The sequence below is a fragment of the Haemorhous mexicanus genome, chromosome 2 (assembly GCF_027477595.1).
Source record: "Haemorhous mexicanus isolate bHaeMex1 chromosome 2, bHaeMex1.pri, whole genome shotgun sequence".
Taxonomy (NCBI): Eukaryota; Metazoa; Chordata; class Aves; order Passeriformes; family Fringillidae; genus Haemorhous; species Haemorhous mexicanus.
The window spans coordinates 34756730-35045087 of NC_082342.1; the positions used below are offsets into that span (position 1 = coordinate 34756730).

At 43.0% G+C, this 288358-nt stretch overlaps 8 protein-coding genes and 1 long non-coding RNA gene across 25 annotated transcripts; 3 read left to right on the forward strand and 6 right to left on the reverse strand.

Annotated features, from left to right (window-relative positions):
- Nucleotides 1-24837: 24837 nt before the first annotated feature.
- On the reverse strand, nt 24838-123150 carry PAK1 (p21 (RAC1) activated kinase 1). Of its 12 annotated transcripts, XM_059838406.1 has the most exons (19): nt 123015-123150; nt 116475-116621; nt 110538-110659; nt 110108-110222; nt 70059-70137; nt 54019-54229; nt 49086-49186; nt 47480-47627; nt 46314-46351; nt 44318-44434; nt 43834-44008; nt 40879-40942; nt 39950-39998; nt 37535-37647; nt 32170-32287; nt 31632-31731; nt 29646-29842; nt 27974-28111; nt 24838-26061 (listed from the first exon to the last, which is right to left on the reverse strand). In XM_059838406.1, exons 6-19 carry the CDS (start codon nt 54206-54208, stop codon nt 25975-25977), a joined length of 1635 nt encoding a protein of 544 aa, XP_059694389.1. In that variant the 5' UTR covers nt 54209-54229; nt 70059-70137; nt 110108-110222; nt 110538-110659; nt 116475-116621; nt 123015-123150; the 3' UTR covers nt 24838-25974. The 12 variants fall into 12 exon arrangements, with proteins under 12 accessions (XP_059694389.1, XP_059694391.1, XP_059694387.1 ...); XM_059838408.1 differs by lacking the exons at nt 110108-110222; nt 110538-110659; nt 116475-116621; nt 123015-123150 and adding an exon at nt 96777-97143; XM_059838404.1 differs by lacking the exons at nt 110108-110222; nt 110538-110659; nt 116475-116621; nt 123015-123150 and adding an exon at nt 96466-96616.
- Nucleotides 95324-97151, forward strand: LOC132323337 (uncharacterized). Its single transcript, XR_009485318.1, has 2 exons — nt 95324-95934; nt 96353-97151. It is a non-coding gene; the product is annotated as an uncharacterized LOC132323337 (long non-coding RNA).
- On the forward strand, nt 123121-136098 carry AQP11 (aquaporin 11). 3 transcript variants are annotated; one of them, XM_059838419.1, is made up of 3 exons: nt 123121-123715; nt 127778-127894; nt 133803-136098. In XM_059838419.1, exons 1-3 carry the CDS (start codon nt 123121-123123, stop codon nt 133853-133855), a joined length of 765 nt encoding a protein of 254 aa, XP_059694402.1. In that variant the 3' UTR covers nt 133856-136098. The 3 variants fall into 3 exon arrangements, with proteins under 3 accessions (XP_059694402.1, XP_059694403.1, XP_059694401.1); XM_059838420.1 differs by lacking the exon at nt 133803-136098 and adding an exon at nt 132883-133786; XM_059838418.1 differs by lacking the exon at nt 133803-136098 and adding an exon at nt 131344-132869.
- A 1296-nt stretch (nt 136099-137394) lies between these two features.
- CLNS1A (chloride nucleotide-sensitive channel 1A) lies at nt 137395-149885 on the reverse strand. Its single transcript, XM_059838421.1, has 7 exons — nt 149712-149885; nt 146955-147091; nt 144587-144691; nt 143733-143843; nt 143121-143294; nt 140712-140796; nt 137395-138193 (listed from the first exon to the last, which is right to left on the reverse strand). Exons 1-6 carry the CDS (start codon nt 149858-149860, stop codon nt 140729-140731), a joined length of 744 nt encoding a protein of 247 aa, XP_059694404.1. The 5' UTR covers nt 149861-149885; the 3' UTR covers nt 137395-138193; nt 140712-140728.
- A 9851-nt stretch (nt 149886-159736) lies between these two features.
- RSF1 (remodeling and spacing factor 1) lies at nt 159737-220352 on the reverse strand. Its single transcript, XM_059838402.1, has 16 exons — nt 220105-220352; nt 195288-195379; nt 190885-190977; nt 190051-190256; nt 187927-188084; nt 182482-184211; nt 179794-179991; nt 178502-178606; nt 177079-177158; nt 172459-172513; nt 171060-171166; nt 167993-168060; nt 166691-166898; nt 164780-165003; nt 162701-162892; nt 159737-161022 (listed from the first exon to the last, which is right to left on the reverse strand). Exons 1-16 carry the CDS (start codon nt 220301-220303, stop codon nt 160448-160450), a joined length of 4290 nt encoding a protein of 1429 aa, XP_059694385.1. The 5' UTR covers nt 220304-220352; the 3' UTR covers nt 159737-160447.
- Nucleotides 220353-220507: 155 nt separating this feature from the next.
- AAMDC (adipogenesis associated Mth938 domain containing) lies at nt 220508-233104 on the forward strand. 2 transcript variants are annotated; one of them, XM_059838423.1, is made up of 4 exons: nt 220508-220663; nt 224162-224312; nt 228522-228617; nt 229379-233104. In XM_059838423.1, the coding sequence occupies exons 2-4, from the start codon at nt 224181-224183 to the stop codon at nt 229397-229399; spliced, it is 249 nt and encodes an 82-aa protein (XP_059694406.1). In that variant the 5' UTR covers nt 220508-220663; nt 224162-224180; the 3' UTR covers nt 229400-233104. The 2 variants fall into 2 exon arrangements, with proteins under 2 accessions (XP_059694406.1, XP_059694405.1); XM_059838422.1 differs by having other exon boundaries at nt 220509-220663; nt 229372-233104.
- Nucleotides 233105-235287: 2183 nt separating this feature from the next.
- INTS4 (integrator complex subunit 4) lies at nt 235288-268082 on the reverse strand. The gene is made up of 23 exons (XM_059838403.1): nt 267975-268082; nt 266975-267169; nt 264932-265049; nt 264138-264244; nt 263747-263932; nt 262476-262526; nt 261750-261838; nt 261373-261493; nt 260788-260859; nt 259601-259775; nt 257309-257514; nt 254879-255021; nt 253815-253930; nt 251837-251970; nt 250893-251050; nt 247479-247572; nt 245119-245199; nt 243259-243389; nt 242294-242353; nt 240477-240636; nt 240012-240155; nt 239158-239278; nt 235288-236857 (listed from the first exon to the last, which is right to left on the reverse strand). Exons 1-23 carry the CDS (start codon nt 268026-268028, stop codon nt 236664-236666), a joined length of 2910 nt encoding a protein of 969 aa, XP_059694386.1. The 5' UTR covers nt 268029-268082; the 3' UTR covers nt 235288-236663.
- Nucleotides 268083-269220: 1138 nt separating this feature from the next.
- Nucleotides 269221-275518, reverse strand: KCTD14 (potassium channel tetramerization domain containing 14). Of its 2 annotated transcripts, none has more exons than XM_059838424.1 (2): nt 275210-275518; nt 269221-272198 (listed from the first exon to the last, which is right to left on the reverse strand). In XM_059838424.1, the coding sequence occupies exons 1-2, from the start codon at nt 275276-275278 to the stop codon at nt 271527-271529; spliced, it is 741 nt and encodes a 246-aa protein (XP_059694407.1). In that variant the 5' UTR covers nt 275279-275518; the 3' UTR covers nt 269221-271526. The 2 variants fall into 2 exon arrangements, with proteins under 2 accessions (XP_059694407.1, XP_059694408.1); XM_059838425.1 differs by having other exon boundaries at nt 275219-275514.
- Nucleotides 275519-286173: 10655 nt separating this feature from the next.
- Nucleotides 286174-287328, reverse strand: LOC132323340 (thyroid hormone-inducible hepatic protein-like). 2 transcript variants are annotated; one of them, XM_059838427.1, is made up of 2 exons: nt 286846-287328; nt 286174-286555 (listed from the first exon to the last, which is right to left on the reverse strand). In XM_059838427.1, the coding sequence occupies exon 1, from the start codon at nt 287263-287265 to the stop codon at nt 286864-286866; it is 402 nt and encodes a 133-aa protein (XP_059694410.1). In that variant the 5' UTR covers nt 287266-287328; the 3' UTR covers nt 286174-286555; nt 286846-286863. The 2 variants fall into 2 exon arrangements, with proteins under 2 accessions (XP_059694410.1, XP_059694409.1); XM_059838426.1 differs by having other exon boundaries at nt 286174-286560.
- Between the last annotated feature and the right edge of the window lie 1030 nt (nt 287329-288358).

The following is a 288358-nucleotide window of genomic DNA, read 5'->3' on the forward strand; positions in this document are numbered from 1 at the left end:
GGCCTCCACTACCCCAGTTTTTCTAGTCTTTCCTTGCAGTTCATGTTTCCTCCTCTTGAGACCATCCTTGTATGAAGTGGACAATCACCTGCTATTTGGGCTTCTGTGGCAACTCCCATGGGTTTTGGCACACAGTAGCCACAGTCTGTCCAGGTTACACCTGCTCACCCATAGCACAGGCTACTTGATACCTGCAGCATCCAGTTTCTCTCATGTATCAAACATCAGCTGGCCTTGAGCTTCTGAATGCTTAAATAATTCACCCTGGACTCACCCCCAGCAGAAAGGGAAAGGTGTTTTCAGCTGCATCACACAATGACAGAATTGTTTGGATTGGAAAGAATCTTAAAGATATCCCACTACACCAGGTTGCTCAGAGTCCCATCCACTCTGGCCTTGAACACTTCCAGGGATGTGGCATCCAAAACTTCTCTGGGCAATATTAGAGCTTCATCTCAGAGTACTTATGACACCAGTATAATTAAGAATTTCATTACCTCCTACCTTAGTCTTTCCAATCAAGTCACCTCTCCAAGCCCATGTGTTATTGGGAAAGGGACACCTCATTGCAGCAGAGCCTGGGGAACGAGGGAGAGACAAACACAACCTGCTGTCCACAACCCCCTCCACCAGCCTCTGGTCCTTCCAAGAACATCAGGCTGGCCAAAGAAGAGCAAAAAAAGATGCCTTTCTCTCTGGCATCCCCTGAATCCCCATTGACCTTGCTGTCCAAGCAGTATCACTATGGCAATAACACCTTTCAGTACCAAGAGACTGAAAAACACAACTTGTCCCCTGCTTTCAGCTCTAGCTTCTGCTGGCATCCATCCATCCCTCTTTGCCTATCCTTTCCCTTTTTTCTTTCCAGAGACCTTTTCCTTCCTTTCCCAGCCCCCAACAGACAGAGTGATCTGACTCAGCTGCTCCTTTGAAGCCTGCAAAGGGCCACAGAATTCTACAAAGGTGATAACCTCAAACTGAAATTTTATCTTGTCAAGCAGAGGATGTTCTCTAGAACATCTCCACTCAAGTAAATGGAGATATAAATGGAGACCCTATAGCACCTTCCAGTACCTAAAGAGGTTACTATTGATCTGGAGAGGGACTTTTGACAAGGGCAGGGAGTAACAGGACAAGAGGGAATGGCTTCAGATCAGAAAGGAGGTAGGTTGAGATTAAATCTTAGGAAGAAATAACAGTGAGCTCTTGTCCAAAGCAGAAACCCTCCTGTCATTTCCCAGACCATGATTTGATCCAAGGCTTCTGCTCCCTCTGGGCATACAGGGCTCACCTAGCAAATGGGAGCCTTTGAGCAGCTCTGCCCCACAGCTTCAGGCACTGCTGGGTCTCTGCTGAGGAGCGAAGCACAAGGCATGCTTGAGGCACTAGACAAAAGGTGATGCTTGCATGGAGATGCAAAGGAAGGAATTGACAGGGAGAGGGAAGACCAAGGACAACTCACCAAATTTGAGGCTGCTTCACTCTTAAGGCAGCAACTCCTAGGAGGAGCCCATCTCCCTCTACAGCTCTGCAAGGTTCATGTATTGCAATGCATTTACACTGTGCTGTTGCTGGTATCAGCAAACAGACCAGTGGCAACTCCTGGGACAAGTCCAGGAGAAATCTCTCTTAGATGTGCCAGGTCTCAGATGAGAATAAGGAAAGCAAAGACAGACACAAGGACAGTCAGAAGGGTGCTTCTCAGTTAAAATGTACTCATATCTCCAGGCACTCCATTGTTCTCTTTATATGTGTCCTTCCAAACAGGCATCACTCCTCCCCTTTTACCTCTGAATATTTCCCTGGTCTCTGCCCTCAGGTTCATCTCCATCTTCTCAAGTAACTGTGTTCCATTTAACACAAGCTCCCTCCCTACCACTCAGCCACCATCCAGTTTCTCCATGACCCTCTGTCCCATGGTTTCATCCTTCATGGTTTCATCATGGTAACCAATTGCCAGTCTGCTGTCACAGTTGGCACAAGGCAATGAGAAGCCATAAAAACATTATAACTCCCAAGGTCTGGCTGAATCTGCAGTGCCTCAGACCACATCAAACACTGATACATTTGAATTCACAAGAACCTGATCCCAAGAAAGATGATATCCCAGTAACTGCGCCCAACAACCACCTAAGGGGCAAACACCACTGAAACAAATGACAGATGCAGAAGCCAAAGAAGCAGTTCAGTCCTTGGCAGGACTTAGCAAGAGGCTTCACAGTCCTTGCATCTAGATTTGAAGCACGGTTCTCTTAAAATTCAGAGATCGTCTGCAACTCTTGCCCATCTTTACCAGGCAAAGTTAAATGGATAGAGAAGGGAAACAGCAAACTTGCATCCGTTCACTAGAAAAGCCATGGGAGCAAAGAGCAAGCAGGTAAACAGGCATCAGTAGGATGGCAAAGTTTAGGACTCCTTAACAAGTGAGGCATGAAAGCAGTAACATATGTTTTTCTGCTCCATAAACCCCAGGGACTCCAGGTTTTTTCATGGCAAACAGAGACTTTGCTCACAGATAAGAGTCCCCATAATCGCAGGCAGTCAGACAGAGCTGCTGCTTTTCCCGCTGCTTGGCAGAGAGTGAGGAAAAGCATGGGAAATAGCCTGGGGGGATGAGAGAGGAAAGAGAAGGAAAGAAAAATCAGGAAACATGTTCAGCCACACAGCCTGAATGCTGAAAGCACTGAAAAGAGGAACCTGCTTGAGAGGCCAGTGCTTAAGCAAGGATTAAAATCCTGCGTCTTTTTGGGTACTGAGTCTGGAGCTTTCATCCTCCAAGGGGCAAAGGTACGGCAGCCAAATCTAGCACTGCCCTGTAGCTTTTTCCCATGGGGCTTCTCGAGCATTTCTTTCCTTTCCCCTCCACCGAGGTGTCCCCCACACCATACCTAACAACGCAGGGGGCTGTAAGGCACTGTCGGCGCGGCGGCAGCAGCGGCGGCCGAGGCGCGGCCAGGGGGAGACGGCCAGCTCAGGCTGTCCAAGGGGGAACAACTTGCTCCAACCCGAGCAACAGCGGCAGGAGCGCAGAGCACCCTCAGCACCGGGAAGCTCACGGCGGCGGAGCTCACGGGCCAGGAGCGGGCGGAGCCGGGAGCACCGCGGCGGTTTCCAACCGGCCCGGGCGGCGCGAGCGGCGGGGCCGGCCCGCGGGGAGCGCCCGGGACTGGCGCGGGGCTGGCCCGGGACTGGCGCGGGACCGGCGCGGGGCTGGCCCGGGACCGGCCCGGGACGTCTCTCGCGGGCAGCGGCCGTCCCAGCGGTTATCCCGCCTGTTCTCTCAGCGGTTGTCCCAGCGGATGGCGCAGGGAGGGCGCTGAGGCGCTCCAGCACCGCTCCAGCGGCGGCAGCAGAGTCCGTTGCCACAGATGCCTCGAGCCGAGACGACCAAGAGGGGACCTCACCCCAAAGTGTCTGCGGGGAGGGTGACAAGAGGATGGAGCCAGGCTCCTCTCGAGAAACTGGTGCACAGGAAGCTCCTGCTGAGCAGGAGGAAAAATTTCTTTACTGTGCAGGATCAGGTTGCCCAGAGAGGTTGTGGAGTCTCCCAGTGGAGATAATCAAGAACCACTGGGTGCAATGTGCTCTAGGGTGACGCTGCTTGAGCCGTAAGGTTGGACCAGATGACCCACTGAGCTCCCTTCCATCCTGACCCGCTTTGATTCCATGATTCTGTGGTTGCAAGCTCTTTCCAGATCTTACAAATACATTTCCCAGTTCACTGCAAGAGACGTGGGCAAAAAAAATTAGGTGGGCAACAGGAGTCGCATGAGGGACATGGAGATGGTCATTTCTCAGCCCCTGAGCATGGCCAGCTTCTCCTAAGAAAGGAGTGATGCCCACTCTGCCCATTCCACTGTTTCCAAGGGGTTTGGAGAGAAAGTGAACTCCATGCCAGGACTAGGAGATTTCTTGAACCTGAGCTGAGACTCTCCAGTACCTGCAGCTCCTTAGCCTGGAGATTCCTGCCACCACTCTTTAGGGCATCACTTCCTGGCCTTTCCTCTGGGATTCTTTCACAGCATCACGCCAATGGAAGCAAAGGAGTAAAACTTCCTGGCAAGCTGCTAGTTGATCACCGTCTCCATGAGCTGCACACAGATCTTGCCACTAGCCAGAAAGGCCAACAAAGAGCATCCCTTAAACCTGCATTTCTACCCTACAGTCTGCCCAAGGCTCTGGATCACAGTCTAGGATCCCTTTTATTTAACTATCTTCTGCCTTTAGTTCTTTTTCAGGAAATTAATTAATTTTCATTTCCTGAAACCCAGGAAATGAAAAAAAGATCAAATAAAATAAAGACAGTTGTAACCTCCCTATAAAAAAAGAATGTGATCTATATCCTCTCCCTTGCAGATGATAATTATAATTTATCAGTACAACCTTCTGCAGTTTCTTGATAAGCCCTGGCCTGGGATCCCAGGGAGTGGTACAGCCTGGGACAAACACGTGCAAGGCATGTCATGTGCACTGCTTATCTCCTAGCTTCTGAGGTAGAAGAACACAGCCATTAGCAGAAAGAAACAACAGGGCTTAACAGGGAAACAACTAACAGATGTGGATGTAGAAGGGGTTAACAAGGAATTACAGCTCCTGTGACTGCAGGGACCACACTTCTCCATTCCCTTCCTTGCAGTACACCTCTAACAGGCTGTGGCTGTGGCTTCCAAAGACATGGAGAGGCTTCCACCAAGGTTCATGCCCTACCTTTTGCAACATCCCACCACATTTTGAACAGACAAAAGTCAACAAGCCCATTTCAAATAAATTCTGCCAAAATCCTGTGTCTATTACACAGGGTCTTACCCCATCTCAGAGGACATCCAGCAGGAGCTGTGGATGGGTGAGATGTGGAATGGGTGGTGTGCCCTGCTTAGCCACAAGTGCCTCAGCTATGGGTACATGCTTTAAGGCAAGATCTTCTCAGGCAACCAGTCAATCTTCTGGGGTCAATTTGAGAAGCCCTTGAGGAGCTCCCACAGCTAAGAATGAGTGATATGGGTTTGGAAACGCTGCTGCAGCCCCAAATTTCTAAACATACTCCTACATGGTGAAGCAAGCCTCACTCCAAGGTGAGATCTATTCACCTTGAAACAAAACCCAACATCAGCCATGAGAATTTAGCATACAAAAGGCATCTTAATCCCTGGTTTTATTCCAGAGTAATCACCATAGAAAATACAGCTGTAAGGTTGAAACACATTTTTACACAAGGCACATTTTTCCTCTCCCAAATCCCTTCCCCAGGACTGTTTAGAGTCTATTTCTTCAAGGTACTTCTCTCAAGAGTCTCACACCATCAGAGCAGCAGCACATCTCCTGTGAAGACAAACTGAGAGATCTGGGGCAGTTATTGAGTTTAAGCTGAAAGAAGGTTGGTTTATATTAGGTATTAGGAAGAAATTCTTCACTGTGAGGGTGGTGAGGCACTGGTACATGTTTCTCAGAGAAGCTGTGGCTGCCCCATCTGTGGAAGTGTCCAAGGCCAGGCTGGATGGGGTCCTGAGCAACCTGGTGTAGAGGAAGGTGGCCCTGCCCATGGCAGAGGGTTTGGAGCGAGATCACCTTAAGTTTCCTTTCAACCCAAACCATTTTATGATTCTATGTTTGAAGCATGTTTGTCCCCAATGTGCAGTCCCCAGAGCTGGCTCATTATTCACAACCACTTGCAGAATCCTTGTTTAATCATACTTATCGTCATTAGAAATCACAGCTGCCTTTCTTCGCTTTCAAAGCACTTTGCAGGCTACATTAACAAATGTGTGCCCAGGAAATTATTGGCCAAGTCTCAGAGCATTTACAATGGGTTTTATACAAATGCTTTCAGCTTCACATGGAAACAGGCAAGGGGAAATCATCATGTTTGTAAAAGGGTCTCCAAGTGCTACAATAGATTTTCTCTCTCGCCTGCTAGGAGCAAAATGAGTGTTTTGAATAAAGCTGAATAGTTGCTTTAAAAAAAAAAAAGAGAAAGGAAGAAAGAAAAAGAAGAGGTGGAGAAAAGTTTTTTACAAATGCCATGTCTTTGGCTGGACTCAGGCATAATCTGATCCAAGTGTTCTTGGGTACATGGGCACTTTTCCAGCATTGCAGAAATGAGCATGACAGACAGGTATCTTTGGCTCTGTTGGTGCCAAACCCCTCAGCAGAGCCTTTCCTCTGTTTTTGACCCTAATCAGCGTTCATATACCTCATATATAACCCATTCTCTTGGGTTATACAGCACTTCTTTCCTCAGTCTTGGGTTCCCACCCCAAAAGGACAGAGCCCTTTTGGGGAAGCCAGCACCCTGCCCCTTGGCAATCCAGGTAAGCAGAGGCAGAAATTGGCCCCAAAAGGGATCAGGAACAGTTACCTTCCATCTGTGATCACTCAGAGAGCTTCCATCCCCCAGCTAGATGCTGGTCCCAGAGGCAGCAGCCAGATGTCCACGTCTGGATGTCACTTTGCTCACCCAAAGAGGGAATCAGGAGCGTCACTAAGGTTATACCTCCCCAGGTCAAGCCTGAAAACAGAGACTCAACACGACTATTTTGGGGTGAGATGCTGCCCCCCACACTTCAGCATGGGCAACAGGAGAAGGGAAGAGTTTTGTTCTCACTGTGCCTGTGGTCAGGCAGTGTCACCAGCAGCAATGTGTGCAGTGATGCTCAGCTAGCCCTGTGCAGCACGTGGGCACAGCCCCTGGGTGGCCCACAGCTTTCTAAGAAGTCTCTCTCCCACCATTGAAAAGCCACTGTGGGGAGGCAAGAAGTGCTTCCACGCCTCAAAGCCTGCCTGGGTGGGAGGAGGAGGAGGAATAAATCCCTTGGAAAAAAAAAATTAAAGGGAGCTCAGAAAGGAGGGAAATATTTCTTTGAAGATATAAATCCTACTTTGTGCATTTCAGCATGCCCTGGCTTGGGTCCCTCCCTGCTCCTGGGAATGCCTAAGTGGATCTTCGTGCCCTGCTGTTAAGGGGAGACAAGGAGCTTGGGACACAGTGTGGGGGACTGTTGCGGTGTGAAGCAATATCCTGTCCCTCAGGTGTGCCAACTTCTTCCCCTCCCCCTGCCCTCTTCCTAAGTGCTGTCTGTCAAGTTCCACATACCAGCAAGGGCATCGTGTGATTGGCAGAAGTTCAAAAGATGCTTCTCAGACCTGGGGCCATTGGCCTGTCCAGGTGTCATTGTCCCCTGAGACCCTTCCCCTCCCACCTGGTTGGTGGCTCACCTATCCTTTCCCTCCCCCTCCCTGTGGGCTTAAAAGACACAGAGACCATGCGGTCAGGATTCTGTTGGAGCTGTTACCGAGACTCAGAACTCTGTGACCCTGGAATAAAACTCTGGATTTAACCCTCCAGCGAATCTGCTCCCTTTCCTCTTCACCGTCACCTGAACTTTTTCCACTAGAGGTAAACTGAGTTTCCACCATGCCTGGACTTGTTCCGAGTGCCTGACTGCAACTTCCAGCCAGCTAAAGGTGTCTGTGAGGTGAAACACCACAGCTGCCGCCTTTGGTCCAGAGCAGGGCCTGACGAGCCCAGGGACGTTCCACCCGGCAATATTGGGATTTTATTCTATTAGGGGACCCTCTCCAGCCCCACAGCCCCATGGAGGGCTGTGCATCACCCCAAGCATCATCTCTAGGGGAAGGGTTCATCCCTGAGCCAAGTGGGGAGAAGGAAAGAGGTTTCCAGATTGCCTACCTCTGCTCAGCAGCTCTGCACAGCGCTATTCAGCCTGGACAAGGGACAGGGGCCCTGGACAGCCACTGTGCTGAAGACCCCAGCACTGGCCCTCCCCCAGAGTGTGGGTGTTGAAGTTCAAGCCTTGGAGCAAAACACCTTGGAAGGAGGGGAGGAAAGGATGCTTTCCATGCCACCAGACAGAAGTTTATCCATTTAGTCATTGACAGTATCCAAATACACGAGGGCTAGCCAGCTTTTGCACCATAAGAATGTGGTGCTGCTGTTCTCAGAGAAAAATCCTTTTCAGCTAATTAAACACTACCACAATTCTGCATAAGCAAACTCAGAAAATTCTGAACTCATTTCAGAGCAACAGGATATCCTGACACACAAATCCCCTGACCTAACCTCTGACCATGGATGCAGCAGAGCCATCACCCAGATCCTCAGTTTCCCCGTTCAGGGTTGTGCCAACAGTGCCACAAGATCAGCACGTGAGGATTGTATGGCTCATGTAATTTTCATCCATCTGCTGGTGTGAGACATGGAGTTTGCTTAGCAAAACAAGAAGACTAGCACAGACAGCCCTTGGGCAGAGCCTTGATGGAACTCCTCGGGGCCAAGGACACACAGAACAGTCAGATCTGCTGGATCAGCACTCAGCAGCACTCACATTCCAGCATCCTGGAGGAAACAAGGCATTTTTTTAGCTGAGAGCTTGGGGCAGGTGTTTTCATTCTTCCCTTGGTTTTCCTAGAGGACTGGTTACAATCATAGAATCATTAGGATTGAAAAGCCCTCTAACATCAAGTCCAACCATTAACCCAACACTGTCAAGTCTATCAACTAAATCATGTCCCCAAATATACACATTTTTTCCAGGTGACTCCACCACTTTCCTGGCCAGTCTGTTCCAATGCTTCAGCACTCTTTTAGTGAAGAAATTTTTCCTTAGATCCAATCTAAACCTCCCATGGTGCAACTTGAGGCCATTTTCTCTCATCTTGTTACCTAGGAGAAGAGACAGACGCCCACCTGGCCACAGCCTCCTTTCAGGTGGTTGTAAAGAGTATAAAGGTGCCCTCTCAGTCTCCTTTTCCTGAGGCTGAACATTCCCAGCTCCCTCAGCTGCTCCTCATCAGACTTGTGCTCCATTTCCTCTGTGTTTGAGTGGTCACCCTGATCACCCAGAACAGCCAGCAAAAAGAAATGGGCACAACTCAGCTCATGCAAGGGCAGATGTCTAAATAGGCCAGATGAATGTCCTCACACACATCCAGAGCGCCAGGGCATGAGCCCAGCCCAAAACGAGAGGGCATTCATCCCCTAAACCCAGCAAGCCCTGCCAGTTCACCTTCAAGGAACTCCTGCATCCTGGCATGGAAAGGACAAGGCCACAATTGCCAGGGTGGTCTCATCCTGTTGCCATACAAAGGGACAGCCACAGAAATTCTGTTTGTGGGGTGACATGAAGCAGTCACAGGGACCACATGTAAGGCACCAACAGGCTGATGGAGGGCAGTAGTACTTAACCCTACAGTGCCTCATTCTCACAGAAGGACCAAAAACTCGCTCCCCCATCCCCCCAGACTGCATTCACCATGAATTGCAAAGGAATATGGAACAGGCCCAGCCTCTTGGTAACAGGTTGCCAACTGACAGCAGGGAGGGAAGGAAGAGGTCACAACAGCAAAGCGCTAAGATGAAGGCTGGAAAATCTGAGGGATGGAGAAGATAAAAGGGTTGGCGTCATTCACCTGCATTTCTTGCAAGGATTGGGTAGTGCTCAACGAAAAACTTCTTAAAAGCTTTGCAGGAAAGAGAGCACTTAGGACAGAGGCACCATGACCCCACAGAACCTTTCTGACGGCTTTGAGGCATGAATCAATTAAAGCAATCACAGAGCAAAGGTTAATCAGTAGCAAGTACATCTTAAGAAGTAAGTAGTCTTTTAAAAAGCAACTGCTTTTGCCAATTCCCCCCTCCCCGTTTTCTAAAGTGTCTTTTATTTCTCCAGGCCTGGAGACCTTCCAAAGTAAGGTCAGTGATGAAGAGCAGCTGCCGAAAGGAGCAGACTGAGTCGGTGGCGGCAGCCAGGACAGAGAGGGCCGGACCTGTAATTGTCACAGAGCTCAGTGCTGCAAAAGTGTCTCGGGGCTGTAAACCTCCCAGGGCCTTCCAGCCTAACTGGAGCAGATGGAAGCTGGAGAAACAAGGAATTGCTCACAGTTGCATTGGAGAACAGAGGAAAAGAATCAGGAGAGTAAGGCAGGGACTGACTCTAAAGCCCTTCTGCACAAGCAGTGAGACTCCAGCAGGCCTACAGCGATGCTTCGAGCTGCTCCCAGCCCCTGCCCTGCTTGCAGAGATGTGCTTCTTCCTTCTTGCACCCAAAACTGGAGCTGACGTCAAAGCAGCCCCCCCAGGCAGCAGCACAGCCTCACTCACACATGTGCTCATTCCCCCAGCCCTGCCCTCTTTCCCTGCCTGCTGCTATTCTCGTGCTCCCTGCTGCTATTATAGCACACCACCACCACAGCTAACCTCTCACCCTGCCACCTTTCCTCGCAAGCGGTGATGAAAGAAAAGAGCTGGCACACTGTGGTGGCCCCAAGAGCTTCCCTTGGCACCAGACCAGCAGAGGATGAGTCCCAGGACAGGTTTATCTCATCTCTCTCTTGCTACAGCATCATGTGCACTCACAAAGGCTACAACTGCTCAGCCACCAGAAAGGACCTGGGCCATGAGCATGGAGAGTCCATCCTGACCCTGACAGCAGGTTTGCATCGTGCTTAGCACAACATCTTCCCTGGAGACACCAGAAGCCTGGCAAGGCAAACAATGACAGGAGAAAAGGATCAATATGAGACCAGGACACAGGCATGTTCATAAAATCAATGTATCACAGAATGGCTTGGGTCGAAAGGGATCTTCAAGACCAGCTGGCTCCAGCCCTCTGCCATGGGCAGGGACATCTTACTGTACAAGCCCCTGAAATGTCACTGTTTCTACTTCCCTCCTCTTTTTCTAGAGAGAGCAAGAAATACAGCAAATGCCAATGTCCTGCTGGTGGGGAGAATAACAGGGAACATGACCAAAGATACCCACTGTTTACTGGGATTTTATAAAAGGCCAGCCAGCAAAAAGCAGCCAGCTGTGAGTCCTGCCTGAATGCTGCTGGGAGAGCAGTGTCCAGCTCATGAAGAACAGGATGAGGACAAGCTGCTGCAGAGAGGAGCACCTGCAGGCTGGCTGCTCAGCTCCCTCACACCACGTGTCAGAGGCTGGAGCAGAGGGTGCAGTGTGGAGCCAAGCCTGTGCACCCTCAGGGCTCATCCTGCCACGAAGGCACAGCCCAGGTGCATCACAGGTCGTGTCTCCAAGCTGCTCCACCCACACCAGCTCTTTCCTTTCAGTAAGGTCTGTAACACAAAGGATCTTCTCCCACCTTCTGTGCTCTCTGCTCACCTAAAACGTAGCCCAAGACCCTTGTTTGCTGCACACCACAGAGGTCTCTGGGGCAGTTCTGCAGGCCAGCACACAGCAGGTCACTCCAGCATGAGGCACAGACCTCTTCCTACAAGATATCCTGAGACATGGAGTCTGGCCTGGACCAAAGCCAGGCTGTTGCTGCACATGTGCATGGTGCTGCAGGGAATGGCCACTGCAGAGCTCCCTGCAGCCTGTCCCCCATGAAAAGCCACCGAGCTGGGGCTTTGCCAATGGGCAGGATCTGCTCCACACTGGAGCACATGGGTCTCAGCTGGTAAGAGTAGCTTCTCAAAGTGACTGCACACAACCAGAAAGGATTGCCTGAAGGAGGACCTCTGGGTTTGCAAAAAAGGTCATACTGGATTTGTGTCAAAGGGCCACAAACTTCTGGGAAAAAAACAAACAAAAAACCCAACTTTCTCTTTTATTTTAGCTGATACTTTATCACACTAAGCAGAACTGTATGGTAACAACTTGCACAGAGGTACATTGTGAGCTGCAGGCATTCTCACAAAAAGCTGACACAACTAAACTTAAAGAACTGTGTTTCCATCACCAGAAATTATACATAAAGACACCATTTGCTCACCTTCTTGGTCCAATGTCATGGTGTAAGGAAGTCCCAGGACTGGTTGTGAGAACAAACTTTGTGTTTGTGTTCTCTGCAAGGATTTCAAATTGCCCTGAAAATCTTGCACAACTTTTAGAAATTTCAATAGTAAAGTTATAAAGGAAGTGACAGCTTTGTCTCCTTTCACATTCAGAACAATTTTTAATTAAAATCCAGGTGGTCTTATGTTATATTACGCCTTTTCCTGTTGTTAAATGCAGCTTAAAATCTTTAAGGAAGAATCTGTAGGAAATTTTTTCTGCTCTCTCTTGTCCTTCCACCTGGTATCATCTCTCAGAACTTATCAGGAGAGATGCTGCATTGTGAGGTCAGGATTCCCAGAGAAGGTGTAGAAGTGAAGAGAAGATGATGTACACCATGGGCTGGACTTCCAGCTAATCAAAGTTTGCACTTTGCTACTCAAAGTTGTCCCAGTGCCAGTCCCCATGTTCACATCTTCTCAGTGCCTGATACTGAATTAAAATTCACTCTTTCTCAGGAGTGAAAATTCCTGTGTTTCATTGCTGATTGTGGTTATGCCTACAAATAACGTGGAGGCATTCGGACAACAACAGCAGCCTACAGCCAGGGTCAAATCCTGGTTCAGCTGCAAACCAAGCTGCTCTCCAAACAGTTGCCCATCAGAGCTCCCGGGGTGACTGCAGCATCAGGGCAGATGGCAGACTGTAGTGTTGCTTCCAGCCTTTCTAACCAAGTTGTGATTATTTACAGCTGTTCCCAGATGTTCCCCTTTCACGGGTTATTTGTTCCTGAGTCAACCTCCCCGTTCACACGCCAGGCAAGCTCAGGAGAAGAAAGAGAGAGGCTCCTTTCTCCCTTTTACTATGGAAACAGCCCTTTATCCCAGGGATTGCAAGTGCTCAGCCGCCTTTTCCCTCCCACCACTGCCCCGGCTACAGCGACCCCAGGAGCCGCCCGCCGCTCGCGCTCATCCCGGCTCCCGTTCATCCGCTCAACAGGTCACAGCAGCTCATCCTGCACGGACCCCGGGTGAAGCAGGGCTGCTGAGCACCTTCTCCTCCCCAGAAGCCCCCCGCTCACAAATCGCCCCCTTGCCTCCCCTTTTGCTGTCGTTCCTCCCTGTCCTCCGGCTCTCCGGGCTTCCTTTCTCCCTCCAGCCCGGGCGGGAGCCGGGTCAATGCCCGCCGTCGCATCCCAACCAACACACTCAAACATCCACAGACAACAAAGGAAAAGTGAAAAAAGCCTCGCCCCCTCGGGGCTAACTTTCAAGGCAAGCAGGGGAGAGGAGGCAGGGGCGAAGTTCGGCAGGCGGGAGCATCTTGGAGAGTTCGGGGGGAGGAGGAGGTAACTCACCGCGCCGTGAGGCACACGGACGGGTTATTTCTGCTCTCCGCTGCTAGGTCCCCTGCCTGTGACACTCCGGGACGCGAATGGTGGCACTGCTGTGTGACACCCGCTATTAGAGAGGCTGCTGGAGCCGTCCCTCCCACGGGAGGAGGGGCCATGAGAGGCTTAATAAATTCAGTCCCCAAGGCTAGAGAAATTAAAATCTCGCCATGGGACGCAGACAGCTGCTCATGCCATGCTCCGGGAGACACCCGGGACTTGGGGACAGACCTGGGATTGATTCATTTATCGCTTGCCCAGCCAGAATAGGAGAGGTTGGTGTTCACATCCCACCTTGGCAGAATTGAGTGTCAAAAGGATGGGGTTTGAGGAAATATGCCAAAGGAGATCTGGGAAAGATGTGTCATCGTTGACCCTCAGAATTAAAACTCCTGAACTTCCTCCATGAAAATATTTTCCATAACTGTAAGCCCCAGGCAGGAATCCACTGCACCAGATTTCTGAGCAACCCTGGATGAAAAACTGCTTATGTTACTTGGGGTTTTGCATGGTTTTGGGCTTTAATATCTAAATCCTATTAGAGTTATAACTTCTTTTGTAGGGGGAGGAGAGGGGACAGGACTGTACAACAAAAGCAGGTTGGATTTTGTAACCTCCAATGCATCCTGGGCTTTCAGAGAGCCAAAATCCCATAATAAAGTTTCTCAGGATAGGAAGCTGCACAACCTCATGCAGCTCCTCCTGCTCCACAAAAGCTCTTCACTGCAGTAGAGGCTAACAAACCTCCCCTCCAGCCCTGGAGGGCTCTCTGAAACACCAATGGTGCAGTTTTGCCATCCCTGTGGTTTCTCTCATTGGGATTTTTCTTGCTAGAGGTAAAGACAGATCAGGGGGTCCCTCAAAAGCAAAATCAGCAAACTTGGAAACAGAGAGGGCAGAAATGGGCTGAAAGGCTGGTCCAGCACTTTTTGTGCTGTGCATTTTACAAAAAGAAACTTTTCAGTAGGAGATGAGCTGTAGGGGTGCCAGCCTGGTTCACTCTGAAACTTAACGATGAGCAGAAGGCATAGAAGAGCTCCACTTTAAAACAGCCTTGCTAATCCTTCCTTAGCACTTGGTCCTAAAATAACATCACTCTTCCTGTGGAATTGGGAGAATTGGAATCAAATAAATGCAGGAGCCACAAGACGTGAAGGTAGAAGCAGCTGGTTCTATTGCTGGTGGTTCTCCAGCTAACACTTGGCTGTCTGGAGCAAAAATGCACGGGGCTGTGCGGGAGCCTCCGGAAAAATTAATTGCTTTATGGTCTAATTCCTGGAAATCTGATAAATAGGGCAGGAAAGGGTGAGATTTAGAAGACTGGTGGCACTAATGAGATTTGGGAAGCAGCAGCTTTTCCAGGTACCCTGCAGTTTTAATCTCCTGAGTTGATCCATTGGATTTTTCTCCTTACGTATTTGGGCCGTGCTGAGACCAGCTTCGTCGTGGGGCCACACTGGAGTCCTGAAGGTCCAAGACAAGGGGAAGCATGGCATGGGGGTGGCCTGGAAGGCTTAAGGAGTAGTAGAAAGCACAGAGAGCAAGAGCATTTTGCTCTGTGTTTGAAGACAGTAGTAGGGTCAGCAACTCCCCAGAATAAATTCTGAAGCGCCTTCACCATCACCCCTATTCAGGCTGCCTCTCTTCCAACTGCTGCATCCTCATGGTGTGGATGAACCCCAAGGGTTACATGAAGATAAAGGGACATGGCTGAGCAACATCAGCCCAAAAAAATCTCCTTCAGTGGAGGTAAGAGCCTGAAAAATGAAAAAGCTTATTAAAAGCACTACCATAGTCTTACCTCCTAACAAGCAAAAAAACCCCAAATATCTCTATTCTCTGCCCTAAAATATTCCTGTGGTTTTGCTTTTTTCTGGGTATTCACGTGCAAAGCACTCAGCATCATTCTGTGCTCTCCAAACACCTGGCAAAGGACTGATCAGCTGGGCAGACTGGATTCAGTATCTTCAGCTCAGAGTTCACCAGCTTATCTCAAGCACAAAATCCTCACCCAGTGTTCCAGTCAATGTCTTAGACCTGCCAGAAACTGGGAATAAAGGATCTGCTGGGGCCCTGCCACCAGCAAGTCCAGCCTTGGAGATTTATGATTCCATAAAGGAAATATCTGCAAAGGACTGGTGCTGTACAAAACCCTCTCCAAGGGGAGACCAGGGCAGGTCAGCCTTTAACCCAGTGAGTTTTTCCTGTTTGTGCCAGGAGAAGATAAACCCAGGGCAGAAATGGCACAAACAGGGAGTGGGGATGGTGTCCTGCCCAGCTGCCAGCCACATCATGGAGGATTTTGCTGGGAAATAAACAAATGTTCACACCCTCCTACCCCAAGTCCTCCCCACCTTAGGACATTTGTCCTCTCACAACACACTGCCTGGGCAGCATGAGGGGCCAGTGTGTGTCCCCATCACGTCCCGCATTCCTGGCAGTTCCAGGAATGATAAAGGAGGTGGTGGGAGAAGGAAATGACCTGAACTCATCCAGGCTTCAGACCCACAGTCAGGGGAGAGCAGCATCTGCTTTTTTCAGCAAGTAGTAAGTATCCCACCAAAAAGCAGAAATGTCAGGCCCTGGAGGCACACAGGATGGGCTGAGAGGGAAGAAAGGGACCTGGCCAGCTCCAAGCACCATCACAAGAGAGCAGAGACTCCTCCAGCCCCTCAATGCACAGCATGTCCAAGAATAAAGATGTTCACAGTCAGCTTCTCATCAAGCCCCAGGGATGAGGCTGCAGGGGAAGGGGCAGGCTGGGAGGTCCTCTTGCCATCTCCCAGCCTGAACCCTTTGACACACAGCTCCAACACAAAAGGAACAAGAGAGCATCAGCTCCCCCAAAGTCTTGGTGTGGGGAGACTCAGGGTAAAGTAGAGGCACAGTGAAAATGGGGAGCAGCAGGTCTTGCAGGATGCTGGCAAGCCTCCATGGAAACCTGGGCCTGGCCCTGCTCCTGCATCCTGGGACATGTCCTTCACTAACACTTCTCAGGCTGCTTGGGTTGATCAGAGTTGTTTCCAAATGCACTTGCTCCAAAGAAATGCTACTGTCCCTTCCCAAGGACGGCAGGGGCTGTGGATAATGGAGCAAACTCCAGCCAGTTGAGCCCAAGATGTGGCAGTTTCTTCTGGAGTGTGCAACCCACCCGATACAAAACATACACCAAGAGCCAAAATGTAAACTCAAAAAATCACCTCATGCATGCCAAAATGCCAGGCAAGTCCTCCCAATCCTGGTGCTCAGCAAGGGGCTCTGAGCACTGTTTCTGGGAAAGCCACATCCCTCAGGTGGGCAGGAAGGGACACCAGGCAGACACACCACAAGCCTGGCTGTGGGGAACCAGCCCTCCAGCAGAAATACAGGCTGTGTTGAGTGGATGGAGGGAGCTTTTACATCGTCCTCAAAGCAGCTGGTGGGGACAAACTCTGCCTCTCACAGCTGTGGCTGCAGCAGCTCTGCTGCCTGCTCTCCCACGGCAGGGCTGGCTGCTGCTGGAGCTGGTGCAGCCTTGTCGAAAGTGAGAAAGGGACAGCCCTCGCTCTTCTTCCATAGTTTGTGGCTGTTCTTTAAGAAACAGCATCATTTTGTCCAGAAATCAGGGGATTGCAGCACACCCGGGAGGATACAGCTTGAGGAGAGGCCAAGGGACTTCCAGAGGGGAAAATCACGCAAGGACCAGTGAGGAAGAGAAGGGTGTGATAAAACATCCCTTGGCCAAATTTTTCTGTGTCCAAGAAATGTAACATGGCAAATGGTGAGGGAGGATCGTGGCAGACCTCAGGAGTGAAGCACTTCAGAGTTTTGTTTCTTGAGCACAGGCAGCACACACAGTTCTGTGCTGCCTCCTCCTCCTTGGCTGGTGAACCTGGAGGTCTGCGTTAGCCCCTGCTGCCCTGATGGTTCCTCCCTCGAGAGGGATGGGGACATCCTGCTGCTCCTCAGTGGGGACCTTGCAGCAAAGTCCCCCAGTATCCCAGGGTAATAAAACACCCTTCAGGGAACTGAGCAGTCAAAGAGTTTTGTGGGCACTCAGAATTGCTGTCCCGTTTTGGTCTAGGCAAAGGTGGTTCCCACCACTCAGGCTCTTTAAACTGTGACACTTGTCACCACCAGGATAAGTCCAGAGAACTCTCTGGGTGCTTCTTACCCTTCACACGGTGGATGGCACGGGCAAGGAGACACAGGCTGGCCAGGGGGACCCACCACCAATGAGACCTCCCTTCCCCAGCACACCAGGGCCAGGGCTGCCTAAAGCTCCTGCAGCCACTGGGGAGCACCCAACCCACTGCCCCTGTGCAAGGGGACACCTGAGCTGGCTGGTGCCTGCCCTGGGGACACTGCCATCTTTCTGTGCCCCAGCACTACCACTGATCTCGTGCTGGTCCTTCCTGAGTTGGGACCTACCTGGTGGATTCTTCATGGTGCAAAAGAGATGGGACAACTTACAGTGTCCCTGGGTTGGGCGGTTCCCAGAGCCTGGGGGGCTTCAGAGTGACTACAAAACACAAAGGCCTTGAGTGAGAAGGGGGGATGGAAGTTGATGTGGTTAAAAATGTGACAAATGGAAAAAAGCTGTGGTTCCTTCTCATCTAAGGACTCACTGTTCATGCAGCCATGGGGCTGGGGAATGAAGAGGAGCAGGACTGAAGGAACAGCTTGCCCCCCAGTTCACTGCCCCCCTGTGCCAGTTGAAACTCACTCCTCTCTCCACCTTTGAGCATTTCAACTCTCCACTGGTGAGAAAGAGAGGACTCTTACCTGCCCACTGCCCTCCAGGGCATGATCCAGGCACACCTGAGCCCTGGACACCATTTCAGCTGCACACATGGACAGCACGACCATGACCTTGACCACCACAAGAGCTGTTAGCCCCAAATTTATGCAGGTTAGTGGTTTTAGGGCACAAGGTGTGGGATGCAGTCGGGGCTCACTTCACCCCGACTGCATCCTCAGGGGAGGAGCCTCTGGCCAGCAGCTGTCTCAACCCTGCCATCCTTTGTGGCATAGTGCCCCTTCTCCTTTACCAGGTTTAACCAGTCTGGCAGGGCAGGACTGGCCCAGCAGAAAGTCCCACCGGCCCTGGGGGAAGCACAAGGGTGTGGTGAGCACCAGGGACCCGTGCTGGGGTGGGAGCAGAGGGCTCACACATAACCCACGGCCTGGGGGAACACATTTGCCTTACAAGGCTGCAGCAACTTGAAAATGTGAGAGAAGCAAAGCTAGAGGTGGGGTGACCACAAGGGAACAGGCATAGCAGACACCAGATTCCACGTCAGGATGATCTCCTTATCCGTGCTTGTGTGCCCCGGCTGCCTTCAGCGTGCATCCTCCAACAAAAACACAAAAAGTTCCTTTCTACGCTGCTCGTTGAAAACGAGCATGAAAGGAAGGGACTCTTCGGTGCAGCTGCCGGGAGAGGGCATCACAGCCCCAGGAATGAGGAAGGATCAGGCAAGCCTAGCCAGCTCCCTGCTTATCGTGTTCAAGTGATAGATCCTCCTCAAAGACGAGCTTGAGAACCAAAAGTTGGAAGTCTTCTGGATGCTGCTAGAAAATAAGGGGACCCAGTCAAAGCACGCTCTGCTCGAGGAGCTGCGGTGTTCCTGTAGCATGTGATAAAGAATTGGACCTGCCAGTGTATTCCTTCTCCTATCACTTATTCCCCCATTTCACTCCTAAGTAAATTAATATCATGCAGTTACACAGAGAATAACTGCTCCCGCTAGGATTTAGCTGCCAGTTTGCTGTGTCTGGCTCAGACCCCTCAGAAGCTGTTTTCCCCAAAGCTTTTTGCTGTCTTTCCTCTCCTGCTCCTCCTCCATAGAGCAGCTGATCTAACACAGGGCACCATCACCTTGTGTCCATCTCCAGAATTATTTATCTGACTCCCCAACTATTAAGCTATTAAATAAGCCTTCAATAATTTTTGCTTTTAAATTTGATTATGAATTTACCTTTAAGAAAAGCTGCCTTGGGCTCTGAAGGGTCTTCAGACAAGTTATACTTCACTGAAATCAACATCAATCATTTCTTAAAGCCTTGCCATCATTCATTGTCCAACACCTCCCATCCCCCTTCCACTGCTGGGCAGCTCAACCAAGTTCATCTCAAGAGAAGAAGCCTCCATGACAGAAAGTTCTTCCCAGAAATCATGGATAATGGTAGCTAGTTAGAATACACTATGCCCCTCCATGGGGTAGGGGGTAGAGCCACCAGTAGTACTTTTTGAACACCGATCCAGTAGCATTTTTAGGGGCACTTTGTGGGGACATACATTACCATGAGCAAAGTTCGCCTGATACCCTGCTTTGTGAAGCATTGGAGGAAGAATGGTTGTTCAGCCTGGAGAAGACTCTGTGGAGACCTTAGAGCACCTTCTGCTACCTAAATGGGCTATAAGAGACCTGGAGAGGGACTTTGGTCAAGGACAAGGCAATGGGAAACGGCTTCAAAATGAAAGAGAGGTCTTAGATTGGACATTAGGAAGAAATTCTTTGCTGTGAGAGTGGCGAGACACTGGCACAGATTGTCCAGTGAAGCTGTGGATGCCTCACTCCTGGAACTGTTCTAGGCCAGGTTGGATGGGGCTTTGAGTAACCTGGGTCTATTGGAAGGTGCCCCTGTCCATGGCAGGGGGATTGGAACTAAAGGATCTTTCAGGTCATTCCAACCCAAGCCATTCTATGGAGGGGAGGTGGGGTTGGCCCAGTCAGATTTCTTTTCTCTAATGGGACAAGGATATCCAGCACGGGATGTCATCATGGCAAAGAGAATCACCCCAAATCCCTGCCAGTAGAGCTGCAGCATTCCTCCTGCTCAAACAATGAGCCCCCCATCTTTGTAAAACACACTTGGATGGGTATCTCCTCTGGCTTTCCTGAAAAAGTCCTGGAAAAGCAATGGATGGAAAGCAGTATTCAGCTCCAGCACCTGTTCTAGGCAGGGGGATCTTATGGAGTCACATTGATTTCCCTGTTCTAGTTGGTCAGGTCCCCCCATTCAAGGTGTTCCCTTGTCTCTCAGTGACTTCTCTAAAACCTTGCTCAGCACCCAGCTGACTCATGGGAGCTTGTCAGAGCTTCTCACTGCTCCTCACCCCACATTCCACAGGTGCTGACCTCAGAAACCTCTCAGCACCAGGCTGGGCTTCTCAGACTTCAGAGTAAAACACCCAGGTCAGATGATACCCAGGCAGTATGACGAGCTCCTGTTCTTCTCATCAGCTTTATCGTACCAACCCTAAAAGAAAAAGTGATGCTGGGAAGGTGGGTGCACTTACCCATCTCAAACCCACCCCTGATGTCCTCCTCCAAACCAGGAGTCTCAGACACCAAACTTCACCTGCAGAGAAAACAAATTTTCTTCTCTTCTTTGAGCTGTGGTCTAGATCCTGCTTCCACTCTGCTTTCCACAATATTAACTGTGTCCAAAGAAGTTAAAATAAGTGGTGAAAGCCACACTTGCTGCAACAGCTTTTGGTGTAGTCACTTTGCTCAATCAAATAAGACCTGATTAATCTAAAATAGGTCAGAGAAACAAAACCCCTCCTTCAAACACCTCCGTTCATTTCTACTATCACTGCAAGGATCATTGAAACAGCAAGTCAAGCAGAACCAAAAAATTAATCAAAGTTTTATATAAGGTTTCAATTTTTATTTTTAAAATGGCTGAGCTGACCTGGCACATTTAACAAACCCAGCAGTACAGTACAGGAGTTATGCCAAGACAGCATGGGGAGAAGTACATTACCCAGCAGATTTTAGAACTGCAACAGCCTCTGTATTTCCAGGTGGGACATGACACAAAGACATCTACCAACAGCGGAGAGCTGCAGTCAGAAATCTGTAGGTGCAGAGCAAAAAGCCTTCTTTACAAACACGAGGCCGAAGTTGGGTGGCTGCTGACATGATCCCAAAGCAGAGCTGATCTCAAAAAGACAAGACACTGACGCTGCAAGGCAGGAGGGAACAAGCTACTTGTCATCCACAGAAGCCGGTGTTAAATTTGTTTCTGCTGTTTCACACATTCAGGAAATCTGGCCTCTCTCTTCAGTTCCCTGGCACATCAAGGCCATCTCCTCCGTTCTAGCTCCACTTTTCCTTTTCAGCTGAATTTTGTCATTTTTTCGTGAACCTCCTGGATTGGCTCCAGCTCTTAAGCACAAGCTGTGACTCAGAGCCATATTGCTGCTCCACTCCCCACTTTCAGCACCTTTTCCCTTCTCAGGCTCCTTTCTGCTCTCCTCCTTCAGAGACACTGCTGCCTTGAGATGCAGCAGGCAGCTGCAGCACTCCCTGAATTTCTTCAGAAACTGTGTAATTGGAGTCCTTCATCCTACCCTTTGGACGAACTCTGTCTCTCTCCCACCACTCACTGTAGTCTCCATTCTGGCAGCAAGTTTCTGTCCAGCTCCCATCTGCATTGCAGTTTTGTTGCCATTGGCCATTCCCTGTCAAAGCTGCTTCTACAAGGTCCCACCTTTGCCACCATGACTTGTCTTTAGCAACAAACTGTGAGATCCTACAGCATTCATTATACATATGCTCCATCCACTTGGGCTTATGACCCCAAAATACATTTACAGCCTCTCTATTACTGCTGAAATAAGAAGCCATTAAAAAGTCTTAGTGTGTTATGGGGGACAGACGAGCAGATAATCAGTTCACCTTTAGCAACTTTAACACTGAAGATGTTGTCATTCACCAGACAAATGGATTATGCTCTTAATTAGGAGTGGGCTTCAAACAAGTATTATTCTTAGAAACTGGTCAGAAGTAATTTTGCTGTTGGCCAAGAAGGGTGGGTTAGTTCTAAGGAAGCAAGCACCGACTACAGCCACTGCAATCCTTTCTTGCACAGTGCTCTGCTGCAAACTTGCCCTACTTACACCGACCTGCAGCGTTTTGAGACGGATGGATCAGGATACTAACAGACATCTCAGCTAAACTAAGCTGAGATAGACTTTTATACAGCTCACAATCCTGACCAGGCAACATTCTCAGCACTATTTCAAAACCTACCCCCTGAAAAGGGGCATCAAGTTGGCAACAAAACACTGCAGCAACTCCAGCTGCTTTGCAAAACAGTGGTGTCGGTGTGGTGTCTACCCACCAAACCTCTTCTCAGGCCTTTGCCAGATTGCTTAAATCAAGTAAGTGTCGCCATGGAAACCTCCTTTCTCAAGGAGCCTCCTTTGCTGGAGAAATCCCTGCACCCCTTTTGTTTAAAAGAGGAAGGCAGTTTGGTAGAAGCATAATGCCTGCCTAGAGAAGTGCCTGTAGCAACAAATCAGTCAGATTTATACTCCTTAAAAACACATCCATTCAATGAGAACATTTCAGGGATGGCTAAAGGTGTGCTACTGCTGCTGCAACCAGCTAGTTCTGCTGTGCCCTCCATCCCTGTCCTGGCTCTTCATTCTCAGCCTCACAGAATATCCTGAGTTAGAAGGGATCCACAAGGACCAGTGAGTCCAACTCCTGGCCCTGAGCAGGACAACTCCAAGAATCACACCACGTGCCTGAGAGTGTTATGCAAATAACCTGCCCTCTTCCCATGTGGTCTCCATACCCCTCTCACACACAAACTCTTGGACACAAGTCAAATTATTTTAAAAAACCTTTAAACCCTAAAAAACCCTAATAGCTAAAGTAATACAAAGAATCAATGCCCATTCTTGAAACACAGGAAAAGTCTTATTAAAGATACCAACTGATACTCAAATAAGACAACTCTCTGTGTTTAAGAAAAGAAGATGAGTTTTATCCTTTCCCTCCACCAAGACTGCAGGATACGAAATTATTTCTGGTATAAGATTGCTTGAGATCACCCAAAAAGGAAATCAGCTTTCTGGAAGAACAGCCAAAACAATTGAATATTTCATATTCTAATATGGAAGAGAGAACTTTAATATTAGCAGACAAATTAATAATTAAGAGCTATGATTAAAAATGGTTTCAACTCTAGAATAAGAGAAAGGTAGGGGGGAAAAAGGCACCAAAGAAGCTGTCAAGCTGTAGTCACCTTCAAGTAACAGCAGGGACAAGATATTCTCAGAAAATAACCCCTGGAGATTAAATTTAAAGTCAGAAAGTCACGATTTAAGAGCCCTCTGTAGACAGGAGGGTGCTGCAGACAGGAAGGGCTCTTCAAAAGCTAGCAGAGGGACTGGGCAACTCCCACGTGAAAGGAGAGGGGAGGAAAGGATGCATTTCAGAACAATTAGAACAAAATAAACCCATTCTCTTAAGATTAGGCTAATTACAATTTGTTAAAAAGATTTTAAAAGATTTTCTGAGAGCATGAAAACATGATGTGTCTGATAACTAGAAACCAGGTCCAGGCACACTGTAGCAATCGCCTCCTTTTCCCAATCACCCATCACAGTGGAGACAAAACAGCCTGGACAAGATGACACACAAGCATGGGCACAGTCTTGCAGCTTTTCCCAGCAGAAAGACAGACCTTTGGCAACACCCCACTCCAGCAGCCAACAGAAAAGAGGCATGACTGAGTCCATGTGGAAGTCAACGAGACAGAAGCACATTGTAAGATGAGGGATAAACAGTCACTGCTGATTCCTTTTCATTATGCAACAGAGGATCCAGAAGAGCAACTTAAAACACATAAAAATAACCCTTTCTATCTTGCTTGGGGAAGTTTAGCAGAACTCTTGCTGCAGGAAATAAACTCCTGTGCATGCTCACAGACAGGGCACATCTGCAGTAAGGTTCTCATCTCAATGAGATGCAAAGAAGGGAGTGAGGAAGGGAATCAAAGTCAGAGACATTAACCACATTGTGGATCAAATTGAACCCTGCGCTGTCTGAAAAACAGTCAATTGTCAAATCTGCCAGTCAAATGAGATTTTAGATCAAGAGAGATCTAGCCACTAATTCTATTCCTCCCACATATGCCATCCTGAGTCTTCCAGAGGGAATACAAAGTCCTTTTCAAAGGGAATTATTCAAGCATAGTGGCCTTCCATTCCACAATCTCCATCTAAGCCCCAAGCAGATCAGCGCATCAATAGATCATATCCCTTTCCAGGCTGGCAGCTCTACTTTTTTGCCAAAGGAATTCATCCTTGGACACAAGCTTTGTGAGAGGAAACCTAACAATACTGGGAGATGAAATATAAAGAGAGGCTGCAAACTGGGGGAATAGACTTCAGCCTGAAGCCTTTTGTCAAATAGTGACTGCCCTGGAGCACAAAGGATAGGAGAAGGCCCCTCAGAAGCAAAAGAACTCACAAAGTACCTACACCCAGTAAAGCCAGTGTAAGAGCTGTCATGGACTGTGGGGCCAAATCAAAAAAATATATTTAATTAAAGCCCAGGTCCAGGGAGGAGAGGGCTGAGCCAGCAGCAGGTCTCAGCACGAAGTAATGAATTTCTGTCCAACAGAACAATGAGAGGTTACTCCAGAATAGGTTTAAACTCACCCCATATGTGACCAAAGCAGTACAGAAAAGCAGCTCCCACAGTCACAATACACATTTTTTGTATCATTTTCACTATGTGTTAAGTGGCCCTTGGGAGTCACTTGCTATCCCAAAGGACTGCAGAAGAAGAGGTAAAAAACAAGGTTAAATTACTTCATCCCACACATCCAAGTACCTGGTGACCATATGAGCAATGACAGGCTTGTCTGGTGACAGTGAATTCTCCAGTTCTCCTCTATGCCCAAGTTAAGAAACACAGCAGTCACTTTATTAAAAAAAATCAGTATACAGTTTAACATCAGCCCAGTGTTTACAATCAGTCCCTCTTCTAGTAGTTCCAGGTTTCCTGTTGTTTGTTACAGACTATTGGCAACCCAAGGAATCAGTAGCACAAAGAAAGCATCATTTCAAAATATTTGTGTCCCCACATCTCCACAGAGAAAGCAGCATCCATTATCAGTTTCTTTTCCATTGGACTTGCTCTAAGAAACAAGAGTTTTCAACGTATTTTGAGGGCAAATCTTGTCTTTACAATGGTAACTGCTCTGTTTGTTAATCACACAGGGCAGCATCTCTAAAAAGCCTCACAGCACTGATATATAAAATAACCCTAAAAGAGCTCTCTGTCATTTTCTTCCTGTGATTTATTTCCTAGAACAACAGAAATTATCTGAGATTTGTTTAACTAGTAGAGTTGCCACTAAAGGGGGAAGGGGGGAGTAGGGGGCAGTTCACACCATTTGGCAAAGAGATCATCCATGAATTGAGTTCTTCAATGGCTGCAGGAAGCACACAGAGGCTTTGTCCACGCTTCCTCGAAGCATCCAGCAGCGCTGCAGGAGGGATGCACCTTCACCCCCTCGTTCCCCTCTCAGCTGACAGCTGTTCACAGTGCTGCTGCCTGCTTCCTTCCCTCCTCAAGTCATCCAAAGCACAGAGCAGCCTCCATGGTGTAAGAGCAGCTTGGCAGAAGCAGGCAAAGTGCAGCCAGCTAAAGATTTAATTTATTAAGATAAACACGGCGTAAGGCTCCACATTATTTTTAAAAATAAACACCGTAAGAAATATGAAAACAAACTGGCTTCACTACGTGTAGGTCAGGTTCAGACGCTCTCAGAAAGATCTTCTCACCCACACCAAATGTTCTTCCCCTCTTGTCCCCATCATGAGGATGGAGGGACACTTCACCATGTAGGATCAGCCATGTCCTGTTGTGTGCCCTTCCACATACCGTGACTGATGCCTCTGCCACCCTCCAGGGCAAGTCAAAGTTTTAACAACACCCCTGTGAAGAAGGAGCAGAAGGGGAGAAGGGCAAGTAATTCAGTCTCTGAAAAGAACATCTGAAAGTCTTGACATGATGACTGTGTTGACTTCACCACTCTAATGGTTGTTCTTGGCTGCCTCTTTAGCTGCAATAATCAGAGGAGTGAGACTGGATAGAGGCTTTGCAATTTTCAAGAACTGGTGCTGGGACAAAACAAAAGAAAAAATGGTTAGATTTTTCAAAACATGCCCCAGAAGTGGCTATTTCTAAGCCACTATTTCTATTTTCACCTAAACCCATATGAAATCTAAGAACCTACTCTTGTTTCTGGATACATGAATCCAGAAGCTCTGGATTCCATGACAAAATTTTGGGGATTGCCTGAAGTGATGAAGAGATTTGCACCCAACACATGCTAAATTATCCAATGTTTGCGTATATTCAAGATCAAGCAAAACTCAGCAAACTCTCCTGGGGAATTATAAAGCTGCAAAATCTATAGTGAAATCCAGTGTGAAAGAAGGTGTACTAAAATCAACCTTTGTGTTTCAGACACAAGGGACAGGGCTCCATGCAGGAATCACCTCTCATTTCCCTGTTCCCCATTGTCACAGGCCTGGAGAAAGCATTGCCTTGGCCTTCTACCAGATATCAGAAATTTGCAAAGCAGCTGAAATTTGGGAGAGCAGCACAGAGCTTGCAACAGGGCACCATTCAGTCTCCTATATAGGTGCTCTTCTTTAAATAAAACAATATTGATTATCAAAACAGCTCTCGGGTGAGAGTGAAGGGCAAGTCCATAAGCTGCTCTGAAAACAAAAAGCAACAATAATCCACAAGACTTCTGAGCATCAGAAGGGATCAATCATCCAAGGCAACAGGCTTCAGAGATGGAAAAACATAAAAAGTAAAAATTCAGAGGCCACAAGGTAGTTAATAACAGGCTGAAGTGTTACAGTCAGAATGTTCTCCTGCCCCAAGGAACAGAACATAACTTCTTTCTGATATTTTAGGACTAAAAAGTCCAGAAGAAAAAAAACGATCTTTCAGCTACTACCATACTGTCAGACATTTCTGCTTCATTATAGTTAGAGAGGGCAGCAACACATCCAAGTCTGAGCCCACTACACAAATTAGTGGAGAGAAAGAAAAACAAAATGGAAACGGTCTGATACTTATGGTCTGAGTGCTCCTGATAACAGATCTATTTTATAAAGACTTACATATTCTACCCTCATGGCAAATTTGACAGAAAGAATGCACAAAACACTCTTCTCATCCATGTTGGTAGAAAATCCCGGCAGCTTGGTTCTCAACTTTGACTGTGAGTTCAGACTGACACCAGTTTTCAGTGAAGTATCTGATTACAGGGTGGTGAGGCGCTGGCACAGGTTGCCCAGAGAAGCTGTGGATACCCCATCCCTGGAACTGTACGAGACCAGGTTGGACGGGGCTTTGAGCAGCCTGGTCTAGTGTAAAGTGCTCCTGCCCATGGCTGGGGAAGTGGAATCTTTAAGAGGAGGATCTTTAAGGTCCCTTCCAATCCAAGCCATTCTATAATTAAGATATCTCACAAGCTTTGTTCCAACATCCCTCTAAGGAGTAGTATCAGGCAAAATGTGGTAGAAGTGAACTGCTCCAGTTAAATGAAGCCATGAATAATACTTCAATGAGCTTAGTGATCCCTCCTCCTCCAAAAGGAGACAGCCAGAACATCTGATAGCTGGAAGCCTTCCTGCTGTCCAAATTGGAACAAGCATGACAAGACAACACACACAGATGTCACGGCCAGCCACATGAAGAAACCACGGGAATCAAGGGGCTCAGCATCTGGCAAGACTGGGACACAGCTATTGTTTGAGTTTGGACACAGAACACACTGCACAGCTGCTGCCAGTAGCCAGTACTGGAAAGGGAGCAGTCTTCTATCACTTTATTATAGATTTTTCTTTGAGGGCTGTGGTTTTCAGTTGTCTTTTTCCCCTGAGAGGCTACCTTACCTTGTGCTTTCAGCTGATGCAGTATTTAAGACCTCAAACAAGATCTCACCCCTAAGCCTGGCCTCACTCAGGATTGTGTGATTATATTGTTTCAGTCTTGTTCCCCATCACCTACCTGTAGCAGCTCTTTTGCAGAACCTCTCTTTTCCACGTCCATTTCAAGACAGCGATTTAAGAAGTCTCGGAATATGGGTGAAAGCTTTTCTGGATTCTGCAGTTCTGGAGTCCCGTTAGTAGCAATGAGATACAGGGCCTGAGACAAAAACAAGCACCCAGGAAACAGGAGGTTATGAAGATTAGATTCCATCTCTGGATTAGAGACACCCATTTCTTCTCTCCCTCCCCACAGTTCAATAGGGAGGAAAAAACCCCACCTTATCAGGGTCACTAATCAATGCCTACATTTCAGCAAACAGAATAGCTGCCAGCCCTGTTTTTTTGTGGATGAGATCCAATCCTTTATTGTTTTACCCTTGTAATCTGGGTTTGGATCCTGCAGCCCTCTCAAAAGATTACAAGGACAAAAACAACATTCCAGACCCTGTTTACATAGGGAAGTTAACTGGCACGACTCTATCACTACTCCTGTAATGACTATATCCTCATGGGAAGGTAACCCTGACTAAATAGATTTTTTTTCTGTTGGTACTCTGCCTCAGTGCACAAGGCCTAAAACATCAACACTATAAAGATGCAGCTGGCTTCTTACAAAGGATGACCAGCAGACCCTTGGGCATCTTTCCTGCAGGAAAAAAGCAGGTTTGCTACTGCCTGGGGATAAATCATTCACATACATCTTCCTCTGAGAATCAAGAGACCCAAAATTCATCCATTTCAGGATTTCATGTGAGAAACCTCCTGGATTAATTTTCAAAAGAAACAGAAATCTGTCAGAGACTTGTTAATATACAGACTTTTTGAGCACATCACTCAACACGTCCCATGGGAGCAGTCTGATAGCCAGGGAATTGGCATCAATTGAGTTAAATGATGCCAAAGTATTGCCACTTTAATGCAGAACTGTTTTATTCCTTATAGTCTTCTTGGCTGCTACACTTCTGTCCCAAAAATCCCCTCCAATGCAAGAGATGGGAAAAACAAGTTAAACAGAATTTTTTCTAGATCCCTCCAACCCGTGTAACCAGGGGAAAAGCCATAAACCTAGCTTATATTAAGAGCAGTGATGTCCCCACATACTGACAGCATATCTCCTTTTGTTAATAATTAAACAAAGGAAAGACATCAGGAGGCTTAAGCCCTGTCTAAAGGCTTATTACACTTTGAATTTTACTTGGAGCATGAAAGAAGGAACAATTTGACTGTAGGAAAAAGCTCCTACTAGAATAGAACTGAATAGAATCACAGAAACATAGAATGCTTTGGGTTGAAAGGGACCTTAGAGATCACCTGGTTCCAATGCCCCCGCCATGGGCAGGGAACCTTCCACTACACCAGGTCGTTCAGAGGAGAATTCTCTCGTTTCCAGGGTAGAAAGTTTCAAGACATGACTGCATTGTTGCCTTAAGGTAGAATTTCACTCATACTTTCTAAGGGAAAGTATGAGTGTGCATGATCTAACTCACAGAAGTACCCACACCTCTGCTACCAGAGCAAACCATGGCTTTTTAGTAAGACTATCTCAGTTTTCTCACTATGACATGTAAGGAGGCCACAGGATCGTTTGAATTAGACAGGGCTGGAGGTGATGAAACCACACCTGAGGATTCACACGAGCTCAGCTCCACCAGCAGCTTAGCAAAGACCTGAGGAGGAAAGCACTCTCTTACTCTCAGAGGGTTCTCATTGAGGTAGGGGGGCTCTCCTTCGATCATCTCGATGGCCATGATCCCCAAAGACCAGATGTCCACTTTGGGCCCGTAAGCTTTCCGCGTCACCACTTCCGGGGCCATCCAGTACGGCGTGCCCACCATGGTGCTGCGCTTGCTCTGCTCGGGAGTGATCTGGGCACAGAAGCCAAAGTCAGCTGCAAAATTAAAATAGGGTGGAGGGAAAAGACATAGGAATCAGCAAGTTTCTCCAAAAACAGCTCTTACTGACACCCGAGCTACAGTACACTTCACCCTGCTGCACTGTCTGGTGTGCTGCTGCTGCAGCTGGGGCAGGAGGAGTGGCTTTGTGGCCAACACAGAGGATGGTGTTTAGAGCTAAGTTTCTAAATCTGGCTCTCTGAGGCCATGAGGATTCTAAGCTGCTGACTTGTCTGTGTGAAAGATGGGAATCAGGAAATAACCACACACAGAAGTTTAGACACTCACCTGTGTTGCAGCATTACACAGATGTTACACACTAGGTAATATATGGCCTAAAGACCCTTCCTGGGTATGTGGATACAGGAATTAATGCAAGACTGATCCAGATACACCCCCCAGACCACAGGCTGCACTGTCTGGTGATATTTTCAGTCCAAGGGTATTACTTCCCCTGTAGACATTTCATCCCTCAAGCAGCATTTATTTTATAGAGCAAAGAGAGTTCAGAATAAATTTAAAGTACCTAAATTTATATTGATTATTTTCTTTGAACAGAGAGAAAGATGGAGGGCCTTCACACAAAGACTGCTGTGCCCTATGTTTTATTTGTATTTGGCTCACCAAAAGAAAGCTAAATCTGTTCTTGTGAGCCCAGCAGAATCAACACAGCAAGATGCACTGCCCATCCTGACCCCCTATGGCATCGCAGGTCTAATTTTAGGAAGAATTATGAAAATTAAACTGATTCCTAGCTGAGTTTTCATCAAGGGTAAATACCAGGAAAGGACATATGGTTCATAAACAGGGCAAATTTCCAGCAGAGCCAACGAGCAGCTCAGATCCAGAAGGTTACTGTATCATATCCACAGGGATTTCTCTAACTTTAAGCTACAGCCTGGCACCAGCACACTGTGCTCAAAGAAGCTATTCCATAAGAATAGAGCACTTTGGCCCCCATCAGTTATTCATAGCTAATGCTCCTGAGACCTGGCTCTATCAAAGTTCAGCTTTAGTTTAAAAAGCAATTATGTGCAAAAAACCCCACCTTACTCAGCATATCTGCACTCTGTGGATTTTGAGTCATATCTGCTGTCGCTGCTGACAAAAATAGATTTATTTATGCCTGTTGGGTGCTAGCCAACAGAACTGAGAGGTATAAAAAGGGAGCACCATTCTGTAAAGTTATAGGTGGAAGATAATAATTCATTGGTTTCCAGGGTTATCTCTGCATGGACAATGACAAGCACAACAGCTTCCTTAGCACCCGACAGGCAGAACAGTCTCAAGATTTTCATTAGTAGCAATACCACAAGGAGGAAACAACATTTAGGCACCAGTCTGGGTTAGCATTGTAAGATTAAATGATTTCTAGTCACACAGATTTCAATTCTCCCTCCACTTCCCCTGCCCCTTGAGTACCTGCAGTATTTTCCAGATTGGAGAGGTTGTTCATAAATAAAGACTTCTAGCCTTACACCTTCCAACCCAGCTTTCTGGACTGGAGTAGCATTAAAACACTGCTATTTTAGTTCACATAAACAGATGGCCCAAAGCTAAGTGAAGCCCAAGCCTCACTTCAAGTCTGGTATCAGTTCACAAGGATTTGTGTTTGCCAATCCCCATTAAAACAAATGCCACAGAAATATCTACAGTAGCATTTCTACAGCCTGTTCATCATGACAGCATCAAGCACCTCAAACACCCATCTCCCTAAAATGCCAGGCCCAGAGCAGATAACTGGCATGGGTTGATAAGTCATCAGCAGTAATGTTCCCTGCATACTTAGTTTGACAGAGCCATCCATTCCCAGCAGGATGTTGTCACTCTTGATGTCCCTGTGAATAACTTGGTTTGAATGGAGGAATTCCAGGGCTTGGAGACACTGAAAAATAATTGAGATATTCTTACTGTGCATGAAATGATTCACCAATCACAATTAGCCAACTAAAGGACTCAAACAGACTGCGCATTTTTGCTTGTAAGCGTTAGGACCTTTCACATATTCAGTATGTGCAGGGCCACAGGGAGATGTCACACTGTGATCAGCAGGCCCTAGGAGGACAAGTTAGTCCCAAAAGACTTGAAGAACAGACAAAACCAAGAGGATTCCACCTCCATTTCCCACTCTAGTTCCTGCCTCTGGGGTGAGACATGAGGCTTGCATTAGCATTGTATGCTGCATCCTCACAGGTGAAATCCATCCTCTAAAAGGATGACTGTCACATTACAGAAGCTGGAAGCATTTCCATGGAGTCAGTGACAGGTTGTGGGAAGTCCACGTCCCATTCCCAAGGAGAGATCCCTTCGAGTGCTGCCTCACCTCCCGGCACACGGCAGCGATTTGTCCCTCGTCCATGCAGGTCTCCGTCACCACGTCGGTTAGGGAGCCTCCGGCCAAGTACTCCATCACCACCCAGAGCTCTTCTCCTACAAGGTAACTGAAGAGCCCAAGCCAGATTTTAAAATCAGATTGCACAGGGTTGTAAAGCTCTCTTACAAGTGCTATAAAAACAAGAGCTGCAATTAACGGTATTGGGGAACCACGTGCTCCTGGTACTTGCTGTGCATGGGAGCACCTGATCACAACCTGAATGACCAAAGAGAAGGGTGAGTGCAGAATGTTGAGGAGGGATGTAGTGGGAGAGCTGGCTACAAGTTTCCTGTCCATAAAAGCAAGGCTGAATTTTTCTGCCATGGAAAGGATTCACACCTGACCTTACAACTGCTCCTGCTGCTGGGAGAGAAGGCAAAGAGCTCCTACTCAAGATGGGGTCCAAGCACACAACCCAGATATCTGGCACACAGCCATGGCTTCTGAGGGCTCTTGCACTGGAAAAAGTGGCTGGGGGCTGTTTCATTACTCCTGGCAACTGACTGCTTTGCCTCAGCCCAGGGACAGTTCAGGGTGACACAAAAGATGGCTACCCACAATCAATCATGAAAGAGCACTTCTTTTTTAAGCATCGTGCATTTGAAAATCACCTCAATCTTTTCCACATTATCAAATTAGTCTGTGATTTGGTCTGAAAATTTCAGAACCATTTATAAAGGCAAAGGAGTACACCTTATTGAATGAAACAGCAATTCTAAAAGACTTTAAATAAAAAATTAAACCTCCAAAAGGCAAGTCTTTTCTAAAAAAGGCTCATAGGATGATGGGGAGGAGACAGTTGAGATGAGAGTGGCTTTTCTCAGTCACTTGGGATATACCTTTCTGCTGAATGTGTGTGTACCCATGTTTAAAAGCGGAAGACAGGAGATGAAGACTTCAGCAATAACTCATTAAAAACAAACAAAGAAGAATAAAACACCCAAAAACAAACAAACAAAAAAGAAACCAAAGGAAAAAAACAAATAAAAAAACCCACCAACTATTTCTGCCCCTTTTTGGACCCATCAACACAAACTTCCATGACCAATAAATACATCAGGATGACACATTCCTGAGGGAAGGAATCATCAGTATGAAAACCCACCTTTTCAGCCTATCCCCTCATTTTTCAAGTGAGTGGACAAATGAGTCAAAAGTGAGAGGACAGAGAATCTAATTAAAAGCTTCATCTCGTATTAGAGTTCATCAAGGACACATTTGCTCTGCTACAAAACACTGATCCTACTGAGGAATGGATTTGGCAGGAGCCAAATGCAAAAGCTGGGATAGGTACTAGGGAACAACTAGATAGAAAGCAACAGTAAAGGAGAAAGAAGCCATTAAGCTTGGCATGGAAAGTAGACAGAGATTAGTGAGACATCACAGGAGTGAGCAAGGTGTGGTATTTACACCCAGAGGACACACTGACAACACTAAGCTGATAAAAAAAATCCCTCTAAATAGTAATAATGGTCTGAGCTACACCGGGATGACAGTAGTGTTACAGTTATGGACAGCTTTCAATTCCAGAGACAAAGTGGGTGTCTTGGCTTGCTGATGCTGAGGACTATGTAGGAAGGTGCCATCTGCAGATTCTTCCAGGATACAAAGCCCAAGGGCACAGGGCTGTGCTCCTGCAGCACAAACTCCACTATGGAAAAGAAGCTGATGCACTGGCATTTTGTCTTCCCAGCATTACAGACCCCAGCAATGGCAGCACCACCTGCAGAGCAGCCCCTCTGAGTGAGAGAGGAGCAGCAAGACTGCTTTCAGAAGCATTCTGCTAACTCTGTGGGTCATTTACTTTCTGTTGGGCTCTGAAAGCCCAACTCCATCCACACTCTTCCTTCCTGCCCCTATGCCATAGCTACTTCTTCACTTCTGCCAAATCTGGCTCTCTGCAGATTTTATCAGCACCCTCTCAACACACCACCCACCATGGACATCACAAGGTTTCCCTTTACTGCCAGTAGCACTCTGCAGCCCAAATCCACTCTCTGCAGCCCAAATGCACTTGACTGCAAGGATGAGGGCAGAAGGGGCTCTTTGCATGACTATCTCAGGTTCCACATGCTGGGAGCAAGCTGGTATCTCTCTGCAGCCAAAACAGACGGAGTGAGCCAAGAACCACACTGTGAAACCAAAGCTGAGCCATGAGCAGCCACAAACATGTGCCAAGATCCCGGCACCTCAATAACTGATAGATCTGACACAACACACAAGGAAGGGAACTTAACAGTGGCTCCCTGACAGCTGCCACCAAAGGAATGTCATTCCAGGGTGGCACTGTCTCGGGGATCTTTCCACTCTCCTGCCAGTCTTAGTCACTGAGCTGCCCACTGCAGGCATGACTCAAACCCACTCTCTCAGCAGTTCTAGAGACACCACCAGGAAGCCCATACACCTACACGCTGCTGTGATGCGACATCAGGCACAGCATGGTGTCACATATTGTCACCCACAGCCACCTTCCAGAACAAGCTGGCAGTAAGAAAAACCTGATGAAATTCTGTGAGGAAGAAGGAGATGGTCTACAGCTTTCTCTTCATCCATCTGCAAGAGCAGGTAATGTCTGATCCCCTAAGGTGTTCCTCAGCCTCCACTTAGGTACCTTAGGAAGCTGTTCACCAAGCCCTCTCCATCACAAATACACATTCTTTATTGGTGAAATTGATGGAATTTGGAGTTGCCCAGAAGTGCAAGTTCATTCATAACAGAATTTTGCACCAGTAACATGCCTCCAACATGCAAACATGAATGTAGCCTGGAAAGAAACCAGTGTGCCCTTGTAGCATGACTGTCTCACATCTTCAGCTTTATTCATTGACCATCCATCCTTACTACAGTTTGGGGTTAGGGTAAACGAGGCTACCACTTATCTGGGGGTTTATTAACTTAAGGAGTTGTTCAGAACAAAACTAAAGGGCAGGAGTTTGCTTTGCCTAGAATTGGGCATCTGATGCCTGTGTTTAGATGGCTGAGTTTAGAAGCAGGGCTCTGAGGGCCTCCTTCATGCAGCAGAAAGGAACTGGCACCTCCAGCAGGTAATTCAGCACAAATGGTTGTTTGTCTGTACAGAAGACTAATGTTAATGTCTTCAGAGCCAGATGCTTCTAAATCCAGCTCCTAAGTACAGCTGAATGTCACTATCCTAAATATCACAGCACACCTTTGTGCAACGCTGGCCACTACAGCTGCAGCAGAAAAGCTGCTTAACCACAAGCAAGAAGGCCAGGCAGTTAAGAGAGGACAAAGCACAGGAAACCCTTGCATAAGGGCAGGAGCTGAGAGAGCTGGTTTATGCCAATAACTACCTTGCAGCTCCCATTAGGGACTCAGAAGGGCAGGCACTGTAAAAAACCACAAAGCAGAAACCAGGCCCCACAGTGACCAGCACAACCTTCCTCCACCTCCTTCAGCAGGAGGCAGAAGCCAGCAAGTGGCAATCAAATATCAGCTCAATTCAGCACTTGGGAAGAACAAGCACATTTAGGCTGGGCAAGAGGGACACAGCTCCTGCAGTTGCAGAGCTGAAGTGGCACAATAGGCACAAGAACCTCCATGTTCATCCCAGTTGCTGTTCTGTCCATGTGCAGCACTCAAACAAAAGCTAATCCCTCTGAAAAAGATTAGTGAAAGTGGAGGGGAAAAGCAGCAGCTTTTGTTGCTGAAAGTTTGAAGCTATCCTGCAGCTGGGATGCACTGGCTAGGCCAGGGAAGTGAACATACACAGCGATGCTCTCTAATGGGAAGAGCCTGTCTCTCACACAGTTTTGTCAAAACAAAGCCTCTAATGAGCCAGAGGAAAACAACAGCTCTAGCCCAGCTGCAATTCTTAACCACTTGTTTCATTTTACACTGGTAACATTTTCCTCCTCTGTCTAGGAAGAGGGTGTGTGCCCAGCATCAGATCTCAGCACACATACCTCTGCCATAAAAATTTCAGGAGCAGACTTTCTGTCTCCTCAACAAAGTAGCTCTTTACAGCTATGTATGGGACACAGCACCACAAAAATTCAGCCAATCAACTGCTGCAGTTTGTAAGTAACTCTTTTGGCTAAGACAATAAAAGCCTCCAAAATAAACCTATTAAAGAAACAGCTGATTAGATTTTGATACACACACAGAGCAAAAAAGTGTGCAAATCCTCTCTCAAATTCCCATATATTCTAGGTCACATCCCTCTGTTGTATCTCCCAAAAAACCCAAGCTGCTGAGATTAAAGTCTGCAGCCCACCTTATCAAGCAGCCTTTACCCTTACAATAAGGCAAACCTGTGGCTCATCAGGACTGCTACATTCACATGCTGAGTGCAGCAGACTGAAAATCTTGCTGCAGCTCAAATGGAGCTAGCTATAGTTTGAACAAATGAGTGACACAGGCTTGACACAATGCAGCACTGTGATGTTGACAGTGAACTCAAGCCACCATGAAATGCTTTTGCCTGCTGGGCTTTCAGCATCATGGAAGGATAGAATGCTTTGGGTTCAAAGGGACCTTAAAGGCCACCTAGTTCCAAACCTGGAAGCATGGGCAGGGACAACTTCCATTACACCAGGCTACTCAGAGGCCCACCCAACCTGGCCTTGAACACTGCCAGGGCAGCTACATCTTCTCTGGGCAGCCTGTGCCAGTGCCTCATCACCCTCACAGTAAATAATTTCTTCATTATATCTAACCTAAATCTACCCTCTTTTGTATGAAAACTGTTCCCTCTTGTTCTATCACTATCTGCCTTAAAAGTCACTCTCCCTCTTCTTAAAAGTCCCCTAAAGTACTGCAAATCTGTGCTGAGGTCTCCCCAGACCTCAATGTTATGTGTCACATGCCATTCACCCTCAGTGCTGTCATACTACTGTGCACAAACCTCAGTGGACAATCACAGGGACAGCATTGCATCTAACCCCGCAGGCAGTCTGCTCCTCTGGCACCAGCATTGCTCAGTGGAGAAGAAAAGAAGAGGAAAGCAAATAGAAATGATACATTTCAAACTGTTTCTACTTCCCCTTTAGTGACAGAAAGGAAATAAACAGGAAGTTTGTTGTGTCAAATTTGGCAAAGGAGAGAGATGAACAATGAAGTCCTGACAGGACCCTAGTTGCCAGCATCTCTGAAGAGACATCCCATTAACACTGGTTCAGATACCTGTTTCTTCTCATTCTGGAGAGACTGCCAGGCCACCCACACTCCCACAATGCTTTAAGCAGTGCAAGGTTGTCCTACACTTGCATTAAGCAGAGCCAGGAACCCTTAAGACACTGACAAGAAAGTGTTTTTCGGTGTCCCTTTGTGAGCCCTGCCAATACTGACATACCTGTCCAAGTAGTTGACAATGTTGGAGTTTTTGTTTTCCCTCATCACAAGGATCTCATTAATAATCAGTTCTTTTTTGGGCTGCTGCTGCAAATTCATCTGTTTAATTGCAACCTGCAGTGAAAAGAGATCAAGTAAAGCATTATTGCAGGAGTCCCCAGAAACCTGCCAGTACCAGTTGATTTAGTCCCACATCCACATGAGGGAGGAAAAACACCTTTGGATCATGAGGTCACTTTTTCATCATCAGCTACTGAATTATCATTCCATAACTCTGCAGGTTCCTTCAACCAGTCCATTTCCACCTATCCTGGATGATACTTAATGAATAAAGGAACAAGTATGGAATTGCCATTTTCATACTGGACCTTAATGTCACAGCTGGATAGCCATCTCCATCTACAGTTTCTTGGTAACAAAGAAGAGATCCTCTTGCTCTGGTATGGACTGGTATGTTAAAAACTTTTTGTTCTGAAAGGATTCTTATTATTTTTAATTGGATGTTTCTGAAAAATTGTTGGTGTTTTTTCCCTGCTCCCATGCAAATTTCAGCTTCTAGAAATCTGAAGTAGGGTGGGTAAATAGCACAACCATGCTTAGTACTTCAAGGTAGTAACTCTATTTCTTTTGTCACAACAAGACCTGGGGGAAAGAGAGGCATCAATGTTTAGATAAAAGGCTGAAAATAACTGAATTGGAGTCAGCTTTATGTCCAGTCATGCCTGAAGGGCAACAGGGATGGATCTGTCAGCTACAACCCTTTGGTTTAGTAGCTTTCTTCCTGTTTTAGGATGCCTGCTCTGCATGTATGTATGCAAAGAGCAGGAAGGAAGAGTTACAACATGTTTGTAACTCTTGTATTCAAGTTTCCACACTACCAGTACTTTGTGAGAGCCCCTGGCCCTCAGAGGCTCTTTCAAATCAGTAAAGCTGCTCAGCACAGCTGGAGGCAGAGATAACTCATAGAGGTTACCACTCAACAGCCTTTGGTACAATATTTAGGCAAAGGGAATGAAGTGAAACTATGCCTTACAAAACTGCTGCATGCAGAGAAAGAAGCCTGGGTGAATGGACTGGAGCCAGCAACTGCAGTAACTCACAAAAAACAAGGATTAAAAAAATAAGTCACAGAGTGCCAATGTAGATGGATTCAATTAGCATTTTGATAGTATAGCAGGGAAGACTATAGAAAAATCCCAACACATGAGGAGGCAAGAGCAGACAGACATGCTGCTTTTCCACAGTACTCTTGAGGGCTGTACTTTAAGAAGACAAAACCAAAAACCCCAGGCCGCTCTTTGTACAAGACCAGAGAGAAGAATGAAAGATGAAGAAGAAAGGGAAGGCATTTTATGCAGATAAAGAAATTCCCAGTGTTTCCCTGCACTGAGCTCCTGAGTTCAGTGCACTTCATAGAAAGGAACAAGCAACAGCATGACAAAGTTACAGTGATCCCAAATGCAGATTTAAAAATTCAGGCCCGATCACACTAGTGTAATGGGAATGATTTAAAAGACTGTTGTAATACAAGAGTTCAAATTTTCACATGGGAGTCACTAAGGGGGTCCAGAAAGAAAGCAGAAAACCATAAAGAACTTCCCCCTCCTATAAAATTTGTCATTGCTTCAAAATGAATTTAAGAACCCTTCCTTAAAGGCTGCCATTAAAGTGTATTTATTCTTGAGGAACTGAAAAAGGAAAGGAAGGAATTTCAGCAAAAAGCACAATTATGAAATTTACTGGTGAATAACTCTTACACTGTACAAATGCAAAGTGGACACACATTGTTACAGACTTCCATACATATATCTGGAATAACACAAACTTTCATCTTTTAAAAAATCCTCCATGTAGAAATAAAGGTTTCCACAGATGCTGCATATCCATCACTACCAGTTTATGATGCAGGCAATAAGTATGACACTTTTTAATATTTGTGAGGGGGGAAAAAAAGAAAAGACAGGCATTCCTTGTCTCACAATTCAAGGACAAGAAAGTAAGTGGGCAAAGGGTTGGACAGGAACTATTTCTATGCAAGTTAAGTCCTATAAGTGTAGGAAGCAAAAGAGCAGAGGGTAAATAAAAGAGCTTGTATGGAGACAGGCAGCAATCTTGGGGAAGAAGAGAGAAACTTTTACTGAGGAACTGCCCAGTCCAAACATTTGCTTCTAGCCTTTGCAATCACAGAAGGAATCTTTACAAATATGAAATGATTCAGTAATCAAAACTTGTGAAGTAATTTTTTCCAGGTCTCTGCTCAGACCACTCAATCATGTCTCATTAGTAAGTAAATAAAGACCTCATTAAAAATAAGATGTCATGAATCCCTGAAAGACAGTCTTTATTTTGTAGCATCAACTTGAACTTTGGGGACACAATCCAAAATCCACTGCTGTGGTACTCTGGCAGCACTTACCTCCTGTCCTGTAGCTACATCTATTGCTGTGTAAACTGTACCTGAAGCTCTAAACAAAACAGAGGAAAGAAAAAGAAATTATTTATTAGTGTCTCAAAGTAAAAGTGAGAGCTTAACACATGCCCCTTCCCACTTGTCTCTCTAAAGTGTTCTCAATCCCATTCCTTTACATGCAATAATCCCAGTGGTAAACATCATCTGAAATATTTCTGAGACAAGCTGTTGTTGAGGCAGAAGCCAGAGGATTTATGGGGAGAATAGTTCCTAATGAGGAACACTATGGTCATCCAAACCCTTGCTGCTAAACCAGCAAACTGTAGGACTGTGAGTTCATTCCATTTCAAGTGGCATGACCACACTACCCTGGCTTGCAGAATGCCCAACATGATAACAGAGCAACAGGATCAGCTGAAGTAAACAAATGGGGCATTGTAGTGAGGAAAACAGGAGTTTGAGCCTCAGCACATGGATCTGACTGCAGATCTGTGTTTTGCCTCAGGACAGTCTCTCCAACAACCTCTACTTTCCCCCTGCCTTGCTTAGAGGGGCACAGCACATGCCTTGAGGAAAGCTGATTCAGAAAAAAATCTGTAAATTGAAGATGGTCTTGCAGTTCTTTCCCTGCTTGTAGCTGTATTTATCAACCTGATCATCTAATGGCATAATTTCTTATATTACAACACAATTCCACAAAAACCCAGTCTCTGTGACTTTGCTGGGAACAGGAGAAGATTTGGGGGGATGTCAAACCCAGCAAAGCAACCAGAAACAAAAACAAAAAGAAAAAAACAAATAAACAACCGAACAAAATAAACTTCCCAAAGTATCCCCAACAGCCTTTCCAGCAAGCTATCTTAGCCTGGTTTCAGTGAATTTTTCTTAGCATAAGGAAGTGAAAGGTTTAGGACAGAGAAGAAGCATATACTAACCCCTGTCCAATCTTCTCAAAATTCGTGTACTTCTTTTTTGGATCGCCCACACTCACAATACTTCCTATAAAAAACAAAAAACAAGAGGATTTTCTACAAGAGCTAGCTGTAATAACAGTAGGCTCTGTCTCACGAACCACTCATCAGAAATCCAGAGGCACATGGACACCAAGGAAGTCCTCAGTTATTTACACACATCCCAGCTGCAGCATTCCCCTGTATCAGGAACTTCCCTCCAGAAATGATGGGACTCACACATTAAGAACATTTAACCTTCACTGGCAGTCATTACTAGGTGCAGGATGGGGATAGACAAGCCTGACACATGGAAAAACAATCATTTGTTGGAAACCTGCTAGTTAAAGTCACTCCCAGCCTCAATACCCTGGATGATCTAAGATGCCCCTGAACTGCAATGTCTCTGAATTTGGAGGCTGGGCTCTCAATCATCTTGAAGGCAACAGTCTGTTAAAAAACTAGTCAAAAATGTCCCTACACCATGACAATTTGTAGCAAAAAAAAGCAATTATTATGTTTTCATACCAGCACAAGCACAACCATTTACTGACCCAGTGACTGGGCTGCAAGACTCAGGAGGGAAGGTAGAGAGACCCTCCAGAGCCAAACTTCCCCTGCCTGTCCTGGGCAATGCTGAGCTGCTCTTCCAGGAGCCTGGCAGTCAGCACAGGTTTTAGCAACAGTTACCAGCATCCCTCTGGTTTTGGAGAGCAATCTCAGCTCATTCTCCCAAAACCAAAAGTCTCTCACTGCCTTCCTCAACGGGAAAAGCACTTTGCCTGGTGTTCACAGCACAGGGCTGCAAGTGGCTGCAAACTTAAACTGATTTTCATAACTCCCCTATGGCAGGCAGGAATTACACCCTTTTTAGGGTGAAGAAACCAGAGCCAGCAATTTCTAGAGCTCATCTGGGAGCCAGTCTCCTCTCTAACAGCACCAGGGTGGCCAAAAGGATCAAGGGATGCAGAGCAGCACCCGGGCTGGTGTTTGCAAGTCCCCGAAGCTGCCGACAAACGGGGGCTGCTCTCACAGGGCCTGGGGCTGAGCCTGAACAGATCTATACTGGCAGAGAAACTGCTCGTGGTCATTGAGCCAAGAAATCCAGTAGCAAGCAGAGCAAGAACAGGTTTTTTTCAGACACCAGTGGAGAGCAGCCAAACCCAGGGGGTTTAGGACAGACAGAGGTAGAAGTAGGGAAAATCACCCATGTTTGGAGAGGAGGGCAGGAAGAGAAATCTGGCTTTACAAAACTCACTCTACACTTACAGAAGCAAGGCTGTCTGCCCTGAGGACTGGCATTTCTGGACAAATATTCAGAAATTTTCCCTCAAAGCCTAACAGAGGCTACAAGCTCAGACTGCAAATGTTTCCCCAAGGCAAGGACTGGACAAAATGCTGTGGTGACAAGTGGAAATTGCCAGTTTTTCCCTGTTGAATGCTGTATTTCCTACCTTCCAAAGAGTCAGGTGAGAATTCACTTATGCTTGCACCAATGCTGTGTTTCTGCTGAGAGGTAGGGATTGAGCAGCTTCCTTTTAACCTCTGCATGCATTTAGCACATCTTTTGTACATGTAAATATATTTTTCCTTTACAATTTTAATAATTTTAGTTAAACGAAAATGTCAAAAGGCTGCTTGTCTGCACAACTACAGCTCCATTGCCCTCAGTGGAAAGACATTTTTACTTAGATTAAGACTAAAGATTAAAACTTCATAACATTTTTCTGACTAGCCCACATATAGAAGCTGACACCTGGAGCAAGCAAGGTGTCAGAAGGTACATCTGTTTCTCCACACTCCCAAAAGTAGCACTTGCACTTCTTGGCATGACTGAAGTGGGTGTATTTTTATTAGAATAGCACTTCTCTTTTTTTTTTTTTTTTTGCACAGTTGCTGCTCGCCCTGCCTGGTCACAAAAATGTCTTGAATCCTTAATGATACAAAAATCCTGCTAATTGAGTGAGTGAAGTTGGTGTTTTGAAACAATGGGTGTGAGTTTTCCAATAGCACGTAGTTCCAATTAATAAACCATCAAGTCAATTTAGGCTTTATTTAGAGAAATGAGTTACTCAGGTACCATTTTAATATTTTAAACTTTTTTCAAGTTGTATCCTCAGATTAAGTCTTCATCTAACTACTAGACTCTTACTCCTAAAATACTGACAAATATACCCTCAAACCAAAGAGGCCAGCCTTATCATAGAGGTGCTAACACAATTTAAGTCAACTGACAAGCAAGGCATGGATGTAATTAATACAGGATTAGTAGTTCAAAGAATTAGAAATGTTCTACTCTAATAAAACCTGGCCCAGGCTGAGGATAGCAATCAATTGCATCAAAGAGCTGGTTCAGCTGTTGGATATGCCACAGCTTAACCCAAAACCACCAGGCAGCAGAGGAGCACTTGCACTGAAGGTAGGAACTGCTAAAGACATGAGGACACATCTGAGAGACTTGATGCATTTTTCTCAGAAAAACCCCACCAATTTGGCTACCCACAAAATGTTAAAGCACTTAAAAATAACCAAGTCACTTTACACTACGATACTGAGGAAGGCAAACTTGGGGATGCATTAATTTTCTCTCCATCTTTTAGACACCTCATATCTAACATTGCAATATAATCATTCATGCTTCAGAGCTGCAGAATAAGATGCGGAACGATCTCAGACTTCACAGTTAAATAGATGTTATTTATTCAAGGCTTGTTTCGCAGAGCTTGAGGATCTGCAGCTCCCTGGGGACTTCAGCCAGTATCACAGGGGCTCAGCCTAAATTCAAGCTCACCCCTTACATCTGCCCCAGTTTTGTGTTGTGACTGCGGGCCCATGTCGCTAAGGGATCGCAAAAGGGGGAAACGTTTCAGCCTGCTGACATTCTGAGAAACCAACACAGCAGGACCTGGAATTTAACTTTTTTAAAGAACAAGGACATACTTAATTTTTCCAGTATCTCTTCATCTGACATTTTTGGCTTTTTCTTCTGCTTCTCCGTGTTCCTGACCAGCATGTCGGCTGCTGTTGTGCTGTTTTCCGAGGGAGAAGAAATAGGAGAGGTGGCCACGTCTCTGGTAGGTGGAGGAAGAGGGTCTATCACAGAGCGGGTGTATATCTAATTTTGTTGGGAAAAACACACATGTCAGGTGAAGCTTTAAACACTTCTATTCATCCTGTTACTGTTGTTGTCAGGGTGCATTTCTATAGCTGCTTTGTTAGCAACTAACATCACTAATCGAGGACTCGTGCCCCACAGCTAGGCAGGTGACAACACTAAGGTACTCTGCCAGAAGGAATGGCTCCCACTGCCTCCCTCCTGCTCCCAAGAAGGGCTCAGCATCAGCCATGCAGAGGGACAAAGAGCCAGAGTCAAGGCCTGACTGCGATTGCAGCAGTGCAGGCTGAACGAAGAATTTCTGCTCACAGATTTGGTGTGTTCAGGTCGTGGAGCTATCACAGGGGGTGGAGCTGCATCATCTTCATCATCCTCATCTTCAGACACTGAGGGCACTGCAGGGGTCTCAGAGACAGCCTTCACATTCTGCATGGAGTTGTACAAATAGCAAAAATCAAAACCCAATCACAGGTTATAAACAAAATCACAAACATTGGATTAAGCTCCTAACAGAGATTGCACTGAAGCAAGTGCAGAAAAACAATAATCAGAACAGGCTGGTGAGTAACAGTGTCTGAAAAATGCAAAACCCAGGGTTCCTGGGTCTTCATGGGAAATGGATGTGCAGTCCAACACCGCCTGACACAACTGCTCAGACAGAGCTCCTCATCTGCCTGAGTGACAGCAAACTTCTTCCCAAGGACCTGAGGGGACCTGGGCTCTCTCACAGCTTTCCCAACACCCACCCAGCTGACCAGCAAGTTTTGGGAAACCCAAGGTGGAAAATATCTGTCCCTATTTATACTGCCTCTTAAGGCTTTTTGCTTGCTTCAAACCCTGACCATTCATATAAAGATTTCAGACTTTAAATGACAGAACTTGCACCAAACTCCTCATGGTTTCTCCAAAGGTTAGCAGGTCAAGTTAACACTGCATCTGGTATGGTGATTGAGACCTAACTAACTATTGTGAGATTTTGGAAGCAGAATCTGGCAAAATACTTTCAAATCTCTTTTTAAATTATTTTCCAGCATAAAAATTTATAGGAAAATAGGAACAATTATTTTGTTTAAAAACAGTTTTATAAGTGATTAAAAAATTATCTGGAATTTTCTGCAATACTGTGATTAGGAATGAAAGTCACTTTTAAATTTATCCATGTGAAACTGGATTTGAAGTTCATTACAACCTTTGCACATATTTCAGAATAAACTTGGTAAGGTCCTCAACCCACTAAACCAGCCCTGTTTGTGCATCACCTCCCTAAGACTGGTGGGGGAAAAAGTATTAAAATCCTCAGAAAGAGAGGGAAAGCAACACAGTATTTCACTGAGCCTGAAATACTTGAAGTCATTACTATCCTGACAAATAATTGTCAAAATGCACTTGACATACCACAAAAAGATAGCTTGTCAGAAACAACCAGGAAAAACTATGTACTGGGAATTTCCTGAATATCCACAAAATTAAAGACTGGCCTGAGGGAGGGCATTGGGTATCTCAGTAGACTGGTAACTATTGCTTTTTCCAGTATTTACTTAAAAATCCAACCTCAGATATTGAAACTTCTGAGGACTGACATACAATGATGTGTAATAATGAACAACGGCAGGAACATTTTCCTTTTCTTTTTCCAGAGTCCTAAATGATCAGATCTGAATAAGCTGCCTTTGGAAGGGAGAAGAACAAGCCAATTCTAGGTAATCACATGGCCATGAATTGTGGGGTTTTATGAACCATCTTAAACTGAAAGTTTTGTTTCTTCCATCTCTCACAGGCACACACAAAAATTTATCATGTCTTCTAACAAAGCAAATAGGAGTGGTACCTGCCCTGGCAAGGACTGAGTAAAGGTCAAGCAGAGAGGAGGAGAACCTTTTATTTCCTGTTCTGCTAGTGATTAGTCTGCTTAATCAACATTAGCTTTAGTAAATCAAACCTCACAGGTTAGCAAATAAACTTTGTTATAAAACAGATGTTTATAGAGAAATAAAACCTGACAGCAGAGTGGTTATCAAATTCTAGGTGTAGAAAAAGACCAACTTCTATGAAAACAGACCTATTTCTACTACTTAATTCACTAATTTCCATTCACTAATTCACTATAAATCCTACTTCCATCTGCCTTATTCCCCACCAGTTGAAAAAAAAAGTGAAAGGAGCACGCCTGTTTTTATAAACATGTACTCACTATACAAATATACATAGTTCAGATTTTAAAACACTAAGCAAACTACAAGTTTACATGTAATTAACTAGTTTTTGCAAGTTTTTTAGTCCCCAAACTTGAGAATGTGAGGCTTACCAATGTATTGGATGAATTGTAATCCTCGGCTGATTTATCTGAAAGACAGATGATAATGCCATGATAAATGAGTTATAAATGCAGCAAAAGTGGGGAGAGGATCAAGGAACAAGCTCTCTTTAGAAAAGGCAGGAAAAAAGGCTGCTCCCAAACTTAGGGAGCTAACTCCAGTTTCCCAGAACCAGCTGAACCCTGGAAGATATAGGAACAGAGGGTAAATAAATGCAGACAAATGCAGGAGTCACAAATCCCTGCAGCAGGAGGGTGGAATTGCCCAGAGCAAAACCCGAATGAATATTGTCCTCCATCCATGTACACAAAATATTATCAATGGACTAAGACCCCAGCAGAAGCACTGCAGCTGACTCCTGACTGCAAAATATTCAGTCTCAGCCACCTAAACTTCCTGGAATAGCAGAGAAGACCCCAGAAGTCAACCGATGGGCTTCTCACTTGACTATCCAGGCACATATGGGGAATATTTGTGCTTTTATCCCTGCTTGGAGCCTTCCTAATTAGTACCAGATCTGGTGACATGGTTCTATCCCCCTAAAAGAACCAAAGTAGGGGTTAATATTTAGAAAGGGAAGGAGTTGCAGTCGAAAGGAAAAGGAGCGGTGGTTGCAGATGTCCTTCAGAGGGCAGATAACGAATAGAAAGAGGCACAAAACCTTGGCAGCTTCGACTTTTAGAGGAACCCAGCCAGTAATTTTCAAGCACTCAGACAGTTCAGGCCCATTCCTCAACCATGGCACGTGGGAGCAGAGACTCTCACCCCAAGTACACAAAAAGCAACATCCACACCCACCCTGCAAACTGAAACTGGTGCAAAATTTAGCTGTCTGTTTTCTCCAGGGACTTTCATCAGGGGGAGCCCAGCCCCAGCAGTCTGGGATCTGCCTTCCAGATGCTGGCTGTGAGCATCAGAAAAAGTATGTGTTTGGGAGGCTCAGCCAGTGGACTGACCTCCTCTTTTGCAGCTATGCTGGGCATCCAGATTAACAGAAGAGCATTTTAAAGGAAGAAGGGTGCTTGAGCAGCCAGAGAATCTCATTCACATTTTCCTTGAAAAGAGAGACCTATTTGTTGATTAAATGTAAGAAGCCCCACATGCCCTGACCACGGAGAGTTTGAAAAAGCAGCCACATGATACCATCCCCATGTACCTGTGAAGCTCATGTACTTCTGGCTGTTGGAGATCTTCTTGGAGTTGTAAAACTCCAACACATCCAGCACTGCCTGGGGGTTCTTCTTCTGCTCTGACTTGGTGATGTTGGAAGTCTGCAGCAGACGTGCCCATTGCTCTGGCATTCCCTGTGGGAAGAGGCACCTTGGTAACACACAGCTGGTCTCATGTGCACAAAACATAAGCCTGCTGTCACTGCTCTGCCCCAGCTTTTGGAGTTACACAGTATTGTGAGGGAAAAAGGGAGAAAAGAAGACAGCAGAAGAGAGGAAAGAAAAAGGTGGTGAACGTGCGCCTCCCTAGCCACTGCCTGTGTTACAGTTCACACTTGGGCACGTAAACGTCACTCTGCTCTTGGGTCTCTGGGTGAATCCCAGGACCTTTGCAGATCAAAATTCAAAAACCAGAAAGGAGAAGAACCACTTGCTGCACTTTGGGAAAAGCCTCAAGAAAAAACTAAAACAAACCACAAAATCCTTTATGCACAGGTATTCACATACTTATATATACACCCAAGAAAGACTACAGAAGAAACATGCACTGCATAGCCTCCAGCACAATGGACATGCAGCACTCATCTGGGTCTTCTGGAAGCACTGGAGTTCTTTGGTAACAGCAGTGTGGTGCCTTCTATAACCAGAGCTGGGAAAGCAGAGGTGTTAACTTCACATCTGAAGTTCAGAATTTTATTATTGGGACATTATTTCAGCCAGAAAATAACCACACCTGAAAAACAGCCAGACTTGTGCCTTTCCTCACCAGCAGGGATAACAGTTTGTATGGACAAAGTGGCAGAGACTGGGATCCATGAGCAATGAAGTTATCCTCTCTGTTCAAAAGGATGGCTGGATACACCCCTCAGGTAATGCCCCACCAGCACTGGGGGCTAAGCTGGGCAAGTCTAGAGACTGCCATGCAAAATACACGTGTGCACATGACTCAGGGCAGGGGAACAAAGTCCCTGAAAAAGCAGCATTTTACAGACAGGTAGAAACACCTTGCTCACAAACAACTTCTGCTGCTAGGAAATACTATCTCATAACCAAAATAAGAGTGAAAATACAATGATGATGATTAAATACAACTCTGTCTTTACAGTATTTTGCATGTCAATTAAAAAAAAAAAAACAACAGCACACATAAAAGCATCTGACATTTAGCCTTAGGGCAGCACATACATGTTCTGTCCTAAGTAGTTGTACACAGCTGTGTGCCTCCCAAAGGAAAACTCTCAGAGTCCCACTTGGGGGACACAGACTATGCTACAGACTTCTTTCATCCCTAGAGGGGGAAGGGAGGGGAAGAGAAGGGAAGGGAAGAGAGATATGCCACGTTTAGCTGACCACAGCAGCCAAAAAAACAGGAAAGGAAAAGTTTGCTGGCAGCCTGAGCTCCTGGGATGTGCCAAGTTTGACAGCCTCTCAGCATGAATTAGCGGGTAACCTCTGTAGATGTGTTTCAAATGAGATCAAACTAGATGATGGTAATAGCCCTTCCAGCATTAATATATAAAAGATTAATGGGCCCTGGCTCCTCCTAGCAATAAGCTAAACCACACAGCTCTCTTTTCCCCCAGCTTCACTTACTGTGAATTCTCCCGTGACTGCATCAAACCCCACATGAATCGTGTGTTCAAAGTCTGAGGGGAGGGAGATCTCCGGCCGCTCTTTCTCTTTCTTCTTATTGGCTGCAAGAGACAAAAACAACCACAATTAAAAAAAAAAAAATCCATACATGCATCAAGAATTAAAATCTCCCCGATAGCTTCTAATTCACCTACACCATCACTCCCCCCCCCCGTTTTTGTTAGTCATAGGATTTTGATCTGAAGCAGACAAACAGCAAGTTTAAAAATTTGCTTTCCACACTTAAGAGTAGCCACAGTGAGTGGACAACAGAAATAAAAGTCCTGTAACACAGGACAAGCACAAAAGAAGGAAACTGATATTTTCAGTATCTGAAGTATCAATTAGTGTATCTAGACTTAACAGCATGAGAGCTATTTACCTAAAATATTCACTCAAACTTACACAGGTCAGAGTCAAAAACTCTACAGTGGCAGTACGTGGAAGCCAGTCAGTTTTAAACACATATTTTTATTTTTTGTATTAAGCAACTTTAAAAAAAAACACAACAAAACAATATTATGTGCTTTTAAATATACACTTGCCTCTCATACAAAACCCAGAGACAAAATTAACTACAAATACTGCTTAGAAATTGCTTCCTTCATCCTATTTCCTCAAAGTTTGTGAAGAAACCTAAATATAATGTGGGATTCTGCTATAAAATCTTATGAGCAAAAGCACTTCTATTTTTTTTTTTCTCACAAAGTGAACTAAAGATAGTTTTAATAACCAGCTTTGAAGACATGAGCAAGATACCAGAATCTGGCAGGTGAGGAGCAGAAGTCACCAAGAAACTGGGAAGGAAAAACATCAAAGCAGATGCACTCTGCAAATTTTAAACTGAGGTCTTCAAACAAGATTATCATTATGCATTGGATTAAGTTCATCCATATTCATTATGTATTAAAGACTCCACCTTCCTTTTAGCATATATTGTATTCAAGAAATTAAGATTAGTTTAAGGAAGAACCACATTCTAGTCAGCTTTGCTGCTGCTTGCAGTTATAAAATTAGCAGAGCCAGGAGAAGGTGAGCAAATCACTCACATTTCCCAGCTGCTCCCCTTTTTAATCCAAAGCCACACAGAATTTGTTTTGTGGCTGCCATTCCCCAGTGCACCTTTGGCAACATGAAGGCCAAACCCCAGGTATTTGAGAAGCCTGCAAGGCTAACACTCAGTGTAGCGATTCTTTAAGACACTGCTGTGGTTGGCCGTGAAGAGAGGCTCAGGGCTGGACCCAAAGGACTGAATCCCATTTCCTTCAGTGCCAGCTCTGGCACTTGTCTCTGTATCATTACAGAGCTACAGTTGTACAGAGTAATTTTGGAGAAAGAAAAGGATCAGATGCTCCATTTGGGACACGAAGATGGAACAGATTGTTTTTGATCCCTCTTTGAAACAAAGGGAATGAGGGAAGCTGAGTCACAGAGGAGTGACAGAGTTGCCAAGGGGAAAAGAGCAATGCTGGAGGAGCCATCCCTGAGAAGGGAGCGAGGAGGAGACAGGAGCAGCTGCTGGTTAGCAGATGGTGAGCATCTGCAGCACAGAGGCTGCCGCACGCACTAGCGCCGGATGGAAAGCGAGAGGCAAAGAGGCGCAGGGAGTGCCATCAGAGCCACCATATTCCATAGGTCTGCCCACAGGATCAGTGCACTCTTCCAAGCCAAAGACTGAGGTGCCATCTCAGCCTAGAAGCCCATTGCTGAGGTGAGGAAGAAGAGGACACCTCTACCATTCCCGCTATGCAAGAGCTCTGCACGGACAATGAACACCCACACGTGGTCCAGGACAGCTGCCGCCACAGAGCTGAACATACTCCTAAACAAAGCTTAAGGCCATTCAGTTGTTATCCAGAAGGCTTAGGTGTTTTTTTTTATTTCTATATTCAGGCAGATCTGACAGATCTAGAAGCCTAAACATTATTAAACCATTAATAAAAAAATTGCCATTGTAAGAAGATATTTATGTCATACCATGTGGTATAAGGGAAAAAGAACTAAAGAGAAAGGCACTCCCAGTCTTGCTAAACACTAAAGACCCTTTAAAGTGATTGCATTATCCTTGCAATGAGCTAAAAAGCCTTGAAGAATCTTAATTTAAAAAAAATACAAAAGAGGAATAAGGTGATGCATTTAAGATGACCTACCTACCACCACCAAAGGCTTTATTCCCACAAACACCTCATCACCTTCTCATTCCATGTTCAATGCTGTCACAAGAGCCTCCCATAAAGTTTTCTTACAATGTTCTGGCAACTTGAGCTGCAACTGTTAAGCATGATGTCTGACCATGCAGTGAGGCCATCCTGAAGCATGCTGAGATAAGAAAGGTCTTCAGCACTCCTAATGTTGAGTAAAGTGCTCCCAGTCACCAAGGAAAGGGCTCCTGTTTGCTGCACACTGTCACCTTGTGGGTAAAACCTTGCCTCTGTTCAAAGCTGCAGCTGAGCTCAGCAAAGCTCAAAGAAGGTAAACGTGCCCCATTCAAGCCAGACTGACACCCACAGTTAGGCACTGACGAGTCCCCTGAGCCCAGGAAAATTCAAAATATTCACAAGTCCTCCTGAGAGCAACAAGTCACACAAGCCCTGCATCCTGGGCAGCACTCACCCACAGGTTTTTTAAGCCCACAGGTTATTAAGCCCACAGGTTTTTTAAATGCCAGATTTGTGGTTTAGGCTTGGACCGAGGAAATGAGGACTAGAAATTACATCCTAAATTTTGCAGGCAGAGCATGACATCTTCAGAGCTGCCTGGCAAGGAGTATTAGTTCAATGCAAGTGTGCAAACATGCATGAAGCCCTGGATTTATGCCCCACATGTCCTTTACACAACACTTCCGCTTATGTACAGGGGTAGCACAGATTTGCTCAAAATTACTTTCCTCTAACAGAATGGAAAACAACTTCCCTTTTAAAACAAATAAAAACTAAAAAATAACACCCAAATTATTTCAGGCACAAGCCAAAGAGAAGTATTGTGAAAACTGAAGAATTTCCCTACATTTAAGCAGCATGACACACTAGGAATTTAGCTGTCATCATGAGACTAGAAGAAGTTTTCATAAGATGGAAATCAAGCAATTTGAAGTGAAGGTGACAGTGTTAAGGAATTTTTTGCTCAACAGGAATTAGAGGACAGAAGCAACCATTCTCATTTGGGCAGGTGTATTGCAACAGAAGGCTCTGCTGGGCTTGGCTAAACAAAAATCTCTCATGTCTTGAAGCATCTGCCATGTTGGCCAATCTTCAGTAAATATGGGCAGCTTTGGATGAGTCGCAGTCTGTCTGCTGATTTTCCCCAAACCTTCATTTTTCTCCTTGTTCATAGTTCTCCTTCATAATCCAACTCAAACTAGCATTTCAGGTTCTACTTCTTTTACTCCTTTACAAGTTTCAGGTGATTTCTTGGATCTCTGGAACAGTTCCTCCTGGAGATTTAAAAACTCCTCTCCCTTAAGTAAGTCAACACAAAAATCCTGCAAATTTTTTAGGATTCATACTCATAATGGCAAGTTCTAACCCAGACCCAGCAGACTTTTACCATTGAGTTCACAGGTTTCTGGATTGCAGGCTCAAAACCCCACATTTGTAAAACAATCCAAAGTCACCAGAAGCATCAGATAAGGATAATAATAATGAATGCCACATTCAATTTGTAGAAAATGATCCACCATCTCGCTTATTTAAATTAATAAAGCTATCATTTCAATTAGTCTTTTCACTAATAAAAATTAGAAGGCAGCCTCCCTCCTGAAGGCCAGGGAGTTGACGGTATTTAGTCTTGACTTCAGTTACTCCATGCTTAGAAACCATTGCAATACAGAAAAAGCTGATGTATTATGAAGAAGAACTCCAAAAAAATAGGTCAGATATAAAAAGAAACCAGTACATATTAGGGGATGAAGGTTTTTGGTTTTTTTTTGCATCACTTCAAAAGATTCATAGGGGAGAGGTTTTTTTAAAATATCCTCATCCTAAAAATTAGAATTTCATGTACAGTTCACAGTTCCTATCTCTTTTTCCATCTGTTACAGTCCCTTGAACATGAAAAACTCCTTCAGTTCACAAGAAATATGCAAGAATTTTCAGTAACAGAATGTTCTTAAAAGCAAGTAGACAATGCCTGACCCAGACATTAGAACAGTGCAAATGGCCATGAGGCAAAATACGACAGGTCTAATAGGAGATTGCATGTTAGTCTTGTATAACTCAAATTATTTGCTGTTTAAAAGAACAAAACAAGCAAAAGACCTCCCTCTGCTCTCCAGCTTGTAATTGGCACAAAACCTTATGATTTGCAAGACCATTATGGACAAGTCAGGCTGGGAAGTAACAGCTAACCTCAGAGCTAGTCCAGGTTTTCAGGGACACTGTTCTCATAGTTTATGGGAAAGGCAAAATAAATTTAAAAAAAAAAAAAAAAAAACAAAAACCCCACACAAAAAGGGGGCCTAAAAGAGACCTGCAAAGGGATTTTGACAAGGGCATGGAGTAATAAGACAAGAGTGAATGAATTAAAAACAAGAGAGGGCAGGTTTAAATAAGATATCAGGAAGAAATTCCTCACTGTGAGAGTGGTGAGGCACAGGTACAGGTTGCTCAGAGAAGCTGTGGCTGCCTTTTGAAGTTTCAAGGCCAGCCTGGATGAGACTCTGAGGAACCTGGTCTGATGGAAGTTATCCCTGCCTATGACAAGTAAGTTGGAACATGATGATCCTTAAGGTCCCTTCCAACCCAGATAATTCTAGTATTCTATGATCCCATGAAAAAATGAGATGGATTAAATGTTACAGGATTAATCATTAGTAACACCATATCTACAGACTGTACTTTATGTACCCTGAACCAACCAAGACAGAAGGTTTATTAGAAGAGATAAAATACTGTACTTTTATCTCCTGGCAAAATAGATCGGTAAAACCGATCCTTCCTCTTCTTTTCTTCTGGATTGGGAGGCAGAGGTTTTGAGCCATGGTTTAAAGTCCCGGGATCTTTGCTTCCCGAACCAATCATAGTGCTGGTATTTCTCATGGGAGGAGCAGGTGGTTTGTCTTCTGTTTCAACTCCATTGTTAGACATCTTCAGGTGGGGAGGCCGTTACTGGGAATTGGAAAAGAAAACAGGTTAGAAGCCATATTTATTTATTTATTTATTTATTTATTCTGGACTAGAGCCACACACTACCAAGTAAATCACAAGCAGGTATCTGCAGATGGACCTGCAAGCTCAGCCCAACCATTAACCCTGCACTGCTGTGCACACCGTTAACCATAAGCCCAAGTGCCACATCCACAGGCTTTTTGAACTCTTCCCAGGAAAGTGATAGCAACAGAAACCCAGCATAAAAATTTATGTCAGCACAACAAATTCTACTCAAGATCCCTTTTCTTTTTCTGTTAATAAGACTATGAGCATTTGCATTATTGATCACTGCGAAAAGCCTGTTTCAGGATACAACAAATTCTCAAGCAAACCATGGGGCAGAAGTCTGAGTGAGAAGGTAAATATGATGTAGTGAAGAGTAAGGATACCTGAGAGGAGCCAACAAGTTGCTGAGTTTGTAATACCTCTCAGATCCATGCTAGCTCTCCTAAAAACTATGTCAAAAGGTTTGCATCAGTCTCTAGCACAGCACAACACAGAGACTGAAGTTTGTACTCAGAGTTTTGACGCAGCTGCTCAGGCTCCTTTGCTAAAAAGCCACTGAGCGGGTTCAGAGGCAGAGGTGGCTGCAAAGCCCTGAGCTGCACCCCCTCAGATGCAGTGCCACAGCCCTCGATTGTGCCAAGCCAGCCCTGGCCTTCCTGCAGTAACTGCACACTCCAAGGGCAACTCCAACTGCCAGGAAGTTGATTGCATTTTGTTATGTTGGGAGGGTCAAACGAAACTAGATCCCCAACACACACTTAAATCCATAAGTAAATAATCCCTGCTGCGCAGATTTAAAGACGGAAGCTTGGGAACGGGGTAATAGATTATTCTGCAACAACTAACTTGTTCCACCCAAATGAGATCAGCGTTACTCCAGGCACAGCCTGGCTGCAGCAAGATCCTTCTGGAAACTAGAATTCATCTGCACTATGTTTTCTTTCAAAAGTAAGCTGGGAGTTAACTGCTGAATAAAGACCAAAGTGGGAACAATTTCTGTTTGGGTGGAAAAAGCAATTCAGCAGCTTTACCACTTTCACAGGCAGTAAGGGAAGTTGTTTCACTCAGGGAGAATTACAGGGTGGCAGAAAGTCAGAAGCTGTTTGCACTCAGCAAGTAAGAAGTTTAGTTACAAAGTTGAGATCACTGCTGACTGTCAGGGAGCCGCTTTCCATAGGCTGGACTCAGTGTGACACTGAGTCACACTGAACAGATCTCACCACCACACCACAGTCCTACGGCCACAAAGCACCCTGCCAGCCTTCAAAGCCTTCTTTAGCCAAGCTACTGATCCTCAGTGTAACTGGCAAGCTTTAGACCCAGAGCACCCTGCTCTCGCTGCTGTGGGGAACTAAGGCGGGCAGGCAAACACTGCCCACAGAAGTCACTCAGCAGCAATGTGCCAGATTTTGCCAAGAGCAGAGTTTCCCTGTCGCCTGCCAAGCCATGGCTGGCCTGCAGCTCCACCTTTGCTTCCACTTGATTGATTCCCAGTTTCTTCACACTTGCTCTTAAATGGGAGGGTTGGCGGTGTAGTATAGGCTGTAAGGCTTTGGGCAAGTCTTCTCACACAGGGAACTTTGTAAAAGGTCTGACCCTAGCCCCATTCTCCTTCCAATACAGCTATGCAAAGGAATATTAAATGACAGACTAGCATTTAGGGATTGATTTTAATGGTGGGACAGCTTTGGCATTTGGGAGGGGTGGGGGGAAATTATCTGTGCACTTGTCTGGGCGTGTCCTCACATGTGCCCTGTGCATGTCCCACCACTCAAGCTTCAGCCTCATGCCATTCTTGAGTATAAAACAGAACAGAACTAAGTGACAGCTGGAGTGCCAGCCATGAAGTGGTTGGTGCAAATGAATACTCTCACTGCCTAAGCAGTGGAAAAAAGTCCAAGCTAAAACCCAACTGATAATTTTGGCAGCCACTGCTGCACATGTATCTTGGGAAACATGAAGACACTGAGGCCTTCCTGATGGGCTTTGCACAACACAGGGTCAGTGCTGGAACTGAACTGGCACAACTAAACCTTTTGAAACAACATAAGCAGCAACGTCCCATAAGAGATGCATTCTCTGCTTTGATCTTATTTAACTACAAAAAAGCAAATTGCCAGGAAGGTGCTAGGAATACACTGCAAACAGGAAAGCAGAAGGAAAAGGAATGTTAGCAGCCCTGTGCCTGCCAAACAGACCTCCCCAGGAGTGGCACCACATTTGCGGGTCTAACACACTGATTTACCCCCCATGGGGGTTTGAATAAAGGTGCATCCAAAGAGTCCCCCATCAGCCAGACTTCCTGGAGCTACAGGCATGACTCACTTCTGGGTCCCTCTCCCACTGAGCAGACAGGTCAGTATACCTGCTGTCAAAGGCACAAAACTAAAGCAGGAGAAAGAGTAAAGTTTACTAAGTTGGGGAATGGATGCAACATCAGATCAAAATAGAGCAGTATGTGGCTCCAGGCTGGAGAACAAGAAGTGAGAAGAAGAATAAAAAAAGCCCCAGATTACAGGCAGAGGCTGGTCTAGTGTTGGGAGAAAGAAAAAGAACATAAGGAAAAACCTCAAAAAAAGAGTATAAGAAAAATCTCCCCCTCAGTTCCACCGGTGCAAAACCCCAGGGACATCTGCTCTCAGTTTCTTCAATATAAGAAAGTTTTTCAAAATCCCTCAGTCAGAAAGGATAGCGCTCAAGTGAATTACTGTTTTACCGCAGGGATAGAAACTGGCAGTACAAGCTCTTGTTTATCTTACATTATTCCCTGAAAGAGCAAGTTAACTGCTGAGAAGTTACATAGTTTTACAAGCAATATTGTTTCACACCAATTTGATAACTGCACCTTTGCTGCAGGCAAAGCCTATAGTGCTACTTCTCATTTTCCCTCCATCACTCAAGTTCACAGACCTTTCTCTTCATCAAAATCTTATGTTTGGAGTTACATGAGCTGTTTGGAGATTGGGGGGGTGGGGGGGGGGGGGGGGTATGAGAAATCCCTTAATCCACAAAACTAAGAGAGTGATTCCACAGAAGTTACCCCCTGTAATAGCTGCACTGGAGGGTTCCCCAAAGCCTTGTGCCACTATGTATTTAAAGGAAAAACCAAAAAACCTGCTTAAATGAATCCTCCCCCTGCAATACAGAGGTCAAATGCAACATCATTATACTTTGAACTTCTATTGGCTTCAAAGTAGGCAGATGAAACCCTCTCCTGACAGAATTATACAGCCAAGGCACAGCTGAGAGCCCAGAGCCAGGCCAAGTGGTTTCAGAGGTAGCCATCTCCCTCACTGCAGCCCAGCTGGCTGTGCAAATGCCCTTCTTCCTAAAATAATCTCCTGCCAATTCACATGTAAGCAGGCTTTAAACAAACCCCCTCATGTAGGCACTGCCCGAATTCAGAGCACCAGGCAATCGCTTCCCCAGCCGGTAGCACTAGGCCACTGAAATGAGTCACTCAGCTCGGCACAATCCATTCCAACAGGAATGCAAAGCATCGCTGCTCTGAGTTATTTCCTTCTTCACACCAGCACGACTCTGCCTTGAGAAATCCATCTTAGGTTTCCACAGTGTGATTAAGGGAACAGTGGAAGCAATGAAACAGCACATGAACTTTTCAACCAGAGTCAGATGAGGGAATACATTTTAGCTGCAGACACAATTATTCTCAACTACTATATATATTAAAATACCAGCACTCAAACCAAACTCCGTCGACACCACTAGGAAGGCATAGTTGTAATGTAGGACTATTGTTTCTGCAGACATTTGAGAGTACTGAAAGTTTTAGTTGTTTCAGCACACAGTGATCATGAAAAGTTTTATTACATACTGCAATCTGTGACTGCTGAAGTCAAGTTATGGTTGCCTTCAATGCACCCCTGTGTCCCTTCCCATCAACTTTTGCAGCCCATTAGCTACGTATCATTGCCCCAGACTCAACAGAGTCCAACAGCAAACCTGTCAAACTCTCCTTTTACACCTACAAAACACTTATGCAGACAGGAAAAAGACAGACAGAAGATAGAACAAGCAGAAGTACTGAACAGAAGACAGCACCCACAGGTGCCAAGAGGGGCATCCAAGAGTTCAGAGTACATTCACAGACTCAAAGATCCATGCTGATCTTGTTAAGAAGATATAACACAAAAGACAATCACGGAATCATTAAGGTTGAAAAAGACCCTAATATCATCAAGCCTGAGCATTAACTCAGCACCATGGTGTTAACCACTAAATGCCACTCTCAAGTGCCACATCTACATGCCTTGGAAATCATGAAGTTTATGTCTAAACCACAGACATAAACTGTAGTATAGGCACAGCGTCCTGAGACATTCACCTCACAGAGGGGGACCCAAAAGTACATTCTGACCCTACTGTAGCACACACACAAGCAGAAAAAAAGAGAGAACAAAGACCCTCTATGTATGTCATTTTTCCTTCCACTTAACTCAAGCACATCATTTCAAACCTGCTGCTCCATGCAGAACTCTAGGTTTCTATCAAGCTGCTTGTGTTCTCTTTGCATTCCTTAGCAAGACAGACACATGACTGATTGCTAAAACAGAAAGCAATTAAAAAGTCAGAAAGGCTGAAACCTACGCTACAGTAGATGCCATACAGATAACTACGTCCAATGCATACTAATTGCAGGAGTCAACATGAAAACTCATAAAAGAGACATCTATAATTCATGCAGTCTGGCAAGAGAGTAGCTTTAAGTTACTCATTACAACGTACAGAAGAATAAACTATATTAAACAAGACGGGGAGGAGGAAGATGCTCAGCAACTGCTCTTTCCTCTCTGCCTACTACCAGAAGGAAATCTCCTATTTTTCCAAGTCACTAGTATTCTGTTGTTGGCAGGGTGAGGAAAGGGTGTCTTGCTCACAAACAAAAAAAAAAAAAAAAAAGGAGAGTCTTAACCTTTAATTGAGTTGATCCTTATCAGAACAAGTGTTTTACCTCTGCACCAGTATCCCTGAGTCCTTCCACCCCATGGCTAGAAATTGCTTGCGAGCACACACAGTTAAAATCCCCTCCTTCCCCCTCAACACTGCCCTGGTGAGAAAGAGCACAGGCTGTGCCCTGCTCTGTTCAAACACATTGCAAGCAGCAGATTCCCTCCCTGTGTGTCACGCTTCCATGCAAATCCCAGCAGAAAAAGTAACATCAGAGTTTACCAGCTGGGTTTCCACACAGGATGAAAAGACAGTCATTCGTTTTTTTATTACTTTACGTGGGACTAAGTCTCAAACACCAGTCTCACGCTGAAGGAAGGGCACCCCACGCCTTCCACCTGAAAAAGAGGCAAGAGGTGTCTTCTTCCTCCACCCAGCAGCAGATGGGACCTGGAACACATGCTGTCACAAAAAAGGCAGCTGCAACACACATACTCTGAGGGAGGAAAGACTGATCACCACATTTAGAGGTGATTAAAAAAACCCTCACAAACCTTAGCATGGAGCTGTCTCCCCAGCCAGTTACTGCACATCTGAGCTCTGTGTAAATGTGCCAATTAAACCAAAAAAGCCAAGGACCAGCAAAGCACCAGCCCAGACCCTGCATTTACATGTAAACTGCAACAAACACAAAACAAAAATAACAACAAACAAACAACACAAAAACTCGAACAGACTAAACAACAGGTTTGCATAAAGTTCAAATAAATAATTACAAAACAGCAGTGTTTGCTGATGTCTTTTTAGAACTTACCTGTTAGACCCTGCGGGTGCTGCCAACACCTGAAGATGCAGATGAAATCACTAAACTAAATGAAAGAATAATCTCTCAACATCAGTATATACGTAGAAGAGAATGCATCCACTGCTACAGCACGGGTGGGTGGGTGGGTGGGTGTGAGGAGCGGGAAGGGAGACACTCTCATGGCAGATGGCCAACTACCAGTTGCAGTCTTGCTCCACTGCCAGCATTATTTCCATAGTGCCAGACATAAAGGAAGACTGACCACTGACAACTCAACAGGAAAAGCTGGACAGTCCCATGGCTTGGAATTTTAAAAGCCAAAAGTCCAGACAGTCCTTTTTAAAAAAGCCTTTCATTCAACCCCAGCAGTCTGGGCTAAATGCAAGGTGGGATTCCCCAGCCCAGATTTTGCAGGAGGACATGGACATCCCTGTAGTAGGCAGGAGAGCTGTAAAATCTCTCCCTGGGCAGATATCCATGCTAGCCCATCCTACTGCACAGATACGCTTCTAAAGAAGAACAGACTAATTATAACCACTCGATTCCTAGCAACAGAGTTCTCCTTTCATTCAAGTTAAGGAAGCTTCTTTCTGTTTTGTTAGAAAGAATCAAGGCCCAATATTCACCAGCTTCCAGAGTGTGGGCCCATGCATGACCACTGTGACAGTAACCCAGGCACACTGAGGGTTTTAGAAGCACTGAGGCAGGTCAAGCCCTTTTCACCACATTGGGCTTGAATCCAAAACCACAGAGAGGCAATGCCAGCTTAAATTGCCGTGTTTAGACTTGGCTTCAGCTGTTGCACAAATAAATGGCTGTGTCAAACAATAACCACTTCACAATCAGTGCCAGCTATGCCCGAGTACCTGGAACATGTGATGAACTCCCCTTAATTGTGCTTCAGTACTCAAACTTGGAGAACTGCAGAGATCAGCTCTGCCTGATCCCATCTCTGGGCAGCAGCATCCTCATTTTGACCAAGCATTTAGCCACTCCTAACAGCACTTTTAAACAGCCCAAGAGAAATAAATTGCATCCTTATTCAAGGAGAAAAAAAAAAATAAAATCCAAGCTGCAACAGAAAGAACCAAGAGTACCGTTTTTGAAAGTTCTCAGCCCACAAATCATCCTCCTTATTTCCTCATCTCCAGAAGTGCTGCCTCCCCTCCCCCTGCATGCCTGAACAAGCAAGTTGGCTGTTGCAGATGTCAGGACAGGCTCCCTTTTCCAGCACAGCACAGAGCAGCCTTGGCTCTGGTTCTGCTTTTGCTCTCAGGAGGGCAGGGCTTCAACCACACAAGTTAAAGTAGTCGCCAGAGTCAGAGTTTGCTAAGCAGGGTGGGAAAAATAAAGGCCTCTTATGTTAAAGCATATCCAAAGCCCATATAAGCAGGTTTCCTGGAGGAAATCTGTGCTCCAGAGGAAGTGACTAGATGCAGCATAAAGAGAATATATTAATGCACAGAGTTAAACCCACCCCCACTACTCCTGCCTAAGTTACTTGGCTCGGAGTCCTAACTACACATTAGCAGCAACAGCAACTGAGAGCAGCCGAATCATTAATCATTATTCCATTCAAAAGTTTCCAATGCAGGAAGATGGACATAGAGCACAGGGCTCAAAATTAAGCCCTGCTATCTCCTAATGTGGAATAATTGCCAGTACAATGTATTCATACTTTAAATACATGTTAGCATTTGCAAAAAAACTGCACCTTTTTAAATCCAGAGATCTGTCATTTACCAGTAGGGGTGGGGGTAAGAAACATATAAGAAAACGAGAACACTGTCAGATCAAGTCAACGACATCCCACAGGCACAGAGGACACCGCAATGCAGTGGTTAGCAAAAAGCCACAGTACATAAATAGATGAAAGTTTACATTAACCTGTAAAAACTGAATTTTTTCTGAGGTGAAGAAACACTGAGACACAGAGACCTGCAAGGAGGAAACCAATGTTCTTAAGAGCAAAACTCATTCAACTCTTTTGCTACTGGGAAAGTAAAGAGCAAGAAGACAACCCAATTATCTTAGTGAATAAAACCACCCAAGACCCTCAATTAGACTGAGGGGAAAATGCCACAACAGTTCAGTGCTAATTGGAAATGCAAACATTTATCATCAGAGTAGTTCTTGCTCCTGTGTATAGCTCCATTGTATTCATTGCAGCTAATGACAGTAGGAAGCCCAGTGCTCCATAGTATTTATGTAATGACTGGCAAAGCTGTCACATTCCCTTAATTGCTAGCCAGGATTTTCATACTGGCAGTAATTTCAATTAAATGAAATCACAAAGATTGGTTCAGTTTCATGTTGCTTGGTTAAAAGTTTTGGTTCTTCAAAGCTGGGAAAAGAGGGGAGAATGAATAGTTCTCCAAAGACAGGATGATAAACTCTGCATCAAATGTGAGGTTTTTGTAGACAAACTGAATTTAGAGACAAGCACCATCAAACACCCAGCGCTGCAAGAGCTAATTTAATATCACTGAAGACAAGCAATTTGAGAACAGCACATAAATCTGCTTCAGGTTTACAATGATTAGTCCTTCAAGTGCAATATGTGAAATGCTCTATGAGCAGTTCACTTACAAGGCAAAATGAAAAAGCCTAAGGTGGCTTGCGGTTTCTCCCCTAATTAAACTGTCACAGTGGTCTTTGCTGCAGGAACACCATCTCTGTGTTTATAATTATATGCTATCTAGCAAAACTCCCTATTCTACCTGCTTTATGATTTTAGAACATACAGGAGGAGTCATAGTGGCAAGGTCTCACACCCCTAGATTTCCTTACTTGTACCAAATGCACTGCAGAGCACTAACTAGTCCATTAAGAATCATCATCGTTTAATTTAATGAGCAGTTTGTTTTTAGGAAGCACCATCAAGCCTTTTATCACATCATTTACTCAGATTCCAATCATACTTACTGTATGTCAGTAGAGAAAAGAAAGCTCTATAGGACTGGCACAAAGGAACTGCTGTTTCTGCAATATATTCCAACCAAATCTGCATTAGCGCTCAGTTAAATAAAGCCCATGAGCCAAGTGAACTATTTTTACTCCACTGAACAAAAGGAAATATAACAACATCATTTATTACAGTGGCAGGCCCACTTTAAGGCACTATGTAATTAGGAGTAGGAGTTAATTGCAAGGCTAGATATGGCAGGCAAGGTTTTCCTCAACATCTTTGAGCAATGCTTTTCTGGGGCACAGAGCTTCTTACCCTCTGTTCTTGCTACAGTGGCCTAAGCAGCTTTCAGCAGGATGCATGGATCTTCACTGCTACCTATTTAAAACTCATTCTTTCTCAAGAAGCAGCAACACTGTAACCATAAAACCCAACCCAGAGGAGACTGACTGAGCTCCCATTCACAGCCCTGTCAGCATCTGAAGCAAGTGACTTGATAATTTCCATCCAATTCCCAGTGGACAAGCATCTACATCATACAATTAGCGACAATATGAACTGCACATTCAGCAGAATTGGGATTTCACTGATGGATGGATTGCCAGTATGCATGTTTTATTCATCTCAAGACTGCTTTGTCAGGTTGTTGTTTGTCCTCTGTGTAGTTAAAATGCTAAAAATCTTTTTATGGCCACTACTGGGCAGACAAGAAATTCTATAGACAATGTTGTACCTTTGCTAAGGGGTAGATAAAACTCAACCGATTTCCAAAATGAAGACAACAACCAAAGACAGATGCTCCAGGAAGTTGTAAGAGTTAAGGCGTTTTGCTCAGTACAGTATTCCCTCCCATTGCTTTAAGTCACCTTGCTCAAGTCCTACAGCTACTTGCTCCTAAGGCTACCAGCATAAGAATTAGGAAAGCACGGCATGCTGCAAGTCCAGGTGCAGTTTCCTGATCATCCTCCCCTAATTCAGCAATTAAGAGTCAAGAATGTTTGCAGCAGGCTGTTATAGAGATATGGTACCTACCCACAACATAAAGCTCTCTGTGTTTTGGCCACACAAACCAGCACACACCTCAGGATATCTGACCACACTCCCTCTCTCCTATCCAAGGCAAGACAGTAAAAAAGGATACTTTAAATTCTGTAACTAGCATACCATAATTTCACCTCTCACCTCTACAGTAACAGCTCTGTTTGCTAAAAAAACTCAAGATATTAACAGGGCAGTTAGTTTTGGAAACAGCTATTGCACAGCTCTCAAGAAATCCCAGGTTTGGTCCTTGAGCACACCCAGGAAAAATGCATGGGGATGCACTTCTCAAACCAATTTTTCCCCCTTCACTTTATGCCATTTACACTTGTCTCAAGGGAAGTGCTGCCTTCCTCTTTACTAACAATTCATACTTATATGAATGTGTGCATAGCCTGCACTAACTCCATCTTTTCTGTTCTTACACTGATTGCAGAGGGACTCAGTGAAGTAAAATACATTTGCTGGAGGAAAGGAGATCCTTCAAATCAATCCACAATACAGCTTAAGTGAACTGTCTCCTTTGCAAGTATGAGGCTGCTTCTTCCCCTCTTTCCAGCTGTTTCTTTCGGCCCAAGTAATCACAGAAAAGGCTTGGGTTCGAAGGGCCCTTAAAAATCAACTAAGTCCAGCCCCTCTGCCATGTGCAGCAATTCCTCCCAGCATATCAAGTTGCTCAGGGCCCCATCCAACTTTTTGTTCCATTCCTGGGTATTCTTGTACTGCTGGTATTTGCAGGTGCTGATTCACAGCCTCCCAACGTAAGTATGTTTGGCTGCTTTCACTTTTAAGAAAAATCTCTTCAGGCTGGAAATAACTCTTGTTTTCCTGTGAACATTCTTCAATGTACATCTAGTTTTATCTGAGGAGCTTAAATATTCTACATTGACAAAAGTTCTGTCAATCTCTGCTACTCTATTAAAATGTTACACAACAGACATCTAAACTTATGGCCTTCTACTTTATAAGGTCCCTTTTAGCTTTGAAACAAGAAGTTAGATTTGAGCCTAATATATATTCTTTAAGCTTCTTATAACTTCTTTAAATTCATGGTTTGAATTTCCATCCCACACAGGTGAAATTTGCCCAAAGGGTTTCAGTTTGTAAAGATAACTAAAAATCTGCAAAAAGATAATGCTTTATTTCTGACAAAATTTAACCAAGATATCTTAAATCGAAGTAGTCAAATCCCAAATCACTTTTTAAAATGGGCTCTCAAAAAGTAGTCCTAAGCAAATAAGCCTGTAATTCTGTCATTTTAGTATCTTGTGTTGTCAGCAGACAGCTTCCATCTTAGATCTGAGATGATGTATTGTCTCTGACCCTGGTCCACAGGCTCCCAACCTTTTCCAGCCTGTGGAGCATCTGGACTCTGCGTATTTCCCTGGAGATTCATTACCTGCTTCTTCCTCAGAGGTTGAGATTATTGGCATTTTTCTCAGACTACATTTCTAACCATTTAAAAGACCTGTCAGGACAGAGAAATAAATACATACCAAAAAATAACAATTCATCAGACTCTCTGTCTAGATATGACACGTAAAGGGAAGACCTAAGTTTTGGCTAATGCCTTTAAAGACCATTTTCTATCTTGCATGCCTGTAAATAATTTACAGAGCATTCCACACCCTCTTTTAATGCCAATATCCCAAGGGAGAAGGTGGATTAGAATAGTGGTATCTTTAATTTAGGAGGCAATTAGACCAACAACAACAAACCAGAGCCATATGTATGCTCAAAACAATCTAGTTAGAACTCTATTTTAATTAAAAATCAGTAAAATAATCCCATTATGCCGAGAATTGCTTTAGGCATGGTTCCAATCCAGCACATCTTTTTCTTTAGTATTTTAGTTCAACACAGAGAAAGTGACTGAAGTAACACTGTAGATTACCAGAATGGTCCTTCCTGTACAGCAAATTCCTCTTCCAGTGAGAGAGCTTGGGAAGATACAGAAATAAATGTTCCAATGTCAGTCAGCCACTTGGTAAGCCACTTAATAAAAGAAACAAAAAGAAACCTGCTAAAATAAAAGCAGCCTACATCTCAGGCCACTGTGACCAGCAGGTAGAAGAAGGCAATTCTCCACTTCTGCTCCACTCTGGTGACACCCCACCTGGAGTGCTGCATCCCGCTCTGGGGACCTCAGTGTTAGAGGGACGTGGACCTGCTGGGGCAAAACTGGAAGAGACCAGAGTGATGCTCAGAGGGCCAGAGCACCTCTGCTATGCAGACAGGCTAAGAGAGCTGGGATTGTTCAGCCTGGCGAAGTGAAGGCTCCACAGAGATTTTAGAGCACCTTCCAGTACCTAAAGGGGCTGCAATAGAGCTGGAGAGGGACTTTGGACCAGGGCATGGAGTTACAGGACAAGGGGGAATGGCCACAAGACAGAGGGCAGGTTTAGATCAGATACTAGGAAGAAATTCTTTCCTGTGAGGGTGGTGAGCCACTGAAACAGGCTGCCCAAGAAGCTGTGGATATCACATCCTTGGAAGTCTTCAAGGCCGGGCTGGATGGGGCTTTGAGCAATCTGACGCAGGGGAGGGCAGTCCCCATGGCAAGGGGCTGAAACTGGATCAGCATTGGGGTTCCTTCCAACACAAACCATTCTAGGAGTCTGTGAAATCCAGTTTCTCCAGTCTTCATCCCACTACTTGCAAACCTCACCTCAAAGGGCACCTGATTCCTCATATTTCCCCCTTTTGCCTCCTTTGTCACAAAGTAACATGCACCTCTGCTACAGCTGCACAATTTACACAGTTTTGTTTTTTTAAAAACAGAGAAAATAAATATTTCCCATAGCATCTTTCATTTCTGGATTTGCTCTTACATGGTCTGTGGGGTCCTGCTGCATAACAAGCATTTGATCCATGGCAAAGATCAGCAGCACAGCTGCCAGAGCCAGTCACCTGCCTGCATCACTGAATTGGGGAAGGGGGCAGAAGGAGCAGGGCAGAGGTCTGTCCTACAGAAGAAAGTGTGGATGTATAAACATGTATATCCACACACATTTATGTGTGCATGTAACTTGCACCACCCAAGTTAACTCACTTTTTTTGTTTACTCCCAGACAGTGAGTATGCATCATGTGATATGACCAGTTATAAAACATTGTTATCCTCAAGTGACAAAGTACTAAAAAGAAAAACAGTTGTGGAAGGTTATAAAGTACCACAGACTGCTGTAAAATAATATAATTTGGTATTGTGCCTTGCCCAGTTATTTCTGTAAGCATTCATACACCGGATCTTGTTTGTATTAACTGGAATCTATCTTAAATTATAAAATAAATGAACTTATTCCCTGGAGGCATGTAAACAAGGCTGTTGCCCAGACCCATGTTGCCCTAATGCACATCAACCACCACTACCCACAGTACTGAAATATACCTGGGAATTAAATGAGGGGAAAAAAAGCCAACAAAAAAACAAAGACACTTCTGAAGGCCATTTTCCCTTCCAAGACACTTGTGGGAGGGAGGGCCCAGCAGTTTAGCCAAGGTTAACCTCACCAATTCCCTCCAGGTTTGTGCTGAATAAAGAAGAGATTCAAGGTCTTGCAATTGCAGAAATAGAAATCCTCTATCCCAGACATTTTATTCTACCAGATCAACACACAGAAGACAGTGATGGGTCCCCAGACCTTCACCACTCCTTATCCTGCAGAGCCTTCAAGTCTGCCAAACAACCTTCCAATGCCTCTGCCTTATTGGGAAGTAGAGAAGATACTGTCAACAGACAACAGTAAAAAAGTTCCTAAACCACCTGGACTATTGTCACATTATTTATTTTTAGAATTTGAGTGTGGAAGTCCAAGGAACTGATGGGTGGAATGAGGTTTCGCTCATCTTGGTGTTTTGTACTAAGACTAAACTTCATTGCAAAGCCCTCTTGCCTCTCCAAATATCACTGGGAAATAAGGTAGGATGGTTTCGGGGTTTGCAGAACCCTACCCCCAGGCAGAGCAGTGGAAGCAGCCTTGGGCTAAGGCTGGCTCAAAGGAGAAAGGTGTGGAGGGAGCCATGTTGTGGCAGTTCTGAGTTCCCCTTGGGATGCCTTTTGCAGCTGCAGCGTGCTTGGAGTCCTGGGCTTTGTGGTTTGCAGAACCCCAACCCTAGGCGGTGAATGTGTCCATGATTATGAAGAACGGGGGAGGTTTTTCTTATTACAGGATTTCCACAGTCTTAAACTTTGAGAAACTCTGCCTGAAGAGACAAAATCTCACTTCTTGCTGCCAGGACAGGACAGGGGGGTAGACACAGAGTAGTCTCTGTGAATGTGTAACAGAGGTGGGCAAATGATCCTTACACTCCAAAACATAATCAGTACAAAGCAGCAAGGTCTTAGACCTGAGAGATTCTTACAGGACACAGTCAGGAAGCCAGAGCAAGTTGGCTTTGCATGCCTGCAGGATTAAGCAGCCATCCAACGCCATGCCACAGTCCTGCAGGACCAGGATCCCCACTGGGCTGCAGCCTGGAGGTGACTAGAGCCAAAGCCCATCCCACCTACACACACAAACCCAGCACAGAAAATTGCATCACGAGTCCACAGGACCATATGGCAAGAGCACATCTGAAGGTGGAAATCAGGCAGCTATGAGTAGCAAGCTGACAGAGGAGGTAATATTTGCCCTGATCCTTTTCTGTATCATTAGTGCTTGTGTTAATTATGCTAACCAACAGCAACAGTCACTCTGATGGGAGGGCTGAACAGAAATGACACAGCTGTCAAATCCATTCAAATAACTAAAGCCTTAAAAGTTCATCCTTTTGGGGGCAGAACAGAATCCATACAGCAAGATGCAGAGGATTGCAGCTTTTTTAGGGCAGAAAGTTTCAGAGAGCAAGTATAGCTGACGCAGATGTTAAAAAACCAAGCGCGCTTGCCTGTTTCTCAGGGGGATTTAAACAGCAGGTGAGTGGGGCTGGTCTGTGGGACATGACCCTTTCTTATTTCAGCTATTTAGATGCAAATTGGTCTCCCTCCCTCCCCCTCTCAACACCATCTGTTAGCCCAGAGGTTTAGATGGTGCCTAGGATGTAGGTTTTGGGGGAGGGGGATATAGATAAAGCATTGAGAGAATTTTGGTTGATGCCCCTATTTCCTCTAGGGCACAGTTTTGGATAGAAAAAGAAAATTTGCTTTGCAATACTATAAAACAACCTTGGGATTCTTCCCTCATTCTACAGCACTTTTTTAACTGACCCCATGGATTTCCTGCCCTAGAAAGCATTCCTTGTCCTGCTTTTGGCCAACAAGCCACATTATATAGTGACATTTATAGCAGGTTGCTATGGTGTTAGCAAAGGGCAAGAGCTGGTATTGCATGAAGTATCAGAGATTCGAGGAATGAAAGTCCTAAATAATAATAATGAAGTCCTTTACTACAAGGCAAAGCATTTAATGTTCTGTTAGTGCTAGTGAAGCTGCCTCACTTCTGTCTGACTTTCCCAAGTGAACAGCAATGTATTTTCTAGAACTGTTGAGAGATTTGATTCATTACATACTTCACCTAGGGCTCTGAATTCTTTATAAAGGAAAGATTATGGTGGCAGCAGAAAGCCAATTTTCAGGAAGTTTGAAGATGATACAGTATTGGAAATGGTGGCTAACAGACCAGGTAGGCCACTCAGAGGGACGTGGACAGGCTGCAGAAATGGGCCAACACCAACCTTTGCCGTTAAACAAAGGAAAATGCAAAGCTCTGCTGCTCAGGAGCACATACTGGGAGCCAAAAGGCAAAAAAAAAGCAGAAAAAGCAGAGAAAGGCCTGAAATTTCTGGTGGACATCAAGTTGACCATGAGCCTCCAAACAACATTTGTAGCAAAGAAGTTCAACAGCATGTGGGCTGCATTAGGAAAAACAACTTCCAGCAGGTCAAGGGAGGGGAACCTTCCCCTCTGCTGAGGGCTGGTGAGACAAATTTGGAGTGCTGGGAGAAGTCCTTCCCTCCCCAGTACAACAGAGACATGGACATACTGCTGAGAGTCCAGCAAAGGTTCACAAAGACAATTAAGGGACTGGAGCACCTGGCATATAAGAAGAGGCTGAAGGAGCTGGGACTCTTCAGCCTGGAGAAGAAAAAGTTCAGAGGGGTCTTATCAATGTGCATAAATACCTGATGGAGATGTAAAGAAGATGAAACCAGGCTCCTCTTGGTGGTATCCAGCAACAGGACAAGAGCCAGTGGGCACAAACTGAAATACAGGAAATTCCATTTAAATGTAAGAACAAACCCCACAACAAAACCGCACTTTTTTTTCAGGGTGGGAGTGAGGGGAGATGGACACAAAACCACAGAACTCAGAAAACCACAGGTTGCTCAGGAAGATAATGGGAATTTCGATCCTTGGGCATGCTCAAAACCCCACTGGATATGCCACTGAGCTGAGTGTTTCAGCTGCCACCACAATAGGTGGGGAATTGGACTAGACTATCCACACAGAGGCTCCTGCCAACCTACAATTCTGCAATTACAAGCCACACAAACTGACAGGGAGGCTTTAAAGGAGAGAGATACACATCATCATTCAAACTACTTGTCTGAAGCATGTCTTTACTCCTTAGTATCCAAGGCCCCAGTTTAGTGATGAAGGCAAATTAAAAGTGGTTGTGACAACCTTGAGCAGAAAACCAGCAGAAGAGCTGGGATCAGTACCATAACACCCTCATTATGAAATTTAGTGTGTGGAGTACAGCTCCAGTACTTGGGAGATGCCAGCTCTTGTCCCAGTTCTCACAGAACTCATTTGTGATCTTGGAGGCACAAGAGGGGGAGAAAGCCAAAGTACTTCTCGTCTGCTTGGCCCTCCTCCTATCAGTCAATCACTTCTATAAAGGAAAGGCAATTCAGATGGTTAGAGAGCACACAACATGAGATGAAGCCCTTCCAGCTGCTTCTGCAATTTCAGTTAGCACAAGAAACATATTCCCAGGAAGAGAAAAAAAGGGAAAAGAGAGCTGTGTACACAATCCAGAGATAAAGGGGGCATGGAAGGATTTGAAAACCCTTCTTCCCCCTTGAAGTCCCAGTGATGGGACAGAAGAGCCCTCCTGAGCTTGAAATATGAATAAGCAGTGACCACCTAAGGGGAAACAGGCAAGAAAAACAATACAGTGTGGGCTTCAGAACCTCAGTCACAAGTGAGCAATTTCTTGAGGTATCCATCCTTACATAACATTTGAGGCTGACATCAAGTTGGGCTCAGTCAGACTTTAATTTTGGTGCTCCACTGAGGTGTGGGAAAGAAGCTCTTCAGCTGGGAAGACCTTCTGCCAGCCAAGGTTTGCACAGCAACATTTTCTGGAGAGATTTGGGCCTTTTTCTTTTCTTGCTGTTGAAATATTATTCGATTTTCTTAAGTGTTGCCAACACAAACAAGATATCTTCCCTCTTTCTTGCATAGAGAGACGAAGCCAGAACAACTTATGATCTCAATCACTTGGTGATAGTCAGAAACTTCAGGTACCTACTTCCAGACTCTTGGCTTCTAAAATACATTTAATTCAATTTTGCTGGAAAGCAATATACTGACAAAAGCTGCAGAGATTTCATAGAAACAGCCTCCTAAAAAAATACAAATCAGTTATCTGAGCAAACAATTTCAATAAATTTATGCTGGTAATTTGAAAGAATTTAAATTTTTCCATTTAAAATACATGGGGTTATATATTCTGCATTTATGAAAAGTAGAGTTTTCAGAACATCAGTGTTTCCTCTACAGAATGAGTGTCTTCTTCGTGCACTGCTCGAAATCACCAGCTAATTTCTGTTTCCAGATCTCTGGCATTTCACCAGTACTACTGAGAATCTAAAGAACAGTTACTGGAAATGTTTTTGGCTAACCAACTTCTTGTTCACAAATCTCAGCACATGTACTAACTCTAAGGGCTGCAATCCTGCAGTTTGATCTCTAGTACAAGACAAAGTCTCAGTCTCCTTGACTTTTACAGGACAGAAAGGTCATCTGTAATAGCTCAGGGGTACTTGGCCTTAATGCCAGCAAGCCACCCACTGGAAACAGTGGGAGTTTAGCCCAAATTAGGATTTCAGGATTTATCCCTGTAACACTTCCCACACAGTACTACCTGACAGCTTCTGAAAACTGGCAAAATGTGAGGGACATGCCAACACCATCCCAGATGAGGTTTCCAAGGGTGTGTTGAATTGAACCAACACCAGTCTGCATATGCACATATTCTCACAACTCCAAGGGGGTTTAGCATGCTGATTTTAAAAGCACAGTGGCTAAAACCACCTCTCTGATAGCTATTCAATGCCAGATAAACTACACTTTAAAACAGCCCCAACCACAAAGCAGTTGCATCCAGGATATCATTTAACTTGTGCAATAATACCCCCACCTTCAGATGCTTTTCTAGAATTTTTTTCCAGCACCCAAATCCCTATCTTTTCCCACCCAATACCTCCAGAACTGCCATCCCCTACACAACTTGGGACAAGGTGGATGGGTTTACAGCAAGGAGGCACTGAGGGCTGAGAGAGGCCAGTTTCTGCCCACACAGTGCCTTTGAACCCAAATCTGATAGTGCTGATGCTCAGGAAACCAGTTTACCACTGGCAGATGAACTTTCCCATCCCTGTCCCACTCTTAACTGTGCAAATATTGACCAGGTAAGGATGTGCCAGAGCTGAGAGCTTCTCCTGAGGGAAACATGTCTATGAGCCCTATTCAACCCCACCTGGCCTTGATCCTGCAGGGAGTTGAGGAACTCGGATATTCCCAGGGCCAAAGGCTTTGTACAGTATCACTGCTCTGAATGGGGGGCCTGGGTCCTGCCCAAACCAAAGCCCCTGGTTTTACAGACAACAGCATAAGGTCTGTAGCATCTAATTCTTAAAAAGATCCTTTATTTGGATGCCTGGAGGCAGCAGGGCTTTGCACAAGACAGGGTCAACACCTATGTTGCAAGTCAGGTCGTATCCTTGTAAATAACCAATGCAGCAACTGGGATACAGCAGGTAAGAGGAACAGCCTCTAGCTACCACAGCATCTCCCTGACAGCAACCAACAGAAAACAACCCAAACAAATGATAAAAAGAAAAAAAAGTTTAAAAGACAGTCAGTCAAGGACAGTGGGGCTTTCAGAGACTGAAACATGACTCATTTTGGAGCAAGAGCACAGCTAAGTAGACACTGATGCTGTTCTTCAACACATTGCTGAAGAAACAAGACAAGTACCACTCTAAAAGTGGTAATTAGTTAGCAAATGACAGAAGACTTCCACAGGTTATTTGTTATGCTTGCATTTTTCCCTGAAACTAGTTATTTTTAAGAGGATCCAAATGCAGGAGAAGGAAAGAAGCCTGACTCAAAGAACAAAAAAACCCAGCAAATCAAATAGCAAAAAAAAAAAAAAAAAAAAAAAAAAAAAAACAAAAAAAACAACACAAAAAAACCCCATAGTTGTCATGCTTATGACTTACATTCTCTAGACAGGAAAACTTCGGAGCAGCAAAAGCCTCTCTGCCCTTTACTTCACAAACCCTTGATATCATAATCACATTTTTAAAATATTGCCTTCTTGAATGATGCAGATTAAAAGGCCTAAGTAATTCTCTGCCATACTATTGAAAACCACACACCAGCACAAACCAGCATTTATCACACGCAAGTCCATTAAACTATTACTTACAGTGCAATAAATTGTATCCACACAGATACCACTGTCACTGCTGAGCACAAAACTGAGGAAATTCCTCGTCCCTGGCCCCTGGGGTTTGAGTGAGAGAAGCTGAAGTGCTCCTGCTTGGAGCAGGGTTTTGTCCTGCAGAAACACTGCAGAATCTCACCTAACACAGCAATTATCCTGCAATTATCATGCACACTTTATAGTCAGTGAAACAAAAGGGAACTTTCATTTCAAAAGTATTTTTTAAAGCAAAAACAGAGGAAAGCTTTTCAAATGATGACTGTGAAAGGGCAAGGAGAAAAGATTGTGCATTTTTACAGGTCAGTAAAGCAGTGCTGAAACAACTGTGGCAGAGGATGGTCATAGGAGACCAGGGTTCATTTGCCACACCAAAAGTGGGTTTATTTTCACAGACTTAATGCACAGACACAGTCCCAAACAAGAAGGCAGCCTGACAAGACAGAACAAGACACCCAGCTGGCTCCACAGTCTAGACAAGAACTTGCTTCTCTGAAGCTTTTCTATTTTCCCTTCCTCTTCCAGAGTTAAAATTGGAATGGTATCAGTTCCTTTCCCAAATGGAAAGCCCTCTGAGAGCAAGGCAGATTTTGAAGCTTTCTAGCAACTACACAGATCAGGCCGCCAGAGCTTGCTGCTTACATGTCTGTGTGCTCAGGGCATCTGCAGGGTAGTCTTGGGATCAGAGCAGAGCTACAGTTGGATGCTCTCCAGAGGTATTTTGGGAGAACAGAATCAAATTGCCACACAAACGTAATTGCCAAGTTTCCGTCTACTGTTTCAGCAATTTGCTTGACACATTAAATTTCAGAGGTGAGAGTGGTAGAGTAATATGTTGTTTTTATTAATATGTCCAAATTCCTTAACACAGCATTCATATCTTTGGTATGGTGCAGGACTCTTTCAAGTTCTGCTTTTGATAACAGAAAGCATTACAAGTTCTTCATGCTGCCTGGAAAAAATATTTGGATAGACTGAGTTTAGGGCAGTCATTGAGAAAGGTGCAAAGCAATATTCTTAAATCACCTATTTAAACTACCTATCAAAAATCTACAAATGTAGAGCAGAGAATTTTGGTCCTCTGCCTTCTTTTCAGCAGTCCATTCAGAAAGTCAACCTTCCAGACACCTGTTGAACATCTGGTCACTTATTTACCTGATGCTTTCAATTCCTGTGGCCCACACAGAGCTAACATATGTGGGAAAAGAAGATTTCCCTGCCTTCTACCCCACTGAACTTAAAAGTTCAAATTCTGACCCCTTTTGAAAAGCCTGTCCAAGATCAGCATGTTTCTATGCTCCCATCACCAACTCATTGTCCATCCAGCTCTTGCCCATTGCACCTTTCCATTTCCAAGCTTACAGACATCTCACAGCATCCCAGAAAATACACTGAGATCATCTGAAAGCATCAATATGCATTTGGATCACCTGTTAAACCCACAAGGCATCCACTGTCAGAAGATCCATAAAGAGAGTCAGTGTGTGTGACTTCCTTTTCACCATTTCTTTTTAAAAATGTTTCAGCCCCAATTCCCCCAGAACCAGAATGTCACTTGAGGAGGACTGTTTGCCTTCAGAGCTACATGAGAATTCAGATTTTCAAGCAAAGCTGAGCTATCAAAAAACCAAGTTGCTTATACATTCAGTTTCCATTATAGAGAAGAAGTACAGTGTTTTCTGTTACACTCTGCACATGTAAACTGTTCCTCTTCTTCAACATTGCAGAGCAAAGAAGTCAGTAAATTTTTAATCTAAAAAGTGAGAAGAGATTACAGACCTCTAAAAAAATTACAAAGGCCATGTCACTCTGTAATGCTGCTCACAGGAAATGAGTTCTACCTTCAGGAGCCTGTCATTTGGATTATTAATTTTTTTTAATGTGAAAGGGCTGTATCCCAACACTGACTTTCAAGCCTAAGAGCATTTTGGTCTGAAGACGACTGACCATAGCAAAAAAAAAAAAATCAAGCTAAAGAGTGCAGGAAGTGGCTTCAGACCTTTTTAGCAGATGTATGATTTCAAGCACCAGTTTGATATTAGGTTGAACATCCAATGGCACAGGAAGCACCAACTTTAAGCCAAAGATAGGGCAAGTCCCAGCTTATAGCTGTATAAAGGCAACAAAAAACCATTCTTCCTCCCCAGCTATCTAAAGTTCTTTCCTCTCTTGAATCCTTATAGAAGGGCATTTTTCCAGCTCTATTCCACTTTACATAGGATTCCATGTAAGTAGAAATTCCACCTTTCACATTACTTTTTGGCACAATCTTCACACAGGAAGATAGACCTAAAGAGATCTTGAGCTTGTAAAAACTGCACCTTCCTACTCCACAAGTTGGACAAAGTGTTCCAAAATCATACTCTGTGTAGTAACAGTAAGATTTTACCAGTTTCCTCAGAGTTTTGCAGAGTGTATGAAAAACCATTTAGGTTTTCAAGTCACCAACACCACTGGCCCCATCAGCCTCACAGACTCAAGAGTGGTTTTACAATGAGTGGGTCACACTTCTGCAGGGAATCTCCAACTCCTGAGCAAGAACAATGCCGGCCAGAGCTGCGACAAAAGTGACAGGCTGCACTTGAGCACAATCTGGTCAACAGTTACTGCGTGCACATACCATGAGAGCTCCACTAGAGATATTGGAGGAAATACTTTTGCAGAAATCCTCTCACAGGCACAAAGGTGGAGAAAGAAACAGCACAAAGCTCTCAAGCACTACTTTGCTTGTTCTTGTACAAATGAAAGAAACCCACAGCAGCACAGACTTCAGCATAAGCCACTCATGAACACTGTGGTCTTTCAGTACCCAAATACTGTCTACAAGAAATGTGGAGGGAAACAGTTTACAAGGGATGTAGTGATAAGACAAGAGGAAAAGTCTTCAAACTGACAGAAGGCAGGTTTAGATTGAATATTAGGAAGAAATTTTCTGCTGTGAGACTGGTGAGGCACTGGCACAGGTTGCCCAGAGAGGCTGTGGATGCTCCATCCCTGGGAGTCTTCAAGGCCAGGTTGGATGAGGCTTTAACAACCTGGTCTAGTGAAAAGTTTCCCTGCCCATGGCAGAGGGTTGGAATGAGATCATCTTTGAGGTCCCTTCCCACTCAAACCATTCTGTGATAGATACCCTGGCTCAAGGCAGCTTGGCTGTTTAAGCCATGACACTGCCATTGCTCCAAATACATCTCCAACAGCAGTGAAGACTGAGCTACAAAGACAAGCACAAAGCCAGGTGCCACAGATTTCAATGTGTAACACAGTTTCAACAGACATTCAAGCACAGCCCCGGTTTCCTCTAAAAATGAAAGGTTTCAGTGAGATAACTCAAGCAATTAAACCTACACAAAGCCTTGAGTCATGTGCTGGGTCAAGATCCAGCTGATTCCAAGAATCTGTATGCAGGCTGCTTACCCAGAAATTAACCTACTGCCTCAGAAAGTGTTGCTTAATTTAGAAGAGTGATTATTTACAGCACCTGCTGCTAGCCTCACAGCCCCATACGCCAGCTTCTCCAAAATTAATGCTAAGTCTTCTAAAATTATTTACATAAGTCATTAAGGAAAGAACTAAAAAAACTGTGCTAAATGTAAAACATAACAATCAGCTGGGTTATCAGCAGCCATTGAAACTGTAATTTCCAAAGTAAATAGTGTGAGTTAAGGCAGTTTGAGCTGAAGTTGCACAGGCAGTCCTTGCTGCAGAGTCCCTTCCTCAGCCAGGAATAAACAGCAAACACTGCACAGGAGACACACACCAAATTGTCTATGTACGTGACACACCCCCTCAGAAGTGGCCCCCACACAGCACAAGAACCTTTGCAAAAGAGGTGTCCTGGCTTTAAAGCCACATTATCTGAAAGCTTTAAATCTAAAGCCAAACCCACAATAGCCTTGTCATGCAAGCAAAGAGCCTCTAGCAGTAGCTGATGACTGAGATCAACAGGCAATGGAGAGAGGGAAAGAAGAGAAGAAAGGAGAACCAAAGAGCAGCTTGATTCCCAAGCCTTAGCCCTTCTCTAGAAGTTTCTGCTCACATCTACAGACAGAAACTCTAAATAAGTACACAGGCCCTAAGAGGATATATCCAGGAATGCCATTGCAAGGCCAGGCCCAGTAATTTTTGATCAATCACGGCAACTGGCAGAAGGGCCCATAGACTGGAGGGAAGCAAATGTCAATCCTGATGTTCCAGAAGACCCAGGGAACCACAGGTGTGCCTACAGGAACCTCACCAAATTCAACAAGGAGAAACATAAAGTTCTGCACTCAGGGAGGAAAAACCACAGGCACCTACAGGTGCTGGGTTCATCCAGATGGAAAACACTCAGGCAGAAAAGGACCTGAGGATCCTGGTGGCCAGCAGGTTGAGTGTGAGCCAGCAGTGAGCACTTGCAGCCAAGAAGGCAAATGGCATCCTGGGCTGTATTAGGCCAGGTATTGACAGCAGGTTCAAGGCAGATGATCCTTCCCTTCTCCTCAGCACTGGTGAAGGCACACCTGGAGTGCTGGGTCCAGTTTTGGGCTTTCCTCTATGAGAGGCACGCAGGCCAGAGAGAGTCCAGCAAAGGGCTGCAAAGATGCTGAGGGGAGCATCTCTTCAATGAGGAAAGGCTGACAGAGCTGGGAGTGCTCAGCCGAGAGAAGTGCAGGCTCAGGGGGATCCTGTCAATGTCTATAAATACCTGCAGGGAGGATGCAAAGCAGATGGAACCAGGCTCTCACCAGGGATGCCCAGTGCCAGGGCCAGAGGTCATGGGCACAAACTGAAACACAGAGGGCCCCTCTGAACATCAGGAAACACTTTTTCACAGTGAAGGTGACCAAGCACTGGCACAGGCTGGCCAGAAAGGTGGTGGAGTCTCCATCCTTGGGTATTCAAATGCTGTCTGGGCACAGTCGTGGGTAACTGGCTGCGGGTAGCCTTGCTCCATTTACAGCAGGTTGGGCCAGATAACCTCTGGAGTCCCCTTCCCTCAGCCAGTCTGTGAAGATTCTGTTAAGACATGTACCTAAAGGTGTACAAGCATCAAGAAGAGCCCTCCCAAGACACAATACAAACTTTTACCTCAGTTTTAACTACTGAATGCACATTTTTATTTTGCTTGAAAAAATTGACTTTTCACTAATGGTAGCTGAGATGTTATGTGCTTCCTTGCAGGAGAAGGGGTTCAGAATTAAAGATGGAACCCTTTACCATACAGGTCTGTCTCAGAGAAGAGTCAGCCCACTCACTTGTGTGCACACAAATTGGAAGCAATTCACATTTGGGGGCTTATTTCTTTTCCTAATCAAGACTGAGGTTATTTGCAAAAATCCGGCTGGAATCTTGAAACCCACTTCATGCACTCAGAAGGATTTTTTTCAGCAACATTAAAAAGCAGTCTATGCCTGCTTCCTCCCCTGACCCATATATATCAAACTCTAAAAGCCACAAGCGGCCTATACAGAAAAGCTTGCCTCTTAGGAGATGGAACAAAGAACATAACATTCCTGTCTGAGTGCAACAAAAACAGTTTGAACAAGATCTCAAAAGGTCGCAGTCATTACAGCCTCCCAGAACTAGAGGCACCCAGTTGCAATTCAAGCTACACAGCTCATCTCTTTCAAGCCCAAAAGCTTGGCTAAGCTTGCAGGTCTTCTGGGGACACTGAGCAAAGCACCAGAGTGCCTCAGCTCCAGACACCGGCTGCCTCAGAAGCCAAAGCAAGCAAAGTAAAACTCAAAGTACTGAGGCTTAGGAGAGCTGTGTGGGCAAAATATGACTTCACCCATTGCTTTGCAGCTGTGTAGCAGACCCAGAAAGCATCTCACTTCATGTGATTCCTTCGGGTGTTCTTATTTCCTTGCTTATGGCTTATGTAGTGAAGCATCTTCTAATCTGTACATCTTTCCAAAAGAGCCCACTATCTGCTGTTTCACAATGTACAATGAATTAATGAAGGTTTGATATAAATAAATAGCCTGAAATTATTTTAGAAGAGAAAATGCACAAGAGTTTCTCCAGAAAAGCATACAACTCCTCCTTCCCCCGCCCCCTTGGCCAGCTACGCCTATACAAGAGACTCATAAAATTTCAGGACCTTTTTCTAAATTTTAAGCACTGCACAGAAAAGCATTCATGCATAAAACACTACTCAGAGATAAAATGTTACTAATGTGGGTGAAAGAACAACTTCTGCCAGGTAACACAGAATATCTGAAGGTGCACAGTAGCTCCACTACCTTTCTATAAACTGAGGACTAGCTGAAGTGAGTTGAGAATGGTCACACAGGTTTACAGCAGAGAAGAAACACATCTTCCAGGTTTCTGTCCCATTCTGGTACTGCACTTACAACCCTCCAACCCTCTGTTAATTTTGCAAGCGACCCCAGAGCAAGGCATGGAGCAGGGATCTGCTGCTGGAAAAGGCTGCCAGGCAGAAGCTTCTGCAGCTGGTACCACTCTCAGAATGGAAACAGCTCAGAGAGCAGGAGGAACTGGCAGTGCTCTGCCATCCTTACCCATCTTCTGTGCAACTTTCCCAATCAGAGATACTGGCACTGCTCACTCTCTTTTGCCTTTCCACCTGAATGAGCCTCACAGATTTGTTCCTGGTTTAAACTACCAAGTGATTACAACACTTTACCCTACTCCCTATAGGGCACAAGTTGCATAAAGCAGAGATTTGCATCACTGCTCCTGGCACAGCTTATAGTGTTCTTGTTCCAACCACCTATGCCAGGAATGAAATTTTCATGTCACAGAATCATAGTCATTAAGATTGGAAAAAAACCTTTAAAATCATAAAGTCCAACTATCAACCCAGCACCACCACCCTCTTCACCATTAAACCATGTCCTCAAGTGCCATATTCACGCATTTTCTGAACACTTCCGGGGATGGTGACTCCACCACTTGCTTAAGCAGTCTGTTCCAATGATTTATAACATTGTTGTGGGAAAAGAAAAATCCTAATATCTAATCTAAACCTCCCCTGGCATATCTTGAGGCCATTTCCTCATGTTCTGTTAAGATGAAGAAAATGGTCAGGCCTCTTTCTCTGGAAAAACATTTCACCATCAGACATTTCTCTACAGCTTCTGCACTCTGAGGTGCTTAAAGCCCTCAGCACATCTCCTCAGACTGCCATGACTGACATGGACCTTGCTCCCCACTCACCTCATAGCAGGCTGAATCTGTTGACCTCCACTCAAGGCACATGCTCCAGTCTATGAACTCGCCCCAGAGCAAAGCACATCCAAGCTGTGACACGACCATCACATTCCTTTCTCTCTAAAGTGCACTCGTTTATGCTGCTCTGCTGAACAGCTGAAGGACATCTATTCCCACAGGCTTATCTTTGCCCCACCTCCTTGCTCATCTGTTTCCTCCTTCCCCAGGAGATGGGTGGCAGATGCCCACCTGGGGCTGCAAAGCCCCAGCATCACCAGTTAATTCCCATCAGTTTTAACTTCCAAACACTTTTCAGATCAATGGCACGAACTGCCACTTCAATGAAACATTAGGAGCTGAGCATCAAAACCCTCCTTTGATTCATATAAAATTCCCCTAAGAGAAGCCAATTTCTAGACACTCTCCAGAGCCAGCTCTTGGGGCAGAAGCAGAAATAGAACAAAACCAACATTGTCCTCATGCAGTGGCATTGTGTCAAATCTCTCCAGGCTTTTGGCATCAGAAAAAATTGCCAGCTACCACCAGATCCAGCAGAAATCAAGGTGAAGGTCTCAGCTGTACAGTCTGTCACCAGTCCAGCTTCTTCAAACACACCAAGGTTCTGATAACAGGAGAGCAAAACCATCTCCAGTATGAGAGACTTTCTGAAAGGGGGGCTTGCTTCAGTCACCACAAACAAACAGCAGGTGCTAACAACATGCCAGGTTTGACCCACAAACTTCATTAGCCTCTTTACAGAGTTCGTGGTTTGTTTTTCAGATTTCTCTTTGTGCACAGTGAAAGAGATCCTCTTTTATTTGTATGCCCCACTTCCAGTACAGTTCCAGCAACAGCTGAGTTTTAACACCTTTATCACATTTTTTTTTTTCTTAGCAGGAAAATAAATAAACAAAAGGCCACATGCTCACCCTGGATTTTCCCTCCTTAATGGTACAGAAACATTTTACTCATCTGCTCCCTGTCCCTTCCAGGTTTTACAATTCAGAACAAATTTTAGCCAACAACATTTGTGTGTGACTTCCAGTGCCATTTGTTTTCTTTCTCAAAGATTCAGAGAACCATCTGATAGAGACCCTATCAAAGACCCAATCCCATTAGTACTGCCAGCAAATTAGCAACTCAGCTGGCTTGTGGGGATCACATTTTGATCATAACAGGCACCCCTGTTCCAAGGAGATGGGTAAACCAAGAGTTGCAATACAATACCCTGGCAACAGGCAACATGGCAGAAGTTGTCTGAGCCAGCAACAGGACATGGCTGAAAGTGCATGGAAGCAGATTCACATCCCATTTGGCCACTCCCCCTACAGGGACAACAACCCCAGGCAGAGCTGCAACAGCCACCCCAGCAGCTGCCCAGAACCACAAATTAGTGGCCCAAAATAAAGCTGTGAGGAGGCAGTGCCTCTGCATTGGTTCAATTCCTCTGGCTGTCAACCAGCTTGGAGCAAGTCCCACAGGTACAGAAAACCTCAGAGACTGGAATCAGGCCTCCCATCGGTGAGGCAACCTGATTACACTGTCCTTTTCATCAACCCCTCAGGGCTGTTTTCACTCTCTCATGAGAATCTGGGATATAGTTATGTAAAACAGATTCCTCACCCTTAATTAAAATAAAGTTCACATGCACACCCTGCTGAAGGCAGCATTAAAAAAAAAAAATTACTTCTATGAGGAATAAGTCACTTATAATTAAAAAAAAAAAATCTCATTGTGCACACAAGGGAGTGTCGAACACTTGCCAGCCACCTGGATAATTGCTTCCTATGAAAAATTGCACAGGAGAGCCCTGGGGAAGGAAGGGTCATGCAGAGATTCTTGCAAAGGCAAGAGTCTTGCCAAGTGCCAATGGGATTTGCCCTGCACAGGTGAGTGCTTGAAATCCTGTCACCAAATTCTACCTATTCTGAGGCTGCAGTCACCAATTCTCCACTGCACTAGTATAGTCTTCCACCTATTTTAAAATCAAAGCCCATCGTGTTTAATCAAAAGTTGCCTGGTTGTAAAAGCACAAGAGCTGATGGCCCATATTAGCTTTATCTGCCGACTTTGTGATTTAAACCTGTGTTCTTTCCTTTCTTCCCATATGGAACAGTCTCAACTATTTCAGCTTCTTCTTGGAAGGCAGCCCATTTCATTGCCCTTCTGCAATGCCACTGTGCTCTGCCAGAGATGTGGAGACCAGAACTGCACATCACCCAGAAGATATGGATGCATTGAGCATTTATATTAAAGCCAAATGGTGTCATTCATCCCTTTCCCAATGAGGATGGTGGCCTTTTTGGTTGCTGCTGCAGTGATATTTCCCTCTCCATCATAAGATGTGAAATTGCCCCAAATGTTTTACTTCCTATTATCCATGTGACTTTCAAACAATAAAAAAGCCTTTCCTCTAAACTTACAGAAGCTTAAGGTGTTGACAGAAGTTTTCTGAAAATCCAGACATCTTATATCCACTTTAACCCTTCCTTATTGACACCCCACAGAACTTCATGACATTGGGAAGCAGAATTTTCATTTTCAGAAGCCACACCGACTTTCCCATTAACAGTTAACATTTCTCTACATATTCAGAGATCCCTTCCATTCCTGGTAGCATGACTCTTTGTTGTGTTGTTCCCAGGATCCCCTCTAGAGCCCTTTTCATAGCTGGGAATCAACACTGGCAGCTCCCCAGTCCTCTGGCACTCTGGCTGTCTGTAGTGATAAATTAAACAGCTTGGCCAGCAGTTCTGCAGTTTCACATTCAAGCTCCTCAGGATTCTTGAATGCCATCCAGCTCTGGTGACTTATTAACATTTCTCTATTTGGTCTAATTTTTCCTTTAGTAATTATCTCAAATTAGTTTATAGATCTATTGGCTACAAAAAGTGCACTTGACACAGGAACATCCCCAGCACCTCCAGCAGTTAAGAGTCGATATTTTCTGCTAATGCTTTATCATTATCAAGTCGCTTTCTTACACCTTTGATATCAAGCACTCCCCAAGATACCCAAATCTTACTGGATTATATCCTCACACATAAATATAATACTTACGTCCTAGTGGATATAATAAGAGATGTCCTAACATCTCAGAAGAACAGTCCCAAGACAGACTGTTTTACCTACCTGGTGTTCCCCTCCTACCAACCTGTGCCCCGGAGCAGCTGTCACCCTGCTTTTCCCTCCTGGTGAAAGTTTCAGATACCACAAGAGATCAGAGAGATTAAACTGTGTCACCATGGCAGCCAGCTGTAAGGCAGGGTGGAGATTCAAGCACTAACAATCCAAGTTTGGGACAGGAGGCTCCTAAAGCTCCTCCTGTCTGGGAAGGCCAGCACAAATGGGAAGCAGCTTTTATGTGATGTGATGACATTTATAGACGCCAACCAATCTGATGTGCAAACAACTGCAGATTTTATTGGTTTACCCTGACTGAAGTACCAAAGCAGGCACCTTCCTTGCTGCCACACAAAGTGTTTCTGTTGCTCAGCAGCACATCCCTGTGACACTCTCTAGGTTCTATGGAAATTCTCCTTTTGAATGAGGCTCTGTGTGAGGCTACCTGCCTGCACAAGCACTTGCAGAGTAGAGACTCAGTTTCTTTCTTCCCTGCCCTCCATTCCTTGGCATTTATACCCTTCAGAAGCCCATAGCAGTCCTGCCCTCCCACTCATTTTATAAAAACTACACAAGTACATAGCTTTTATCTTCCTCTTGCGTCAATCCCTCCAATCCCAAAGTCACTTCTGTTGCTTTCCTTCAACTTCCTTCTGTTTATCTACTAGAAAGTAACAAAGATCAAAGCCACCATTACATCACAATAAAAAAATCCCCCCACCCTTCACAATGATTAGCAACATCAGACCAAATTTTCAGAAAGATATTGAAGAGTTTTTTAAAACACTTTACCAGCTTAGGTGCCAAATCCCAACAGTTTCCGAGGGAATCAAGCGCCCACGCGCTCTCTGGATTCCCACTGGATGCCTACCCACATCTTTTAGTGCGTAACCACATGAAACACTACTTTTGTTCTCAAGGTTAGCCTCTCAAGTGCTGCTAAGACAGTCCCTGAATGTTCCCACTGAAACACACAGGCTACTGAGAGAGTTATGACTCCTGGTTAGGGAGACGAAAAAGAAAAAAAAAAAAAAAAAAAGAAAAGGAAAAGAAGAAAGGGGGTGAGGGGGGGGAAGACAAGAAAAAGGAAAAAAAAAAAAGAAAAAGCCCTCCACAACTTTTGGCTTTTGCTCTTTCATGCCAGGCAGATCTTACCAAATACCTGCTGCACAGTTCCTGCCAGATGAAAGCTTTGTTTTCATCTTGGCTATGAATTCTGAGACACCGATGCTGCTGAAGTCTTTCTGTATATATTGCAGGGTACTCAGAGATAAAATGACACTATGCTATATCAGAAATGTGTTTTCCTACTCCTCCTGTGTCTGCTGCTTCCCCGTTTGCCCTTTACACCTATGTGACAGAACTAAGCATATTATTTCTCCAGCACAGTTGTGTTTTATGCTCACTGTGAGCCTTTACTGGCAGTGTTTAGGTAGAAGGTGACAAAGAATCACAGCACCTCCATGAAAAAGCCATCACAACTCCTACACTATAGCACTTTGGCTATGAAGTGGAGGACTGCAAGGTAGAAGGGGAACAGCAAAACAGCAGTAGGATTATTTAATTTTGTGAGACTGGCTGCAGCATTAGCAACTTAATTCTGTCTCAGAGTAAAAATATAGTTCCAGCTGAACACCAGAAGAAGTTTGGGCCCAGCTTATAATCATTCTCTCAATTCTGAAAAACTTCTCAAGAACATATATAACACTTACATGACACAAGACATTATCCAGATAGGTGATGGGAAAATCCCAGAAGTGCTCTGCTACACTAACAAAGGAACCCACTAGGCAAAGCACAGAAGTCCCTACAGCACAGCAGGGATTACAAGAATTATCTCTCCATATGGAATCAAAGCAGGATTCAGAGCAATAGAACAACGGGATGGGGAGAAATACACGACCCAGTCGTGATTTTTTGTCAGGGTCTTTCTCACAAAGACATTTATTAAAGACAGGGAATCAGCTAGAGAAGAGTCAAAATCAAAAGGCTGAGAGTTTGGGCTGTTCAGCCTGGAGAAGAGTAGGCTCCTAAAGGGAGCTACAAGAAGGTTAGAGAGGGACTTTTTACAAGGGCAAGGAGTGACAGGGCAAGGTTGGGGATGGGCTTAAGCCGAAGGAGGGCAGGTTTAGGTTTGACATTAGGAAGAAATACTTTACTATAAAAGCAGTGAGGCACTGGCACAGGTTGCCCAGAGAAGCTGTGGATGCCCCATCCCTGGAAGTGCTCAAGACCGGGCTGGATGGAATTTCCAGTAACCTGCTCTAGTAGAAAATTCCTTGCCTAGGGCAGGGGATTTGAAACTAGATGATCTTTAAGGTCACTTCAAGCCAAGCAATTCTATGATTCTATAAAGTCCATTCCGCACTAAGGACTTTCAGCTCTGCAGCATAAGCAGGTCCCGCAGGAGCTGACTGGGCAGGTGCTAGAGGTTCAGAGAGCTTGGGGACAGAGGAACAAAATAAGCAAAATGAAAAGCTGTATACAGCAGGTATCACAATGACAGAATTAAAAGGCACTTACTTGAGCGTCAGTTCTGAGGAGCCATTAGGTCTCACTGCATGTCTCACAGACCTTACTCCTAATGCTCAGACCTTCAGGCAGCTCTGTGATCTTTAATACTACACCACAGCTACAGTCACTCATACTGCTTTGCAAAGTTTCCTGCCAGGTCAGCTCACAGCCAAGTGCTGAAAGGGAAAAGCACCCTTGCCTTTGGATGGCTGTGTGCCACGATGAGCTCAGCTGTGTCAAGCTTCATCCTCCGATCTTAGCTCCTAAGAAACTCAAGCAAAGAGCACACTCCCAGCAGGTGGAGAGAGATCCCTCCTGTCCTTTCATCATGCACTCAGTCTCCAAGAAAATACAAGTTCAGAATTATACTTTTCATGTCAATTTTGAGTAGACCACATCAAAAGGAAAACAGCTGCCAATGACCACATCCTTGCTTTATAGTTTGGGGGAGGAGAGGAGTGCGAGCTGGTTTTGAGAAAAAAAGCAAAACACAAGCTTCTCATATGCTAGTTGAGAAGAATCTTAAGTCAACCACACTCTCCTCCAAAATTTGTAGTTAATTCATTAGCAATTTAGAGCCCTCACAGAGGGAGTTTTTATGCTGAAACTAGCACAAGTTATGTTTACAGAGAACCCTTTCCCTGCTCACCCCATTGATACCCCAGTAAAAAGAAAAAATGCTCACAAGAGCCCATCATGGAAGGGAAGCATATGAACTCATGAGAAAGGAGAGCACAAAGATCAGGCATGCTCATCATCTTGGATTTCAGATGATTTACCTACAGCTACAAGAAGTGCAGATGGAACAGGATCTCAAGCCTTCAAAAACAAACACAGCTACACCACACATTGGATGAGATCACCTTGTTGAAGTCACTGCTCCTCAATACTGAGCCAAAATAACAGGGTGGGATTCGAAAAGCAACATCATCAGAAACACAAAGCATCCACTGTAATACTAAATTTAATGCAGGTATGATGTAAAAAGCAGAAAGCCACTTGCTGCTCAAGTGAGATTCTTTTCGTCTTCATGACCATTACATCCTAAACTGCACATTTACACATTTAATGCTGCCATATGTCATCATGTGATGAAATGTTTTTGAAACAAACAAAAAAAAGCCCACACAAACACTGTTGGTGGCATTTGGACTAGGTCCCAGGATGAATAAGTATTGGATCAGAAGGCAGGAAGGGCTCCTGCAGGATGTACCTAGTGTTAGAAAGAACTGGCTCTTAAAAAAACATGAAGGTCACCAAGCAGAAAATTGATTATGTGAATTAAACAAAGAAAAAAAATTATCTATCTTGTTGATCATCTAATGAGCTGCAGGGGATAAAGGAAATCAAGCTGAAAGCATTTCAACATTAGCATTTTTCCAAAGTAGCAAATAACTTTAAAAGAAGCCTTTGCCTGAATGAAAAGACATTGTTGGTTGGACAAAGTAAATGACTAAATTCTTACAATTTTTTACAGCTCATCACTTCTGAATGTTTTTCTTTTGCAACTCAAGGATTTGTTTCAGAGGCACACAGAACAAATGAAAAGCTGGCATTCTGAAGTCTACAAGGTAGTGAGATTTCTGATCTGCCCTTGCAGCCTTCTCCTGCCCTGACACCCCCAAATCCCCTCTTCAGTGTGAGTCAATTGGAAACAAGCTTGGGAGGGGGGACTGTTAATATGAGCTGGCAGGACACTGTTTCAGCAAGTTTAACTTGGATGTGAAAGACAGAAGCCCTACTATGACAGTGCACTGAGTCACTCGATGACAAGTCACTGAGGCATTTAGAGATGGATTCTGAGCTCTAACAAGTGACACTGTTTTGCCTCCTCTAACGGAAGGATGTGCCTTTACTGAACCTGGAATCCAAACACCGCCCGTGACCGTCTGCCTCCATTTAAAGACAGCCGACACAGAGGAACACACTGTTGCATATTTTCTGTCTTGCAGGAGAGTCCTGAAGGAATCTTGAGTTGTTTGCTTTCTCTTCTTGAATCAAGTCCTGCTTTTGTCATTCCCAGCCCTACCCTTACCTCCTCAGCCTTTCTAATGAAATCTACAGATTTAAATATTTAAATATTTCCAGATATTTCATCACCAAAACTACCTGCTTGATAGAGGAAGATAATGGGTTTCTTCCCCTATCCAGTCTTCATCCTCCTCCCAAGCCCCAAAGAAGATGCTTTGTACTGGGGTGGAGGATAAAATATTTCACCTCCCTGCTGCTCATCTGTGTTTGCCCAGTATCTTCAGGATCACAGAAGTATGAGGAATCTGTTTCTCATCAGTCTTAGGAGTGGCTGGGGAAAGTAAAGATAGGCAGGAGATGAACAAGGTTTCTGTAGAAAGGCAAAAGGAAAACCAGCAAACTAACAAACAATGCTTTAAGAGATATGATCAAGGAATGAAAGCAGAGAAAAAAAACCAAACAGGAAGAATACAAAAGTTAGTTCCCCCCCCCACACTGCAAGTTAAGTTCAGTATTGTTGTCAGGGCTCTCAGAAATGGCAAGAGACACAAGTCTGACATTGGAGGTTACAGCTCCAGATAAAATGTCAGTTTAATTTTAATCATACTCTTTAAAATCTGGTTTAGGAATATATGCAAAGGAATTGAAGAAGACCTGGAAAGACTTCCAGTCTCACTTCTTCAGAGTCTTTTGGCTGTGGCATGGTAGTGGATGAGACTCCTGCTGATTGCTGTGAATATGGTACAGCCTTTTTACTCATTCTCTCTGCTACCAAGGGAGTCAAAATTGCACAGAATTTACAGCACACACAAATGTAAGAGACTGCAATTTTTCACAGACACCTGATTACCAAGACATATAGGCTGATGCAACAATAAGAAATTTGATGAGCCAGAAATTAAAATGCAGATTTTTATATTAGATCAAGATAATTGTGAGACAATACTTGTTGCTGGTGCTGCAGTTTCCTCTCCTTCCTTCCCAACTTCTCTGGCTTTCTGTAAGGTTACTCAGTGAAGACTTCAGTGATTTTGGAGAATAAAGTTATGATGCTAGTAACTCATTGCTAAGAGGTAGTGGATACCATCACTTCCTCACCCAAAATTAGGCACTAGAGGCTCAAACCAAAGCTTCTGTGTGCTTAAATCTCTTTAAGTCTTCAAGGCACATTTGGATCAAATTCTGTCACTTTTCTCTACAGATAGGAGTGGGAGAAGTCTTTTTTATATGACACATATTTTTGCATAGCTTTTACATCTCCAGAGTCTTGGAGCTTAACAGAAAGCATCAAACACCTTAACACACACCCACAACTGCATACATTTTACCAAAGAACCTTACCAATGACTTTGATTATCAGAAAGGGGATGGTTTTGATGAAGGACTGTGTGGTGTTATCACCATTTTATTTCTGGGTCTCTCTTTGAGCTCAGCTCCCAAAGCTTCTTCATTAGCACCTGTGATCATGAGACCAGACAAGCAATACTGGAAGTGAGCACACATCTTATTCCAAAGTGGGACTGAAGATGAGCACAACAGCAGGGTAAAACAGGGATGGGAACTATAAGATTGTGGTTAACACTTCGTAGTTAAACAGGAAAATTGGCTCTCCTGAGCAATGTGGCAAAAAAATTCAATCAAACTTTTGTAGAAAAAAGAAGTAGCAATGACCACATCAATGAGAAGTGCCATCCACCGAGCAATCATTCCAGAATCTTAGTTTTATGACTTTATCTATCTCCAGCCTCTCTCTTGCGTGGAAACTGAGTATTCCAGAGCAATTTCTCATTTCAGCAAGATTGGCCCTGTGTCAGGTGGCTCAAACCCTCTCAAGAAAATCCTTTATTAAAGATACCAATAAAAAAAAAAACACAACAAAACAAAAAAAAAAAGAATCCCACACAATACTTAGTAAAGTAGAGAAATTCACATTGGAAATCCAGTTCTAAGTCATTTAAGGTTCCATGAGGCAATTAGATCTGTAGCTTTAAAAATTGCACTTATGTACTATGGAGGCAATATACATTTTTCTGAAGAACTGGGAAAAATTTCACTGTTTTCACTTTTAGGAACAGCATGCCCTTTCTATGCCCTACATATTTGTTCCTTGAGTTCCTGAGCTTGAATCAGAGAGTTTTCCCCTCTGTGTGCTGTATTTTGAGACACATTTGTCTGATTTGCTAAAATTGGCCAGTATGTGGATATCTACCCAATATTAGTTTTTGACCCTACCTAAAACAACATTAGCCCAATTATATGCTAATTTAGATCACTCTCAATAAAAGAAACTTTTTAATACTTTGCCTACATCTTTGAGTCTATTAAAAACATTTCCCTACAAAACCAATGTTTTACTAAATAAAACACTGACGAACTTGGGCTCTATTAAAAGTTAACACATTCTGTGGTTTGCAGAGGAAAATGACATTAAAATTTGTCTTGTGTGAAGTATTCCTGACAGGATAAGGACATATAAATTGTTCTATTTCCAGAAGAACTGCAAAATGTAATAGGACATTGATAATTAAGTGTCTTATTAATTTTAATGAGCCAATCAATACTGCATTTTGAATCCTCACATGTCCATTTGCTGCTAGTCCCTCTTTGTGCTGTGCACTCCCTAGTCTTTGCAGCTGTTACCTGACAAATCCACCTTCTATTGTGAAGGGACACAGGAGTTCAGCCTCAGGTGACCAGTTCAATGAGCGAGAAAAGCAGAGGATACATTATGAGCCTGGCCTCATTTTTTTCCCTCCTTTACCTTGACACAATCTGTCACACAGGTAAGCACAGGGCCTTGAGCTGAATGAATCTAACAGCTCCAGTAATGTGAAGAGAATTGGGAAAGAGGAGTTGGAATATCCCTCCCTTCTGCTACTGAAGGAAATCAGCTTTTGCTTCACCCCAAACAGGTCTGAACTCTGGAAGCACGTGAATTCCACATCCAGCTGTGACTTCTATCCTCTCAAAGCTTGATTGAAATAAGACATTCTTGAAATACTTACTAAAGGCAAATCATAGAATCATCCTGGTACGAAGCCTTCAAGTTGAACTTGTTGGCAAAACTGCATAATGTTTACTTACAGATAGCTGGGGAAATGAAATACAAGTTTTACAAAAGGAATCACTTCTCTACTCTTTCCACAGAAGAGACTGGGTTAAGAGGCCAAGCCACTCTTATTTTAGGATCAGCAGAGAATGTGCTTTTGGGAACATGTAGGTACCAATAATAATCCATCTTGTGATTTCTTTATAAGTGACAAGGTATTTTGCATTACACTACATGCAAAACAGGAAAAAAAAACCACATGATGGAAGCCACTGGTTCAATTAAAAATATTTCTCACTCCAGCTCTTACCTCATGAATAGAGCATCAGCCCTCAGAAATGGGCTTTGCCTTGTAAGGGAAGCATCATCCAAAATACTGGTGTGCCACTACAGTCATTAAGAAAGGTGACAGTTCAAAGCCCTACTGATGCTTAAAGTAACTCAAAGCCATGCTGTGACCTTAGCAAGCCAGGCTGACAAACTGTCTCCTAACCTTTTGTATTTGATTTTCCTCCTCTCTGCTGCCACCTGGAAAGTCATCAAACGCCATCAGCAGTAAACCATGGACAGGCACTGTAACTACAGGCAGCAAGCTCACAAGGGCAGGAAACAAAGCCTTAAGGTAAACTTGGAAGACTTCTCCATTCCTGAAAAACTCACAACCTGAATAGCTTCTATTTTCCTCCCCTGTTTCCCTTTTAGATTTTTTTTAGATTTTTATTCTTTTTAGGTTATGGAAAAAGAAGAAAAAAAAAAGCATGACAAGTCTTTATGCCCCACCTGCCTGCAGCATATATTCCCCACTTGACTTCCTCACAGCCCCACGGAGATCAAGGAACTGTTTGCAGCTAGATGTCATATGCTTCAAGGCAGTCACAATATATTTTGTGCACTGTGTCTCACCCAGTAGTTGGGATCACAAAGGGCTAATTTGGTGGAAGTTATTTCTTTCCTGAAAGCACATTTGGTTATTACTTCTGCAGTCTTATGATTTGGCCCAATTTTCACAAATGAGGCCTTTTTTTTCTACACCAGTCCCCTTTTTCTCTTCCTCTCTTTAAACCTAAGCTGATACAATATTGCCTGATTCAGCACCACTTCTGACTTTTGACAGGAAGTAAGAAATAGAATGGCTTGAAGGCAGTTAGACCAGCTTAAGAGTAAAACAAACTTGCTATATGGCAGGTCCAAAGAGTACAGATTGCAAGAAGGAAAGAAACCATGGAGGGGAAGTTATTGTTTAACCTGCATCTCAGACTACACACAAGAGATTGATAGTGTACAAGTGGAAGCCGGAACACTTGGATTGCCAGTCTGAAAGAGTGTATTAGTACACAGACCAGAACTGACTACTTGGACTTTTTCTTCAAATTCCCCTGGAAATCCACTCCTTAGATGGCTTTTTTTTGTTTGTTTCCTCTTCTCCCATCTCAACAAAAAAATGCTAAAATGAAGAGAAAGGGGGAAAGCCACGCTGCAACAGTGTTTTTACTGATGGATTTGTTAGCAATGCTGCCTGCCTGCATCCCCAAAGTGAGAGGAGCAGGTAAAACTCCTCTCAGCTGCTCCAATATACAACACAATACATGGGAGACAGAGGAGACCAGGGAGACTACAAGAGGAATCAGCATTTTTAGAGCGCAACTCTCTGACCTCTTTTAAAAATACCTACAGGAGGGTGACAGAAGGCACATCCTAAAAGGGCCTTTTTCTCTCTGCAGATCATACTGGGAGCCTGGGGAGACATGTTCAGCTCAGAGCAACCATGTTTTGAAGCATCCATGTTTTCATCTAAGGGATCCCACGAAGGGCCCTGAAATTGAGACGTGCACCCCAGTGTCAAATGCCAAAAAGAACACAGACCATGGAAGGACCCAAAGACATCCACAGCTCTGAGGATGTCCCTGAGGTGAGGTGAGATGAGATAAAAGTCATCTCCCTTTCCTGCACAAAGCCAGGAGCAGTCATCACTACTGGTGCATTGAGCATTACCCCTCACAGCGACAACATCCCATCTGCACATGCTGTGCATAACTGCACCCAAGGGCAGGAATCTCAAACCTGAACTTCAGTTTGCATAAAAACCTGATTAGTACAAGCAGCATCAGGTACTTTTAACCTATTCATTCCCAAAGAGCATCATGTGCCTTAACCTCAGATAGGAAAAACTGATCACTGACTTCTGTGCTACATCAGTGAGAACAGAACTGGGCTGACAGTCCCAGTTCTGCTGCCACCAAGGGGAACAGACCTAGCCATCCCCATCTCTGGGAACAGGGGTGCAAAACTCCATTCAGGTGAGAGCTGTGCAAGTGCATAAGAAGAATCACACACTGGACTATTTTCTCCACAAGAGCAAGCCCTCAACATCAAGCAGAACATGCTCACAATTGTCCTCAATTCCTATACAAGCCAAGACATCAGGCTGAGAGAATTAGTTCGGCTCAAGGCCAAGTATAGAAAAACACTCTTTGACACAGTACAATTCTGGTACACAGTTTTATTTTTCCTTCCCACAGAGGTAAAAAGCCAACACTAGGCATTCTTGTACCTGTCAGAGGGCCAGTGGCTGACTAGGCTTTTAAGAAATATGGCTCATTTTTAGTTGTCTAGTTTCAGTCTGTGTCTTGCACATCCTCACCAAGACTGGTCAGTTCCTTCACAAAGTCTATTGCTTCTCTTATCTGCTGTTGACAGGATGAACTGTAAAACCAGAACACTTTGAGGGTGGAGCTCCAGATCATTTCTGTATTTTTCAACTGAGAAAAGTTTATTTCAGCTCTAGGTTGTTCTGTATACTCTTAGGCATATAAGGAAATTGGACCATAGCAACAAGCTTTTGAAATCACAAACCTTCCCACACCAAGGAAGTGAGACAGGTGCACAAAAGGGAAAAAGAAGAAAAGAAGCCATACTGCAGCTAACAGTTATAAAAAGACAAGACACTAGTCAGCAAACTGGTGAAACTCACGCATTGGAATCAAAGCTGAGAGAAAAGGTCTCCCTTCAGAGACCTGTAAAAGGATAATAAAACAGTTCTTTGACCTCTCAAGCAAAGAGAGCTAGCATCAGTTTTCAATCCAGTCCAAGCAAGGCAGTCAGAAACACAATAAACAAGCAATATATTTCCACTTGTGGCAGTTATATTGGACTTGTCACATATTTCTTCCTATATCCCCATGATATACAGAAAAGCATGAACTTAAAGCCTCACTTTTCCCTATTCTTTTTTTTCTGAGTATTCCTCAGAAACCAGCAAAAGCTGTCATGCTACAAGAGCATTTTCCTCTTCAAGTTTATTTTTGGCTTTCATTTCCAAATCAAAGAATGGCAGTTATATCATCCCATTTAAAGATGCAGGACTCAAAAAAGGCTAAAAAAAAAATCACCTGGTGGTTTATTGTCCAGTCTTAAGACTACAGCTTTGTTATACAGTACAGAATTTGCAAACAAATTCTGTTCTGTATAACAAAGACAGGCAAACAAGACAGGCAATCCAGAGTTAAATAGAATCAGAATTTAGACATATTCAAATTCCCACCATACCTTCTGTTCCCTGTGCAGAGATGAGCTTCATTTCTCTGACTTACCCACAAAAAAATGCACAGGGAAAAGCAGTCTCCAAGCATCCAGTGGACACACGCAAACTGTTCCACAAGGAGGAGTTTTTCCAGCCTTACCCTATAAAGCTGAGAGCAAGACCAGCACACCCACACTAAGAGATATTGGAGCAGCAGACAGGAAGACGCTGCCTGCTTGGCCAGGTAATGTGCGCAGCACCGGGAAACTCCAGGTATGGAGAAGGGGGAGGAGGTTCAGTGAAAGGCATCCCTAAGCCACTGGGCAAAGAGTAATTGTGAGCAAAGAAAACAAACATTCTTCCGTCTGTGCCTGACACAGCCATTTCCCCCAGCTACAATACCTGCTTTCACTTTGAAAATGGAAAGTGTGGCTGACTGAACAGCTTTTATGGTTTTTCTTACACACATACATCTCTCATACATAATTACCACAGAAAGTACACGCCTTACAGCCAGTCCCAAGCAAAAGCCAGGTTTTGACACTTATTTATAAATCTTGCTCCTGAAGAAAAAAACTCCTGGAGGCAATGTTGAAATAAGAATCAAGGAACGCTCAGCAGGAGCAGATGCACCGTGACACACATACGGATGCAGCCAGCTATTCCCAACAATCATGAATTTTAAGCCCTCTGGATAACAAAAGCAGCAAGACCAGGGATGGCAGGCACGGGAGAGCTGTGGATTGGGGCATTTCCATGCACAGCAGAAGACAGGAGCGCTACAGCACCTGAAGTCTTGTCCTGCTGATGCTGCCTCCTCCATCGAGCTCCCAGGTGCATTCAAGAGCACCCAGAGGTGCCACCCATCTCTGATGTCCCTTCACCGCTCCCCACTCCCCAGGCAGAAGCCCCTGCTTTGAAGGAGGCTGGATTAGAGACCACCTGACGCTCCCTCCAATTATGCCACGATCACAAAGTTCAGCTTTGCTTGTAAGTACTTTACTAGCAAAAAAGCCACGGTTTCGTACACACCCGCGGGCGGAGGGGTTAAAAGACAGGCTCCCACCTCTCCATCCCTCCTTCACCAGCCACACAAAGCCCGAGGCTTCATCACCCCATCGCCCAGCATGGGTCCAGCTCCTCAATTCTTTGTGTTTGCCCAAAGCGCCCGCCCCTCCAGCCGAAGCCAGGACGGGGTGCTTGGCAAAAACCGTGGGCTGAGCCCCGATTCCACCCCAACCTCTGCACCGGGACCCCAAACATGCGGCCCCGAAGTGCTCTCCGCTCGCAAAGCCCGGGGGCTGAGAACAACTCCCTTTGTTAAATGAATGAGCCGGGGAGGCAGGAGCGGGGAGACAGGAGGGGGAAGGCAGGGTCAGTACCCTCTTCTAAAAGAAAATTTCAAAAGGAGGGAGGAAGAGAAAGGCTGAAGAAGAACGCACCCGTCCGCTCAACCCCTGCGCAAACTTCCCGGTTACAAAACAAGTAAGGAAATCCCCTTCCCCGGCGCGGCGGACTCACCTTCCGCCCGCCGCAAGGTGCTGCCCGGCTCTCGCCCGGCTCCCCGCCCGGCCCCGCTGCCCACACCGCCCCTATTGTCGGCCCGGCGCCGCCCCCCGCACCCTGCCCGCCTTGCCGCGGCCATTGGCTCCGGGGGGCCCGCCCCGCAGCCCCCCTGCCGCCAAGGTGGGCAGCCGAGCCCGCCGGGGCGGGGAAGGGAGCGGGTAAGGGGTAGGGGGCAGGTCCTTCCCGCTCCGCTCGGCGGCGGCCGGGGCGCGGCATCGCAGCCGAGTGGCCCGCGGTGGAAAGTTTTTTTGGGAGGGGGGTGGTACCTTCGCGGCGCCGCAGACCGGGACCCCGGAGCGTGGTGCGCTGCCTCGGGGAGCCGCGGGCTGTGCTCCGGCCGTGCTGCGGCTGCAGGCGGCTCCCGGAGCCCCGCAGCTCCGCCGGGCGGAGGGCGGGAGCGGCGCTGGCCTGCCTGGGACGCGGGAGTCTCTGGTGATCACGCCATCAGCGGAGCTGCCACGCGGGGAGTGGATCGCCGGCAACTGCACCCTTGGCGAGCGGCGCTGCGATGACTTTATGTGTGCTGCCCGTATCGCGCTGCGCTATCGCGGAGCCGGCTCCATTGTGCTGAGGTCTGTGTGCGTGCAGATCCAAAAAAGGCAAGAATAAAATGGGCTCTGCCCTGCTGCTGTGTTGCACAAGCCGAGGCGTCTATACCTTATATTGCCGGGATCCGGGTGTCCCCTCTCCCCGTGATCCACAGCTTGCTGGAAACTCGTAACCCTAGTTAAGTGGAGTTTTCGGCTCAGCGCTTGTGCTGTGCTTGGAGAGAAAAATAGGAGGGGTTTGAGTGCACGTACAGCGCAGGGCTCTGGAGAAGAGAGCACGGGCATGCTGAGGTGTTCTTGGGACGTGCTCTCTAGAGGTGCGAAGGGGAAATGTTGAAGTGCTGCAGGTAGTTACAGGCAAAAGGGAGAGAAGCTTCATACCGAGACAGCGTGCCCCTACACCCGACAGATTAAAACAGCGCTGCCACAGTCTCGCTCTTCCCCTTTGTACCAACACTTATCAGTTCCCGTTTGATAAGTTTGTTCGGAGCTAAACCAGCAGAAAATTAACATCGCAAAAGTAAACAAATGGAGGAAGCGAGAACTCGAGCCTGGGACTGATAGGGAGAGTGGGAATGCCACAGAGCTGATTTCAGCAGCTGAACCTGCTGTGGAATTGCGCTCTTGGAAGCACTTCCCTCTCTCGGATACATTTAACATTGGATTCAAATCCACGCACACGGGCAGATTGCATTAGCTCCCTCAAGCATCCTCTGCCCATTGTCTTGTTGCAACATTTTTATTTTTATGTAGTTGAGGGTAATATGTATCAGTCCCATCACTTCAAAGACAGGATCAGACTGTGTCAGGAATCCCAGAGATACATGGGAATTTACAGGATTGCTGCTGGAGGGGAGGGAACGAACTGAGGCAAAAGCCATGCAGCTCAGCTTAAATGCTGGATCCATAAAGGGGGCTCCATCAAAGCTGGAGTTAAAAACCAAGAGTTACCCTTTGGCCCTGAACTGAGAGCTGAAAAGTGACTTCCTTTTGTACCATGTTTGAAATCCCGAAACCTTTTCAGAAACATGGATGCACACTAACAATTTAAAAAAATAAATTTTGAAGCCAGACAAGAGGACAGCCCAAAATACTCCATAAACATGCCTGTTTGACAAGATGTTTTACCACATACATTCATTCAACCACACGGAGAATGGATAAGTCAGGAAATTGCAGTGGTTGACCTAAGGCCTGGTCCATATACACCGGGTGTGCTGCACTCTCCTGAGCCCTGGAGAGGTCCATCTGGAGTGCTGTGACTCAGGCTCCTCAGTCTGAGAGAAACATGGAGCTCCTGGAGTGGGTTGTGTAACTGTAGTGTTTGCCCAAAGCACCCGCCCAAAGAGCTACAAATATGATGAGGGGACAGAAGCATCTCTCTTATGAGGAAAGGCTGAGGGAGCTGGGCATGTTCAGCCTTGAGAAGAGACCACTGAGACAATTGAGGGACAATCAATACACAGGTTAACTCAGTTCAGAAATTCTTTTGAATAAACCTTGGTATATTTGCTGCCAAGGAATCTCACCAAAATCTTAAGAATCCTTAAATTTTGCTATTCTCCTGCTCTGTAGCATTGTGGAATCCTAATGGGATATCCAGGAATTACAACACAGATTTCTGAATTTACTCAAAGTTCAAGACTCATTTGTCTGAAACTATTGCTGGATATTTGAGAGGGAGTTCCTAAACAAAAGGAGGAAGACATCCATGAGCAGCATAAGAACAGGATAGAAAGGAACCACTGCAAACCAGAATTTGGTACTTCAGAAAGGAATGAGTGAAATGTAAATCTTTTTATTTGCATTTCTAAGCACTCACAGCTAAGTGTTCAGGGGTTTTCAGGCAAAGGATCCATCTTGCCTTGCACTCAGGTTCAAGTCAGATGGCCCTTTTCCAATATGGAGGAAAAAGGGGATCTCATACACCTCAAAAGGGTCTCCTGTGTTCTGTGGGAAGAAGCCTGGCACCAGACCCCGGCCTCAAAGACCAACTCAGTTAAACAATCGATTTCACAGTGATCACATAAGAGCTGTGTTTTCCTCCCCTTCAGGCACACAGCAGAACAAGCAGTACACTGCTGTGGGGCACAGCCTGATGATTTCTTCTTTGTCAGCAGCACCAGTATCAACAGTTCTTACTCTGCTGTGCATCTCTGTTCCTGAGCTACTCCCTGCACTGTGCCAACACAGCCATTTGTGCAGCTGTGTAATGGAAGGGATCAAAGAACTGGTCCACCTAGGACTTTTCCTAGGTGTTTTTACCCAGATCAAATCCCCAAATACCTTGTCTGACACGATGCAGGAGGAACACAAGAGCATGTGAAATCACAGGAGCTGAAGCTTAACTGAGGGACAGTAACTTGTTAGGATGTGCCCACTTAGTCACCTGCAATAACCTGTCCACTCATTTAATCTGCTCAAGCAAACAGAGACAAATTGAACCCAGCCTACATGGAAGAAAACTGAGTTCATGAAGCACTTGAAAACTAATTACAGGTCTCTAGATTTTCGTAGCAGGGGAAGGAAAAAGACAAAAGGAAAAATGGAGTCCTATAGTTATACAACACAAAATTACAAAGTTCCTCAGCTAAATATCATACTGTGAAGATGAAGAAACAGCAAGCACCAGCAAGCAAAACTGAAGGTGATGGTGGGTCAGCACAGTACTGCCTGGAGGTTTCTCACCCAGTAAATCAGAAGTCAAACCAGAAAAGTAATGTTGTTATGGTGGTGTGAAGTGAAGAAGAAGACAGACTATGATTCATCACTGCCCTACATATCATGTAAGTTTGTACAGCTCTGCAAAATGTATGTAAAACACTTCCAAATCACAACTATTTCCTTTTCATTTTGTCCAGATAATGCAGTACACTAAAGCAGTGAGGAATGTGTTTCTGGACACTATTCTATGATGCACAAATGTTTTTGCTAAACAAACACAGACAAGCACGACAGCAACAATCTTTCATTTCCTCTGTAAATTTTAGGGAGTTTTAGTGCCAGAAAAGCAAAGTAAAAAATAAAAAAGGGCCAGAACACCTGACTAGCACAGAGTAGCATCTGGTTCCTATCTTAAATATCCTGATGTTAGATAGTATGTAATACCCATCACAACAGATGTTAAAATAATTTCCTAAATATGTACAAGTAGCACATTACCTCTGATGCATATTTAAAATGGACATGCACCTCCTACCATCCTGTAGAAAGGTTTGCTATGATTTCTCTGCCCTAGAAAAAATTCAAACACAGGAGTAAGAAGCAGGGTCACCATCTTAGCAAAGCTGGCTCTGGGTTACACTTCTTGATCTTAGCACTGAAGTCGAAAATCCAGCTTATGCAAAAACATTTCTCAGTATTTGACTCTATGCAGTTGTTTCACTCCAGATAAATGGTTAAGGCATCATACTATACACGTTCCCACTTCCCACTTAGTCCTCTGTTTCTGTACTGAGAAGCTCACAGTAAAGGGTCAGGATCTGTCGGGTACAGTTATAATAGTAATTACAACTTGATACTTTTTTTTTTTTTTTTTAATGCTTAAAGCCCAAATAATTCTGCTTCTTCTTATGGGTTACTTACTTGTTGGTTAAGTTACCCTATAGTTGGTTGAAAACTCAGAGGAACCTTCATGCCATTCCAATTTTAAATAATCTCTTACCGCTTCATTGAAGTCCTGGAATCTTGCAAAACCTCTGGTGATGAATACACTTTTACATTCCAGATCTCCTTTAGCCAGGAAATTGCACAGAGACAGCTAAGAGCACTCAGTGCTTTGGTGAGCAGTCAGCAAGTCGGGGAATACTAGGGAAGCCACAAATGACTGTTTGATTCTGGAAGCCTTGTGTATCTCTGGAAGTCATAAAATACAGATGGGCTTAACAGTGAGGTCAGTCTTTGATTCATTAGCTAACAGCTGAATTTAAGCACATATATCTGAGTTTCGAGGCATGCTGCTAATTCAAGCTTAAAAGCAAAGGGGGAGTTTTACCCTGTGCTGTGAGTTTCTTTGGAGCTGTACAGAATCATTACTCTGGCTTAGGTTTTCTATGTTCTCTCAATGATCTTAATAGTTTGGGTTTTGGAAAAATATTACTAAGCACTGGTAATCTTAGGTAAAAAATATATTTAAATGCTGTAAGCTCTTCTTTGTGGGTGAAGGTATAAACTTCAAACACTGGTCAGTCACTGGAGCTATAAGAATTCAGACTACAGGCTGACCATTTGTATTGTAAATCCCATACTGTGCAATAATCTGTGGAGATGAGTGCCATAACAGAAAATCCTGTTTTCAGATATTAAAAACAGTACTGATGTGCTCCAAAACCAGGAATCTCGTTCAGAATTTTGTCTTTCAATCTCCCAACTACAGTCATAGCTATGGTTCCCTACATCAAACTTCCCTCTGCCTGCAGTCTGAAAAACACCTATCCCTGCCTGCCCCTATTCTTCTCCAGCTGTATCAAGAAACATTTGCTCATTCCTACTTCCTCTCCTTTCCCCTTCCTTCCACCTCCCAGCCTTATTTAATCATTCACCTCACTTTGAAAGTCCTTTTCCTCCCTGACCCCACCAGCTAACCTAAGGCAAGGATGTGAATACAGTCTAGACACTCTTTTAGGGATCCACATCCCATCTTGACTGGAAATTATCCTAGAATGGTTAGGGTGGGAAGGGACCTTAAAGACCATTTTCTCCCAACTCCCCTGCCATGGGCAGGGATACCTTCCACTAGACCAGGTTGCTCAGAGCCCCATCCAACCTGGCCTCAAACACTTCCAAGGGATGGGGCATCCACTGCTTCTCTGGGCATCCCATTCCACTGCTTCACCACTTTTGTAGTGAAGAATCATGGCAGCAGCTCTGCTTTACAAAACACAGGCAGCAGCAGACAAAGAACGAGGCATCCAGGGCGAGCAAGAGGGGCACTGCTGAGAGGGAGGGGAGGGAAGGGGGAGGTTGTAAATACTGCTCATTCACTTGGGCCTTTGGAGCATGAAGGAATTGCTGCCAATGAAGGAAGTGTGGAAAGCAGCATAGTATTGGCAGGCAGGCAAACATCTCAAGCACATGAGAGCCTGTCTCCCAAGTGACAAATTACCTGCAGAAGTCACAAAACAATCTATGGTTGCTGGCTGTCGTTCAGCCACCAGTACAAGGACCTGGCCTGTGAAATTGTGTGGCACAGCTCTCTTAGAACTGTTTGGGCAACTGTCCTGGCCTCAGGTGTGAAGTGGTTCTCTGCACTGTCTCAGAACCTTGACTCTAATTTTCTCTCCTTAATATAAAGAAATCAGAAAAAAAAAAAAAAACCTCTATACTGCCCAAAATGTAAATTTGCTACCTAGAACAGCTTTCCCAACAGACAAGTCTGTGACAGGTTTTCCTCCCAGGATTCGGCTTACAGAGTTGCAATGGTTTTATAGCAGAAACTCAGAATCACTTTTCCATTCATTTTATTGTGGTTTATGATGAGAAAAATTCTCCTCTGTGGAAGAGCATGGTAGAAGCAGATTTATGCATTTCTTGCATAAATGTACTTCTACCGTTGACAGCAACTCCTGCTGAACCAGTAAGAAAACAACAATAACACTACTGAAACTTAAATCAATCCAAATTATTCTGACATATGTTATTGTTTTTTTCTTTTACCTGTAAGTGGGGAGGAATGAAAAAAATAGCATAACATCAAGGGGACGCACCTCTGGAAGTCTGGAAAAAGAAGAGTGCACTAAATTTACCTTTCATTAGGGACTCCTCAAGTTTATTGGGCTACCATACAAGGAAAGGAACAATAAAGATAATTTTAAAATCAGTTATCTTTTCCTCTCTTTATTGACTTTTTAAAGAATGCCTCTTAAGAGTTTTCACTTTCAGTGTCAGGGCCTAAAAACACAGTTCGGTAATGCAAAAGACAGTCTGAATGAGACATCAGACAGACTACTAATCCAGGGCCATTTATTACTCAAAACCTAACAAAAGCAGCTCATTTTTCCATGCAGAAAGTCTTAGTTGCATGGGAGGACACTGTAAACAGAGGAGGGTGAGGCTGAGAGAGATTGTAACAGCGTAATGGCACCACAAAAGTAGATTCTTCTGCAGAGCTTATTCAAATTGAATGACTCTGAAGAGCTGATTCTGTTTTAACTGGAGCCAGTGAAAGATTTGACACACATTTCAGAGTACAAAACCAGCCCTTCAGTCATAGCACCTCTGCCAGATTTTATTTCACACCCTGCCAAAATGTCATAGCTTGAATCACTCCAGTAGCTTGAGCCATTTAAAACTGGACTGAATAAAACCCTGGAGAATAAACTGCAGAGAGGAATCTTCCCCTGTTCTTTCCCTTATCTCTGCTCTTCTGCCTCACTGGGTTACATGAATAGCAACCAAAAACTGCAGAGCCCTGACAGACATGGTGTCTCTGGGCATTCTGGATGTTTCACAAGCAAGCTTTGAAAATGTGAAACCTCTGTCCTTCACTTCTACCTATTTGCATCGTGTCCAAGAGGACCTAAGTGGATCATAAGAGAAAGATTATAGAGAAGCTGACTTCAAATATTTTGGAAAAACTGCGTTGAATTTGAGATTTCATAGCAGCTTCAAACATCAGTGCAGTAAAATTTTATTAAGGTGCAAAGGAAGGGTCTTCAGCAACATAATCTGAACTGATCTGGAGCAGACAAAATATCATAGAAACAGCAAGATAACCCAAGTTATTAACTCATGATGGAACACCCATTTTGCAGTGACTTTGATAGTTAAGCCAATAGAGGGAGCTATCCAAGCTCAGGGGCAATATGGCTGAGGACAGTGATACTGATAATTTAATTATACTGGTTGGTCACACTATAACCAGAGTTACACTAGAGATATAGATCACAACAAGCCTGCCAAGAGAGCTGGCCCTGCAGAATTCCTTTGATATGATGTACATCTCAGTGCTGTCCAAATTGCTGATGAGTCATGGATTGTTCTGCAGGACACAGGAAAGCTTAATAAATTATTTTATTGCATAATCCTTTCCTATTGATTCCTTGTATATTCCTGCAGGAACTGCTAAATAACAACATTCAACCCCCTGAGCTTTTTCAGTGGCTGCCTCAGCATACCACATAGGTCTTGCAAAACTGCCAGGATAAAACTGGGGTTTGAGGAACATACCAACCTCAAACTTTATATTCCTGTCAAGTTGTCTCTGCAATCAGAGGGATGTCAGGTTGCACTGGCTATAATTGGCCATAAGATCCTTGATGAGGTTTCTATCCTGAATCTCACCATCTTGTTTCAGTTTGTTAATTAACAGTTTTAGGGATGGCTATTTTGCCTTTCTTTTTGCCACATTTTCCAGGATATGTAGAGATTCTCTTCAAATTATTACATACTTACCAAGTAATTAACTTCATCAGCATAAATTAATCACCAAACCATCCTAGGAGCTGTATTGCAGATGGGGAAAATTAGGTAAGAGCTCAATCTGTAGCCTCAGGCTCTGCAGCAAAACTGCTGCAATAATGCTTTTTGAATTCAGGAGTTCCTACTTCCCATTTCTGCTCTCAGACAAAATCAATCCTTTAAGCTGCCTCTGAAAGCTTCCAATTGCAGCAAATATAAACCTTGTAGAAGGGACCTGGGCTTGCAGTCATACAGAACTAATCTTCAGCAGGCAGGTGAACTATAGGGAAGAAACATTTAGTATTGCCATTTGCAATTGGCAGCCTCTGTCCACAGGCTTTGGGTTGCAGAGAGCAGCCCTGCAGGAAACTGTGATACTGAAACTGATTCTCTGGTGACAGTGGCCTTTATCACACACAGAGATGAAGGTGCAAATGGCTGTCTAGAGAAAAAGGGTCTAGAGGTCCAAGGTAAATGATTTTCAAAAAACAGTGCAGAAAGTGAGTTAACTGCTGGTGTGTGCAGACTGTGTTTGAAACAGAAGGGCAAAGCTACTTGCTGAAGGGAAACCAGGTTTGGGAACATTTAAGCTTCAGGATGGATGATGCTCTGTTGTGAAATCTGTATTGAGGATTTCTTATTTTGCCTGTGTGGCTAGATTTCTGGGAAGAGCACTTTCCATGAAACCATATTCAAGAAGCCGATACTGAAGTAATTATTTTTCCCCTTTAGTTTACAAGTGGTTACAAAACAATGAAACTCCCAGCTCTTTACGCTTCGCAGGGGAGAATGTACAAAGAGCTCATTAATCTCTTTCAGTTCAGCTCGTTAATTCTCATGGGTATCCAGTTGCAAGGTATCTGTATCAGTCTCTGAGTTCTCAGCTGTGCATCAAACTGTTGGCTCTTGCTTGAACACGCTGTTTCAGAGCCGACCAGGTTTCAGCACGGACATGTGAGGGCTGCTGTGCCTAAACCCGTTTGACGTTGGCAGAGGAGCAGCATCACAAATCCAGCAGTGCTCGCTCTGGTGATGAAATGCCAAGTAAGCACTTCCACAGTGCCAGGCTAATCTTAACGCTGACGTTTGCCATCCAGAAGGAAGCAAGCTGTACAACTAAAGGAGGCACATCACCAAGGAAGATTTGAATGCTTCCTGATTGGTTTCCCAAATATTTATGTCATTTGCTTCTAACTGAGGTTAGCTTGCAATTCAAGTATTAGACGGTTTTCTCAAGTGCAAACTGCAATTAAGGAATCAGAAGGCAAGATGCAAACCATACCACAGGATCAGCTAAGAAAAAATGGTGAAACCAGACAAATTAATTTTCAATTTATTTCCTCTCATTATTGCTAGACAGTCTCAAATGCAAAGTGAAAAAAAAGAACAGAAACATATTTATAGCTAATGTAATAAATTAACACCTGTATGCTGTATTAAATGCATGAAATTTGCTAAATTAAAATGCTAAACTAAAATGCTATATTTGGCTCAGTCACTTAGCAACAGCTGCATTCAGTTTAAGACATTTCCATTCTGCAGCTGTGAGCTGGTACCTCAGGCTGGAGCTCCCATAGAATCATAGAATGGTTTAACTTGGAAGTGACCTTAAAGCTCATCTTGTTCCAGCCCCCCTACCATGGGCAGGGACACCTTCTACTAGACCCAGTTGCTCAAAGCCCCATCCCACCTGGTTTTGAACACTTCCAGGGATGGGGCAGCCACAGCTTCCTGGGCAATGTGTGATGGTGCCTCACCACCCTCACAAGGTAGAATTTCCCCCTGGTATCTAATCTAAATGCACCCTCTTTCAGTTTAAGGCCATTTTCTCTTGTCCTCTAACTTCATGCTCTTGTCAAAAGTCCCTCTCCAGCTCTCTTGTAGCCCCTTTAGGCACTGGAAAGGTGCCCCTCCAGGAGACTGGAAGGTCTTCCCGGAGCCTTCTCTCCTCCAGGCTGAACAACCCCAACTCTCTCAGTCTGTCTCCACAGCAAAGGTGCTCCAACCTCCTGATAATTTTTGCAGCACTAGTCAGATCCATGTCCACTCCATGCTGAAGACCCCAGAGCTGGATTCAATATTCCAGGTAGGGTTTCACTAGAGCAGAGGGGCAGAATCCACTACCTTGCTCTGCTGCCTGCACTGCTTTGGATACAGCCCAGGACACAGTTGGGCTGTGAGTATTGTCAGGTCATGTCCAGCCTCTCCTCCACCAGCACTCCCAAGTCTTTTTCTCAGGGCTGCAATCAATCCATTCATTCTCCAGTCTGTATTGATACCAGGAGTTGCCCCAATTCACATGAAGAATCTTGCACTTGGCCTTTTCAACCTCATGAAGCTCCCACAGACCCACTTCTCGAGCTTGTCCAGGTCCCTCTGGATGCCATCCCATCTTCCAGGCATATCAGCTGCACCACACATCTTTGTGTCATCTGCAGACTTGCAGAGGGTGCCCTCATCCCTCCACCAAAGTCAGCAGAAGGAAATGTGTGACTGCATTTTGCCTGCTTCTCTCCAAAACCAAGTGTCTTAATTCAGATGCATCTTTATCAACTACCTACTGGTTTGGTTTTGTTGTCAGGCAGAAGCCTCAGCACCAGCTCATTCTGACAGCTGTGAGGTGAAGCAGTGCCCCAGACCAGAGGGCAGAACAAGCAGACACATCTTAAACTGCCACAGCAATAATCACCAGAGTGCACCCAGCAATGCCTGAAGTGAAGATTAAAGTAGAATTGCGAAAAAGCATGAAAGTGCCCAAGGAAATAATCACAAGAAAAATTGCTACAGGAATTTTGTCACAGTGCAACAAACTATTTAGAAATTACTCTGCCAAAAAGAAGGAGCATAAAGGTTAGAAGACACTCCAGGGAAAAGGGACATCTAGTCTTGGTCCAAGCTATCTTGACTACTTACCTGCAATGCTGTGGTTATTTATTTACTTGTTTCCTGATGTGACTGTGAGTGCTGTGATGTGTGTTCAGGTCAGCGCTGTCCTCTGTGAGGCAGGTGTGCCTGGGGCACAGCTTCCAGATCACAACCCTCAGTGGATGCAGATAAAGGACGCAGATCCTACTCTGAGGATCATGGGTAGAATTAAGAGCAACATGGGAGCTGAACTGCTCGCCAAGAAAAATTCAGAAAGCAAGAAGCTTTGCCAGCCAGAAAGAAATCACTTGGGCTGGTGATTTTGAAGGACAACGTTTTTGAACCTATATACATAAATTCCAATAAAATAATGCTTAAAAATTAATATTTTGATCCTTAGATATTCCTGCCAGAGGATGCCACCAGAATAAACAAATTCAGTAAGTTACATTCGCAGAAAGATCATATCTGTGGCATGGTGCTTATATTTTCTTGTTCAAATGGATCAAAGAAATTTCTCTCTAGGAGCTGCAGTGTCTCCAGCTTCACTGAATGCCCTTGGACAGGGCATAGTAGTATATCTGGAGCAATGGGATACCAGGTATCACAAGATATCATATGCTATTCATCAGGCTGGATCTCCCTCAAGCACAGGGATGCTTTCTCTCATGCTTTCCTTTGGCGAGAAGAACTACACAAAATCCACAAGAATAGCACTGCAGCCTCCACAATAAATTTTAAGGTAAGGACGGTGCCATCATGCTCGGCCACAAAGAAGCAATTGGTATGCTGGAAATGCTGCTTGTTTTATTAATCATCCTAATTTTTCATTGTGTTGTCTTTCTTCATGAATAGAAAAAGACAGGAAACAGCTATCTGCTCTTAGCCTTTGTATAATCTGCACAGTCACCAGGGATGCCACAATCTTTGGCTGATGCATTTCAGTTTTAAAAACTAAGCAGACAAAGCATGCACCCAGCCTAGGCCATAAGTCATTAAAACCCCATTAAATGTCCATATGTGAAAATCATACCTGGATCACGTCTTACACAGACCAAGATCAAGGCCTCCCTCTGATGTTTTTATCAGTACCCACAATGGCAAGGCCATGGCTTGTAGGCAGCACCATAACACTAATTATGAGTAATAATTCCCAACCTAAATGATCCGGTAATAATTTGCCAAGCCTGAACTCACAGTTCCAGCATGACACACACACACACACACACACACACACACACACATCCAAACCACCCACTGGTACTGCAAAAAGCAGGAGTTACTGTGCTTATTTATTTATTTCCACTGGGAGCAGCACATCCTCTTGTAGAAATGGAGGAAAACCATCCAACATTGCAGATACATGACTAATCTCTGTAACAAACAGGCACTGAAAATACACCCAGGAAAACAACCTAATAAGCTGAGTGGGCCAAATCCTCCTCTGCTCAGTATCCTTGATAGTCTTTTATGTTATGCCAGGGAGTAGGATAACAAGAGTTCACCGCCTCTGTTTTGTCCTGCACCATGTACATATACAAATTAGAGCTATTAAAAAATTTATCTTCAGCTTATATGCTACTATATTCAAACCTCTAGTAAGTCCACTTAAGCTTTTGTTAGCCTAGGTAGGAATTGCATGTGGTTCCTTCCTACTAAAGGAGCTAATTTTCCTTCAGCAGATGGTCCTCAGGCTTAATAAGTAAATCTAGAACTGAAGATTTGTGTTGGAACATGAAAAAGAAGTAAGCAGGTTGCTATTATTAAACAAATTCCAATCAGAGATGGCCAGTGCCTGTATCTTTTTCTGATTTTCTTTCCCAAGCACTTTTCTTTCCCATCACAAGGTAATGTGATGACTGAGAAGATCACAAAAACAGCAGGTTACAAGGCTTACTTACTAAAAGAAAATAAACTGAAATGCATTACCTTAAGTGCTTTTAAAAAGTAAATCAGCTCAGCAAGCACCCAAATCCTCAAAACCTATATGGGAAGTTTCTAGTTCCAAACTGTTCCCCTTCTTCAACCTTCTAGGTCTGTTATAGTTTGGTTTTTTTTAACAGCACAATTATTTGAAGGTATTCAGGGTGAGCAGAAACACAGCTGAAATCATTGCTTTACATGGTGTGAGGAACGAGCGATTTCCCTTTCAAGCCCACTCTGCAAACTACTTCGAAAACCAGTTAATTAAATCATGGTTGACTTTATAAAATAGTAGAAAAAAGATGTTTTGTAGGTTTACAGACAGTACACAGAGCAGAATTTGCACTTGCCCAGGACTTACCAGCAGACCATGTCAAGCACACAGTCACAGACAATTTTATATATCCAAATAAGCCAAAAAACTCTGTGCACAGCCTACACACATGCAGTGACAACACCCTGACAGCTGCTAGTTGTCAACCCAGACAGAGCTTGGCAAAACCAGAGTGGGGTTTGCCCCTTTTGCTGTTTACCTGCATATTTTCCATGAATCTTTCCTCCATGACCTGTTAGTTTAACATAGACAATATGGCACAAAACAACCAGTTTAACGGGCTCACAGGATGCAATCATGCAAAATCCTAAAAAAGTAGGAAACTTTGACCTCACCTGTTTATGTCACCCTTCTTGCCCTAATCCTCACTTTCACCTGTTTAGCTCAGTAATCTTTGTGGCAACATACCAACTATTCCACTGAAGTCCCAAGAGATCCCATTTTCCTTGTCAAAAATCAGTTATTTCACAAAATAAGCATACTCTTGTTGTGATACTATCTATTTTTGTTAACTCCTTTTACTTCTTACCTGATCTCCGTTTGTTTCTAAATTCTCCAGATTTGTTGTAAAGCCTCTGCTTCCATGAAGGCAGGATTAGTTCTCCTGAGAGGCTTACGGGCTAAGCTGCAGTTTGCTGGTTGCTCTGCAAGATGGCCAACGAAGAAATAGAACACTTGAGACCTCTTCTCCACAGAGATTTGGGTTTTCTTTAAAGTAATTTGCCTTTTTGATTGCAATGCAATTGCAAAGAAAGCATTATATAGCAATGAAGTCATAATGTCAAAGTGTTATTTACACTTTGATTGCAAGGGAACTGTTTTGTTAGCTATGCCCACTATTTTTGTTTGCTGTGGTGTCACCTTCTGTGGCAGAGAGGGACGTCATTAGGAACATCTACACCAGCACTTCTCCCTTGTCTAACAAAGTAATCATACAAAGTGTGATCCCTGGTACTTACTGCAGATCAAAAGAAGGCAGCCGATGAAACCAAAGTTTGTCTGAGCACATGAGATGACTTTTCTTATTATTCCAGTTGGAATGGAAAGTTTGGATCCTGCAGTTCATCCACATGCCTGCAATCTGAGCCAGATTTTCCTGTCAATCACATGTTTGCCACACACATTAGACCAGAGTCCTTCCAGGTGTAAGTCTACAGACTTCCATGCAATCAAATCACAACATATTCAGCCTACTGTTATCTATTTTTTTCTTTTCACTGAATCTTTTATCTAAGCTTCTAGGGTGCTGCAGAAAGCAAAGAGTATCACAAAACCTCCCTGTATTAAACATACCAAATAAGTTTAAAGAAGAAAGGTGAGACACAGCTGCCAAAGAATGCACTGACCTCCAAGAGAGACTCAAAGAAGGCTGGAGCAGAACGATGGCTGGCATCCACAGGAACTGAACTCCTCAGACAAGCACCCTGACCTGAGAAAGCCTGATTCCCACAGCTCAGCCAGAGGGGACTGCTGGATGAAGAACAAGACAGACAGACTGTCCCTGACAGCCTGCCTGCCTTCCTGAGGCAAGGAGTGACACTCGCTGAAGCATTTTCAGGGAAGACAGTTCTACCTTGCTACAAAACCAAGCAGCTTATCTAATACTGTAAGAAATGCATAGAAGCCAGAATCTTTCACGGTCACTGCTGCATGCCCAAGTCACTTTGAGCTCTGTGGGAAGGAGAAGAAGAATGGATGTCTTCAAAACCACAAGCACTTACAACCAAACAAAATTACAATCTCCATTGTTTCTTAACAGCACTCAGCCTGCAACATCCAGCTGAGGAGCTCTAAGCAGCCAGGCTTAAGGATTTTAAAACATTTTATATTACAAATTATTACTAACCATCTTTATCAGCACAGAATTTAGAGTTCTACTGTGGTAGCAAAGAAGAGATTGTGCAAAGAGAACATGTCTCCAGTTCAAAAAAACCACACAGTCTAAATAGACAAATCAGGGACTACACACTGCTATTTGTGCTCCCAACTCCAAAGCTCATACATCTCAGTTTTTCAAATGTAGTCCAAGACAGTAGTAACTGAAAAATCTGGGCTTCTGACAGCTATTCCGTGTTGTGACTGCAAAGCCTTGGAATCCTTGCCTAGGGCTTCCAGGCTCTACCTCTATACAAACAATACACAATGTTAATTAAACGCACAAAAAGGAGGCTGAAAGAACACTCATGAAATTTGCAAATCTAAGCATTTGAAGGCTGCAAAATGCCTAAGTGAACATCAGCTGCACCACCTTAATTATTGCCCTTTGAGTATATTCCTTTTGGCGGATTTTAATTACCTGAGTTGGTGCTGTTTTTCCACAGGTCCCAGCTTCCTCATTTGGTTCAAAAAAGAACACTCACTCAAGAGGAGATTGATGTCATTTGTCTTTAGGCACCAAGTTTATGCAATCTGAGTCTTAAGTAAGCTGTCTTCTTTGGAAATACAGAGCTTACCACAATGAACTTACAAAACTATAATTTAGATATCTCATAGATATGTCAGTAATCCACCTTTTAAAGCAACAGCAGCTCAGTTCCTTTTTTCCCCTAATTCCTTGCATTTTCCAAAGTCTCATTCACTGTAAACTGGCCAAAACTGAAGAAGGAAAATATTACTTTATTCTATAATTTTCTATGATTTTCATCATGATAGAACCTCAGCATTTCTTTCTTATTTTTATAATATCCTGGAAGATGGAGGAGTTCAACTCTCCAGTCCTATAGGGAACATCTCTTGCTCAGTCTCAGTTTCTCACTTCCCATACATCCTGTCATTTCTGTTTTGTTGGTCCAATATATATGTCCCCACACACATCAAACTGTTAGGTAAATCTTTCTCTACTCCCCCACAGCCAATCCAACACCTTCATAAGGCCAGTCCTAATTTCCTGTTTATGTCCCCTCTCTCCCATCATCTCATCCAGCCTCTGTCATTCTCCCACCCACTGTTTTATTTTACTGTTGAAGTTTAGCACAACTCTCCAGAACATGAGAAGTGAGATTTTTTTTTTTTAAGGCTCCTGACTTGGCCAAATTTAGGTCAATTTTCACAGGCACAAGAAGTGCAGACCTGACACAGCCCATCCTCTTGCCAAACAAACAAAAAAAGAAACAACCCAAAATCCAACAAAGAACAAAAAAACTACATCACAAAAGCATCTGGGCTTCTAAGATATTTTAACACTGAACATCAACTTATTCTTCTCTTTTCTTACTGGGAAATGACTAAACATCTCTGGCTGAAATTTCAGGGGGAGGTAGGGATGAGTCAGCCCAAAACAGACCCCTGGCTGAAAAGCATCAGAGTTAATTAAAACAAAATAGTCTCAAACAGAGGCCCCATTACAAATCATTAAAGGAAATAGATTATTTTTTTGCAAGTTATGCTTTTTTGTGGTCTCCATATGAGCTGTGATTACCCTGGTAAGACATCAGTCACATTTCTGAAGAAATTTGCAGTTATGGTCTACTGACTCTTAATATCAGTTCAGTAAATTTATCTCAGATTGTAAACACTGAGGGAATTAGGTTTTCACACATTCTTATTAAATGCTTCACCCAATGGGATCCATGCACCAAATTATTATGTTTTGAATATGCTATGTTTTAAATGCATTGCATCCTTTGGTGTACAAAAGGCTACCTTTTTTTTCCTCCATACTCCCTTTTCATTAAAACCAGTAGGATTCAATTTCCATGTAGTATTACCAAGTCTAGTTCCCTGGTTGATTGTAAGTCTGCATCTTGAAATCTCAGGCATTTATTATCCTTGTTATTGGTGGTTTACCAGTTGGAGATTATGGAATTGGTCTGGAGTGAGCACGTTTGCAAACACTGATGCAGAATCCTTCATAACCAAGATTTCTTTTAAGCCCTGCTCATTAGGAAAGGCTCAGGGTCTGTCTTTTTAAGATACATTTACTTCTGAAAGTAAACATATGTCTTTCTCACTTTTCAGTTTTGCTCTTACATGCAAGTCAGTTTTCCCCTGTCTGATTTGGGTCCGATTTCACTTTTCAGAGATCAGGCTGAAGATTCTGCTGAGAGCAGACTGGGAGAGACATTGCATTACTGAAATCCTCTGTTTCATCCTCAGCTTAATTAAAACCTCTCTTCCTGTTTATATTTATTGTTTAGAGAAACTATGCAGGGTCAGTGGTGCTCTGGCACAGCCTAGTGAACCCTGATGTAATTGGTAACTTGACTTTGGCTTTTCTTTAAGATTACTTCCCAGGTTTCTTGGAGGTTGTTGTATTTTAGCAAGGAGAAGTATTATTGACAGTAAATGAGCCCGCACATTTTTCAGCTGTGATTCTCAGAACATAACTGATAACATGGCTGGAAAGGAATCCTTGAATCATGAATTTGTGTTCTCTGCTACTAGAAGCAAGGGAATGAAAGCTGAAAATAAATGTCTTTGGTTTCTGGCTTAGCAATGATTGCCTACTTCACATTTCACACATCTTTCCATTTGTTCTTGTGTCAATATTGTTTTTTACACTGAACAGGTCATCTCTCTGTGGAGCTTTAGCTTCTTCCATGTGTTCTGAAACAGCAACAAGAGACATTTCAAGATTTCATTTGCCTTCATCTAGGCACATCTTACAGCTGGTCCACAGTACACTGGTAGCTGGCAACTGAATCTAGATGAGTTACCTCTACTATTTCTGCAAATTTTCTGCCTTCTATCATATTTTTTTCCTTAGCTCCCAGAACATGACCATATGACTTCGATTACTCCAGTCCTCAAGGTTATGCAGGCTTCCTACATGATGTTCCAGTTCTTCTTTGTTTTGATTTTGTCTTCCAATTTTCTGTCATTGCTAAATTTAATTAGCAAATTTTCTCTTGCCTGAAAATTAGCCCTGAAAATATTGTTAATTTGCTTTTATAGGGTTTTGTTTGTATTGTATCACTGTTCTCTTGACATGCCTGTAAAAACATTTCTCTTTATTAGATCTAAGTGGTTATCCAAGCAGTTAGCACAGTTGTTACTTTTTGTATAAACTTTAAAAGTGTCATTTTTCATGGTTACTTGGCCCCTAGGTGGACTGGGAAATCGTTATGGCACTTCAGTCCAATTCCTCAATAATATGGTAACTAAAATGAAACTATGTCATTTGTTAAGTTCAGAAATATTATCCACCAAAAATAAAGGTATCTATTCATGGTTCTAAGGACTATTTTTCCCAAAGAATTCTGGAAGGTAATTTCAGTCACATATTGAATTGTTTTTTGAAATTGTGCAGGCTAGAAATCAAAAGAAGTGGGAGAAAATGGGTGTTTATAACAAAAGCTTCAATTCTGGGAAACCAGTGGCATTACAGAAAATTAGCAGTTGTCTATGGTTATGCACTGGCTGAATCTGACCCCAGGTGACATGGAAGTTCAGGCTTGAGAGACTTCAATGTGGCACCCTTCAACAGGTCAAAATTCATGGAAAGGTAGAATAACTGAGAAGCAGCAGGCTTGACACAGTACTTGTTTCTAAGATCTTCTGTCTCAGTGTTATCCTTCAAGTAACATCTTATTATCTGTCTTGAAGTATGATGTCTAACATCTTACTGAGGAAAAAGGGTCTCTTGATACTCAGTGCTCTCATCTCACCCTCACGAAAACTTTCAAAGCTCCAGTTGATTCAGATTGGGACCAGCACGTCCACAGCAAATAGCAAATCCATTGCTCAATTTTTAGGCCCAGAAAACCTGAGTAGGAGCAGATGAAGATAAAGAAAACCCAACAAAATCATAGCCAGTCCCCTGAGCACAGATTGTGTGCTCTACACACAGAAACTCTGTTACGCTTTCAGGTGTCACAGTTCTTGGGTTTACCTGTAACTGGTGACTGGAGGGAGTATCTGTCAAGGGTGCCAATACTTTGATTTTGTGATCAAGATTAAAACCTGGGAGTCAAGAGGCTCCACATAATCCACAGCCTTTCTGTCATCTCAGCCAAGGCATTTAACAATCTGTTGCCCAGTGAAATGAGCAGTGTTTCACTGCATCTTGTAATAGTGCTGCGAAACACACTTTTTAATGCTCATGTAATATTCCAATATCACTGCTATTTCTAATTAATTGTATTACATGAGGGATAGAGATGCCATTTGAGATGTGACTGCATGCCATTTGGCAATGATGATCCATACACCCAAGTGTTGACAGTGACAGTTGACAAGTAGAAGGCTGCAGACAGGCTCAGCTGGATTCAAAACAAGTCCACAACACATGGTTATGCAATAAGGATTAGACTGCACATCTCTTGACTAGCATGCATGCTTTGCTACCAGATGACCTCATCTCTCACAAATGAATTATGATTTCTTTATGGAAGGAATACCACTCCACGCTTCTTCTTACATTGCAAAAAAATACATGGATTGAAATATAAAATATAAGCAAACAAAATAATCCCCCATAGAAAAAAATACTCTATCTTCTTGAGTGAATTGAAAGAAACCCAGTTGTGTTAAAAAAGCTTTAATCTTATTAAACTTTCAAAGCAATTATGTGAATGCAATGAGAAACAGGCATGAGATGTCTCCTGGTAGTAGAAACAACAACTTCACTAGTCACTCACTCAAAATGATCTTCCTGTCTGACACTGAAGTTCTCCTTTGCTTCAGCTTCATGGCATCAGGAACAGACAACGAACAAAAACACCTTATCAACAGCACTTCCAGCAAAGACAAGCTTACAAAATGCTCTCTCTGAAGGAAACCACAATGGACATGGGCATGGTACAGCTCAAGGTGAAGGTGCAAACATAAAAACAGGCATAAATCAGTCATGCTCCTTTTCCACGGTTCCACAATCTTTCCTTTGGCACCAGAGGCATACAACATCAGAGCCAACTACAAGTTGTGATTGTTTCCTTTATATCTGGTTCTCCACTCACCTTTGGTCAAGCTTGCTGTTGCAGCTGTCTGGTTCAAATCCTTCTAAGATGGGCTGCCTCCTTCTCTCAAAATCTTTCATCACCTTTTCATAAAGAAAAGCAGAATTCTGTTTTGCTTTCTGAACTACTGCTGTTGTACTTTCAAGGCTGTAAGCAACACATGAGTCATTATCAGTAACAATTGAGAGAGGAAGAACAAAAGATCTCACTTCTTTCCCACAAAGAAATTTCTGGCACACTTCCTAACACCTTTTTTGATAGATGCTTTCATACATGTCGAGGGAATGTGATGTCTGATTAGTGGTTCAGGAGGACACTTGGCAGGTGTGCACCAACATCATACAGAGAGATGATTTACACTTGAATACACAGTTTATCTACAATCAAACTTGAATCCAAGGTGCTTTGGTAACAAGTGCAAAAGGGAGCACTACTAGCACAAGCCCTCCTGCTCACACAGTACAGTGAATGCCACTCACAACCCAGATACACAAAGGAGAAAGACAAAACTGAGTGTGAACCAGGTTGAAAAGTTTCCAAAGAGTGTAAAGACAGTGTGTTGAAAAGACTGCTGGATTTCAAGCCTCTAACCCAGCCTTGCAAAACACAAAGACATACTAAATACATTTCAGTGCTACATGAGACAATACAGTCCCTAGAAACTGTATTGGTACAAAAATATTATTTGGAGCTACTCTAAATCACGGTGATAATTTATTTGCTGGTTTTCATGGTACTTCATAGAGAAAAAGTTAAGTATGAGTGAGAGCAAGCACAATTCAGTAATGGATCTTTCTTTACAAGTTCAGAACACTGTGTTTTGCATTTACATTTAGAATATGGTTCTATGTAACCTCATATAATCAAGTAAAGCATGTTTATAAGCAACTTAAATTTTTTTTTGAAAGCTGGGTGTAGCAGACATATTGAGACAACAAGCATTCACTTGATGGACTCCCTGTTCAATACGGGACCTTGTTTAAAGACAAGCAGTTTGATTCTGGAACAAACTCCAAGGAGATGGAAAGCAACACAATGGGAAAAAAAGATGAAGGACTTCACACTGTGCAATTCTGTTAGCAAGTGTCACTTCACTATCAGGAATGGGCTATGACAGCTAACAGCAGCACTTAAGAAAGGCAAAGCTAAGGATTATTTTGTATTACATAATCCAGAAGAGGGGTTGAAAAAAACAAAAAAAGACAAATGTCCTTGAAAAGCAATAGCCTCTAAAAAATGTGAAGCTTCTTCTCTGCCTTTAGCTTTTAAAACTTTTATCCTTTTTGATTAGAGTGGATTTAGTGGGCCCTTGCAAACCTCATGAAGTTCAACAAAGCCAAGTTCAAGGTCCTGCATATGAGTCAGGGCACTCCCAAGTAGTGATTTTATCTATATTAATTTGTATATGTCTTGTTACCTCAGAGATTATGAACATCAGGTGTTTTAGTGATTTCCTGTGTCCATGATTCACCTCATAAAATAACATTGCTTGTTATACTTACAGGGGAAAAAAAAAGTCTTTCCCATCAAAGCAAACATCATGATCAGAAAACAAAAATCAGTGGTTTACTAACTCGGTGCTGGAGGTGCAAGGTGGCCAGTCATGACCGAAGAGCAAATAAACCTTCTGGCCCTTTTGTATGAGGCAGTAACCTTTGGGGCAGAGTAGGGGAACAGATGGAAGAAAAGTCCCTTCAGTTCCTGGCGCCTAAAGCAAACAGAGTTTGCAAAAACAGATTTTCAGTCCAGTGCCCAGGCCTAGTCACTGTGATTATACTCACATTAGTAAATTAAACAAGTCTGGGACCAGTCTCTGCCCCTGAGGCCAGCTGGCACAGGGCATCCAATGTCCAGTCTATGAAAGCTTCAAAAAGTCTGTGAAAGCACAGTCTGCCTATTTGAAATGTATCCCCTAACCCACACCCTGGAATATTTTGGGGTTCTGCTCATCAGCCCAGGCAAAAACATGTAAAGATTATGAGAATCAGTAGAAACAGTTGAGTTCAGTGCTCAGGAACATCGCTGACACTTTAATTTACTGGTATCAGCAGAGCTTTAAAGAGTCTCTACAATTCCCACACTTTGATCTGTGCCAATGCCCTCACCAAGCCCTCATGGCAAGAGCTCTCACAGGCAGTGGCGTTTCTTGCCTTGAAATCAAAGGCTCCCGGGTGTATTGTCTAAGAGCTCAGACTCCTGTGCACTGAGCAATTCCCCTGCTGCTGTGATCCCTGGCTCTTCCCTACTGCCCATGCACCGGGATCTCTCTCTCTCTCTCCGCACACTAGAGCTGCCCTCTGGTGCAAATCCTGCCTCTGGCATCCAACTGCTGTGAAATGTAGCCAGAAAGGGGAAATGTCCCAAACCTCCAGAGCCGCTTGCTAAGAAAAGCTGTGCTGAAGCTGTGCCTGAGCTTGCCAGGGCCTGCTCAACAAGGAATTTCTGTTCGGAGGCACTATGACTACTTTTACTTTCTATATTTTCAATGCACCTTTAAATGTCAGACTAATTTTGGGGGAAACCAGCTGAACCACAACAGAGAAAACAGGGCACACAGATTCCCTGCTATGTTCCTACCTGAACTACAGATTCAGTTCCTCTGCAAGTATTCACTAACATTAATGTGGACTGAAGCATTTGCCAGCATTTTCCAGCATGATAATGCCCAATTTCACACCTGCAAAACCCATCCAAGAATTCTTGGCATGTTCATACCCTCCGAATGACTCAGCCTGCCATAGAAAAAGGAAGTAGAGGAGGGAATTTTAGGAAGGAAAGGGGCTGAAACCATACAAACAGCTAAGAGCAGTTAACTGCATACAGAAAAAGCAGGAAATACAAGGGCTTGGGCAAAGAAGGAAAGTAGGAATACAAACAAATAGGAAGGAAAATACAAAGACTGATTTGCATGGAAGGGAGCATGGAAGAAAAGGATGTGGAGGGATTCTGAAATGAGGAGAAAAGAAAATGGGACAAATCAGACAAAGGGGAAATTATATATGTCCTGGTATAGAGCAGGCAGAAGTGTGAGGGAATCCTGTTCAGGGAGGAGAGAGCATACACAAGGGCAACCTGAAATGAGACAAAGCTACCAAAGCCACCAAGAAGAAGAAATTGATGAGCCTAACTAATTCAGTATCAAAAAAATATGTTGAAAAGTGAATTTGAAGAGACATTTCAAGCTCGAACACTCATTTTTACAAATTACAAAATTAAGGGCTTGAACTTATACATAGGAGATGTACTATTCTCACCTCCTTGTGGCAAAATACAAAATAAAACTCCTACAGGAATGCACCAAGAGCAATTGTTTGGAATGGCACTACCCTCTAGTGGTCAAAAAATACAGATATATGTACACCAGGAAGCAAAATATTCACAGCTGGTCGTACAGATACAATCAATTCCAATCCACGCTCCAGTTATCCACCTCGAGACCGTGCTGTTAAATGAAACCTCTTGTTAGTCTGCTTTAAAATGACAAATTCATGACCGGCCATCCGCACAAGTAACTGTCCAGGGCTCTGAAAGAGACCAGGATTGTTTTCTTCCACATCACATCTACAGAAGCTCATTGCTGGGAAAAGCAGTTGTTTCAATGCATAGTTTTCATGGAAGTGTTTTGAGACTTGTGTAATGACTTCACACAGTCGTGTCTCCTGCCTTGCCTCACTCAGGCTTTTTTGACATCTAACCTTGTACAAACAGTAAAAGCCAAATTCTAACTGCTCTGTCATTTTCTCCTTTCCTCTCTTTATATCATCACTGTTCAACTACGGTGTGATTCTCCTCTCCTGTTAAAAACAACCCTATTTCTCAAAGCCAAATGCACCTTCCAAATACTCCCTTATGACCAGACTTCTTAAGCCCAGATGTCTCAATGGTCCTACATTTTTCTGGGAATGAGGAAGAGCTTGTCATGTTGCTCCCTTCTAGAGAAACAATTCTGTACGTTTCAACTTTGATCTTTTTGATAGGTTGACCTTCAACTAAAAGCTGGCTGTCGTTGCTTGGAAGTAATAGATTTGTGTATTGCTCCTTGCGGACCTTGATCGGGCAAAAGTCATTCCTGAGAGGTCTGATACACTGTCATTGATGCCACCTTGTGGCAAAACTACTGGATTTTGGAATTCTGGAAAAACATTCAGCATTTGCCCCTCCCTGCAGGTGCATTGAATAGCAGCACAGTGGTTACTGCTGCTTGCAGCACTTCAGTTTTAGAGTTCATAAAAATCAGTATTTGGACACTCCTAAAAACACATCATCGGTCTGTAAAAGAGAGGAGGAAAAGTAGGAAGAAGCAAGAAGCAAGAAGCACCACAAAACACATTTATTTTTGTTTTATTAGGGTGAAAACTAAATCAATGACCATGTATAACCAATGTTATAACCAATGACACATGGCACAACCATTCATGTGCTCAGAGCTTGGGCATTTTTCCTCTTTTCCCACAAGAAAAACACTCTGGCAAGAGGTACAACCCATTCCAAATACTGTAAAATAGCACTGCAGGGAGAGACTGAAGGAAAACTCAGCCCCAGCCTAAGAGGACAGGAAGGATTTCCCAGTTACCTCACACTGGGCTCACCCTTCTCAGTTTCCAGGCCCAAAGAATTATCCTAAAGGAGCCCATGCCTATTTTTCCAGGACAGTCCTGATGCCATTTGGGCCCTGCTATGAATGCCAACATTACCACATTCAGCAGAATGAGGCTGATGCCTATTTTTAGCATTGCTTCCACTGGAGAAGCCTGGGAATCAGCACCTGCTTCCTCCGGGCACTCTGTCAAACACCCTCTCCCAGAGGGCGAGTGGGAGGAAGAGGCTGAATCAATCTGTGCACCTGCGTTTTGCACCACCAGGTTCCCAAAAACACATCAAAGAAACCCCTCTCGTTACAAAATGGGGTAAATGTAAAAATTTTCTTAAGGAAGGATGTTCCTTAATGTTTGATCTTTGTATATTTCAAGCCTGATCAACAAGAAAGGAGGTTTTATCCATGAAACAGAGCAGCCAACAAGCTCTAAGTGATGTCCGGGTGTTAGAAACACAAATTAATTGTCAGTAGAATTGTCTTGTAAAGGTTTAGAGCTTAACATGTTTCCATGACCTCAGACCTAAGGGGAGCTTGGGAGGAAGGATGTACTGCTGATAGTGGACACGGCACAGAATTTACGGGCCACAAGGACATTTAGCAGAACTCACAAGATAAGGAAGAAAATAATAAAGACAACTCAGCAACTGTGCTGAATCAGCTCCAACTGGGTAAAAGGTCATTCTGGCAGGGTGAGATCCTGACCACCAGCTCATGCACCCCTCACCCAAGAAACACACAGACAAAAAAGACAAACCCCGAGCATGCAGACTAATTAGCATGAGAAGTGAGAGAATCGTTAACCAATAGAAGATAGAGTACTAATTAATAAGAGAACTATGCAACTTGTAGCTGGTGAACAAATGTTTTGAGGAGTGGCTGAAGGCGCTGGAGGTGCTTAGTCTGGAGAAGGGGAGGTTCAGGGGAGACCTTATCTCTGAAAGAAACTCCCTGGAAGAAGGCTGTAGCCAGGTAGGGGTCGGTCTCTTCTTCCAGGTAACAAGGGAGAGGATGAGAGGGCATAGGCTTCAGCTGTGTCAAGGGAAGTTTAGGCTGGACATTAGGAAGAATTTCTTCACAGAAGGGGTAATTAGACATTGGAATGGCCTGCCCAGGGAGGTGGTGGAGTCACTGCTCCTGGAGGTGTTTAAGGAAAGACTGGATGTGGCACTCAGTGCCACGGTTTACTGACATAGTGGCGTTCGGTCACAGGCTGGACTTCATGTCATGTTAGACGTCTTTTCTAACCTAATTGTTTCTGTGATTCTGTAATTCCCGTGTGTGCTACAATGTATAAATAGTAAAAAAAAAGTTCTGATAGTGCTCCTATTGCCGATCACCACCGAGCACGCAGGCTTGCGCAACTCTAAATAAATAACCAACGTCTCTCTCTCGATCTCGTTGCAAAGCGCGGGGCGAGGGACCTGATCCCCGCGGTCAGCCGGGGCCGTGCCCGCTGCCGGCCCCAGCCCCGCCGAGCTCCCCCTGCCCGCCCGGCCGCTCCCTCAGCGCCCGCCCGCATGCGCGGTGCGCAGCGCTCGCCGGAGGGGGCGGCGCGGCCGAGCCCGTGCGCGGCTCCGCGCTGGGGCTGGAGTCGCTCCCGCAGCCACGGACACACCGCAACGCCGATCCCGCCGGGAAAATCGGCTCCCTTCCCGTTCCCCCGCGGCCGGGAGCCGAGGCCCTCCCTCCGCTCCCTATCCTCCGGCAGGCTGAGGGGACAGGGGAGCCCGGTCCGTCCCGCGGCGGCGGGGCTGAGGGGGCAGCAGAGCCCCCTTCCCCCCGCTCCCCTCCCCGTGCTTTTCCACCGCCGGGAGAGAGCCTCCCTGTCCTAACCCGTGCCCTGGCAGGAAGCGGGATCCCCCTGCCCTCACCCCTGCCCTTTGCTCCGCCGAGCGGAGGGTGAGTCAGGCTCCTGGCAGGTGCCAGCAGAAGCTGGGTCCTACCTCCAAGGGAAAGCGGGGGCATTTTCCCTCCCTCTCCTGCTTGCTTTCTCCCCGCAGGTGGTGGGGCTGGACCTTCCGCGAGCCCTCGGGCCTGTGAAGCTCCGGCATGGCTGTCGGTGGGGTCGGGAGCTCCCTGCTGCTGATGTCCGGCGTCGTGGTGACCGTGGGGCTGTGCCGGAGGCTGGCCCGGCGCCGGCTGCGCTCCCGCCCGCTCCTCTTCGCTTTCCTTGTGGAGATGTTCAGCACCTTCCAGATTTGCGCCTGCACGAACGAGCTCAGCCTGCTCGGCAACGTGGAGCCGAAGCCGCACACCGCCCTCACCCTCACCTACGGCTTCACCGTCCTGCACGGCCTGAGCCTCGCCGGCAGCACATGCAATCCCTGCGGGACCCTGCAGCCCATGTGGGGCGGCGGGACGTCGCTCAGGATGGGGGGACTCAAGATCGCCGCTCAGTTCGTGGCTGCAGTGCTCGCCAGAGTGTTCATGCACTTTATCTGGAGTCTGGAGATGGCAGAGCCACATCTTGGAGCACTCTCACAGGGCTGCAGTAGCCCCATGCAGACTACAGAGATGCAGGCGTTCTGCATAGAACTGCTCTTTTCTGTCGTTTTCCAGCTGGCCGTCCTGCAAGCCGAAAGCGTTAATCCCAAATACAGAGTCCATTTAATTGCTCTTCTCATCACCATGCTCGTGTATGCAGGTTAGTCTTTTTACTTTTTCTTCTTCTGTTCCTGCAATTAAGTTGTAATGGAAGGGGTTCTTACTGTTTTCTTAGAAGTGTTAAGATGCAAAATGCTTTTTCTTAAATTACACTTTACTTGATTTCTTTTTGTATCATCCAATGCATGCAAAGTTCATTTGGTGTTTATATAAAGTTTGCCTGGTCGCATTCCAGGCAGGTATGGGGTTAAGAATGAAATGAGTTACGCAGTTAGAGTGATGTCAGGTCTGCAAGTACATATGGTTAAGTGTTAAAATATCTCAGTGAAGGATTGTTTCATAATCCAACTATTTATACAGTGTGAGAGATTTCATACTATGTGCTCTGATTACTAAGTGACATTGGGAGAGCACCGCTGGCTGCATCAGGAGAAAGTGCTGATTGTGCAACAGCAGGGTACAGACTGGTAGGTAATATGGAAGCTCTGCATTTAAATAATGCATAATTCATATCAGTGCAGTTTATTTAACTACTTCACTATATCAGAAGTGGGAATGGTTATTTTTGAAATGCATACAGAAATAATACCTTATGAGACCAAATGACCAAAAAAAGAGGGAAAAAAATAGGTGCCTGTTTTATTAGAGCCTCCCTTGTCTGTAATTCCATCTGTGTCCATATAGGTAGCCTTTTGCTACCTGATTGTCACCTCGTGCTTCCCAGAGCTGAGATGCTGTCACCTGTGCATCCCCTCTGGACCAATGGGAAGGGAGAGGTGAGGAGAGTCAGTCTGAACTTCTTTCTTCTGACTGTTGATGTTCCCTCTTGTCCCCACTGAAGTGGCAAGAGTTGTTAGGTCACTTGAGGACTGCCCTGCTGGGAGTCCTTTTGCTGCTGCCAAGGAGAATGTGTAGCTTGGAGAAGTGAAAGAGATGATTACAGAACTCTTGCTGTTGCCCCCACCACAGAAAAAGTCATCTAGGGAATCACCAAATCCCTTTGAGAGAGAGAGATCGCTTCTCTTACCTGCAAACATCCAGGATGTCGTTGTTGCCTTGTCCTAAAGGCTTAGCTGTATTAATGCTATTTAACATAATAGCATCCAGAACAGTGTACAGTCACATTTTTACATGTAGTAATGTAAAAATCTTTACTCATTATCTTTTGCTGAGATTAGCTAATACCTAAAAGATGAAAGTCGTTGGGGAATTTTGAAAATTAACTTAGAAATTTGAACTACTTTCTAAAAGCAGAAGCAGGGTGTCAGTGCATTTGAGGACATCAAATATATTTCTGAGTTGCTTGGTGGAAGTGTAGCCAAATATCCTCCTCCCTCTTCTACAAGCATAGAAATTAGGATTCCTGATTCTTAACATTCTTCTCCTGCTTAGCGAACAGTCATATAAAGTAGTATGTGTCACACTGCCTTTGTTTTAGCTAATTCATACATAGAATTCACTCCCAGTGTCATTGGCCAGGTTTTTATCTTTTCCTGGCAGGAGAAAGCCAAGTGTGCCACGTGCAGGCTGAGTGTACCAAGTGCCCTTCTGTGCCCTAAACTGGGGCTTGTTGGGACTCCCCAGTGCAATCGATCTGCATGTACTTCTAGGAAACCTCAGGCCTCTTTTGCATCATGTGCTACCTGGACATTTTTCTTTGCATTTCTTTAAAACTAAAACCTGCTTGTCTACTATAAAAATATACAGGTATTGAGATCCTGTCGTGGCTGGGGAGGTAATGAATGAGGAGCCTGGTAAGTGGCCATGGACAATGCCTGCTGCACATATCCCATATATCCTGTGGATGTCATGGCAGAGCCCTAGCCATGTCTGTCCTACCTCTGCTGCTTACACACAGTAGGGAGAGTCACTTACAAATCAGGTGTCACAAATAGTGGCCTCCAGCAGGGTGGGTTCTCATCTGTAGGCTGAGAAGACAGACCTGCATAATTTAGCTGGGCTGCATCATTCTCAGGAAATCTTCTGCACCTCTTAGTTTACTGTTAATAGATCTGCCGTGCACCTTACTTCAACAAATAACATCAGGTTATACAGTATTTTCAAAATCACAAGCTGTTACTTTAGTTTTTCTTATACTTTTTTATATTTAGAAATATTTGTATTTTGTTTTTACATTTAATCCTACACAAACCAAATTTTTATAGTAGTACATACTGTACACAGAATCTCCAATACTGCTTCACTCTTTCTACTAAATAAAGACAAAAAAAAGAACATTATGTCTTTACATATTACCCTGAATAATGATTAATTAGCTAAGAATGCAGACCATATACAAGATGGTAAAGAATATTTTTGTATAATTCCTTTGGGAAAGTACTTATTTAGGGGTTAAAAAATACACCCTTTGAGGGTTTTTTCCATTTACAGGCAGCATTACAGTTGGGTCAGAATCATATGAAATTGGTTAGATTTTTCTGAACCTAACATGTCAAGGTACAAATGACATACATATTTTTAATTCTAAGTTTCTTCCTAATTTTGGCCTTTAATAAAGGCAAAAAGGTAAAAATACTTTCTCATGCACTGTGTGGCATTACTTCCCTTTTAAAGTTTTTATGCACACCCCATCAAAGAGATTATACTTCTTCTGCCATAAAATAATTTGTCTTTTCTGGTACACAGACTGAGGTGCTAAATGAATAATTTTAAGTAAGATTATAGTGGTGCCCCTGACCTATGGTTGATATTTCAGTAGTTATTAGTAATGAATATTGAAGAAATACAGCAGTTAAAACTCTGTCTAATGGTTAATGTTCATAACTCCATCCTGAGAGTGAAATTCTGCTTTCAACTGTACGTTTGTGGATATAACAGCAGAAGCAGTGGAGTCATAAACAGATTAAAGCAAAGTAAATTATTGTAGCTGGGCTTCCTGGCAACCATGGACATTGCTAACATGTCAGCGTACAGAAAAACAGACTGCACAGTAAATCTGACTTGTTCTTGAGAACAAGTGCAAAATCACAGTAAACTGAGTAGGCAAACAAAGATTAAAATTTTCCTTAACTGTAATAACAGTGAAAGAAATAATAAAGAGAATATGGAAAGAGAAATACAGAAGAAGAGAATGACCAAATCCTTACTAAAACTTTGGATAAATGATTGCACAGTCATGGCAAATGAGGATTACAGCAGTAGGGTATTTGTACAGAGGGTAAGTTCAAAGCTCATACAAGCTTATTTGAAGTCAAGAGTAAACTGTAAGGGATTATACAGATGCAATTATAGAATATTTTATGGTAATAGGTTAATGATAAAACAGGGGGTGGTTGGTAGCTAACAGTACAGGAATACAGGTAATTTACCTATAAGTAAAGCTTTTTCTGCAGCATTGCAATGAGAGGAACAACATATGTCAGAATTAAACACACTTAGCTCCATGTTCATCTGCAGTGTAATTACAGTGTACTCCCCAGTGTAACATGTTTGGATGTTGTTATTTAACAAATGTTTAGGCAACTTCATTGGTATCTGAAATCAGAGGCAAGGAAAGATGCTTGGCTTCCTTCTACAAGACAGTGGCACTTGCTTCTATTTTCTTTGAGCAACATATAGAGTTTACCCACAGTTCACATAGCATGTGAAAATCCTACCATTCTGTACATTGATATAATAATATTAGTATTCTTATAAGAAAGTATAGAGGTCAGCTTAGCAAGAACACTACTTGACAGTTTTTTCTTTTATCTTGCATATGTGTTTCATGTGACACGAGGCTATAATGTAATGGCTTATGTAATTTCTGTCTCCTCTAAAATCTTGATACAGAAATAGCTTCTAGTTTTATCAATAGAAACATTCAGCATTAGCCTGACCTATCTCTTTAAAGAATATTTGCTAGAAAGAGATAAAGGAAGTTGTAACTTACCCTTCATATCTTTTAAAGCCTTTGAGAAAACAGTTAAACTGTTTACTGAGTCATCATGTGAATAACTTCAGAAGAGTTTTACCTGTTCAAACTGTTTCTGCTAATTCATTTTATTGCAGGGTGTAGATTTCTTGTAGTATGGTGCATTTGAATTTAAAGTAAGTATTTAAAAATCTGATTTGATTTCATACTGTTTACATCTTATTGCAGGTGGAAATCTCACAGGAGCAATATTTAACCCAGCACTGGCGTTTTCATTACATGCAGATTGTTTCTATGACAAATTTTTGAGTTACTCACTAGTATATTGGCTAGCACCATGCTTAGGTAAGTTCTTAATACTTTACGTGTTTGAGAAAGTGTTATTTAGTACATGGTTCATAAATCAAGAAATAAGTGCTCTTTATTTGAGAGTGTTTGACTTTTGCATTAAATAGTCCAGAAAATAGTAAATTATAATGTATGTGTTGAAATCATTCAGAATTGTGGTTTTGTTTTGCAAATGCAGGCTGTGTATTTTTAACATTTTTTTAATGCTCTGTGTAGAGTGCCTGCAGCACTGTTTAGTGAATTATAGAAGTACTTGGATTGGGAAGGACCTTTAAAGATCATATGGTCCTTACCTGAAAGTAAATATCAGCCTGATTAACTTCAAAAAGAGAAACATACTGGTTACCACACAGTGTCTGTCTTGTTTTGTGACAGTTTACGAAAACATGGGGATGATAAATTTTAGAAAAAAACCTACCCACAGGTATTGGGACAAGTGCCTTAAATATGCTTTCTCAATTACCACTTTTTTGATATCAAATATTTTATCCCCATAGTGTCTAAACTTTGCAGTTCTCATTCTGTGTTTTTCCCCTAGGAAGTGGTGGACACGGTCTGCTCTTAGTTTAAGAATAAAAAGTGTTAGCAACTAGGTTTTACCTAACTTAAATTCTGGTTTTAATTTGGAAGCTATTGATTTTCACTTCTATCTGTGTGCAGATGAAAATGGTCCATGTGATATTTCATGCTGTTGTTTGTTTACAGTTGGTCCCTACAAATCTTGAGCTTTCTGCTTAGGGTATATAAAGAAGCAGTCTGCTAATCCTGAGTTCTTTCATAACTGTTAATCCTATTAGAAGGTACAATAGTGATGAAGGCAAAACAGGATGTAAAATATACACAGGAAACACTGGAAAGGGATCCTGTTATGACCAAAAACTTCCTTTTATTGAGTTCATGTCTGTGCGTGTTCCACTTGCCTTAACCCTCAGTCAGCCGAAAATAAAGACAGAAGTTTAAACCTAACTAAAATTCACTCTCATATAATCTTGTTGAATTAGATCTCTAAACAGGATGGCTGAAAAAGAGTAAGCTTGATAACTGTTCAGTGAGTAACTAATGAAATGTCATAGGCAAAGCTGATCAGCATTGCTCGGGTCCTGACAGACCACACAATATTTCTCAGCTTTAGCTTTCATTAACCGATTTCAACCTCATAACCATTTAAAGATCTTCCAGGTTGTAAGTATATGAGATTTAAACTTTTGGCAAGTGATTTAAGGAAACAGGAGGCATTCTGAAACCCCATGTCCTACTTACGTGCCAGGATGTGTCCTGCAGAACAACTTTGCAGCAAACCTCCCGGATTTTTGACATAAAAAAATTAACAGTTGTTAATCAAAATGGACCCAAGTCTTGAGGAACTTAGAATGTGATTAGGGAGCAATGTTGCCTTTCTAGGAAAATTCATAAGCAGTGGTTTGTCATCAGTTAACATCTAGAATATACACACAAAATACATTGAATGCTGTCTCTTGATTTATGAGGGAAAGGAGCTCCTCCAGACTGAGCAGTTGTAAAGAAGTGAATACTCAGGACACATCACTTCTTGTACCGTGTCACAACTGTAGCCAACATTTAGTGACAGATCTCAGGTCTGTGGATCACCTGAAGGACTGAGTAATCTATTTGTAATAAAAATATCTCAATACGGAATAAGGATGTTTCATGGATACATTTAGGAGACTGTATAAATCAAGAGTTCAAAACAAATATAGTGTCTGAGTTACAAGTGTAGAGGAGATTGCTGTATTTGAAAACTGAATTGTTGAATACAGGAGTGCAGATCTACAAATTTTAACATGAAGTGAATTTTTTCTGACACTTTGAAAATAAGAAAATAATAGGAATAGAATTTTTTCTTTCACGATTGGACAAAATAATGAGGCATCTAGGAAAATGACCTGTTATGATGATAAATTCTTGTAGAAAGAACCCCTAAACAGAACCATCAAAGTAGGTGATGAAGGAAGGGATATTTTAAATTCAGTTGTAAAAATTACTTTCAGAATCCATTTGTCAGCAGAAATGCTGTTTCAGACTTCCTAGAAACTGGCAGAGTCACAATGTTATGCTAATCTGATGTCTTACTTCTTCCAGCATCAGCCTCTCAGATGGTGAAATTACTTTGTTCTTACTTTGGGAAATTCTTTCAGAAGGCTTTTTTGTGTTTTGCTGTAATAACTACCTCACAGTAGTACCTTGGACTGACATATGATGAAACTTAAAATTGCCAGTGGAAAGTGCAATATATTCTCATTTATGTATGTGACAAAAATCCATGAGGGCAAGGATATGGAGAGCATTCAGAATACAACTGAATCCTGATCTGGCTGTAAGCACATGGTAAACAATGTTCTTAGAGAGGACACTTGGAAGAAGAGGAAGATTGATTATCACTTTCACAAGACAAGGATGAAAAGGAGGTTTTCTTTTAGGATAAACAAATCTACTGGTGGTTTATGGTCTTTCAGGAATTTAATCTTGAAACTGTAGTTAATTACTCATTTTTCAAAATGGCTTCACTGATGTTCTGGTGAAGGTGATTCTACAGCAGCATTAAATTCTGGATTCCTGCAATAAACACAGCAAGTGTGTTTATAACTTAGCACAGGCAGGCCTAAGTTCTGCACTGTGAAGACAGACTCAGTAAGTACCAGTGGAACAAAGATGGTTTCTGTTTTACTGCCAAAGGAATTCATGTTAGTTGTCCAGGCATGATTATACCATCAGTAATGATGGGGACTGAGTTAATGCTGCTCTTTCAGTACCAGGGAGAAGGCAGCTATGATTGGAAGAGTTGGTGACAAGATAATCATGAGGTCGATAAAATGAAATGCTCTTTCCTGGAGAGGTGCCAGCTTAGCATATCATAGAATTGTATTGTAGAGTGAGGGATATTAAAGATCATCCAGTTCTAACTCCCCTGCTAGGGGCAGGGACACCTTCCACTGGACCAAGATGCTCAAAGCCATCCAGCCTGGCCTAGCCTCCTGCTACATTTCTAACACTATAAAACCAGAATAAAGGCCCCATTCTTTAGATCAGTTTTACTAGAAAGGTTTATACTATTCCTTAGAAAATAAGTGCCACAACAGTCACTTAGCAGTAGATGTAAATGGAGGAGGTAAGCAAGGAAGAAGGCAACAAGTGAGACTTTGACCTTTCTTCTCAGAGGAGAGGCTATTCTGAGGCTGCCAGCAAATTCAGAACACTTTAAGCAAAGAAACAAGAATTCCAAGTCTGTGTCTAGTGAAGTGTTCAGTATCTTTGCTCGGAAGCAAAGGAGATTTTAAACAACTGGAAAACAAACTACTCCTATTCCCAGACCCTGGTTCTCACCACTTTTCAGCTCCACAGACATCATCTGACAGAGTGAAAACTGTTATGCAATCCATGAAGTTCCTAGAAACTGTCAATAATTATGTGTAATTCAAATCCTAAAGGGCCAGTGAGTGGTAATGCTGAACTTGACCTGCCTACAGAGAAGAATGGGTCTGAATGTGGCCACTTGGGTTGTAGTCCCCACAAGAGTTCAGGGTGCAGAGGAAGACTGGCAAGGTAAATAGCAGAGCTGTCCAGACTTTGGACTTCAAAACAAAATTCTGCTTATTTAGGGAATTGCTAAGTCAGTAGTAATTCCCTTGGAAACTGCTATAAGTGGGAAAAGGTGATTTTTAGAAAAAGCTCATGAGAGCTCAGTAATAGATTTAGATGTGTAGAAGGACTCTGTCACATAGTGTTAGACTGGGAATTTGTACAAAAAGCTTTTCCCTGCTGGCTAGACAAAGAGCTTTCCTGCAACAAAGGAGAACATTTAAGAAGTTGAAACTGGAAAGGCAGCAAAGGAGGAGTATAAGAGCTTTGCACAGGCACTTGGAAACAAAGCCAGGAAGGTTAGAGCTCAACTGGAACTAAGAGAAGGGACATGCAGAGTTACAAATATACTAATCACAAAAAAGTCCAGAGAAAATGCAAGTCCATCAGTGGATGGGGGAGACAACCTAGTGAGGGGTGGCATGGAGAAGGCTGAGGTACCACTCAGTCTTCCCAAGCAAAATTTGCTCCCAAACCTCTGTGTAAATCAGTAAGGTTTTGGAAAGGAAACAACAAATAGGGAACAATAAATGGGAACAACGTATGTGCTTGTGAATCCATTGACTCTAGTGGGATTCACCAAGAAATTAAGGTAGAGTTGGCCAATGTTGGAATTGACCTTAATTTATGAGAAGTTACAGCAGTTGGAGGAGGTTCCTGCCAATGGGAAATGTGGTAATACTGTGCCTGCTTTTAAAAAGGAGGAGAGGGAAGCCAGGGAACTACAAGCTAGTTTGTATCACTTCAGCCAGTGGGAAGAGGGGGGAGTATCTAGTCTTGGAATCCATTTCCAACCATGTGGACAACACAAAGATGAACACAGGAACAGTCAGCACAGACTTAGTGAGGGCAATCCATGCTTGACCAGCTTGGTGGCTTTCTGTGATGAAAGCATTGGGAATGATGAAGGAGCAGGGATGTTGTGTACCTTCACCTCAGTAAGGTTTATGAGACCACCTCCCACAGCGTTCTTGGTTCAAAGTGGGCTCACACAAAAAGACTATTAGATGGAATAAAGATTGGCTAAACCACTGACCTCAAACTGTCACAATCAATGGTTTGACACCTGGCTGGTGGCCAATACCATGCAGAGTATGCTGGTGTGATTATTGCCTCCTTCTGCTCAATGCCTGTGAGGTGACATCTGGAACATGGGTGGTTTGAAGTCCCCAAGTTCAAGAGCAATGTGTCAAAAAATAGGATCTAGGCAGTGCAGGACCACAGAGACAATGAAGGGCCTAGAGTACCTGATCTAAGGGGGAAGGCTGAGGGAACCAGACTTGTTTAGGCTGCAAAAATAAGATGAAAGCATGTTTTAAGCACAGTCAAGCATTATTTCAAGAGTAGTTACAAGGGTAACAGAGATTAACCATTCTTTTTGGCAACAGGTAACAGCAAGGCCACAAATTGGGGCATGGGAAGTTCAGCTTAGACTCCAGGAAAACATTCAGGAGGAAGGATGCAGCAACACTGAAATTAGTCTTGGAGAAATGCTACAGTCTCCAGCAGGGAGGTTTTTTGGACTCAGCCTCAGCCAGAGAAAGTCTCACTGACCCATCCAGCATTGGCAAAGTCCTGCACTGAGTGGCAGACTGGACTAAACAGAATCCCTTTAAATAAGCTTTTTTGTGATCAGAGAAGTTTCATAAATTCAAGTTTATGTGTGGGCAACACTCTCAAGCAGGATCCTCTTTGCCTCTGAAAGAATAATCTGATTTTTTTTTACTGCGGGAAATAAACTGTATCTGGATGCCCTTTGAACTCAATGATCCTTATGGGTCCCTTCCAACTTGAGATAGAAGTTTCTTTATGAGAATTGTGTACTATCTCTAACTAACATTTTTTCAGCTTCAGAATAAACCTAAATCAAAATGATCTTCAAAAAAACACCCACTATCCTATACCCACTTGGCAGCACCTAAAAACAATGTGGTTATCAAAACAGGCACAGCTGACAGTCTCAGGTGAGGGATGGAGGTTAAGCTGCTGGTTCAGTCATTTATACATCCAGCCACAAAGAAAGCAGCCCTGACCAGGAACAGAAAGGTGCCTGTGTTGGATTCACCCAGACAAACTCTCTGCCTTTGGCTTGGCTTACACAGATCAACGCATTAACTATACCAGGAAAAACAAGATTATTATCTCACAGGAAGCACTCGCATGGCCTGTTGAAGCTTCCTTTGCAAAAGGTACTGCTGTATTGTGTTAAGAGACTCAAATACTTGAACTCTGTTTATTTTCCATACCAGTACTGTGTCCTTCTCAAACACATTTAAGTAAAGGTCCTTTCTGTAACCTCTCATTTCAGGTACAATACTTGTGGTTTTTATATGGGATGAAATCTTTCCTCGGAAATCTTGAGACATCAAATCCTGAAATTTGGGAGCACTACATTAAAAAGTATTTCCAACATCTGCAGACAAAGCTTTCAGAGAACTGGTGACAGACTTCCATGCCATCTTTATGCTGTATTTTCAGATTTCATGTTTGAAATACTTGACTTACCAATTTGTATTCAATTAATTATTTTGTAAATGAGTATTGGGATTTTGGGAATATCTGCCACCATTTTCAGTTAAGCCATATGAATGTGAAGGACTGTTAAAACCCAAATATGTCACTTTAGCCATAAGTGCCATTTGCTGACCTTTATTAGCATGCAAAACTAATTTTAGAGAAATACCCCGTCCTTTCAAGGTTTGATTTTATTGGATTTCTTCCCATTGAAGGCACCTGTAAAAAGGGAGCTGAGATTTCTTATACAGGCATCATCATATTCCTACTTGCCATATACCTCTGAGAGGAAAAGCTACACTACTTCCTAGAAAAGCCTCCACAGCTCTGTTCTAGAGGCACCCTACACCAAAATTAAAGCCTGTATGACCAACATTCTTTTAATAATGATAATTTTAATACCTGAGTACAGGTAAGTAGCCCCTCATTTCCTTCCAGGAAGGCTCTGTCACATCCTGTCCCATTGGAGACTGTTGAATGTTTACCTGGGTTGGAAAAAGCAGTAATAAAATACCATAAAATTCTGTAGACACACATATCAAATGGTATTTTAGGCAAAACCCTAGAGTTTTTATCAGCAATTACTGCTGTCTCTTCATATAGACACAGTATATAGGGATGAATCATGTAGTACTCAATTTGTCCTTGATTTTATGGAGCTCTTACCAACTTCTTTAAAAAAACAAATGAATCTGCAATGCAGGAGAATAAATAACAGAGATAAAAACTACAGGAAAGCTACATACACAAGCATGCCCTTTATAGCCTCAGCTGAAGCAAACACCACTGACGGGTACTACCCTCTGAAGCTCTGTTTCTAGTACAAGGTTTCTTCTTCTGGCTGCAGCTTAATTTTTAAACATGCCAAAATATATTTCTCAAATTTAAGAGTAAATTTGTTTTTTCTTTTTATGGTTACTTGGTTTGAAAGGAGATGGTTAACAAATTCTACAATTATCTCAGTATCATGTCCCTCACCTCATCATCCAAATCACCTTACAAACCATATTTTAAGAGAATGGAAATCAGATGGGGGGTTTTTCACAGTAAACTGATGAAGTCTTTAGCAGCTACTATTGTCAGCTATCTTTTTTGCAAGAGTTTGGGAAGTAAATATTTCCATGTAATTTCTTCCTTGTTGCAATAAAATCTTTTATCATTTTATTTTTCCAAGGTATCTGTAAGATTATATTGCAAAATTAAATCAACTATATGAATGTGCTTTATATACAAGAGTCCTATCCATGACCCTGTATTCAGTTATTAATAATAAAAACAATTAGCCTCCTAATATGCTGAAGAGAGCTAGAACTGCTGGGTTATCATTCAGCAGCTCTTCAGTTGTAGTGTGAATAGATCTACCAAGGGAAAATTGTCCTTGTTAAAACGCTCCATAGCAAGGACCATACACCAGCACATTGAACCTGAAAAGATGTGATCCTCTGAGAAAATACATATTTTTATACCTTGTTCTGCTTCTAAAACAGATCCTTTTGGGGGTTTCTACCTTCCCTTTCTTGCTTTACTGCTTTTTATCTCTTTTACCTCTTTTTAAAGTGATTCATACCTAATAACTTTTTCCCCCACTTTTTCACCTCATTTCTTAGGGAAACAAGTCTTTCAAAATCTGAATGATTTGATGTCTCCTCTGAAGCCATGGAGCCCACAGGATAAAGGTCTCAAAAATAAACCTCAAAGAGCATAAAAAAAAAGAGAAAAACAGATATACAAACCTACAGGCAACCAAAATTTCTTAGAGGCCCTACTTCCACATCATTTTTGATGGCCTGCAAAAGCAAAGTCTATAAAGTGGTCAAATCAGATCTGACTTCTCCTTGTCTGCCTTGTTTATTTTGGTACAATATATAGTTTAAAAGAAATTGGTACAAAGCTGGGTTATTAACAAGTAGTTGCTGTATTTACAGGCACTAGAATATATATATATATTTTTTAAATCACTAGGAATTAGACAAGCCTTAAATTGACTAAATTAATACAAAAGAAAAACAACAAAAATGGCAGAAATAATGAAAAATAAACCTAAGCTAGGAACTGAAGAATTTAACTAGTTTTGGTAGTGCAGGCAAAAAGGAGTATTTTACATTTGCATTAACACATTAACACATTTAAGCATTAACAAATGCTTATGAATTCCAGAACACGTACACACAGCCTAAATACAAAGTTTTATTGAAAATAAAACTTGTCAATCCACACAAGACACTTCTCAATGCTACCTTCAGCATTCATCCAGGTTTGTTTCCACCTCATCTCAATTAATCTTGCTCCATTGATTTGACTGGAAAGCATTACAAGATGCTCCTGGAGATCCACATTAGTACAACACATTCTCCTGGATGTAGTGAGTGCTGAGAGGAACTGTGAACAGTCCAGCTGCCCTGGAGTTAACTTTGCCCATCTGCCAGGGTACATAACAGGCTGCCATTTAATGTGGAAAACAACAGACACACCACATCCCCACTCGGATTTTCACACACTAAAAAACCCCCACCAGTCTGCATCAACAGTGGATGGCGACGTGGAATTCAATGAGCCTTTTGCCTCAATTATGGTGCCAATAAGAGTTTTACCTGAACCAAAATCATCTCACCATGCCAAGATTCTCCAAACACCAGTGCAAAAATAAACTCTGTATCCTCTTTTGTAACTCTGAATCCCTAACAATAGCATGCACACACTCACATGAATATGTTTGTATGTATACAAAGGGGCTGGTAAAGACATTCCTGTAGAATGTCTTGTTGCATAACATGATGAATACCTGATTTATTCAGCTACATGCGTGGTTCACAGCACTGTTAAGATATCCCTAATATGACTGGCATTCCTAACGAATGTTCAACAAAGAGTGGGTATAATTAGCATGTATCTTGGAACCAAATCACATCCAAACGTGTAAGCAGAGTGTAGGGCCAGTAAACTGCTCATATACCAACACAGCAATACCTCACCACCACCCCCTCCCCAAAATATGACAGGTCAACTTCAAAGCAAAATAAAATGGAGGAAGTTTGGTCCAGACTTTCATTTCAATACTGGGGGAAGAGAGGAACAACCTGAATTTCCTGATATTTTCCAACAGAGAAATTTTCCAATTTTCCCACAGAGAGGCGAAACAGGGATAGCTCCAGCAGGACCAACATCTTGGCAATCTAAAGCTGGGTTCCTAAGTTTGGCATGTGTCTGGCTAACTCTGTCACAGGCATACCCTGCAAATACTCTGCCCTTTTATCCTCACATCCAGGTCAATGTTGAAAATGGCTTTGGCTTCACTGAAGATTTTTTGTTACAGAAGAGAGTTCTGAAACTCAAGGGCTCAAGGTACTTGCTGAAGTAAAGGAGGGAGAACTGCAACAGTGAGCTGGTTGTGAGATACAAAAATCTTAGTTTATTTAACAATGTTAACATTTAATACAAAGACACAGAACAGTTCTCTTTGTCCGGACCTTACACACTTTATTCCATCTCCTCTACCACCCAAGCACAGCTCTCAGAGAAATGAAAGGGATAGCACTGAAATGGTAAAGCCAGTTACTTGAGGGGGTTTTAATTTAGCTTTTCTTTTGATCCTTGGCCAACCCTATTTCCTTTTAGTCATAACATTTCTATTCTCATTTCTACTCCACAGAGTCAATGACAGGTAAAAAAATATGGAAAATTCTAGGACCATCTAAAATTCTGTTCTACTTACAGTTTTATTTCTGAAGTCCTAGAATTCCTACAAAGGCTTCTTTAAAAGGCCAGAGAGTTTCATCAGAGAGACTGTGGCTGCCCCATTCCTGGAAGTAGTCACAGCCAGGTTAGGATGGGGTCCTGAGCAACCTGATCTACTCAATGGCATCCATGCGCTTGGCAGGTGGGGCTGGAACCATATGATCTCTAAGGTCTGATCCAACCCAAATCAATTTGTGATTCTGTAAAATGACCCCTGATTAGCCCCATTCAAGTGTTAGATGCAAGAGGTTTTATTGTTTTTGTTTATTTTGTTTTTTTTTTAAATAACCCCATAGTGGTCACAAATGTCAAACCCTGTTTTAAACATCTCTACAAGTATTTATAGACCTAGATGTCTAAACTTCGGTCATTAAAAGAAAGGTTAACTCCCGATAGTCACTGCAATGCCTTCGGTTTTACAGCTTATTCTGGAAGTGCCACAAGAGGAATCTGAAAGACACAAGACACCCGAGTTTAAATAATTGGCATTACAATAAAAGGATATTAAGCAGCATAGAGTAGTAGCTATCTGTTGGTTGCAGTCAGAGGACAGCACTTTACCACAAGCCCATGAATTTTCAGAAGGGCTGAGCATCTTTGCCTTTGGCACCAGCTCTAACTCAGGTCAGCTAAGGACAGCATGTGCTCACAGCAGGCACCAGGGTGGCCTGGCAGACCCCGCTGCACCCACATGCGGACACACCAGTTGCTTCAGAACAATTGCTGCAGCCTCGTGATCCCACAGACAAAACACCACTTATTGCAGGAACACTGGAAATGTCCTGCATCAACTGCCAGCAAGTCTCCAGGAGCTTCAGCAGGAGAATGTCTCATTTGGGTGGCATGCAATGTGAGCATCACACAAGGGCTTTGTTCGGGAGGGAGGGCAGCACACTGCTCTCTAAGGGATCACCAACAAGATGTTCCTTGTAGATCATTTTGCAGTTAAGGAGGTTAAAAGGGCCAAGCTGCTCCATGGAGTACCCACAGGATCACAGCCTGCTCCCTCTCCACCCCTATATACAGAGTGTAGAGCCAAGTCACCCTCTGAGCAAGGCGATTGGCACCTCCAAGAGCTAGGTGTCCTTGTCACTTTCTACCTTCAGTTCCTTGCTCCTGCCTTAGATCCTAAATTCCTAAACTTCCTTAGATTACATCCACACACTCAGGCTGGTGGTTACTCTAAAAAGGGCCGTCCCAAACTGCTACCTGGAGTGATGTCACTGCAGCACCTGACACTGCACATGTAGGTCACAGCCCCTCAGCTGTGATAAGCACAAGCAGAAGCACAGGAGGAAATCCTCTCCAGTCACCTCTCACAGCATTCATCTGCCACAGCCACCTGCTGTACCATGAAGGCAGAGTAACAATTCCACTAACCAACACTGCTTCTTACTGGGTGTATTCTGTCCTTTTCTAGAAGAGCAGTCTACAACACTTCCATCAGCACTTTCAGGCTTCTTAGAGATCTGCTATCAGCTACTAACTCTCCTTAATCCAGTTAAATTTTAACCAGGATAATAGATAAAGCAGATAGATAATAGATAAATTCAAATTTGAATTTTTCAACAGCATGATTTTTTTTTAATAAACCATTGACTCAAGTAATCTTGGAGATGGAGTCATCAGTCTAAATTTCCGTTCACTTAATAAAGAAGCACCTGATCTACAGCTAAAGGCTTTTCTCTGAATTTTAAGTGTGTCCTTTTCCAAACTGGTGGACCTGCCAATGGCAGGGCAACCAGTATCTAATCTTTTTTTTTTTAAGAACTCCTCTCTGTTCTGCAAAGTCCTTCCTAGGGTAGAAATGTGACTATGGAAGTTTGAGCTCTTACACTGGACAATAAATACCAACTCAGGAGCAGTGGCAGTGGCGGAGGTCAGTAAGAGAACACAAGACTACTCTGAGACTTTCAGAACTGCAGCAGAAAAGAAAAATAAGCAACAGAGGAGGAACGTGGGTATGCAGCACCCCTCCACAACAGCCCTCCTTGGGCTGCAGCCTCTTTCTTTGTGACACTGTAATCCCTAATCAACTACTTTCCCACTTTTCTTTCAGTGTGACACACTCCTTTTTTGTGTCCCTTTCCTCCTTCCTCCCCTGAGCTTTTGGCTGTCTGCTCAACAGCTGCTCTCTCCAGCATTTCAAGTGGGATAGCTGGACATTCTCTTTAAGGTAGGAGCTGTCAGTCTCCCTTCTGAGATAGGCTGAAGAACTGGGACAACACAGCACCACTTGAGCAGCACATACAGACTGAGTACTGCTGAAGCAAGGATGGCATCACAACCCCACTGTGCCTGTGCATCTCTACAGACAGTCCCAGAAAAAGCTGCTCTAACTCTCCCTCCCAGCACCAGAGAGGAACCACTGGCACATCTTGTAAAGCTACTAAGAGGAGAAAAGCAAGCACTGGTGATGGAATACAAGGGATCACACTGGCACGTCCACCCGAGCAGGATGTTGTCTCTTAGCTGTTAACTTCCAGTAACTTTACCAGGAACTGTTCCTGCTTCACTTATAATAAAGGAAGAGATGGACTTGCAGTGCTGTGAAGTGTCCTGCCCCCTGGAACAGCCAGGGAAATCCTACACACCAAGGGCAAAACAACAGACACTAAAGACAGTAACTTCCCAGGGATGCCTCCGGTGTTCATATATCAGCATCCAAGAGCCTTTGAGATCAGACAATTCTTAAATCAACTAAAAATCTGACCTGTCTTCCACACAGGCACATCCATGCAGGTTGCCTCTGCAGGGTAATGGTTTATGCCAAAAGGCATTTTGGCACAGATCATTAAACATCTTTCTACATTTGTGATAACTACAGCTCCCTTTTCCTTCTTCTATATCACCGTCATCCTGACATCATGAGACACTTTCTGTAGGATCACATACACTACACAAATTGCAGAGAGGGAAGGCTCTGCAGGACTGAAAAGCATTGCTGTGAGAAGTCAGAAGAACTTACAGCAGCACCTGTCCTCCTCAGTGATCGACTTCGGCATCTTCAAACTGCCCGGCAACTACTGGTGCTACATCCACCTCCATGCCATCTGAAAAAAACAGCCAGCGCTCCATAAACAAGCGGATGAGGCATGACGTTTTCACGGGAAAGAGAGCGGATGCCCTCTGCCGACAAGAGGTGGCCAGGACAGAAAACCCATTCGCTGAACTTCGGAAAGCAGCCTAAGAAAATGCTGATGAACTCAGAAGTTTCTGAGTGTGCTCCAGCACTGTTGGTCAGTCATTTACAGATGTCATTGCTTCCTACAACCTCATCTCACCTAGTGTGTTTACAATGCAGTGTTTAAAATCCAGTGTTTAAGTCTCTTATTAAAAGACTTAAACACTGGATTTTAATTATTTCACGATGTAAATGGAGTTTTGGTGTAACAAATGTCATGATTCCTTTGAATAACTTTATTCTAGAAGAAAGAGGCTGTATCCTCTTCTGAAACAATTGAAAGATTGCCCTATGCTACAATGTCAAAAAATAAAGTAACTCTGAGCAGCCCTGGGGATATTTATAATTCCAGTAAACCAAGCAGTAGTACTGTAGCAAGATTAGAAAAGAAAACAAAACTGATGAAGATGACTCTGAGACATGTGACATACCTGCTGTTCAATTTATATTGATTTCTGGAATTTTGGAATTCAGAAACCTGACTAAATTTTCAAACAAAGTGCACTGCTGAAACAGGAGCCTATCACCTATGGTTGTGAAGAACAAAGAAAACCTGAAAACAACTGACAAAACAAGTAAGAATAAAAACCTCTCCCTGTGGATGAGAACAAATTAGTTACTATTTTCTAGAAATTCACAAGTGCTGGATCATTTTCCATCTTTCAAAACCATGAGGGCATATAAAAAGCACTGCAATTTATATATAAAAAAAGAAGCAATGCTACTAAACTACTTCCCTATTCTTCTCCCAGATAGTATATTGCTCTAGTGAAAACAGCACACAGAGAAAACAGTCTGAGAAATCAGGTGGCTTTCCCCCAACAAAAAAGAAATTTTACTCCTTAAATACACACTTGAACAATCAAAAGAATTAAGGGACAACACCCTTCAGAAAAATAGATCTTTTTGAATAATTCTGTTTCAGTGTATTTGAATGTTTCAGAATTCACCCTGAACTCTGTCAAGATAACTGTTAACTTATAATTTATGGTATAAAAAAAAACCCCAAATCAAAACCCAAATAAAAACTACAACTCGTTTAGAGTAGAAGCTGCTTCCTAACCCTGGTGTAGACTGTTAAATTTTTTTTTAAAGCCTAAATCAGCTTCACTTTACCACTGTTCCAGGAAATCCTACCAAGAAGAATCAAGTGCTCTTAATTCTGAAGTGCTCACTCTTTAGCAGAGCAGCCCTCAATCCACAGCAGGCAACATGGTGCCCACAGGGCCACAGGCATGTGGGTGATCCCTCACCTTCTGCAGGGAGGTGTCACCCATAGCACTGCACTTGCTCAGTCCTGCTTTCTGCATTAGCCAAACTGGAGCCACCGCTTTCATACCATAGAACCACAGAAGGGTTTGGGTTGGAAGGGATATTGCAGCCATGGGCAGGGACACCTCCCACTGGACCAGGTTGCTCAAAGCCCCATCCAGCCTGGTCTCGAACACTTCCAGGGATGGGGCATCCACAGCTCACCACTCCCATGGTAAAAAATCTCTCTTTTTATCAATGTGAGTCTCATCTCCTTTGGTTTGAAGCCATTCCCTCTGGTCCTGCAACAACCAGCCTTACAAAAAAGTCTATGCCCATCTTTAAGTACTGAAAGGCCTCAGTAAGGGCTCCCCAGAGCCTTGTCTTTTCCAGGCTGAACACCCCAACTATCTCAGCCTGTTTCCATAGCAGAGGTGCTCCAGACTCCTGATCATCTTAATGACCTCCACTGGACTCACTGCAGTAGGTCCCTATCCTATTATGCTGAGGACCCCAGAGGTGGATGCAGCACTCTAGGTGGGGTCTCACCAGACTGGAGCAGAGAACAGATTGCCCTCCCTCACCCTGCTGGCCACACTGCTTTGGCTACAGCCTAGGACATGACTGGTGTTCTGGGCTGTGAGTGCACATTGCCAGGGTAGGTGAAATTTTTTCATCCACCAGCATGCCCAGGTCCTTTTTGGCAGGGCTGCTCTTAAATCCCTTCCTCTCCCAATTTGTGTTGATAATGGGAGATGCTCCAACCCAGGTGCAGCACCTTGCACTTGGTTTGTTCAGGACCCTCTGGATGGTATCCCATCCTTCTGGAGTGTCAACCACACCCCTCTGCTTGGTGCCTGCAAACTTGCTAAAGGTGCACTTGATCCCACTGGCTGTGTCACTGATGAAGACATTGTTCAGTAAAACAAAAGCATGTCTTACCTTCAAACTCCCTTATGGAGTCCTCTGTTCTCACTCCAGCCATGTTGTACTGGGTGCTGACAGACTGGGCTAACATGCCTTCTAACCTCTCCAGCGTGGCCTGCCCTTCTGCAGTTAAATGTGACAATCCCTCTTCGTATGTGTAAAAGCTTGGGATGTCACCTTGTTCTAGCTCTGCAAAAACAAGTTTATGTTCAGCAGACTCAAGTTTAGGAGCCAGAAACATGCAGAAGTGGAGGAATAGGGGAGCACCTGGGCAAGTTATGCTCAGATTAACTGACAGATTAAAAAGCTGCTTACATCAGGTAAAGAATACACACAGCAATGTGAACTGACCACAGAGCAGCACAGGCATTGAACCTGGGCCAGCACAGCCACTGCGAAGAGGAAAGGCTGCTCTTTGTGTCTGTGGGCTTTGGAGAGCCAGAACAATGCTTTTGCTGAATTCCTGTCATTTGCGACAGGAATGACAGGTTTTCTGCAGATTTATAAATTTCTACACTGTGCCTGTGACAAAAGGGATGTTCAGGCAAAATGAGTAATAAACAATTATGACAGATAGCAGGTATCCAAGTGCTGGCAGGTATTTCAAAAGAAGCAACTGTTACCAACCGCGGGCCTCAACGTCGTACTCGTCCCCTTCATAATCATTGTCTGAGTCCTCATCGTCCGGGTCTGGGTGCAGGGCCTGGCACTCACACATTGCAGAGAACATGGCTTCCACTGCAGGAACACAAGTGAACACAAACCTCCATCAACACCCCAAAGCAACACACAAGAAACCCCCTATGACTGATCAGAGGGAGTCAGAATACTCCTTTAGCAGAGCCACAACTGAATTTGCATTTGAAAACATCATCCAACAGGCCAGAAGACATGTAAGAAACAAATTAGGTTTCAATGATCCAGCCTGGTACTTCAGCTCTTAACAGCACTTCTGCATTATTTCATTGATGATAAAGGTTTACGTCTGGACAGTTATGTCTGTGGTTACCTACTGCAGGAAAACTTGCAGCATCTTGTCCATCAGATTCCTAAAACTTGAATCCAACTGTAAGCTCCACTGTCATAACCACAGGATATGACAGCTTTCCAGTAGTAGTGCCAGGGCATTAGAATATTTCTAATGAAATTGTCACTGACTCAAATATCACTGAATTTGTAATTAAAAAGACATTTCCCATACATATTCTCTGCAAATGTATACAACTGAGATTATCCACATGATGTATTTATACTCAACAGTTTATATTTTAAAGCACTGGAATTCTCCTTGAGAAGCAGCTGCTTGAAAGAATCCATTTTTCAAAGCAGATAAACCCATTTGCTTTATTCTTTCCAGCAAACAGGAATCAAGTCACTAGAGAAGGACACTGAAGGATCACGGTATTTACACCTCTGCACCCAAGTGTCTCCCACATATAACCAGGACTTGGAAGTAAAACACAGCTCCCATTCGCACTTACAGGCTGATTTGTCGCTAGGTACAAATCTGAATTCCGCAATTGGTTCGACGTCATCATCGCTGTCATCCCCCTCCCCTTCAGTCATGGGAGCCTCTTTTGTCTCCTCTTTAAGAAATTGAAAGATTTAGAAGAAACATGTTTATTTTGTTGAATAAATAAATAAATAAATAAACAACACTTGTTTATTCCTTCAGGCACACATCATCAAATCAGAAACAACCTAGGAGAGGCACAAAACCTCCACTCTGTTCTCCCAAAAAACCCTGTGACACTCCAAGGCCCACATGGATATATGAGGCCCTCTCAGAGCACCTCAACAACACTTGCAACACACGTGAAATCTTCTCTGTTTATAACTTTAGGAGTAAAGATTTCTGTACTGGTCACACAATGTACTCAAGTATTTCAGGAAAAATTGCCTGATTCTTATTACAAACAACAATGCTCAAAACTCCCTGTTATCATTTTTTAAATCTCATGTATTTTTTTATGGATCCTCAACATTATTGTCACAAAATCAGCTAGCTTCCAACATGGCCCCTCACAGGGGACTCTGACATATGCAGAGGATCTTTGCTTCATTTCCAGCATTCCTAGTCAGCCAGAAAGATATCAGAAACACAAAGTGCACCCAGAGCTAGTGACAACTCTGGTGCTTCCTGACTTCTGTACTCCATGTACATGAATAAATAAGCATCAGTGTGGTGTTTTACTTTCAGTGAATAAAAACTCCACAAAAATGGCTGCAGTTCCTCATTTTGGGGCAGGGGACACTGCACTGACAACCTCAGAAGTGCACAATTATTTTCTACAGGAGAAGAGGCTGTGCCACTGAGAGTGGCACCACTCAAAATCACACACAAAACTGGCACCACCAAGAATACGAAGACGCCAAGAAGCTGCCAGCCTGCTGCCCCAAAAATGAAGTGTGCAAGGAAGCTACCCAGTTCTTTTCCAACCGACCCCCACAGGCACAGCTTGTTACTGCTAAATCCAGCTCTTTGTTTTCAATGCAATCAACCTCTGAGTGCCTTTTTCTAAAAAAGGGGTGAGGACAAGGCACAAACAGAGAGCATACGCAAAACTTTGAGAGGAAGAACGCAATGTACCCTGCACAACTGCAAATGAAGACTCCTGAAGCCAACTAAGTGGAAAGGTTTAACACTATTCAGCAGTTAAAATTGCAGGCCAGGGCTAGACTTTGAAAAGTAAAACTTATCTGCTGTGGAAGATTTACTGTAGGCAGAGTTGATATATCGGAAAATATACCCACAAAAAATACCCATAAAAAATCAGTCTATTAAGGATTTCTAGATAAAGGCTTTCACAGGATATCCATATTTTTAAATGCCATAATCAGAATGAATTAAAAGCTACAAACAGTATCTTTCTTCAGATGAGGCCCTTTTTACTTCAAAATAACCACAGTTAAAGGAAAATGAGGAAGAAGAACAAGGAGGCAAATGCAAATGTCCTCTTATTATTTGTAGAGATAGGCTGAGAACAGAGAACATTGGTAACATAAGAGAAGGAAATAATGCACTAATAGCTTAAAAGCATCTCCATCTCCTCAGTGTCTTGTCATTACTTTCTGGATACATTAGGAAAAAAAAATTAATGCCAGATTTTAACCTTTAGCTATAATGACCAGTAGCATGAAGGGTAAAGAAGACCTGCTCAGGACCTAACACACATTTAATCTCCAATTGCGATGGCAGTTTTGGACACACTTAAAATTTTAAGAGGTCTGTTGGAAGAAAAATATCTATATCTATCTATCTATCTATCTATCTATCTATATATATATATATATATATATATATACATAATTTTCATACAAACAATGAAACAGAAAGCTTGCCTTCTCCACATCAAAGCAAAAATGGTCAAAAAGGTGTGTTTTGTGGGCCATCTACAAAGATTCATTAAAGCCTGGTAACATGACCTATTGCCTTTTCTTGTTTGTATTTAACCAAGCTGTGGGAGAAAATGAATGAAAAGTTCCCTGGCTGTGAAACAGCAGGAATTCATCGAGCCTGGAGAGGGCAGCAACATTAACATAAATTCAATAAAGAAAAAAGCATACTCAAGATGGAATCACAGGGAGACTGGCAGAGGAACTAAATTGTTTAAAACAGTGTAAGAGGGCAGAGAACTGATTCTCAGCAGCTTCAGTGTACACAGCCAAAAGCTGAGAGCAGAACTGCAAAGAAGTGACTCTAAACAAATGCTGTGTTTCTACAATTACTATCCTTCAGGAAAATAAAAAAGAAAATACAAACAATTACTTAAAATCAACACTTCCTCCCGCAGAGGAGGAAATTCTGTCACTCAGGACTGCATGGGAGCAGCAAGCAACACTCCTTACCTTCGAACTTGGCGTTCACCATGACATACAGGTGCTCCCTTGGGTAGGCGCTCAGGTCCCTGGAGACAGCATGCAAACTTATGGTGGGGTAATCCAAGGAGAAGCCAACTCCAGAGCTGTCCAGCCAAGACAGGCGACTAAGGAGGGAGGAAAAAAAGAAAAGTTAGAAACTAACAGAGGAATTCACAGTATTGGATTCAAGCCTGCAGAAAAGCAAACCAACCCCAAAACGTGAGTAATTGTGGACAAGGCACTCAGCCCACTCTGCGGCACACGTGGTCCTGGACCTGCCTGAACAGGACTTTGCAAGAGCATTAACTGATGGCTGAGGTAAAAGACACCTCTGCCTAAAGAATGTGAAGCTAAGAACCCTAAACCCACCACAGCTTTATCACATTTGAACTAAATGCTGAATTTTCCTCCCTGACTCTCCGTTTTCTCCTCCCTGCAGATATCTATCTTTCCAAAGTCAACTACAGAGGTTCCACAGCGTGATTTGTAACTCAAGCTATTAAATATGGTTTTCCAAGACAAAGAGGACACTGAAAGGCAAGTCATGTCATAATTCCTAGAGGATTATAGATCTGATGTGGGTATAGCCTCTAGGTAGAAAAATAGCCAGTTCTGTGATCAGCAGTGCCAGGTTATGGGTATTCCCTCAGTCACAACTTCTGTGCTATAGCCTCTGCTTTTCCCACTCTCACTGTCATCCCTAACCACAGCAAGAGACAACACAGGTTGTCACCACCAGGATGCTGCCTCCCTTGCATCAGAACAATCAATATCTTTCTACACACTGAGAAATGTGTAAAACTCAAACTAGATTTGGGTGCCTGTAATCAATGACGTCACAAAATGAACAGAAATACTCAGTGCCAGAAAGCAAGACCTCCATGAGGTGCAAAACTCAACATTCACAATTTTTGTGGTGGGACAAAACCAATGGGAAGTTCACAGACAACTCCTGGCCTTGGAAAATCTGGCTGAGAGCAAGAGCTAGTACAGTGGGAGCAAGGAGTTTATTTCCTACCCTCAGCTATCCAGTCCTCAATGTTTACAGCTGTGGAGAGTCACTACATGGATCAAGAGCCACATTCTGCTCCTGGATGCCCTGCTCTCTCCCACGGCACTCCTGCAAACACTGGTGTTCTCTGTTCATCCCAACAAGTGACTCTGGTGAAAGCTCTGTGGTGCACTCGAAACACAGGCAGAGGAAGCTGGCAGACCTGCAGGTGCCTCACACAAAAGTCTACCGAAAGCAACTTACAAGGAAACTCAACGTTACACATCCCCAGAGAAGATACCCCACAAACAAAAGTCCTGGTAGCTGTAACCAAACAAAATAAAACAATGAACAGAATTCCAGAGAGATTTGTCTCCAACACAGCACTAACAAGCTCAGGTGGGGCAAAAGCTCCTCCGACAATATTGGCCATTTCATAAAAGTTTCCTAGTCTGAGGTTTTTAAAAGTGCACGTTTTAAATTATGCTTTTGTTCCAAGAATGCTCTTCAATTACAGAATACATTATGAGTACTTTTCCATGGTTAAAGAAAATTACGTTGTTGTAATCATCAAGCTGTCTCCCCGAGCTATACAATGCAGGGAGAATTGAAAGGAGACCATAAAGAGCTCAGATAACACTGTCCAGAAAAACCAGACTGATTTCTGCCTAGTAAGAACAGTCTCCACATGATTAATGCAACATGACAGACTTCACAGAACCAGAGTAGTTATTAACAGCAGAAACCCAACAGCCCCATCTACTCCCCAGTCAAAAAGGGAGAGCTGCCATTGTTTTAATTATAGAATAGTTTGGGTTGGAAAAGACCTGAAAGATCATCTAGTTCCAATCCACTGCCTTGGGCAGGGACACCTTCCACTACACCAGGATGCTGAGAGCCACATCTAACCTGGCCTTGAACACTTCCAGGGATGGAACATCCACTGCTTCTCTAGGCAACCTGTGCCAGGGTGTCACCCTGCTCACAGAAAAGAATTTCTCCTAATAACCAATCTAGTGCTCTTTTTCAGTTTGAAGCCATTCCTCCTTGTCCTATCACTACAGTTCCTGTCAAAGAGCCCCTCTTTGCCCTCCCTGCATGCCCCTTCTGATACTGCGAGCTTGCCATGAGGTCTCCACACAACTTTCTCTTCTTTAGGCTGAACAACCCCAAACTTCTCAGCCTGTCTTCATGGAAGAGGTGCTCCAGTCCCCTTATCAACTTTGTTGTGTCTGATGGACTTGCTCCAAGATTTCCAGGTCCTTCTTATGTTGGGGAATCCAATGCTGGATACAGCACTCCAGGCAGGGTCTCACAAAAGCAGCGGGGCAGAATTTCCTCTCTTGCCCAGCTGGCCACGCTGCTTTTGCTGTGGCCCAAGATACTACTGGCTTTCTGGGCTGCAAGTGCACATTTCTCCACCGAGCTGAGTTCTACAAAATGGTTTGGTTGGGAAGGAACCTTACAGCCATCTCGTTCCAAGCCCCTGCCGTGGGCAGGGACACCTCCCACTACACCAGGTTGCTCCAAGTCCCATCCAGCCCGGCCCTGAAGCCCAGCCAGCCGAGTCCCCGGCCGGGCTGCTCCCTCTCGCCTGCTTCAAAACGAGCAGGAGCAGCCGGACGCCCCGCAGCGCCTCGCAGCCCCTGAGGGCTTCCCCCACACCACGGCCCCTTCACCCGAGCCCCCACCCCGGGCCCCTCAAGCCGCCCCGAGCAGCCCCCGAGGGTCCCAGCCCCGCGCGTCCCCCGCACCTCTCGGCGATGTAGAGGGTGCCGGAGCCCAGGCTGCGCCCCGCCAGCAGCGCCTCCGTGTCCGGCTGCTGGTGGCGAACGCCGTCGGCCGGCGGCGGGAAGCGCTTGAGGAAGCTCATGGCGCCGCCGCCGCCTCCCTGCTCCACCATCGCGGCCGCCGGAAGCGGAACGCGCCGCTCTGTGATGCGATTCCGCCCGGGACGCGACGGCAACGCTCTGGGAGGCGATGTCACCGCCCCGGGACGAGATGTCACCGCCCGGGATGTGATGTCACCGCTGCGCTCCCGTTGCGCGGGGCCAGGCGCGGCCGCGGCTCTGGGTGCCGCGAGTGCCGCGGGCGGGGTCCGAGCTAAGCCGTCTTTGTCGGAAAAGAGGAGCAAAGAGAAGCGCTGAGGCGATGGCTGAGGGCTGGAGCACCTCTGCTTTGGGGACAGGCTGAGAGCTGTTCTCCGAAGGGAAGGCTCCAGAGAGACTGTACAGCCCCTTCCAGTACCTAAAGGGGGATACAAGAGAGCTGGAGAGGGACTTAGGACAAGGACGTGAAGGTATGGGATATAAGGGGGAAAGGATTCAAACTGACAGAGGGTAGAGTGAGATTGGCTATTGTGAAGGAATTCTTCCCGGTGAGGGTGGTGAGGCACTGGGTTGCCCAGAGAAGCCGTGGCTGCCCCATCCCTGGCAGTGTTCAAGGCCAGGTTGGGGCAACCTGGTCTAGTGGAGGGTCTCCCTGTCCATGGCAGGGGGTTTGGAACAAGATGGTTGGTACATGTCTTTAATGTCCCTTCCAGCCCAAAACGTTCAGATTCTATAAGTGACAGTACCAAGAGCAGTCACAGAACCACTGAATATCCAGAATTGGAAGGGTTCCACATTGATCATCCGGTCCATCTCCCAGCCCTGCACAGGGCACCACAACAATCACGCCTTGTGCTTGAGAGCATTGTCCAAATGCTTCTTGATCTCTGCCACAATTATTTTAGCATGTAAGTCTCGTTGGACAGGTGACAAAGGGAAAGATAATAATGAATACAACAGATTCACAATTACCATTATTGGATGCTGGAAGGGGAATTTCTGGTGGGTGATCAGCACCTAATATCTCATAAATGCATATAGAGAAGAAAATCACAAGTACCTGAATTGCTTAAAGGGTATCCAGCTGATTTCCCCCAGCAGTGATGAAGTTGGGGTCAGGAGCCCAACACTACTGCAGTACCTGGCGAGCAGGGGGTGTCACAGGACAGCACATTTCAGGGATAGGAAGGCTGCCACCCCCTCATGAGCACTGGCCCTGCTTCTCCCCCAGATTTACACCATTTCTCTTGTTACTGCAGTGAGAAACAGGGATTACTGATGCATCAGTGAAGTACATCTCTGTCAGGGGATGCTTCTGTTAACGCCATCAGTGAGACAGCATCACTGCATACATCCCTTCTCCTTGACTTGTCAGGACGGCAAATGCTCCTGCCATAGCAATGTACCAAAAGCAAGTTGTTAGCTTGTCATGGATGTTAACCTTCCCTTTTATCAGGTTAAATTTACTTTTTAGGAGTCATTTAGCTACCTGTTTGCAAACACAGGTTCTCACAAACATGAACTTAGGTCTCCATCTTTCCTTTCTCTGGACTTTCCTAGCCACAGTCTTGGATAGCAAAGAGCAAAACATAACTTGGTTCTCTTAGTCTGAGAACCATGGAAAGCTGGTCAGCCATGCCTACCCACTTTGGATTTTAATTAAGCAAATAATAATGCAAATAATTGTTACACATACAAATAATCACCTAGACCTAAATGAAAGCAAATTCCACAGTGAAGTGATATTTAAACACCGCTGGAATAGCTTGAAAAAAACAACAGAGGCAACAGGACATGAGGAAAGGGGAATTTCTCAACCATCTCCAAGTTTGCCACACCAAGACAAGTGATCAACTGGAAACAAAAATTTGCAGTTCATCCAAGAATACAGAGTATGGCAGCTGCTGGAAGAGATCCAAATACATGGAAATGCCATTCACTACACTTAGTGGTTATAAAGCAGTGCTCCTGTTGATGTCCACCCCCTCTTACCTAATGTGGCTGTCCTATCAGCCACAGTGAGTTCTCACCACCTTTGTAGTTAACTCCAAATCACACAACAACTTTAGGTCATTATAAATAAGGATTAGTGAGTGGTTGGGGTTGAATTACTGCTGGATGAAGCCGCTGCAGTGGAGTAGTACTGAGTTTATTTCTCTTGCTGCATGCAAATGCAAGTCTTCTGTGACACACCACTCTTCCAGAAGAAAATGGGAAAAGGGATAGTTTAAGCCCAGGCAAGAAGTTGGTTTTGAGGATGAGGCATTAGAGAAGAAGAAGAAATCCACATCTTCCTTATTTACGCAATCCAGAACTTCCCACCAGAGTACTGAGTGCTGTACCTAAGAGAAGCTTAGAGGAGGAAGGCAGACATTTCCTCTTAAGTTAGAATGGAGCAATATGGCATTTCCTGAAAACTTTCCTTCAGCTCTAAGAGCTTTAAGAAATGAATTCGGATCCAGCCCCAAACTGAGGTCTGAACACTGGATGTCCAACAGTGATTTAGTCAACCAGGGCCGTGTTCAGAGGTAATGGAGAGCAGCAGGTACCTTCACAGGATTGTCACCTGAGCACAGAAGGCAGGAGTCACCATCCAGGGGAGCTTGTTTTCCTCCGCAGCACTGCCTGCCATAAGGTGGCCAGTTCAGACTCAGATACACAGAATCTGTTAAAAATGGAAGTGTAAAGTTTTGGCAGTGGAGCAAGAGGATGTATTTCACAGCAATTTCTCATCACCACAGAAACAGGCAGCAGCTTGACTGCAGCCACAGACATAATAAAGACTGACAGGCTTTAGCAATTCACACAGAAAAGGCACTCCCTTCTTTGATTTGTTTCTTTCTCCCTGACTTTCTCCTGTTAAAGTCCTGAAATAATCATCCATGTCCATTGTCATGTGTCAGAACATCTGCTTCTTCAGTGTGTCTCTGCAAGCTTCCATTTCTTTCCCCACTTCTTCCAAGGTTTGCACATCTCAGCTTAAATAAATGAACCTGGCTCCTCTGTGCACCACGTTGACATCTCATGGCTGTCTGCGGGCAGAGCCTTCCTGTGTACAGTTCTGGCTGCAGGCACATTGGTTTTTGTCAAGTGACTGCAACATTACTAAGAGCTGAGATATAAAAATATATAAAAGATGGAACACACACAGAAAACCATTGAGACTGCAAAAACAAATCCATCAGGTCTTCCCCACCATTAGCCAGAGCTACTCAAAGAAAGGAAGGTTCTGTCAGCTGAGCTGCTTCAACAAAACCAACATAAACCAGGATCTGCCCATTCCCATAGCAGGCAGTGGCACCATCACGGGCTGGAACAACACACAGCAGCCATTACTCAGAGCTTGCTCTAAAACTTAAAAAGGTATGTGCATGTGTAATGCTCATTAAAAAGCACTTGTATCTGCAATACACATTATACTTTGTACATCAAGTTATTTCAATTTTTTTTTATTATGACAATTTACATGTCATATTTATATGAAAGAAATGACAGTAGATATTATAACAAAACCATTATGAAAGAAAAGTTACACAATTAGGCCTACAAGCTATAAAATGGCTTCAGGCCCAGCTTATACACAAAGAGTTCTGACCAGACTGTAGTGAGAGACAACGCTGAACAATTCATTAACAAAAATATTGGCACCAGCCTTAACATTTTTTCTTACTTCATTTACAAGGAATACAGTATTTAAACAGTTGTGTACTGCAAATCTAAAAACATTAGCTGTTAATAAACTGCAGTTAACCCTTTGAGCACTATGCCACCATGATTTCCATTTAAAAAAGTTTTAACGCAGCATGTTTTACATGCACGTGATATTACCAGTGGGAGGGAAAAGACAGTGAAAGCACCACCCAATTTATGTGCAACAAGAATAACACTTCCAGTTTTTTCAAGGTATTTCCCCCCCTTCCCACACACACAGTGTGTGTCCCCGGGTCCTTTCCCTTTGATATTGTAGCAAGTCATGATTGAAGAAAGACTGAAAAAAACAAGGTTCAGGACTCAAAAAATGCAAGGATTAAATGCTACATAAAGAGCTCCGCTTGTGGAATTTTACTGTGTTAATTCTTTAGAGAAAGAAAACAGAAGATGAGGCCAGCTGTGGAAACCATTTTTAAGGAACTCAAGGTGTCTTTGCAAACAAACAAACAGCACATGGGAGCAAGAAGAAAGTGTATTTCATGTACGCATATTTTAAAATTTAAGAGACCTGTCGGGCAGATTTGATCCAGTTGTCAAAAGAATACTGGAGGGTAAGCATCCACGTGGGACACTGAGAATCCCCAATGTTTGTCTCATGAACAGGATCCGTGCCTGTGTGAGAACTGCCCTGCACCCAGGAATGCTAACATCAGGCATTTGAATCAGTCCCATCCATCCCCTGGCTGAAGCAAGAGCGCTGTGAAACACGGGCAGGAACCAGCAACTGCATTGGCAACAGTTTAATGGCAGTTTAATGCCAGTTAGGGAGAGGAGCATCCTTTGAGTGAATAAAGGACAGGAATAAGGTACTGTACAAGATTTTAGAGTCCATATAATGAGTACAAAATGAAAAACTAAACAAGGCTTACAGCTTTATGATTTGACTTCCTTTCCTACCACTACCTTGAATGGCAGATCAGTATCTATTAAAGACTTTAATCTGTTCTAACAAACAGTGCACTGGTTACTAGATCTATCATATGTTTTTGCAGAAGGACTTTATCCCTGTAGAACCACTTAAGTTCTGACAGACTGATCCAAGTTCAGTTGTGTGGGACACAGTAAGAAGAACAAAGAAAGCAAACTGTGTGGACTTTGACTGTCACCTCTGGAGACAAATATTGTCATAATAATCTACAGACTGATCCTAATTTTTCTACATCCACATTGCACTGATGGAGGAACATTATTTATTCCCTCAAGGAAGGAGACACCAAGTACGTTTTCCAGTTACTTTGAAAATCAGGATGAGAAAAGGAGGGTATCGGGATGATTCTCCTAAACTGAGACCTTCCTTTGGAAATCCCACCTGTAAAGAGCAAGTCGCAAGTAGTTTCTAGGCCTGTCCAAGACCTCTCTTGCAAATGGCATGAGTTTGCATACACACTATTCCCTTCCACTTCCCTCCATCCATTCCCCATCTCCCTGTTGTTGGAACAAGCATCCAAACAGCAGGAGCAAGTGACTCTGTCTGCACCTGGGGACCCAGTGAGACTGACTATACACAAAGTGCTGCAAAGTGCACGAAGTAAACCAGCCGAACAAACGAAGCCGCGCCGTCGCTCGGCTCTTCTCAGCAACCTTTGGGGTTGTATGGAGCAACAGCAGATCTACTGGCAGGCACGTGTGCCCCTCTAACTCCAGTGCTGTCCCCTCTCCTGGCTCCTCAGCTCAGGTGTGGGGGCCCAGCATTTACAAGATGATAGTCCAAAACCCAAGTTGTAAGATTTGTTTTTAATTGCAGTTGAATCTGAAAGCTTTACACCACAGATTCAACTCTAAAAACTTATCCACTGTAGAGTGTTTTATTCTTTCCCCCAGCAGCTCTCTGCAATTTTTTTAGTTACTTGTTTAACTAAGCAATATACATCTTCTGCAATGTACAAAGTAAGTTAAATTACTCTGAAGTGTTGGGACAACCATTCCCATGTTTTTGTTGTTTGGAACTACCTCAATCAGTTACACCTAATCTAAAAGAAGAGCTTGGTAAGTGACTTTCCAAAGACTTCCCAAAGTGACTAGTAATCCTCAATACCCCAACTGCTGGGTCTCCAGAAATAATTTACAACTGATAAATATTTCTGAAGCCAGAGCTCTCCGTTGGGTCTCAGACTGGGTAAAGCATCAAAAATTAGTCATAGAATTTTTCTTATATCAGGATATACCAGCAAAAGACCCCCAACTAAACAACAACAAAAAAAAGACCCCAAATGGATAATTTTTGCTGGATTTTTTTACTTTCTGCCTTCCAACATTTTACATGAGATACAGTCCCTATGCTAACTGCTAGGGAAGGGGAGGCAGAAGACACTACCAGCAAATGTGATCTTGATCCTGTAAATCCTTACTTCAGACAATATCCTAAATGCTTCTATGGAAGTTTTGAACACTTAAGGACCTGCAAAATTCTGCTGCCTTATTTCTAGAGATTCCCATACCATATTCAATGCAATTTTCCCCCCAAAGTTTCTGTTTCATTTGAAGATACTTGATCTTCTACATATATTTATATATATTTAAGGACTTTATCTACCCACCAGATCAGAAGCATACATCAAATGCAAATACATACCTAGGGTACACACTGCACATCAGAACCACAATACAAGTTTGTGAATAGTAGTCACTGCACATGTATCAAACCAAATTTTCAAGGCCTATGTAAAGCTTTTTTGAATTAGATGATACAGATATCTTTGTCAGACCAGTTCTGGGGGCAAGCATTACTGCCATGATTTATTTAAATCACTGTGTACAAAGTGAATTTTAAAAAGGAGGTGCCATAAAAACTCCTTGTTTACTTTTAATAAAAGAAGTTTGTAAAAATATGTGATTTGAAATCATTATTTGAAGGTTTAGACTAGAGCTTCCTACTGCAAAAAACTGAAAACCATGTTATTATAAGCACCTGAAAACAGAGGTATAAAATGGACCCCCTGACAATGAAGGATTAAAATCATTACACAGTTGCAGCATCTTGATACCAGGGTAGTTTAAATAATAGGTGTGAAGAGCAATCTGAACAAGTGTACCACTACCATACAGTTTTTCTTTTGTGAACATACATCTTTTGCCCCTTGAGCTGCTCAATGTAAGGTCTCTCACCAAAAGTTCAGATACAGCAATTAGGAAACAGAAGAGAACAGAAAACAAGTCCAACTAAGTAATTAGCTCCAATACTATGGAGAGTAACCGAGACACTTAATACAACAAAATCTTGCAGGTGACACTTCAAAAATGAGCTTTGAAGAAAAAAGTGTTTCTCGTTTCTCTTAAGTGCTGCTAGACCAGAACAATCTGTTCATTCAAAAAAAACAGTCAGGAAGATGCAGTGATTTTAAAATGTAATTCAGCTTGTACAAAATGAAGTGTCAAAGAGTTGATTGTTCAGCACTGACCTTGCTAGCTAGGGGTTGTTAAATTTGATGCCACTTTCCAACTTATATCAAGAATATGCTCAGGTTTATCAGACTCAACAACCAGAAGACAGCAACTGTGGTGAAACCAACCCAATTGTTAATTCTATCCCACTTCTACTTAGATTAACATACCCCATTCATTACTGCAGTGACCCTGCTTGTGTGCTGTTTGTCCCTGAGTCACAGAAGCCCCAAACAGGGAAGAAAACAGCCAGCATTGATCTTAGTGGCACAAAAAAAGTGACTCCTCCACTTGATCTATATGTTCTTCTTCTCAGCAGTGCTACTTAGACTACACATAGAAATCAGCTTTCTTCCCAGTCAGTTACAAAAGAGCTTGCTGGTAAAAGAAGACAAAGCTGTTAGTAACAATATGTGTAGAATAAACAAGAGTTTGCTGAAGAAATGCTCAGCATGTTCAGCCAGTAGCTGCTTGATCTTGTTGAAAACAATCCCTGGCCCATTTCCCATTTCCCATACAGTTTGAGCTTTAAGCCCAAACCTACACCTGAAGATCACTGTTCAAAGACAACTAACTTCTGATCTCACACTGAGCACCGAAGGGCACAGGACTGTAAGAACACCAGGAACACATTTTCACTCTGGAATCACATACACATACTGTAACGGTATGAACCCTGTGTGATAGCTGGCCTCTTGTCAGAAAATGCCATCTTCCCAAATAGGAGATGATACATTTTCCACCAAGCAGGATGCCTTAAAAATGACAAAACCACCAAGTTTTAAAATGGTAATACTTTCCAGAGCATTTTTTGCAGTTTTTCCTTGCACATCATTCCCACTGATCTGAGGAGGGACTCTAGATCCTATGGGATTAAGCCATCTCAGGTACCAAGGGTGACTTCTTAGAAGACAGGAAAGTTGCTTTTAAGAAGAGACCTGCAGAAAGTACAATTTGGTAACAACTGGCCATTTTTAAAACATGACACTTCTGATGCAAGCTTCAATGCTCCTATTTTGCTTCCTGGTCTTTCTTGCTTTTCCATTGCTCTAAGTCAGTACACAATTCTTCTCATGATTGGTATATCCAGAATTGTAACTCTTTTGAATTTTCTTACACACAGAAGTACCTCCCCACTAAGTATTCAGCATTTGGAGTTGACTCTACAAGCAAGAATGTTTGATCAGATAATAAAAGGCTCCATCAGGCAGCAAATGAAAACATGGCACTGGCAAAACAAATGAGGAACTATAAATTCCACAGAGTTGATGGATGTGAATCACTTTGCACTGCAAGAATTAAAAGAATTAAAAATGCTCAGCAACTACTATCATGGACAAGTGGAAGCCTTATGTTCTTACTTCTTCTAACACACAAGCATATTAGAATTTAGAAGTACTGCATTTATGAATCACCTAGGCAAAGAAAAGCACTAGAGTAGCTTAAAATGCTACATATGCTTTTAAGAACTCATTCTAAGCTTCTGTGGCTCTTCACTACCCCATTTTAATAATTTAACTGTTAATTGTTAACATCAGTAAGGTAGGAAAACATTTAATCTTCAATGAAACTAAATTGTCATGTAGAGAGTGATTTCTCTTTGTTTTTAATCACAAGCCTGCTTAGCACAGCAGATAATGAGCAAGTTCCATCTTTTTTGCATCTTTCTGATCCTAGTTTTATAGCACTGCTAGAACCCAAAGGAGTAAAAGTCACCGAGTGGTTCTGACAGACCTTGGGGAGAAAGAGGTGGGGAAACAAAACCAAGATTTTAAAGGCCAGAAGGTAGGTAAAATTTGGATCTAGGTTTTCTAGAGAGGTATTTAGTAAAGGCCTAATGCTGGTTTTAGTACAAGAAAACAGAAGTGCTTAATGACTAACTAGTAAATACAATATAATGGAAGGGAATCAGGTGGGGCAGGAAAGGAGAACTCACTCCTCAGTGGCAGCAGCAGCTTTGGTGCATCCATTGCCGGCAATGGACATAAACACCAGTCAAAAATCCAAATCTCAGAGCAAAAGATTAAGAGACGTGACCTTTTTGGATTTCAATGTTTGGCAGATCTGTTTGAGCTATCTGTGTCCTATGACATGCACAAATGCTACAGCCTGCATCTTAATCAGAGTAAAGAGAAAAGTGAATGCTCTTGATGTGCCCCATGTTGATTTGGTGGGGTTTTTATTCTTCCGATGCCATTTTTTTTACCCCTTGAATAAAAGCACATATCACTTCATGCCTGCTGAAAAGCTGATGAGATGTCTTGGAGTTAAGCATTTTCTCTCAGAAACTCTGCCTTCTTGAAATCAGTTGGTCACATGACAGTTATTAAAATGTATTTTAAGAAAATTCTAATGGCCAAAGGCCAACAACTACATTCAAAACCTGCTAATACATCCAGGCAGATAAGCAAAACCAAAACAAAAACACACACAAACCCCAAACAGGAAACCTCCAAAAGGAAAACTGTTCCATTTGTTTACTTCAATTTGAAGTAGATATTAAGGGCCTGAATGGACCAGTCATGGTTTATTTGAAAATCCCTCCATTCTCTTATGCACTGTCATTCTGTGGTCAATGCCATTTGTATAAACACATTTTGTTCAGAACACTCCAACTGGTTACGAAACTCACGTGGCCGGGCAGCGACTGCAGGGTTCTTTTGCCTGTAAAAGTTTGCAGTGCTTACAGACTTACTTGACATCCAGCTTATAGACTTGCTTGACATCAATACGTCCTCCCACTAGACACTGTGCATTGAAGGCCATCTGATGAACTGTGCATGAGATCACTTTAGAAATTCATGGCTAAAGTGTTTCGACTGTCAAAAACTTCATTACAGTACACTTCACTGTACAAATATTTTAAAGGATGTTTATTAGGAAAGTCTGCAAGTCATAATGAATAGCAGAGTTCTTGTTTATGGTACCTTCTTGGCCTCTAATAATTCTGTTTGCCTCCAGTATTAAAATCAAACTGCTTCCATGAAGGTGATTACTAAAATGAGCTATGGTATGTTAACCTACAACTCACAAAATGCGACAGTACAGACATTAATTTTCCTTTTAACTGTCTGTTAAGTTGTAATCTAAGTTGTGAACATTTAAATATAATATATATCTCATATGAAAAAGCTAAAGCACAAGTGCTTCTGCACCACCCCCCCTCCCGTCCCCCCACCCCCTGAGCCAAACCCACCCCAGTTCCGGTTTGGGCCCTGACTGATTTGGAATGCTTTCTTAGGCCACCCATTTCCACAAATTTGTATGCACTCAGGAAATATAAAGTCAAAAATATACAAATCTCTTGTTGTTATAAGGTTTTTGTGAGTGAAATTACCCAGGACCATGGACTTGGAAGGAGAAGGGGGGGTAAGAGAGGGAATTTACAGCAATTCATCTTCAAAGTTCAAAACTGGTCACTTCACAGAAAGACTGCAGGACTGGTGAAATTCTTGCTTCTAGAAAGTGATACTGTAGTGGAGAATTTTCTAGGAAAAATAAAACAACTTTTAATAACTGGCCCGCTGGTATGAGCTACTGTGGAATAAATTAGCACAAAAATGGAAGTCTTATAACTGTTCACTGTTACAGACGTAATCAACAAGGTCAGTCACTCTCAAAAGTTCATCTTCATCTTCCTCCGGCCCTACCGCTTCCTGCCCACTCCCCGTCCCATTGGGCGCCAGGCTGGCACTGGCTGTGCTGTCCTTGGGGGCCTGGGTCTTCTCGCTTGGCTTGCCAATCAAGTTCTCAATGGTTTTCCCTGGGCTCTGTCCGTTGGTGGAAGGCAAGTCCACCAGGCTGTAGTCCAAAGGGCTCTCTACTTTCCCTACATTATCAAAGTCATCTTCGTCATCACTCTCTATCCGGTAGCAGTGCTTCTTGGGGTTGTCTTGGGGGGCTTGTGCTGCTGGCAGCTTATCTGCAGGAGCGGGGGTTTCTGCGTCGTCGTTCGCGTTTTCGCACGCATCTTCCTCGTCGGTCTCAATTCGATTCAGGCGTTTGCGGACAGGCTTCCCTTCTTCCTCCTCATCCTCTCCTTCTTCCTCGGAATAGTCGTCCGTACTTCGCCGACGTTTTCGAATCAATCGCTTGGACTCCTTTGTGGATTCATCATCTTCAGAGTTCTTAGATGTGTAGCTCTCTGGAAGAAGCAGCAGACTTAGAGCCATTAGCAAATCTCACTGCAACATTTATTGTTCATCTTTCACACTCACTAACAAGACAGCTCTCTGAGCACACACATTTCTGTCTCCTTCCTCAGGTTCCCCAACCAAGCCAAAGGCTTGCATTCTTTCTACTTTTTAAATTAACTTCTAATGTACCAAGTGTTAATAATTTGTGGATATTCTGTTTCCAATCAAGGAGTACCAGAGGCTTTGGAAGTAGGTGTGTTCTTCCCTAAAAGTGGTAACTCCATGCCCTGAATAACACAGAACTGCATTCCTTGTCTCATTGAATGCACTTTATTTGTATCCTGACAGAAACTCAGAACCCAAATAATGGCTGCTTTATCATAAAATTCATGTATCTACACACACACACACACAAAGCTGTACTATACCCCTGCCACCTCCAAATGATATACAACTTCTTCTTTTAATGGGAGGCTTGGTGTTTTGGCAAGTTGAAATACTGCCTACACCCTGAGAGCCTTTACACTTATCTTTGGTGGCTGTGGTGAGAAAAGATGGAAATCGAAAAATCAAATGGCAAATATAATTTGTTGTCTCTTTATGATTCCCATTAGAAATCACAGGAATTTTCATCTTAAAGGGTATTATTTAATGTAGGTTCAAGTTGATTGAGACTTCAAAAATAGAGTGTTCCTCTATTTTTGAAGTAATTACAATTTCAGTAACACTGTTAATGTGTTTTATCATATACTGTGGGAATTGTGTGACAGTGCTGGAAAGGTGCCAAATGGTACTGATTTTAATACATGGAAAGCCAGTACTTAAAATACCCAAGGAAATGGGACTTTCTGAAGGAAAGACAACATCAATCAGGGAATGTTTAAAGCCACTAGTGCTGGCAAAAAAAAGCCTCCCACAAAGCCTTAGAACAGGCTATATTGAAGATCATGTTTTTGAGACAATACAGACTTGCATCACGTACTTGTTTTCCCTCACCTAGAGGATACTCTACCACTCTGTAATCTCAGGAGAGGCCTTCCAAAACTGAGGCACTCAGACTGCCAAGGACAGGTCATTTTTTGAGAAAGCCTGGTATCCACTGCACCACTCAGCATTCAGAAAGCCAGAGCTAAGGTCTGATAATCCAGGCACCCACAATCCAAAACAGCCACAGTCAGTGGCTGATTTTGTAAAAGCTAATTAATTATAAATCACAAAGCACGCCAATCACTCCTGGTGTGCCTGACATTACTGAGAGAGGCTTCCTCTGCACTTGGCACAGCTCCTTAAACAGGAGATGGAACGAGTCTGAACCACCAGCACAGTCAGAGCACCAGTGGCAATGCCCTTCTTCTTACATAAGAGAGTCTTTAGAGGCTGGTGGGATGCAGCTTTGTGACCTCTTAACATAAAAGTGGTGAAACTGCCAATTTTGGAATCCCAACACTCTGTGTCAGGCGCAGTAAATTCAGACCTGGAAGCCAGGATTAGGGGCAATGATAAATGTGAGAAGTGACTCAATGCATTACAAAGTACCAGTGGGCTGTTTCAGAAGGAAAGAGTTTCTGAGAAACATCAAGGAATTCTAGAAAGACAATTCTCTGAAATCTTGGAATTACATAACTTTCCCTTTGTGCTGATGCTGACATACACATGCTCCTGGAAGTGTTGGATTGTTTATTTTACCTTCACTATCTGAAGTGGAGAGCCTTCGTTTATGAACTCTTCTCAACTCCTTCCCATATCGGACACTTTTCTGTGAGCCATCACTTTCTGAATCTTCCTTATAATTAACTTGTCTCTTCTGATTCCGTCTTGATCTTCTCCTCCTAGTTTCCAGGTAATCGTCATCACTGTAATCTGTGTAATCGCCACTCTCTGTATGGAATAAAACAGTGATATCCGTTAGTCCATCAAAGCAAAACTGCCTCCCATAAAAAATTTAGGTAAGTTTCCTAATTCAGATAGTTTCCTTACAGTGTTTTTGTTGCCTCATGTCTACTGGTGTCAAAGATGTCTCTACAACTCCTGACAGTGGAAACAACCTTACTGAATTGGAGCTGATGGCACACATTACCAGTGCCTCAGGAGAGTCTGTTCTGCTTTTAAAATTTAAATAATGTGTACTCTACTAGAAGACTTTTAAGAACGGGGAGACGAAAAATGACTGACAAGATGGAACTCCAAGTTCTGAGTTATATTAGTTAACAACAAAAACCAGTTTCACTCAGTCATGGGTTTGCTGAAAACAGAAACCATACAGAAGAAACTTACCATCAATCAAAGTTCTTCATGCACCAGTCTACTGCAGCTAGTGTGTTCAAAAATTAATTTTATTTACATCAGTTGAAAACAGCCTCAAATCAACTTCATATGCTTTTCATTGAGCTATGCCAAAACAATTATCCCAATATATATCTCTATAAAAGTCACTCTTCCTAAGTTAGAGATTGACATGAGCCACAGATCAAAGTGGCATCCTCTTTACTTCTTAAAATATTAGACAAAGAAACAGTGCAAGTCATCAAGAACAATCAGCTTCAGAAAGAAATTCCATCTCTGAAAACTGAAAATAAACAGGCTTAAAGCCAGATCCTGCTGGACAATAATGAGGGTAAGAGAGAAATAGAAACACACAGTTAATGTTATACTTTCAGATATATATGGAATGATATAGGAATCAGTTGATTTTATCACAGATGTGTGTCCACCAGGAAACAAACAGTTGTTTTTGTGCATTACAGAACAGATAAGCAATCTCTTTAGACTTCCGCCAGTATCTTTACTGATAAGAGCTTATGATCAGTGCAATGATGCATTGAGGACAGGGAGATAACAATCACTCTAATCACTCATATAGTTGTCTTCATCTGTCCATGTATGAATCTTCCTTTTGGAAATCAGTATTCCAAACCAACATACTCTAACATGTCCATCTATATTCTAGACAAACAAAACACTGGTAACACACACTGCAGTAAGTTAACACTCGAGTATAGTTAGAACCTTAAATTCATAATAAGAATGAGAAAAAATGAATGCTTATGTATATGGCACTTTTTAGTCTGTGTCTCAAATGAAACAGCATCTGTCTTCAGAGAAAGATGCTGATCATGAAGAGGTTTATGTAGTGCACAGGTATTATTCTCACACTTCAAACCATGCCAAAAGAAAATGAAGTAGTTGAAGGACAAGTAGAATAAAGTGAATTATTAGGTTCTCTTGTGATGCAAGAGTCTTCAGTTACTAAAGATTTTAAGGATAATTTTAGGAGAAAGAGATTCAAGGTGTTATTCTTTGCTTTCAAGCCTCCCAGAAAACAGAATGCCATACAACTGAAGTTTTCTTCCATAAAAGTGATGGAAAATGTTTCTTTCAGAATCTTTTTCATAGGTGTGTTCAGAAGGTCTTCTACTAGCTAGAAAGAAGCACACGTTTGTCTCCATCCTCTTTCTTATAATCATGTGCCAAACATGAGAGGTACAGAGGTAGCTGTAACTATCCACAATGGTGGCCCTCTAGAATCATAGCACAAGCATTTATTTAAATACATCATAACCTAGAAATGCCAAGCACCTAGTGCTCAATATCAGTTCCTGAAAAATATTGAGAGCAGAACAAGTAGGAAACTGCTTCACAGCAAAGATGACATCTGACTTGACCAAAGCAAGCAAACAAGCTAGTCAGTCGTGACAGAAACTCAGACTGCCATTCTCTCTCTTTCCAGAACAGAGTATTTAAATATCAAAGATTGCTTATGCTCACCAGACTCTCTGCTTGAATTGTCCTCAGACTCTTCATCTTCATCATCTTCAGAGTATTTTTTCTTGACTGTTTTCCTTCGTAACCGCCTGCTTTGCCTCATGGGCCTGGAGAGGTGTCGCCTGGATATGCGGGCACAGAACTCGGAGTCACTGTCCTCATTTGATGGTGGGTCATCTTCACTTTCATCCAGATTTTCCTCTGATATAACAAACTCATCCTGAGATCTGTTCAAAGGAAAACCCCAGACAACAGAGATGGGTATTACAACCAAAGGATTGAACTAGTACTTGTATTTTACAAGCAAGTGATAAGTATCATTTTACACAAAACAAAAAAAACCACAAATCTTATAATGAGGAGCAAAGACCCAGAGAGAGCAAGATGCCATCACTGATGTAAGGTTTCAGTTGTGTATTTGGGACACGGCTCTACAGTGCATGACGTTACACAGCAGACTACAACAGCAGGTGGATATAAACACTCTGCCAAACCAACACTGCAGGTGGCATTAACACAGGACAGATTCTGGAGTGTTCATATTGTTCATTGCAATGTAATGTCTGCATAGCAGTAACTGTGGAGGGAAATAACCACCAACCATTTTCTGGCAAAGGTCACCTTTCCTTCACAAACCCAGAACTGTCCCACACAGTTTCCGAGAATTAGAATATTGTGTCTTCATACAAAACTATGGCTCTAATGCAAAACACACAACCTTACAAACTTGTAACATAGCCATAATTTCAAGTGAGTCAGGCTTTTTAAAAACCATCAAACACTGAAGGTACACAGTCACTTGCATTTGGCTGCCAGCTGAATCTAAATTCCAGCGTAAGATCCAGGAGGCCCTAAGCAGAGGATGGAGTTGAAAATGCATGAGCACACTTTAACAGATCAATGCACTATTAATTCTGTGACATTTCCACAAGCTACACTCATTGATTGGAAATTTCCAGCACATGTAGCTCAATTATTCAGGGTGCCAATGAAACGTCCTCAGCACAGTCACAGGTGAAAAACAAAGCTCAAAATTTGCATTTATCTTGTATAGATTGTCCATAAACTTAGTAAATTGACTCAATGATTGGTGTAGAGCTTTAAATTTGCTGGTAAAGAGCCTACAGCCTCATGCCTGCTTTATTATGTTGCTTCATTGAGGCATAAAGTTAATCTAAAATTATCAGTTTTTTCAACATTAGTAATTGTCCAGACTGAATGATGAGAAATTCTGTAGAAAGTGAGTTTCAGTCAGCCAGAGCAATGACATGTATTTGTTTTTTACAGTATAAGCCATTTCTTTGACTGTTTTCAAAATCTACCTCCTACAGAGCAGCAATCAAGAACTAATTTCAGAATCTGCCTGACAGGTTTTGTATGCTCTAAATAATGAAAATTTTCCTCTTCCAATTTCTAAATGACAATCAGGCCAAAAAAATCCCACAAAATAGGAATTTTCAACTCTAATTTTTAAAAGGGAACAACCAGCCTCATTTAGCTACATTTTTGTTACAGATTTCTGCTCGACAATTACATCAGCCAGAGAACTGAGCCCACCTGGCTCCTTCACTAACAGAATCCTGTGATAAGCCCTCAAATATCACAGTAATATTTCCAGAATGTATTATGCTTAAAATATAGATTGGATGATGTCAGCACATGTATCCAGAATGCAGTTTTTCCAGTACCATGTTCCTCTAGGCCAGGAGGACGCTGTGGTAGGGGGTTTGGAACTGGGTGATCTTTAAGGTGCCTTTCAACCCAAACCATTCTATCATTCTCTGACTTTTATTGGCAATGTGCAGTGCCATTCCAACATTGGGAATGTGCTCCTGATGATCATTTCAGGGGCACTCCAGAGTCACAGAAGCCTGCAGAGGTCAGTGACTTGTGGAAGTTAAATTGCAGACCTACCCATCACTGATCTTGAATTCATCCTCACTCTCTTCTTCATCCATGTTACTGTCACTATCCAAGTCATTTAGTCGCCGTCGTTTCTTGCGCCGTGCTGCAGCAGCCCTTTGTGGTCGCTTGTTTTCCTTCCTTTCTTCCTCTAGGATTGTGGAAATGTCTTTTCCACGGTGACCTGTGATATTTGACATGTCTTTGCCTCTGCCAATGCCTGAATTCAGAAACAGAAAGGGGAAACAATAGCAAGTTTATTTCCTTGTTTAACTTTCTAGAGATCTTTCTTGCATGTGCTTACCCTCAGTTTATTTTCTGTCAAGCAAAGTTTTTTCTTGTCAAGCAAGACTCTGTCCAGAGTCTTGCTACTGACATACACAGCTCAGATGTGGTCACTTGGAAATACTCAAGTCCATGCAGAAGATCATGGTTAAGTGTCTGCATTCTAATACTCAACCCCAAACCACACTATTACCATGCCAGTGCCTTTTGAGAAGGAAATTACCAGAAAATACACTTTTTTCATAATGCTGAATATCCTTCTTGGGAGATGAAGGGTTTGAGTTGTGGTTTGGCCAAGAAGTAGAGTTTTTGAAAAGGTGTTTTAGTGTTGAGACTTAGTTATGTTTACTGTAATGGACCTTGTGTTACACACCCACAGATTTTCAGATTGTCTGCGTACATTCACGAGCTTCTGAAACTGGTGACTGTCTGGAGATGCCACAGGCCAAACAACAGTGTTTCATGGCTGTTCTCTTCAGGCAAGTTAAGGTGATGAAGAAGCACAAATCCACCTCCATCCCTCTCAGATAAGCTGAAGATCTCTGGTTTGGTCCCATGTTGCCTTAGCAGGCAACAAAGAACAGAATTTCACTTTTTTTTGTGTTCAGATGAGAAGTGCTAATAGAGCTGGATGAATATCAAGACGATTTCCTACAATGAGACTTTTAGGGAGTTCCAACTGCAGATCAATTTGTGAGTCCTCTTGTTCCAAGGGACAAATGTCAATAGCACTGCTGCCATTCCAATCTCAAATCCAAAACTTACTCATTACATATATAAAATCCTGTACAGGCTAGATTTAACTATCAACTTTTACTAATTTTCCTTCATCTTTAGGCAGCATGGGCTGGCCACTCCTAAGGGAAATTATTTAGTTCACATCCAAAAATACAGCAGTAAAAAAATCCCTGGTAAACTACAGAGTTTAAAGGGAGAGGGTTATATTTGTTGCTTCTCATAGCAGAATAAATTTGTTCTCCATCTTCTTATCACCATTGCAATGCAAAACAAGTAACATAAGAAACATACCTCCTCCATCAGCCTCCTTGATATCATCTTCAATTGCCTCATCAATTGCCTCATCAAATTCATCAAACCTAAAAATAACAGCTTCCATTTACCACTTTGAAGTGAATCTTAATTAAATCGTTACAAAAACATACCTCAAAATCTGAAGAAATTACACTGCACAAAGTGGGGCTGGATACATAACTAACAGAAATAACGGGCCAGAATATTTTTTTTAAATGGCTATGTTATTATCAAAGTTGTGTTTCTCACTTCTACTTGCTTGCGGATTATTTACCATTGCCTTGCCATTGTCTTACTACTGAGTTACATGAACAGAAATCCCTCCCATTTTACAAAACAGGCCTCTGAATTTAAACATATATAATCTGAAAGTTCTTTAAAATGGTTTCAATAGCATTTTCACACAAAGTATTCACCATTTTTCCCACTATTTTTATTAGATTACAATAGCTCTACCAACCTTCAAAACAGCCTGAGAATCATCTATTAAACTCAATGTACAACTCTTTTTTTCTGTCCACATTTTCCTTCAGAATTGATTTCACATAGCTGCTTCCTACTCTTAAAGCTCATGATACTTTATGGATCTGCAACATTCTAAGCTGAACAGATAAAATAAAACACAAAGTACAAAGTTCCTCATAAATCTACATCAGTAAGTTGTAATGCAACGTTACATAACTGAATAGGACAAACAAAAGCAAAGTTCTTTGAATCTGCTTGTCCTGCAAGAGCTTTTATAAAACTGCATAAATCTCTGCAACCTGAGTAGCTCATTTAAAGAGAACAGCAAACTGAAGAAAAAAGATACAATCCTTTCAACACAGATGACCTGAGTTTGTTTCTCCAGTTATGAATTCAAATTCCATAAAAAAGGATTGTTACCTGTTCAAAAATTAGATGCCTTGAGCTCCAACATGGGAAGTGCAAATTTTATTAACTATATAGAAAATAATTTTTATTTAGGTGCAAATTCTTCTTCTCATTTTAAAAAAAGTTATTTGTTGTATTTTTTTCAGATACAGACAACTAACAACTGGACAATACGTTCTTTAAAGATTCCACTTCTCAGTCATGAAAGAAAGATTACAGTTATATTTACCTTGGTCCTCCATAGGAACCTTTGGCAGTACAAGAAAAAAAGAAATCTAATACTTTACTCTGTATTCCAAAAGTAAGCATAAAACACTTTCTACTTTAAAAATAAGGTGATGGACTTCTGATGTCTTTATATTCCTTTGGAGCAACTGCATGCCACTCTCAAGGCCGCTTTACCCAGCAAGGAAATAACTCTGAAATTATTCCATCAGTAAGATTAGTTCCACATTACTCAAACACTGTTTTCCCTCCACACAGCTAAAAAAAAAAACAACAAACCCTTTAAAATGTGAGAAATCACTTAATGCTTTCAAACCACTGCTAACAAATAACCTGAGCTCAGCCACGGGTGAGCTGACAGCTGCTTGTCCATTAGGTGTAATGGAACATAATTTCTTCTGCTGCTGCTTTATTCATGATGCTGGCTATTGCTAACTTGCTCATGAGAGCACTCAAGAGAAGGGTGATACAAAGGGATTAGAGACCTCTTAGAGAACCAGGATGCCTCACGATACAGATCTGTTTCCTAGAGGAATAAGACTTTAAGCATTTATTTTCCCCTGCTGTCACAACTTTCAGTGACACCAGTGGAACTTCACTGCAGACATAAATCTGACACACTGATATGTGTAATATTTTCACCAGCTCAAACTTATGTGTATGAGATGTAGTCTGTAAGAAAGATTATCACTTTTTATCAGAAGACTGATTTTTCTGAAACATTACATTCAATAAAAATTTACTGTCATTGCACAACATGAGTCCTGCTGAAGTTGTGCCACACACACCGTACAGGCAAGGTTTTTTTTTCCCCTGGTCAGATGCTGCCTGACCTGGCATTAACGTAATAGCAGATCTGTGTAGTCTTGCCTGTAGCATAACATTTCCTATGGCAACGCTTAACTTCCCAAAGCAGCAATGGCATTTTCATTAGTGTGACTTCTGCTGTTCATTCAGAAAGTTACCAAAATCCAACAGCTGAGCAGTCAGACAGGTTTGCCAGCCTGGTCAGAGTGTTCTGACCAGGCTGGCAAACTCAGCCTATGCAAATATCATGCCTCTCTTCAGCAGCCAAACCAGGTTGACTATAAATCCAGTGATGGTTATTGTTGGAAAGTTTGCTATCCCAGTACTGGAATGTTATAGTTTTTGATTATAAAGGTTTACATAGAGCAACCACTGGAAAGATAGAGGTTTTTTTTTTTTTTTTAAATATTCCTAATGCATCCGGGACAAACCGCCACAATCTCTCAGGCAACCACATTATTTTCTAATCCCAAGGGCATTTTACTTGCCTGGTGGACTGAAGATGATACAGAGTGTCACAAGGTATTATTTAGAAAGCAGTTTATAAAAACAACTTGGTAATACACAGAGAAAAAAAGTTGTTATTAAAATCATGCTGCATTTTGAAAACCTTAGTGACCTACTTTCAGAATGCAGAATCTTGGCACTTTGATTTACTAATTGCATTTCAGTCAAAATTTCTCTAAAGAGTTACAGATTTCTCTAAAGAGTTGCATTTTTAGATGCACAGTATAATAATTACATTGCAAGTATCATGCCCCTTTCTTGTAAGGAAGGTCTAAGGTGGGGAGGGGGAAGAGAGCAAGGAATTGAAGGCCTTTCGAGACACAAGCAGAAGTCTCCTGTGCAAGAGAAAGGAAAGGTTTAATTCACCTGCTTTATCTCACTCCAGAAACTGCAGTAACACCAAAACGTTCTCCAGTATTCCTGAACAAAACACCCTATACGTTCTCATTTTTTTAATGCATCACCCCTTCACTATACCACCTTATGCTCTCACAACCACTGAGCATAACCAGTGTTCAGAGGAAAGAACAAAGACACTTTAGTTGGGCTTCTCTATTAAATATAGAAGTTTACATGAGAAGTGATGGGATGATTCAGAAAGGAAACAACAGTATGACTTTTGCTGTACAAGCTGTTTTAACAAGCTGCTGACCTGTAGCTTATGCACTTTCGGGTTCTGGTAGATCTCCTTTCAAGTTTTGATTTGGGCTTTTTGGAATCTTTCTTCTTTTCTTCCTGACCTTCAGGTATTTCTGGCTCCTGTTCAGGTAAGACAGAAGTGTCAAAAAAGCATTATCTCCTCCCTCCCTTCACACTCATTATGACTGAACTTGTAATACAGATTATTCCTTCTGTCTAGAAAGCTCATATGCCCAACACAGCACATTTTAATTTGTAATACAGTGACCTACTACAGCAGTTGAGGTGAATTTGCATTTTGCCCTTACAGACTACATAACTTTCCAACACAGAATCTAAGGGCTCAGGCTACTGGATCTTTGTCTTTATGCTGCAATGCTGAGATCACGCCTCGGGGGATACTCCTAGGACTAGTAAATGTGGCAGCTGAACAAACTGTGGCCACCACCTCTACATACTGAGCACAGGGATACCTTTACACCGTGCAGTTTCAATAAAGTTTCATGCAGATTAGTTTTATTATATTGTTTGCAAGTTATTAATTTTAAAGCAAAATAATCTGCCCCCAGGCTGCATTTTTCAAATATTTGCTTTCAGCCACAGATTCTTTTGCAAGTTTGTAAAATCTGTAATAGTTTTTCTGTTATTCAGAGACAGGGAGAAAAAGCTGGCCTCGTTACAGCCAGGCAGAGTGGAAAGTCTATGTTTAAAATGAACAAAAGTTCCATTTTGAACTGCAAAGAACAGATTATATAATTCTAGATGAAAGTATTTGGCTAAGACTTCAAGAGACTTGCTTTAAAGTGTATTTAAGTGAGAAGAGGCTGTTCTTCATGTGAATCAACCTTTTTTTTTCTTTTCTCAAGGGAAACCATACAAAAGCATCTGTTAATGAAACACTAAATATTTACAGGTTTTAATCATGTGACCTTATCCACTCGCTGAAGGCAAATGCTGTGCTGCCTAGAGGTACTACACATTCCCTCTGAATCAGAAGCCAGAAACATTTGTTTCCATCAGTTCCAAAGGAAAGCCATGACAATTAGCTCAGGCCTAGGTAACTGCACAGCAAACACCAGAGCTAAATTACTGATTCCCACCTTAACAAACTACTGAATATTGAGCACTCAACTTAAAACCCAACTGTAATGAGCAGGGAGGCAGTCCTGCAATCCCTCACTGGGAGAGGACTCTGGGTGGCATCAGGTGGCTCTAATAAACACCATAAAGCTCCCTTGGTTTTTCTGCTATACTCAGTCTAAAATGAAGAGTCTAGAATTATTTCTGATTTGCATATAGATGGATTTTTCTTTCCAAGATGCTACTAGCACCTCTGACACAGCACTGAGAGACTTCTTCCCTGAGAAGTTTGAAAAATAAAGCAATAATACCACATAGACACACTAGCTTACCTGAGGTGGAATGATGTTCTCAATACTGATGCCCACGTACACCAATCGCTCTTTTCTTGAGGAGAGAAAGAAAATGAAAATAAGCTTACAGAAAGTCTGCAGATATCTACAATAAAGCTATAATTAGCACCATTTGAAGCTCTTACTAGGCAGAAGCATCCCGAGACGATGTTCCAAGTGAAAAGTTATTGAACTTGGGATTATATGCTAATTCTCATGTGATTACGTTTTTCTGCATGTATAATGTAAGAGATTTCCAAAGAGTTTTGACAATCAGCAGTACTTGAAGACTGTGAGCAGGTACCACAGAAATTACTGAACTTCTGTACAAAAAGCAAGTAAAAAACAACTGAAAAATATTAATGCTGTGATGAAGATTATGTTGTCAGATCCATAACTACCAACAATCATGAAGGTGATAAAAGATAAAATGGGAATTCAGAATCACACTGAACTAGAAAAAATATGTAAAGATAGGATGCAATCCAAAATGGATAAATGCCAGATATTAGACCCAAGCAGAAGAACCAACTCTAGAAACACCAGGGGACAAATAACTGCCTACAGAGCAATTGTTTGCCAGAGAAGAACAGCCTGAGCAAAGATCAGCAGAGTCAAAGTGCTGCTCAAAGAACTGTGATGACAGATGGATGTGCAAATAGGACAACAGCTGACGGGACACCTTGAAAGGACACCTGCCATGACAGTTAGTCCTGTTCACCTGGCTGGAGCACTTAGAGCCATCTCGACACCACACATTCTCCAAGAAACATGTGATCCAGCTGAAGCATTCAGAGCCAGCCAGTGGGAGTTACTGGAAAGCAGCAGACACACCCTATAGAGAAGGGCTGAAAAAATAGGATCAGTGTAGAGAAACACTTGACCAAAGATGGGATATAGAGAAGTACTCGAATACCGGACTATTGTAAGGAGAAGCGGGCTGTCCTCCTTGTCAAGAGTATGTTACAGGATTAAATCTACAGAAGCAAAATTCAGTTTAGATTTAGCTTTCTTCAACACAGACATTCTGCATCATATGAATTGCCTCACGGACAATTCTGGCTCCTGAAGGACACAAGTCTTCTCTAAGTCCTGTTTCATCTGTCAGTATAACTCTTCACAAACAGCATTACATGCTGATCTTCATGGTGCTGAACCAAACTTTCAAAGAACAGTCTCTGAGGAAGAACGACCAGGTACTAGTGCAGACTAGGGTGTGTAACCAAACTCTGATCACCACAGGTCCCTACTAGCCTTTTTCCAGGAAAACAAGGGGTAATTTAAAGACATTAAGAGCACAATGAAAGTTGGTGGCATTTACTGGTATATGGAAAGACTCTGGATTTTTTAACAGAAGTGTCGCAATCAACCAGAATCTATTGAAGTTACAGTGAGTGCTCATATGAGCCTGTCACAATATGCTTGAATTGCAACAGGACAGATCACGCACATAACTGCAACAATGTCCACCACATATATTAATTTCAGCTATGTTTACTTCATTGTGTTATGTTTTGCAAATAGATGTATCTATGTCTAAAAATTTTGTTTCCAAAAATTTCAGAATCTAAGTAAATTTTGAAAGTCCTCTGAGTAGCCTTCTGCACGTTCTAGCACAATACTCTTCAATAAAATGAACAAGCACAGATCCCAAAGTAATACTTACAAAGAGTAAAAACGGATTTTAGGTTATGTTACAGCTAAAAAGACCACGGACTTCAACAACTTGGTATCATTAAGCCTACTGAAATGACTGGCTGTCTATACAAGGAATTGGTTTTGTATCTTAATGTAAATATTCCTACATGACAGATGAAAAGAAATCCTCATCCAACTGGGCATCATTAAATTGGTTGGATGAAGAGGAAAAATGCTGTGCAAAATCACTATGCCCTTGAAAATTAATTAAAATAACATTTTAAGGCAAGGAATACAATTACAGAAATGAGAAAGGAACTAGAAGTATAAACATTTTAGTATTCAGCAAGTTTCTTTGATGGTTTACTCAATTTCTCATTTCTGTAATGCAAAACATCAAGAGACAGGAGATGAGAAAAATTAATCTGTTTTTAATCATGATTAGCAAAGTCTTCCAGTCCTGCTGTTCTTCTCCCTGGCTTGAGTATACACTGCTTAAGAACTCAGAAAATGGAACAAGACAATCCTGATGAGGTCAAGGTCTTGAAATACAGAACTATATCAAATGAATTCTTTACTACTTGTGTGGCAGACAGCTCAAGACTTTAGCCAAGATCTTAAACATCTGAACCAAGACATCTCCAAGGGCAGCAGTAGATAAGCACTGGATGGTTATACTATCTTACTAGACTAATTCAAGAGAACATTTTATCTCAATTACGTGGCTGCAAAAATTGCTGCAGGAAAGTCATGAAAGTGTGTATGAAAGGAAGTACTCCACCTGGTTTGGCCTGGGAGAATTAGACAAGTAGTTCCTAGAGAGATTTTCCATCAAGAAGTCTCAGAATATCTAACATGGATTAAAAGGGAGATCCTAGAAGGCTTTAACTCCCTCCAGCTGGTGGTAGGACATGATTATAGAAGTTAGTCTGTACTTGAGAAACCTGAAATTCAGCCAGGTTGTTGCGGCAGCACCTTGAATTCATAAACAGAAAAAGAGGGGGGGAAAGGTATAATTTCATCTATGTATTTGTAAGTCAACGGGAAACCTGAAGGTTTCATTTTAAAAATCAGCAACATAACAGTTTGGGGATGTGCAAGCACACAGCTGTGCAGCTGAATCAGCCTCAGTCAGATTCCTGAAAGCTGGCAAGAGCACAACATCACTACTTCAAGAAGCACAATAGCAACAGTGATTCAAAGAACCTATTAGGTAGACAGATCCATAATGACAGAGTTGGATTTCTCCTCTCTGCCAAAAAGACAGACACCAACCACACACTGAGTTTTCAGAAATACTGCATTCAAGTATGTCTGTGCCCCAAGCAACCAACCTGCTTTAATTTATACACAGAGCTGTAATAACAACTCTCATTTCCTCTGGCATTATAATTCTTCAGCCTTTTAACCTTACTATTTGCAACAATACAGCATTAAGTTGGAAGACTTCAATATTCAACTATTGCATTGTGAAGTCTATTATAACTCAATTTTATGGCATATATTATAAAACTTTAAGTTCATTTGGTATGAGGATCAAATTGTAAAATGTTATTAAACAGCTGTTTCAGACACTGAAAACTGCTATGACATCAACTGTATGCTCTCCTGTTGCTCTCAGAACATTGTGTTTTTATTCAACTAGTGATTTCAAGAAAGCAAGACAGACTGGCAAAAGCTAGCATTCCATGTAATGTTTGGCAGCAGAATATTTACCAAAGCAGGTCCAAAAATACTGTTCACTAATAAAGAGTACTCCCACCGTAAAGCAAAGCAACAGAGTTCCTGTACGTCCCATACTCTCCACAGATGGAGGCTGTGTATTTGCTGAGTTCACTCACAAAAATAGCTGATAGTTTCATTCCCACACCTACAAATTCAGCACAATTTGCAATGGATAATTTCACCACAGTATGATCTAGACACACTCTGAGCAGAAGTAGTAACATCAGGAACAGTTGGTACTTATCTATCATTATATTGTTGCTGTTGCAATAACAAACAGATTTGAAGAAAGCTGAAAGCAGACACAGATTATGCTCCCATCTTCCCAGCACTGACTCACTACATGTCATGTAATATTACAGTCCCTGCAGCAAATATAAGCCTTCAGAATGACTTTCTTTAAAAGGGCTTCACCTTCTGGGGAAATTTGCCTTTTAAGATAAAATTCATGCAAAGTTTTGTTTAATAATGCACACAGACCTTATTAAATTCTGCAAAGTACTCAATATATGTCCTAAAAGGTATAAATTATGCAGAATGTGTTTCATGTCCCTCATTTCCAGGTCTGAAAACTGCCAATAGAATTTTCCAACCATTAAGGCTGTTGTTCCTAAATGCAGCAAATACGTTTGCCTTTAGCCTTTGGTGAAGGCAGGGGTGGACAGCTGGTCAGAGCAGGGTGAAAATAATGCCAAGGTTGTGGGTTCAATCTCTGCACAGGCAATTCCCTGAAGAGCTGACGATTCTTGTGGGCCCCTTCCAACTCAGAATATTCTGTGACTCTGTGAAACTTCACTGACCCACTGCCCTACAGCAGTTGCTGCATAGTACTGTACATTAGGCAGAGTTTAACAGAATCTAAAGTAACAACTCTCAAATCCCACAATAATCTGGATAACTTCTGGAGCAAAGTCAAGACTTAACTTGCTTACAGCAGGAATTCTACACATGACTGACAGTCAGCTGAACCAGTGCTGGAAACCCTTAACTATTGGTACAAGAAAGTCAAATCTGTGTTCAGGCACTTTAACCAAATTTTAGCACAAATGTATTTGCTTATCTTTTCTAGTTATTTCCTTCCTTCTTGCAAACTGTCCCAGCACTGAGCCAGCAATAATCGGTGAGAAGTCAAAATTGGTGTTACCAATTCCCAGTCTCATCACTGCTTTTCTCCCCAGTCCCCAGTTATTTTATTGCTTGCTCAATTATTAACACCCCCAGCACAGCACTGCTGTGAATGCATCCAAACAACAGTACCTGCGTTCTGCACGCTCCTTCTTTTTTAAGACAACATCCAGATCTTGTAATTGTTCCTCTAATTTCTCACAGAGTAATTTCTAAAGGAAGAAAACACAGTTTATTTCATAACCAGCAATTTTCACATTGAAGTAACATTCAGACTCCTCATTCACTCAGACTGTATCTGGAAGAAGCCTTGCTACTGGAGGCTCCTCTTCAATGAACAAGGCTTTACAATAAAGCCTGTCTTTTTAAAACACGAGCTACACCATCAAGTCAAGGTTGGATGAGACTTTGAGCAACCTGGTCTAGTGGAAGTGTCCCTGCCCACAGCAAAAGAGGTTGAAACTAGATGAGTTCAGTGGGCACTGCAGCAAAAAGCAGAAATACACTTTAGGATAATTTCCTTATCAAATACTCAAGGAGCTGTATGCAAAAATTACTTTTAATGGACAAATTGTGCCTCAGTCCATGTTAATACCCTCATTATACTATTTCCAAGGGTGCTCTTCACCCTTTTACAAACTGTCATTTTTCATACTGAAGAATACTTAAATAGCAACAGAACAAGGATAAGCTATAACTAAAGTGTAAAGAAAACATTCTTACATATTCAAAATCATCACTACTTAAAAACACTCCTCAGAAGACAACTAAAAACCAGCACCAAACAGAGTCATCTCATATCATGCCTAATGTCTCTAGCTTACTGTCAGGCAACAGCCCTTGTGGCACAGAATTTCTCTAAAACCAAGGAAGGGGGTTGGAATCAGACAGAATATTCTGAAAATGTGTACAAATGGTTTCCCATTAATTTAACAAGAATAGCATCACACACTTCCTGCTTATCCTTCCAAGTACCAACCCTGCTTCTAACCTTGGAGTAAGGGTTCATCCTTGTCTATTACTTGACTAGAACAGCCCTGGCTTTCCAATCAGAGACAAATTATACCCTGAAATTCATCAGTAACAGCAGCTTTCTCTAACCAGCTTCTGAGCAAACTTCTCTGAAGAAGGAATAACACTTCAGAAACAGCTGCTTGTTCTGGCCACTGATCCATCCCTTGTTGCCTACTGCTCCTGCCTCCTGGACAGTAACTTAAATGTTTCTTTTGGGAAAATATAAGACATTATATCTTTAATACTGTACTAGTTTTGTGATTTAATCAGAGATGGGAGATAATCAGTGTGACTGGAGATTCCTATCTAAAAATCAGCAACACACAGTCACTCATCACTAGCAGAAATAAGAAAGAGAAAACCACGTCACAAATTCAGTTTTACTAATGGACGTGAGGGAAGATCAGCAGTCCCAGCACTCATCCCAGTCTATTTGTTAACAGACAAAAGAGATTATAGAAAGGACTTGTTAAAGTCCCAGCCAATCCCCACAACCACAAGGGAAGCTGCAAGGAAGAGTGAAGTCACACAGGAACCGTACATGCTGGCAAGGCGGGCAGAACCACTCTCCATCAGGGATGATCATCAGCGGAGGGCGAAGGCAGGCTGTGTGGTAGCCACTGTCACAAGAGTCACATAACAAAATCTGTGCAAACAAAACATGTCATGAGCATCTTTTGGCATTCACATGTAACAAGCTCCACAAATACTTCCCCAGCCAACGCAGAAGTGTTTGGACTGTGCCAAAACAAAAAAAAAAAGCCCTGTACCACACTTCCAGGGCCAAGGGTGGTTTTTGTCACAGGAAGTCTATTTATCACAGTTTTCCATGCTAACACCACATTTCCTCTTACTTTATCTTCTCAGCACCTAGTACTACTGGACTACATGGACTATGCGCCCTTAGCGTAGAATGTGGTAATGCTTTCCAGATCCTAGACTAATTGGAAAACCCCATCTGAACAAGACATGGTACTATCTGTTTTCTCTGTTTTTCTAATGCAGGAAATCTGGCCTTTTTCCTCAGTCAGGATAACTTTATGACCTGGGCAGCAGGGACAAAATCTTGCAGGCTTGCAGGGCATCCACAACTAGGCAACTACTAAAAGTTCATACTTAGTTGGGAAAAATTTGAGATAACCCTTTCCATAAAACTTGAGAACAAGGCTGGCATAAGCTGTGTGTATATCTACTCAAATATTTATCTCTAACATCCTAAAGGGGAAACTTTCTTTTAGCTATGCCAGGATATCTGTCAAACACCTAAGAGTGGGCTTATTTTCTGGATTTAGGACTTCACATGATGATTTCCCAGATAAACAGAGGAATTCATGATGGTATCTACCACAAATAAGTGAGAACCACAATAGCAAAATCTTGTTGTGATCTGTCTGGGATTTCACTGTACTGAGTCGTCAGGGTGAGATGCAGTTACATCCAATGAAGATGATTATGCAGCTGTGTGGCTATGTCACTGATACCTTGTAAAGGAGACATCACACTGCTGGGGTTCTTTTTAATGTTGCTTCCTCTGCCTTCATTGCAACTGCAGGCATAACCTCTCAAAGCCTCACCCAGACCGATTCTCAATGGGCTGAGGCGCGTTACACCTTGTAAAAGATGCTATTTTTGTTTTGGCAAACAGGAGAAGTAACTTCCTTCCCTTCTTATTCAAGGTAACTCATCTGAGTTTACCACCTAAAAACTCCAGGGTTTACCACCTAAAAACTAGAAGACACACTCCTACATATGGCCACCCTGAAGAATGGTGTGCCTTCAGACACCATCAAAGCCAATCCACAACAACCCATAGAAGCTTTCCCCAAATCCTACCAGCTCAGGATGATTGGGAAGGCCACACTTCTTGCAGGGCTCATCGTCATCAGCAGGTGGAGCTTCTTCTTCCTCCTCTTCCTCTTCTTCCTCCTCCTCCTCAGAGTTTTTTTCACTCTCAGAGTCCTCAGTCTCTTCATTACTTGAGTATTTCCACCTGCCACGTGTCCGCGTACCTGTCCACCGCACTTTGCTTCTCTGTGAGACACCATTTCAAAGAAAAAACACAAAGGAAGCCCACAGAGTTTCTTCCCAGATCTTAAAAAAATATTTGCCTCCAGAGTAAAGTGATTCATTTCAGTCAGAACAGCTGCAGTAAATTTACAGCAGAGCATTTCAAAGAATATATTGTCTAAGATCCTTAAAATGCAACCAGATAAAGGGGAAAAAAATGCATCAACATACAGAAATCTTCAAGTAAGATTTAAAAGTAGGAAGACAAATTTTTACACTCAGACCATTTTCTTCTATTTTGACAATGCCAAATTCATAGTGAACATGGTAAATTCCACACTTAAATTTTCTGACTTTTTCATGATAACTTGCTTCAACCCAAAGAGAATCTTTTTTTTCTCCCACCTGCCTTCCAAAGAGTTTATGCATTTTATTTTACTTTGAAAAATGTATTTGTTTCTGAAATAAGATCATTGAATCTTTTAAGTGCATAACTTCCATCTAGGTCTTCTTTCATACTTATATTTTTCATTATTTTCCTTAAGTGAAACATGATTCAGTTGGTGATTCTTTTTTGCTAATCAAAGGGGCATCTACCCCCTTCTATAATATACCATATTATGAATGAAAATATTTTGAATATATATATTACCATATTTTGAATAAAAACCAGGTTTCAATTAAAAACCAGAAGACTATTCTGAATTACTTAAACTACTTTGAGCAACTAAGATATTTTAGATTTAAAGCAACATGTCAAACAGAAAAAACTTTCATTCCCATTGACTGACTTGTTTCTCACACCCATCATTCTCTCACAACTTATTACCCCCTTCCCACAGACACTGAAAAGAGAAAATAATTCTTCCAGCTTTTTAAATTCAGAATATTTTGTGGATTTTTACTATATTATTCACAGACCTGAATAAGCTGAATAAACTAAAATGCACAAAATAGTCTATTTCTCCTGCAGAATGGACTCGTACCAAAGCAGCATTTGTCATATTGGTAAAATTTTGTTTCGGGTTCTTAACATCAGTTTCTACCTGTTTTAGAGATTTTACTGTTCCTTAAGCTTTAGCAGCAAAGGTACTTCAAATCCATTACAGAGTCTCAGTTTAGGCTATGGATTCATCATACAGCAGCACAACTTCAAATTGGTTTTTATAAGACACATCTTTTCAAAGAAAAGGAACCCCAAGATAAAAAGTACGCTATTAAAGATCCTGGTTTTCTTCATCCTGTTTAAATGACAGAAGCATAACAGCCTCAAACTTCTTCCTCTATCATAACTATTTTAGAAAAGTAAATATCTTTAGATCTCTTGCTCTTTCACAAATAGAAATCAAGTTAAAACAGTTAAAACAACTCTAGCAATAGCACCTCAAAAATCTAATAACTTTCAGGACTTACAATCCCTCTTATTTTCACATGTTTTCTTTTTTAATTCAAATCTTCAAATGAAAAATTTAGTTTTTATTTCCCTGTGCATGTGACAGCATTTTTCAGTATAGATGTTACCATTCACTGAAAAATCAACTATTTGTTCATTTTATTAAGGTTATCCAACATACCAGTATGTGAAAGAAACTTTCTTTCACATTCTAAATGAGTGAATGCTTTGGGACATACCAGTATGTGAAAGAAACTTTCTTTCACATTCTAAATGAGTGAATGCTTTGGGAAACTACATCAGTCAAAAAATATGTTGCAGTGGAAAATTAATAGGATTTTACAAGTTGATTTTTAAAAGTGCACTTAAAACAAACTCATAAATGTGCACAAATACAAACTCATCATTCGTCTTTTGTTTTGTGCTGCATATCCAGAGAAAACAGAAGATAAATTAATAAAGGGTTATTTATAAATACACAGTCTCAGAAGCACACCATGCAAATCTGTGTTTAACTTTCTGTGATTATATTAACATCATGTACTTTGAAAGATCTCTTTTGCATATGAAGCAAAATCCTGTACTCACATTAAAATGTGTATCACATATGTGAGAAAAGCTAAATTATATCATGAATTCACCACAATATCTTTAGCTTCACTTAAAAAGCTAAATATTTATTTAGTCATAATATTTTTATTCTTCCGCGTTTGTTGGTTCCTTTTTAGCTTATGATCATTCTGACCAACCAGACACCAACAAGTATCCATCTAGTAAATCCATAGGAGTTACAAGTCTCTACTCAGCCACACAGCCAGACAGACTCACACCTGACCGTGCCATTTTTCAGAAGAATTCACTCAGGTTGATTTGGTCTACTTAGGTTGGTTTACGTGACAGATTTTATAAACTGTCAAAGCTTATAAAAAGTCAACAGATATTAGCACTCTCTTAGGGGGTCTTTTTAAATTGCTTAAGTTCACTAACTGGATTGCAAAGCTAGTTTCTTGCAAAAGCTGACCAAAGGAACATAACCCTCAGTATTCCTATGTAAGAGTATATTCTCCTTATAGATAAGACTGGGGGTTTTCTTCACTCCCAAGTAATAAAACTGTATTTACCTTATTAACTTTAGAATTTGCCTCCTTCTCTTGTTTTTTTGCATCTTCTTTTCGTTCTGGTTTTTGTGCTGCTGCAGGTTTCTCCCCTTCCTCTTCAGGTCGCTTCTTCTCAGGCTTCTGATCCCGAGTCTCCACAACTTTCGGAGTAGGCTTGGATATTCTTGGTGACCGCCTTAATGTGCGGCCAACACTGACCTCTTCTGGCGGTGTTTCCGTCTTTCTCTTCCGACTAGAGATCCTGATTGTTAATTTAATTCCTTCTTTTTGTCTTTCAGAAGTTATTTCTTTATTTTCTGTTGCACAGGTTTCTTCTTCAGAAACTAGCTTATATTTAAATTTGCTTTTAGGTACTGGAGATTCCTTTTTACTCTCTGAGGAGTCCTCTAGATTAGATGCATGGGCATCATCTAATCTATCTGGCTCTGTTTTGGCAGCTTCTGGCTCTTCCTCTTTTTTTTCCAGTTTTTCTGGGCTGGATTTTTCTTCTACTTTGCTCTCCTCAGGTAGAGCAATTTTACTATCAGAGTCCTCCTTTTCTGGAACAGGTTTCTCTACTGCAACAGGTGAAGTGGGTGCAGGAGGTATCTCAGCAGCTTTTGGAGAGTCGTTTTTCTCCTCAGGCTCATCTTTACTTTTCAAAGTCTCTTCATCAGCCAGTGCAAGCTTAGGCAGTTCTGCAGGAGCAGATGCATTTGGGGACATCTCTAGCTTCTCTGAACATTCTTTGGGTGGTGGCATGCTGTCATTTTTGAGCTCAGTGGCTTGTTTCTCTTCAGTTGTTTTGGCACAGTCTTCAGAGTTTGAAGCCTCTTCTGCTACTGTCTCAGTAGTTGTGCTGTCAAGGGACTCTTTTTCCACAGGACTAGATTCCTCCTTTGAAGGCACTTTCTGGTTAGAAACCTCAGAGACCACAGCCCCGATCTCTTTCAGCACAGTTACTGCATTTTTCTCAATCTCACATGTTTTTATAACAGAATTTAAGGAGTCTGATACTTTTTCCCCGCTTTTTCCATTTTTCTCTTTTAATGAGGTGCTGTCTTCCATAGCACTAGCAGAGTGCTCTGACTTACTATTTTGTATGACACTCGGGGTTATTTTTTCACAGCTAACCTCTCCATTTACTAGCACTTTCCCATCAGGACATAGAGCAGTAATGGTAGGGACTCTCTTAAAAGCTTCTTCTTCTGGTTTCCCTTCTTCCTTCAACACATCCTTTGTTGGAGTAACACATTTACACAGGGGCCCTTTTATTGGACTGTCATAGTCATCTGTCAGTTTGATCTCTCGCTTTTTAAGTGGTATTTTTGCCTGTTGGTCATTTTTAAGTTTTTCACTTTCTTCCACAGATTTCTCCACAATTTCCTGTGGAGTTTTGACATTAACACAAAATTCTAACCTCTCTGGCTCATGAACTGCTATTTTGTCCATACAGCTTTTCACTTCTTTTAGGTCTTTGGGTTCTGTTTTGTTTTCCTTCACCTCTACTTTAACAGGCTTGACATTTTCCTTAAAGGAGTCACTTTCTTCCCTGACAGTTTGCTTTTCTTCATTGTGTTCTGAAGGTTTTTCTAATTTCACTATTACTGGCAGTTTTATAATTTCTTTTTCTTCCACTTTCTCAATTTTAAGTGCATTTTCATCTTCTTTGACCACAGGAGGAGGAAGGCTTTCCGGTTCCACTGACTGTTCCTCTACCTCCTCTTTTTCTTCTTTGATTTTCAATTGATTTTCTGTTGACAGAGAAAAACAGCTAAGAAACAACCAACGGACCTATAGGATTACAGAGAACTTCATCAAAACAGAGGCATACCTAAAAAACCCAACAGCCCAAGTCTCACACAAAGGACTCTTCTCTTACTGAATTAGTAGAATCCTAGCTTGTCTAATAGTATCATTAAACAAGTGGGCTGACAATTTTTAGCTAATGAACCACTGTTCAGTCTAGTTATATATCAAGATAAACCCAAATTTCAGAAGCCAGCAGCAGAACTCTAGATTTATCCTTCCTTCAACACACATCTCAGTCTCTTCTTCAGTATTACCACAATACTTCCAGAGGATACATAAAACCTAGGCAGAGGCATGAAATCTCACTTGAGTCTCTGGGCTATTTCAGAAAACAGAACATGGTGTAAGATTCCATGGCCTTCAAGAGAAATTCCTCAGAGAAATGAGTCCCCTGTTTGTACATGTTTTTATTTCAAGATACATTTAAGTATTGTATTTCAACAGTTCAGAGAAAAGACATTCAGCATTATGGCTTACGGCAAAATTAATCCAGGTTCTCCAGGCAATGACTACATCTCCTACATGCAGACAATATTCTACACTCACTTCATCGGCAGTTTTTAAAACAAGCAATGAATAGTAGCATATCCCAGGAAACCTGCAGAGCTTAAAGAATCAGGTTATTCCACTTTGCTAACTCAGATTTAGATCATTAGGGCTTGAAGTACAGTTCCAGCATTTAGAATAAACCATACAGCTATTTTGTCACTACGCACCTCAGCTTGCTATTTATTTTTACTACAGCCTCTTGATACTTTAGGGTTTTGTATTTTACCAACCATTTTGTGTCAGCCAGAAACAGAACTAATTAGAAGAAGCAAATACAATAGCACTGTATATACCAGGACAGCAGCTCCTGCCACCTGCAAGATGTTTTTGCAGGCATGCCACAACTGTAAACAAAAAGGTGATTTTTTTTCCCCCCTTCTACCTCACCCATCTCCAACTGAGCTAGTGCAGTTTTTTTTTGTATGATGAGAGCTTTCAAACGTGTTTAAAAATATACAAGGGAAAGGACATGACAGCTAAAAATTACATTGAAGAAATTAAGCGTTTTAGAAAAGAACAGTGAGGAGGAATTCACAGATCATCTATTTTCAAATACAAGGCATGTATCAAGATAAACCTCAGTATCAGTACAGTAAAGATGCATGTATAAGGCTCCAGAACTGGCAAGGGGCTTAGAGATGCCCATTTTGACGGCTCAAGGCTGGCTTTTCCCCCTTCATAGAAGTGATGCCTAATCAGAGCCCCTATAACTGCCTCTACAAAGATATCTGTCTGTAGCAGTGAGAATTAGGTATTTTCTCTGTGTCCAAATTCTTCCACTTTCCCTCTATTTCAGTCTGTCTAAACTTTGCTCAGACATTTCTTCCTATCACCTACAGCTTTCTCCCAAACTTCATTAAGGATCACCAGAATCGCAAAGCCTCTCCATACCAAAAATCAGCAGATGCTCTATAGTTTAACAACCTGAACTAATCACAAAATCTTTCACATAAACACAAAATGACTCAGTCTACGCTACTAGAGTCAATCAGTCAAGCCAGTAAACATGTAAGCACTGGGTTAGGTTACCATGTATTTGCATGTACTAATTTAATGATTTGTGGAAAATGGCCAAACTCAACAAGTGTCAGGTCTTCCAGCACGTTTTCCCTATATCTTAGTAGGGCCTTCAGTGCAATCCCTGGACTACAAGGAGGAGACACTACAGTTTTTCAACTGAAAGGCTCTAAGGAATGCACTATGAACACACTGACAGCACTCAAAAGGCTGCAAATGGAAATAATTTCATTATTCATTACATACGTGGGACATGGACCTGTAGAAATGAGGCCATGAAGATGCTCAGAGGGTTGGAGCACCTCTGCTAGTGAGACAGGCTGAGAGACAGTTTGGAGAAGGATTTGGAAAGACCTTATGACATCTTCCAGTACTTAAAGGGGTCTTACAAGAATTTTGACAAGTGCATGGAGTGATGGGACAAGGAGGAAGGGCTTTAAACTAAGAGAAGGTTGATTTAGATTAGATATCAGGAAAAAATTCTTCAGTGTGAGGATGGTGAAGCACAGGTTGCCCAGCAAAGCTGTGGCTGCTCCATCCCTGGAAGTGTTGAAGGTCAGGCTGAAGGGGCTCTGCACAAATCAATCCAATAGAAGATGTCTCTGCTCATCACAGGGAGGCTGGACTAAATGGCATTTAAAGGTCCCTTCCAACCCAAACTACTCTATGACTCTGCAGCTAGCGCCTAGAGGTGATTTTACACCAATACACAGCCTAATGCAAGTACTGGGCCAGGTGAGTTTGCCAGAGGATTTGGAGAATTATCTACACTAGGGACATTTAAAATGGCTGCTCCTGAATTCAATGTAAAGCAAAATCGTATCTGAAGAAGAGGTGTCAATCAGCTGATCTACGTTGGCTTGACTGAGACAAAAGCACAATCAGTACATGGAATTAATTCTGCAGTGTTGGTAACTATGCAGGTTGTGTTGGCACCTACATGCAGAGTTAGATACTGGAAATGCCTTAGACTGAAAGATAATTCTAGAGTGTCGTGGCACAATTGACTGTCATTTCTACAATCATCTCTCAGTACTTCCACAACAACTCCAATTTTACCTAAATATTTATTTCTTCTGTTCTACACTGCTTGTTGTAAAGAAGAATACAATAGTAATTCCTTCTCTCTGATACCCAAAACCAAGACAAGCCTTGGCTAATTCCACATATCCAATTAACTTCAACACATTTGTAGAAACACTGACTAACACACTAGAATACTTAAAATTTGTTTCTGATTGTAAAAATATTTTCCTGCATTTTAACAAAATAATAAGACTAGGTAGTAAAACTGGGCTAAAATTACTTGGGATAACAGGCTTCTAGTTTTTCAAGACCTGAAAGAAGACAAGATTCTTAAGAAGTCAAATACTTCCGGCTGACTGATACTTAGTAAAACCAATGCACAAATCAACAAGTCAGGCAAGTTACCAAACACGTGCAATGGCATGATAATAAGGAAGGAAAAAGGTTCTTGGCTTTGATCTTTGAGATCTTTTCTAACCTAAATAATTCTGTGATTTTAATAACAACAATATAATGGAGGCAGATAAGGACAGCCTCACTTCAACAATGTTTCAGCCATTTCAATTGTTTTAACTCAAGCTCATGTCTTCTTGAAATATTTTATCAACTGTGAAACATTTAAGGAAATAACCTATATTTTTCTGATTCAAACTCAAAAGCAAGAATAAACATCACACCCAATACGGTCTTGATTTCAATCATGGCATTGCACAAGCAGATTTCTTTTTCAAATTTTAATGTTGCTAAAACAGGAGAAGTTTGGCAGCTGCTCAATGCTCCACAAAAACATACAATAATGAGGATTTACAGTATTATACAAAATGTGCAGGAAAAAAAAAGCTACTGAGAAAACATTATTTACACAACTCTCTTCCTATAAATAAGTGTTTGAAATTAAATATGTATTGAAAAACCTCCAAATATATTCAGAGTTAGAAAGTATTCAATATTTACTTGATTTGCTTTTTTAAAGTCCTAATCTAACACAGTAACTTTCTGTGAGGCTGAAAATTCTAACATTGCCACAGAAAAACACCTAAACTTTGAGAAAAGAAGGCAGAAAACCTTGTGTAGCTGCTTCTTCACCCTTTTTGGTGTCTTCATCTTCTATGCTTGGACTTTCACGTGATGAATTCTCCTGCTGAGAATTGCTATTTTTCAACAGAGCAGGATCAATTTGTGCTTTCAAGAGCTCAAGGGTCTCGGCAAGCTCATTGCGGTTTCTAGAAGAGAAAAACACACTGTTTGATAAGCCACTTACTTACCCCAAAGGGATTCATGAAAAGTAAACAAACATTATCTGCTTAAATTAATTACCCTGAAAACCTTATCGAGTTATATAGTGCAAACACAAGCAAACTGAAATGTTTGTCCCACCAGTGGCTGCACCTTTGCAGTCAGAAACCTTTCAATTTATCCATACCAAAATAAAAATATTGCTTTTGGAAGGACCATATCTACTTAACTATCTCAACTCAATTCCTGTTGCGTCTTGATCCAAGCTGCTACTAGTATTCTGTTATTTAGTACCCTCTCATTAATCATCACTGATTGTTCTTTGCTGTTTCTTTTTTTCTCTCAGCAGTGAACAAACTACAGCTCTCTGCTCATGCACCAAAGAAGCAACCATATCATTTGAGTGAAATTTGCAAAAGAAAACAGCAAATTAATTTAGATACTTTTTGCAAGTGTTTATCCTTAGCACATGAAACAAACAACACCACCAAGTTGTCTAAAAAACTCCATCAACTCAAGTTATGACAGCAAAACCATTGGTGCACATCTGTCTGAGAGTGAATCTCAGTGCACTGGAACTCCTTAATAAAACTGTACATCCAACTATTAAAAAAATCCACCTTAATTTATAAAGAATTCGAGCCATGACTGAACAGTCATTGCTTTCTTAATGGACTAGAATAATAAGGCTCTCACATCTGTTTTTCAAAGTCAATGTTCAGCAATTTGTTTTTCCCAGGTTTACAGAAAGAAAGGAAGCCTGCAACAATCACAATATGTGGAGTCTCATGAGTTTTAAAACCATTTCAGATTTTTTAATGCATTACTGTGGTTTTCTGCTGTGACTGTGGAGTATTAGGTCCTTCCCAGCAGAACCCTGGTTTCTTCTTCCTTTGGCAATGAATTTTGGAGTCTATAACGCATGGAAGAGATGGATGATGCACGGATCAGCTCTTAATCTGTTTGTCTGGGCACATTTACTTTATTCCCCCACAACAGCTGTATATATGTAACTTGTAGTGATGCTTATCATTTTATGGCCTATTGATGGTGGTTTAAGTATTTCTGTATGACTCCCTCAGTTACTGAAATCATGGCAGTGTAAATAACCTGCAGACAGTTTGGGTTGGAAAGGACTTTCAAAGACCAACCCATTCCAACTTCCCTGCCATGGGCAGGGACACCTACAAGACCAAGTTGCTCAAAGCCTTATCAAATCTGGCCTTGAAGACTTCCTGCAATGGGGCAGCCACAGCTTCTCTGGGCAACCTGTGCTGCTGCCTCACCGCTCTCACAGAACTTCTCTGTAATATCAAATCTAAATCTGGCCTCTGTCAGTTTGAAGCCATTACCCCTTGTCCTGTCACTACACACCTCTCTAACAAATCCCTCTTCCCTTTTCCTGAGCCCCTTTAGGTACTGGAAAGGGCTCTGAGTTCTTCCTGGATCCTCTTCTTCTCCTGGCTGGACAATCCCAAGTCTCTCAGCCTGTCTTCACAGGAGAGGTACTCCAGCCCTCCAAGCATCTCCTTGGCCTCCTATGGCTTCTTTCCAACAGGAGTAATTGCAATATAATTTCCCCAAGAACAAATCTGTCCACTTGGAGCTTTCCTAACAAGGCTGAAGTTAAGAAAGCAAGAGTGTTCTGTTTTCTAAGGCATTTAGCTGGCCAGTAAGGAATAAGGAGCCATCATCCTCAGACAGTCTTCTCTTGCTACGCTTTCTATATATTTACTGTAGCTTGAACTAGCAGGAAACAAATTATGTGATGACTCCTACCAACAAATCTGTGAGTTACTTCTGTACATGATTTTTCACTAGAACGTAGATGTCAATGTAGAAAATCCCACTGTCATGAATCCTACTGTGTGAGAAATGAAGATTTGTTGAAATACATTTCTGAGCCCGAGTCACAAATAGCTATAAACCCCACAAAATAAAAAAAAGGAATACCTAACAATGCACTTCCATGTGGATCCATCTTGGTCGTCCTGTTCTTCTATGTACATCCTGACATTATGCTCTTGATCCAGCTGATACCAGTACATGAGGCCGTCCTTGTCCCGACCAATGGGCTGCAGGCGCATGGCGTCAGCATCCTCCTCGTTAATGATATTCTTAAACTTTAGATTGTCATCAAACTGACATTCGCAGAGATACTGAAAAGGTAAAAAGACTGGTAAGATATCAAAAATATAAACAGAAAGAAGAAAATCAGGTGATTTCAGTGTGATTTTGAACTTGTTTTTAGGCCTCTCCCTGTTGGATCTGTGTGTCATCTGTAGCTATAAGTTTTTTTCCAGACCATGCTGTTTTTAAATGAGAGATAAGGGTTTGGGTTGGTTTTGGGTTTTTTTAACTTGGCTAGCTTAGAAAGTTTATTCTCAAATTTTATTACGTAGCACAAATTATCTCATTCTACAATAGAACCCACACATAACTTGGAACCAACCCTGACAATTTTGTCAAGACCACAAAAGACTAAGTCTCATTTTGCCTTTGGAATTCAGCAAGGAAACAAACACATTTCAAAGTGTGTATTACAAAGACAAAGAGCTCTTGACACAGCAGTAAGCATGAGACAATTCTCACACAAAGTGTGAAAAATATGCAAACCAAGTGTTACATGCAGTTTGGGTCCATCCCACTACAATGAATAATATTATGTCTGTTCAAGATCAGCTCTATATCTAATATATGCGCTTATGGTTCAGTCAAGCTAAGTTTGCAAGACCTTAAAGTGAGTGAGGAAGCAGTAACTTAGAACCTTAGAAGATGAATGTGTACCTTCAGAATCCCCAGTTTGCATTCAACACTCATTTCTAGGTATCCTTTTTTTTCCATCTCCCAAGCCCAAGTGCTGTTGAATTCTTGACATATCTGTTACAAACAAAATAAGCATATTTCTAAGGTTAGGAGAAAAAAGCAACTTTAAATTTTTTTATTAGTAGTACCTTTACTACAATAATTAATTATACATGATCTCTTTGGAATTGCAGTCAGAAAGTCTTACAGAAAAACAAAAAGTAAAACTGAGGCATGTTAGCAAGCACTGTTGAATTTTTATAGAGGAGGAGATCGAGGTCCTGATCACCATCACATTCTCTAAACATCCTAAATTAGGTAGCATGATTCTGGAATGGGAAGGTATTAATGTCTTTGCTGTGTACAAATCTCAGATTTTTCTATTTGTCTATTTAGAAGATAAATTCTCTCAAGCAGACATGACTTCCTACTATACCTCCTTGCAGCACTTAGCAGACAAGTTGCCAGGGTCTCTTGAGGCCCTCTAAGTCCTTCAACTGTACTGCAGATAACAAATGCAACTGCTACTCACTCTACACTGCGGAATTATTACTCTTGACAAAATATCTTGAGCTTCAAGTTGCTTGACAAATATTTTAAAATATTTTAAATATAGCCAATTTCAATTTATTTCAAGCAAATAAATTCAACCACACCAATACGGGAGAAAAAAATTCTATCACCAGAAAAAGCAGTAGTAGAGGAGAAATAGATTGAATCAGCATGAGCTTGAATAATAAAAGTGAAGAAGAAATTCCCTCTCCCCCTAAACAACTCAGACATGCTTAAGCCAACTCTCAGAGAAGAGACAAGCTGCTCATCAATTGAGGACACATGGTGGGATCTCCAGTCAGTGAGGCTATTCCAGTGGAAATATCCATGAAAAGGCAAAAGCTGATCACAGCTACACCTCCAGCTGGAATTATTTTGAAGTGCCACTGCTGAACTACAACCGTCAAATCAGCGCAAAAGGTGCTGCTGCCCTTCAGTCTACAAGGCAGGACTCCATCAGAACACTGCAGTCTCCCAGTCAACAAATTATTATTTACATTAAGATACCGTTACCAAGCTACTTAGAAACCTGCCAATCACATCTGAGTGCAGCTTTCTCTGGAAACAGCAGCAAAAATAATCCTAAATTTCACCCACCAAAGATACAGATTAACTGATTCATAATGTAAAACTCCACCAGGGCTCCAATCAAGCAAAGGGGCTGCAACCCCTCCCCTGTCCCCACAGCCACACTATCAACCCTCCACTAGCCCAGTACTGACACCATTTCTCAGGTGGCACAAGGGTAAGCCTGCAGTTAGGTCAGCCTAGGCATACCATAAAGCATGACTTTAAGCTGTGACCTACAGAAAACAGTGAAGAGCACTCTGGTCACAAGAGATCCTGCTGAAGAGCAGTTTTTCCTGCTCTGAGGTTAAAGAATATTACACAGGGACTTCTCTGATGCCAAGCCAAAGCTCACAGCAGGAGACAATCGCTGCTCACTCACAAAATGAAGCTATTCTACTTTCCTCTCCTTTTCAACCATGTAATAAGAACACTGGGAAACTCTATATCAAAACCCTTGCTCAGGGCATATGCCAGTTGCTGTTCATTACTTAGTCATTAAGTATGAGAGCAATAATGAGAAGCTTCATGTGCTATGAAGTGTGTGACTGTCAAAGCAAAAGCTTTGAGACATCAGAGCTGATGAAGCATCTGTTCAAACTGAAATGACTACATTTCAACAATTAAAAACCAGATAATTGTGCTTTCTCCTGACAAGTGCTGTCACAACCCTGAACTACATATCTCATTGATCCAGACTCTGCTGAAATCTTAGTCTCTGCCTTCCCAGAGAGGATGCTTCACATTGATCACAAAGCTGCTGCTTGCAGAAACTCCTGGCTTCTGCATGCTAAGAGTGGTTAGCACCTTCCCACCCTGCAAGAAATGCTGAAACATCCCTCTCAAATAATTCCAAAGCAGCTATGATGGCATCCAACACTATTACCGTGCCAAATGTTCACTTTAAACAAGGAAAACAGGAACATGAAAGAGGAGTCTCCTTGACAGAGGAGTCTCCTTGGGTGGGACTACAAACACCTGAATTCTAACAATCAAAAATGTGTTCAGAATGTGCTGATTTTATGTTGAGGGTTTCAGATGGAACAATGCAGAGAAATCTTCTCTGTATAAAAATCTAAGTTATGTCTGACAATAGTTAAGTAAAACACTTTGTCAGGAGAAAGTGCAATGTGACCTCACTATATGTTTCTCAAAATCAGCTAAGCTGGACACTCCCTCTTGGTTGTTGGAATGCTTGGGACCAGTCATTTCTTATCTCAGCCACACATGACCACAAGACATTCCTTGTGCAGAGGACGGAAGTCAGACTCACAGAGACCTACAGCCATTTTCTTCCATAAAAAACTAGTGCACACGCTGGTGGATCCAACTTGGGTGGTTCACCACCAGAAAAGGGAAGGGAAAGAACTCTCAAGTACCATGTTCATTTCCTATTCCAAAATATATCCACCTGTCAAAATACCAGCCACAGCTCAGAGACAATTTTTATGATACTCTATATATGCATAACAGTCAAGTGAGGCACATTTTATAATTAGTTGGTATATAAACAAAATATAATAATTCATACCTGCATAAATATTAAGAGCATGTAAGTCTGAATGCCCTCCACTAAAGTTTCTGCCTAAATAAGAACATCTAGAATATATCAAGCCCTATTTTATCAAAGCAACACATCAGTAGTTTCTAACAAAGGAAAACCAGGTCAACTTTGCCTCCCAGAGTGTCATCAATAATATGTGGAGCAATACTGCAGGCATCAAGGAAAAATGCTCTCAGCTGTTCCACATCTTTTCAGTTTTTCCTGGCTTTTGTGGCATTCCCAATACTCTTTCTTGTTTTTCTAAATTAATCATACTCCTTTGAATTGGGGACAATATTAGCATACCTTTCTAATTAGTTATATTCAAATTCCTTTGTTCTTCAAGGTTTCTTTGAACCACTGGCCAGAATAAGCTTCAAGTTAGCTCTGGAGACTGTTAAATGAAGTAGAATTTATTAACACTTACTTGGTCTTAACAGGGGTGTGAGGGAGGGTTTCCTTACTGCTTCCCTGAAGAAGAATTTCCAAACTGCTTTGAAGAAGATTTTCCAAACTACTCCCTCAAACTTGTTTTATCGCCCTGCCTTCTGCTTACCACACAACTGGTAAGTGGATCCAGTGGGGTACATAAGTTCATTAGCCAGAGTTGGGTTTTCTCAGTTTGCTGCAATGGTTTTTGGTTTTATTAAGGAATTTAACAAAATTCAGTAACCACACTAGTTGGTAATACACAAAGTACACGCAAGTTACATAAATTATTACATTACTATTTTCAAAGATTATCATCAATGCTTTACAGTTGGTTAACAGGTCAAAATTAACAAAGGGCCTTCAGCATGTTATTCCTCAAGACATTCCCAGCCCTAAAAACATCATCATCTTAAAGGGTACACAAACCTCAAGACAAATTCATACCTCTGTAGAGCCTACAGACAACATTTAAGGGGGACACCTGCAGCTGGATTTGCCAAGTGCCATTATTTGTACGGTTGCTATGACCAAGATGCTGTATTTCTAAGCAAGATGTGATCACGGCTGTACAGACAATAACAAGATTACAATTCTGTGGATTAAAAGACACATGGAACATATCCAGAGGGGAAATGGTAACCTATTAATTTTGACTACCCATATATTCTTATTTTTTGAAACAGTGTAAATTATTTAAACTTGAAACTATTTGTATGTAAAGTGTCAACAAAGACACAGCTGCAATTAAAATACCAAAACAGAATTATGCAAAACAATGGGATGCTCTATTTTTACTGATGCATAATTACATTTTCACCTTAGCTGTGCCATTCTGAGCATGCAGATATAAATCACTGCAATACTTTCTTTTTTTATTAACACATGCTACAAGACCTCTGTATGGTTCCTCTAAGAATATCAGCCAAATCACAGTAATTAAATCATATTCAGACAAGCGATATACAATGAACTGCTACTGTATAAATCTCTGCTCAATTTAACCCATTTGCAGGATACTAAATCTTCTTTATTTAGTGTCTTAATATTCAAGAAAGTATTTTTCTGCCAATTATGAGGGTGGGCACTCTTTCACATGCAGAAGATGGTGCCTATTTTCAGAGACCTTTTTCCACAAGCCTAGGCAGACTGCAAGTTAAGCTGGGATCTGATGTATGCGTGTTGATGCTGGTACTGCCCAAGGCTCCTGTAGCTCATACTAGGGCGTGCTCACGCAACTGCTCATCACAACCTTATTCCAGCATTGCAGAATAATACAACATGCATACGGTACCTTGATCAAGTATTTTTCCCATCTGTCTGCTGTGACAGACTTCCCAATCTTTCTCATCAGTTTCAAGTGAAGCTCCACCAATTCTTTTGGGACTGTAGCATTGAGAGAGAGAAAAATAAAAAAAGAAGTTGTTAAGTCTGGTGCAAATATTCTTCAATGCTAAACACTGATAATACTGAAACACTGTAACATATTAAGACATTTTAATAAAACAGAAACTTCAAGCCTGCTGAAGAGCTGCCCTGCAACTGAGAGATGGAGGAAAGTTAATTTAATCATGACTCTTTTTGTTTAGATTTACATTTAGGATAATCATCACCCTTCAATTCAAGGATATAGAGCTCAGTGATAAACCTGTGGAAATTCTGGCAGTGTTAAAACCACAACTGTACAGGAACTACTCCAGTCAAACCCCCACAAAAATAATACTGCAAGCAACACGCCTGCAGCTGCCTCCAGAAACCCCAAAGCCATACTCTGCACCATGCCTGGAATATCACAGGATCCAAATTATTTTTCTCCAGGGGTATGGTATGGAAGAAATGTTCCTGAAACTCTGCTCTCACAGATGCAGCTTTGCTATACACTTACTCTCTCTGATACTGAAGGGACAGAGAGGTACCTCAAATATGGGGCTTGAAGAATGGTTGCCAGAAGTGCTGCCAAGTACAGCTGCACCAGTGCTGTCCTAAAAATCAAAGTTTTCCAAGAAAATTTATGTATCTCTTAGTGTACATGCCTCAGAAACAACTTCAACAGCTTTTCTCAGCTCACATCTGTGATTTATAAATCAATTTGGCACCACCAAGTGGCAAATTTGCAGAACACTGATTTTGTAAGTTAATGAGTAGCATAGCTTCTAAGAACTACGTAACTGATAATTATTAATGAAATTCTACATGCCCAGTGACATCAGCTTTCTCATCTGTAACTTGCTGAGAAAAACTCCAAAAACTAACTTTTCAAGTATTTTTATTTCTCTACTCTTTGCAAACAATTTTATATTCTAAAAGCATTTTCAGTACTTCATGCACACACACGTTGAAAGCTTTAAACCCAATAATTTTTATTCTTATAATTTATGATTTTTCTACTGGTCTGGTAGCATTATTTGACACAGGATAAACAGCTGGAACATCAAATGTGTTTGTTTTAAAGTAGATGCCACTGAGATGTTTGTTCTTTTACTCATTTATACATTACCTCTGTGAATCTTTTTAATATCTAACTTGAATTCACCCAACTTTTCTTTGTCTTTCAATCAAATGCCTCAACTTTCACGGAAACATAGTGAGTTGCTAAAAAATGCTTGTGTTGTGTATGAAATTTCTTTATTTCTGAAACAAACTCCTCGAATAAATAAAGGCAAATAGTAACAGCCTGGTATCCTCAAAGAGACCTCTTTTCAGTATAGATAATTCATAAGCAACAAGTCCTGGCTTGTTCTTTTTCATTCCATTTACATATAATATTTCCATTACATACTGAAGACACCCTGCTTTTTCTGAAAACTGATGCTTTTCATTATTTTGAACACTTATTTTAAAAGGAACAAGATCAAAGGTCTTAACCCCAACAAGTGCCAAGCAGCTGGCACTAACAAAATTAAGCACAAAGTACTTTATACACATGAGCAATTCTATCTATTTAAGTCATACAATTAAACCTCTGCTGTGTTTGTGTGTCGTGGACCTGAGCCAGAGTATTCAAAATCTTTCTGAATCAAAGCTTTTCTTCAACATCCTTTTTTGTTTGTTTTTAAATCAGACCTTTTTATGGGTATGTACTCATTGGAATCCGAGTTTAAAGAAGCACAGGTGATTTGTTTCAAAAAATCAAATTCCAGTCACCACAAAAATCTCTGCTAGAGCTTTAGTGTGAGAAAAAAAATGGGGAATATGAAAAATTTTTTAAATTGGAGTAATATGCATGCTCTTGGATAAGCACTTCCTGTGAGTTGTGTTAGTATCTACAGATACGTCACCGTCTCAGTTTCAGCATTTCAGCTCCTGTATTTCTAGGATCTTCATAATGCATCAATGTGATTACTTTTACAAATTTCACTGAACACTTCATATCCACTCTCTGTTTACTACTCTTTCAAGATGCTTTTCATGTATTATGCAGTATTACTGACTGGATTTCTGGGCTGGCTTTTCGCCTCTTCCCTTTGCTGAGAGGAATCCCACAGTACACGCCTGGTGTAATGAAGGAGCCAGGAGTTTTGGAAAAGAAAACTGATGTCTAGTTTGCTCTCTAGGGAGTGTGTGAAGTGCAGCCTGACCAGCCATATGCCCCAATAACCACAGGAGCAGAAGCCTACAGGACTGAGAAACAAACTTTGTATTACATCCAAAGTAACTGTAAATAATAGGACGTACACCTGACTCGTCCAAAAACGCCAGCTAAGGAGATGGCCTTGGAAGGCTAAAGAGTGGTGGCAAATCTCTCCCAAAGCACTTACGTGGCAGGGAGTAAAATTGCACAATGAAAACTTTAATCCGCTCAGAAATGCATTGAACCTGCTTAGATTTAAATTAACTCACTTTTGTTCAGACTACAGAGAGAATTCCTGACAAGAGTTCATTGAATTGAGACATCAGTAAGGATCATTTTTACAAAATTGTTCTATCCTATATGTAAGAGAAAGAACATAACACCAAAGAGAATGAGCATAATTATTTTGGGTTGTGTTGCCGGCTGGTTTCAGCAAATAACAACAGTAGACAACTATCTCCTTTATAAAATTTCATCTCCATTCATGTGGGACCTGCATCACTCATTTCAGGAACTTGTGTAACAATGTTCGGCATTTGTAAAAATTTCACATAAGGGAAGGAACAATACACAGCCTCCTTCTTGTATAACTGCCATTGTGTGTGAGGTTCTGGTCAAAAAAGCATGATGAACTATTTAAAAAACCCTCTAAATATGAATTATATTCTCAAACTTTTATAAAACTTTGATCTCTCTGGAAAGTAATACAGGAGTTCTCTAAAACCTTCTCAGAATATGCTTAAGCAGTGGAGAAAACACTAGAACTGCGCACAGGGCTAATAGCAGTTCTTCTTTTACAAAAGTGCTGTACAAAAATTTCAAAGAATTGGCTATAATTAAAGCATGGTGCATTCTACTAGATATTCAAAAATACATACTTTTCATAGGAAGAAGTCATAAGCCAGGACGAATGAGTCACCATAACCAATTATAAAGCTTCTGGTGGAGTTCAGCCCATTTGTTAAACCCTATACTTCCCTGGAAGGGAGGTTGTCTTCTGGGCCTCACACAAGTGTCCTTTGAACACTATTCTGTCTATTCCAGCATTTCAGAGAGCATCCTATACATCAGTCACATGTCTAATAAATTCAGGAACACCAGAATAATTGAAATGGAAGAGAAAACATACAAACATGTGAAAACCCCATCAGCTGGCTAGAAAAGCTGTAACTTTCAAACACCTACACAACCACACATTAAAGACAACTTCTCATGTAACCATAACCCCATTTCACCCCATTTTCCCTGCCAAAATGAAAAGGCTTACAACTCACCTAAAAAAACCTGAAACAGCAGCTGAAAACAGAAAATATGACAAAGTCCTGAGTCCAGCAGGAGGATGGGGGAATCTGTTATTTTGAAAATTATTATAAACAAAAAAACCTTGGTATAAAAGCAGATCTGGAGTGCCGGACACAGAGAGGAGGATTGGAACCATGATGTACACAGAGCACCTGGTACTGAAATGGATTACAAAGCCTGTGCCTACTGCTCTCCTTCTGGGACCCAGGAAGAGAACACTGAACTCTTAGTGCTGGGGGGACCTGGGGTGGAGGGAATAAAAAATAAAACTCTGGGATGCAAAGGCTGCTGGCAGTTTTCATGCTTCACGAACACAAACAGGTCTTCCCAGTTACACTAGTAAACCATTTTCCATGCTAACTTGTTTTGGCAAGTGGAGGAAATAAAGTGACTCATAAGACATACATGGCAAATATTTCCATTAACCATACGTTCTTTTTCATCCTTCTACCTTGACCAAAATTACCTCTGCATGCTATGACTGCACTGTCAAATAACACCACACTGAGCAAGAGGACAGCTGAGATTGATGAGATCATTAATGATCTCCCACCTCCTTTCTGCTAAGGGAAGGCAGCTCTCAGCAACCAGCACACAGCTGATGTGGATTAGCTACTGGCACCCTGCATGGAGTTTAATGGCAAATAGGAGACGGTTTCCACCCTGCTCAAATCGCTCTGCTGTGAATGCCAGAGGGAGCTGTCCTGGAGGCACAGACAAAGGTAAGAGCATCTCCTCAGACACCAGTAAAGAGTTTGTACGGGGCCACTGGAACAGGCTGCACAGAGAAGCAGTGAATGCCCCACCCCTGCAAGTACTCAAGGCCAGGTTGGATGGGACTTGGAGGAGTGTGGTCTGCTGGAAGGTATCCTGGCCCACAGCAGGGTGGTTGAAATGATCTTTAGGGTTCCTTCCAACCCAAACCATTCTATGATAATTTACCACTTAGCTCATCACACAAACCATGCAGTTAATTCCCTTTACAGACAGGTCCTTAGGCACAAATTTGCTTAAAACCAGTCAGCTGCATCCCTTACGAAAGGCACAAGAGTCCCCAATAGGCATGTGACCACATTTCCAGCATCTTTAATATTCTTCTTAATTTCTGTGTGAAGTCTGAAGTCCCACGAGCAGTCTGAGGCAGCAAACATCTTGTCTTCTAGATAAGTTTCAACCAAAGAGAAGTCCCTCGTCTGTTTCATTAAACAACTTGCAAACATTGAGTAAAAGAAAGGGAACAGCATCTCCCCTTTGGTACCAGCACTGGTTTATTATAACATAAATATTCTTCTTGAAGAACTATCTAACTTGTTTCTTATCTCAACTCAGTATAAGGACAATGTGAGACCCTTTTAGTTATTCACAGAAGTTTATAGAACAGAGAAAAATGGCAGGCTTGGTATGAACTTGGCATGATAAATACATGGAAAGACAAAACTCCCTAGTTTGAACCCAGGCAAGAAAATTCAGTAAACCTCTGATAAAAAAAACTGTGGCACTAAGGAGCCCCATCTTCACACAGCAAGTCTGGCATAAAAAATAACAAATTGGAATCATGTGACCTCATGAGAAAAAGAGCAGTTGTTCCTGTTTGAAAGGACAATCTAAATATTTTATTTTCTGAGTCATTTGATGAGTATTATCCTACCAAAGTGTGTGCCTATTAAAAAAAAAAAAACACACCAAAAAACCAACCAACCAAACAAAAAACAACAGCAAAAACCAAAACACACAGGAAAGGGGAAAAAATGAAACTGCTCTGCCTCCTGAGTAAATGAAAAGAGCAATTAAACATGCTGTAATTAAACCACAGATCAAAACAGAATGAACAAGTCACCAAGTAGCAGTTTTATATCCTGTTCCTAGAAAGATTGTTGGCAGTCATTACAAACAAACAAACCATGCTCACATTTAAATGACATTGTTATCCTAGGAAAGTACTTTGAAATCTGGATGCTCACCAGCTAGATCATTTTCACACAAATATCTAAGAACATTTATCTCTCTTGTCTGTACAAATACATATTAGAAGACTCTTCTTACCTGGACTATTCAGAGCAGGGGTCACCAACATTAGCCAGCAAAGGTAAGATTTTTATCCTGCTGGTAAACCCCCTCTGACACATTCCCATGCAAGGAACCCAGCACACCACCTCATTCACTGCTGCTTGCAAACAAATCGTGACCAACATGGAAAGTGCTCTCAACTGGGACCAAAATGCCTTTTCTACCCCCAGTTCTTTTAGTAAGTTGCATCACCAGCATAACAGACATTGCTAGCTGAGCTGCATCCTGACTTCATTGTATCAGCCAACCCAGCACTGCCAAGTCCCAGCAGTAAACCATGACCCCATGTGCCTCATCTACACATCCTAAATATGTCCATGAATGGTGACTCCACCGCTTCCCTGGGCAGCCTGTTCCAGTGCTTGACAATCCTTTCCATGAAGAAATTTTCCTAATATCCAAACTAAACCTTGTCAGCACAACTTGAGACCATTTATTCTTGCCCTATTGTTAACTGGGAGAACAGACCAACCTCCAACTGGCTACCACATCCTTTCAGGCAGTTGTGGAGTGATAACGTCCCCCAAGCCTCTTTTTCTCCAGAATAAAAAAATCCCAGTTCCCTCAGCTGCTTCTCACCAGACTTGTGCTCCAGATCCTTCACCAGCTCTGTTGCACTTTTCTGGACACACTCCAGCATGTCAAGGTATTTTTTGTACTGAGGGGCCCAAAACAGACCACAGAATTTGAGGTTTGGCCTCATCAGTGCTGACTACAGGGGGACAGTCATTGCCTGGGTCCCACTGGCCACCCTACTGCTGATACAGGCCAGGATGCCACTGGCCTTCTTGGCCACCTGGGCACACAGCTGGCTCATGTTCAGTGGCTGTCAACCAACACCACCAGTTCCTTTCCCAAGAAGCAGATTCCCAAACACTCTTTCCTAAACCCATAGCACCACCTTGAGCACCCTTTCCTCCCATATCTTTTATTCTATCATCTTTCCCTGTCTGCAGTTCAATCTGATTATGCTTTGCCTTCTAATGCTCACACTACCATCAGTTACCTTCTCACTGTACATGAAACTGAAATTTAAAAAAAAAAATCACTTTCACTGTCATCGGCATAACTCCTGAAACTGGAATTAAAGGCCATATAAAAGTAAACAAAATCACTGGAGAGCTGTTCTTCAGCAGCCCTTTAGCAGACAGAAGATAGCTTCATCTTTCACAGGCCCCCTATTTCATTCTTTGGCTACTAAGTGACTAGGAATGTTGGGGACTTTTTAAGCTAATATATTATAAGGAACAGCAGAAAGGTTAACAAAGGCAGCACTGATGTTAGAAAAAATCATAAAATTTAACTGGAAAAGCATGCTGTACTGTGCAATGAAAAAGAATAGGAGGTTGAAGAAAAAAAGAATATTACTTTGAAAACAAGGCAGGAAAAAATAGCACATAGAAAAATTTCTATTTTAGAAACTGAATATAGTCCAGGAAAGACAGCAAATAAAGCCCAGTTCACTGACTCAAAAATGTATTGAATAAAAAAATGGGCTCCAGTCTACAAACTTAGGACATGTGAACAGTAAGACAAATCAAACTGTGGCAGCAATATGCAAACAAGCAGATTGCCCTTAAAAACAGGTACTGAAAACATTTGAAATTGTCACTGGTAGCCATTGTTGGCAGTTGACACACATGCAGTGACACCACCGTACATTTCTACTGTCTAAAATCAAGTACTTGACTTGCTGATCCTTCATTTAGGCAGATGCAAAACCTGAAGGAAACTGCTGGGACCACACCCCATGAAAACAAAGACACCCCAGCACAGGTATCTTTCATTCTAGCTTCATTGTAGCTGATACAGAGAGGAAACTAAAATTACTCCAGGATTCTCTTGCCTGCTGATGCATCTCAGTCTCCAATACAACCAAGACTTTTAAATCATGAACAGAAAATCCTCCTCATTTCCTTCCTCAGCCCCGAACTGTGTAATTACAATTCTCAAATAAAGTGTAGGTATGACAAAGGTGAAAAGTAATTGTAAAGACTACACTTTTAGTAGTAGACTCTAGTGTGCTTCACAGCCCCTCACTGCAAGTATGCATCTCCAGGGCTTCTGGAAACACTGGGGTAAGTTCACTTCAGAGAAGTTTCAGTAGTTTGGGTTTTTTTCACTGGAAGAAGTGGGCAGAGATGAGCTGCAGTGGGTGGCATCAACATGCCCAGTTCAGGCACTGGGAGCCAGCCTTTGGAGAATGTTGCAGAATACACTTGCCCATTGCACTTGTGCTAGGAACAAAGGTGTCCTACAGAAAGCACAAGTGGAGTTAAGAGACATAACAAAAAGAACAAGCAGGTTGATCAGAGGGCTTGATCCAACTCTGCCATAAGAAATGCTAGAGAGGTACATATTCGGAAGCACAACCCCTCTCTGGGAATATTGGAAGCAAAAGGAGGATTTACATCCCGATGTCAGTCTGGACTGAGGCACTTGCTGGCCACTACAATCATAGAGGCCCACATTTGCAGAAAGGATGTAAGCAAAAGAAGTTGGGATGGCAATGTTCACCGTGCTCACCTTTTGATCTAACACTAAGAAGTTGCACAGACATTGAAGTGGTAAAATTTTATTCAGTGTCTTCATTCACTCTCAGATCAAAATTACAACTCCCTCCTAGGAGGGTGGCCAAGACAGAAGGCAAGCAACTAGAAAAGAAATGCTCTAACTTCTGTTAAAAGGAGCCTGAATTTTCATTCCTATACTAAACTTCTGGAATTTTGTAGATATTTTGCCTTTAAAAAATAGGAAAGGGCAGCAACATAGCAGTAGGATTCATCTAAGCACCTGGACAGATATCTACAAATGTAGATACTGACACCTGAGCTAATTCCATATAATCCATTTACAACCCACAAAGAGAAACACACTTTCAGGAAGAGTCAGCCCATCCTGAAGTAAAACATCTGAGCTCTGCTAAATACACTTGAAGAGATTAATTCTGTTACAGAGTGTCTGGCAACTTTTTTCAGTGAAAACCACCTCTTCCAGTAGGGGAAGGTCTTAAAGATACAGGAGTATTATCAGGTACTGGGGATGGGTACATCATGTTCTTAAACCCTTCCCTAAGCTCTTACACTCCCCAGGAAACAGAGAATTACCACTGCAGATCTGACTCCAGCTCCTACAGTTTATCTGTGCACAAACACTTCCAGCAGACAAAAATCAAATGTCTAAGTATGGCAGCATTTAACTTCAGATGAAAGCTTATATCCTGCTATGTTAAACTAGAAGCATCTTCAGTGCAGTGAACTAAGTGAAGTGTTTAGTACACATGAACATAGATTTGTATACATCAGTAGTTAAGAAGCTGTCAGCTTTATTTAGCTTTATTCATATAATGAACATAACAAGCTGCTTTTAACACTTTCTGTTAGAGCATAAGTTGAATAAAAGTCCTTTTTCACTCCACTATATGAAAAGAAGTAAACGCATTTTAATCCCTCACTTTGTTTTGGTACTAGAAACGTCCCTGTGGTGTCAATTGTGCCACATTTCTCAGGTACTGTCCAAATGTGAATATTGACAGCATTAACCGAGGGAGGATGTTGATTATACTACAAAATCACCTTCTCCAAATCACCTTCTCCCACATCTCTCACTTGAATAAAATGGCAATATTAAAAAACTCAGGCTGAATAAAACTCGCTTTTCTAAAGCAAGTTTCATTACCAAGGTTACAATTCCTCAATCTTCTCTTCAGATGGAAAAACCCAACCAAAAAAAAAAAACAAAACAAAAAACCAAAACTAAGCCCCACAACACCAAAGAATCCCAAATATTTATCCTCTTCCACACATCATGTAAGATCTACTACAAGGACACTTCTGTCCTTTTTCAGATTTAATTTTAGAAATAGTAGGTTTTTTCTCTAGTCACTGGTGATCCAACCCATATTTCAAATAACACTCATTTATACTCAGGGATTCACCATTTTATCTTTCATCTTCCAACAATTTCACTCAACCATAGCAACAGCTAAGTATTTCTTTGTAGTTTCTCAGTAGCTGTCAAATATTGCAGACACCTTTTTTTTGAAAACCAAGTCTTAAAAACCATAATTTCTTTCATAATATTTTTTATTTACTGAACCCTAAAGAAGTAAAAGAAAAAAAACTACAGTGCAAAGACACACATTTTATGCTTTTCAAAACATCCGGCAGCAATGAACTGGAGCAGAAACATTTGAGTACTATTCAGTAAGCATTTGGTATTTGACAGGCAGCAGCATTATGCGAGCATAAGGTTTTTTTAAGGATCGGGATACGCAAACTTTGAAGGTGAAGCCAACTCAAGTCATTCTGCAATGCAGAACATGCTTCCCTGTCAGCTGGAAATAAGTAACTGCATGCTTGTTCTGCTCTAAGGTAATATCAGTTCATTAATCTACCAGCAGTGCAAGTGAAATTTCAAAATAATTTACAAAAATATCAGCCAGAATGAGATGCACCATATCAGAGACTTGGACAAAACAATCATAACAGAGGAACACTTCTAGCAGCTGACAAAGATTTCTGTGAAAGGTAGCAGTCACACAGCTGGATGAAAGTCATTCTGCAGATGAATTCATGATCCCAAACAAAGAATTCTACAACTTTAACCCAATTAGCACAGAATTTGAGGGTTCTTTTAAAACATTTCAGAATTAGTAGCAACTTTTTGTCCATTATGTCTAATGTAACCCAGGAAGCATGTAAGAATAGAAATTTAAGAAGCAGAATTGTCCAAGACAGTTGTCTAAGTGCTAGTAGTACATAAAGTAGTACACAGTGTGATTTTCACCAACTTCCTTAAGCCTAGATCTAAAATGAAGACTGCTTTAGACTTAAAGCAAACCACTTATGTCCTCTGGAGAGCTGGTAAACCGAATCATGCACAAAGTGAAGACTCACAGAAGCTTCATTCCTTGAAACGCCCAACTCTTAGGTATGAATTTCTATGAGCAAACTCATGTTTTGACCTGTCAACACTATTAAAATATCTATCCCTGTTAACATAATTCTTTTAATTGCAAGAAACGGTTGTAACTGTGGGGCTGTTGCAGCTTCCCAGGGGAGCCAAGACTGTTACCTTCAGGGTCGACATGATCTCTTGTCTGTCCAGGCAGCCTCAAAGCCTCAGACCCCTTTGCCAGACTGGCAGCACTGCTGCCTCTGAGTAACTCGGGCTCAGCTGCTGTCAGCCACCTCTTACACAACTTTTAATATGAGCTAGAAAGTAAGACGGGGTAACAGCCTGAAGGGACACTGGATTTGTAGCTAGCATTTCCATAATGCCTGCCATCACTCAGTCCTCATGTCTGAAGATACAAACCCTCCAACCTACACAACCACAGCTAGATGCTATCGGGATCTGGGAAGAACCTGGCTGCTTGGGCTACAGACAGATGGAAAGTAACAAAGTAACCCAAACAAACAACAGAATCTGAAAGTGTAGAACTTCTGCCATCAAATCCTTCCCTTCCCATTTAAGACAAAATAGAAAGAAAGAAGAACACACAGAGCAGCAGAAAGAGCTGAGACAGCACTCAGAAAAGAAAACGATGAGCCGTGGTGCATATCACTCGATATCACAGTGACCACCAGCTGCTAATTCAGAATTCGCGTAAAGAAAACCCACAGCACATGTAACAAAATTACCTGCCCCTAGGTTAGCTTTAAATCACCTTTTCATAGAGCCTGGCTTCACATAAAAGCAAGAAACTTCATGTTCTTAGTTTTATTTTAAAATATTTTCACTACAACTTATCATTTATCAGTTTCTAAATATTTTTGGGCTCTGACCTCAATAATAATTTGCAGCAATCAGCTGCAATTACAGAACATGTGAAAGGCATCTAAATCACAATTACTTTTGAGTTTCATTCGATGCACCATTTTTCTGGTTTTACAATATAAAAGGAATGCAAAACTCTAGAAGCCTTGCTTCGAATACTTTTACAAATGTCCTCTGATGTCAACAGTATAAGCTGCCATGCAGTCCTCCTCCCTCTGCGTTCAATGTTATCTTTCAAAGTGGAGCTGCCACCACTGAACGCTAAAATCAAGATGGGGCAAACAAGCAAACAACAAAACAAGAGGTAGATACATATACTCAAAATAATATATACCCCAAGTTTTAGTATGATTCTCTGCCCACTCCTCATGCTAGCTGTTATTTTGTTAATCTTAAAACTCCATGTCCCTGTTAATAGGCATGCTTTCTTGAATTATCACAATACTACCTAGAGTATTTTGTTGAGCTAACAGCTAATTTTAAATATTCTGGGATGTATTTTTTATAAACATTTTCCTTCATAATATATACTTACAACTCTCCTTTATTTGAAGTTTTGTTGCCCATTGGTAATACTATTTTATCGACAGCAGTGTTTCCCCTTAGGCTGAATTAGCCATCTTACACCTTGATCTTTTTAAAATCAACTTGTGTCCTTCTGGTTTCTTGACAAATGAGATTAATTGCCCACGCTATAAGAAAAAAATTAAAAGAAATTAGGAATTCTACTTTATTTATACTACAGTATATAGTAGTCTATATAGAGAGCAATAAAAAATAATCTATTTTTCTAACCAACTTCCTGTTATATAATCAGTTTAAGGTTTATGATGGTGCTTTCCCTCTGGACACTGACTCACATTCAGTGGCTGACTCGGCTGGAGTGATGCACCCTGTCATGTTCTGCCAGCCTTCTGCCAGGTAGGGTTGTCGGGGCTGGACAGAAAGCAAAGCCCTTCCACAGCAAGAACAAAGACCACTGGTAACATCAGTTTGCATTAACATGCTGGGCTGTAGACTAAAAAGGGTAAAAACCATGCCTCACCTGACTCCTCCTGCCACAAAGAATAACGTCAAAAAAAGGGCTGGGCATGAGAGTTACTATCTGGGTCATGCCACATAAGGTTGCTCTGGAACACCAAGTGAAACACCTTAATCAGTGACCTCTTAAAAAGACTGCATCCATATATAAGCTTATGTCAAACAGGAGCCATCTATCTTTGCTTCAGAAGAATTATCCATGCTTTCTAAAGAAAACAGCAGAATATTTCTCTCTGGAGAGTAACTACTACAACTATTAGAACTATGAAATCACAATTTCATGAAGTTTATGAAAACTAGATGTAAAAGCTCCTTGCTTTTGATTTCCTAAATCTTTGCTGAAGTGTTTAAAACATGCTAGTTACTCTGGTTTCCATTTCTTTACTCAAATACACACCTGTAGTTTTTTTTACCAGCTGTACTGCTAAACCTTTTCAGAAAGCCAAGCTAATACCTAATCCAAGCAACTCAGCATGCTTCCACATTATTAACCATGTTCTATATAATTTCCTAATATGTCAGTTTTACCATATTTCATCATTATTGTTAGAAAAAGCAATAGAATCAATATATTACAAATTAGTCTAATAATGATACCTTATGCAAAGAGGCTATTTAAGTTCTCAGTAACATACTTATTTTAATCATTGCATTGTGGCTGATGATTTTAGCCACCCATGTCTCCTAGATCTTTCTTCTTTTTACATAAGACACTTTTCTGTCCACAAGTTCTGCAAATTCCTCTTGGACTTTTTAGCTTCCTTCTTTCTACTGCTAGCTATGAATACATTCTCCTGGACTTCAGCAGGGTTAGATGTCTACCTTTCAAACAATTTCTACTCAGCAGACAAACCAACCCTTAGCCCTTAGGCTTATCCTCACCATCCTACTCCCATTTGTCCAACCTGCATTCAGAGACATCTACTAGCTTTGGAAACATGCTTCATCATCTAGGACATAGTGCTTTTATTCCTTGACTTATGACTACTCCTACTGGTCTCCCTTTATTAAGGTCAGGTCTTCCAAAAGCTCCCTTGTTGCCAAATCAATTTTTCTTACCTGCTGCTAAACTTTCTTATCCTTTATACACAGTGTTAACATGTTATTAGGAGGTCAGCTAATGCTGTCTGCTACAGATTTTGTATTAGCTTAAATATTCAGTTTAAACAATAATTTTGCCACTTAATGGAAGTGTCTTTTGTAAAGCAAGGCATTCACATGGCCACTTTATGCCAGCTTAAACTGGTTCCCTCTTAACTACCATTTCCAGGCAATACTGGGAGGGGGGTTGAGTGTTCCTTCTTGTTGTTGTTGCATCCATCACACACGTCTCCACATCGGATGCTTTATTGCAATATATTGCTGATAACTACAAGAACACCACACTGGAGGCTCTGGGATCAAACTAAAATTTCCACACTTTATCATTCACTAATTAATACAGCTTTTGTGAACCATTGCAATTTGTTCTCAGGAGGAAACCTTTATAATCCTGCTAGTCATTAATACTAAAAGGCAATAAATGTGCCCTGGCACTGGTGCTCCTAGATAGCTGTAGATGAGTTGGAAAATAGCCAGGGCAGTACCAGAGGGACACTGAGTAGAGTAGGAAATAAAGTGGTTACTTACACACAAACCTAAACAACCCGTTTTATTCAGCATACTACTGGTTCAGGAGAACTTTTAGGATAGAAAAATGGTATAGCCCTAGACAACCAAAAAACCAGGCAGAGCTTCATGCTGATAAGCCCCATTTTCCTGGAAGAGAAGATTTTAGAGATCAGGGTAGGTAAGGTACAATTTGCTTCAAATATCTCCATTCTTCAAATATCAACCAAGCCTGTGAGTTCAAGGGTATAAGCAGCATTTTTCTCCAAAGTACTAAAAGACCTACATGATCATAATGAAAAGAAGCTGAATACTAAAACAGCTGCTAAAACACGGGAATCTTGAAAAATGGGCCTCCTCTCACTTAGGAAAATTGTTTTCCCCAGACCACTAGACATCAACATGGTCAGAATTTCTACAGTAGTTCTGAGAAATTCTCTGCTGCTTGAGCTTTAAAAGCTTTGTTTAGCTCTTGGGGAAGAGATGAGAGACTGACAAATGGTAGAGGCTACTAAGAACTATCTGTTAATACTAAAATGTTAGTCGAGTTTTATAGATGAGTTGAAGCAAAGGAAAGTTCATTGATTTGGAGAAAAAAATGGAAGAGGAGAAAGGGTAATGAAATAGTGTAGAAAGATCAGCTTAATGTAATGAACTGCCACAGACCTTGCTATTCCACAACTGGAACACTAAGCTCTTACTGCAAGGCTGGAGGACATAAAAAAATATACGCACCTTTAACAAATTTTATTATTTCTCAATGGCTTAAACCTTTTATTGAACTCAAGAAACATCAACAGCCGACCATCAAACACTGCTGCACTGCTCTGCCCCATCATCAGTGCTCAAGTGGGAAGTAATGAAGAGCCTGCAGCACACTGGGAGGGTGCTCCACAGCACTGCAGCCCACACAGGCAGCCTGGCAGTTCCCCCACCATGGGATGGGTCCCTGCAGTGCACACTGCCTGCATTGGGAGATACTCCTGGAGTGCAAGTTCAGCTCTCTTGCCAGCCATACTCCCGCTTTTCCTCCCAGAGGAGCACAACAGAGATTGTCTTAGGAGGATACCAGAGGACACTTGTTTCAACAATGGCAGATAACACAAAATCCGGAACACCTCTCTCAGCGCCCAGCTGTCATGAACGTGGAGGAACACAGCTGGACCAAGAAGCATAGTATGGCCCAGAGAGAGACCTTGATATTAAATGGGTACTTCCAAAGAAAAACTGGCTTTGAGGCAGCAGTGAGAACATAGCCACAGCATTCTTCATCAGGTTATCTATTCATCGTCTTCCCATCATCTGCCCCTTCTTGACAGTTCAGCAGCTCCTGTCCTCTGCTTCACCCCACAGAAAAGAATTCTTCCTGTCCCTATGATCAGGAATAGTCAGCATAGACTCATTAAATCATGCTTGACCAACCAAACAGGCTTCTACAACGAAACAACTAACTGGATGGACGAAGGGAAAGCAGTGGATATTGTGAACTGTGACTTTAGCAAGGATTTTGACAGTCTCTCACAACATCCTCATAGACAAATTCAGGAAATGTGAACTGGATGAGCAGACAGCAAGGTGGAACAGCAGATCCCAAAGGGTCATAATCAGCAGCACAGGGTCTAGTTGGAGGCCTGTCACTAGCAGTGTTCCCCAAGGTTCTATACTGAGCCCAGTATCGTTTAACTTACCCATCAATGACTTGGATGAAGGGGCAGATTGCTCTGCAGCAAGTTCACACAAAGCTGAGAGGAGTGGCCAACAGCACAGAGGGCTGTGTAGCCCCTCAGAAGGGTCTTGGCACACTGAAATAATGGGCAGAAAGGAACTTTTGAAATTCAACAAGGGCAGATGCAGGATGCTGCACCTGGGAAAGAATAAACCCACAGAGCAGCACAGGCTGGGGGCTGACCTGCTGGAAAGCAGCTCTGCTCCTTCCAGAGAAGAACCCAGGGGTGCTGGTGGACAACAAGCTGTCCATGAGACAGCAGTGCCCCTGTTGCTAAAAAGGCCAGTGGTATCCTGGGATGTCTTAGGGAAAGCACTGCCAGCAGGGCAAGGGAGGTGATCCTGCCCCTTCACTCAGACCTGGTAAGGCCACATCTGGAGTGCTGTGTCCAGTTCTGGGCTCCTCAGTACAGGAGAGACATGGAGCTCCTGGAGGAAGTCCAGTGGAGGCCTATGAAAATTATTAAGGGACTGGAGCATCTCTCTTAGAGGGAAAGGTTGAGGCCTGTTCAGCCCTGAGAGGGGATCTCATCCATGTATGTAAGTATCCAAAGGGAGGATGCAAAGAAGATGGATCCAGGTTCTCCTCAGTGGTGCCAAACACTAGGACAAGACAATAGGCACAAAACAGATGCACAGGAAGTTCCACCTGATTATGAGAAAGAACTTTACTGTATGGATGACCATGCACCAGAACAGGCTGCCCAGAGAGGTTGTGGAGTTTCCTGCTGGAGTTATTCAAGAACTGTCTGGATGCAATCCTGTGCAATGTGCTCTAGGATGACCCTGATGGAGCACAGAAATTGGACCAGATGACCCACTGTTTTCCCAATCTGACCTGTTCTGTGATTCTGTAATCTAAATGTCAGCTTTGGGATAAGCTCAGAAGTGTATGTACCAAGGAGTGGGCACTAATAATTGTACATGTCTATCAGCTAACTGTTCTTACACTACACAATACAGCTTGAAGTAATCCCAAACAAGAGAAAAGAAGTTCATGGTAAGTGTTGAAAACTCAGGAAGACCCTGAGCTACAAACATGGATGGAGGGAGAATATTCTGAGAAACTTTTAGAGCTTCTGCAAACCTCTGCAGTTGGCCAAGGCAAAGTGCTGATGGATTGCTGCCTAAAACATAACTTCCACCTTACATGTGATAATGGGGTCACACACAACTCACCTTGATGTTTATGAAGTTCTCCAATACAAATGTACTACAGTACAGCACTGCCATGGAGCTTCTTTCTCTGAACACCATCTTACACCGGCCACAAGAATTTCCACCAATATTCCTGGTTTTTATACACTTGTCCTGAATAAGACTGACTTGAAAGTAACATCAGAAGCTTTTCCTCTAGTTCTGTATCATCCAAGCTGTGTTGGAATTCAATAAAGCCACCAACTGAAAGCGTACCTTGATGGAGACACACGCTCCAACAGAATCTGCGTAAACCCTAGGAAGGCTGAGTTTTGCGAGAGAGCCTCAGATGCTCTGTAGCTCATCTGTGCCTGAAGAGCAGTGTCCCAAGTTCCTTTTTTCCATTCCGCATGCAATTCTGCCATGTCTTTCAGATGGGCAGTGCTACTGGAAAGAGACTGAACTGCTTCTCTCACCAGAAGTGCAGTGTTTTCCTGGTTTCTACGCTGGATCATGAGATGTGGAGTCTATCTAAAACTGCATTAACAGCATAAATATGAAAGGACACTGGGATGAGCTGACATGCCAGCTCAACACACATAAAGGTGCGAAGTCTCCCCATGGAAAACTAACAAAATAGGAATAGATATCAGATAATTATTTCCAAGGTAAACTTCACTCCTTAAATGAACGATCAAAAAACATGTGTAGATGTGGCACATTGATCTTAACATCAGATTAATCAACACTGACTGAAGTGTAAACCAGATAAGTTTATTCTGCATTAGAGACTTATTTGCCGTAAGTTGGTGCAAGAATGATCTGCTACTTACTTTCTCCAGATTTAACCCTGTAATGCTGTTGGAGGGTATCATCTCCAAGCCACTGGAGCCTACCTTCAACAAATGATTCTATTTGGTGTCTAGAAACATGAGTGTAGAGCCTCCATCACAGTAAAAAATGAAACAAGCACAGAAGAAATATACCAAGTTCTGAAGTTCACTAGCTATGTTTTTATTCTTCAGTAGTTAGCTGCTAAGTTAAAAATGCAGCATTTTACTAACAGGTGGTAGATTAATGGCTTTGACATAAATGTTTTGGTTCAGTCCCTAGATCCAGTAGGAAGGCACTATTATATACTTAGATTCCACAAACACAGGTCAGCCTGCATAAAGGTGATAACTACCTGACTGACTCAGAACAGCAGTTAAAATTCCTTATTCACTGGGTGTGAAAAGACATGAACACTGAGGCCTGCAGAGCAGATGAAAAGCATTACCTCCTGATACAGTTTCAGGGCAGAAGAAAGCTTCTAATATCAATATAGCCACACACTTACTATGTTAATGAGGAAGATGCAGCAATATATGAAGTGAGAATAAACTCCACCCACTCAGCAGTACAGATACTACCAACATTTTATGTCAGAACTTGGCCGTTTACATAAGAGGACACCACATGAATTAGTCCTTCTTCACTGAAGCCAGGTAATAAATCTTATAATTTAATAATTGATATTGTACATAAGTGAAGCAGCGTCCATATCACATTTATCACCTATTTTTGATACTAACCAATCTTCTGTGGATATTATGAGTTACTGCAACGTATCACAACTTTACCTAAAAATCACATCAACCCTTGTAACTTCTGATCAATAGTACACAAACACGCTTGATTATCAAACATTAAATACAAGAAAAAAAAAAATCAATCACATTAACAGAACACCATTTCACTACCTTTATCACTGGGAATACAGCTCATCTTGAGCTTGAGAGTCTGTCAAGCTCCCTGTCATTAGATAGAGCTGCCTTTGCTTGTTATATTAAACAGCTACAAAGTTTCAGGTATCTGTCTTTCTCCTTTATATATTCAACAGCAGTTTAAGTCAATGTTAATAGTTAACTTCTTCACAGAACGGTTAAGAACCTTAAGCTTAACATTGCATTGCTTTCCAGAAGCATTGGAATGACAATAAAAAACCACAGACATAACCTACTGAAAACAAATCGTTTCAATATCCAAATTAATTTGAAAAAATGTTTTAGATGTATAGAAGAATCAAGAAAAACACAGCACCTTACAAAATAGAACTTACTGCTTTAGTAGTAAGTTCTGATATCCCCAAAGACTTTTTTTTCAGGTCTATGATGTAATAACAGGTACTGTCTACAAATGGTTTGCACAGATTTTCCATAAGCTGCCTGCCCTTAACCTAAGTTCTCATTATAAAGACAGAAAAGGGGAGAAAATATCCAGAAAAATTAACCTCCCACCAGGCATTTGCACCTCACCATGTCTTTCTTTAAATCATTTAGACCCCGGTCAACACGTGCTGAGTGGTTTTATTACAACACTCCAAACAAACATAACACATTCAGGCTGTAATTAAGCAACAATCTTCCAGGCTAGGTCAGTCTGTCAGGGTGACTGCCAAGAGTCAAAGGTGACGAAGAAGTTTGAGCTGAAGTGAGAGTATGGAAGAGTGCTTCAGATTGGAAATCCACACAAAACTCACTTGCTATTTTCAAGACCACCTTTAGCATGTCTTCACCAACAAGACTGTGATGCAATTTTACTGAAAGCACACACAAAGCTTGTGTACTTGTGACCATTTCAATGAAGAACAAATCAAACGCCACACTGCTAAGAAAAGCCAGCAAAAATCAATGAGCTAATGCAGCCTAGCACACTTTGGAAGACGCCATTCACCTCCGGGAGAGGTTCTCCCATTCACTCACCAGGGAACCTGGCAAACCAGCGAGTGTTTTGCGTAGTCATGTGTAAAATTAGATTTCTGTTGTGCAAGCTAACATTCTACTAATATTTTCATTCACAAGAGACCAAGTGCTTAATTAACATTTATACCAATTCTCAAGCTATTTACCGACACAAAGGAGGTGGTGACTTGATAGCATGGTTCCTTAAACACAGCCCTAAACACAAATATAGTTTTTGCTCCCCTCTACCACATTTTTTACTATTTAAATTTGCAACTTCTCTTCTACTGCAAGTAGTAACTGTCTCAAAAAAACCCCAGCAACAACAAAAAACAACCCAAGGGAAAAAACCAACTAAACAAAAAAATCCCAAGCAAACAAAAAAGCCACTACAGCACATGCTTGTAAGAACAAGGAGAACAAGTATTGCTTTCCTGTGATAATTTGTTCCAGTTTGCAGTTTTGCCTTTGGAAGCAAGCAGAAGCAAAGGAGATGCAGTGCCACAGCATAATGCAGAATGATCTGTAGCCATACTTTAGTTTTGCATCTAAAAGTACAGCAATGAGGTTGTAATGACAGCTCTCAGCCACCAGAAGTTCCACCTAAAATCATACATTGCGTTCCTGTGGTGGACTTGGAGTTAATATTCTTCATAGTAGCTGGTATGGGGCTTCGTTTTGAATTTGTACTCAAAACAGTGCTCATCATCCTAGAATGGCTTGGGTTGAAAGGGACCTTAAGGATCATCTAATTCCAAACCCCGGCCATGGGCAGGGACACCTCCAACTAGAGCAGCTTATTCAGAGCCCCACCAACCTGGCCTTGAACATTTCCAGGGAATGGAGCAGCCACAGCTTCTCTGGGCACCCTGTGCCCGTGAACACCAAGTTGCTTTTGTTATTGCTGAGCAGTGCTCACATAGAGCCAAAGCTTTTGCTGCTCCTCACAGACCACATCAGTGAGGGGGCTGGAGGTGTACAAGGAATTGGAAGGGGACACAGGCAGGACAGCTGACCCCAAATGACCCAAGGGATACCCAGCCTATATGGGTGTCATGATCAGCATGTAAAGCTGGGGCTAGAAAAAAGACTAGAACATTGGTAACCATGGCATTTGTCTTCCCAAGCCACCCTTACACATGATGGAGCCCTGCTGTCCTGGAGTTGAGCACCTGCCTGCCCATGGCAAACAGTGAACAAATTCCTCATTTTGCTTTCCCTAATAAACTGCCTGTCTCAACCCACTGTTTTGGTCACTTTTATCCTTCCAATTCTCTCCCCCATCCCACCAGGGGACAGTGAGTGAGTGGCCACACAGGGCTGAGCTTCCAACTGGGGTTAAATCACAGCAGTTGCTTTTTAATAAACCCTACAAAAAACAATTTACTTCTGGAGGCATATCAACTAGCAAATTTTGTGAGTTAACACTGTCACCATCTTGACAGACACTCAACTTTACTTCTTCCTAAGTCATTCAAGAGTGTCAAAACTGCAACCCTAGTCACAACATTGTACTTAAAGCACAAATAAGCACCCATAAAGGCAAGATAATTATTCTTCATAAAATAAAATCTTCACCAGATAACTATAGTTCATATTACTTTTTTTGAATGGTTGCAACTTTTAAATGAGCCACCAGCCAGAAAAATTAAGCTATTTTATCACAGAGCTTTTATAAGTGGCAGACTAATTCCAGATCTATCAGTTTATCCCACTATTCAATAGTGAGGGGTGAAATCAACACTATACATTCTTACTTTCCCAGTCAAATATGTTTTACATTACCCACTAAATCCCATCTATGTACAGCTGGTTAAAGCATCTAATGTGCTACTGATACATGTTAATTTGATATCTCAATTAGTCAGACTACTATTGAAAACTATTCATACCTGAGCACAGCTGTCCTTACTATTTGCCTTGAAATTCTCAGTTAAGGAGAAGTAATTCAGTGAAGTTCAAGTGCTATGTGATAACAAAAATCTAAAAAGCCTCTAAGAAATAACTGATAGCTTCCTAGCTGTCAGCATCTGCTCAGCATCCCTTCCTGTACAGAAAGGTTATACCTTGCTTTCTTAAAAATGAGCAAGTACTTTGTTCTAATTGTTAGCAGGAAAGAAAATATAACTGTTATACAACTACTGAACAACGCTCAAACTTAAGCTCCGTGTTCTCCTTGGGGATCCTGATATAAAGGAAGTAACTTCTGCTGGCATCTCCCAAGAGTAACTCTTCAGACAAGACAATATAGGCCATGCTCAAAAAAAAAAAAAAAAAAAAAAAAAAAAAACCACACAAAAACCCACAAAACCCCCCACATTTTTAAACTGCTGAGCATCAAAACATTTTTAAAGATAAATAAAGAAACCCTCAAACTACTGATTCCCTTACTTGATTGCAAAAGTAATATGAAGATGAGTTACAAATAGGTTTTATGTCACAGCTGAGATTTAAAACTTGCTCCAGTTTCTAAAAAATTCAGGAGAAAGAACCCAACACTTTGAGGTTCCATAAATATTTCTTTAGATTTTATTATGTCACTGCAAATCCACTGTCAAGCAATGCTGGTATCAAAAGTGAAACTAACTGTACATTGCAAACTGAAATCAAAATCCTTTTGCATTCCAAGGAAAACTACATACAGTTGTAAATTACAGATATTTAGCAATAAAAGAACCCCTTCAGTTTTCCATCATGTTTCCATGTTTAGCAACTTTATAACTTTAAAAAGTTATAAAGTTGCTAAACATGGAAAAACACCACCTTGAGGGCCACTTGAAGTAAAAATCATGTAGAGAAACCTAGTCACTGCAGTCATTTTCCCCAAAAAAATTACACCAGTAATAATGTGCACCACAGCCCAAGACCACAGACCAAGCCAAACAAGTCGGTTTTATCAAAGAAAAATATATCAAGACACCCACTAACTATCAGACAAAACATCAAGAATTATCCAAGTTTGTTTTTCACACCTCCACTCTTTCTTTTTTAGAGATGAGAATTGTCTCTACAACTACACCAGCTACACCAGGCACAAGCAAAGAACCCCAGTACTTCAGACGTTACATTTCCAGAAGCTGCATCTGCTCCCATTTGGGGGGAATATTCTAAAGCACAGAAAATAACCTGTCCCTTGCCAAACAGAAAGGGTGATACAAAGAAAAGTATTTGACAAGTATCCAATCAAGCATACTCCATAACACAAGTAATTTGAAATCTTTTTAGAAAATAATCAGGCAGTAAACACCACCCTGTTGAAAACCCCCATCATGAAATTAAAAGTCATCAGAAATTATGGCATTTGAGTCTTTAATAAAATGTATTTTTTTAAAACACAGGCCACTATCTCACCATTTCCATTTAATTTATTTTGCAGTTCACACACCTAAATTACTCGTACATATCCACTCACTTCATGCAACACAGTAACAACATTAAGTTTTCTTTGCAAACACTACTTTAAAATTACTGTTTTCACTAAAAAGTCAAACTTTTAAATGTGGTGGTGGTTTTTATTAACAAGTTTTGCAACAGTTTAACAAAACAACATTTTTTCTAAATGGTTTCCCAAAAATAAGACAGTCCTTTATATAACATAAGAGGTACAGAAGTGGTGGGGAATTGAATCTAAAGATAAGTTTTCCACAAAGCTAACCCTGTTTTAAGAATTCTGTAGATTTCAGCTGTCTCTTTCATATTGATAGACAACATGAGGAGGAAACACATTAATCATATTTCATTCTGCTTCAACAGTGGCTGATGTGAATTCACAGACAGGACACCTGCACTTGGCAAAATACAACTTCCTTTATATGAGGAAACACCTACACGTCGATTTAATCACATAACTCCCCCTTCCTCGCCCCAGACAGGGTGGGCTTGGTGGGGAAGGAGGCGAGAGCGAGCGCGTTTTGGGGAAAAAGCAGGGGCTGTCGGAGCAAAAGCAGCCCCGAGCCGGGCTTCTCCAGCAGCAGGAAGTTTCCAAGGGGCCGTGCCGAGCATGCGCCATGAGCTGTACGGGCTCCCTATGTGGCAAGAGTGCAGAGGCAACAACCAAACGAATAACAGACAAGAGATCAAGAGCAACAAGCTCCCTCCCCTCTGTATTCCTGCGGCCGCCTCCACACAGCCCTCCTTCCCCAGGCTGCTCTCTTGGCCCGGGCCCTCCCGCATCCATCGCGGGCAGCTGGGATTAGAGAGTCTGGCAACCAACCCCGCTACCGGAGAGGGAGGAGAGAAGAGCGAGAGCAGCTCGAAAGCAAACAGCGGAGTGCATAACCTATGCCTCCACCTCGCACGTCTCAGGTGGCGGCGGGGGAGCAGCAGCGAGCACACAGCTTGTCCCCCCCGCAACTGGAAGAGAGAATGGAGGAAGAGGAGGGGGGAGAAAAGAGGGATGGAGGTGGCACACAATGGCTGTCTGTGTTTGTGGGGAGGAGACGGCCCACAACAGCAGCCGGGGGGGGGGGGGGGGGGTGTGCTCAGAGCTTCTCCGTGATCCCCATTGCTCATCCCAGATACACCGAGGTGAAGGGTGGCGTGGGGGGGTATCACTGGGGATCGGGACATTCCCATGCGTTTGTACATGTGTGTGCGTGCGTGCCCTTCTTGTTTCGGGGGAGAGGTAAAAATGGGCAAAGATATTGGGGGGAGGGGGGAAAGAGGCTGTGAAGCGCCCCCCAAGCTGTGGGGAAGGGAGGAGGTGGAAGAGAGACCGGCTACCAGCGCCAAGCTGAACGAAAATAGTTATTTCGTCTTATGCCTGTTTTCTGCAAGGAGTCCCACCCGCACAGCGCTCGGGAACGAACCCAGGGAAACGAGGGGGGGAGGGAGGGACGGAGGGGGGTCACAGGCGGCACTGAGAGTGAGGAGAGGGGAAGGGGAAGTCCCCCACCTCTTTCCCGAGCCCACCGCGGGGGCAGGCAGCTCTCCCCCCAATATACACACACAAATAACTGCTCCCCCCCAAAAAACCAGGGAGAGAGGGCTCCCCTCCCCCCGGGAATCCCAGGCCCCTCCTCTCCCTCGGCGCGCTCCACCCCCGGGGCCGGGAGGAGGCGGGGGGGGGACAGCCCCGGCCCCCCCTCCGCCCCCCGGGCCCCCCTCAGCCGGCCGCCCCCGAGCGGGCGGGAGGGAGAGCTATAGGACTCGCTTACCCTGGTCTCCGGGCTCCTGCGGCGGTTGCAGGACGCGCTCCAGTTCGGGGAAGGGCAGCTCGGGCAGGTCCAGCAGGGCCCCGTAGCGCTCGAGGAAGGAGCAGACAACGGCGAAGTTGGGCCAGGAGCCCGGGCAGCGCGGGCCCGCCGGGGCAGGGGGCGGCGGAGATGGGGCCGGAGGAGCCGCCGCCGCCGCCATCTTGGACCTGGGGATGGAGAAGGAGCTGGGGAGGGGGAGGGAGGAGGGGGCGCTGCCGGGCCGGGCCGCCACTATCCCACAATGCACCGGGGGGACGATGAAGGCAGGGGAGGGCAGGGGGCGGCGGCCAGAGCGGCGCGAGCCGGCTCCCCTCCGCCGCGCGCGGCGAGGGGGAATGAAAACAAGGCGGGGCAGGGGCGGGGATAGATCCGCGGATCGACCAATCGGAACGGGAAGAGGGCGGGGCCGGCGGGGAGAGCTGTCCAATGAGAGCGTGGCATCCTGGAGACTCCGCCTCCGTCCGACCCCGCGGGGAGGAGGCGGAGCCTGGCGGGGCAGTGGGGTCGCGCGCGCGGGGCGGTGAGTGCGGGCGCGTGACGGACCCTCGGCGTGAGGGGAGCGGGCGGGAGGGCGCGGCCGGCGCCGGGGCTGTCCCGGTCCTTGTGCCCCGTCACGCCAGACCGTGTTTCGGGCCGTCCTGAACTGCGCCTGCCCTTCCCAACTCCCGCCCTCCACCCTTCCTGCTGCGCTTCTCAGCGTTCTCTGCCCTTGTCTCCTTGCTTCTCTCCGCAGTATTCACAAAGTGCTGTTCCCCCTCTTCTCTTACTACCAGGTCCCCGTGACCTCCCCGGTTAACTGCCGTCACAAGGCAGTTGTGCCTTGTGAAAAGGACTTGCCGAATTCCCAAAGTGTATTTTCCTCCTTCGTGAACTTGACACCTTCCCCCTCCCTGCACAGTTGATCTAAACTTCTCCCGTCCTTTCTGTTTGCCTTGCTGCTGTCAGCTTATAATCCTGACCTTCCTCTGGCTGCTCAATTCCCTGGAATGGGAAGTCGCCCGCCTGCTGACCCTGCTCCCCGGCAGCGCTGGAGAGCCACGTTGTCTGGTGACGCCTTACAGGAATTTGTTCTGCCCTAAACTTCACGCACAACGATTTACTCTTCCCCTTGTATCCTCTTCAGTCTCAGGTTGCCCCTTGGATTTTGCAAAACTTCCTTTCTTTCTGCAGCGTCTCAATAAAATGTCATCTGGTGCACTGCTCTCGTTCACCTCTTTTGTTCCATTTGTTGCTGGCTACCTCCACAGAAGAAAGGTGTGCTGGCAATCTTAAAGTCCACCAGTTTACCCAACTGCAATTCAATCTCAGCTTGCTTCCGCTTCCTTCTCAGCTACTTTTGTCTTCTTCCATCTTTATCCACTGCTTCGTTTCTCTCTTTCAGTATAGTCTCCTGGCATAAACATGCATTTTGCCTCCTTTTAAGTTCTACTTCCTTTATTTCTTATGTTTTTAAACTCTCACGACTTTGCTTGTAGAGTCCTGAGCCATTTCTGCTCCTCATCTCTTTGTGTTTGGACTACTGCAGTTTGCAGAAACTGCAATTTTAGGTTCTACTTACAAATCATTTAATTCAAGGTCTCTTTTGATCTTAAGTGTTAGTGTATATTTTGATACTTTACATTTCTCACAGTGAATAATTAAAGAAATAATTTGTTTGAGAACTATTTTCTTGCTCCAGTGATTGGACCATGCTCTACACCCAAGGATGCCCAAAGTTTCTATCAATGAGTTCATTCTCACTCTAAGATATTCTTATTTATTCTAGTGGCCTGACCTTACTGACAATCTCTGGCAGGATTATATGAATTGGCTTTAGAGGTTAAATTTTTATTTGTGCCTTGTATGCTGTGTTGCTTCATTTCTGCTATTTACTTATTTTTATGCTGTTTGGAAAAGATAACATGGAATCCTTGCTCTCCCATTTGCAGTTTGTGCCTCTTTGATTGCACAGTTCCAGCCTTGTGATACTGTTTGGACTGGGGAAGGTGATATTCCTGATCATCTTATTGTTCATTCACCTCTGTCTAACCTCCATGTCTAAATCTGCCATTTCATCTGAAAAGTAGCGCAGGCAAAAATTATTTTCATTCTTCAGAGGCAGGTTCTGGGTGCTTTATTCAGCCTTTACTCTTTGATTTCATTCTGTTGGGACTACTGCTGGTTATTTCTTCAGCTAGAATATCCCTTCAGGCAGACCTTTGGAAAAATAATCTTACAAATCTTTGTTTGAATCCATTGCATCGTGGATGTGTGATGAGAGAATCTAGACTGTATTAATCCAAGCAAGTTTTAGTCCCCTGTAGGGGCTTGCCTTGCTTCCTGTTTGACAGGACACGTGTGCCACTAACTTCACACAGGAATGAGAAGGAAAAGAATTGCCCCACTGTCCTGTGTGAGAAGCACCTCTGGCAAACTCAGTCCTGTGCCAAATCCAAAGTAATGCACTTTTTCCTTCATGCAGTGTTTTAGGTGGGATACTGAGATCTGCTTCTGGCAATCAGTCCAAGGAGAGCACATCCTGTCTGGCAGTGCTGCATCTTTTGTAGCACGTGCAAGACAGGAAGGGAGGCTTCCAGGAGGACTGGAAGCATGGTCAACCAAAGATTTATCTTTTGCAAGGGCAGCAAGGGCAGTGCCTTTAATCTGTGCTGCCAGAGTTCATATAATGAATTTAAGCTATTCAATTCCTGATGAATGTAAACAATTAAAAAATAAAGGGTGAGAATCTGTGCATCTGGAAGGATCTGCCACAGAGATGTTCTGGATTAGGCAGAGGTGGACCTCTTTTTACTGGAGAAACATCAAGTTTTCTTCAAAATGTGGATTTTGGAGCATGTGATTTGGAAGGGCAGAAAGGTGACCCTGCCTTGGAGATTTGTCAGTGGACTGCCATGCTAGTCCAAAGCATTTCCAGGGTATCATCACCCTAGGATTCCTCTCTTTCCATTCACTGCCAGAATCACCACAGCAATCAGACTGCAGTACCTGAGGGACTGTGAGGAGGAAAAAGCTTCTGTGGGGAGCTGGCACAGGGGCTTGGGAGGCAGAGTCCCTGCTCTGCTGGTACCCAGCAGTGATTGTGGAAGCTGATCCCAACATCACTGCAGCACTCACCAAAAAGCAGTTGGGATACAGGGGCACTGATAAGGCTCTGTCAAGTTCCAGGCAACAGACATCAAAGGAAGATGTGTACCAGTGGTTGACTGCTAAAGGAAAATGGAAGAAAATAAGCAGAGACTTAGAAAACGTGACTGAAGGGATGTTTATTTAATCTAAATTAAATAAAAGAAAAATACTGCATGAAATCCTCAAGAAAAATAACAAAAAAAAAAGGTCAAAAAGACAAAGATTAAGCTGTTCTACTTGTCCCCAACAGAAAGGATTAGAAATAATGGATTTAAGTTGAAATAATGAAGATGAAGGTCAAACAATTAGACAAGTTCTTATTTGGATGTATAATCCTGGGAGACTTGGTCTCTGTCAGCAGTGTCTGGGGAAAGGCTCGACCCCTTTACATCCCTGAAAGTCTTGTTTTCTGTAGCAGTGTGACAGTGACACTCTTTGGTTTGTGGCTTTACTGTTGGGTTTGTTTGGCATTTCCTTTTAACCTCATTTACCACTTTATTGGTAAAAGAAGAAAGTGGCCAACAAAATAGTGCAGACTTCTGATCTTTTAGGAGATTATTATCATCCTCATTGTTCATTTTAGGGAGAAGATTAAAACTTAGATGTGAGAGGATATTCTGGGACCTGATCCCTGTTGATAGTTTTAAAAGTTGAACATCCAATACTTGAACAGATTTAGGACATAAAATGATTTGTACAAAATCCCCAAGAGGACTGGTAATTCAACAAATCTGCTGATCCTCAGTTCAAGTCTGTTGTCACAAAACCACGTGGATAAAGTCTGTAACAGCATTTCCTTCCTAATTCCTTGGGGCGAGGACAGAATTTTCCATTTTTATTAACGTGCTGCATATGTTGGCCTGATGTTAAGTATTAAATATCCTTTTTCCAGACTTCGGTTCCACTTTGTGATGTCTTCCCCTGAAATTGCTTCCCTTTCTTGGGGTCAGATGAAGGTGAAAGGCTGCTCTACAACATATAAGGACTGCAAAGTATGGCCGGGAGGAAGCCGGACGTGGGATTGGCGAGAAACCGGGACTAATGTAAGTTTGCTGGTTAGTACCTTGCATTTAAAACAGGACTCTCAGAATGGTCTAGAGAACAGTGTTTAAGTTTCAGCCAGAAATTTCAGTGAGCTGCCTTTTTCATTCATCTAGCCATTAGATTTTCCTGGTAAGAACTGAGTGTCTGTTTTGGAGGTGACTTTGTGGAGGGGTCAGAGGGCTGCAGTCCCACTATGTCCTACACGTAACAGGATATAGCAATTGTTGCCCTGAGTTCTGACAGCCACCCTCACCAGACAACTCTCACACACCTTAGAGCTCTCAAGCAATATTCCTCATCTGTTTAAGAGTGCAGTTGTCATAATGTCATAAGATGCCAGTAACAACCTCTCTTCAGACTGTTTAAACAGAAGTTACCTTGAGTGAGATAGGAAAAGAAATTATGAAAAGTTGAAAAGTAAAAAAAAAAAAAAAAAAAAAAAAAAAAAAAAAAAAAAAAATAGACAGTAACTGACCTTGCGTGTTCTCATGCACTATTTTCTCTGTGAAAAGCTCACGGTCTGGCTAATCACACAGACTTCTCTTGGTAGCCATATACTAAGTGCTTGCCCTCGTGATTTTTAAAGTTTATCTGTAAATGCAATCAGAATTGGATGAAAGTACATGAAACAGTATTGATGTTTCTGATTTAGAAGCAGTATAGCAAATATTGCAATAGGAACTTGATGTTGGTAATTCTCCCCATTTTATGATTTGCGCTGGGATAGATGATTGGCTAGGAAAAAGAAGTTCCACACTTTCAAAGCAAAAGCAGAAAATAACAATGTAGTGACCAGGCCCAGCACCTGCAGCCGTATCCATGCAGAGGATGCAGCTCTCTTGGATTCGTTTTGACACAACTGAAACGCAAAGTATTTGGGTTTGCAACTTCATCTGTAATCTTTGGGAGAACTTTTTTAACCCGTCAGAGTTCAGTTTATGCAGAATATATAACACCAAGAGAAAGGTGCTGCTGTCATGCAAAGATATCTGCACCTTGCAGTGAAAAAGGTAGCTGTGTATGTAACCTTTTAAAATGTATTTCATTTATGGCCTGGTTATTAAAAAATAAGTTTTCACTGGCTGTTCAAAGGGCTGGGTTTTGTGGTGAGAGTTGCTGTCTGCTTGTTTAACAATATAATTTTTGTACTTTATATGCACATGGCTGGAGAAGCAGAGCAGGTAACAATAGCCAAGAGGTTCCCAACTATTTCCCGTCCCAATCACATTTTTATATTTATTCCAACCATTGGAAAAATTTGGTTTCAAATTATAGGCACTTACGTTTAGGAGGCTGTGCTTTCTTTCGAAAGTTTCTAACAAGGAATATCATCTTGTCATAAGTATAACATTTAAATCCATAAGTTTTTAGAGGACTTGAAAAATAACTCATGTTAAATTAAAATTGGAGGAGAAAAAGAATAGTTGAGTTCTCTGGAGAAGTAGGTTTTCTGGCATCCTTTTTATTTAATCAGGAAGTAAAAAAATATGTATCTAAAGTAAGGCCTTACATAAGTCACTTGTAAAGCTCCTGCTTTAGGTCAGTTCTATCCTTGCAGCTGAGGAGTGAGGTGATTTGCTTTTAAAATAAATAGGAAACAACAAATATTAAGAATAGAACTAAGCTTTTTGTAGACTGCATCTCCAATGTTGAGAAGAACTGTCAAAAATTTAATTTTGTCAGCACTGGAAACAGTAAGATTCAACAGCTGCATTTTCTGCCCAGTTTTTTAAAGATGGAGTTGTTTGCCTACTTTCCTTAAGCATGTTTTTCCTGGAGGTAGCTGGAACTGAAGTGTGGAAAACAAGCAGTGCTGGTCATGTCCTACACTCTAGTTGGAAATAAATTGCTTCCTTTCCTCCTCTGCTGTCGCACTGCTGTCTAGTGAAGCATGTTTTCATCAGGAAAATTGTATACCTGGCCCTGCAAGGTTCTGTAACTGAGCACTAACAGTTATTGTGGCCTTAACCCTTGGGGATGAATGGCACCCTCTCTCCCTGGCTGGCTGTATTTCAGTGCCATCTGCTAATGACAGAAGAAAAGACGTAGGTATTGCTGAAATGAAGGCCAGAGAACAGAGCAGGCAAGAAAATCTGCTGTCAAATCAACAATGATACAGTTATTTCATCATGTTACATGTTTCCTGTAGCAACAGTAGTTTCTTACTAGCATCAAAGTGTCCTGTGTAACCAAAGAAAATCCTTTTGTTCCGTGGCTTTAATGTCTCAGGAGTGCTTCTCACGTGACAGCAAGCCTTCCCAGAATCCTAATTATTGTAATTGCAGTAAAATATACCAATTCTTCTTGTCTAAGTTTTGAGTCTACTTAAGAAACCCCAAAGGAAAAGCATTGCCTATTCTGTCATAAACAAGTATTTAGAGTGATTTGGTCTGAGAAAGCTCTGCCTATTCAAGTGAGTTCTGCAGTCCAGGTGTGGATATGGAATGTACATGGACTAAGGGGAACACAGCCTTTGGTCCTGGCTGCCCAAAGGGCCAGACATGTCCTGGAGTGTGTCAAGCATAGCACAGCTGAGGGAGGTGCTTGTCCCACTCTGTTCTGCACTGGAGCAGCCCTACCTCGAGTTCTGTGTGCAGTTTTGGGCACCTCGACATAAGGAGGATGTCAGACTGTTAGACTATGTTCCAAGGAGGGTGATGAAGATGCTGAAAGGCCTTGAGGACAAGGCTTATGAGGAGCAGCTGAGGTCATTTGGCTTGTTCATCTTGGAGAAAAGGAGTCTGAGGCGTGACCTCATCACAGTCTGCACTTTCCAGAGGCAGGGCAGTGCAGGCAAGGTGCTGATCTCTCTGGTGACCAGCAGTAGGACCCATGGAAATGCAGTCAAGCTGCAAGGGGACGTTCAGATGGGGTGTTAGGAAAAGGCTCTCCACCCAGAGGATGCCTGGGCTCTGGGACAGGCTCTCCAGGGATGTGTTTACAGAGCAAGCTTGTCAGACTTCCAGAAGCACCTGGATGATGCTCCTAAGTCGTGGTTTAGCTTAAGATAGTCCTGTGAATGATTCTCATGGATCCCTTCCAACTTGAGGTGTTCTATGATTCTGTGAACTTGGAGAACCATAAAGGTGAATCATCTCTGTTACTGAAATTTCAGACATCAGCCATGCTAAGGACTTTCTTGTGGAATAAGTTTAATTCACTCATTGGAAGTGGCACTATACCATAGAAGGCTTTTTTCACCTGCAGCTTTAGGAGCTCATGTGTTTGTTTCAGCTGGGAAAGTCTTACTTTCTCCATTCTCCATGAGTCCACTGTGGCATTACCTACTTCAAGTGAGAAACTCAGACCTCTTGAAAACTTCAGAACTTCAGAATTCTACTTAAAAAAAAAAGTGGAGGAGGGACAAATAATATTTTGGTTTTAAAAATAAAAATACCCACCAAAGAGGGGCCAAATTATAGCCACAGGATGTCCAGTATCTTACTCTTGACCACATGGAGATACATAGAAACTGAATCCAGGAGAAGAATAAGGGTAACATAATAATGTTTTATATCAACATTATAGGTGTGTTTATGCATTCATATGTTTAAAGCATAATAGCAGTAAATGGGTGTACTTTTTAAAACATCTGATAATGTGCTGTGTAAGTTCCTTCTTTCTCTGAGGCGTTTGGATTCAAATATTCTTAACATAAAGAATAGTGCAGAAATCCAAGCTGTTAACTGAAATTAAGCTACCCAATAAATTCCAGTCCTCTTTAGTGAGATTTGCAAAATAAACAAGAAAATTATTTAATAATTTTAATTATCTGAGGAGTTCTTTGTATTGAAAGTGAGTAAACTTTGGCTTGCAACCATCTTTCTTTCAAGTAGATTTTGTTATTTTGAAATCAAACAGCAGTATTGCTGCAATTTATTGATTTCACTTTAACTGTTAATATTTATAAAATGCCAGAATTTAGACATAAATGTTTAAGAAATTTGTAATGCATCTTTTTGGTTTTGACTGTTTAATAAGGAATTATAATCTTGCCATCAATCAATTAATTATCATCCTTCATCTGCATATTAAATACCTTTTTCAGTTTCTAATGTTATGTACTGTGTGTACGTACAGAAGAGGGTTGTGTTACATTCTGGTTCTGCTAATTTACCCTGCTGCTCTGTGTTCAGGACACACAGACACAGCTTTCCTGGTTGATGCTGTCAGTACCCAGACTATTATTTTCCTTCCCTGACACTTAGCATTCTCCAGGAGTGCAGCCAGCTGACCTTGAAGAAGTCGTCAAGAAGGGTGTTAAAACTGTGGTGATTGGTCGTGGCATGAGTGAGGCTTTGCAGGTAGGTTTTTGTTCTGTGACAAGCATCAAGAGAACTGTTTGTTTTCCTTCTCCCTCTGAATAGGAGGAAAAAATTAAATCGATGATGCTTCACTGAGAGGGAAAAAATTGAGGATCACTGTGAATGAGCTCCTGTCAGGGGTCCCTCAGGTCCTGAGAGAAACATTATTTGAGCTCCTCTGTGTTAGTGTCCATGTCAAGCAGAAAACAGGTTTATGTTCTGCTACAGGAGCAAATGAAACCAGAAGAATTTTTCAGAATGTCATTAGTCCCTTCCTCTTGCAATAGGTTATAACTGGCTTTCTAGCCTGCTGCAAATACTTTGGTAATTAGGTATTCTTGTCACAATTGTTGCCAGGGTGTCATTTCAGCAGATAAACTAGCTACAGAAAGCTCAGATCAGAAGTGCTGAGCTTTACTCTGTGAGAAGCAAGTCTTTAGCTTTCTGGTGGGATGAATAACACCTTCTTTAGATTGAACTCCTTTAGTTCCAATTTTATTTATTTTTGTAAGAGAGGACTGCATTTTAAAGTGTGCTAAGGAGGTAGGGGAGCTATGTGTATAAAAGTAGCTTTATTGAAGAGAAAAAAAATTATATCAATCTTAGACCTGTCTGAGCATTGTCATTTTGGCTACTGGCAGGTATTTAAGTCATGTTTAACAAATGGCATCACTGTCTGGTTTTCTACAAGTCTTACAGTTTAAGGGGAAGATAATCTGATTCTTGCTTTTGTGATTTCCTTTTCTCTTCCGAGGTTCCAGCATCCACTGTGGACTATCTGAAGAAGAACGGGATTGACGTGCTGGTGCTGCAAACGGAGAAGGCTGTGGCGGAGTACAATGCCCTGGCTGCTCAGGGTGTCAGAGTGGGCGGGGTCTTCCATTCCACCTGCTGAAGCGCAGCCCATTCCGCCTTCCCGGCCCGCGGCCAAATCACGGACACACCTCTGCTGGATCAAATTGCACTCAGCGGAGTGTGAACTTACGTGCCAAGGCATTTGTGCACTGACCATCGAAAATCCAAAGACAGTTTATTAGTTCAGGATTTAAACAGATCGAGGGCTCACAATAGGCGGGGCTGTTAATGTATTTAAATAGTTTAATTACAGAATAATTTCCATGTATTGTTGAGATTGACCTAATTTTCCTCTGAAGGCCGTCCATAGTCTCGTTACTTAACTTTTCACCTGTTCACTAAATCAGGAAATTATGTTTTGAATACTTTTATTACATTACTGACTACTGGAATGCAGCCATAAACTAGCTGATGAGCATAATCAAATGGTAGATATGAAGTGGTGGTAAAGAAGCACTTTACCACCACTGGATAAATAAGTTAAAAATAAAATAAATTTAAAAGCAAACCCAGAGCATAGAACTTTACCTCCTGCAGGTGACCTCAGTCAGGGTATTTGCCAATTTATGAACATCACATAATAGAGCACTTATAAATTTTTCATTGAGCCTGAAAAAGGGGAAAAATGTCAGCAGGGTATAACCATGAAACCTGGGCCTTAAAGAATTTTCTTATTAATTGCCAGTTTTGAGGATTGAGCTGTCTAATACATATCTATTCAGAAGTTCTTACACACTTAAAATAATCAAAAACGTGTGTTACAAAACTAGAGTTTGCAGCATAAAACATTGATATTTAGGAAATCAGTCTGAATTGTGCTAGCAATGTACTGCTGGCAAGATGGGGATGCATGTGAGACTTGTTACTGGTCATCTTTATCTGATGATTTAAATGTTGTGCCAACAAACATTATTGCACTGAAGATTCAAACAGTTCTCTTGGTTGCTGTTCTTGGTGGGCTTTATCAATATTGCCAGTTACAAGTTCTGTCTATTGCCAGTTACAAATCTACCTCCTATAGATGTTTTTTCCCACCAGGCTCACCATTTCTTGTTCTGTGCATATTAATTCTGTGTGTATTAATGAAAGTACCAAGACAAAGCTGTAAAAGCCCTGAGGCACTTGGAGCTATCCAAGCAGTAGTAGAGAGGCTTAGATTGATAGGAGAGCACAATAACTTTCCCAAGATGCACAAAATACTATGTTCTTTTTCTGCTATTTGCTCTAGTAATAATTTAGAACTTGTATCTGATAAAATACAAAGTGATGTAAAAGCAAAGGGAAAGTGAGTACTTGAAAGTTTTATCTTGCAGTCTCCTAATGACAGCAGTGTTTTCTGTTAGTGTATCTACATTTGAGGCAAAATCTTACATAACCCAGCAAGAACTGCCTTTCCAGCTGCATCTGTGTTGTCTGACACAGCAGCTGGTATAATGCTCACTGTAGCTGCTGTGACATTTTTCTGCACAACTTGCCTGGTGTGAAGAAGGTGAACTACTGACTCAGAAGACTGTGGTCATCCCAAGGGAATGCCAGAACGAGTTCTTACCAGCCCACAGAGTGTGGAGACTTTTTGCACTAAATGTTATCTGATAGTGAAGGTGGTTTGACTCTCTTGATCGGGGTCATGTATTTGTGTTATTTTGTGAGCTTCTGGGCCTTAAGGCAGCCTCAAATGGCAAAAGGCTTTGTAATGCTTTGGCTGAGAAAACACTGCAGTACTTAAAAAAATGGAACCATGCGCATTACACTGTTAGGAGAAGTTGAGCAAACACCTTATCTTTCTCTTCCAGGTCTGTTTTCCACTTTTTTTTTTTTTTTTTTTTGGTAACACATTTTCATGTTAATGTGGCACATTATTGGTGATGCCACATTCACCAAAGCTGCCTAGCTCAGGTCCTGCATTTGAGACAAATACTGTGGGCTCCTCACCCTGCTGCTGCCACATGATCTGTCCTCCCAAAAGGCACGCAGGGAGCAGAGCCCATTTTGCATTGCCAGCTGACTGAGGTGTACCCTACCCAGCTTTGTGCTGCAGCCTCTTAATTCTTCCCTTCATTTGGCAACTGGTAGGATGCAGAAGATTCCACTTCCAAAACAGGGTGCTGCAGTGTGCAAAGAAATGGATTTATTTTTTTAAAGATAAACTGCTAAGTTTCCCCATCACCAGAACAAAATTTTGGTGTCAACAAGGAGATTATTTGCTGCAAGTTTTTCCATCCATGTCTTCTCTTGCTGCTCTCGTCACAGCTTCCTGAGTCAGCACTGTCAGTTCCCACAATAGCATCTGTTCCACTTGGGCTGCTCCAGTCACTGAAAGCCCGATTTCCTTCTTGGTGCCTGAAATTGCTTTGCTAGATGGTGGAAGCAGCTGGGATTGATTCATCAAAAAATTCCAGCAGAGCTCAAACTGCTATCTTTGTTAGATTGCTGCTTTCAGCTAGAGCCATAAATAATTTGTTAAAATTACGGGCTCATAGCCCAAATCATGGGAATGCACTTTTATAGGGCAGGATTTCTCACATACACCACTGCTCTGCCTCCCACCAGGAAAACGATCTCCCAGTAGGCAGTGAACTCCCACCCTGACACTGAAATTAAAGCCGAGCTGCGGCTGGGCTGGGAGCCAGGAAGATTCCACCCCAGCTGCTCTGCCGCCGAGTGGGTCAGTCCCCAGCCTTTATCTTTGTGAAGCAGCATGTGTGAGCTGGCAGCCCGCAGAAACAGGCCATAAAAGGCTCACAGACACCAAATGCAACACGACCAGCATTTTTAAGGGACATTGGGTAGCATTTGTGCAAAGCCTGGCATCCACAAGCCTTAAAACTTTATATTTTCAAGTCCCACTGATACTGCATTAGCAAACTGTAAAGTAAAAAGACAGCCTTTTCTGCATTCCCAATGCCTGTTACTAAGAATAAAATGGAAGATGCCAGTGAAATAAGATTTTAAAAATGATTATAACTTAGACAGGATTCCAAAGGAAATAATCTCTGTGGACTTGAACCCAAGATGATGACCAGTACAGCATGGTGGAAAGTGCAAGTCTGATGAGAAGCAGCTGAGAGAGCTGGAAGTGTTTAGCCTGAAGGAGGCTCAGGAGGGACCTTATCACTCTCAACAACTGCCTGAGAGGAGATTGTTGCCAGTTGGGTGTCAGTAAGAAGTGACAGAACAAGAAGAAACAGCCTTAAGTTGCACCAGAGGAGGTTCAAATAGGATATTAGGAAAAAATATCTTTCCCAAAAGTGTTGTCAGGCTTTGGAACGGGCTACCCAGGCAAGTGGTGGAGTCATCATCCCTGGCAGTGTTCAAAAGGTGTGTGGATGTGGCACCTGGGGCCACAGCTTAGTGTGGGTGTGGAAGTGCTGGGTTTATGGTTGGACTCCATGGTCTTAGAGGTTTTTTCCAACCTAAATGATTCAGTGATGTCATGCAGTCCTGATTTAAATGCATACCCTGTTTATTCATCTTCCCAGGAATTTGCTTTGTACTTTTTGCAGTGAGTGTCCCTGCCCATTTACTTTTTTTGGTCCTTTTTAAAATGAGATAGGCGAAAGCCACACCACGTGTGATTTAATGTCTCATAAGCTTCAACTTTGTTCCCAATACACTTATGCATTGTTTTATGAGCTCTTGACTCACTCTGTAATTGAATTATTTACTTGCAAATTTGTGTAACGAATTTCACTGGACTTCAGCAATCTGGATATGAATGTCCCACTGAAAGCATTCAAAGCTGGGTTTCCCACATAGACAGATGCCTTATTTAAATTAAATTCTGAAAGTTAATGGTAAATAGGACATACATTTTCAAACCATTAAGCTACCCCTCTTTCACGGGAGGTCAGCATTCTCCTTGCTCTGCCAGATTCTTTTCACTCTTGCTTCCATCTGACTAGCAGGTACAACACAGGTGAGAGGTGTTTGAACATCGTTGGTTCTTAGCAAATTATTTGCCCTTCCTTTGTAGATTGCTTAATCTCCCTGTGGCTGCAGCTGTACTGGCACACTGTTCCTAGACTTGTAACCATCTGAGAGAACAGAAACTCCCATACTTGGGTGACTGTCATCTGAAGTCCTCTGTTCCCCCTTCAACAGAGATGAAAAATGCAAATTATCTTTTGTGCATGACTAGAGCCCTTTGTTTTTCTTTTCATTCTGAGATCAATCATCTTATAGGCTATTGCAGTGCAGAAGCCCAACAATTATCCAGAATTAAAGAACAACGGGTAAATGGCATGAGTGCCTCTGAGACAACACAGAGCATGAACTCTGGTATTTTTGAGAGCAGAAAAACCTTAATGTCTCAAACCTGGGGATAGGAACAAAAAGTCAACATCTGGATTCCAACAACTACAATAACTCTTGCTTTTTATACAAATTTCTTTTCCAATTCCCCATATGTTGCACCATGGTGTGAAATGGGCAGTCCTATACACATATACAGGCTGGGTGGAAAATGGATTGAGAGCAGCTCTGAGGGGCAACAACTTGGGGGTATTGGTGGGTGGGCAGCTCAAAGGACTCATCTGCCTTTCTGGGCTGCATGTGGGCAGCAGGCCAGGGGAGGGCACTCTCCCCCTCTGCTCCACCCTGGCGAGACCCCACCTGTAGTGCTGCATCCAGCTCTGGGGCCCCCAACAGAAGGATGTCAACATGAGGAGTAAGTCCAGAGGAGACCATGAAAATCCTCCTGAAAGGGCTGGAGCACCTCTGCTGTGGAAACAGGCTGAGAGAGTTGGGGTTGTTCAGCCCGGAGAAGAGACGGCTCTGGGGAAACCTGAGACGCCTTCCAGTACCTGAAGGGGCTACAAGAGAGCTGGAGGGGGACTTTTGACAAGGGCATGAAGTGATAGGACAAGGCAGGGGGGGCTTTAACCTGAAGGAGAGAAGGCTTAGATTGGATGATGAATTAGTCATCTGCTTGCACAGGTGAAACTGAAGGAGGAAACGAAAAGCTGTAATTTTTTTCCACAATCCAAACCAGGAATCAGAGAAAAATTTACAGAAGAGAAGCCAACTGCAGAATGCTCTCATTAGCAGATTGGAAATGTTCATAGCAGCCTTATATTTTCAGCTTGTTTTAGACATCTTGAAATTACAGATGGAAGAACTTTTCCACAGCCCTGCAGTATCTGATTCTCAGCAGCAACACAGAAGGCACTCACTCTTTGCCTGGTATGTTATATGGAAGGGGATCAAGGACAGCATGAGGGGAACAAAATAGTAGAAATTTGATCCAGTACTTAGCAAGAGAGAGAAAGATGCCTAAATTTTGATATGGAAAATATCTGCTGTGCCTACCACAGCATCCATTGTGGTCTGGAGCCTTTGGACACCATCTAATTTAGAAACACTACTGAGATGACAAACTGCAGAAAATACTGGTGAAGTGCAAAAATGAGGGGAAGAAAAAGGAAAAAGTCTGTAATGAGCTCACTCAACTTGTCAAATATGTGCCCAGACACAGCCTCCTAATGAGAGATACATCAACCCTGTCTGCTGGGAACTGAACTGAGGATGCCAAAGACAAGTCAGACAAAAACAACTCAGCTGTCAGATGGGCAGGCAATTTTCAAAGCAGTGCCCTAAAGGTGAAACACCAAAAAACAGTTTGTAAGAGCAGAAGCCCTAAGAAAGTAAATTTAATTCAAGGATACCTAAAGCATCAGCAAGTTCTGTGGTTATGAGCCTTTGAGCTACAACTCACCAGTGCTAAAAAATATAAATCACAAAAAACATGCAGTGATCTTACTAGCCAAGAACCATGCAGGCATTCATGTTCACTCATATTATAAAAAAAGAAACAGAATAACAGGAGTTTTCCAATTTTATTGTAGGAAAGCATGTAAGGGGTTATTTACACTAAATACAACTGGAAAGTATTTCTTCACTGTTTTGTTTACTTGCTAAAAATACACCTCTTTTTAAAAAGAAAAAAAAACCCAACTGATTCATGAACACAGGCAACATTTGGCTGCTGCACTAGAATGTTTCACACATCAGGTCCTCCTAAAAAATCCTACCAAATGATTGCTACAGATCATGGGAGGCTACTCAGTCCACTAAGCCTGGCACACAGAAGCAATGCACAGACACACTTCCTGACAGGAATGCCAGATGGATAATGTTTTAACTAAATTCTTGTCCCTCTGTACTCCCAGCTCACCTCCAGAGGGGAACACAGACAAGCTGCCCAACTGCTGCTGAACAGAGGGTGTTTGGCTACTTCAACTGACAAGAAAGACTTTGAGTGCCAAAAGTGCTGCCAAATTCAAAATCATAGATTTTCACATCCCACTAAGACTGGTTCAGGCCAGGATCATCACACAGAAAGAGATCCTGTAAACTTAGTGGGTTGTGGTTAGGAATTTTCCAACTGGCAGTTAATCACATTGCTCCTCAAGCTGTACAAAGGTGCAACAGGAGACAAACTGCTTTGTTGCTGTAGCTCAGGAACTCCACATCCTGCTGACTGAATTTCTGCCACCTGCACAAAGAGGTTCCTCCTGCCCCTGCACCATGAACAACCTGTGCCTGCCCCAGAGCTGGATTAGCTTCAGTAAGCTGTAGAGGATGTAGAACAGCAACTGGCAATTTCCTTCCTAGGTGCTCTTCCCACACAAGAACAACAGTACTTTTTAGAATATTATTTTTTCTGTTAAGCAATTAGGTACCAGTGCACAAATGCAAGTTTTAGACATTGAAAAAAAAAAACCAAAACCCAAAACACCAAAACCAAAACAACCAAACCCAGAAAACCCCAGAAACAAACCAACACCACCACACAAAATGCTGAACTCAGCTTCACCTCAGAGTACTGTAAAAATAACACTGATTTATGTGCCAAAGCATTTACATAGTAAATACATAGCAGAAAACCTAGAGGCCTTGGAGAAAGACTTTTGATAAGTAAAAACTGAAGGTACAGCCCAGTGAAATTACTACTGGATTGTGAACTGTTCTGTTTCTGTTGAGTCAATATAGAAAAACCTGCATTTTCTTGAAACCCCTCCTAATTAGCTGAGTAACTCCTGTTGCCTGCTGCTTAAGAGACCAATTGTTCTTCAGCAGCTTTATTTTGATTCCCTTTAGGCATGTAAAGGCTGTTTTGGCTTGGTTTGCTCTCTTTTGTCCACTGCATTTGGACACAACAAACCCCATGAATAGGTTTTTCAGCACCAGCCTTCACCGCCTGGCAGGTTTGGGCATTATATACACCTTGACAGGTTTGCTGAAGGGGATGGTCCCCTCTATCCCATTTTCAGGGGGTGGGAGAGCCTCCAAGCTCTCACTCCAGGTAGATTTAGGAATTCTGGTAGATGCTTTGCTCCTGTTGGAGTTGTAAGCCAGCAGCAATCGCACTTCAATCTGACATGGCTCTGCAGAGAAAAAAAAAATAGAACAATCCAAACATGATTTTCATTGCACAGTGAACAATCAACATCAAATGAATTTTAATTTCATGTATGGTGGGTATATACAGAGCTGTTCTGGAAAGACCAGAATCCAGTCTAGTGTCTGAAAACAAGCTTTTGGCATTACAATCAGCACAGCAGAACTAAGGACTGTTCTAGGTTTATCCCCCTCTCTGTCATGACTTAAATCTTAGCACTAACTTGCAACTTTCTAAAATAACTGTTGGAAAGTAACTCCAATGAAATAATAACAATCATTAAAAGCCCCATAGAACTAGCAGGCCCTGCTCACTGCATTTATGTCAGGATCAGTCCAGATGACATCTGGCAACACTTGTGGCACAGGATATTACTTGAAGATTCTCTTTTGTTGGAAGTTTTTGCATGCCAGACAGCCTCTTCCTCTCTTTCACCAACTATACAGCTAGGCACAGCAAGGTTCCTAATACTGTCCATAGGATAATTTCAATTTACTCTTCTCACAGTGGTCAAAACAGAACAGGGGTTTCAATATACATAGTATTACCCTGCTGCACTTACTGTTGGACCTACATACACAACAAAATTCTCATTTCTAGACTGAAAACCAGATTTGTTTAGGTTTTCTTTATGGACTGTACTGGTTTGGGCTGGGATAAAGTTAATTTTCCTTCATAGAAGCTTGCATGATGCCTTGTTTTGGATTTGTGACCAAAAAAGTGTCAATAACACAGGGATATTGTAGCTATTGCTGCACAGTGTAATACTCATGAGTTTTCTCACATTGCCCTTCTGATCCTCTACCTGTCCCACTGGGGAATGAGCACCAGGTGGTGTGTGGGACTTAACTGCATATCAGGGATAACCCATAACAGGACCACATTAATGAAACCTAAATGAAACCTGCTGAAACCCACAGGATTTTAAGATGCAGGGGGTCTCCAGCTGAGACATCATCAGCACCACAAAGAATACAAGAAATAACTCTTTTGCACATTTACTCCACGCTTCAGCCAACACCTCCCTGAGCTCACCTTTCTGTCAGTCCACCAACTCTCATTTGCAGCCTGCAGTCACCTCTTTCATTCTGCTCTACACCTGGCAGTTAATCAGTGCTTTGCACTTGAGCATTCTCCTTCCCAAGCACACTCTTTCTACTGGCCTTTAACAAGTTTTATTGTCTTGAATTTCAAGGCAACCTCTCCACTTGAATTTCAAGACAATTCTGACCTTGTTTCCTGAGCCCCTCCCAGCTCAGTGTCTTCCCCCTGTTTTATATGCCAGTGTCAAAGTTAATGATTAAAATAATGCCTAGAGGAGACACCAGAACAGAATCCCTGAGGGCCATGCTTAAAATGCCCTTCCAGTGAACACTGCAGAAGTAGAAATAAGGACTTCAGATCTCTCTGGTGAAGTAATAGGATCAACCCTTAAACCCAGATACTTCCAGTCCTAGAAACAGTACCATGTTTTCTTCTCCAAAACAAAACAAAGACAGCAGGATGAGTGATTACATCATAAGAGTACTATATTAAAAAAAGGGTATGTGAAGGAACAAAGCAATAAACCAAATTCTGTTGGTTTTTTAAAAAAAAATCAACAAATCCAATGAAAAATTGCTTTGGAAAAAAACCTCTCAGAGGAAACCCTCACATTTGAATGAAGGTGAAGAGATTAAAAGAAAACAGGACAAAGGGAGTTGTGAATGAAATACACTTTGCTTTTGTTGTTTGAAGTCCACAAGCCAATTACTGAAGTGCTTCCATGGGGAAGTGTGAACAGCAGCTGAGACTGAAGGCAAATGTTGGAGTCACATCATCATCAGAACTAAAGGGGGGATGTTTAGGGCATTAAAAGGATGAAAGTTGAATAAGCAATGAAATTGTACTGCTGTACTGTCCCCTGCCATGCTCAGATACCTGTGAGACCTGAAACAGTGACTTACAAGGAGTCAGTTTACCATGATCCTTTGCCTTTACCTCAGGATGCAGACCTGGCTCTGAGAGCTGACTTTGCTCTGCACATGAGTGGGTGACCTCACCTTGAACACAGCTCTCATGTGAAGGCTCCCATGGCTCTCTCAAAACAGCAGCCTCTCTATTTCCTTACAGAGCAGCAATGCCTGGTAAACAGGGAGCTGTAACTGCTCAAAGGCCTGATCAACACCAAGGGCAGCACCAACCACAGCTCCAGGATCCTCAGAGCCCCCCAGACTGTGGGTATGTAACTTGTGTCTAATGGAAGTGCAGCCACACAGCCACATGAACTTGCATCATTAACATTACCTGTCCAGGCTGTGTGAGAGAGGTAAACCTGAGTTATCAGCCTGTGCCTCCCAGGGCCAGGATTTCGGAAGTCAGCTGGTTTAGGATGGATTAGCTGTGCTTGTCCGTCTGGATACAACACCTAGAGGGGAACAAGAAAAAAAACAAACCAAAAAAACAACAAAGGAATGACAACTGCACTGGGGATCTGCACAGTGGAACAGTGCATTACTTGGCTGTTTACTGAGTTAGGAAGGCAAGACAAGTGAGCTTTAGCTTGGAGCCAGGAGTTCAGCTGCCCTGGATATAACAGCCACATGCTGCCATTCAAATCCACAGCACAGGTGGAAAAAAGGCCACAGTGACATCAGCTTCTTCCCCTGCATTGTAACTGAGGTTTTTGTTTCTTTGTTAAGCAGTGATGCTGCATATTTTACTTGGATCATACCACTCCTACCTCCTCAGCTGCACCAAAAACTAGTGATTCAGCAGCAGGAAGAAAAGCTGGAAATACAGAGAGCCAAGAGCCTGCATATTTTTGTGCGACTCAGAGCAACTTCTTTTGCTTCTTCTCCTCCCACTAGACCAGCTGGAAGCTCACCAGCATTTATTGGTGTTCATGTCCATAACATGCACAGTGCACAAGGAAGCACAGAATGACATCCAAGTGCTCAAAGCAAACTCTCAGACTGCACCCAAGTCAACTCTCAGCACACTCCAGACAAACCAGTTTCTGAATGACTGGTCAAAACACCGAAATCCAGCATTGTTACTAATAAAATGTACCATTACTTGCAATCTACAAGTATTGACATCCTTAAAGAAACTGCCCCAAGACATAATCTTGTTTGCATTTATGTCAAATGACTTCTTACCTGAACTTTAACAGTTCCTTGGGGATCCTGCACATGTTCCAGAGTTGCATCAACATCCAGTGCCACAACCAATCCTGATGTAAACCTCAGGGGATTATCAGATTCACCAGTAGGCTCAATGATATTTGCAGTGGCTCTATGGAGCTGTTAGGGACAAAGCGATTGGCAAAAATCAGAAGGTGGGTGAAAGAGGAAAGAAAAAAAAATCGTAGCTACTACTGTTCTTAACAGAGACCTGCATAAACTTTGGATTCTTTTTTTTTTTTAATATTGCCAGGAATTACTAAGTTTTTAATGTTTTTAGCAGTAGTCCTGAGGACGCGAGAATAGAAGACAAACAAGAAATAAATAAGAGTTGTGTCTGACAAGACCCTGAATTCTAAAAGCTTCATGGTATATTAGAAAGTAGTCAGATGCCAAGACAGTCCACAAGGATATTGCTTTTTCATTTTCTGTTAAACCAACCTGCTCTGGAAGAGGAAGGTGGAGGAAGGTACTTTGCCGCAGTGTTGTCTGAAGAATCTTGACCACTTCTGAAGGCTTGGATGTCACAAGTCTGGGCATTAAGTCCAACAATTTATCTACAAAACTGCCTTGCATTTGTGGGAGCTCAGAGATGAAACATCTGTGTGTCAATAACAGATTAAAAATCAAATATTTTTTCCAACTTTTTCCACAGTATTGTTGTTTTCAGTCAAGCTACTTAATCCTTATACTTAGTTATAATGACAGAATTAAATACCTGCCTTCCTCTTCTGTTGTGTCTCATCCATAAGAGATGACTTTGGCTACTTGTGTTGGGACTGTGCCTTGTGCTCAAACTGGCACCATCAAGGGCTGTGTGGTGAGGGCAGCAGGTCAAAGGAGGGGATTCTCCCCCTCTTCTTTGCCCTCATGAAATCCCACCTGGAGTACTGTGCCCAGTTCTGGAGTTCACAGTGTAAGAACAACAGAGGAGGCCATGAAGATGCTCAGAGGGCTGGAGCACCTCTGTTACGAAGACAGGCTGAGAGAGTTGGGAGTGTTCAGCCTGGAGAAAAGAAGGCTGCAGGGAGATCTCATCACAAATTTTCAGTACTAGAGGGGGCTTGTAAATAAGACTTTACCAGGCAGATCATGACAGGACAAATGAGAATTGTTTTAAACTACAAGAAGAAAGATTTAGATTCTATTTTAGAAGGAGATCCTTCACTGTGAGGGTGGTAAGGCACTGGCACAGGTTGCCCAGAGAAGCTGTGGAAACACCATCCCTGGAAGTGTTTAAGGCCAGGCTAGACAGAGTTCTGGTCTAGTGGAAGGTGTCTCTGCCCATGGGAAAGGAGTTGGAACAAGATGGACTTTAAGGTCCCTTCCTACCTAAACCATTCTATGATTCTGTGATTCCATGATTTTATGACTCAGCAGGGAATTGGACAGCTAGTCCAGAGATACAAGTATCTTTAGCTGGCTGAGCAGAATTTTATTTCTAGCTCTGACTAAATTCACATTTATTATAAGCTTGGCAGCTGTGGCTGGTTAACTGATAAGAAAACAGGACCAAATCTGTCCTACCCTAATGCCCAGCTGGAGCTGGAGGACAGAACTCTTCATTTCACGTGTGTCTTTTCCTCACACTGAGTCTCAGAATTTAGAAGCAGAATTTATCACTATTTCACAGAATCAGAACCACAGAATGGTTTGGGTTGGAAGAGACCTCAAAGATTACCTGGTTCCACACCCCTGCCATAGGCAAGGACACCTTTCACTAGAATCAATCTGATCATCAAATTGACTCTTAATACCTACTCTCCTTGGAAGTAAAGGTGACTACTAAGAGGAGGCAAAAGCAGGAGATAGGGCCAGGAAAGATACTGCAGAATTCTTGTCTGGCTTTTTGCTATGTGTTGAGTACATCAAGGGTAATCTGCTTTTTTATTAATCTTTGAAAGGTCAAAACACTCTCAGGACTCCAGGAGACAGAATTAAAAAAAAAAAAATTAAGTATTTATCAAAACAGCATCTACTCAAAGTAGATAAATCCTTATAAATACAAGAAAAAAAATCAGCTATTCTATAAAAAATTAATTCAGAGCACATATTTCTGAAGTACCAGCATAATATCCTGATGTTAAGGACTTTAACTACAAAGGTTCTTCTTGCTTTATTATTATCCCATGACAGTTCCCAATGTAGGACAGCAGGGAAGGGAGATGTGAAGAGATGAAAAACAAAGTGAATATCCCCTGATGACAATGGTGGTAGGACTTTCTAATATAAAGTGAAGAAGCAGTGGAGTTTGTCACCTCTGAAAGGAATCCACTTCTTGGAGGAATTTTTCACACATCCCAAAAAGAGGTTCCACTCTGTAATGAAAATAATATTCCTTGGTTTACTTTTAAAGAAAGAAAAATGGCTCTATGGCTATACATATTTAGGTGGTTTGGAATCCCATTAAACCTCCTAAAAATGGGAAGATCTTACAGTTTTTGACCCAAAAAAGTATTCCTCACTTATCTATATCCCTCCCTCACATAAAAAACTCCATGTGCATAAGGCACTAATTAAATTCCTGAAGCCACTGTTAGAAAACACTCATTTTCCACCTATAAAACAAGTGGTTAAAGGACAAATATATTATGGACCTCCATGGTAACACAGTAAATTGATGGCAACAAACCTGAAACAGAAGTAAACTAGGACAGTAACTAATTTGCTCTAATTCCACTAGCTGGAGTTCTCATTCTACAACCATGTGTCACTTCTTTAACTTTGGCAGCCAAAACAAACCACTCAGAGCCTCTAATGTACCTAAGCCTGCACAGGAGCAGTTTTTGTCTGAGTCACACACAGCAATTGCAGATCAGTCAGGAGGACAATACTTTCCTGATGCTAAAAATTCAGCAATGAATACTTAATGAAGCAAACATGTTTGGTGCATTCTTTTGATACATGACTTTTCCCCATTTAAACAGGTCCCAAATATCAACTCTGCAATGTTTTTAACCTATTTGTATGTTCATAAATGAGAGAACTCAACCCCCAAAACCCAACTTCCCAATAGTTTTGCCATCTAATTCAGGATTGTGTCCCTATACAGCTGTATCAAAGGCAAAAGAAGCTCCTTTGTTCTGAATTACTCTAGCAAATTGTTATTGGCACACTGCCCTGTTATGTGTCTAATTTATCCTTGCTGATTTTTTAAACAAAGCTTAGGGACAGTAATCTTAGAGCTAACCCTAAGAAGATCCTTAGGCCAGGTCATGCTTACCCTCTGGTGGTGCGGGCAGTCACTATCAGCTGCAAGGCCTTCGCTTGCAGTCTCATGTGGTGTATAATGACCACCTGTCTACTTTCCACTCCGCTGTACATGAACTCCATTTTGTAAGTTTCTTCCAGGATCTGCCAGACAGACATCACAGGGATAAAAAACCATCAGACTGTTAAGCCCTGGTACAACCATGATCACCAGATTCTGGCATTTTTATCTCATACCGAGGAGCACATGAAGCAAGAGGAAGTGCCCAAATTAATACAGTTGAGTTCAGTATGACTGTGCAGATGCCAAAGAACTTTCAAGTTATTTAACAGGGAATACTCCCTCACTTGCATTGATAGCAAGTGACCTACATTCACCATCACAACAGAAAACACTTCCAAGGAGGTTCACACACCACTCAAGAGGGCACCCAAGACAAACATTTCAATCAGAGAAGATTTCAAAAGCTGAAAGACTTTTGTTTCTACTCATCAACAGCAGAGAAGGCTTTGATGAACAGCAGTACCTGTCTATTACATCTTAATTATCTGAAGACTCAGTATCAGCAGTTTCCCAACAGATCCATGAACTTGTTTTTACCCTAGATTTATTACCAGACTATTTGTTATCAGACCTAGCTTGCTTCTTTCCCTTTTTTTAGGGCTCAGCTTCAGTTTTTCGAGGATCTGATAATTTATAAATCACAGAATCAGAATAACTAGACTGGATGGGACCTCCATAAACCATCTAGCCTGGTTCCCTGCCCAGAGCAGGTCTCATTAGATCCAGTAACTCAGGGCCACATCAAATTGCAAACACTTCCAACAACAGATTCCCCCCACCTCTCTGGGCAATAGTACTTAACCATCCTTACAGGAAATTTTCCCTTTATAGCTGATCAAAATTTCTCATCATTTGCCAACTGCCTCCTGTCCAGAGTAGTCTGGCTCTGTCTCATTTATACTCTGTAATGATGCAGTGCTAGACGAAAGTAAATCCATCCTGAAGCCTGCTCTTTCCAGGCTGGACAATTCCCGTTCTCTCAGCCTTTCCTTGCAGGTAATGGGCTCCAACCCCTGACCACATTGGTGGCCCTCTGCTGAATTTGCCCCAGTTTGTCAGCCTCTGCCTTTTACTGGGGAGACCAGCACACGACACAGCCCTCCAGATGGCATCTCCCCAGAGCTGGATCATTTCCCAAACCAAGTCATCCCAGTTGCAGTCAGCCTCCTGCAGTGTCTCATATTCAATGTACTGAACATGATGAGGTTCATGTCATCCCAGTTCCCCAGCCTGTCCAGACCAGCAGCCATGTCCTCCAGCACATCAGCTGGTTCCTCATTTTGGAGGACCCTTACCACCTATTTATTCAGCCACAATCCTGCAAGTCTGGTGAAAAAGAAATTATGTGAGAATGCATCCAAGCTCTGCATCTTCCATTGTCCTCCCCTTGTTCACAGCACCAGTCCCCTCACCATAGAGAGCTGTGGTGGTGATCAGCCATAATTTATTATTGAGAAATGCATTCTGGCTGCTCCAAGTAGCTTTGTTTAGGAACAGCTTTTATAAGTATTTGGCACATAACCTTCCCCAGGAAAGAGGCAAAGACAAGCAGCCCACAGTTTTCTGGGTCTTCTTTCTTATTCTTCTGGAAGATGAGTGTGATATTTGCCTTTCTACAGCAGTCATGAAGTTCCCTCCCTCCCCACTCATCTTTTGAAAAGAACAGAAATGACCCCAGTTTGGGGGACTAAGAGTTACTTGGATAGATTACAGCAATGGAAGGTCAGAAGTGTGTAATTGTTCCACAGCCAACAAAAAACTCCTACCCAAGGACTGGCCTCTGGGCAGGCTCAGCTGCTTCCACCTCACCTGTTTTGCTGCAGCAGATGCCAATGCATTCTGTTTCAGGTACAGGGGAGCTGCCACATTCCACAACTTCTCCTGCAAGGCCTACAAGAAAAAAAGCATGAAATGATGATTAATATCCAATTCAGTCTAAACAGTTGGTTGAAAAAGCATACCAAAGTTTTCTTTTGTGCTTTTAAATACAACACAGGGAACCAAGGTCTCCAAAATATACATTGTTCTATAAAGAAACAGAGATAACTATACAACTAGAAAATATAAAGTTGAGAATAATATTAACAAAGCTGTGAATGAGAAACTCATCAAGCCAAACTCCTTGTACTTCAAAAAGAAAACCAAGAGCCCACACGTTATCAACCCCCTGAGAACAAGATCAGGGCAATCTCAGAGAGAAGGCAAAAAGTGGGAATAAAAACAACTGTCCCCAGAAACACACTTACTTCCACAGCCACATTTCTGAACCTTCTGCTGCTCCACCAAAATCCTGGAGTTACTAGGAATATTATGTCTAATTGAGCTGCTGACATTGGTATTGAAAACAAACCAAAACAAAAACAAAACAAAAAACCACCCCCAAAACAAACAAACAAAAAAAAACCCAAAACCAACCCAGCAAAAAAAATCCCAAACAAAAAAGCCCAAACCAAAAATCAAACAAAAAATACCCACAAAAACCAACAACAACAAAAAAAAACCCCAAAAACCCCAACTGTTTACCACACCCTATTTGCTTTATAGTTTAAAAAAATTGTAGAAAGCTTGAGTGGATGATTTATATCACTGCCTCATTTTTGAAGCTGCCTGTCCTTAGACAGAGCTATGCACAAGGCTGGCTGTAGCCAAAGTTCAAGAACAGACTGTATCCTTCACCCAGGCTGGCCCACAAATCCCAGCCAGCTACCCCTAAAATCACAGGGTATGTAGAGCCTTTAAAGGTATGGAACCTTTTGAGCCTTGAGAGGCTGGGAAATGAAGATACTTTTCCCCTAGCAGCTTTTTTCCTGTTGGGAAAAGAAGCAACTGGAAAGAAATCTACTGAAAAGGGCTACTTGGACCCTCAGGTTCTCAAAATTTCTAATTGTATTGTATGAGTGGAGGGTGTCCTTGCTTGTAAGAAGGGGTCTGGAATTAGATGATTCTCAAAATCCCTTCCAACCCAAGATACTCTGTGATTCCTGATATTATCAGTTACTTTTCATTCCGTGCACATTAGTGACTCCTCTGCATCACTGATCTATTGACTGTTCTACAGCTCAAGCCAAGGATGGCTGATGCAGCTTTTACCCTTCTTCCAAACAGAGCACACCTTTGGCAGATGCAAAAACCACCAGGTTCATTCCAGTCAAATCCTGGAGAAGAGCAACAAAGCTGTCTCCAAATGCTAGTCCTCTGCCTGTACAGCACACTTCACTTTGGATTTAGCTGGATTGTACTGAACTGTACCACTGCTCATCTGAAATACCTTTGGGTGATAAATATATTCCAAGGATTTGAGGCCTGCCATGAGATATGCCAACTGGCAACCATGCATTAGCAAAGCAACTGAAATCCATCCTTGGTTTTACATAACAAAGCTTTCATTGTGTCCCTTCTGGAAACCTGTTTGCTGCTTGCTTTAGTTCTTGCTTTATATTTGTGTAAGTTACACTCAAACACCAAAGAATGCCAAGAGACTAACTTAAACACTACTGCCAGCTTCCAGCCCTGAGCAATCAGATCCAGAGGAATCCCTGGCCATGGCAGGGGCGCTGGAATTGGAGGGTCCTTTCCAGCTCAAGATTTCCTATGAAGTAAAAAATTAGTTCCTATTTACAGCAAGAAGCTGACTTTGAAAAGGGACTTTTGCAAAGGGCTGCTGCAATAGTGTCTAAGTAGCCACTTGACCTGCTAATACTGAATAGATAGATCATTTCAGCACTATAAAAGAAAGCATGACTGATATCAAGTCTTAAGAACTCCTCTGGCACTGATGCCAATAAAGCTTTCTCTGCAAATCACCATCTATAAAAATGGCAGCAGTCTAACAAAACACATTCCAGTAGCCACCAGCAGGGAAAAGTTACTCTCCCCTAACACAGTTGCCCTCAGTGTGATTTCTGTCAGATAATAAACTCTGCACTGACAAAATGCTCGTGAACCAACATAAGCCCTAGGTACAGCAGCACAGGTCTGCATTGGCAAAGTTACTGCATAAATTATTTGCCACAGGAGGGAAGCTGGATTATCAGAAATCCACAGAACCTGCTCTTTCATCACACATCACTTTTCAGCATGAACATCAAAACATGAAAGCATGCCACTGTGATGGACTGGGGCATTTTTGAAGAACAGCTCAAAAAAAAAAAACCCAGATGAAGTCAAACCTTGATGAGGAGCAGCTGACACTGAAGGTAAGTTGCAGTGAAATCTGCCATCCCTGCCAGTTCTGACTGCAGCTCTCCAAGCCTCTGAAGATCACTGAAGCATGTGAAGAAAAAAAAAAAAGAGAAAATAATGTTGAGACAGAGGACAGTTTAATCCAAACACACTCAGAAGGCAGTGACAATAAAGCCAGCTATTCCTGCTGCCTGTTTTTATTAGAGCAAGCACTAGAAACAGCAGCAAAACACACACTACAAAGCAGTTTGCACCTTGGGACTTGGCATGTCCCTTCTTTTGGGAAGCTGACACCAGCACAGCAGTGGAAGCATTAAGTCTGTCAACCCACATTACTCTGCAGCCCCATGGGAACCACACAGAGTGGCAGCTCCAGATTTAACTTAAAACACTCCAGCCCTCTACAGCAGCTAACGACCCATTTGTGTTACACTGCTGGGAAATCAAACTATTCATGTTGGCTAAGAAAGGTTGTTTGGAACGTGTTAGGCTCATGCAACCAAGTGTATGTGAAATAGAGCTGCCCTTTTAAGCCAAGCTAGAATCTGATGTACTGATATTTGTCCAACTAGATGGTGTGTGCTACCTGGTATTTCTTGTAAATCATACAGCAATATAAGCAGCTTTTAATATGATAGGAAAAAATTGTCAGTTAATGGAACGCAAAAGGCTCTAGTTCTCTACTGCTGGCCAAGTTTTCTTAAAGAGTGCACTAAAAAAACAAAATTAGGTTTTTTTACAGAACTGAAAATAGGCTGGATGATGTGGTTTCAACATGTGCCTTTTCTTCTCTACACTTTGCTTTGATCCAAAGTCTATTAAAATTGGCACTTCACTTCCACATATCCTACTTAATTTATTAATTTTATTTTTCAGCTGACCATTTTCTCTTGTTTATTTTAGATTTATCATTGCATTTAGGATGCAATTCTGAATCTTTGGCTCTGCCAAACCAGAGAGTTGCTGAGCCCTGAGACATTAACAAAAATCCATGAGGTTATCTGTATAATATGCAGTCAAAGAAAATCTTTCCTAAACAGAGAATCATAGAATCATTTATGTTGGAAAAGACCTCTAAGATCATCCAGTTCCACCATTAAGCTAGCACTGCCAAGTGCACCACAAGTGCCACATCTACATGTCTTTCAAATCCCTCCTGGAATGGTGAATACACCACTGCCTTGGGCAGCCCTTTCCAGTGCTTGACAGCTTTTTCCATGAAGACATTTTCCTACAATCCAATCTAAACCTCCCCTGGCACAATTTGAGGCTGCTTCCACCTATCCTCTTGTCACTCAGGAGAAGAGACCAGCCCCCACCTGGCCACAGCCTTTCAGGCGGTTGTAGAGAGTGTTAAGGTCCCCCTGAGCCTCCCTCTCTCCAGGATAAACACCCCAGCTCCCTCAGCTACTTCTCACCAGACCTGTGCTCCAGCCCTTCCCAGCTCCACTGCCCTTCCCTGGACACACTCCAGCCCCTCAACGTCTCTCAAAGTGAGGGGTTGTGCTTCCCTTCGACAGCAATGCACCAACAGCTGAGCCAGCCTCAACCTTACACAGAGATTCCATTTCATCTCTTTCCAGAGAGCAGAGTGAAGAGGAGGCTCCTGGGTGCTTCATGCCCATGTCACAATCCATCACAACACACTCATGGAGAACAGATGTCATCTCTCAGCTAACAACTAGGCAGATATTCAACTTCCCTGTCTTACATAGTTCCCAATTCCACTAATTGGGAATTTCTATTTCCTTACAAATCTTAAACAGATTTCAACACCCCTGTAAGAAAGAAAAATTATTCTTGTATAGATGGAGAAACTAAACCACAGACAGATTTGCTAAACAGCCTGTCTTACATTTCTAACCAAACTGCAGACTGATGCTCCCGCCGCCAGGCTCTGCAGCCAAAACTCTGAGTCCCAAGCAGACAAACTCCACAAGGTCTGTTATTTTCGCGGATGACAATTATAAAGGAGAAGAGAGTTATGTTCCATGACAAAATCCACTGCTGTAAGCTGCTTCTATCCTTCTGCTCTCAGCAACCAAATTGCTGGTGCAGGGATACCTTGCCCTCTGCAAAATAACCTTTAACACTTTTTTTGGCTTTGTCAAAATCCTCCCTTTGTCTTAAGGATGGAAAAGAGCAGTTGGTTTAGTATGATTTCCCGGGGCTGGGGGGGCAATCCCATCAGGAAAAAAGCCAAGGCAATAATTTCCATCAACTCAAAAATTGAAAACAGTCATGGCCTGGAAGGTTCCCAGACCCTCATGCTTGAGAGGTTCTGGATGCCTGGCCTAGAGATTACCTGTTTCAAGTGTTTAGTGCATTAAATGCTTTGAGACTATATTTTTTGAGACTATTTTAGGCTGGCATAGAGCAGCTGCAAAACAGCTGAGGACAAACCTCACAGTTCCCACAGCTGGGTTTTCAGTGAGGAGCACACTGTTTACTCTCTGCTGCAGATGGGTGTGACAGTGATTCACAGCAACATACACACAACAGAAATCAGCTATTTTGAAGGAATTCAAATAATTAAGCTTTTTTAAAATTCCATATTCCAAACAAAGCTTTTTGGATTGTTTTCCTAATTCTTAAAATAAGGCTCTTTTGCTCTTTCCAAGCAGAGGAATCACATTGAAAGGATCCTTTTCAAGTGTTTTGTATGTGTAAATCAGTCTAGAGATGAAATGGAAGAGGCAGCATAAAACCCACACTGAGAAGCAACACCACACACCCTTATCTATACAGCAGCAGACAGCAGCATGCAAGAATGTTGAATGTTTTCCATTCCTGGAAAAGCTCTCTGATTTGCAAACTGATGAGGAATGCCCAAGTCCTTTTTAAGTGGGACTGGCAACGAGAACCTAAAATTCCAGAAGCAGGTCCCTTCCTGCTGAGTGAAAGGCCACAGGACCCAGAAAATGCAAGAGCAATTGGGTCAATATCTTTCCACACCCCCCCCCCCCCCAAAAAAAAAAAAAAGACACCAAGAAAATCTTGTGCATCTACATTACAAATAATATGATCAAAATTACAAGGACACAAAACTGAGAATGAGACACAAGGCTGTCACCCATAAACCATGAAAACTCAGTGTATTTTAGCATAAGAGAACAGTCCAAAAAGAACACCCTTACCTAACTCTTACCATGTGCTGAAAAGATGCCCCTGGCCCAAAATGCACACCGGTTATTCTGGGGGGCTGTGCCAGACCTGAGAGCATCCACTGATTCAAGAACAGGTCATGAACACTCTTTTATCACAACAGTCTCTAAGGGAAGGCTCAAGTTAAGCGCTGGACAGCAAATGACAACACTCATATTCAAAAGCAAAGCACCTGCATCAGAGTAACTGAGCACCCTAACACATCTTTCCATAAAGAGTGCAGCTTGAGGTCTTACCGGATGGTAAATTCCAGCAGCTCCTGTATGCCCCGTGGGTCGAGGTGCTGAAAGTTGTAAACCCTCTCCAGGCTCTGATGCAGGAACTGCTGGGAAGGATCTTCATGTGGGGTAATACTGGGAGAGACAGCAGAGGACACCAGCTTTCTACCCGGCAACTAAGAGAGAAGGAACACACACACACAAAAAAAATAAGAAAAAAGTCTAACACAAGGAACAACACTGCAAAATGCTGGTGTCTATTCAGCAAGAAACTGAGAGCTCCAACTCATTTCTCAAATACAGAACTTATACCAAGGCTTTCAAATCTGCATCTTTGTTAATCAATCCTCCCCACTTTACAATCCACTTGCACTACAGATCCTCAGGTTAAACTTCAACATCCCTTTCAGGGAAACATCTTCCTCATCTTACATTTGACACTGTGAAGCCGAGGGAAGTCCAAGACTGCACAAACCACCACTCATTTTATGAGCTATGGTAAGACTTACAGCCAACTTCAACCCCACCCATACTTCCATGCAGGAAAAGTATGTTGCAAAGCAGAATGGAAACATTTCACCCACGAATAAACTGTTCAGGTAGGACACAAGTGAAACGTTGGAGGATCTACAAAAGCCTTTCCCACATACACAGTCAGAGCTATAGAAAACTCCCAGGAATACTGCCCTCCCAGTATTCTTACCTAACCAGCAAATCATGTACTATTCTCACTTGAGAGCAATGATATTACTATTCTCCCCAAAATATTACAAATTCCATATTGTAACAATTTCACATTTGTCTCTCCTGCCTAAATGCACATATTTCAATATTAATTCCCGTGGTGCACAGGAGAAAAACCTTTCAGAATCTAAGTAGTACACAAAGACAAACATGAAAGAGACTGGCAATATTTCTAACAGGTGTCAAAGTCCAAACCAAACTTACTTAGTTCAACTTACTCTTAATGGAGGGACCAGGTGAGAGAGACTGTCCCGAAGATACGCGTAATGTCTGAATGTATGGTCAGAGAACAGGGCAGGCATTGTTGGGCAACTTTTAGCAGCATTAAAAATCAGAACCAGAACAGCAATGTCTATTGCAAATGGATTGTTAAAGAAAAATGAAAAACAGCAAGAAGAGCTCCTTAGGGATGGGAAGTAAAAATAAGTCATCAACAACCCTTTCTTTGGCAAGGATTTGTCTAGGAAGTTCTTTATGGTTGGAAAATACTGAGCAAAACCCGAAGAAACAGCTGTCTGAGCAGATGAAAATCAAGTACGAAGTGCAAACATTACAGGGTGAGCCATACTGGAAAAAGGAAGTTACTGCCAACACGGGATGGCTCAGAAGCAACACAAAGGAAAGGAGCCAGGGATCCCAAACACAGAACATGTGCATTAGGTGGAGTTTCACTCTTCCTCACAGCTTACACTGTGCTCACCAGTTTGCACCACAGAATCACAGAGTGGTTTGGTTGCAAGGGACCTTAAAGACCACTAGCTCCAACCCCACCCTGCCACGGGCAGGGACACCTCCCAGTAGACCAGGTTGCTCAAGTTTTTTGGTGCCCTAACAGCATCCAAAATTATACATTTACTGCCAAGTCTTTGAAAATTAATGCATTACCTAAGATGCCCTGAAAAATATCACTATGCACAGACTTTAAGCAACCCAAAGAATCAAACACGGAAAGATAATTCTGAAGTAGAAAACACATTTTCACAATCTGAGACCTGCAGAAACAGAGAGCAGCCAAAGGCTTTCAAAGTTAGCCCAATGGCTGACACCTGCAACAGGGCTGATCCCAAGCGTAACCTCTGATTCAAATTTCCTAAGTGCTTTGAAGCAAACAAAACTACATTTTAAATATCAGTTTACACTGGAAACATGCTATTCAGGTTTACCCCAGCTTCTGGCTCACATGCCTATCTTCACATAATATGCCTCTGTAAAATCTGGTGGCAAGTTACCTCCAAAACATTCTCTAACATAATATTCTGTGGTTCCTGGCAGGAAGGTGCATTGAGTTAAACAACAGCATTCTTCTCCCTGCAATGTTCCTTTAATTCTCAATTCACAGGACAACTTTTCTCAAATTATTACTAAACCATGTAATTACAGATTAATTTCTCTCCACCTGATTCCAACTCATTTCAAATCTCACAAGGCATTCATTTAATCTGTATAGAATTTCTGGTCAATGGCCTGTGACTGGAGAGAAAAATAAGGAGCAGCTTCTAGAAGAAGGTTCCAGTCCAATGTGTCTCAGCACGCATCAGAAATAACATTATGTTCTGCTATCACACAGAAGGGAAGAAGGGGAATAACAATGGAAAAATGCATTTCCAAGGCATCTCCTGTTGTTGAGGAGAATGTTGTATCAATAACTGTTTGTATTCTAAAGCACTGGAAGAGCTAACAATAGTATAAGGATTTCCGATGTTGAACTATTTCAGAAAGATGAAAAATTCAAAGCATTACAGGGATTCAGGCACTGCTGAACTTAGAGATGGTGCTGTTTTATAAACTGCACAGCAGTGAGCACAACAAAAGTTTTAACTAAAAAGAAAACAGACAGAAAAAAACATTCTTCTTATTTAAAAGCTAAAGCATCCTCAAAATTAATGCAAACTAGACAAATGCTTTGACATCAAAGGGCTCATCTACAAAGCCTAAACCTTGACAAATTGCTTGATTATTCAGCACAGCATAAAAAACAGACCAATTATAGTCCACTGATATTTATGAAGATGGTTCCAGCTAACAGTTTTTCCATCACTTGCTGAGTAACAAACTAAGTGCAAAGGGATTCAGAAAGAGGCACAGGATTGTTTGTCTGCCACAGGGAGAAATGGCTGAAGAAATGTGAGAGTCGGGAAATCATGAATAAAATCTACTGCAGTCAAAATTATCAACTGGCTTCATGAATAAAGATACAGGCTGGGTCATCCATGTCTGGTTCTGGAGTGTCAAAGAACGGATGTGTGCTCAGCAGCTCTGGGACTAATGGAAGCACCAAAGTGGGATGCCTGCTTCCCAGAAACTTCAAGCATCTGGAAGTAAACAGATTGAAATATATGTTAGTAAACAGGCACTTTTCAAAATACAGCATTCTAAAGCATTACTACTTTATATTGCAGCAACACTTTTAGACAGTCAGCAAGAAAATCCTGCTGTCCAAGCTCAGTGTTTCTTTACAACTGACCATTTGCCTTAATATTTTATAGGATCTGAGAAAACTGAAAGGACAAGCAGTAATTTTTTTTTTTAATTTAAAGTGTCTACAAAATAGTTAACACTTGGAGTTATACACTCCAGGAAGCTTTTATACTAAAGACTAATGAACGAGTGCATTTTTTTTTTCTTCAGAAATAGGGAAGCTAGGAGGTAAAACTCCAAAACCCTAAAACTCCAAAAACAATGTAAAAGTACACTGGAAGTCAAAGCAGGCTAAAATAAGTGTTTCCAGTAATATCTAAGATATCTGATATCTTACACCTCAAACCATGTGTGTGGAGCACCATTCCCTCTATTGCTTCCACTGAACGACCAAAAAATCTGCTGCAAAAGTTCCTTCTTTTTACTTAGACAGAAAAATTCCTCTGACAGCACAATGCCACATGGCCAATCCACTTATCACAACTGATACAGTCAACTGCTGGTAAATATTACTATTTAACACAATGTCAAGTGAGCAAAAACACTTGCATAGAAGAGATGAGGTTTCAAATGGAATTCATCTTTCCTGTGAATGCATTGAGTACCTGGAATAGGGGCATATTTCCAGGAATGGTCATCAGATCTGGATTCCCAGTGCAAGCATTGACAAGCAAGAACAACACAGAGTTTCCACACCCGTCATGAATAGCACATATTTACAGAGTAACAGGATTGTACACCTGCCATACCTGTTACCTCCTTAGCAAGCCCAGTATTTCCTAGCACCTCACTAAAAAGAAGAGGAAAGTAAGCAGACACACAAGGACACTGAACACACTCACTTCCATATGGATTCTCTGTCTGTGGGATACTTGGTCAGGTTTTTCAGCAGCTCCACCAGTGCGAGATGGATGCCTTCTTTAGTTGAAACATTGGTGCAACACAACAGTTCATGAAGTGCTTCCCGAATGTCCCTTGAAGAATCCTAAAATAAAAACCCAACACAGACACTGCTGAGCAAAACATGCCTACACACACATTTACTTTCAAGGTGACAGCCTCTGTTCCTTGGCTGAGTTAGTAAAAGAGGTCTGCGAACAGCAGTGCCCGTTTCTAGTCACCAGAGCTAAGCACAGATGAAGTGACAGACCAGGCAAGCGCTGCAGAGACTCCTGGTCTCATTCTCCTACGTGCTTACTTTACTGGAATGAATGGGAACTGCTTCACTGCTGACCTCTCAAGCAGAGCAAAAATCACTACTTGGTTTGCATGATGCTGTATCTTTGCAGTGACAAAAAAGGAAGGTGTTGGGCAGCTCAGTAAAACAATCACCAAAGATTGTTTTAGCATTTTCACTGCAGCCTTTTATCCTTTTCAACCCAGGGAACGCAATTCCACAGGCTTTCAGCCCAGTCACTAGCCTCCAGAGGGTCTGAGGAGGCACTGACATGTCAGTGCCTGGACAGACTAGAATATCCAGATGAATTAATCACATTCCTTCTGCCAAAAACCACCTTGACATTCCATATGCATACATCACCAAGTTCCTTGCTATCAGCATTTGCCTGGTGCTGCTGAACACATTGTGGAAATTTGATAGGATACAAGAACTGGATGCTTTTCAATGGTGGATTTTACCTTTTCTAAATTATAATTTGCTAAGTATCAACAGCTCGTTCATCACTGTCTTACACAAGAAAGAAGAAAGAGCAATCCTCTTGTAAATGCTCTTAAATGACAGCCAACACACTTGAATGATCCAAGGGCTTTTGTTGGTCAAAGACAGACTGACCACGGAGAAGACAAACCCTGAGGACTGGAAGGACCACAGACATAAAATACTCCAGACCACTAACAAAACCCACCAGAAATGTGGTACAGGGACAAGCAAGGCAAAAGACCATGAAGGGACACAGATGAGCAACAGAAACCGAGATCAAGGACAACAGGGAAAGCAAATTCCAAAGTCTGGTCAGAAAAGCAAGGAGTACCTGGTACAATTATTCTGATAAATTGAGAGCAGTGGGGTGAAAACGAAGTTACCCTCAACACCCTGGAGCTCCATATTTATGCTGCTGGAACTAATTTAGGCAGCAAAGTTAATGGTATTTTTCCACATCCTTTATTTTTGTACTGGAAGATGGATTTTACAGAAAAGCACCAAGCATTTCAGAATCAGATAAATCCATTAAAATGTTAATAATTCTACACTTAAGCTACCTCAATGCCTGATGATAATTATGATAATATAAACAACAATACACATAGGGTTTTATCATACATGATAAGTCAGCACAGAAGAGCCCAGCCTAACCAGGACATTTTCATACCTTAATGCACAGGTTCCCACCTTAAACAAACGTAAATAATGACAAAAATGTGAGGCACCTAAAGCTCATTGCTGCATTTGCAAAGACAGATCATATTCCACAGCATTTGTTGCAGACTGATAAAATAGGTTTAATTAGTTTGCTACTTCCTGAGGCACAACTGAAAGTAGCAATTGCTGCCCTGGATCAAGGAAATAAAAGGTGAAGAGACTGAAACAGTGGATTTGCAGCACCTCCCAAGGCACTTCCCAAAAGAAGAAGGAATTTGCCTACCACTAGTAGTAGATTAAAAAAAATGCCTCAGGGGCTATAACTCAGCAAATAAATCAGGTCTGAGAGGACAGTTTGACACAGTACCATTCCTACAGCCAAAATCTCTTCCTGGATCAACCTTATCAACCAAGAAGAGCAGCTGACTCGTGCTATTCCCTGAATCCTGGCTGAACACTGACTGGGAGGATGCTCGTTAGGAAAACTCAAAATTATACGGCACAGCACACTGACAAACACCCTCAACAGAAAAAAGATCTCAGGTCAGTTTTGCTTGGTGAGCAAAGATGTAGATGGCCAGCTCTGCCTGGTGAGCAAAGGTGTAGCCAAAGCAGCTGAACCAAGGACACAGAAAGAAAATGAAACTGCATGCAACATGAAGTGCATGGAGTGTTGGACTTCAATACAAGACAGAATGAAACACATGGAGGCAACAGCACAGTGATCAAAGGAAGAGTTTTTATCTAAAATTTGTCCTTTTCAGAAGTATTCCGCTGTCCTGGTGCTTACAAGCTACCAGATTTTAAGAACCTTTGTCAGAGTTCAAAGAGTCAAAAAACCCCAAAAAAGGGTGGGGTTTGCTCTCAGAAGAAGGGACTGATTAGCAGTACATAATTAAGCACCCCAAAGCAAGCAGGAAAGCAATTCTTGCCCTCCTCAAGAATTTCTTACCTCCAAGACAGCCAACACAGTATCCAGCTGGTCTTCCCGCAGCGTGATGTTGTTGGAAATTTTTCTCATTGTGTGTATTGACTGCAATCTGACCTCCTCAATTTCATCATTAAACATGTCAACCAGAAAATCCAGGCATTTCTCCGCAAAAGAAGGAGAGGACTGAGCCAACATACACAGGGCTTCAACGGCAGCAATTCGAACCTCTGTTAAAAGAGCAGCAGGGAATTCACTGTAAATTAATTAAAACTGTCTGATTTAAGGACATTCACCCAACAGTGAGGTCTTGTAGTCTTCAAGGGCTGGGCTAAGGAGAGGAGATGCTAAGGAAATGCTGAGAGCCTCAGCAGGGACCCACTGGGGACCTCTTCACAGACAAATCTTCAAATCAAGTTTCACTTCTGATACAGCCCCTGCTGCTGCCATAAGCATCTGCAAAAGGGACCTGCAGGTGAAAAACAGGTCTCTAATCCATCAATAAATACTGCATATTTCATACTGTGTTTTGCAAGCATAGCATTAACACTGGTATCTTAAGCAAACTAATTTAGTTAATTAAACTGTGCCTGTTTTATTCTTTGTGACATTTTAATTGCTTGGAGCTTTCACTGCATTATTAACTTCTATGCAGCACTTTATGAATTGCTGAAAAGCACCAGAGAATCAATGTTCTGGCAGTTAACAGAATGAAAGTCTTCTGCTTTCTGACATCATTTTCCTCAAGACTAGGAAAAAGGTACCACCTAAATATGAAAATTATTTGAATTAAAGAAAAAAAAACACATCAGAAAGCATCCTGAGTCTACTTATGCTGTAAAACATTGCAGGAATTTGAAGAGTACCCAAATTTAACAAGGTTAGGCAGAGATAAGATTCTCTTCCCTATAATCATCCTCATTAGCTTTCCTAACATTTATGTGCTAACATCAGAAAAATGGTAATTAATCTGATGTCTTGAAAACATTGTTGTTTTAAACATACTTCTAGTTTTCACTCAAATTAGCTCATCTTGAAAACATTTACTTGAACTTGTGTGGAGCTTTTAGGCCTATTGTTCTTAAAAAATTCATCTGACTCCTCAGGATTCTGATCAAGTACAAAAATGCATAAGACAGCAAGACCCCTGCTTGCTCAATAACGACGCTTTCGTCACAGCTCTGAGTCTCCATGGTCATTAAGACCCAGGTATTAAAGAAGAGAAACATTTTGCTGATTTTGCTCTCATAAGCTGACACACTAATTCAGATTTAAGTTACAACATGGAATTCAAGCAGTGTTACCAGTCAGGGAGTGCTCAGCAGTATTTAAAAATGCTGCAGTGGAGAGAGAGAGAGAGATCTGTGTATATTTCACATTTGTTAATTTTATCCACATTCTTCAACAGCATCATACAGACACAAGGCCTGTGGCATAAGAAACTGGATAACATGTTTCATTGGGCCAAGGGGCTGAACCAGTGAAACATTTTTTATTGTTAGTCAGGAAAAAAAGAAGGTGCACTTTCAAGCTTCAGGGAGAGTTTAGCTACTGGGAAAACATGCATGTATTTGCAGGACTCATAAATTTGCAGGAGCAATAAACCCACTTTTACAACACAATCTACAATATTTTTGTTATGGTGTTTTTGCATGTTTTAACTTAACCTTATCCTTCCAATAACATTAAAAGCAAATTCAAAAATAACATTCAGAGCTTGGAATTTTCATGGTTTAAGCAAATACCAGCCTCACACTGTCCCAGGAGAGGTTTAAATGTAAAACATTCAGGTTGTCAATCATTGAAACAGACTACACAGGGAAGTGGAGGAATCGCCATCCTTGGAAGTGTTCAGAAATCATCTGGATGTGGCACTTAGGGACATGGCTCTTAGTAGTGGACTTGGTAGTGTTTGGTTAACATTTGGAATTGATGGTCTTAGAGGCATCTTCCAACCTAAATGATTCTATGAATTTCCTTCCTGCTCACAAAAGACCAATTTTGAACAGCAGTAACTAACTCTGCCAATTTATGTCCACATGCAACTGTTACATTCAAGTCAACAACAACAAAAAAAATAATCCCAGTGGGTTTCTGCAAACCAGAAGCAAGCCACTTATTACCATATATGTTACTAAAACTTTACCATTTAGAGGAAGTTATTTGCTTTTTCTACCCAACTGAACCCTTCTATCCAAAATTCTGTGCAACACTACAGTACCTTTGAAACAACTGCCATATCAGAGATCACAATGATGCTCATCAGCCAACACAGATCTCCCCCCTTTAGCTATTCCATGCCCAGTTAACACTTACCATACATCTCATCTTCCAGGCCATGAACAAAAGCCCCACAAGCTCCTGATTCAATCAAGTTCACAGCACCAGTATCGATTTCCTCTTTGGGAGCATCGTCTCCCCACTTTCTGCCACTTGAAAACTCCCCAGAGCTGTAGAGCTCTTTGGCTCGTTCATGTGCAGTGCGCTTCCTCTGGCCAAAGAAGCATTTCAGTTACAACCATGTAAACTTCAAAAGATGACTGAACAAAATATTAAACTGGATCTGAAAATAGATGTAGCTGGAGGCTTAGACATTGACACACATGCAAGTGCTAAGAAAAACAAACCTACTCTTCTATGGCTATTTCTAACTGCCAGTAACTCTCTGTAGTTTTGATGTAGGGAAAGGATAATAACAAATACATTTTAATTAACATATTCTTAGACATCCATTGTAAAAACAGCCAAACTGGATCAGAACAAAGGCCCAACTAGTTAAGAAGCCAATAAGTGATCTGCAAAAATGCTATCACTTTGCATTTCAACTTGTTAAGCTGCAATTAAATACTTAAATGCTATCAATACTATCCAGAGCTCAGCAATGTGTAAAGTGGGATATTCATTCAGTGTGCTTGCTAGTCTGCCTCCTTTTCCCACACACTCTAAATAAAGCTGCACAGCACTTTCTTTAACAGCCTTTACAAAGCAGCACACAAAAAACAGCAGCTCTTCATCATTCTTTGGTGGACAGAAAAAAATTAACATAACCTTGAACATGCTGCTTAAGGAAGGAATGCTACTGAAAAATTTTGCTCACAGGGTTGAGTAGCCTTTAGCTACTCATGTTTCTTGAAATCTTGATGGTTTTTGATCAGATGTTGCAGGATGTTTCCAGGAGCTTACTCCTAGAACCAGGATGCAATCTTTCCATATACAATAGGCAAAGCTTTTAGCCAAAAAACTATCAGAACACCACAAACATTTACCTCTCAGTTGTTGCAAAACTTGAATAGCCTAGAGCTGTTTCTTACATGCTTGGTTAATGAAATCTAAAACTAGCAATTGCCTAATTGACTTTAATCTAAAACAAAACCTGTCATCATCAATTAACTCTCAGCAACCCTCAGGCAAGGACAAGGTGAACAAGCACACTCAGTATTAACACACATCTTGTGGGATTTTAGTACCTTTACACAGGAAAACAAACCCAAACACTTACATACCCTCAGATCTGACATGAGTTTCTTGTCAAGGGTCTGCTCCAAGAAATGCGAGCTAACTTGTTGCATAGAACCCTAAAGAGAAAAAGATATAAAAATGAAGAAACAGGATTATTCTAAACTGCACCATATAATTTCCTGACTTATCCCAACATGGCAATCAATCTTATCCACACATTCTAACAGCTTTATGCAATACCTGACACTATTGTACGTCAGAGTCTAGAAAGTGAACTTAAGAATCAGAACATCTTATTTTTCCACTGAGATTAATGTGGCTTTTCTTGAGTTCAGTTGGTTCACATGTCTTGTGGTAGAGAAGTAGGGGCAGGAAATTATGACAAGGATTTGTTTTTTCTTTAATGTTCAACCATCTACTCTCAAGGGAAGAATCACTGCACAGTTGAGCTGAAAAACTGTTGGGTTTCCTCAACCTCCCTCATTTACTTCACCTCAGAATTTTGGGAGAAATTAACCTATACTGTTTTAAACATCCTCCCATTCTTTTTTTTTTTCCAAATATATATGAAAAATCAAGTAACTTAAGAGAAACTATTCTCTGCTAGAGAAGAAAATAATGCAACTTACCAATAACTTCGCAGCTTGTACTCTTACAACCCAGGAACCATCACTAACCATATGGCAAATTTTTCCAAAGGCATCATCAACCAAGCGAATTTCTTCATTAGAAGAAGGAATTGGGACGATACTGACATGGAGAAATCAGTTTGTTGATTGTACTCCATACTGGATGGCATCAACAACAAACAACCATGCTGATTTCCTATCAATTGTTCAAAAATACCAGGAACCAAAACTTCACTGCATCAGTGCATTCTCATAAAGCATCAGCATTTGTACACATCAGTCTCCTAACAGCTCCTCCTCAGATCTACTAGCACAAACTCTCAGGATTAGGATGATTACTTGGCCAGTACTTTGAGTGCAGTGCATGCAGGACGTACCTTTCAGGGTAAAGCTGACTGAGGACCCAAATTAGCTGAACAGCAGCACTGCGCACTTGCTCATAATCATCTGCCAACAGCTTGCAGGCCTGAAAAAACATTCATAGTCCAATATACCTGAAACATCTTCACCTGAGCTGCCATTCACTTCCCACATCCTCAGCAGCATCCTTACCACGAGACAGGACAGACTAAAAATCAAAACAAATACAGTCTTCCCTGCTACTCCCTAGTATTTCCAAGTTTGATCAGGCAGACTAGATCTAATCAAGTCAACCAGGAACATGTTATAAACTCCAGAATTACCTGTACTATGCAAGAAGGATGAAATGTGAGTCTGCAATAGAACTGATTTGATACAGGCTGCAGCTGCACAGCTTTACTGATAAAACAAATACAAGCTTCAAGGGTACTCTCCAATAAACAAGGAGACTTCCAGACTATGATTGCCAGATGACAGGAATGACTTTAATGCAATGCCTTGCCCTTCCCATGATCACTTCCCCAACAAACAATATATAAAAAAGCATATGCTTTAGTGCATTTAAGCACAATGGATGCAATATATCCCTTTATTTCCACTGTTATACAAAAACAAGGAATATCTGCAACCTAAGTGTAGAATACTCCTCCTCTGCTCAGTGCCCTCCTCCTCACAAAACACACTGCCAGAGAACTCAAAGAGAACGATGGGCAGACAAGTACAACACAAAAACAAGGTTTTACCTGACTATAAATAGCTTGCTGTAACTTTAGTCCTCTTTCATGAAGCTGTAGCTACAGGGGAAAAAAACCAAAACAATGTAAGAAAGTGTAAGTACAGGTTTAAGGGACACAGACTGAATTTTCACCACAGTTTTTCTGTTTGAGCTGCTATAATTAAAATACTGCATTACCTTGACCATAAATATTTCAAATAATATTCTTGAGTTCAGTATAATTTTTTAGCTTCACAGTCATTCATACTTAGATTACGGACAACAATTTATACAAATACACTGCCTGTTCATTCTCCCAACCTTCAAATAATTTTTTAGTGTTAGCCATATCCAACCACAATTAAAATAGATAATTAATTACTTTATTACCATTCCCGAAACATGAATCCAAAAGTAGCATTTATATGGCACGAAAATTCATTGGCAATCTTTCTGTTACCGAATCACAAGGACAGCAACGTGTCCTACACTGTTTCTTTTTAGAAGGATGATTAAGTACATCCTCCAGGAGAGGGAGATTTCAGAGAGATTCAAGTGCAATCTGATCTCCTCAAATGGATCTTCCTTCTTTCTCCGGAGTTTAATAACATTAATTCAAAGATCCCTGTTGACCATCACAGCAGATGGAACATTATTATAAACTTTAAGGGTAATAGAGAAACTTCCATATCCCCATACACTCACAGGCAACTCACATTCAGCAATATTTTGAAATGCATGGTCTCTGCTTGCATTTCTGCAAAGCCAAAAGCTTCTGAAGGGTCCCCACACAAAAAAAACCCAGTATATAGTATATCTCATGAACAGTTAGAGAATACTAATGAATGTAACCATGAGGCAAAACATAAATGTTTGCTTTAAAAATAACAAACTAAATTCTTTCTGGACTTATCACACAGGTTTCTTATCATAAGCAGATACCTACTGCATTTTGGAGCACTAGTGGTTTATTCTGGTAACCAATAGTAAATCAAGAAATAAATTTGCCACTAAAATAAAGACCCTACACACACTCAAAAGAATGAACAAGTTGAAAAGCTTCTTCAGCTATACCTGAAACTGAAGTTATGCATCACTCAAATGCCCCTTGAGATCTCATGTTACTCAAATATTTCAAGACCTAGCTTATTTTTTCAGGTAATTTTGATACACTGAACAGACTTTTACTAAGTTTATTAAAATAATCTTTAAAACAAACCTTTGTGTTAGTTTGCAGCCCTCTCTCAGCTTCCTTATACAACCACAAACCATTTCTTCCATGGTACCAGCTACACTTACCATGGCTTTTATAGCTGCAGTTCTAACTCGAGGGTCCTGATCATTAAAATGATCTCCTATTATCTTCTGGACATCTTTGGCCGCCTGGCTTTCAGCCTCTTTTGCAACACCTTTTTCCACTGGGCCAAGACAGCCAATTAGCTGAAGACACTTATTCCTTACACCATGAGAAGAATCTGTCAGATGCTGGGGAACAAGAGATGAGCAGATGTAACTGGATTCTTATGTTTCTTTCAACCCTTTCAAACATCGTGCTATGTTTCCTAGCAGTTATTAATCTTAGTATTGTAACAGTTTGTTGAGAAAAATGAAAATAATTTAAATACTGACTGCCTTTCTTTTTTTCTTGTGGCAGTGGCAAAAGTTTCCTGGCCCAGGGAGGCCTCCTTACCTTGCAGGCTACCTCCACCAGCCTCATCCTGACAGATGGATTCTCTGGGAGTTTTGTGCCAATCACTAACAGGGTGTCCAGCAGCTGAGCAAGGACTTGGTGAGACTCTGCAAGACAGAAGAGTGAAAGGCTATGCACTACTTTGCTGAACTCTTACTAGCTACAGGATCACAGACTGATCCACATTGGAAGGTCATCCTGAAACCTTTCAAGGCCTGAACTAGCCCAGCTCCCTCAGCTATGCCTTGTACATCACATACTCCAGTCCTCTACCACCTCAGTGGTTCTGCTGAACTCACCCAACCTTACCAGCACCAATCTGGCACTGGGGAACCCAAAACTGGATAAAGTATTCCAGATGTGGCTTAACCAGTGCTGAAAAAAGGGTATGACACCCTCCTCCCTTGACCTGCTGGCTACACTCCTGTTGATACAGCTTGATGAGCTGGCCTCTAGTATAATATAAAAAAACTCTTCTTCAAACATATTTCCATTTTAAGCAAAACTGTCCTGTAGAACAGAGAACCTCAGAGGCAACAGCTCTCAGATGGAAATGCAAAAGCAAATTTTGCACTCCTTTAGAACAAAGATATAGAGCAGGCAAGTCAGAAGAATATTCTTTTCCTCCTTAGAACATGGTGTTATCTGTCATGATCCACAAAACCAGAAAATAAATACTCTAAGCAGCAATTCCCAATCATACACCTGAGATGTAAGGCCTTGCCACTGTCCCAAATGCTTTGACAGCATGATTCCACCTTGACCTCAAGCACCACATCAAAGGTGAGACGTACTCTCATTCTGAAGGGTGTTAATGGCATCATCCATAATGCAGTCTGGGGAAAACCCTGCAGTCTTTGACAACAACCCCAGCAAGGATGCAATCTTCAGTCTTACAGAGGCATCATTCTCCTGGAAGGAAACAACAACCCAAAAACCCCCCAATACAGTAAGATTAAAGAAGAAACCATCATATATTACCTACATACATCTACTCATTTAAGAAACAGCAAATGCTGTCACAGGTGATAATTACATAAGTAAACCTCATCAATTAATATTCCTTTAAATTAAATTTCAAAAGTTCATGCATTTTAAAGATTTATTTTGAGGCTCCTACAGACTCATGCACACATGACTTCTGGTCATAACTGGATGGTCTCTTTCATTGCATTGCCAAGGATATCCAATGCAGAGTAGAAAGGCAAAAAGTCATCTGGATGTCATACATGGATCTTACCAAGCATTTGTGCAACAATGAACACAGAGTTGCAGAAAAATTAGAGTAACAAATATCCCATCTTTCAACAAGAAATTTTAGAGTTACAACTGTTCTATCTGTCAAGTGTTTAAGAGAGACTTCAGTGCCACACACAGCCTCCAAGTGACAAATGTGACACACAAGGTAGTAGTCCCTTTCCCAATTGAACTGAGAAGCATTTTTTATTTTAGAGTGGAAGTTGTATTTGAACAACGGACACCGTCATCAGGACTGTATGGGGACTGCCCTACCAAAATCTATAGGGATGAAGGAGCAGGAGGCTACAGGGCCATCTTAAACTAAACAATGACACTTCAAACAATAAATCATCACATAACTTCCACTGCAGTTACAGCTTTCAGGGTTAAGTTTCTGGATGAACAGGGAAAGTCTAAGTGTTATGGAGTACTAAGAAACAAGTTCTTTTGTAAATTTTGTCTGTAAGTAAAAAAAATGTCAGCTATGGTAGTTTTAAAAGCAGTATTTTTAAAAGCTGGATTCTCTAACAGGCTGTGTTCTTGCCAGTGTGATCTCGTCTGCAGGTTCATGAGTCTCTCTTCTGACACAAGCTACAAAAAAACCTTTAAGCACAAATAATCAGTGTTATTTGACCAGGAACTCTGTGTTTCATAGAATCAGAGAATAATTTATGTTGGAAAAGACCTCTAAGATCATCAAGTCCAACCCTTAACCCAGCGCTAACAAGTCTACCACTAAACTGTGCCCCCAAGTGCCACATCTACCCATCTTTCAAATACCTTCAGGGATGGTGACTCAACCACTGTCCTGGGCAGCCTGTTCCAGTGCTTGATAGTCCTTTCAGTGTGGAAAGTTTTCCAATGTCCAATCTAAACCTACTTGGAGCAGCCTGAGGCCATTTCCTTGTTCTACTGTTTGCTAATTGGAGAAGAGACTGATCCCTGACAGTTTTTTCACAGATTTGATATTAGGAAGAAATTCTTCACTGAGAGGGCACTGAGGCAGTGGCCCAGAGAAGGCTGCCCAGGGAAGTTGCCTCATGCCTGGAAGTGCTCAAGGCCAGGCTGGATGGATCTCTGGGCAACCTACTCTAACAGAGGGTGTCCCTGCCCTAGCAGAGGGGTCAGAAGTGGATGATATTTTCTGTCCCTTCAAACCCAAACCATTTCATGATTCTGTGATTTTAAAAAGTGCTGGTTTTTACCACGTAACCAATAGCTAAAAGGTTTCTCCACTGCCAGAGAAAACTAAGAATAAGGTAAGGACACATCAGTCAGGAAAGTGTTAGATAAAGCTGAAACAGCTCTAGACAGTGGGCTCCCTGGAAAACTTGACAGGTCTTTTGTCCCTTGCCAAGTTAACTTCCACACAGGCCATGAGCAGGGAAAACTTGTCACAGGATGCTGAAACCATCAGCACAGGGACCAAGTAACACAATCAGAAATCACTTGGGTCAAGGGCTACAGCTGTTCACTCTCAGCCCAGGCTGTTGGCAACTGAGTCAGCAACACAGGAGCCTGTGAGCCCCTGTTCAACATCCCACACCAAGAAAACAGGAGCAGAAGGAGCAAGCATGTTTGGTTCCCAGCTTCACCACCTTGTAATAGTGCTCCAGCAGGATCCTGACAACCCCTTCCACACTCTCCACTTCCACAGGCTTCCTGGCAAACTGGAGCAGGTACTGCAAGGCATCTGCAGGTGAGGTGGCTTTGCACAGATCCACGTGGAGTGCTGCTGACTTGCTGGGCTTGGTCAGCCGCAGCTTCTTAGTGGACAGGTCCTCATGCTGCTGCTGTGGGCAGAGGGACACGGCTCAGAAACAAGGTATCCAGACCCACTCCTCCCCAGACTGAACACGGGGAGGCCTAAGGAAGCTCCCATGTCCCAGGGCAGTCACTAGCCCCTCCTTCATCTGTCTCAGGGAGACACCCATGCTCAGACCGCAGTGGCTGTTACTGTCCTGCCCAGGTAGTCCCTGTCTCCGAGAAACACGGCATCTCCCCACCCTAGGCTGGGTCAAATCCTGCTGCTTCCAACACCAAACAACTAATCCAGGGCGAACACCGGCTTCTCCCACTCCCACTGGCCTGGAGCAGCCCAGAAAGGCGCTGTAGCTCCTTTCCCAGTCGCTGGCTGGGAAATGCTTCCTCTTCCCAGCATCAGTCCCGGCGCTGCTCAGGTCAAAGAATCAACAAAATGGGTCTGGTTGGAAGGGACCACAGCGGGTCATCTCGTCCAACCTCCCTCTCAAGCAGGGTCATCCCAGAGCACACTGCACAGGACTGCGTCCGGACGGTTCTTGAGTATCTCTAGCGAGGGAGACTCCACAACCTCTCTTCATCCTGAGGGGAACCTTCCCTCAGACCTCTCCCCTCCGGCAGCTCCCGCCTTCCTAAACTCGGGGCCGACCCGTCCCACTCCTCCCCAACCCCTCAGAGGCCGCCCCAGCCCCGACGTCTGGCGAGCGAGCGGCGCTCCCAGGCTCGGCGCCCGGCTGGACCGGCGGGTTCCCCCACAGCCCCGCCTCACCCGCCAGCACCTCCCGCCACACGGCAGAGCTCGGAGCCGTCCATCCTGGCCCAGGGGGTAAGTGTTACCTGGACCACCTTGGTGAACTCCTCATACACCCGCTTCTTCAGATGCGCCGCCATGACGCCGCCGCGCACACCGGAAGAGGAGCCATAGAGCTGCCGCGGGGAGGGGCCCGAGGCGCGGCCCCTCTTTCCGCCCGGAGGCCGCACTCGATGGTCCGGCGGCCTCCCGTTGCCATGGGGACGCGGGCCCAACATGGCGGCCGCGCCTGGGCCCGCCCCTCAGGCAGACCCACTCGCCCCAGGGCGGCTGCCCTGCGGTGTTCCCGCAAAAAGTGCCCCCAGGTTTCACTCGTATTCGATTTTAAGCCGACTTTCCTACCTATTTCTGCTTTTTTAGCAAACAAAGAAATGAATGTTCATGGGTTCTAAATTGTATAATTCTCGTCATTAATTAGTATTCTGTCCTCTATTGGTTATTTATTCTTGCTTCTCACGTTAATCAGTCCCCATTTCTCAGTATTTTTGCTATCTTTTTCCCAGGTACGGAATTTTACAGCACATACTGAAGAGCCTTAGTTATCTTCTGGTTTCTGCAAAATCTCCATGTAATCTACAAATTCTGCATTTTTTGTGTCCACTTTCAGAAATACATCTCTCTCTCACTTCATCAAAGCATATCAGGGCTAGTTTATCAAAACTTAAAGTTTCAATGATTTTCCCAATCAAACTCTAACAATAACAGTTTTTGTAAAGAAACTTACATACGTTCTAGCTAAAAGTGACTTAAGACCAATACAATGCTAATAAATAATATACTGCTTATGATTAATTAAAACAATTAATTGAGAATAATTAGAAAAATTATTTCCATCAGAATCGTAGAATCACTAAAGTCAGAAAAAAATTCTGAGATCATCAAGTTCAACCATTAACGCAGCACTGCCAAGCCCACCACTAAACTCTGTCCCCACGTCCCACATCCACACATTTTTTGAGCACCTCCAGGGATGGTGACTCGACCAATTCCTTGGGCAGCCTGTTCCAATATCTGACGACCCTTTCAGTGAATAAATTTTTCCTGATGATATTCCTGGCACAACTTGAGGCCATTTCTCTTGTCCCCTCCCTCACCTGGCCACTGCCTCCTTTCAGGCAGTTGTGGGGAGCAACAAGGATCCCCTGAGCTTCCTTTTCTCCAGGCTGAACACCCCCAGCTCCCTTAGCTGCTCCCCATCAGACTTGTGCTCCAGACTCTTCCCCACCTCCACTGCCCTTCTCCATGTCATAAATTATCAAATCGGCAGCCAAATTTATAAAAAAATATTTATAAATTTATTAGATCGACGACCAAAAAAATAGAATATTATAAAACAGCCACAGCCAAGACAGCGTCAACCCCAGACTCTGACGCTGGGTGAACTTGGGTCAGGCTGACGTAGTGTCAGCGTCTCCCCAGAGTGTCACACCAACTGCTCCAGGAATCCAGCGTATATACAGTCTATTCTGCCTGGAGCAGAAATGACCTAAGATTTCTGTACGTTCCTACATATGTATAACGGGAACTATCCAGATGCAGTCCCGGACAAAAGTCAGTCCATAGGTTTGGATGGCTGTCTGGGCTCCTCAAAATTGTCTTCCTTTCAGCTGTAGGCAAGACATCAAAGCTATTTCAGTGTAATCTCTCCCAGGTGTTGTTCGGTGAATGTTCTGGACATTCTTCAGAAATGGCTGCTGATTGCCCAGGAAAGACTGATTCACTCGTTAATGGCCATGATTTTATGTGGGCAAGTCCAGGAAATCTTTTGGAAATGAAAAGCCCTGCTTCTGGCCATGGGGGTCAGATGCATGGTTGGATCTTTATAATTTGTATACAATTTCCAAAGCATGAATTATCTACATCATATACTACACCCAGGACACTTCAGGCCCTCAGTGTCCTTCTTGGAGTGAAGGGCCTCAAACTGAGCCCAGGATTCGAGTGTGTGCCAATTAAAATTTCTCATGGCAGCAGTCCTATAGGTTTAAGAGGTTGGTTGGTGTGAGGCTTTAACTATTCTATTCTGAGATTTTTTTTTTTCCTCTCCTAATATCTAATTTTCATCTCTGTTGTTGCGACTTAAGCCAGTTTCCCCACCCTGAGTATGTACAAAGTGAAACAGATCTCTTTAAAGCAGCCTTTTGTCTACTGGGAGGCCTCCTCAATCTCTCTTCTTCCAGGCTGAGCAGCACCAACCACTTGGTTAGGATCAAAAGAGCCTATTTCCTAAACCCTTTTGTCCCCTCAGACACTGACTGTGTCCATTCTTACCGAGGCTAAGAATGTGAGAGATCTCAGAGTCCCTTCACACCTACAGCAGAACTGCAGGGCAGTTGGAGTGACTCACGACTGTCACTGGGGGGAGGTCCATGCTAGGATAAGCACATCTGAAACACTGCTTAATTAGGAATGGCTCAAATCTGTTACCCTAAAGACAAAACTTCAGGTCTTTAGAATTCAGGGATCTTGAGGGGAAAATGCCAGTAAATGAAGCACTTCTGCATCATTCAAAAATTTTTTAAAATGTATTTATTTGAAATCCCAGGGACCATTCTATGATTCTGTGGTTACTGTCCTTGACTGGAATAAATCCATCTTCAGAGAAGTAAAGGAAATATGGTCTTTATCAAATCAGCCATTATGATTCTGAAAGTGATTAAACCCAAGCCATTTCCAGTATAAAAATAAACTTTCAAACTCTAAGATTTTTTAAAACACCTTGTGGAATGCAACTTGTGTTCGGTAAAAGAGAATTTGCAGGCTGTTGCTTCAGTATCACTTCCTTCCCACCAAATCATGGCAGGTTTTCCCAATTCTTCCAGGAGCTTATATAGTTAGAAATAGCATCATCATAATAATGAGTGTCATAAGAAAAAGATTAAGATTGTGTGGTCTGAAAGAGGAGTGTGTGTCCTTAGATTATAAACTCCTCACATCAGTGATGGTATTTTTGCCTTTTGTTGATCCTGAGGTTCTCTGTCTTTCCTTCATAACAAATAATAAATAATGGTAATAAATACACTGACTAGAGAGTAGGCTGTCTCCTGGAGAAAGAAGAAGCAATCATAGGACATTGAATCCTTCCTTTTAACCCAGATTCTAGTGTAGAAAGGTGGGAGAAGAATAGCTTTTGCCTTCCCATTTAGAAACCAAATTTAATTTGAGTATGTGGTAATATCATTGTTTCAGTCAGGATTTCCACATGTGCAGCCTGTTCCCACCTGCACTGAGAGAGCAACTCTACATGTCCACGAGACATATTTGGGATTATTCATTTGCCTTAGGTTGAGTGAGGTTGGCTCAATTTACAGATCCATGTCTTTGAACTGGATGAATAGTAAGCAACACTGAGGAGTAAAAATCCTCCTTTTTCTGGAGCCTTTTAAAACCTCAAAAAAGTTATCCCCTAAACCCCAAGTAAAGTGGCTCTTTGATATGGAAAACAGCCAAAGGAGATCCTTTTGTTGGCCTGTGCACTTCTTCCTGTCCTCTGGTAGCTCACGGTTTATTCTCCACAGTCCAGGTTAAATTGTTCCAGTGATTGCTTTCTGATGTTCCCTAACAATGGTGACACTTTGCTACCACCAGGTGAACAGGAACTTGTAGAAGAAGTCATGTGATTTGAAGCGAAAACCTTTTTCAGCAATGTGGGGCTGAAAGGATATTTTATACCCTTTGGCTTCAATATCCATTTGAATGCAGTCCAGCAGATCAGAAATACTGGGCACAGCCTTCCAGGGGCCAAACTTCACCACGGATTTTTTATCCATGTCCAAACTGTTCAAGACATCCTGACACCTGGCTGAGTCCTCCTCGGTTCTGACCACGCATACGATGACGCTGGACTGTCGGGATGCAACCGCTTCCGCCCTCGCGATGCGGATCATCAGCTCAATGTTCTCACTGTAGTTGGGCACACGAGCCAGAAACTGCCTCCTTGCCACGAGCTCCCCAAAGATCTGTGGGGAGTCCTCAAGCTGCTTGATCAAAGGCTCTATGTCATAGAACAACGCCTCCTTGTAGACGTCCTGGATGCACTGGGTGGGCACTTGGTTACTGCGCAGGTACTCCAAGATGTATTTGAAGTAGGTGCCTGGCCTGTCGATGAAGAATCTCCCTTCAGAGTCAGTCCTGAGTTTGGGCTGGCCAGTGAACATCTCTGCCAGCTTGGAGCCAGGGTGTTTCTTCAAGGTGCTCAGTGTTGTCGTGTACATCTCCCCGCCAACATTTAACTCCACAATTGGTGACAACTGAAAAAAAAAAGTGAAAAAAGCCATGTGCATTATCAGTCTGAGGTCATCAACATGGAAGTGTCAAGGAAAAGATAGATGATTGTGGCTGGATATCACCGAAGGGGTATCGGGGACTGCCAAAGGTTATACAGAGACTCCATCATCAGAAGGCATGAAAAGACACTTTATTTTTAGAAATTTTCAGTTCTTATAGAAACAATGGTGGACCTAAGATCTGATTGCCTTTAGGAATCTTCTCTTGCTATTTATAGATTTAGATTTTTTCTCTCACTGTTTATAGATATGGTTCTCCAGAGTGTGCTATTGGTGAACTATGAATAGCACACTCTGGAGAACCATATCTATAAACAATAGTTGCAGAAAGAGAGATAATAATTGTTTGAATTCTTTCCTCTAAGTTTCCCAAGGCTTCTAAAATCCTGGGAGAATCATGTCTCTCTCTGTTCAGAGGATATGTAATTACTACAGTTGGAGGATGGAATGATGGTGTGAAGAGCAGTATGAGCTCCCATTTTGTGGGTATCAGATGGGAACCTCCACCTGATTTATTGCAAAAAGCAGATGCAGAATGCTAATACAGCTCTCACCACTAGAGCAGCAGAGACTTGGACATTTCCAAATGGCTAAGTCCTCATCTTTGGGATGTAGGAAAGTGTCATTCTCCTGGTGGGAAAGAAGGAAAAGAAGTACCCTGCCCAGGAAAGCTGGGAGTGACTACAGGATTGATCTCCAAAGTCACTCACAAGCATTGTCCCTGTGGGCCGCCTACAGCAAGAGCGGTACATGAGCTCTCAGCCACCCCATGGGCAGAGGGACAAAGATAGAGCCCACAGCTGAGCCACTTCATTTTTATAATCTGAACTGTTCTTTCCTCTTCTAAGGAGAAACTAAAGCTCTTTAAACTTGATAAATAGGTGGAATTGGCTTGCACTCATCTGGTTCAGGTACAAACACTGAAGTAAGACACAAAAATCCATCATGTCAGAGGTGTAGGACAGAAGCTGTTTAGCAAAGCACCTAAAAACGTATGATGGCTTTAGTTAGGAAGTAAAGGAGATATTTCATGCAACCGACATGGACTTAAGAGGGAAAAATGTAAAGATTGTGTGTTTGTTTGCATTTTTCAACCCTCTGTATTAACACCATTGTGTGAATTGAAGGAGGCCTGAATACCTGGAAAGCTGGACTTTTTAAATTGACCTTCCTGTACATTCAGTTCTGAAAAATTTTACTAGCTTCCCTTTGCATTTGGTCATTTTATGTAGTACTCAGCAGATGAGAAGAAAAGGGAAGAAAGAAAGAAGACATTTCTTTTCCTCCTGCTGGCACTACTGTAATGCAAGTCACAAGCCAGGCCAGGGCCACACCTGCCATTGGGAAGGCGTGAGTCAATAAACAACGCTATTTTCCAGGAGCTCACCTGCACTTTCTTGGATCGGATCATGAAAGGAGCTGCCTCAGTGCTGCTGGTCACATGCCTCAGGTGAAGTGTGTACTTAAGTGCTTAGCTGGATCACATGGGTACAGACCCATGGAATGACGCGAGCTGATCTCACAGCACGCACCAAGAGAAGGGGGGGCTCTTCTGCCCTGTCCTGTTCTTGTACCTTTCTGTGTGCTCTCTTGCTTACCTTATGCCAGCTCTGCTTCTCTGTCATCTTAGTGAGCTGTATTGGCTGACAGAGGATTTAACAAGCACAGAGCTGACAAAAGGATGGGACTAGGAACAGACAGCCTGGTGCAATGGGAGACCTTCCCTTTAAACAGGAGCAAACTATCAGGTTTAGCAAAACTTTGCTCAGACCCTAAGCAAGCCAGGGAAGGAACAGGAGATTCAGGCCAAAGACCCCGCTGGAATATTGCTTTGCACTAGCGTAGATAGTTTCATTTCAAGAGCAATCATTTATACTTGGTTCAAGAAGAGAAGTACTATTCTGTCTGAGACTATCTTGTGATTTCCACCTACTGAAAAACACAGCCCAAAGCTGTTTCTATAGTCAAGTCTCTCCCTAGGAGATTTGCTATTAGTCCAAGAGCTACCAACAGCACTCCCCACCAGGGATCACTTGACAGGAGAGTCTCAGACTTTTGAGCCTTTACTCCTTTTTCAGATGGCAGGTCAGATGTTTCATGCTCTTTGTCACTAATACAAATGGATAACATGTTATTTCTTAATACAGTAGCCCAACTAACTTCATGTTCTTGCATCTTGATTAATGGTTTTAGCCTGCCATCAAAGTGGTTCCCAGTGGACTGGAAGTACTGGCACCAGCTGATTCCCAGATCTGTAATTAGCCAGCAAGGTGACACTCAGGAAAGTCATTCCATCTATTTGTGCCCCTGTTTACTAATCTGTAAAACAGTTACTTCCATAGGGAAGCATTTTGCAACTTATATCTGAAAAGTGCAAGGTAGGAAGATTGGGTTTTCTTAAAACAGAGAATTCTGGAGAATAGATTGTTCAGCTTTAGCCAAGAAGACAAACTGGTTAGCAATAGACTGAGGGCAGAGAAGAGTAAAAAGAAAAAATCTCATCACTGATTTCCACCTAGTAACATGCTGCTTGTCTGAGACTGCCATTAATTTTCCTTATAGCTAGAAAAACTGCTGCTCCCACCTGATGATCCTGCATGTCAACAACACAGGGTGGCTTTGGCATCATTATAGACTCATAAGACTTGCTGAAAACCCCAAAACCTACAACAGGCTTTTATTTAGGGAACTGACTAATTAAAGTTCATATTAATTGAATTCCATATCTTGCCAAAGGTGAAGAACCTCTCTGGTAATTTGCTGTTGTCAGATCTTGCATGCCTGTGAGAGACCTGGCCCTCCTGTAACACAACAGGTGCACACAGGCACAGCTTTTTAACTAGAATATTCTTAAGGATATATTTGGTGCGGCCTGGTGTCTTCAGATTAGCATATGGGAGAAAAAAACCCACTTGAATGTAGCCCAACAGGGGTGCTTTGATCCTGCATGAGGAATTATGTCCTTGAGGACACACCTTACTCACCATATGCAGGCTGCCGGTGACTTGCTTTCCAAGGGGCTTGTGCTCCGATGAAATGCTCATCTTCCCCAGGAGTTGACGACTCAGCTGTTTGGGAAAACCTGCTGCTCAGTGCTGGTGTCCTACCCCCCCCACACAGGATGGCTCCTAGCTGTGCTCCAATCCTCTTTTACTTGGTCTTTCTTCCTTGGGTCAGCTTTCCCCCGCTCCCAGCCCAGCTGCTGCCACGGAGGTTCCAGTTTGTCCCAGGCAGAGTCCCGGTTCTAGCTGCAGGTGTAGGGAGAGGGGAGGGGACAGCCTGAAAGCGGAAGTATTTGCTCATTAGTTTTCTGGCAACCAGCAAGGCGCAGGGTGGACTTGGGCTGGCTGCCAGCACACACCTCGTGTGCTGCTATTCGAGTGGTGACTGAGGGCTGAATAATCCCTTCCAAGGGAGGCACCTCCAGTGAGCCCTGTGAGGTGTGCCTCTGTGTCCACCTCTGCCTTGACAACTGGTTGTATCAAAACCAGTAAACATTTTCACAGCTTTTTGGCCTCCATGCATTGCTGCTTTAAAGCACATTTTATCCCAAACAATTTCACCGATCCCATTTTTCACTCACACTGATGACAGATCTACAGGGTGTCTAGAATCTGTCCAAGGTGGTGGCGTTTTCTTCCTCACCCATACGATCTCTGGGCACTGAGTAATTTGTGCAAGGTAAATAAAACCAAACCTGAATCTCTGCTTGAGCATAAACTCTTCAATTGGCCATAAATATTTTATTATTATCTTTGCATGACATCGTTTTCTAATATCCTGTATCCACCAAATATAGAATGTGGACAGCACCAGAGATTTAGTGGTTGTAAGACTATCACAAAATCAAAACACTCAAAAGGATGTAGTGAAGGTGAACTTGAAAGTACTTAAAGGGGGACTTATAAAAAAAGGAGAGTGAATTTTTGTCTGAGCTCATCATGACAGGACAAGGGGGAACAGCTTGAAGATAGGAGAGATTTGGATTAGATATAAGGAAGACATTCTTTACCCTGAGGGTGGTGAGACACTGGCACAGGTTGAGAAAGCTGTGGATGCCCCATTTCTGGAAATGTTAAAGGCCTGGTTAAATGGGGCTTTGAGCAACCTGTTCTAGTGGAAGTCTGTACCCCAATGTCCCTATTTATGATGGGGTCGGGGGTTGGTGGGGTTGGAACTAGATACTTTTTGAGGTTCCTTCCCAATCCAAACCATTCTATGATTCTATGATGATTCTCTGTCTGTGTTAATTTATTAAACACAGATTTATTACATCAGAATGAGCCTAAATAACCTCTCCAGAATCAGACCACAGCCCTTCAGGGTCTCCTTTATTTCATTCCAGATGATTCTAAGTGCACTGCTGTTTCCATATTTGTCTTCAGGGCACTCATCACTTCTGTGTCATTGTTTCATTCTGGTGGCAAAATTGCCATGGGCATGATTGTCCAGAGAAGTAACTTAATGTTTGTAATGAGAGATTATATCTTTTATTAGATCAGCTGATACAGATGTATAAAACTATCCATGTTTTAGGGCACATGAGGCATTCCCATTTCTGTCAGATTCTGCTTCAGCTTTCTTGGGGTCTTTTTTCCATTCTTCTTCCTAGTTTCTGTTGGTCTAATAAAAGGTGTTATCCCCTCTACCAACCTTGCCTCACTCTCTTTTGTTTCAATATGCTTCTCTTTGCCAGCAACCAAAAGAAAAAGCTCAGACAAATACAAAAATACAACACTTCTTAAAAATCTTCCTGGGGAGATGTTAACTATGAAAATTGACAGCATGGTATATAAGGAAATAATTTGCACAAAATCTGCATTGTGCTCATGGACACCAGCTTTCTTGCTTTTGAAAACCCCAGGGGTTCTGCTGGATCTGTATCCTCTCAGAGGACAGGATTGATCTGAGTGGGAGCTTGAGGCACAGAGGGAAAAACAGTTAGAATTTAGGTTGATTGACTTCCCTTGAAGCCTGTCCTCATGAAAGGCTCCATCAAAGCTGGGCCCAGACTCTTGAATGCTTTGCGCATTTGGGTAAACCTATCATTGAAGCCATCTTATATTTTGCTTTTGGTTCTCTTAAGCATCCTCAGGGATCCTCAATGATAACCTCTGTCTGAGTTATCTCAGCTGCTTTGAATAGAAATGCTTGAATTTTCCCTTTACCAGATCAGCAGAACTGGTAGTGCTGATGCACCAGTGAGGGATGCTTGGGACCCCAGGTTTTGTGACTTGCAATAAATTTTAAGAGATTAATTCTTACTGGAAAACAGGGAGAGCTGGAAGATCTGTGTGTCCTGGACGTCTAAGGGTTGCAAATCCCATTCTGTGGTCTAGCTTATGTAGATGTTTCAGATAATATTCTGGATATAGCTGACCCAGTTCACATCCACCATGTCTTCAATGCTGGAGGTGGTAACCTTTCCTTCTGCAGCTGCAGGACTGGAAAGACAGGTGGACCATCACCTCTCTGTTCACACAAGCTTTTCACTCAGGCAGGGAGAGTTTACCTTGCTCATCTGAGAGATTTCCCCAAATCAGAATCAAGGGTGGCTAATGGTATTCAATTCCACAATAGAAATCCTTACCACTTAACAAAAGGAATAGTTGCCAGCTCAGAGGGTCCACAACTCTTTTCTACTGCTACACCAACCATGGCTAGTCCTTCAGTGTTATGAACATACTGCTCTTGTTCCTCTGCCCACAGTTTTTATTTGATGTAAAAGGGATATTTCCAAGCCTGTAAGCTCTTTCAGGCACTGACCCTCCTTTCCCTGTTTTTTTTGTGAAAGAATTAGCCTGTGCCTGGACCTTGGATGAGCAACCACAATATGAATCACAATTATAATCATATTAGTGCTTAGAAATTTGGTTTTACCGAAGAAGAATAACTTGACAGTGACTTTGTGGGGAATAAATATGTGTTTTTTGAAAATTGTATGAATATTTATATAACATGAGCTGGAACATTTCTGTGCTGATACATACATTTACTCAGAGAGTGATGAGGTACTGGCACAGGTTTCCCAGAGAAGTTATGGCTGCCCCACCCCTGGAAGTGTTCAAGGTTAGGTTGGATGGGGCCTTGTTGAAACTGATCCAGTAGGTTACATCTCTGCCCACGGCAGGGGGATTTGGAACTAGGAGATCTTTAAGGTCCCTTCCAACCTAGACCACTCCATGATTCTGTGACTGTGCATCAGTTTGGAAAATAGTACTATCCATAAAAGTATTTATAAAGTATTTATTTCTTTAATATATTGAATTGGCAGCCTCTGTTTAAGAGACTCAGCAATTCAAGAACCACTCCTAAATCAAACACCACGTGCTGTGCAAACATTGTCAGCATTCCTAACTGGTGCCTTCCAGCCATTTATCAGCTCCACCCGCCTTCTCAGGATGCCCGGCTGAAGGCTTGTATCTGAGATCTCAGCTGCCACAGTACGTTCTACTGTTAAACAATACAACAATTTTTCTCTTTTATTTTCTGTGCAATTAGAGTTTCACTAAAATAAAAGCAAGGCAGGAAGGTCCTGCTCTTGTCTTCCTTTTACAGTGCTGTGGATCTTCACTTCCTGCCGAGCAATCAGGACCTCGCTAAAGGGGTCAACATGAATACATGACCAAGGCATGGAGCTGCCTGGAGGTGAGTTCAGGAAAGAGGCATGCCGTCTGCAGAACATCTCTTCATTTTACATGGAGGCTTTTGGAGCTGATGAGTCTCTGATTTCAGCCTGAAGGATGTTATTTCACTTTTGTGATACAGCAGATTCAGAGAGCACCTGTAGCAACACAAACAACACAACCAGAGCCTGCAGCACAGGGCATGGTGGCAATCCTCCTCTCACCACAGATGTTCAGAGATCTCCAGTTTTATAATCAAAAGTGGAAAGTTGATGGAGAACCAGTGTTTGTTCAGCCAAAGGAGCACTATTTCAACAGCTGAGGTTTTTTTTAAATGTCCTGAACAGGCAAGGGGACACTTTCCTCTAGTGCCCAGCTCAGCAGGATTTTGCAAGGGTGGTGTGTCAGGGAGGGAATGAGTCCCTTGGAGGTGGGACCCAACCTGTCCTGAAGGCTCCAACCTGCTTATGAAGAGCTTGCAGCTCCTGCCCACCCACTCAGTGAGGGCTTTGTTGCTGTTTTCCCCATAGTACACAGGGATCGGAAGTGAGCAAGGTCCTGACTTCCTACTCCAGCTGAGCATCCCCACCTCCTCCTCTGTCCCCAGCTCTGGAGTGTGTCATGGCCAAGCAAGGAGGAGCAGAACTGTGTCACCTGTTTTGCTGGGGCTTGTGAGGATTCCAACAGGTTGCTCACAGGAGAGGACACGGTGCTGGGAATCCGGGAGAGAAGGGGATGTTGTGGGAGGGAAGGAAGGGTGCTGGGGAGCAGGTTGGGATTCAGCTCCAAGCACAGAATGATGGCAGGATTACACTGAGGTTTTGCAAGGTGGGAGAGTCAGAGAGCTGGGGGAACATTCATCTCACAGAATCACAGAATCACAGAATTTCTAAGTTGGAAGAGACCTTTAAGATCATCGAGTCCAACCCACGCTCCAACACCTCAACTAGAACATGGCACCAAGCGCCACATCCAGTCTCTTTTTAAACACATCGAGGGATGGTGACTCCACCACCTCCCTGGGCAGATGATTCCAGTATCTGACCACTCCTTCTGTGAAAACCTTCCTCCTTAATTCTAGCCTGTATCTCCCTTGACACAGCTTGAGACTGTGTCCTCTTGTTCTGTCTGTTGTTGCCCGGAGAAAGAGACTGACCCCCAGCTCACTACAACCACCCTTCAGGAAGTTGAAGAGAGTGATAAGGTCACCTCTGAGTCTCCTTTTCTCCAGGCTGAACACCCCCAGCTCCCTCAGTCGTTCTTCATACGGCTTGTGTTCCAAGCCCTTCACCAGCCTCGTTGCTCTCCTTTGGACATGCTCAAGCATCTCAACATCCCTCCTAAATCTCAAAGCCCTGCCAAAGAAACCCAGCTCATCTCCCTGCACTGAAGCCTGGCCTTGGTGGCCAAGGTCCTTCACCCGCATGTGCTGGGGGACAGCAGTTTGACAGAAGTGACAGCTGGTAGGAAACACAGGACACATCTGCACAAGGCTTTGCATTTTATTTACATTTCCAAAGAGAACAGTTTGGAGGGGTTTAGGCACACACAGAAAAAAGCATCGCTTCATAGTTACAGATGCCTTCTACAAAGCAACTACACAAACCATTCCTTTCTGCCCCGCATAAATCCCCCTGGGACAGGAGTGAAACAAAGCAGGAAGCTTGCCGGCGGGATCGGCCATGGGACAAGTCAGATGGTACAGACAGCACCCAGCAGGCAGACAGCCAAGCTCTGTGCTACCCATGAAGGACACTCCTCTGTGGGACTTGATGCAGGAGAAGTGCCACTGGACTTGGAGAACAGACCCTGCGGGGATAACGCACACGGTCAGGATGTCCTCATTCCTGTCTGGGTGTCTTCCTAAAATAAGGATAAAGTCCTGTTAATGCCTTCTGTTGTTGCTATCATTTTTCTATGCTCTCCATTTCACTATATTGACCTTGGCCATGAGCCCCATCTCTGATGGATCACAGGGATGTCTCCCCAAGGTGTCTCAGGGGATGAAAGTCCCACCAGCATGAAGAAGAGTTTTGCTTTTCAGGCTAGGGGAAGACTGAAGTGTCTGAGCTGTTTGCAGGTGGTGTGCCAAAGTTAGATATTCGGAAACCTGAAAGTGCCAAACTCCTCCCTAAAAATGATGGTTGCATTTTTCTGTCAGAGAAAAAAGATAAATAACTGGAGCACCAGTGTCTGGCAGCTCCTGGAATCCAGTCATGGTATTTCAACCACCCATTCCTTTTGTCCCTGGAATCATTTGTGTCTGGCCAGCAGCAGAAAGACATTGCCTGTGCTGCAAACTGGGGAGCCTTGGGGACAGTGTGGAGCTCACAGAGTTGCCTTTGTTCACTGACACAACCTGCACCAATGGCAATTGAGAAAGACAAATCCAGGAGGATGTTTCTGTTGAGCAATGAAGTGCAGACTCAGAACTCCTGGGATTTGGGGGTGTGATGCAAACATTATAACATCACACAGCTGATGGGGCATGAGGACGAAGTATGCTACCCCTCAGCCAGCTCTTCCTTGGCACTGTGTGTCCCCAAGCTCTTACCTCAGAGACGGGAAGTGCAGGCTCAGGAGCTGGACTGGTCTTCACTAAGGTTGATCTGCTCCAGGATCTGGCTGTACCTCCGGGTCAGGGCCTTGGTGTTTTTGGTGAGGTCTGTCAGAACTTGCTGCAAGCCACTGACATGATGGGACAGGCGCTCTTCCAGATTGCTGTCTGCACCCTCATCTAAGGCTGGTTCTGTGTCTGTGTCCACACCGCTCGGGCTCTGGTCACCCACAGAGGCCAGGCCTTTCTCCACCATGGGCTTGATGGCCTTGAGGAGCTGGTAGCGCTCGTAGAGGTCCGTGTGGCTCTCGGCATCTGTGGCTGCCCCCTCCTCCTGTGGGAAGACGCCTCGCAGCAGGCTGGGGAACATCACCTCCTGCTCCATCTTCTGCGTGGCTGAGAAGTACTGCTCCATGGCCCTTCTCCTGCAGCTCTGGCACTGCTGCTCTGGGCTCTTCTGAGAGTGTCTCTGCTCCCTGGCCCTGCGGGGGCTTTTTATGCACTGCTGGGGCACGTCCCTCCCCTGCTGTCCTCGTTGGGCTGGATGGCCACAGGGCTGTGCTTGGCTCCAGCCCAGCTGGGGCTCTGCTACACCATGACCCTGGCTCTGTGCAATCTCTTCTGAGCCTCCCCGTGGCCTTCGCCCGAGCTGGCTGGGGGTCCCACTGCATCCCTGTGCTCTGAGTGTGGTGGTGAGGAGGTGCCTGGGGTCTGCCAGGTACTTTCCAATCCTGCCCTGTCACCACTGTCCTTACTACTGCTGGAGGCCCAGGATGGTGAGTCCAGCCCCTTCCCCCAGGGCAGACAGGTTGCAGGCAGCACTGTGGGAAAGCTGCCTTGATCTGGGCAGTGTTGAGGAGTGGAGACGGAGAACAAGTTATGGGTTTATCCAGAGAAGGTGAATTTCTCATGTGCTCTGCCTGAAAACACACCTTCTTCTGTGCTGGTTTGGGGGGTCTCACCCAGCCCAACTGTGGCAGCCGGCCTAGAGAGCAAAGCTGCTAAAAGTAGGTGACAATGAACAGGTGATACTTGTCTGAAGGTGTTTGCCCCAAACTGCTTATTAAAGGAGTAATAAGACCAGCAGCAGGATTTAAAAGTGACTAGGGAGTTAGAAAAGATACTTTTAAAATTCAGAAGCTGTCAGCCTGAGGAGAAACGTGGAAGTTCCAAGTCTGAATGAGAGTCCTTGGAGGGGCAATGACAGGAATCAGAGATGTGGGACCCACTCCAAAGCAGCCCTGATTTGGAGTATTCCAACCTCCATCGAGGCCTGGCAGAGCACCCTCCTGGTCAGGTGCTGTGAACAGCCTGCAGCCAGCTCCTGGGCTGACAGCAAAGGGGGCACGAGGCAGGGACAGAGACAGAATCAGTGCTGGAGAGGCTGGAAGGCACCTCTGGAGACAATCTGCTTCAACAACTGCTCAAGCCAAGTCAACAATGGGACCATGAATATTGGATATCTCTGAGAATGAAGATTCCAGCCCCTTTCTGGGTAGCCTGTGACAGTGTTTGAGCACCTTCAGTTTTAGGAAAAAAAATAAAGGTTTTCTCATGTTTAGATGGGATTTACTTTGTGTTTCAGTTTGTGCCTGTCACTCTTTTTCCGTCCTGTCACTGAGGACCAGTAGGAAGATTTTGGAGTCACCTCTTGACCTCCATCACATCTTTACAAACACTAATCAGAACGTTCTCAGCCTTCTCTTTCCAAATCTGGACACCCCCAGCTCTCTCAGCCTTTCCTCATATGGAAGATACTCCTTCTCTTCTGTCACCTTTTTGGCTCTTTACTGGACTCTCTCCAGTATGTCCATGTCTCTCTTGTACCAGAAAGTCCAGAACTGGACACAGCACTCCAGGTGAGGCCTCATCAGGGCTGAGCAGATAGGAAGGATGCCCTCCCTCCACTGCCTTTGCCCTGAGCACACCTTGCTGGCTCACAGCCAAATTCCCTGACCACAGAGCCAGACCAGGGGTGAGCGGGTGTGAATTTGTGGGGTGCTTTCCCCCAGCATCTGCCCAGAAAAACGGTAGGCAGCGGCAAGGGGTACAGATAAGGCCAGAGCACCACAAAAACTGAAAGGCAAGGCTGTACAGGCAGGGATCATGCCCTGTGGGAAGGGAGGGGAACTGACAGCCCCTCCTTGTTAGAGCTGGGCAGGATTTGTGATTAGGATGTCTGGGACTCATTAGAGAAGGGAATTTAGAGTTTCTTACTCATTCAATATTTTGGGTCAAAACTGGGCTTTTCTTCCTCACACTGACCCCTGGGCCAGGTCACTGCTCTCTCATGGATATGATGTCCCTAAACAGATTTAAAAGAAGTGCTGCCACTCTGATTTGCTGGAACAATCTGGAAGAAGAAGATCTTTCCCCGTGCTGGCTGACAGCAGTGTGGGTGCCCTGGGAGCCTGTCCAGGGCAGCACAGAGCCAGCAACCCCTGCCACGCCAGAGATGCCTGATCTGCCCTGTCTGCCAACATCCCACTGGGACCAGGGCAGAAACCTCTTACCAGCAGTGGCCAGCAGCAGTGGCCAGCAGCAGGGCCCCGTCAGGCCTTGGCACATCCCGGGCCAGCGTGATGCAATGCCCTGCAATCAGAGCAGGCAGAAGGTTCCTGTGGCACACCGGGCTCGGAGCCAGCTGGAGGGACAGCGGCTCTCAGAGAGAGACCCACGGGTCCTGGGGGATGCAAGCGGCCCACAAGACGTCAGCAAGCCCTTCCAGCTGCCCCAGGTCACCGGCCTTTGGGGACATCCTGCGTCTCCCACTGGTCATGTTCAACAGCCGTGGTCAGTGCTTCACCCCGTGTCCTGCTGGGACACTTCCCTGGGGCACCGCGAGCCTCTCCAGCTGCTGAGCGCTGCCCAAGCCCAAAGCCATGGCTGCAGGGGACTGCAGGTGTCCCTCGCTGTGACACCAGCGGGCTTTGACCCCAGCCAGCCACCAAGGCCCACACAGTCACTCACTCACTGCCCCACCAGCAGGATCAGAGAGAGAATCAAAAACGAGAAAAGACGTGGGCTGAAATAAAACCAATGTAATAGGGAAAGCAAAAGCCATGCATGCAAACAGAGCAAAGCAAGAATTCATTCACCATTTCCCATGGGCAGGTGGGTGTTCAGCAATCCTCAGGACTGCAGGGTCCATCACAGGTAATGGTGACCTCAGAAGACAAAGGCCATCACTTCAAGTGTGGCTCCCTTCTTACTTCTTCAACCCAATTATATACTGTTGTCATATGGTCTGGAATATCCCTTCGGTTGGTTGGGATCAGTTATCCCACCGGTATCTCCTCCCAAGTTTCCATGTGCTGCAGTCCGCACACTAGAGTGGCAGTACAGAAACGGGACAAGAAAATTAACTCCACAGCTACCTAAACCAGCATGGCCAGCCATGCTCTCCAGGAGACACAGATCCCATCCTTGAGCAACCAGAGGGACATCGCCCCTCTCCGTGGCCCTCTCCTCACCAGAAACAAGTCTCCATCCATTCCTTATAGATCAAGATCTGCCTCAGCAAACAGAATGGAGACCAGAGAGATCCAAAGGCAGAGCTCCATCATGCCCCACCCCCACCCAGAGGTGCCACTGCAATGGAGATGGTCCAGGTCTCTCCCAGTATGCCCCTCATGCTCCATTTCCTCTGGAAAAGACAGAAGTGCAAAATTGCTCAGGTGGAGGAGAGACACGGAGAGCAGATCAGGTCTGAAATCCTCACTCTGGCTGGAGCGAATTGTGTTTGCCCTCATTTGGGGAACTTGCTGACTGGCAGCTGCTTTCCTAGAAAAGCAGGACTCCTGGGTGCTGGTGCAGTGAGCTCCTTGGGTCTCTGCAGACACAGAGGTGGTGTTTGGACAATCTGTGCTCAACGCAGCATCCTCCTGGGGAGTCCAGGCCAGGCCATGGCTCAGGAGAGGGGAAATGTCACCTCATGTTTCTCCAAATGACGGCATATCAAGCCCAGTAGCTCCTGCTGACACATCTTCCATGACTCTGGTTGCCCCAAACCCCTCAGAACTGTCCTTGTCCCTGCTTTGATCCTGGCCAGGACCCTTTCAGAGAGGGCACTTCTGGGTCTGGCCTCAGCTGCCTCCTCCAGAGCCCCCAGTCCCCTCAGCTGTTCACACCACCACAGCTGGCTGGAGACCCTGTCCCTGCTGCCCACACTGGGGCAGGACCAGCCAAAGCCAGAGTGGTCTCAGCAGCTGAGAGAAATGGCCTCATCACGAGAGAGGAGATGGGAATCTCCAGGGTATCCCAAGGCTGGGATGTCTGGACACGGGGCTGGGATCTTGAGGGTGGCTGCTGCCTAGAGGGGCTGAGACCTACAGCTCTGCTGCCCCTCACTGTTGCGTGACTGGGCTGAGTGTTGGGCAGACCCACACATTTTTGTGCACAGGAATCAGGCATCAGCTTTTCTGGTGTTGCTGTCAAGAAAAGGAAGAAACATTTCAGCCTGAGGCTGGTGACACAAAGGAACAGGTTGTCCAGTGAGTCTGCACAGGCCCTGAGGTTCAACACTGGTCTGAGCTACAGGGACTAGTGCAAGATGTCCCAGCACACAGCAGGGCATTGCACTCGGTGGTCTCTGAAGATCCCTTCCAATCCAAACAATCCTTTTGATTTTGGGATTCTTTGTCCCATTCACATTCCCCAGCATTGCCCTGGAAAGATCCCATCCCTCAAAGCCAGTGTCCCCCTGCCCCTCCCTGGGGCGCTCCATGAGTGAAAGCAGCACACTGACAACGCTGGCTTCCCAGGGATTCTTTTATTAGCAGAAACAGGGGGGAATGCCCTTGGAGTCCAGGTACCAGCTGGAAAAGGGCTTGGCAATGTCCAGGGACTGTTGGAGGTCGGGGCCACATCACAACTCTCCCAACTTGGTGCCACTCTTTGGAAATAAAGAGGAGGCCACGAGCCTGCAGCTCTTCCAATGGCCTTGCCAGCACCGCCGGATGCTTCTTCCCATGAGGAAAAGGCACCATCTGGGTCTGCAGTGGTCACAACCATCTCTGGTGTCGCTGCCGGTGCCGGGAGATCCAATCAGCTGCCACGGAGAAGGGAATGCTGGCGGGACTGGGGAGAGCCTGCAGTGGTCAGCGACAGGGACGTCTTGTGCTTCCTGACACCAGCACCTGTCCTGCAAGAGCAGCGTTCCTTAACTCCAAGGATCATCCCAGGGGGACACAAGGACCATCCACCCTGAGTCCACAGACCCTGAAGCCCTGCAGTCTCTGCTCAGAGCAATGGGATGGGTTCCCTCCTCCAGCATGGAGAGGGAGATCCACCCCCAGCTGAGGGGACAGCCCCCATTCCAAGGCCCTTCCCAGCACGTCCCCAACCCTGCACTGTTGGGCATCGCTCCCTACAGGGAGGCCACACATTGTCTTGCTGCCCCTGGAGTCTGCATGTCCCCAGGTCTTACCTGGTGGCCAGGACAGGGTCACCAGCTGGGCTGCCCCTCGCTGAGGTTGATCTGCTCCAGGATCTGGCTGTACCTCCGGGTCAGGGCGTTGGTGTCCCTGGTGAGGTGGGTGAGGACCTGCTGCAGGCCAGTCAGGTGGTGGGACAGGCGCTCCTCGAGCTGGGCATCCTCGGCCTCGTTGCTGTCCAAGGATGTGTCCACGTCGGTGTGGGCACCGCTCGGGCTCTGGTCACCCACAGAGGCCAGGCCTTTCTCCACCATGGGCTTGATGGCCTTGAGGAGCTGGTAGCGCTCGTAGAGGTCCGTGCGGCTCTCTGCGGCCGGGGCTGCCCCCTCCTCCTGCGGGAAGACGCCTCGCAGCAGGCTGGGGAACATCACCTCCTGCTCCATCTTCTGCGTGGCTGAGAAGTACTGCTCCATGGCCCTTCTCCTGCAGCTCTGGCACTGCTGCTCTGGGCTCTTCTGAGAGTGTCTCTGCTCCCTGGCCCTGCGGGGGCTTTTTATGCACTGCTGGGGCACGTCCCTCCCCTGCTGTGCTCCCCTGCCAGCCCTGGTTGGGCTGGATGGCCTTGGCGTCGGGCTTGGCTCCAGCCCAGTCGGGGCTCGGCCGTGCTGTGTCCCTGGCTCTGTGCAATCCTTCCTGGCCCAGCCTCCCCCTGGCCTTCACCCGAGCTGGCCGGGGGTCCTGCTGCCTCTGCATGCCAGGAGCTACGGGGGGGGTGGCAAGGAGGAGAGGTGCCAGGGGTCTCTCCCATCCGGCCCTCCATTATCTCAGTCCCCCATCAGGTTCAGAACTGGGGCCCTCTGGCTGTGGGTCCAGCTCCTGTGCCCAGTTTGGGAAGGCTGCAGGGGACTGTCACCTCCCCTCGTTCCTGCTGCCACACACTCAGGACGTGAACACTCCAGGGGCATTGAGCAACCCCTTCAGAACACATAAAGAAATCTGGAACACAGTGGAAATACACTGGAACATTGTCCCACTGCGGGTCTGGGGACAATGGAGCCTGCTGGAGTCCAGAGATCTGGGTGCCCAGAAACATCCAACACTAACAACCTCCCCCTGAGCTCAGCAGGGATGTGGCCAGGGACAGGGACCTGACTCCATGATGTGTAACTCCTGTGGCAGCAGCACAGAGCCACTGCTGTGCCCAGGGGATTGTGGACATGGGTTCCCTGCCATTGTCCCAGTCCTGGGAGAGCAAAAGCCACAGCCAGGGCCCCAGCCAGCAGTGCCTGTCCCTGCCTGTCCCTGTGGAGTGTGGCCATCAGGGAAAGGGGCTCTGTTTGGGCAAAGGCTGTGGGGTACCTGGTTCCTTTTGCAACCCTTGGTGCTGGCAGCTCTCCCTCTGTCCCCCTGTGTCCCAGCCAGGTGCACACACTGCCAGGCACCCTTTCCCCACCCTTTCCCCACCTGTCCTCACCACCCTTTCCTTGTCCCTTTCCTTGTCTCCTGGCATCTCTTTGTATCCTGCCATGGGGCCCATTGCTGCACCAGGGAGTGTGGGTGCTGCTG

Excerpts from the sequence above, each read along its gene's own strand:
- PAK1 (XM_059838406.1), bottom strand. The coding sequence starts at position 54,208 with ATGTCTAACAATGGAGTTGAAACAGAAGACAAACCACCTGCTCCTCCC. Across the intron at positions 39,999-40,878 it reads TTTGAGAAGATTGGACAGGG|AGCTTCAGGTACAGTTTACA; the intron begins GTTAGTATATGC and ends TGTTTTGTTTAG. Across the intron at positions 37,648-39,949 it reads ATGTAGCTACAGGACAGGAG|GTTGCAATTAAACAGATGAA; the intron begins GTAAGTGCTGCC and ends TTTTCACTGCAG.
- AQP11 (XM_059838418.1), top strand. The coding sequence starts at position 123,121 with ATGGCTGTCGGTGGGGTCGGGAGCTCCCTGCTGCTGATGTCCGGCGTC. Across the intron at positions 123,716-127,777 it reads CACCATGCTCGTGTATGCAG|GTGGAAATCTCACAGGAGCA; the intron begins GTTAGTCTTTTT and ends ATCTTATTGCAG. Across the intron at positions 127,895-131,343 it reads TTGGCTAGCACCATGCTTAG|GGCCAGTGAGTGGTAATGCT; the intron begins GTAAGTTCTTAA and ends CAAATCCTAAAG.
- CLNS1A (XM_059838421.1), bottom strand. The coding sequence starts at position 149,860 with ATGGTGGAGCAGGGAGGCGGCGGCGGCGCCATGAGCTTCCTCAAGCGC. Across the intron at positions 144,692-146,954 it reads GGTGAACGCCAAGTTCGAAG|AGGAGACAAAAGAGGCTCCC; the intron begins GTAAGGAGTGTT and ends AATTTCTTAAAG. Across the intron at positions 143,844-144,586 it reads ACCTAGCGACAAATCAGCCT|TGGAAGCCATGTTCTCTGCA; the intron begins GTAAGTGCGAAT and ends GTGTTCCTGCAG.
- RSF1 (XM_059838402.1), bottom strand. The coding sequence starts at position 220,303 with ATGGCGGCGGCGGCGGCTCCTCCGGCCCCATCTCCGCCGCCCCCTGCC. Across the intron at positions 190,978-195,287 it reads GGGAAAAATACTTGATCAAG|ATATGTCAAGAATTCAACAG; the intron begins GTACCGTATGCA and ends TGTTTGTAACAG. Across the intron at positions 168,061-171,059 it reads CGAAAGTGCATAAGCTACAG|GTTTGATGAATTTGATGAGG; the intron begins GTCAGCAGCTTG and ends TGTTATTTTTAG.
- AAMDC (XM_059838422.1), top strand. The coding sequence starts at position 224,181 with ATGTCTTCCCCTGAAATTGCTTCCCTTTCTTGGGGTCAGATGAAGGTG. Across the intron at positions 224,313-228,521 it reads GGCGAGAAACCGGGACTAAT|CATTCTCCAGGAGTGCAGCC; the intron begins GTAAGTTTGCTG and ends CCTGACACTTAG. Across the intron at positions 228,618-229,371 it reads GCATGAGTGAGGCTTTGCAG|GTTCCAGCATCCACTGTGGA; the intron begins GTAGGTTTTTGT and ends TTCTCTTCCGAG.
- INTS4 (XM_059838403.1), bottom strand. The coding sequence starts at position 268,028 with ATGGCGGCGCATCTGAAGAAGCGGGTGTATGAGGAGTTCACCAAGGTG. Across the intron at positions 265,050-266,974 it reads TGCTGGAGCACTATTACAAG|GAGAATGATGCCTCTGTAAG; the intron begins GTGGTGAAGCTG and ends GTTTCCTTCCAG. Across the intron at positions 261,839-262,475 it reads AGCAAGCTATTTATAGTCAG|GCCTGCAAGCTGTTGGCAGA; the intron begins GTAAAACCTTGT and ends ATGTTTTTTCAG.
- KCTD14 (XM_059838424.1), bottom strand. The coding sequence starts at position 275,278 with ATGAGCATTTCATCGGAGCACAAGCCCCTTGGAAAGCAAGTCACCGGC. Across the intron at positions 272,199-275,209 it reads GCCTGCATATGGTGAGTAAG|TTGTCACCAATTGTGGAGTT; the intron begins GTGTGTCCTCAA and ends TTTTTTTTTCAG.
- LOC132323340 (XM_059838427.1), bottom strand. The coding sequence starts at position 287,265 with ATGGAGCAGTACTTCTCAGCCACGCAGAAGATGGAGCAGGAGGTGATG.